The sequence below is a fragment of the Balaenoptera ricei genome, chromosome 9 (assembly GCF_028023285.1).
Source record: "Balaenoptera ricei isolate mBalRic1 chromosome 9, mBalRic1.hap2, whole genome shotgun sequence".
Classification (NCBI taxonomy): domain Eukaryota; kingdom Metazoa; phylum Chordata; class Mammalia; order Artiodactyla; family Balaenopteridae; genus Balaenoptera; species Balaenoptera ricei.
Window position 1 is genome coordinate 52011987 of NC_082647.1, and position 288358 is coordinate 52300344.

The 288358-nt window shown below is 39.5% G+C and overlaps 2 protein-coding genes and 1 pseudogene across 13 annotated transcripts; 1 reads left to right on the top strand and 2 right to left on the bottom strand.

Annotated features, from left to right (window-relative positions):
* The first annotated feature begins 4133 nt into the window (after positions 1-4133).
* Positions 4134-114360, top strand: GSDME (gasdermin E). Of its 6 annotated transcripts, XR_009505026.1 has the most exons (13): positions 4134-4178; positions 10530-10591; positions 21721-21950; positions 33795-33987; positions 59853-60045; positions 61651-61771; positions 67406-67570; positions 69550-69677; positions 70390-70585; positions 81773-81846; positions 85332-85584; positions 99120-99186; positions 114248-114360. XR_009505026.1 is itself a non-coding variant. In XM_059933771.1 (12 exons), exons 3-11 carry the CDS (start codon positions 21740-21742, stop codon positions 85560-85562), a joined length of 1512 nt encoding a protein of 503 aa, XP_059789754.1. In that variant the 5' UTR covers positions 4134-4178; positions 10530-10591; positions 21721-21739; the 3' UTR covers positions 85563-85584; positions 114248-114360. The 6 variants fall into 6 exon arrangements, 5 of the variants coding, with proteins under 5 accessions (XP_059789754.1, XP_059789757.1, XP_059789758.1 ...); XM_059933771.1 differs by lacking the exon at positions 99120-99186; XM_059933774.1 differs by lacking the exon at positions 99120-99186 and having other exon boundaries at positions 59853-60024.
* LOC132371492 (telomerase RNA component interacting RNase-like) lies at positions 44608-45142 on the bottom strand (annotated as a pseudogene).
* Positions 97700-225789, bottom strand: PALS2 (protein associated with LIN7 2, MAGUK p55 family member). 7 transcript variants are annotated; one of them, XM_059933765.1, is made up of 14 exons: positions 225773-225789; positions 205448-205564; positions 148039-148157; positions 133106-133258; positions 129259-129411; positions 127995-128222; positions 117779-117820; positions 116167-116298; positions 114199-114298; positions 113794-113862; positions 111349-111510; positions 105900-106102; positions 104819-104947; positions 97700-98945 (listed from the first exon to the last, which is right to left on the bottom strand). In XM_059933765.1, the coding sequence occupies exons 3-14, from the start codon at positions 148153-148155 to the stop codon at positions 98769-98771; spliced, it is 1665 nt and encodes a 554-aa protein (XP_059789748.1). In that variant the 5' UTR covers positions 148156-148157; positions 205448-205564; positions 225773-225789; the 3' UTR covers positions 97700-98768. The 7 variants fall into 7 exon arrangements, with proteins under 7 accessions (XP_059789748.1, XP_059789749.1, XP_059789751.1 ...); XM_059933766.1 differs by having other exon boundaries at positions 148039-148160; XM_059933768.1 differs by lacking the exons at positions 205448-205564; positions 225773-225789 and adding an exon at positions 202921-203159.
* Between the last annotated feature and the right edge of the window lie 62569 nt (positions 225790-288358).

Sequence of the window (288358 nt, forward strand, 5' to 3'; positions counted from 1 at the left end):
AAAGAATGAAAAAGACAAAACAAAAACCTTCTCTAAGTTCTAGTGATTGTATTTCTGAAAAATTACTGAACTATATGGAAACCCATCCCTAAAATCCCAACAGCCTTTGCAAAGACATAAAACCAAGTTAGTCGTGGAAACTACTAACATCTGATGAGAAATATGTCCATGAAATCAACAGCTATCATTTACTAGGCACCAAATATATGCCAGGCACTGTGCCAATTACTTAACCTAGAATTATCTCTAATTCATAACCACTCGACTGTTCATTTATTCATCTGTGCAGTCAGTAGATACTTGCGGAGTACCTACTCTGTGCTAGGCATTGTGAGAAGTGCTAGGGATGTAACAGTGAACAAAGACAGGCATGGCTCTCCCTCTTACAGAGCTTGCATCCCAGCAGGAAAAACAGACATTAAATAGTTACACAACCAACTAATTAATTGAGAAAACTATTGTGAAGGAAGATATGAGACTATATAAGAGAGACCTCACTAAACCTGTGGGTTGGGGAATGCTGCCAAGAGAAAGTGAAGTTTAAGCTGAGACCTGAAGATAGGCATGGGGCAGCCATCCTGAGCTGGGGACAGGGGGGTCCCTGCAGATCTAGGTCCTTTAGGAAGAAGCTCAGCTGTAGATGTGAAACAGAGGCCCAGACAGTCAGGTAACCTGCCCATGCTCACACAGTCAGTGGGTGGCAGACCAGGATGCCGGCCTAGTTATACCCTTTCTACTGCACCAAGGAGCCTGTTACAGTCTCCAAATAAAGAAAGGCATTATTAATGTGTCCACCATGAATTCAAGAGCTCACAGTAATTTGACTGTAAGCTCCCCTTTCCAGGGATTCTTTCCCTGGTCAGTCTATGGAAAATTCCAAACTTCGCCCTGCCCCCCAACCCCAGTCCCCTCCATGCGCCCCCCCCCCCACCCAGTACAGTTCCTTAGCCCCTTCTTTATTTTTTCCCCTTAGCACTTACCACTATCTAACATGCTTTATATTTTCATCTTTCAAGATTTCTTCCCTTCTCTTTGATTTTCTGCTGTTTAAATATGATATGCCTAGGTATAGTTTCTTTGGCATTTATCCGCCTTGGTGTCCTCTGAGCTTCCTGGATCTGTGGTTTTATATCTGACATTAATTTTGGAAAAATTTCAGTCATTATTGTTTCAAATATTTCTTCTGGCCCTTTCTCTCTTGCTTCTCCTTCTGGTATTCTCATTACATGCATGTTATCTTTTTTCATTGTCCCACAGTTCTTGAATATTTAGTTCTCTCTTTTTCAGTCTTTTTTCTCTTTGCTTTTCAGCTTTGGAAGTTCTATTGACATATCCTCAAGCTCAGAGATTCTTACCTCAGTCATGTCCAGTCTACTAATTAGTCCATCAAAGGCATTCTTCATTTTTATTACAACGTTTTTGATCTCTAGTACTTCTTTCTCATTCTTTCTTAGAATTTCCATCTCTCTGCTTACACTACTCTCAGGTTCTTTCAGGAGTGTTTTCTAATGCCAACCAGTTCTCCAATGCTCTGACACCAACTGGGTGCCCAGTAATTCAGTTCAACTCTGACACCAACTCCTGGATTTAGCACTGACCCCACAGGCTAAGGGCTCAGTCCCACAATATTGTCTCCACTTCAGACACCCGTCACAAGTATCAGGTTCCCAGGTTACCCACAGTTTTGTTTGACTTGGCTACAAATTTGGAGAGTCCTACAACTCCCTCCTCAGGTTTGATAATTTTCTAGAATAACTCACAGAAATCAGGAAAGCACTTTACTTACTATTACCAGTTTATTATAAAGAACACCACCCAGGAACAGCCAAATGGAAGAGATGCATAGGGCAAGGTATGAGGCGAGGGGCACCAAGCTTCCATGCCCTCTCTGGGTGCACCACTTGCCTAGCACCTCAATGTGTTTGGAAGCTCTCCAAACCCTGTTGTTTACTGGGATTTTACAGAGGTTCCATTATGTAAGCATGATTGTTTAAAACTATTGGTCATTGGTGATTGAACATAATCTCTAGTACCTTCCCCTTGCCAGAGGTCAGGGATGGGACTGAAATTTCCAGTCCTCTGATCACATGGTTTGGTCTTTCTGGTGCCCAGCCCCCATCCTGAAGCTATCTAGGCATCCCTCAGCCAAAAGTCATTTTGTTAACACACCAAAGACACCATCATCACCCAGGAGATTCCAAGAATTTTACAAGTTCTGTGCCAGGAGCCAGGGACAAGAACAAAATTTTTTTTTTATGTCACAATTATCCATGTTCTTGCATGTTGTCTACTTTTACCCATTAGAACCCTTAGCATATTAATTATAGTTGTTTTAAATTCCAGGTCTGATAATACCAACATCTCTGCCATATTTGAGTCTGGTTCTGATGCTTACTCTGTCTTTTCAAATTGTGTTTTTGGTTTTTAGTACACCTTGTAATTTTTTGTTGAAAGCTGTGCATGATCTATGTCTTGGGTAAAGAAACTGCAGTAAATAGGCCTTCAGTGATGTGGTAGTAAGGTGTCAGGGAAGGAAAGTGCTCTATAGACCTATGATTAGATCTCAGTCTTTAATTTAATTAAAAAAATTTTAAATGAAAGTAGAGTTGATTTACAATATTATGTTAGTTTCAGGTGTATAGCAAAGTGATTTGGATATATATATATATATGGGATATATGTATATATTCTTTTTCAGATTCTTTTCTAGTATAGGTGATTACAAGATATTAAATATAGTTCCCTGTGCTGTACAGTAGGTCCTTGTTGTTTATCTGGTTTGTATATAGTAATGTGTATCTGTTAATCCCAAACTCCTAATTTATTCCTCCTCTCCATTTCCCCTTTGGCAACCATAAATTTGTTTTCTATGTCTGTGAGTTGTGTCTGTTTTGTAAATAAGTTCATTTGTATCATTTTTAAAAATTCCACATATAAGTAATATTGTGATATTTGTCTTTGTCTAACTTACTTCAGTTAGTATGATAATCTCTAGTTCCATCCATGTTGCTATGAATGGCATTATTTCATTCCTTGTTATGGCCAAGTAATATTCCATTGTATATATACCACAGCTTCTTTACCCATTTATCTGTTGGTAGACACTTAGGCGGCTTCCATGTCTTGGCTATTGGAAATAGTGCTGCTACGAACATTGGGGTGTATGTATCTTTTCAAATTAGAGTTTTCTCCATGTATATGCCCAGGAGTTGGATTGCTGGATCATATGGTAACTCTATTTTTAGTTTTGTAAGGAACCTCCATACTGTTCTCCATAGTGGCTGCACCAATTTACATTCCCACCAACAGTGCAAGAGGGTTTGCTTTTCTCCACACCCTCTCCAGCATTTATTATTTGTAGACTTTTTGATGATGGCCTCTCTGACCGGTGTGAGGCGATACCTCATTGTAGTTTTGATTTGCATTTCTCTAATAATTAGCAACGTTGAGCACCTTTTCATGTGCCTGTTGGCCATCTGTATGTCCTCTTTGGAGAAATGTCTATTTAGGTCTTCTGCCCATTTTTTGATTGGATTGTTTGAGCTGCATGAACTGTTTGTATATTTTAGAAATGAAGCTCTTATCAGTCACATCGTTTGCAAATATTTGCTCCCTTTCCGTAGGTTGTCCTTTCATTGTATTTATGGTTTCCTTCACTGTGCAAAAGCGTATGTTTGATTAGGTCCCATTTGTTTATTTTTGCTTTTATTTCCTTTGCCTTGGGAGACTGTGATTGGATCTCAGACCCTGAGTGAGCCTCTGGACGTGGGATTGCACAAGTGTATCTCAGTTTCTTTCTCCTCCCTTGGGTAGGACAGGGCGGCTAGAGTGGGCTGAAGTTGGGTATTTCCCTTCCTCCAGGTCAGTGTCTTGATAAAATCTCAGTAGGTTTAGGCTTTGGTGAAATAGTTTCTCCTTGAAGACAGACCTTATTAAGAAGAAATGGATGCAGTGGTGAATTTCAAAATGAGTACTTTTTCCCTCCCCCTTCTGGATGCAAGAGGAGATTTTCCTCCGATATTAACTGTGAGAACCTTGTAGAGGTCCTAGAGGTAAAACTCACCAGTGCGGAAAGTTTTTAACTTTTAGACTCATCCCCTCTGAGCCTCCAGCAATTTGTCAATTACAGTTCCGGTTTTCCTACCTCAGCACTGGTTCCTGCAGAGGTTTCTGCTCTGGTAAGTTGTGATTCTTTGTACCTGCATGTCTGTCTCTCCAAGATAGCATTTTGCTCTACGGCCTCACCTCTCTAGCAAATCTAAGAAGAGTTGTTGATTTTTCACTTTGTTCAGCTTTTTACTTGTTAGGCTGCAGTAGTGATTTTCAAGCTCCTTAAGTGCCAGACTGCAAACAGCACGTATATTTTCTTTATTTCCCTATTAATTGTCATTTCAAGAAAAGAACCCAGTAACCAAGCAACAATCTACATATGTAGTTAAAGTGCAAGAAAATAGATATGGGGTCTACATCTTGTTACATGAAGTCAGGGAGTTAATTGTCCTTGAAGAGTAGCATTTCTGCATGTAGCCAAGACAGGAATATAGGTGAAAGGGGAAAGAAACTAGGTGAAAGGGGACATTATACCGAAACCTGAGATGAATTACCATATTTTAGAATATGTCACCACCCTTTTGCTAATATCCATATGATTTAAATAGCACCATGACAGTCCCAGTTTGACGACCTAGGGTTAAAGGAGGGACTAATGATGTAAGCCTTGATGTCTGCCCAAGAATGAGGAAGAAGGTGGTCTTCTCCCCTCCCCACGTTTTTTTTTTTTTTTTAATTATTTATTTATTTATTTTTGGCTGTGTTGGGTCTTCGTTTCTGTGCGAGGGCTTTCTCTAGTTGCGGCAAGTGGGGGCCACTCTTCATCGCGGTGCGCGGGCCTCTCACTATCGCGGCCTCTCTTGTTGCGGAGCACAGGCTCCAGACGCGCAGGCTCAGCAATTGTGGCTCACGGGCCCAGTTGCTCCGCGGCATGTGGGATCTTCCCAGACCAGGGCTCGAACCCGTGTCCCCTGCATTAGCAGGCAGACTCCCAACCACTGCGCCACCAGGGAAGCCCCCCACGTTTTTTTTGATTATAAAAATGTAGCCCTCTTTGTTCTCTGGCTGTGCTCCCTCTCCTGCCCGCTTGTATCTGCCGCAAGCATCCTATGCTAATAAACTCACTCTTTGCCTCACACTGAATTCTTTCTTCATCGAGATAAAAGAACCTGAGCTTCAGTAAGTCCTGACACCAGGTGAATGGTTTCAATTAAAAGACAGTTGGTTCAAGTCCCCTCCTAAGTCAGGGGTTGTGGGTTCAAGTCCCAACCTGAGGTGAAGCTGGGTTCGAGTCACATCTGAGAAGGAGTGCGGCCTCAGTAGGAACCCACTTCCTGATTCATAGATGGTGGACTTCTTTTTGCTGTGTCTTCACAAGAAGAAGGGGAAGGGAGATCTCTGGGACCTCTTTTAAAAGGGCACTAACTCCATTCATGAGGGCTCTGCCCTCGGGACCTAATCACCTCCCAACAGCCCCACCTCCAAATACCATCACACTCAGGGATTAGGTTTCAACGTATGAATGTTGGGGTGATACATTAAGGCTATAGCAATATGAATTTAATATATATTAAATATACATAATTATATTTAATATCATTAAATATGTTTTATATATGAGTATATAAAAAACAATTTAATATAAATGCTGTTTATGTTTGAACTGCTGATAAGTAACATTAGCTAAGCAAATTAATTTGGTGGATAAGATTGCTTTAGAGTAGCACTCCCAATCTTTGTTATATCATGGCACACATAGAAAATAAAAGTATTCATGTATAACTGATTCACTTTGCTATACAGCAGAAACTAATACAACATTGTAAATCAACTCTACTCCAATAAAATTTTTTAAAAAATAAGAAAATAAAAGTATTCATACAAGAACCAGCCAGTGAGTGACTCACATCTCCAGGGCTGAAGGCTTCAATTTCTAGGTCCTCTTGTCAACTGCATGCTGCACCATTTGGGAAACTCTTGCTTTAAGCGTAATGTTTAAAACACTAAAGAGACCAATCTGTATGCCTAGAACTATTTGAATGGCTGGCTCCAAGGACTATAGATTGCTGAGGACAAGAAGGGAAAAAAATGATGTGGAGAAAAGATATAATCGACAATTTCCCATCATCAGGAAAAGCCCTCCCCAATCTGCTCTCAGCCTGTCTTTCCCATCTCAGGTCCCCACTCCTGCCCCAGACCTTACAGAAGTCTCCACCTGGCTGAGGATATGCTGGTGCCTCTCCCACCTGTCCTAAATCTTAACAGTTCTTTGTCCATTAGGTCCAGGCTGTAGCCACGAAGGTATTTACATGCCCTCCCCCATGCTCCTGGGGTTTTTGGCCCATAGCACTGCATTTGAGCTTCTGACCTAGAATTTTAAAGTTTGAAGTCATCTCAGAGATTGAGTGCAACCTTTGATTTCCAGGTGAAACACATGGGCCCAGACAGGTCGAGGGCCCATGCTGACCACAACACCAGTTGGGGGCAGCCTTGGGACATAGGTGTCCTGGTTTCCTCCTCTTTCCACTACCCGGTTTCATCTCTCTTATGCTAATGGTGACTCTTGATAATTTATTGAGAGGTGAGAACTGACTCACTGGAGAGTCTATATGATCTAGCAACAGCCAGATGGTCCTTAATAAAACATTAATAAAGCAAAAGCAGATGGCATTTAATAAAGTATTATATAAACATGCCTGAGAGCCATCAAAAGCATTTTTTCTGGACTCCCTAATAGTGGAGAATTGTCAGACAAGACATAAAAGAGGAAATCAGCCTCTAAATTGTGATCTGAGAAAATGTTTTAGGTTCTTGTGCATATAATGGATAATAAAAGATTTTAAATGTAATTTTATCTCAGATTTCTTAGCCTTATAATGACTATGTTTTGTGGCAATTTTAGAAGAAATGACAAAAGCTTTAGTAGAAACAAAAGGAGGTCCCTACAAATTCGTCCTCCCTTGAAAATCCAGCCCAAGCAAACCTCCTCACTTCCTGAGAAAAAGAGATTTCTAGAAGGCATAAAAATAATATATTTTAATATCAGGGTAATAGAAATCATTACATTGGATTGCAGGGGTTGTTTTAGGAATCACTATTCCAGACAGCTTTCAAGAACAGAAGAAATAACTATCTATTTTGAGTGAGTGAATATTAATTAACATGAAGGTGAAACGCTGAAGTTTCAGGATTGTGTTTAAATGTTTGACTTCTCCCAAAATTCACCTGTCAGGCAGTAATCAAAAGTTAAGGCTTGGATTGAGACCTGAGACCTTAAATCCTAGTATCAATTGTGCCAGACTTGTAGGCTGCCTCTTGAGGATTGTTTTGTTTTGTTTTGTTTTGTTTTCCATCTGTAAAATAGGGATAATAATACTTTATAGAGTTGTACAAAGAGTCGATGAAATAATGTTTATTAAGGACCATGCTGGACACAAAGTAAGCATTCAAAAAAAAATGTAGCAATTATAGATATCAGAACCTGGTGCCAGCTCTTCTAACTAAACTAAAAGTAGCAAAGTTGCAAAATAGTGGTTTCCTTTTTGTAAACCTCCCATGTATCTTTCAACTGCCTGATCAAACACTGCTCTCCAGAAAGGATATCAACATTTATGCTTTAACATGATTGTCTGTCTCATCTACCTGTGACTTCCTTTAGGGATATCTACATTTCAAGCATATTTCTGATTCTAGAATGTGAGGCTTATTTCATAGCTGGGGGGAATGTTTGGCATTGCCCTATGTGGGCAGGGCTTTTTTTTGGTGAGGAGAGAGCAATGAGAAATGGAATCTAGAGAGATTTCAAAGATGTTTGTTGTTCTTTTCTGGATCCTTTGCCACAAGGTCCTTGATCAAAGGCTAGTCTTTCCAGGACACATTTCCCGACAATTTTCCCTCCCAAGTCAGAATTACTGGGCTCTTTTTAAACTTTTTCAGCAGGTCCCTCCTCTAGTAGTTGTGAGCTTTTTAAGGGCAGAGAATGCCTTTATTCAGGTACATAGTGGGCACTCAGTGATGTTTGTAAAATGGAATGGAATTCCAAGGAACCTGAAAATTATGACAGCTACCATTTCAAGTATCTACTGGGTGCCAGATGAATCACAGTCATCATGTGAGTTAGGTGTTATCATCTCCACTTTACAGATGAGAAAACTGAGGCTTGGAGGAGTAGTAAGTGCAAGTAAGAGGCAGACATGGGACCCAAACTTAGTGCTTGTGCCAGCTCCAAAATCATGAAACTGCCAAGTCTTAATCAGCCACCTAAGTGACTCTGGGATTTGCCTGTTTGGTTGGTTTTCAGTGTGTGTACTAGTCAGGGTTCTCCAGAGAACAAAACCAATAGGATATATCTATACGGATATACAGATATATCCATATAGACATATAAAATTTTCTGGGAAAAATTTTCTGTATATCTATATAGATATACAGAGATATAGCCTATTGATTCTGTTTGGTTCTATATATAGATATATAGATTTTATATTTATATGAGAAGATTTATTATAAGAATTGGCTCACATGATAATGGAGACTGAGGGTCCCAAGATCTGCCATCTATGATCTGGAAAACCGGGAAAGCCAGTGGTATAGTTCAGTCTGAGTCTGAAGGTTGGAGAACCAGGAGCACCAATGTCCGAGGACAGGAGAAGATGGATGTTCCAACTCAGGCAGAGAGAGCAAATTTCCCTTCCTCTACCTTCATGTTCTATTCAGGCCCTCAAGAGATTGGATGATGCCCACCCGCATTGGTGAGGGTGATCTTCTTTACTCAGTCTAAAGATTCAAATGCTAATCTATTTCCAGAAAACCCTCACACACACATGCAGAACAATGTTTTACCAGCTATCTGGGCATCCCTTAACCCAGTCAAGTTGACACATAAAATTAACCATCACAGTGTTGATGTTTTTATTGCTTTTAATATGTGAACATTAGCAGAGAAAGATGGATTTACTTTCAGAAAGCAAACCTACTTGAATTCTGAAGTCCTTGTGTATCCATTTCCTACTGGCTGTCTAGATTTCTCAGAGAAACCCAGCCTTGCATTGAGGTGACAGGTGCAGGTCATCTGGAAAAAAAAAAGAGAAGCTTGAAGATTTCAAAGTATGCTATTAGAAAAAAAAAATCCACTTCTACCATCAGTTTGAAAGAATGTAAAATCTTTCATGGTGTCAAAGGTGCCCAGGAGTGGCAGGGGCTGAATTTCTGAAGCCGTTTTCTCATCATTCAGACTGACAAATTTATTGCACTGGTGCTTCTAGCAATCAGTCAAGATTGAATCAGGTGCCAAGATAATTTTTTCTTGCCAAATTGTTTTTTCCATTGCAATTAGCCTTTTTAAGGACCTCACCAAATAGCAAATGTGTATTCAATTCCCACTCTCCCCCTCCAGTTAAAACTCAGCGGAGAAGTTGTATCAGTAATAATTGTTAAAGATAAAGTACCCCTCCCCCACTCTATCACCAGTTTCTCCATGTTTTCTTAGATATCCTTTAAACCCGGCACAGGATTTTAAAAGTTTTAATTTTTTCATAGTATGTATTAAATAATCCAAAAATAAATGATTTAAACTAAAAACAGTTCAGCTGTCTGGGTTGCCCTAATTGGGATTCTTTATAAAAGCTTTGAGCTTGTCCTATACCTATTTGTCCAATGCCTATTTGTCCTCTAAAAGCATTTTGAAGCTGAGCCCACTACTGCTCTCAGAAACCCGTTTCCTCTTTCTTCCTGGGCACCAGGACTACATCCTCCTGCCTCCCTTGTGATGAGCAGGACTGATTTCTAGGCAGAGGAAGGTACACAGGCAAAGTGCCAGGCCCATGAAACTCTCCCACGAGGGAGCCTCCAGGTTCTTTCCTTCTCGGCCTTCTGGAGATGCCCACGCCTGGCACACTTGGCGGCCTTGAATTGCAAATGGCAGAGCCTCTCCAGGCTGGTTCCTGAAGGAACAGAGACTACCCTCCTCCATCCCCTTTTCCCACACTCAGAAACTACCTTAGCTTGTTCACTGAGAAAAAATGAACTGCTGTGATGTTTGAGCCATTGTAATGTGGGGTTTTATTTGTTTTGGCAGTTCGCTTACCCTGACCCGTTGCCTTTCCTTGACCCGGCTACCTTTCCTCCTCCACCACGTTACATGCTCTAGCCAAGCCTTCCCGTGGCATCTGATCATGGAACTTCCCACACTTCCTCCTTAGTGTTTATCTGTCTGCCTTCCCAGATAGTCTCCCACGCTCCATGAGGGCATGGACCACGTTTCCCTCACTCATCAGTATATACCCAGTTTCTAATGTAGTGCTTGGCACATAGTAGGTCCTTAATAAATATTTGTTAAATTAACAAAATGTCAGACGCACGGACTTGGCCTTTCTCTATGCTGGGGATAGCAAACTTGGACGCTGAGTAATCTTTAAGAATAATGATAATGGGGTGAGAAAAACTTGTGCAGCAATAATGTTATTCCTGAATGTTTCTAGAAACCTGACCTCTGGTGGATGACTGCCGGTCTTCATTGCAAATCTCCTTTATGCTGACAATGGTATGTGTTTCTACATGAACAATGAACAGAAAATATAGGAGTTGGTTTTTTTTTTTTTAAACTAACTTTGTTTATTATTATTTGTTTGTTATTGTTATTTAATGGCATTCTCTTTCATAAAAACAAGTATAGTAGAATGAAGATGTCTGGAAACTCTTCGCTCTTTCTCCCATTGAGAGGTAGAGTGTAATTCCCCTGTCTTTGAATCTGGGCTTGCTTCAACAACAGAATGCTGTGGAAGTTACATTCTGGGTGTTCAGGGGCTAAGTCATAAGACATAGCTTCTGCTTTGTTTCTTGGAATACTTGCTTTTGGAGCCCTGAGCCTCCACGTAAGACTTCCCCTAGATCACCATGATAAAGAGGCCACATGTAAGGGGTGTGGTTGATAATCCCAGCTGAGCACTGCCTTCCAGCCCTCCCTGCCAAGGTGTTAGACATGTGGGTGCAGTCATCCATCCTGGACCTTCCAGACTAGGCTATTCACTAGCTAAATTCTGCTGAGTGATCCCAGTCAATGCCACGTGATACTGAAGAATCATTGAGCTGAGCCCTGACCCACAAAATCGTGAGATGTAATAAGATGATTGTTGTTTCAAGCCACTAAGTTTTAGGGTAGTTTGTAGTGCAGTAAATAATAACTGAACAACAAATTACTTTATTTCCTTATTTGTCCAATCATATTTGCCTTGAGACTTTAAATTTGGACAATTTTGGTTGATCATTTGCTGGCCAACAAGTAAATTTCAGTTCTTCTTCTGTGTGTATCTGTACCTTGCAATTGAATAAGAGATGGTTGGGACATTGAAAGAAATGGACTGTTAATTCTGGGCCATATTTAACCTTCCTTAAGCTTTTTATTTTAGAGTGGTAACTGGTAATATGCATTGGTAATGCAGTCTCCAGTTGCAAAAAAAAAAAACACTTTTGGGATTCAGGGAAGTAAATGAAATTGGTTTAAAAATATATATCAGTGTATGCCAAATTTTATTTTAAGTTATGTTAGTAGCGATGTTCCTCTGGGAAGCAGTCAATATGGTAAAAGACAAAATTATACACAGGTGAAAATTTTTAGGCTCAACTTAAAAGTGACATTAACCAAAAAGTAATTAGTAAAGGAAAGGAAATGAACTTTTATTTAGGGTCTACTATGTGCTGAGTGCTTTTCGTACATCTTCTCTTTTAATCTCACTATAGGCAATTTTTAAATGGGAAGTTAAAAATTTGCCCAAGGTCACTCAGCTGGTAAGTGGTAGGCTGGATTTGACCCACATCTAACGGATCCAAAACCTGTGTGTTGTTTCTCCACCATGGAGGCTATTTATCTAAAAGAGTGCAGGTCTCTTCAAAAGTGGCTCCCAAAGAACTTGGAAGTAGTTAACAGCAGAGCCATGCACAGCTGGTTTGTTAGCGTGTTCATTTATGAAATACACCCCAGTAATAAATTTTATCAATTTTTGCTGACCTTTACATGTTGCTTATTCAGTAAGGGTCTGGGAAAAGAGTAGGAAATACACAACACCCCATAGATGTGTTTCAGCGGGTTCTATAAGTTGAAACCTAGTTCATAGAGGGAATCTTATTAAAAGCAAACACTTCCATCACTATGACCACCCCAATTTATCTCCTGCAGAATTCTGTCATAGCTCCATTTTCCTAAAGGGATACATCTACATCTACCCCATCTCATGGGGTGAGAGCATTGGGGTTGGATGTTATCTTTTTATTCATTTTTTTTCCTAGTTGGGCTAAAATTCCCATCTTCCATTTGTCTGTCTGAAGTCTTCAAATACTTTAATAATAATAATAGTAATAATAATAAGCACAACTGTTCAAAAAATACAAGAGAAAAGTTGAGACTCTCAGTTTGGGCTGCGCCAGAATCCTCCTGACCCCACTCATCAGGGACAGGAAAAGTAGCCGTGGGGAAGGGGACGGAGGGAACTTTCCTAAACACATTTCATCGCTCTCTCCCAACACATACATGGTCAAACACTGCTTGGTGGGGTAACTCTTATTGTGCTTCTTATTTTCCGAAGAGTCTGTACCGTCTGGTAGTTTTAAAGCTCAGATGGTGTTGTTACCGAACCAAACTTGGATCCACTCACTCTCACGCAGTAAAGCCAAACTACTGACATTGGGTTGTGGTGAAGGAAAGTGCAGTGTTTATTTCAGGGCACAAAGCAAGGAGTTCAGGACAGCTAGTGCTCAAAACACCCGAGCTCCCCGATGGGTTTCACCAAAGCATTTTTAAAGGCCAGGTGAGGGAGGGGTGTTCCAGGGTATGTGATGGTGAGGTAACAGGGTGGTGTCACAGGGGTTAACGTTATCAATCCTTAGCTGCCAGTAGGTCTGGTCATGGTCATCAAGTAGTTAATTTCTTCCATTTGGTGGTGGTTTAAGCATCTGTAAAACAACTCAGGAAATGTGCGTCAGATACTATTCCTTCAGTACTGCTGAGAGGAGCTACAGCAGACGATGTGGGGTAGGGGGCGTCTATCCCAGGAAGGCCCCATAGGATCCTGCTCTGCTACAGTGTCAAATGATTTGGGTTTAAATCTTGGCTCTATCTCTTTTCAGCTGGGTGGGCTTCCCATCTTTTGCCTCATATTACTCATTTGTAACTTGGACCTCCAACCAGTTGCTGTTGAGAAGTAAATGAATCCATCAATGCATGTAAGGTACTTAGAACCATGCTTGGTGACAGTAATTAGAAAGTGCTACATAAATATTAGCTGCTGATCTTATACTATCTTCCTCAAGCATTTAATTGAAAGCCAGTGGACAGGACAAAAAAATAAAGTGAAGAATTTGAAGCCATTGAGTAACTGTTGCACCAAAAATCTCAGGTACTCTCAGTTACAAGTGGTTACCTATCTAGACAGAGGGCTGGGCTTATTGGTGGGAACTTCATGAACATGCTGCTTATAAGGATGTTCTTGAGGTTAATGACCAAGGTCAGGAGACAATAATCTCTGTAACAAGTCAGAGTCATCACTGTATAATTTTGAGGACAGAGAACCAATAGCAGAGATTAATGTCTCTTGACAGGGCCAAGACAGTGATTCTCTTTTTCTTCCACTGTCTAATCTCTTTGGCCAGGCAGGGGACCAAAAGGGGACCACCTTCTCTCTTGACCATTTCAAATCACTCATTCATCCAACAACCATTAATTAATTGTTGACCTACCCTGTGCCAAGTACTGCAAAGATGAGTGAGACCCCTACAGTCCAGTAGGAGAAACAAGAGGATGCATTAATTAACTCAACAATTATTTACTATCAACCATCCATCGGGTACTATGCTAGGTGCGGGGTATAGTGAACAAAACAGACAAAAGCTCCTCCCCTCGTGGAGCTGACATTCTAGGGAAGAGAAACATAATGCATGAAATAAGTATGATGTGTATAGTCTATCAGATGGTGATTAGTGCAAAGGAGATAAAGCAGGCGAGGAACTAGGGCGTGTTCCTGTAGGGTGGTGGACTGGCTGTACTTCTAATTTGAATAGTCAGGGTCAACTTTACTGACAAAAATATAAGGAGGTGGGGTAACTAACCTAAGGATATGCCCAGGGCATATGGGGGCCTCGTTCCAGGCCCTGCTGAAGAACTCATACTCCTGAGCGCAAATTCTCCGAGCTCCCTCCTCCGGCCGCCCCGCCCGGCTCCAGGGGGCGGGGACGAAGCAAAGGTCCCGCCGCCCGCCCTCCTCCCTGGCGATCCCCCGCCCCGGCCCGGCCCAACCCAACCCGCGGGGCTCCTACGACTCGGCAGGTGCCGGGCGCGGGGCGTGAGGCTGCAGGGAGGTAAGTGCGGGCGGCTCGGCTCGGCTCGGCTCCGGATCCGGCCCTGACCTTGGGGAGCCGAGCCCGCGCGGCTCTTTCTCTAGGGGACACCCTCCCGTCTGCCCCTTAGTCCTATGGGGGTCGAATGGGTGGGCTGCCCGCAGCTGGACCGCCGGCCCCATGGCGTCCCCTCCTCGTCCGCGTTCCCAGCTCCCGTCTCTGTCCCCCCGACCCCTTTCGCATCCCCTCTCCTCCCCCTTCCCACTGCCACTTCCTTCCCTGGCTGTTGCTAGGGCAGCGGGTACCTACTGTCCTCCCCCCCACCCTTTGCGCCCTCTCCCCACTTCTTCATTCTTTGTCTTCCGGTTTCTCCTCCGGGTGCGCTAGGCTCTCCGTGGCCGGGCGCTGGGGTGCTTATGTGCGTGGAAGGAAGGCGGGGGCCGGCGTGGAATTCACTCTCTGGGGCGGACCAAGTCCCCATCCCTGGGGTACGGGATACTGGGCCCCGAGCTTGTGGAGGAGGCCAAGCCCCTCGGGAGTTCTCGGCCTGGGTGGGATGACATCACCGCTGCTCACGGGGCCTCAACGTGCGGATCCCAGACCCCTTCCCATCTGCACCTGACCGGGAAAGACCAGAGGGCGGTCTTAGAAAGGCGCTGGTTGTAGAGTGTTCAAAAACACCTCTCATTGAGAGTCTACTCTGTTCAGAGGACCATTCAGAGGGACGGATGCCTTGGGATCGATGCCTTTAAGAGATAGACAGTCTAGTTGGAGTGGAATGAAATATTGCTGTTAGGTCAGAGAAACAGCTGAATAAATGTAGAGTAAATTAATCGTTTTCCAAAGCCACCGCCAATGAACTCTTCTCATAAAGGAAAACAGCCGGGAGAAGATGAGCCCAGGCAATTAGAGAGATCTGAGAAATGCGGCCCAAGCCCCCATCTGCTGCCCTTAGCTCGCCTGCTTTAGGAGGAAGCCTTATGGTTTTCAGAAGTGCTTTTCTTTTTGTTCTTTTTGAACCCTCAAGGGGACCAGAGGGTTCTTTATTCTTAATCAGTCTCCTGTTATCCACCCCACTTTCTAAAAGCCTTTGCTGCCTTGCCCTGACTCCTTTTTCAGTCTCATGCCTGTCTTGTGACCATCGTTTGTTTTTTATTTCAGATTTTTATTTTAGAAAGAAATGATGGAGTACCTTGTCTTTAATTTGCCTTCTTATTATAAAAATGAAGGTACTGGGCTGTAAGCACGGGAAGATACAGAAGGATGACACCTGTTTTAATTTAATAGACTCAATTTCACTTTGTTATTTAGAAAACTAAATTCAAAATGTGCTGAAGTTGTTAGGAGATAAGTACTAACAGCGGTGTCTAATTTTCCTAGATAATGAAGAAATAACGTGTTTTACAGCCATGGTTTTTGCTTCCACCATAACTGAAGTTTACCCTTTTGAGCACATTTTCTTGCTTTATAAAACAAATTATATGTAGTCCAAATTCAAACAAACAAACAAACAAAACCTGACTGGGGAGTCGGCAGAGCAGGGTGGTCCAGGGCTCAGGCTTGGGAGGCAGGTGGACCTCGGTTGGAATCTGGGCTCAGCACTATCTCTCTACTTGACATTCAGTGCCTTCTAGTCAAAGACCTCTGGCAACACAGGTGGAGTTGAAGGGGATGGGTCATTACTTGCTGAATGAGGGAGACTTCGCTCCATGGGGAATCCTGGGCATCTCCGTAACTGAGTGCAGAAAGGAGTTACAGAATTTGGGCTTGTAGGCGATTTAGGGGAGAGTTTAAGGAGATAGGACTTTGCTCTGGATTGGATGCTGTCAGAAAGTGGGGGAGATTCTCTGGAGTATCTTCATAAATCTTGTCTGAAAGGAGTGAGGCTAAAACTGTGGTTGGCTGAGAACTGCAGTCACTTGTGTTTAGGGTTGGTGGGGATGGTGGGAGTGTTTGGTCATTTTTGTGGTTTGGGCAGTGTTCATATTTTGTCTGAGGTCAGATAAGACTATGAGAGGTCTTGTTTTGGTCTTGATTTATCATGACCACAGAGTGCCCTTGCCAGTTGTCGACGTTCTGTGGTGTTGTTCATGTTCACCAGGAAAACGCCAGGCCGGTGCCAGCAACCCCAGGGCTAGCTGATGGTACCAGGCAGGCTCTTGGATGTCAGGGCTGCTGCTTTTTTTCTTGTGATCTTGGGCAAGTTACTTAACATCTTTGAACTTTAGTTTCCACATCTGTAAAATGTGGACAGTGCCTACTCAGGGGTTGTCGTGGAGATTAAATGAGCAAATGTGTAGAAAGGACTTAGCCCAGTACCTGGCACAAAGCAGGTACTCGATATACAGTTGCCGCCCCGCCCCCCACCCCCCCTGCCCTTTTAGTGGATTTCAATGTTCAGGTCTCTTTCCTAGAACTATTCATGCAGAGGCCCAGTGATCAACTAGAGCTGCTCCAGAGAAGAATCCTGAATTGGGTATTAGGAAGAAGCGGGTCCTTTGCAACTTAAAGATGTGATCATTCTATCACTCTGAATCAGTCTTGAGGGTGGACACGAGTGATTGTAGTATCTTCTTATGCTATCATTACCTTGGCAACTATTTTTACGAGTGTTTGTTTACGAGTGTTTGTTTTACTCTTTGTTCCCAGGAGCCAGTGGTCCCAGTTGGCCATGTACTTTTCTGACTTTGTGTTGTTGTCTTGCTTTCTTGGTCTCTTCCTCTTATGTCTTTTGTCCCGGAGTCTCATTCGAGCTTGTATATCCTTAGCACCTTCACTTTGGCTCTCTGAGTTCTAATCTGCTTCGAGCTGGGACACCACATAGGCAGACAAGTAGGAACTGTTTGCTAATGGAATTTTTCAGGCCCCAAATGAGAGAGCCCAGGATCTTCGGTACAGCTGTGAAGTGTAGTGGGGTTTTAGGCCATGAGCGTTTTGAGCTTGGTCTCTCATGAGGCCATTTTTGTCTACTTCCAGGTTGGAGCATTTTGGAAATTTGAATCTGAAGTCTAACTTCTAGTTGAGACATTATTGTGCTTTTCTGTGCCAGGCAACTTGGGTTCTAGGTCCTTTGGTGGGCCCTGGACATATTATTTAATCTTTCCTGGCTGGACAGTTACTTTAGAAGTTTGAGAATCAGACAACAGCTTATTGGCTCCCAATGCCACATGATAAACTGTATTGTATTAAATTTCTAGCATATATTGTACTTTGGCTCATCTCTCTATTCTGTTGAAAGATCCTAGGAATAAAGGAAAAAAACAATAGAAAATGGGCTAAGGACACAAACAGTTAAGAAAGAGACTTTAAACAAAAGGTGCTTGACTTCACTTGTATTAAAATAACATGACTTAAAACTATACTGAGGGACTTCCCTGGGTGGCACAGTGGTTAAGAATCTGCCTGCCAGTGCAGGGGACATGGGTGCAAGCCCTGGTCCGGGAAGATCCCACATGCTGTGAAGCAGCTAAGCCCGTGCTCCACAACTACTGAGCCTGTGCTCTAGAGCCCGCGAGCCACAACTACTGAGCCCACGCACCACAGCTACTGAGCCCGCCTGCCACAACTACTGAAGCCCGTGTGCCTAGAGCCCATGCTCCGCAACAAGAGAAGCCACCACAACGAGATGCCCGCGCACTGCAATGAAGAGTAGCCCCCGCTCGCCCCAACTAGAGAGAGCCCACGCACAGCAACGAAGACCCAGTGCAGCCAAAAATAAATAATTAATTAAAAAAGAAAAAAGATATTGGCAACTGATCTACACGACCCCACCAAAAAAACAAAAAAACAGAAAACTACACTGAGATACCAGTTCTCACCTATGAGACTGAAAAAAAAAATACAAAAGGTTGATACCATACTCTGTTGCTGAGACTGATACTTTCATACCTTATTGGTGAGACTGCAAGATGGTACAACCTGTAAATTATAGATACATTTACCCATTGGTCTAGCAATCCGTCTTCTAGAAATCTCCCTTCGGATACTCTTGCCCATGTAGGAAGAAGACATACATTCAGGAGTATTTAATGTGGCATTTTTATAATAATAAAAATTTAGAAATTACCCAAGTGATCAGCAGTACTGGACAGGTTATAAGCAGTGGTACATCCATGTGACTGGGAACTATGAAGCTGTATTATGCAGAAGGTTCTAACCATGGAAAGATCTCCAGGATATATTGCCACATGACAGAAAGTAAGATGCAGAAAAGTGTGTACACTCCTTTTTACTTATATTTGTATAAAGAAACATGAAGGTGATATACCTGAAGGGGAGAGGGGTGAAAAGGTAGATGGGACCTGGGTAGGAATGGAATTTCTCAGTGTATATCTTTTTCCATAGTTTAGATATTAGAGCCATGTAAAGGTACTGTGTATTCAAGCATAGTAATTTAAAAAAAAAAGCCTCTAACTTTACCTTCACAAGGAGAATATTCTGAGTTCCTTGATTGAATAAGCCTGATTCTTATAAAAACCTCCAAAGCAATAGCCACTTCCATGAACTCTTTTTAAAGCAGCCTACATGTCAAGAGGCCGTATTTGATGCTAGATTGAAAAAGAAAACTAAAAATTAATTTAGGAGTTCCCTTTCTTCATTCTCTAATCTCTCTGGGGAGGATTGGTGTCTTTACTAAGGCTTTGTTGCCCATAGCAGATGGGTTTGGGTTTTGTTATTTTATTATTTTTTTAATGGCAAGCCTGATTTGCCTTCTTCAGAAACCTGTTTAATCTGAAGGCAAGTTAGTGAACTCCCTTCCAGGTTGTCCCAGGAAAGAATAAAAACCATAAAAATGGAGATCCTGATAACCATGGTGAACTGAGGCAGGTTCTGCTGTGGCTCTTCTCTTGGACAAGCAGGGTAAAATCCCCCAGGTCGTTGGGGAGACCTTATTTTGTTAAAAGTTCTTTCCTTGTGTTTGACAAAATAAACCTTACACCTTATCCTAGATGCACTCTTCAGCAGTTACTGTCTTACTGTCCCCAGCAGTCTGCTTCCTTCTGGATCCCTCTCTTGGTAGCTGGCGTCTCCATCTCATCAGCCGACCCAGGCCTGAGCTAGCTGCGGGCCAAGCTGGGGAGTCTCCTCTCTTTCATCAGCACCCTCACATCCAACCAGACTTCTGGGGAAACCACCAAACCAGCATCTTTTCTACCCTTACACTACCGACATAGTTCAGCATCACTGTGTGTTGTCTAATTGTTCCCTTCCAGCTGGTTTCCTATTTTGCTTCCAGAAGATCTTTCTAAGTGACCGCTCTGATCACACTGCTCCCTATATAACCCCTCGAGTGGCTCCTGCTGCCCTGGTCCCCCAGAGGAGGCATAGGCCTTCAGGACCAGGACTGAGGCCTCTTCATCCTTATCCTTTGCGCTTCCCCTCTCTAGAACCTGGCAGTCCAGTGCGGGAACCAGTCCCAGAGCTTGCAAAGCAACTCTCGGTCTGTCAAAGAATTGGTGATGGGCATATCTACACAAAACCATGTCTCCTGGACATCATGACCTTGCTGGTCCCAAATCTTGCCTTGTATACCGATTGAATAAATATTTTGATAAATGAATAAATGAGTGCTCTGATACAAGAACAGGGTTAGCTGGCTATACAATAATATAAGAAAAGGTACTTTAGAGAAGAACTAGTGATAGTAAAACAATTTTTTTAATGCCCTTGAGAAGATTCATGGTAAAGAAAAGTGGGTTGAACTAGTTAACATCTAAGATTATCTCAGCTCTTAAATTCTATGATTTTGTTATCTATGTGACTGCCAGACACCAGGGTACAAATATAAATAAAACACAGTTCTTGTTCATTAGACATTTTAACCGTTGACTATGGATAGTTTTAAAAAACCTTTCAATTTGTGCTTTTTTTGAGTAATAATGATTGTGTGTGTGTGTGCACATATGTATATATTCATATGCATATATACAGCTATGAGCAGTTTATATATTGTGAATTGCGCATGTATCTACTACAGTATTTTTAAAACTTGATGTGGTTTGTAAAGGTTTTTTGTATATGTTAAATACTCTGGTTCTTTGTTTTATAAGTATTTTCTCAGTTTGCCATTTGTCTTCCTAAAGGCCTTTCTCATCCTACAATTGTACAAATATTTGTTGTATTTTTTTCTATACCTTTATGGTTTCATTTTTCCTTAAAAACACTCTAATCCATTGAGGGTTTGCTCTTGTGTATGGCATGAGTTAGGGATCTGACTTTATTTTTTTCCAGATGGTTAGCCAGTTGTTCTAACACCATTTATTGAATAGTATATACATCTTCCACTGAATATAGTACTTTTATATCTTCCAACATGTCTTTTTTTTTTTCCCTCCGGCTGAAGAGTGACTGGGCTTTCAAATCTGGGGTTAAAAGTAATAGCTAGTCACTTCCCATTTATGAACAAGGGGACATCACACAGTGTAGAGAAAAAACACATTTGACCCTTCAAAGAAGTGGTCATAAGTAAGATACAAATTGGGGTAGTCAGTATGCTCTTCAACAGATATTCCCAGGTCTCTGCCTTCCAAATACTTGGTAGGATTGTATTTCCTGACCATCGTGGTTGGCTGAGGCCATCTGCCTAGTTCTGACAAATTGGGAGTGGACGTGACGTGTGTCAGTTTTGGGCCAGAGCATTTAATTGCTGGTGTGAAGCTTTTCAGAACTCTCTTTCCTGTTGGCTGATGAAATGATATTCAGGATGGCGGCTGCCCCTTCAGCCTGGATCCCTGAATGACTACGAGGAGCAAAGCCTTCCTGTCCTCCCGTATTGGACGTGTAGTGTGAGCACTAAGTAAACCTTACTGGTTTTAAGCCACCGAGATTTGGAGGCATAACCTAGCCTATCCTGATTTATATACATATTCCCTTTCAGTATTTCAATTTGATTTTTTTTTTAATTAAAAATTTTATTTATTTATTTTTGGCTGTGTTGGGTCTTTGTTTCTGTGCGAGGGCTTTCTCTAGTTGCGGCGAGCGGGGGCCACTCTTCATCGTGGTGCACTGGCCTCTCACTATCGTGGCCTCTCCTGTTGCAGAGCACAGGCTCCAGACGCGCAGGCTCAGTAGTTGTGGCTCACGGGCCCAGTTGCTCCGCGGCATGTGGGATCTTCCCGGACCAGGGCTCGAACCCGTGTCCCCTGCATCAGCAGGCAGATTCCCAACCACTGCGCCACCAGGGAAACCCTCAATTTGATTTTTTAGACATCAACGGAACTCAAACTAGAGGCTTCTCTAAGGAGAAGGTATTCTTTTCATGTATACTGATTGATACTAGGGAGAAATAAGGTAATTTTAGAAAAAAGTCACGAAATAACAACTTCCTATATATATTTTTTTCAGGTAATCTGGAGCTCTCAAAATGTTTGCCAAAGCAACAAGGAATTTTCTTAGAGAAGTTGATGCTGGAGGTCACCTGATTGCTGTATCAAACTTGAATGACTCTGATAAATTACAACTTCTAAGTCTGGTGACCAAAAAAAAGAGATTGTGGTGCTGGCAGAGACCCAAGTACCAGTTTTTATCTGTCACCCTGGGAGATGTACTCACAGAAGACCAGTTTTTGAGTCCAGGTATGTTTCTTTGGTTATATTCTGCAATTAGTTCCAGAACAGGAGGTGATTCTTCTTTTAGACACACGTTGTCTTGAGTGATTCTAAGGCGATACCTTATAAGCAATTCTCCTGTTTCTTTGCCTACTGTTTTAAAAACATATCCTTTTGTAAAATGAGAAAATTCTGCAGGCCTGACATGAAAAGGTATAGCTTAATATTTAAGAAATAATATTGCAGTTTTGGTATAAAAGTACAGCATGCTCATTTGTAGGTGTTGTGGCCCCTCAGCATAAGTGGACTGGTTCTACCTCCCCAAATTTGGTTTGGTGTTGAGGTTGATGATGCCACATACCCATCAGGAGGGTGTGAAAAGTTTTATTACTCACAAAATGAAGCTTTTCTGGGGACAGCATGGCAGGTTCCCAAGGCTGATCCAAAAATAGCTAGAGAGAAGGAGGGGATAAGAGATGGGCTCAGTTTCTCTAGTGAATAGGAGGTGTGGTGAGGGTTCTGCATGTAGGCTGGGGCTTACAAGGTTTCAATTTCCTGCCGGTGCCAATGGAGGGAGCACCTGGGGTTTATTACCCTATTGCCCAGATGTGTAACAGAAAGGAAAGAAGGGGTGGTGGGCTTGAAACATTAAACATCAAAAATGAGGGGTTTGACTCATTATTACAGAGGAGTATTTATAAAATATAGAAAGGCAAGAAAACAAATCAACAAAAATTCCTCCATCAAGTGTTAATTCCCATTAACACTTGGATTGTATCTTTTCTTTCTCTGCATCTAATTTTTTAAAAACAAAATTGGAAACATACTACATATAATTTTTATATACTCCTCATTTATTTTTTATTTAACCTTATATGTTTTCCTTCATGGGTTTAAATATTTCTTAGTACTGTTTTCAACTGTGTATGCACCCTAATTTGCTTAACCAGTCCAATTTACTGCTTCATAAATAAGGCTGCAATGAATATTGTTATCTGAATTTTTGTTGTTATTTTTGTTTTTCCTTTAAGCAATTGCTTTAGCATAGATTCTTTTTTTAATTAAAATTTTGTTTCTTATTTTTTTTAACATCTTTATTGGAATATAATTGCTTTACAATGTTGTGTTAGTTTCTGCTGTATAACAAAGTGAATCAGCTATATGTATACATATATCCCCATATCCCCTCCCTCTTGCGTCTCCCTCCCACTCTCCCTATCCCACCCCCCCATCCCACCCCTATAGGTGGTCACAAAGCACCGAGCTGATCTCCCTGTGCTATGCGGCTGCTTCCCACTAGCTATCTATTTTATATTTGGTAGTGTATATATGTCCATGCCACTCTCTCACTTCATCCCAGCTTACCCTTCCCCCTCCCCGTGTCCTCAAGTCCATTCTCTAGGTCTGTGTCTTTATTCCTGTCCTGCCTCTAGGTTCATCAGAACCATTTTTTTTTTTTAGATTCCATATATATGTGTTAGCATACGGTATTTGTTTTTCTCTTTCTGACTTCACTCTGTATGACAGACTCTAGGTCTGTCCACCTCACTACAAATAACTCCATTTCATTTCTTTTTATGGCCGAATAATATTCCATTGTATACATGTGCTGCATCTTCTTTATCCATTCATCTGTCAGTGGACACTTAGGTTGCTTCCATGTCCTAGCTATTGTAAATAGTGCTGCAGTGAACATTGTGGTACATGTCTCTTTCTGAATTATGGTTTTCTCAGGGTATATGCCCAGTAGTGGGATTGCTGGGTCATATGGTAGTTCTGTTTTTAGTTTTTTAAGGAACCTCCATACTGTTCTCCAGAGTGGCTGTATCAATTTACATTCCCACCAACAGTGCAAGAGGGTTCCCTTTTCTCCACACCCTCTCCAGCATTTATTGTTTGTAGATTTTAATTTTTTTTACATTGGGAGTGTTTTATTTTTAGTATTTATTTATTTATGGCTGTGTTGGGTCTTCGTTGCTGTGCGTGGGCTTTTCTCTAGTTGCGGCGAGGGGGGGCGACTCTTCGTTGCGGTGCACGGGCTGCTCATTGCGGTGGCTTCTCTTTTTGCGGAGCACAGGCTCTAGGCACATGGGCTTCAGGAGTTGTGGCATGTGGGCTCAGCAGTTGTGTCTCTAGGGCTCTAGAGTGCAGGCTCAGTAGTTGTGGCGCATGGGCTTAGTTGCTCTGTGGCATGTGGGATCTTCCTGGACGAGGGCTCTAACCCGTGTTGCCTGCATTGGCAGGCGGATTTCTAACCACTTCGCCACCAGGGAAGTCCCGTGTTTGTAGATTTTTTGATGATGGCCATTCTGACTGGTGTGAGGTCATACCTCATTGTGGTTTTGATTTGCATTTCTCTAATAATTAGTGATGTTGAGCAGCTTTTCATGTGCTTCTTGGCCATCTGTATGTCTTCTTTGGAGAAATGTCTATTTAGGTCTTCTGCCCATTTTTGGATTGGGTTGTTTGTTTCTTTAAAATTGAGCTGCAAGAGGTGTTTATATATTTTGGAGATTAATCCTTTGTCCATTGATTCGTTTGTGAATATTTTCTCCCATTCTGAGGGTTGTCTCTTCGTCTTGTTTATGGTTTCCTTTGCTGTGCAAAAGCTTTAAAGTTTCATTAGGTCCCATTTGTTTATTTTTGTTTTTATTTCCATTACTCTAGGAGGTGGATCAAAAAAGATCTTGCTGTGATTTATGTCAAACAGTGTTCTTCCTATGTTTTGCTCTAAGAGTTTTATAGTGCCCCGTCTTACATTTAGGTCTCAAATCCATTTTGAGTTTATTTTTGTGTATGGTGTTAGAGAGTGTTCTAATTTCATTCTTTTACATGTAGCTGTCCAGTTTTCCCAGCACCACTTATTGAAGAGACTGTCTTTTCTCCATTGTATATCTTTGCCTCCTTTGTCATAGATTAGTTGACCATAGGTGCGTGGGTTTATCTTTGGGCTTTCTATCTTGTTCTATTGATCTGTGTTTCTGTTTTTGTGCCAGTACCATATTGTCTTGATTAGTGTAGCTTTGTAGTATAGTCTGAAGTCAGGGAGTCTGATTACTCCAGCTCTGTTTTTTTCCCTCAAGACTGCTTTGGCTATTCAGGGTCTTTTGTGTCTCCATACAGATTTTGAGATGATTTATTCTAGTTCTGTAAAAAATGCCATTGGTAATTTGAGAGGGATTGCATTGAATCTGTAGATTGCTTTGGGTAGTATAGTCATTTACACAATATTGATTCTTCCAATCCAAGAACGTGGTATATCTCTCCATCTGTTGGTATCATCTTTCATTTCTTTCATCAGTGTCTTATAGTTTTCTGCATACAGGTCTTTTGTTTCCCTAGGTAGGTTTATTCCTGGGTATTTTATTCTTTTTGTTGCAGTGGTAAATGGGAGTGTTTCCATAATTTCTTTTTCAGATTTTTCATCATTAGTGTATAGGAATGCAAGAGATTTCTGTGCATTTATTTTGTATCCTGCAACTTTACCAAATTCATTGATTAGGTCTAGTAGTTTTCTGGTGGCATCTTTAGGATCCTCTATGTATAGTATCATGTCATCTGCCAACAGTGACTGTTTTACTTCTTCTTTTCCAATTTGTATTCCTTTTATTTCTTTTTCTTCTCTGAGTGCTGTGGCTAGGTCTTCCAAATCTATGTGGAATAATAGTGGTGAGAGTGGACATCCTTGTCCTGTTCATGATCTTAGAGGAAATGCTTTCAGTTTTTCACCATTGAGAATGATGTTTGCTGTGGGTTTGTCATACATGGCCTTTATTATGTTGAGGTAGGTTCCCTGTATGCCCACTTTCTGGAGAGTTTTGATCATAAATGGGTGTTGAATTTTGTCATAACGTTTTTCTGCATCTATTGAGATGATCATATGGTTTTTATTCTTCAGTTTGTTAATATGGTGTATCACATTGATTGATTTGCATATATTGAAGAATCCTTGCATCCCTGGGATAAATCCCACTTGATCATGGTGTATGATCCTTTTAATGTGTTGCTGGATTCTCTTTGCTAGTATTTTGTTGAGGATTTTTGCATCTATATTCATCAGTGATATTGGTCTGTACTTTTCTTTTTTTGTAGTATCTTTGTCTGGTTTTGGTATCAGGGTGTTGTTGGCCTCATAGAATGAGTTTGGGAGTGTTCCTTTCTCTGCAATTTTTTGGAAGAGTTTGAGAAGGATAGGTGTTAGCTCTTCTCTAAATGTTTGATAGAATTCACCTGTGAAGCCATCTGGTCCTGGACTTTTGTTTGTTGGAATATTTTTAATCACAGTTTCCATTTTATTACTTGTGATTGGTCTGTTCATATTTTCTATTTCTTCCTGGTTCAGTCTTGGAAGGTTATATCTTTCTAAGAATTTGTCCATTTCTTCCAGGTTGTCCATTTTATTGGCATACAGGTGCTTGTAGTAGTCTCTTAGGATGCTTTGTATTTCTGTCGTGTCTGTTGTAACTTCTCCTTTTTCATTTCTAATTTTATGGATTTGAGTCCTCTCCCTCTTTTTCTTGATGGGTCTGGCTAATGGTTTATCAATTTTGTTTATCTTCTCAAAGAACCAGCTTTTAGTTTTATTGATCTTTGCTATTGTTTTCTTTGTTTGTATTTCATTTATATCTGCTCTGATCTTTATGATTTCTTTCCTTCTGCTAACTGTGGGTTTTGTTTGTTCTTCTTTCTCTAGTTCCTTTAGGTGTAAGGTTAGATTGTTTATTTGAGATTTTTCTTGTTTCTTGAAGTAGGCTTGTATAGCTATAAACTTCCCTCTTAGAACTGTTTTTGCTGCATCCCATAGGTTTTGGATCGTTGTGTTTTCATTGTCATTTGCCTCTAGGTATTTTTTGATTTCCTCTTTGATTTCTTCAGTGATCTCTTGGTTATTTAGTAATGTATTGTTTAGCCTCCATGTGTTTGTGTTTTTTACGTTTTTTTCCCTGTAATTGATTTCTAATCTCATAGCATTGTGGTCAGAACAGATGCTTGATATGATTTCAATTTTCTTAAATTTACTGAGGCTTGATGTGTGATCCAAGGTATGATCTATCCTGGAGAATGTTCCGTGCACACTTGAGAAGAAAGTATAATCTGTTTTTGGTTTGAATGTTCTATAAATATCAATTAAATCTATCTGGTCTATTTTGTCATTTAAAGCTTGTCTTTCCTTATTAATTTTCTGCTTGGATGATCTGTCCATTGGTGTAAGTGAGGTGTTTAAGTCCCCCACTATTATTGTGTTACTGTCGATTTCCTCTTTTATAGCTGTTAGCAGTTGCCTTGTGTATTGAGGTGCTCCTATGTTGAGTGCATATCTATTTATAATTGCTATGTCTTCTTCTTGGATTGATCCTTTGATCATTATGTAGTGTCCTTCCTTGTCTCTTGTAACATTCTTTATGTTAAAGTCTATCTTATCTGATATGAGTATTGCTACTCCAGCTTTCTTTTGATTTCCATTTGCATGGAATATCTTTTTCCATACCCTCACTTTCAGTCTGTATGTGTCCCTAGGTCTGAAGTGGGTCTCTTGTAGACAGCATGTATATGGGTGTTGTTTTTGTATCCATTCAGCAAGCCTGTGTCTTTTGGTCGGAGCATTTAATCCATTCACGTTAAAGGTAATTATCGATATGCATGTTCCTATTACCATTTTCTTAATTGTTTTGGGTTTGTTATTGTATGTCTTTTTCTTCTCTTGTGTTTCCTGCCTAGAGAAGTTCCTTTAGTGTTTGTTGTAAAGCTGGTTTGGTGGTGCTGAATTCTCTTAGCTTTTGCTTGTCTATAAAGGTTTTTAATTTCTCCACTGAATGTGAATGAGATCATTGCTGGGTAATCTTGGTTGTAGGTTTTTCCCTTTCATCAGTTGAAATATGTCCTGCCACTCCCTTCTGGCTTGCAGAGTTTCTGCTGAAAGATCAGATGTTAACCTTATGGGGATTCCCTTGTATGTTATTTGTTGCTTTTCCCATGCTGCTTTAAATATTTTTTCTTTGAATTTAATTTTTGATAGTTTGATTAATACATGTCTTGGCCTGTTTCTCCTTTGATTTATCCTGTATGGGGCTCTCTACACTTCCTGAACTTGACTATTTCCTTTCCCATGTTAGGGAAGTTTTCAAGTATAATCTCTCCAAATATTTTCTCAGTCCCTTTCTTTTTCTGTTCTTCTTCTGGGACCCCTGTAATTCGAATGTTGGTGCATTTCATGTTGTCCCAGAGGTCTCTGAGGCTGTCCTCCGTTCTTTTCATTCTTTTTTCTTTATTCTGCTCTGAGGCAGTTATTTCCACTATTTTATGTTCCAGGTCACTTATCCATTCTTCTGCCTCAGTTATTCTGCTATTGATTCCTTCTGGAGTATTTTTAATTTCATTTATTGTGTTGTTCATCACTGTTTGTTTGCTCTTTAGTTCTTCTCGGACCTTGTTAAACGTTTCTTTTATCTTCTACATTCTATTTCCAAGATTTTGGATCATATTTACTAACATTACTCTGAATTCTTTTTCAGGTGGACTGCGTAGTTCCTCTTCATTTGTTTTGTCTGGTGGGTTTTTACCTTTCTCCTTTATCTGCTGCATATTTCTCTGTTTTCTCATTTTGTTTAACTTACTGTGCTTGGGGTCTCCTTTTCATAGGCTGCAGGTTTGTAGTTCCTGTTGTTTTTGCTGTCTGCCCCCACAGGGTGAGGTTGGTTCAGTGGCTTGTGTAGGCTTCCTGGTGCAGGGCAATGGTGCCTGTGTTCTGGTGGGTGGGGCTGGATCTTGTCTTTCTGGTGGGCAGGGCTGCATCCAGTGGTGTGTTTTGGAGTGTCTGTGAATTTAGTATGACTTCAGGCAACCTCTCTGCTAATGGGTGGGGGGTTGTGTTCCTGTCTTGCTAGTTGTTTGGCATGGGGCATCCAGCACTGGACCTTGCTGGCTGTTGGGTGAGCTGGGTCTTAGTGTTGAGATGGAGATCTCTGGGAGAGCTCTTGCCGATTGATATTATGTGTGGCCAGGAGGTTTCTGGTGGTCCAGTGTCTTGGACTCGGCCCTCCCACCTTGGAGGCTCAGGCCCAACATCCGGCTGGAGCACCAAGACCCTGTTAGCCGCACAGCTCAGAAGAAAAGGAAGAAAGAAAAAAAACCAAAAAAACAAAAACAAAAAAACAGACAGAATCCTAGGACAAATGATAAAAGCAAACCTATACAGACAAAATCACACAAAGAAGCATATACATACACACTCACAAAAAGAGAACAAGGAGAAAAAATATATATAAAAAAAAAAGGAAGAGAGCAACCAAACCAATAAATAAATCCACCAATGATAATAAGCACTAAATAGTAAACTAAGATAAACATAAAACCAAAATCAAATCAGATGCAGAGAGCAAACCCCAAGTGTAGGGTTGCTCCCAAAGTCCACTGCCTCAGTTTTGGGAACATTCGTTTCTATTCAGGTATTCTTCAGATGCAGGGTTTATCAAGTTGATTGTGGGGATTTAATGTGCTGCTCTTGAGTCTGCATGGAGAAATTTCCCTTTTTCTGTTCTCACAGCTCCTGGGGTTCAGCGTTGGTTCTGGCCCCGCCTCTGCGTGTAGGTCACCCTCAGGAGTGTGTTACTCACCCTTACAGAAGGGGATTAAAGCAGCAGCTGATTAGGGCTCTCTTGCTCACTCAGGCTGGAGGAGGGGGTGGTTCGGTAGTCATAATTGGAATGCGAGGTGAGCCTGAGGCGGCAGAGGCCGGCATGACGTTGCAACAGCCTGAGGTGTGCCGTGTGTTCTTCTGGGGAAGTTGTCCCTGGATCATGGGACCCTGGCAGTGGCGGGCTGCACAGGCTCCTGGGGGGTGTGGATAGTGACCTGCGCTTGCACACAGAATTCTTGGTGGCAGCGGCAGCAGCGTTAGCAGTTTATGCCCGTCTCTGGGGTACGAGCTGATAGTCGTGGCTCACGCCTGTCTCTGGAGCTCTTTCAGGCTGTGCTCTGCCTTCTGTGGGCACACTGGGAAGGGATCCCCTCTCCTCACGTATCCCGAAACAAAGGTCTCGCCTCTCTGGCAGGTCCAGACTTTTTCCCGGACTCCCTCCCGGCTAGCTGTGGCGCACTAGCCCCCTTCAGGCTGTCTTTACGCAGCCAACCCCAGTCCTCTCCCTGGGGTCTGACCTCCAAAGCCCAAGCCTCAGCTCCCAGCCCCCACTTGCCCTGGTGGGTGAGCAGACAAGCCTCTCAGGCTGGTGGGTGCTGGTCGGCAGCAATCCTCTGTGCGGGAATCTCTCCGCTTTGCCCTCTGCACCCCTATTGCTGTGCTCTGCTCTGTGGCTCCGAAAGTTCCCCCTGCCCACCCCTCGTCCCTGCCAGTGAAGGGGCTTCCTAGTGTGTGGAAACCTTTCCTTCTTCACAGCTCCCTCCCAGAGGTGCAGGTCCCGTCCCTATTCTTTTGTCTCTGTTTTTCCTTTTTTTCTTTTACCCTACCCAGGTACGTGGGGATTTTCTTGCCTTTTGGGAAGTCTGAGGTCTTCTGCCAGCGCTCAGTAGGTGTTCTGTAGGAGTTGTTCTACATGTAGATGTATTTTTGATGTATTTGTGGGGAGGAAGGTGATCTCCATGTCTTTCTCCTCTGACATCTTGAAGGTCTCCCTTTTTTCTTATTGAGATATAGTTGATTCACAATATTATATTAGTTTCAGGTGTACAATATAGTGATGCAAAATTTTTATAGATTATACTCCATTTATAGTTATTAGGTAATATTGGCTATATTCCCTGTGCTGTGTAATATATTCTTATAGCTTATTTACTTTATACATAGCAGTTTGTACTTCTTAATCCTCTACCCCCATCTTACCCCTCCCCCACTTCCCTCTCCCCTTTGGTAACCACTAGTTTGTTCTCTATATCTGTGAGTCTGTTTCCTTTTTTATTATATTCACTAGTTTGTTTTATTTTTTAGATTGTACATGTTAGTGATAACATACAGTGTTTGTCTTTCTCTGATTTATTTCACTTGGCATAATACCCTCCAAGTCCATCCATGTTGTTGCAAATGGCAAAATTTCATTCTTTTCTATGGCTGTGTAGTATTCCATTGTGTGTGTGTGTGTGTGTGTGTGTGTGTATACCACATCTTCCTTATCCATTCTTCTGTTGATGGTCACCTAGGTTGCTTCCATATCTTGGCAATTGTAAATAATGCTGCTATGAACATTAGGTTGGCATAGATTCTTAAAGATAGAATTACTGGACCAGAGGTGGGGAACTTTTCCAAGACTTTTGGTACTTATTCCTACACTACTTTTTGGAACATGGTGATATATGAAAGCACCATCAGCTCTTAATTATTGGACTAGATGATGTTTGAATCTTCTTTCAGCCCTAAAGTTCTCTAATTTTGTGATTGCATCTCCCTTAAAGGGGAAAAGTGATAGAGGAGATAATTTGAGTTGACAAATAATCTCCGAACTTTCTTCCAGCTCAGCATTCTAGCCAATACTTTCTTCAGCCAGGCTCATTATCAGAGCTGTCAAGCAATGGGCAAGTGAATTGATATTAATTTTATGTCATGTTTTCCCCCTGGATGTCTGGTAGAACTCTTACTGAGTAGTGTAATAACTAAATATAAGGAAAGGCAAGAGAAAAAAAAATTCACAGAACAGTCCATGGACCCCTGAGTAATTGGAATTTCACCGCTCTGTGCTGTTGAGGTGCTTCTTTCGTGGTGTCCTGAGAGCTGTTGTTAGATGGGTCAGGCCAGTTGCAGCCCCTGCAGATTAGGAAGTCCCACATATGCTCATCATCTGAGGCCAGAGCTCACGCCTGGTTCTGTGTCCTGTTGCTGTTAGGGCTGTGATGAGAGGTGCCCTCTACTTTGTCTTCTGAGCAGATTCATGATGCCTCACCTTTGTTATTCTTGCCCCTGGCAACAACACTGGAGTGTTATGTTGCCCAGGGGTGTGGACATTGGAGGGTGGTGACTTGGTTGTCCTACCGATGGCCTGTTGGCTTCCTCACTTTTCCCTTCCACCTGCAGCAGTGGATAACTCGATGCAGACATGTGCACAAATGACGTCTGTTTCGGAGGTGTGTCTAGTGTGGCATTTTGCAGTACACAGACAGTCTTGATTGTCCTTACCTGCTGTGGGATCCAGTTTTGGGGTCAGAGTTTTCAGGAGTGGTAATAAGCCTGATTGGGACTGGAACTGGGATGTAAGGGTAGAATTTCTGTCTGTGTAGTACTTTATACAATCTAGGACTGTCCTGTTTATCAGGAAATGATGTTGCTTTGGCCTAAACCCAGTGGATCGATTGAGCACTTGCTATGTGCCAGGCTCTGTATTACATGCTTTGCATACATCAACTTCCAGTAGAACCCATCAGGTAGGTATTATTAATTATCTCCAAATTACATATGACAAAACTGAGGTTCAGGGTGATGGATGTTACCCAAGTTCTCCCAGCTAGGAATATTAGACTAGTGATAAAATCTTGAGCTCTTAACAGCTGCTATATGCTGCTTCCGAAAGCATTTCCCAGAGTGTTTGTGTTCTCAAGATGTGACTAGGAGAAGGCTTTGACTCGGGGGCATTTTCATAAGCTTCTTATTTTTCATGGAGATGATTCTCTACTTTGTAAATTTCACAGATAATGAATGGTGATTAATTCTCATTAACCCTGGTTGAGGTATAGGTTTTCTTGCCTGGGGTGAAAGAAATACAGGTGTTGGGGGCAGTGGCTGGATGGAAAGAAACGTTTCAGACTCCAGTTGGATTTGAATCCCTTATGAAGTACCGCCAGGAGCCCAGGAGAGCCTTGGGTCAGGAAAATGGAAAGGGCCAAGTATGAAGTTCCTAAGAGACTCTCAATGTAACCTTCCTGAATGATGGTGACTGACACCATTTTTAATGGTAGTATTTGGTTCATTTAAAAATGAGAACAGTAGAAATCTGGAGACATGAGGAGGCTAGCAGTTCAAGTCTGAGATCATCAGATATTTATCTTTAGTGTTCAGACAAAAAAGGGCAGATCCTGAAGGTAATCTGATAGCAATCGCCTGGTATGACCAGATGAGGAATGTGGCAGTTTCCAGGGGAGTTGATTGAAGCTGGGACACCAGCTGGGTGGTGGCATCTTTCTTAGTGTCTGGGAAGCCAGGAAGGAAGAATGGAGAGTCTGCAGCTTGTGTGTTCCAATGTGGTGTTTGAAGCAGGGAGGAAGGGCATGCCCACTGACTTTATCAGGAACACAGCGATAAGGAATTGCTTGATAAGGAGTTGAAAGACTGGGTAGAGGTCAGATATAAACAGGTAAATATGGGGAGAACTGTTTCAATGGAGATGGTAATGAAGGCCAGGGGAGTGTTCTCCAAGGCCACCAGTGAGAAGGGAGGATGCCCAAGGAAGAGGTTCAGGCGCCTGACCTGCCAGATACTGAATCAGGCGGGCCACTCCCTGGGTGGGCAGAGTGCTGGGCTGCTGTTTTCTCTGTGCTTTGGTGTTGTCCTCATCTAGTTCCTTCAGCCTGGAAAAGCACACGTTTAACATGTCCTATTTCTTTACCTGGATACTAGTTAAACAGATGTTTGCTTTAAAATTATTCAGGAAACTCTATAGATACTTTTTGTGCACTTGTCTATATGTGTGTATATTGGAATTGAAAGATGAAAAAACAAAATGTGCCCAGGAGAGTCCCTGGCCACCAGTGCATGCCATGCTCTTAGCACCCAGGTTCTTTTGCCCATACACACAGCGCGGCCGCCAGCTTTCCATCCTGAGTGCAGACCTCGTGTTTCCCACGGATTTCCGCAGGATTGGAAAGCTAGGTGACCAGAGGAACAGAGGTGGCCGTTTTGTCATTAGATTCCTCTGCATGTCTCATTCACTGTAGTGGTCGTGGAGTCGGACTTTGTGAAGTACGAGGGCAAGTTTGAAAACCATGTGAGTGGGACCCTGGAGACGGCACTGGGGAAGGTCAAGCTGAACGTTGGTGGCAAAGGCCTCGTGGAGAGTCAGTCCTCGTTTGGAAGCCTGAGGAAGCAGGAGCTGGACTTGCAGCGGCTCATTGGAGTTGCCCGGGAGAGGTAATGGGAATTCTGCTTGGCATTTTGGACTTTGACATGTCTCTCGTTTAAAGGTCGTTCTGTGGGACGTTGGCTAAAAGGGTGATGTTGGGATCTTGGCCAATCAGCAAACACTACCGAATGCCCATGTGCTGAGACTTGATGAGCAGTGCATCCTTTAGTCTGGACGTTGACTGTTCTTAGCCTGAGAGGGGAGACTTGGGAAGCATTTTAACAGGATGTTACTTCAGACAAATGTGTACTTTAAAGAAATCATACGATTTATAAAATACCAACAGTGAGAACGCTCTGTCCTACATTTCTGAATATTAATATCAGAAGTAGAAAAATCCCCCTTCTGCCCTGGCTCTTTATGATTTTCTGATTAGGAAAAGGAGAAAGCAGGTGTGGGGCTTCAGGGGAAGAGCTGGTTTTTAACTCTGAAGTCTTAAAGAAAACCCCACGTTTATTCATTGCTTAGATTTCAGTAAATACACTTTACCCCAGTGAAATGATAATACCTCATTATTTTTACCTTATGTTTATTCAACATTCCATAAGTAATTTTGCTGAGTGCCTACGACGTACCACATACTGTTCTACATGCTGGGGATGCTGCAGTGAACAGAATGCCAACATTTCTGCCCTATATTCTAGCGGGGAGAGACACAAAACATGCAACTAAGTGAAATATATAGTAGGTTGATGGTGCTCTCTGGAATGGAGAAAAACGTAGCAGAGAAGGGGGATAGAACATGCCAGGAATGGGGGCCAGAGAAAGCATCCTGGAGAAGATGGCATCAGAGCAAAGACCTGAAGCTGGGGATGGGAGCGAGCACAGGAGTGTCCTGGGCAAGAAGGCTGTAGGCAGAGGTGGTGTGATTGGGGCTGAGTAAATAGGGCAAGGGCAGGTGAGGTCAGAGGGGGTAAAGGAATGGTAGCAGGTCCCGTGGGACCTTGCAGGCCACTGGAAAGACTAACTCTTCCTCGGAGTGAGGTGGGAAGCCACTGGAAGACTTTGAGAAGGGAAGTGACAGGATCTGACTTATGTTTTAGAAGGATCCTTCTGGCCGCTGGGCTGAGGAGAGACTGGATGGGTGGGAGCTAGGAGTCCAATTGAGAGGTTATTGTAGTAATCCTGACAAGAGATGATATTTCCATTTGTACAGTAACATAGGTGCATTTTCATGTGTAATTTTATCACCCTTTTTCTTTTAAAATGGAAAATGTCAACCCAAATAAATTAAGAGAAAACTCACTTGTGTTAAGTATAGGTAGCTTATCTCCTCTTTTCCAGTGTTCTTAGGATTATATGAAATATAAAATAGGTTTGCTCACTGAATAAAATAATGTTTAAAAATTAATGAGTAAAAAATACTGTAAAACTCATGTATCAAGCATTTGGTGGGTGGATTTTGTACAGATATTGAGGATGCGTGGGCAACTGAAGTCTTCAAAACCCATTCAGCTCTCCACTAAGCTGATGCTTAACGGAGTTGAAAGACCATGGTTGTTATTTGACTATTGCCTCCTGGCACTTTCTAGAACTCCAGGACTCTACTGAGTTAGGACTCGGCAGGAATTCCCTTTCTCGGTCAGAGAACTTTAAGCTCTCTCTGGTGACACCAGGTGGAAGGGACTGCCACCTCTTTCTCTGATAGTCATGACCTTAATTATCTTTTCTCTACCGCTCTTCTTTGCTAGAGAGGCATTTTCCTTCTCTACGACAACACTGGAAAGGTATTTGTTGTTTGTCTGAAAATGAAATTTAACTGGGGGTCTTATATTTTTATTTGCTAAGTCTGGCAAATAAGGGCGAAGAGGGACGGGAGGGCTGGCTGTTGCCTCAGTCTTTAGACAGCCCTCTATAGCGTAATCCTCTTCTGCAGTCTTGTTATTTCTATTTGAAAAAACACAGTTTGGCAATGCTCTATAATCACGTTTCCCGTTATACGTTTCTCAAACACTCCTCGTGATTCAGATGTAGAAGATAGTGCCAATAGGAAGCATATGGGGAGAAGTCAGTGAGTAGAGATGGGAAAAAGTAGTCTCAGAGAAAGATGCTAAGGCCAGCAGTTATAAGGGGGGGACAGGGAGAGAGGGAGGGGAAGGAGATAGGCATCTGCTGAGTACCTACTGTGTGCCAGGCACTTTATAGACGTCATCGCATTTACTCTGCACAGCTGTCTCTTTTTAGGTTTGAGGATTTAAGGCTCAGGGAAGGAAGTGACTTGTTCTCAGTCCCGGAGCTCAATTTGGGTGCTGCAGCTGGGATTCATCCCAGGATTTTCTGGCTCCAAAACTCCTGTTCTTTCCTCTACATGATTCTTGAAGTGACTGTGAAGCAAAGGAATTGGCTGAGATAAAAGTAGTTAAAATTATAGCAGGAGATATAAAGGCAGAGGCATGAATCTGGGTCCCCAGTGAGGTTACCTAGGGGGTGTACAGTGTTCCAGGCGCTGTCCTGAACAAGCACATGTGCATAGCTGGTCTGCCCACCTGGAGGTGCCCACACTAGGGCATGAGATCACTTGGGGAGAGTTTAGACGTTCTGTTCTTTCTACAGGTGATTGGGAAAGGATGGCCTTGGTAGGGGAAGAGGGGTAGGGGCAACACCAGGAACATGGTAAAGAACAAATTTAAAGTCTAGAAATGGAAGAGGTGTCTTATCACAGAGTCACCGCTTCCTTGTTTTGTTGCTAAGAGGTAAAGTTGAGCAACAGGGGAGAGAAGAGGAGGAAGACTTGACCATAGGATGGAGATCATGTAAAACTAACATTCTTGTTACTTCACGCTGGAATGATAAATTCTAATCTACTTGTTCTGCCTGTTTTTGGACTCCCGCAACATCATCAGATTGATAAGGCTGGCTGTTTGACACATGTGTAGCCTTGGGAGTGGTGATTAGTAATGCTTAAGTACTGTCTTTCTCGAGGGCTTATCTGCCATCATTTTTATTTCAGGTCATTTAGATAAGTTGTCATCTGTATACAAGTTATTTTAGCCCTCGGCATTCAGAGTATTTGTTTTATTGTCAGTGAGATGTGTGCACATCTCAAAAACAAACTTCATCTGTCCTTGAAAAAACAGGTGCGTTCATATATAACAGTTATGTAGCATTGTCGAGCATGAAGGCAATCTATAGGACCACAGGACTTAACTTTACAGACGCCTGGCCGTGACCCCTTTGAATGAGAGCTCTATGTTTATCTTAAAACATTCTTGATGGAAAACAGGCTAAGGCCTTTCCATAATGACTCAGGTTCATGTTTTATACCTTAGATCCAGTATGATTCTGAGATAAACTCTTTAGTTTTTCCACCTTGTCTTCCATTGTCAGCTGCCATTTGTCAGTGCTTAAAGTATAACCGCCATACCCTCCCCATCTCTGCCACTGATAATTGCTTCTAATCTCCTAGTGTTTGAGGAAGTTTATTCCCGGTAAATAACTTCTGCAGACATGGTAGGTCGCTTCTGTCCCTGCCAGGTATAGGTGGAATAGTTGACCTAGAGGCTCTTTGAGGGTTTTCTCTGGGCTAAATGTAGAAGCGAGTGGACTCCGAGTGCACACATCAGTTCCTGCCCCTGGAGTTCAGGGCCTTGGTTCCAGCTGATTTCCAGAGATGGTGCCATTTTGTGCTTTCCTGACTGTTTAGGGGTTAAGGGGGGGTGTTATGGTACAGGCAGATCCCACTTTCATTCTTTGGTGCATTGTAAGGCAAATTGTGGTAAAGAAAAGATTGCATTTTTCTATGAATACATGATAATTACAAGTTTGGTTCTTCATTAAGAATTCTAACATAGGGGGCTTCCCTGGTGGCGCAGTGGTTGAGAATCTGCCTGCCAATGCAGGGGACACGGGTTCAAGCCCTGGTCTGGGAGGATCCCACATGCCGAGGAGCAACTAGGCCCGTGAGCCACAGTTACTGAGCCTGCGCGTCTGGAGCCTGTGCTCCGCAACAAGAGAGGCCGCGACAGTGAGAGGCCCGCGCACCGCGATGAAGAGTGGCCCCCACTCGCCGCAACTAGAGAAAGCCCTCGCACAGAAACGAAGACCCAACACAGCCAAAAATAAATAAATAAATAAATAAATAAAATTAAAAAAAAAAAAACTTGTTAAAAAAAAAAAAAGAATTCTAACATAAATTATATGAAACTAATATATCATGCAAGCAATGGTACGGCAATGATGAACCTTCATAATTATTTAAAATATTTTAAAATTACACCCGCAAAGTCTTACTATATCTAAATGTTTACAAATTGTACAAGTTTTACACACAAGAAAAAATTTTAAATGCTCCTATTTGTTATGGCCCACATTTGACCTCTAAAGTTACCACAATAGCTTTCTTGAGTGAAATTTCAATGTGCCATCAACTCTTTATTTAGGAGTATTTTGAGGGAAGGGATTTGGGGGCCTATCTCTTTCTTTTTTATTTTTTTAAAAATTTATTTATTTATTTATATTTTATTTTTGGCTGTGTTGGGTCTTCGTTTCTGTGCGAGGGCTTTCTCCAGTTGCAGCGAGCAGGGGCCACTCTTCATCGCGGTGCGCGGGCCTCTCACCGTCGCGGCCTCTCCTGTTGTGGAGCACAGGCTCCAGACGCGCAGGCTCAGTAGTTGTGGCTCACGGGCTTAGTCGCTCCGCGGCATGTGGGATCTTCCCAGACCAGGGCTCGAACCCGTGTCCCCTGCATTGGCAGGCAGATTCTTAACCACTGCGCCACCAGGGAAGCCCCTATCTCTTTCTTGAAAAAAAAAAACCATGCAGCAAAGTTATAACTGGTCTTTTCTACTTGATATCTTTCCCTGTGGCCAGCAGATTTTTTTAAAATTTATTTATTTTATTTATTTATTTTTGGCTGCGTTGGGTGTTTGTTGCTGCATGTGGGCTTTCTCTAGTTGCGGCGAGCGGGGGCTACTCTTTGTTGCGGTGCATGGGCTTCTCATTGCGGTGGCTTCTCTTGTTGCAGAGCACGGACTCTAGGTGCACGGGCTTCAGTAGTTGTGGCCAGTGGGCTCAGTAGTTGTGGCTCGCAGGCTCTAGAGTGCAGGCTCAGTAGTTGTGGCGCTCGGGCTTAGTTGCTCCGTGGCATGTGGAATCTTCCCAGTCCAGAGCTCACACCTGTGTCCCCTGCATTGGCAGGCGGATTCTTAACCACTGCGCCACCAGAGAAGTCCCCAGCAGATGGTTTGAAGTGATTCTGTTTACCTTTGCGCTCAATTCAGTGCTGGCACCATCTTTAAAAAAATTTTTATTTTGTATTGGAGTATAGTTGATTTACAATGTTGTGTTAGTTTCTGGTGTACAACAAAATGATTCACTTATATATATACATATATCTGTTCTTTTTCAAATTCTTTTCCCATTTAGATTATTACAGATATTGAGTGGAGTTCCCTTTGCTATACAGTGGTCCTTGTTGGTTATCTATTTTAAATATAGTGGCTTGTATATGTCAATCCCGAACTCCCAGTTTATCCCCGCCCCCTTCCTCTTTGGTAACCATAAGTTTGTTTTCTAAGTCTGTGAGTCTGTTTCTCTTTTGTAAATAAGTTCATTTGTATCATTATTTTTAGCTTCCGTATATAAGCAATATCATATACTTGTCTTTCTCTGTCTGACTTACTTTACTTAGTATGATAATCTCTAGTTGCATCCATGTTGCTGTAAATGGCATTATTTTGTTCTTTTTTATGGCTGAGTAATATTCTATTATGTGTGTGTGTGTGTGTGTGTGTGTGTGTATATATATATATATATATATATATATATATATATATATATATATACCACATCTTCTTTATCCATTCCTCTGTTGATGGACATTTAGGTTGCTTCCATGTCTTGGCTATCGCCAATAGTGCTGCAATGAACATTGGGGTGCATATATCTTTTCGAATTATGGCTTTCTCTGGATATATGCCCAGGAATGGATTGCTGGATCATATGGTAGTTCTATTTTTAGTTTTTAAGGAACCTCCATACTGTTCTCCACAGTGGTTTTACCAATTTACCTTCCTACCAATAGTGTAGGAGGGTTCTCTTTTCTCCACACCCGCCCCAGCATTTATTTTTGGTAGTCTTTTTGATGATGGCCATTCAGACTGTTGTGAGGTGGTACCTCTTTGTAGTTTTAATTTGAATTTCTCTAATAATTAGTAACATTGAGCATCTTTTCATTTGCCTCTTCGCCATCTGTGTGTCTTCTTTGGAGAAAGGTCTATTCAGGTCTTCTCCCCATTTTTTTATTGGGTTGTTTGTTTTTTTAATATTGAACTGCATGAACTGTTTGTATATTTTGGAGATTAATCCCTTGTCGGTCGCTTCATTTGCACATATTTTCTCCCATTCTGAGGGTTGTCTTTTCGTTTTGTTTATAGATTCCTTTGCTGTGCAAAAGCTTTTGAGTTTAATTAGGTCCCATTTGTTTATTTTTGTGTTTATTTCCATTACTGTAGGAGACGGATCCAAAAAGATACTGATGTGATTTATGTCAAAGAGTGTTCTGCCTATGTTTCCCTCTAAGAGTTTTAAAGCATTCAGCCTTACATTTAGGTCTTTAATCCATTTTGAGTTTATTTTTGTGTATGGTGTTAAGGAGTGTTCTAATTGCATTCTTTTACATCTAGTTTTCCAGTTTTCTCAGCATCACTTATTGCAGAGACTGTCTTTTTCTCCATTGTATGTTCTTGCCTCCTTTGTCATAGATTAGTTGACCATAGGTGCATGGGTTTATCTCTGGACTTTCTATCCTGTTCCATTGATCTATATTTCTGTTTTTGTGCCAGTACCATATTGTCTTGGTGACTGTAGCTTTGTAGTATAGTCTTCAGTCAGGGAGTCTGATTCCTCCAGCTCCACTTTTTTCCCTCAAGACTGCTTTGGCTATTCGGGGTCTTTTGTGTCTCCATACAAATTTTAAAACTTTTTGTTCTAGTTCTGTGAAAAATGCCATTGGTAATTTGATGGGGCTTGCATGGAATCTGTAGTTTGCCTTGGGTGGTATAGTCATTTTGACAGTATTGATTCTTCCAGTCCAGAAACATGGTATATCTTTTCGTCTGTGTCATCTTCGATTTCTTTCATCGGTGTCTTATAGTTTTCTGAGTACAGGTCTTTTGCCTCCTTAGGTAAATTTATTCCTAGGTATTTTATTCTTTTTGATGTGATGGTCAGTGAGATTGTTTCCTTAATTTCTTTTTCTGATCTTTCAGTGTTAGTGATAGAAATACAACAGATCTCTGTGCGTTAATTTTGTATCCTGCAACTTTACTGAATTCATTGATGAGCTCTAGTAGTTTTCTGGTAGCATCTTTAGGATTTTCTGTGTATAGCATCATGTCATCTGCAAACAGTGACAGTTTTACTTCTTCCTTTCCAGTTTGGATTCCTTTTATTTCTTTTTCTTCTCTGATTGCTGTGGCTAGGACTTCCAAAACTTTGTTGAATAGAAGTGGCGAGAGTGGACATCCTTGTCTTGTTCCTGATCTTAGAGAAGTGCTTTCAGCTTTTCACCATTGAGAATGATATTAGCTGTGGGTTTGTCATATATGGCCTTTATTATGTTGAGCTAGGTTCCCTCTATACCAACTTTCTGGAGGTTTTTTTTTTTTTAATCATAAATGGGTGTTGAATTTTGTCAAAAGCTTTTTCTGCATCCATTGAGATGATCATATGGTTTTTATTCTTTAATTTGTTAATATGGTGTATCACATTGATTCATTTGCATATACTGAAGAATCTTTGCATCCCTAGGATAAATCCCACTTGTTCATGGTGTATGATCCTTTTAATGTATTGTTGGATTTGGCTTGCTAGTATTTTGAGGATTTTTTTAGTCTGTGTTCATCAGTGATATTGGTCTGTAACTTTCTTTTTGTGTGGTAGCTTTTGTTTTGGTATCAGGGTGATGGTGGCCTTGTAGAATGAGCCTGGGCATGTTCCTTCCTCTACAAGTTTTTGGAAGAGTTTCAGAAAGATAGGTGTTAGCTCTTCTCTAAATGTTTGATAGAATTCACCTGTGAAGCCATCTGGTCCTGGACTTTTGTTTGTTGGAAGTTTTTAAATCACAGTTTCAGTTTCAGTACTTGTAATTTGTCTGTTCATATTTTGTATTTCTTCCTATTTCAGTCTTGGAAGGTTTTGCTTTCCTAAGAATTTTCCATTTCTTCTCGGTTGTCCATTTTATTGGCATATAGTTGCTTGTAGTAGTCTCTTATGATCCTTTGTATTTCTGTGGTGCCTGTTGTAACTTCTTTATCATTTCCTTTTTTTCTTTCTTTTTTTTTGTTTTGGCTGCTTTGGGTCTTCGTTGCTGCGCACTGGCTTTCTCTAGTTGTGGCACGCGGGGGCTACTCTTTGTTGTGGTTTGTGGGTTTCTCATTGTGGTGGCTTCTCGTTGCAGAGCATGGGCTCTAGGAACGCGGGCTTCAGTAGTTGCAGCACGTGGGCTCAGTAGTTGTGGCATGCGGGCCCTGGAGCATGCAGACTTCAGTTGTTGCGGTGTGTGGGCCCAGTAGTTGTGGCCCACGGGCTCTGGGGTGCATGGGCTTCAGTAGTTGTGGTGCATGGGCTCAGTAGTTGTGGCTCATGGGCTCTAGAGCACAGGCTTAGTAGTTGTGATGCATGGGCTTAGTTGCTCCGCGGCATGTGGGATCTTCCTGGATCAGGGATCGAACCCTTGTTCCCTGCATTGGCAGGTGGATTCTTAACTGTGGTGCCACCAGGGAAATCCCTCCTTTTTCATTTCTAGTTTTATTGATTTGAGCCCTCTCTTTTTCTTTTTCTTGCTGAGTCTGGCTAAAGGTTTATCAATTTTATTTATCTTCTCAAAGAACCGGCTTTTAGTTTCATTGATCTTTTGTATTGTTTTCTTTGTCTCTATTTCATTTATTTATGCTTTGATCTTTCTGATTTCTTTCTTTCTACTAACTTTGGGTTTTGTTTCTTCTTCTTTGTGTAGTTGCTTTAGGTGTAAGTTTAGGTTGTTCATTTGTGATTTTTCTTGTTTTCTGAGGTAAGATTGTATTGCTATAAACTTCCCTCTTAGAAGTACTTTTGCTGCATCCCATCGGTTTTGGATCGATGTGCTTTCGTTGTCATTTGTCTCTAGGTATTTTTTGATTTCCTCTTTGATTTCTTCAGTGATACATTGGTTGTTCAGTAACATTGTTTAGCCTCCATGTGTTTGTACTTTTTACAGTTTTTTTCCTGTTATTGATATCTAGTCTCATAGCGTTATGGTCAGAAAAGAGCTTGATGTGATTTCAGTTATCTTAAATTTACTGAAGCTTGATTTGTGGCCCAAGATGTGATCTATCCTGGAGAATGTTCCATGTGTACTTGAGAAGAAAGTGTATACTGCTGATTTGGGATGGAATGCTCTATAAATATCAATTAAGTCCATCTGGTGTAATGTGTCGTTTAAGGCCTGTTTCCTTATTGATCTTCTGTCTGTATGATCTGTCCATTGGTGTAAGTGGGATGTTAAAGTCCCTCACTTTTACACCTGTTGATTTCCCCTTTTATGGCTGTTAGCATTTGGCTTATGTATTGAGGTCCTCCTATGTTGGGTTCATATATATTTACAATTGTTATATCTTCTTCTTGGGTTGATCCCTTGATCATTATGTAGTGTCCTTCTTTGTGTCTTGTAATAGTCTTTATTTTAAAGTCTGTTTTGTCTGATATGAGAATTGCTGCTCCAGCTTTCTTTTGATTTCCATTTGCATGGAATATGTTTTTCCATCCCCTCACTTTCAGTCTGTATGTGTCCCTAGGTCTGAAGTGGGTCTCTTGTAGACAGCATATATATGGGTGTTGTTTTTGTATCCATTCAGCAAGCCTGTGTCTTTTGGTTGGAGCATTTAATCCATTCCCATTTAAGGTAATTATCGATATGCATGTTCCTATTACCATTTTCTTAATTGTTTTGGGTTTGTTATTGTAGGTCTTTTCCTTCTCTTGTGTTTCCTGCCTAGAGAAGTTCCTTTAGCATTTGTTGTAAAGCTGGTTTGGTGGTGCTGAATTCTCTTAGCTTTTGCTTGTCTGTAAAGCTTTTGATTTCTCCATCAAATCTAAATGAGAGCTTTGCTGGGTAGAGTCTTCTTGGTTGTAGTTTCTTCCCTTTCATCACTTTAAATATATCGTAACACTCCCTTCTTGCCTGCAGAGTTTGTGCTGAAAAATCAGCTGATAATCTTATGGGAATTCCCTTGTATGTTATTTGTTGCTTTTCCCTTGTTTCTTTTAATATTTTCTCTTTGTCTTTAATTTTTGTCAGTTTGATTACTATGTATCTCTGTCTTTTTTTTTTTTTTTACCAGCACTAAGTTCTTTTCTTCCCAGAAGTGATGGCTAATGGGAGGGGAGGGTGAGAAGAGGAAGACAGAAAGAGCCAGAGAGAGGGAGGAGATGGGAAGAGAGGGGACAGTAGACCACTGTTCTATGAAGTCTCAGGAGGCAAGTGCTCAAGGTAAAAAAGAGTCCTGGAAAATCATCCACAGCTGTGGGAACCATCTCGGTTTCTTTCTGTATATAAGTGCTTGGGGGAAAAAGGCTGCTGTGCTGCTGCTGCATTAAATAGTTATGTACATCGCAGAGAGTCCCAGGCCTTGGGCAGGCAGGGAGGGGGGTCATTTCATCAGGGGCCGAGTTTTATCATCATCTCTGCACTGGTGGGGCTTTGTAATTTTTCACCTCTGCCATGTACTTGGCCCATGCATCACCTTTACTTGTTAATACCTCATTCTCCGTCTTCTTCTTGGCTGCTATTCCTGTCTTCAGGGCTAGTTTGTTCCCGCCTCTGCACTTGCCAATGAAGCTGAGCGTGGGGCCTGGGCTGCCCTTCCTCTTCAGATCCCCAGGACCCGTGGTGGCGGTGGTGGCCGGCTGGTCGGGTCGCTGTGGGCCTGGGGGCGGCTCCTCCTGCCACTGCCGCTGCTCCTCCTCCATCTTTCACTTGAACAGCTCCAGGAAGCTGCTGCTGTTGGTGAACGAGTTCACACCGTCCGACACTGGGCTCAAACCTCTGCCTGACACTTCATCCTCCTCGCTCTCGGGCGACGTCCTGGGCCCCAACTCAGCCCATTGGCTCTCGCTGCCACCGCCGCCTGCGGGGCCTGGTGCCTCCCGGCCTGGAGGCTCCACCCGTCTCCCTCGGGCAGCCATTTTGTCACCAGGTGCCATGCAAAGGACTCTGGGGAGGCCACTCTGGCCCTGCGCTTGGAGCCTGACTTGCCTCGTCCTGGGCAATGCATCTGATTACTATGTGTCTTGGCATTTTCCTTCCTGGGTTTATATTGCCTGGGATCCTGCGCTTCCTGGACTTGGACTGTTTTCTTTCCCATGTTATGGAAGTTTTCAGCCATTATCTCTTCAAATATTTTCTTAGGCCCTTTCTTTCTCTCTTCTTCTGGGACCCCAATAATGTGAATGTTGGTGCATTTAATGTTGTCCCAGAGGTCTCTTAGATTGTCTTCATTTCTTTCCTTTTGTAAAAAAAAAAAAAAAAAATTATTTATTTATTTGGCTGTGCTGGGTCTTAGCTGCTGCATGCGGGATCTTCGTTGCTGTGTGCGAGATCTTTTTAGTTGCTGCAAGCGGGATCTAGTTCCCTTACCAGGGATCGAACCCAGGCCCTCTGCACTGGGAGTGTGGAGTCAACCACTGGACCACGAGGGAAGTCCCTGTCTTCATTTCTTTTCATTCTTTTTTCTTTATTCTGTTCTGCAGCAGTGATTTCCACCATTCTGTCTTCCAGTTTACTTATCCATTCTTCTGCCTCATTTATTCTGCTATTGATTCCTTCTAGTGTATTTTTCATTTCAGTTATTGTATTATTCATCTCTGTTTGTTTGTTCACTAGATCTTCTAGCTCTTTTTTAAACATTTCTTGTATCTTGTTGGTTGGTGCCTCCATTCTTTTTCCAAGATCTTGGATCATCTTTACTATCATTACTCTGAATTCTTTTTCGGGTAGATTGCAGCTGTTCCTCTGGGGTTTTATCTTTTTCCTTCACATGGGACATATTCCTCTGCCATCTCATTTTGTCTAACTTTCTGTGATTGAGGTTTCTGTTCCGCAGTCTGCAGGGTTGTAGTTCTTGCTTCTGCTGTCTGCCCCCTGGTGGATAAGGCTGGTCTGAGAGGCTTGTGCAGGCTTTCTGATGGGAGGGACTGGTTCCTGCCCACTGGTGGGTGGAACTGGGTCTTGTCTCTCAGGTGGGCAGGGCTGTTTCAAGGGGTATGTTTAGTGGGCACCTGTGGGCTCAGGAAGACTTTAGGCAGCCTGTCTGCTGATGGGTGGGGCTGTGTTCCTCTCCTGTTGGTTGGTTGGCCTGAGGCATCCCAGTAGGCTGTTGGGTGGGGCTAGGTCTTGGTGAGAAAATGGCCACCTCCAGGAGGGCTCACGCCAATGAGTGCTTCCCAGAACTACTGCCACCAGTGCCTTTGTGCCCGCAGTGAGCCATAACTGCCCCCCACCTCTGCAGGAGACCATCCAATACCAGCAGGTAGATCTAGCCTAGGCTCCTATGAGGTCCCTGCTTTTTCCCCTGGGTCCTGGTGCCCACAAGATCTTGTGTGCACCCTCCAAGAGTGGAGTGGCTGTTTTCCCCAGTCATGTGGAATTCCTGTGATTAAACCCCTCTGGCCTTCACAGCTAGATGCTCTGGGGGCTCCTCCTCCCAATGCCAGACCCCCAGGCTGGAGAGCCTGATGTGAGGCTCAGAACTTTCACTCCTTTGGGAGAACCTCTGCAATATAATTATTTTCCAGTTTGTGGATCGCCCACCCAGGGGGTGTGAGATTTGATTTTATCGCAATTATGCCCCTCTTACTGTCTTGTTGTGGCTTCTTCTTTGTCTTTTGATGTAGGATATCTTTTTTGGTAGGTTCCAGTGGTTTTATGTCAATGGTTGTTCAGCAGTTAGTTGTGATTTTGGTGTTTTCATGAGAGGAGGTGTGCTCACATCCTTCTCTGACACCATTATTTTTATTTTTATTTTTTTAATGTCTTTATTGGAGTATAATTGCTTTGCAGTGTTGTGTTAGTTTCTGCTGTATAACAAAGTGAATCAGCTATATGCATATGCATATCCCCATATCCCCTCCCACTTGTATCTCCCTCCACCCTCCTTATCCCACCACCCTAGGTGGTTGCAAAGCACTGAGTTGATCTCCCTGTGCTATGCGGCTGCTTCCCACTAGCTATCTATTTTACATTTGGTAGTGTATATATGTCAGTGCTACTCTCTCACTTCATCCCAGCTTACCCTTCCCCCTCCTTGTGTACTCAAGACCATTCTCTGTCTGTGTCTTTATTCCTGTCTTGACCCTAGGTTCATCAGAACCATTTTTAAAATAATTCCATATATATGTGTTAGCATACGGTATTTGTTTTTCTCTTTCTGACTTACTTCACTCTGTATGACAGACTCTAGGTCCATCCACCTCACTACAGATAACTCAGTGTCGTTTCTTTTTATGGCTGAGTAATATGCCATTGTATGTATGTGCCCCATCTTCTTTATCCTTTCATCTGTTGATGGACACTTATGTTGCTTCCATGTCCTGGCTATTGTAAATAGTGCTGCAATGAACATTGGTACATGACTCTTTTTGTTATTTATTTATTTATTTATCCATCTATCTATCTTTATTGGAGTATAATTGCTTTACAATGGTTTGTTAGTTTCTGCTTTATAACAAAGTGAATCAGTTATACATATATCCCCATATCTCTTCCCTCTTGCGTCTCCCTCCCTCCCACCCTCCCTATCCCACCCCTCTAGGTGGTCACAAAGCACTGAGCTGATCTCCCTGTGCTATGCGGCTGCTTCCCACTAGCTATCTATTTTACATTTGGTAGTGTATATATGTCCATGCCACTCTCTCACTTTGTCCCAGCTTACCCTTCCCCCTCCCCATGTCCTCAAGTCCATTCTCTAGTAGGTCTGCGTCTTTATTCCTGTCTTGCCCCTAGGTTCTTCACAACCATTTTTTTTTTTTTTTTAGATTCCATATGTATGTGTTAGCCTACGGTATTTGTTTTTCTCTTTCTGACTTACTTCACTCTGTATGACAGACTCTAAGTCCATCCACCTCACTGCAAATAACTCAATTTCATTTCTTTTTATGGCTGAGTAATATTCCATTGTATATATGTGCCACATCTTCTTTATCCATTCGTCTGTTGATGGACACTTAGGTTGCTTCCATGTCCTGGCTATTGTAAATAGAGCTGCAATGAACATTGTGGTACATGACTCTTTTTGAATTATGGTTTTCTCAGGGTATATGCCCAGGAGTGAGATTGCTGGGTCATATGGTAGTTCTATTTTTAGTTTTTTAAGGAACTTCCATACTGTTCTCCATAGTGGCTGTACCAATTTACATTCCCACCAACAGTGCAAGAGGGTTCCCTTTTCTCCACACCCTCTCCAGCATTTATTGTTTGTAGATTTTTTGATGATGGCCATTCTGACCAGTGACACCATTATTTTTAATAGATTTTGTGCCTAACAATTTAAAGACCTCTGGCCACATGTACTTGGAGAACAAGAGTTTCCTGAATCTTGGTCTTTTGCTTATTCTCTTATTTCTTTGTTTCTCCCCAGGGGCAGCCTTTAAGTAGTCAAAATAAACCAGGTGAAGGCATCTGGGGGTCTGGGGGTATCAGTGTCAATCAGCACCTTTTCCTGCTCTTCTCTTGGTGTTAGTGTTGGTGGTAATTTTAGGCTGACTAGTAAACTTCAGGCTTATATTTTTTTTAATGAAAAAAATTGGTTGTGGAAACATAGAAGTATATAACAAACACTAATAAACCACCTCCCCCAACTCCTGGCTTAAAAAAGATATATATTTTTTAAACCGAGACATAGGAACCATCTTTTTCTGCCTTCACCGCCTAGGATTTTGTTACTAAAATGGGATTCTTGTTCCCAAGGAGTTTATGTGAGAATTAAATGAGGGCATATAAACAAAGCATGGCACATGGCAGGTTCTCAAAAATTGTAGCTATTAGTGTGAACACTTCCATAATTATTGCTATTCTGACTAGCCCCCAATAGAGCCTGGTTACAGAAGCTGGGAAAGGTCAGAGCTGTGGGAAGGTAAGGGGTAACTTAGCATTTGGTGATGGGACGGGAGAGGCAGCTTCAGAATGAAGCCCTTGGGGTTTCTGATGCTGACGTCTTGGAGCCCTTGTTTCGCTCGTCTGTGGAGGGGAGGCAGGCAGCCGTGTGGTCTGCATCGTGAACCCCGCCATGGAAGGACTCACGACCTTCAGTGAGTCAGAGAGGCTCTGGTTCTTGCATGTGGCAGCAGGCTGGCTTCTCCCCAAATGAAAGTGGACCCAGACATGTGCTGTGCCTCAGGAAAGTCTGGAAAGCACGTAGGCTGTTCTCTCAGAATGTTTCGTTTGTCACAGGAGATGCTTGTTCAGTTCTTGAATCAAGATGTAAGAAGCTCTTGAGCAATATCAGTAACATATTAACGGGCCCTGCCTCTCGTCATATTCTTTTTGGGAAGAGCAACAGTGAAGCTCTCAAGGCCCCACCAAATCCACTCTTTTTAAAAGATGTCTTTCCTGAGACCCCCAGGCCACACCCATCTCTGTGATGTCTGAAAGTCAGTCAGTTTATTGCTGCTTTTTAAATTTTCCCCTAGATTATTCTGAGTCCTGGTTTGGGTTTTAGTTCTCAGGATTGGGAGCTTCTGAAAGGCTGTTTGACCTTCTATTGTTTTTATCTGAGCTGAACCCCTCTTGTGGGAGAGAGGGCCTTCTGAACATTCTTTCCAATATTCGATCCCAGGAGTAGTTTTTGTCTTTTTACAGAAATCATCCTGTCCTACGAGCTTTATTGTGAAAGGCTACTTCAGATCTTTTTGGAAGCAGGTAGGATTTAAGTCATAAGGAGAGACATTCACGTACTGTTTTCTTCTAAGGTTGTGATAGACATTATTTCATCAAATCCAAGATTTCATCCATCGTAAGAAGCACAACTATTTTATGTAGCACTAAGAAAGAACCCTGCCAACTAAACCATGTCATTTGAAAAACATCCTGATTTCAGAGATGTGAAAAAAATGTGTGTTTTAAAATTGACAAGCTGTGATGTATTGATACAAACTGTGTTGGCTGGAATGAGTCAGGAGTCAGAGTTCAGGCGAGCAGATATTTATTCCGCCAGGGCTTTCACATCATGTCTGACGCCCATCACTGAACTTCTCGTCTCTCTATACCCACTTTGCTGCCCGACTCCCTCCGAGGTGCCGGTTGCTGCAGCATTAAGTCCAGTTATCTCAGCCAGAGATCTGAGCATCAGACGGGGCTCATTCCCTCCTTTCCCTGCCATACCTAGTCTCCCGCTAGTTGATTCTGCCTCTTGAATATCTGTCCTGCCTGTTCCCAGTGCCCCAGCCTCACAACCATTGCCCTGGTGCAGGTTTCCACCGTCTCTCACCTGGATGTCCCGGGAGTCTCCCAGCTGGTCCCTCTGCACTCACTTGATTCTCTGCACGGCAGCCCATCGGGGTGTGTCCCTGCCTGGCACGTGCCCTTCTGTGCTCTTCACTGTCCTGGGCTGACATCCGCGCCCTCCTCCCCTCACACACTCCAGGCCAGTCGCCTGAACGTATTTCAATCCCGGGCGTGGACGCCCCAGGCTCTCTCTCACCTCCTAGCCCTGTCTGAAGGCTCCGTCACTCCCATCTGCACAGGTACACAGAGTCCACACGCAGACTCCGTCCCTCTGCTTCACCTGGCCAGCAACTCAGATGCGCTCTCATTTCCTTCAGCAGTCGTGTCACCCCCCGATTTCCCTACGGGGGCACCAACCCCGTTGTGGGGTAGCGCTCGTCATCACTGCCTGATTCCGTGTCTGCGTCCCTCCTGGGACATCCTCTTCTGCTCACCTTTGCACCCACACGGTGCCTGCAGTACAGTCAGCACCGTTGGGTTGGAAGAATACTTGCTTCATCTTCATTTTGCATCTGAGATGCAGAGGATTAATTAATTTGCCTGGACTCGAGATGGAAGCCCAGGTCCACAGAACACGTGATTTTTCCATCCAGCTGTGGATGCACAGAGCTTGAAAGGCAAAACCTGGCCCACAGGCTCCTGCGTGAGTTCAGCTGCCTGCATCAGGCTCATTCGGTTTTATCATCTCTCAGACCTGCTGCATCTGCAGGTGGCAGTGAATTAGTTACTCCATCTGAAAGGCTGAAAGTCTGTAGTGGCTTAGTCCTTTTTCTCCTTTCTCTCCCTGGTTGTGAGTGAGTGAGATAAGGTACTGAATAGACGGCAGTGTGCACAGAGGTGAGGGTGACCCCGTCACTTTGCTAATAATGTGTGCTTATAGCATTGTGCCCTGATTTTGGTGATTTTTTTTAAAATTTATTTTTATTTATTTATTTATTTATTTTTGGCTGTGTTGGGTCTTCGTTTCTGCGCGAGGGCTTTCTCTAGTTGCGGCAAGCGGGGGCCACTCTTCATCGCGGTGCGCGGGCCTCTCACTATCGCGGCCTCTCTTGTTGCGGAGCACAGGCTCCAGACGCGCAGGCTCAGTAGTTGTGGCTCACGGGCCTAGTCGCTCCGCGGCACGTGGGATCTTTCCCAGACCAGGGCTCGAACCCGTGTCCCCTGCATTGGCAGGCAGATTCTCAACCACTGCGCCACCAGGGAAGCCCCCCGATTTTGATTTTTTTCAGGCAGTTTACGGTCCTGAAGTCACAGCCCTGTGACACAGAGCAGGGTTTCCCTCACCATGTGGAAGTGGAGCCCCAGGGCAGAGCAGCTCAGGTTTCTAGAGACTTCCTGGCCCTGGCTCCGGCTCCAGGTGGATCACCTCTGGTGGGTGTGTGGGAAGTTCCTTTTATGGTTGAAATGGAGACTTTGTTGGCGGGAAGGAGCCAGCCGGTGGTGGCTGCTTGGGTTTCCAGGAGGATCTGCTGCTAGTCTCTGGGGAGCTTTCCCAGGAGGGTTGAGCAGAGAGGCTGCTTGTTCGTTCTCAAGCACACATGAAGCACCTTCCGTGTACAGGGCCCAGAGGAAGTCAAGGAGGGAGACGGAAGATGGAAAGACATAGGGCTTCGGGGTTGGATAGGCTCAGCTGCATTCTCCTTCTGGCCCTGGTCAGCCGTGTGCCTTTGGGTCACTGGCTCACGAGCTCTCTCTGCTTCTGTCCCTCTGTAAAATAAAGGTGACAGTAACTTCATGGACCAGTTAGAGTGTCTTCCGTTGCAAAGCAGATCTGTTATTACCTCACATGAGAAAACCTCCCCAGGTAGGGCGAGTCACCTTCAGCTGAGGCTCGTGGCGGCTGGTTAGTTCAGTGGCTCCGTGGAGCCCCTGGCTGGTAGTCTCCATGCATTTCCTGTCCCAGCTGCCCGGTTCTCCTTTTGGTGCCCAAATGACTGCATTGCAGACAAAGGCCAGAGGCACAACAGTAGTCTCTTCCTTGTGCCTCTTTTTAAGAGAGAGAAAGAGCTTCCCAGGAGCCCCCAGCAGACTTCTCCTCAAGGCTCAATGGCCAGAACTGCCGCGGATGGCCCACCCTGCCCAGTCCCTGATAAGAACAGCAGAGTTACCAGGAAGGGCCAAGACTCATCTGTGGGTCTGGGCTACCCCTTCCACGCCCTTGTACCAGGCTCCCAAAGCTGAACAAAACCGGGGGAGGCAGCTAGTGGTTCCTCACACTCAGGGGGTGTCAGAGCCCTCCAGGCCCCCGGTTCTCAGTGCGGTGCCTGCAGAAACAAAACGGACATGGTGGAAGTGGTCGCCCCTCCCCTGCCCGCTCTGGGAGCGTACAGACTCTAACGGGGCAAGGACCGTCCCCGGGGGGGTAAGCAGGCAGTGGAAGAAGCAGCAGAGGCACGCGCTTCAGGGTTTGAGGAGGAGGTTACCGAAATTAAACTCTAGTCACGGCCTTGGTGGGGGGTCTTGCCAGGTCTCGAGACTGGAGGAGGCTGGCTATCAAAAGAGAAGCAGACTTTGCTGCTTAATGAAGTGTCGGAAGAGCAAAGCCAAGTTTACAAGCAACGTGTGTGGACCTAATCTCCACAGCCTTTCTAATTTTTCCACTATACAGCTGGTCTGCGAACACCCACTTCTCCTTTAGCGTTAGCCAATAAATCAAAACCCTTTAGGAAAAGTACCGAAATTGCTAAAGCCTTAATCGTCAGTACATAGCTACATTTCTGTGGGTTAGTAATTCTTGCTTAATACTTTGGCAATATCAGGCCAGCCACCATCTTTGGGCTCTTTATAATGTCCCAGTCTCTGTTCCTGGAGAGATGGTGGAACAAACCCCCTGCAATCTTGCACGGTTTCTTCAGAGTGCCTTTGCACCCTAGCCTCTTGCCGTCAGTTTTTAGAGCAGTGTAGCGGAAAGATCACTGGTCTGAGAGTCAGAAGATGTGTGCCATGGGGTTCAGGCCAGTCTGTAACCTCTGAGGGCCGCAGTCTCCCTTTCTGAGCACAGACACTGGCTTACATCCGAGTGATAGGACCACGTCCCCTCCAGGCCTGTGCAAACGTTGCGAGTCAGTCATGGCTTTCTCGCTCCTCGCTTCCTCCTGGCCTGGACCCAGTCTTAGAATCCTTTCCCAGTAGCTAGGCAGCGATCACTGATGGATCCATCAGAGGTGGTACTCAAGGTGAAACTGGTTTTCTACCTCAGAACTAGTCGTCCCCTGGGGCCCTTGTAGTTTCAATTTCTCCACAGAAGACAGGCTAAGAGTTGATTGCCCCTACTCTGTCATGACACACATTACTTTTTAAAAAAATTTTATTTATTTATTTATTTATGGCTGTGTTGGGTCTTCGTTTCTGTGCGAGGGCTTTCTCTAGTTGCGGCAAGTGGGGGCCACTCTTCATCGCGGTGCGCGGGCCTCTCACTATCGCGGCCTCTCTTGTTGCGGAGCACAGGCTCCAGACACGCAGGCTCAGTAATTGTGGCTCACGGGACCAGTTGCTCCGCGGCATGTGGGATCTTCCCAGACCAGGGCTCGAACCCGTGTCCCCTGCATTGGCAGGCAAACTCCCAACCACTGCGCCACTAGGAAAGCCCAGCACATTACTTTTTGAAGAGCCTTATCAGAACTCCATTCGAAGCCCTATTCCTCTAGGATTGTTATGATCAAGGGCTATTACACAGGAGGGTCGTGGCAACAGTGATCACCTCGGTCTTGCTCACTGAGAATCTCCAGCATTTAGCCCAGAACATAATAGGACCCAGTTATCTGTGGAGTGAAATGAATGAGTTTGGGATGGGGGTCTGCTCGGAAAGCATGCCCTCCCCTTGTCTCTATGGGAGGGGTCCTGGGGGCTGCATTATGCGTTGGGAAAGAAAACTGCTTCCCTCCTTTTGGATACTGTTAGAGTTTTAAAAGTCTTCTCTGGGATTCTTCTCTCTGGTTTGCATTAGGCTTTCCAAGCCTTAGAAGTAAAGAGAATGGAAATTAAAGCTTCAGACTGGGAAGGAGGCAGCTTCATTACGGCCGGGCCTGGGTAGCTTTCAGGTACCTTAGGAGAGGAGCCTCTGTTCCCGCTGGCTTCCCTGGCCCACAGCCTGGTCCACAGCCTGGCCCACAGCCTGGTCCACAGCCTGGTCCACAGCCTGGCCCACAGCCTGGTCCACAGCCTGGCCCACAGCCTGGCCCACAGCCTGGTCCACAGCCTGGCCCACAGCCTGGTCCACAGCCTGGCCCACAGCCTGGCCCACAGCCTGGCCCACAGCCTGGCCCCTGGCAGCCGTGCCGGGCGTGGAACCACGCTTCCTACTGCATTCCGACCTGTTGCCTCCGGCAGCTCCTGCCTGCTCTCCTCCCCCAGGAACTCCTGGCCTGTATCCGGGTAGCTGTTTTCTTAGCTGCTTAGTCTGCTCCCCGGCTGAAGACTCCCCTGAAAACCGTGGCCATATCTTTGGCCAGCCTGGAGAGGGAACTTGATTTGGCCTCCCTGCCAATAGTGGAAGGAAAGAAACATTTTCGGACGGGTACAGTGTGGGTCACTACAGGTAAGCCTCGTAGCCAGCCCTTACTTTACAGATGTGCAGACTGAGGCTCGGAGACGAGAGGCAGTGAGTGACCCAGCGAGGAGGAGATGAAGCTGGGACCCACCTGCACGTTGACTGCAGGTGTCTGTGTTGCACAGAGCTGCGGGTACGTGGGAGGTGGGTGATCTCATGGGAGAACGGGGTTGGGGGGCAGCAGGTCCTCTGGGTGAGGGAGGAGCGCTCTTCTCCCCCATTCAGTGTGTACTCACCTGCCCTCGCCTCCAGATGTGTTCTTTTGGGTCCAGCCCTTTGACATTGACTGTACTACACTTCTGTCTCGGCCGCCTCCTGTTCTAGTATCAAATTGCCATCTGCAACCCTGGGCGGTCCTTAAAATATGTGGGAAGAGGCTGAAGAACATCTAGCTGCTTATTTTCTTGTGGGAAAGCTTCCACCCCATTTCTCCCGTCTATGGCATTGACCCTTGGCTGGACTGGGGAGCGAGTTTTATTCCAACCCTGCCCTTTATGGGATTTATGTGGTAAGTTATTCATTTATCCACCGACTGGGTGGGTAGCATAATTTTAATTAAAATTTTTAGAGTAATTGATATGTTCCTATGACGTAAATGTCTAAAGGTCACAACTGAGAAGGTGAAATACCTCTGACCCCTGATCTGCTGGCCATCTAGCTCCCCACCCAAGAGGCAACTACTGTTAATAGTTTCTTGTGTCTCTTTCTAAAGACCTTCTGTCCTTGTCATTCAGTGGTTCTTAATAGGACCCAGGAGAGATGGAGCAAATCAGGATGAGCTGGGGAAGAATTTTCTAAGGGCAGCCATCAGGAGATGGGGTCAGGGAGGAGAGGCAGGCACAGATATGCTGAAAAGGATTCCCAGAGAACTCGGATATGGTCCCTCCTGCTATCCCCAGCCACTGGTCTAGCCAGACAGGCAAGATACTGACATGTAGAAATGGACGTACTAGAGATAAAGGTCAAATTCCTGGTGCAGCCATTGGGTGCCCTCACCCAGAGGAGGGAGACAGCAGAGGTGGGTATGCCGTGGCTGGTGGGGCCTTGGAAGGACCAGCCTGGGCCTCTCAGCTGTGTGACTTTGGTTACTATCTTCCATCTCTCTGGGCCTCCTTGTTCTTCATCTGTGAAACCCCTAGTCTAGGGTTTTAAACTTTTTTGTTCCTTAAACCCCTTTAGTAATCTGAAGAAACCCACAGACCTCTCTAAATGCATACAATAAAATATACAGGATTATAAAGTAAACAAGTTACATTGAAATGCAGCTAGTTTCCCCACTTGGTGGGCCAAGGGGAGGTTCCATCACACAGGGATTCCCACTCCAGGAGGGCCAGGGCCAGGGTCCGGCTCCCGTGAACTGTTCTGGGTCCTGGCACTGGAGGACCAGTGGAGATGGGGCAGGATTCCCTCCGGAGGTTGCTTTGTGAAGACTCCATTGTGAACAACCCACTGTTCCTGATAACTAGCTTCCCCTCTGTCTACACCAGGCCTCCTCTCGCAATTGAAGGTGAGCTGGTTTGTCCAGCATTCGGTTTCCAAAAGGTGGCAGCGCTGTCCTGGGAAATAGAATCCCAGTGACCTTGGGGGCGGGAAGTGCCTGCCGTGGGTGCCACCCGCCTGCTGTCTGGGCCCAGGAGAGCAGCTCTCAGCCGGCCTGCAGGAGGGCTTGCCCGGCTGTACTCTCCTCCCCAGTCCTCCACATCTTAGCCTGGGAGGTGGGCCCTGTCTTTGGCCAGGCTTCTATGCCCTGCTCTGTGGTGGAGCTGCCCCGCAGGGCTATTCTGAGGGCAGGGAAGCCTCCTGGGCGATTGGCTGACCCCACCAGCATCTCAGGACCCTCCTCAACTCAGATGCAGAAGGAAGTTATGTTCCTGCAATTGACCTTTTTCCCCTTCTTCTTTCTGGTGTTTCAGGTCGGGGCTGTGGAGGGAGGTGGGCATTTTAAGCAATGGAGTCTTGGGTGGCCTAGGCTGAGGTTTTTCTTTCCAAACAATTTAACATTGGTTAAGGCAATATCAAGCATTTTAGTGGACCCGTTTAAGGCACGAAGCAGTGCAATGATTTCCAATCCACCAGAGTCGCTTCAGATGCCTCAAGGCGGCCTTCAGTCGTTCGTCCGCAGTTAGTTCTGGGCTTGTGGGCAGGATTTGCTGCTTCTGATGTGTGTTCACATGCGGATGAGCCAGTATCTGAGCTGTAATTGAGGGAGTCGATGTTCAAGAATTGGCTAGAATAGGAGATTGTGTACAACAGAAGGAGAAGGTCAGCAAGGCCTGGTTCAGATGCACGTTCTGGCTGACGGATACGCCGGCCCTCATCTTCAAGTCTGCGCCTCTAGGAGCCAAACACAGTCTCGCAGGAAGATTCACATCTTCGTGTCATTCTTTAAACCACGCTGCTGATCCTCCATTTCCTCCGTCTTCCGGATGTTTTCTCTGTTACGCACAGATGCACACCTACTCACACATTGACACATTCATTCAGGCAGATACACAAAGGGGAAAAAGCCCCACATGTTTTATTTATTCATGTATTCCAAAAATGGGTACTGAGCCCTTGCCATGCACAGACCCTGTTTCCATAGAGTTTATGGTCTAGAGGGAGGAGACGGGCAGTGAACAGAGAAACGAATGAGCTAGAAAAGTGTCGTGTGGAAGTACGCTCTCCAGAGAATATGAATGTCACATCCACATCCTAAGATGTGACAGCGTGACAGGGTGTCGCCCTGCGCAGGATGAACGTGGAACGCCAGCCTCCCCAGGAGGCGACTAGTGTCAGCGAGATGTGAGGGCCCTGGGGGACATTGTGCCAAGGCCTTGGGGCGGTCGTGCCCCTGGTGTGTTTAAGACACAGAGAGGAAGCTGGAAGGCGGGGTCAGCTGGGGGCAGGGGCCAGATCCCGAGGCTGGGGGAGGGATCGAGATGAGATGTATCCATTGGACATTTCTAAGGGCGTGAGTGATGCGAAAAACTACCTGTGACCCAGTTGCTTGCCCATCATTCCCGTCAAGTGCACACACTGGGGCTTCATTTGGGGGGCCTCAGTAGAGGGACACAGAAAGGTGGCCGGAGCCAGCTAGCGCTTGTTGGGCATTTGTCTGCTCGGCAAGCGCTGACTGCTCGCTGCATGGCAGCTCGTGTAAAGCCTACAGCAGCCCCACGAAGAGACCCATTACCATCGGTGTGTCCACGGAAGACGAGGGGCAGGGGTGGAGTAATTCCCTCACCGCCACCGAGCCGGAGGGGCAGAGCTGGGGTTGGAGCCCGGCCAGGCAGACCGCAAGCCCTGCTCTATGTGTCTTCCTGGAAATGGAGCCCTGGGCGGCTTTTGTTGTTGTTGTTGTCAGTTTATCTTTATGACTTATTTAATATGTGTGAAACATTGTTATAATTTGCATTTCTTTGACCACTACTGAGATCGAACAGTCTTTCCTGTCTTTTTTTTTTATTGTGATAAAATATAAAATTTGCCATTTTAACCATTTTTAGGTGCACAGTTCAGTGGCATTAAGTACATTCACACTGTCATGCAGCCATCACGACTATCCATTTCTAGAACTTTTTCATCGCCCTAAACAAAAACTCTGTGGCCATCAAGCAAGAACCCCACATTCTCTCTCCCTTAGCTCCTGGTAACCTCAAATCTACTTTCTGTGGCTCTAAATTTGCCTAGTCTAGATATTTCATATGAGTAAAATCATCCAATATTTGTCCTTTTGTGCCTGGCTTCTTTCACTCAACATAATGTCTTCAAGGTTCGTTTGTGTTGTAGCGCATGTCAGCTTTATTCCATTCTGTGGTTGAATAACGTCCCATCGTGTGTATGGACCACGTTGGCCTGTTCATCTGTTTCTGGATACGGGTTGTTTCCACCCCGGGCAGCTTTTTACATGGAGACAGGACCTTTCCAGCTACTTGCCTCTGTTCTGGGGACGCTTGCTGAAGCCTGGAGAACCTGCGTCTGCCTGCGGGGCGGGGTGACCACCACTGTTGGAGATGGTGATGGGCTTTCAAGGTAACTAACCTTGGATTGTTTAGAAAGCACAGGATGAACACTGTAATTGTTCTCGTGCTGACGCTAACTCTAATTTGGTTTTCTTCCTGTCCCCTCCATAGACTCACAGCATGGAACAAGACCTCCAGAGAGGGCACTTCATCGTTTGCTTCTAAGCAACAAGTCATCTTCCGTAGATGGAAATTTACCTTGTTCTTGAAGTTCCCCAGAGGAGCCACCTGGGAGCCCCAAGTCTCTGCTGGGTGACCTGGGCAGGCCACGCCTAACTGGCCTCAGTTTCCCCATCTGTAAAATGATGGAAAATCCCTTCTAAGAGATGACATGTCCTTCCTGGATAGACAGATTAAAAAGTACCTTCTAAATTCAAGTCCAAGTTTTTCCTTGCTGTTCGTGCTTCAAGCCTGTTCCCCTCTCCTCTGTGAAAAGCACGGGTCTGCATTCCCCCCAGAGTAATCCTCTATTTATCGCCCGCACCTGTGATGTCTGTGGTCCCGCGGCCTCTGGTTAAATGACAGTGTGGAGTCCCCGGTGTGAGCAGGTGGACCGCAGCTGCCATACCCGCTGGGGTTCTTTCTTGCTTCTGTTTGACAGGAGCCTCCCCCCGCCCCCCGGTGTCCAGCCTTTCTCCGGAGGCCTGGCAGCTCTCAGGTGGCCTTGGGAGACTCTGGTTTCTGCCTCTCTGGATGAACTGCCCCCTCTCATCACCAGAAAATAAACGATGCTGGTTGTCACCTGTTTGCTCCTCAGCCGCCAGCTGTGCGAGAGGCGAAAATTCATGCTGCATCAATCTCCCCTGAGGCACGAGGCCACTCACGGGCGTCTTTCTTTTTCAGAACAATAAATCTGAAGAATCCAGTGCTGCAGCAGGTGCTGGAGAGGAAGAATGAGGTCCTGTGTGTCCTGACACAGAAGATAGTGACGACGCAGAAGTGTGTGATATCCGAGCACGTCCAGATGGAGGAGAAGTGCGGTGGCATGGTGGGGATGCAGACCAAGAAGGTGCAGGTGTGCACCCAGCGAGTGGAGGTGCCGGTCAGAGGCCACGGCGGCCTCGGTCAGGGGCCTCTGTGGGTGGGGTCTTCATTCGTCAGGATTCTTTCTGTAGTGAGTTAACAGAAATCCAACCCAAATTGGTTTAAACAAGAAAGAATTTATTGGCTCATGTAACTGAAACATTTGGGGTGATCTAGCTTCAGTCACCTCTGGATCCAGGACTCAGGAGAAGGTTGTGAGCTGCCTTCCCTGGGGTAGATCCCCTCTCATATAAGCTTGTGGGGAGGCTTCTCCTGGCTTTCTTCCCACCTCATCCCCAGTGGAAAGAGTGCTTCAGGGCTAGCACTCACTGGACCACCCCGGTCCGTGCTCCTTCCTGAAGTAAACCCAAGGCCGGGGTGATAGGACACTGGGATGGGCCATGCAGGGTTGGATCAGGTGCTTTCCCAAAAGAAAATGGGTCAAATGAGCATTGGCTAGGTTGACGCACAGATGACCCCTAGAGCCCCTCAGAGCCAAGGGTCTCAAAATGATTCCTTTGGATTAGCTGCTTTAAATCCCTAATGGATTGAGTTAGGGAAGGTAAAGATCTGTACATATGTCTTTATATACATAAACAGATGCTTCTGGATTAAGTTACAGACAGTCTTACCAAGCTGATCCCTGAGCTTCAGTGGAACCGAACTGGAACAGGAGGCTGCAACCCCAGACTGTCTCCCCTCCAGCTTGCCATGGTGCCCGATATTCTTTTCTTAGAGATTTACTTCTTGGGGTAACTTTCAAATTATACTAGAGGACCCAGAAAAGTTGTATTTAGGAGGTGGAGATACAGGTCCGGGGCTGGACTCTCCCTGGGGAGGGCAGGCTTTACAGAGTGATGAGGCCTGATGGGAGATGGCTTCAGCTGGCCCTGCCGATATTTCTGTCCACCGTGACCCCCACCAAAGGCCTGGAGCCTGCCTGGGAATCAGGAGACCAGCTGACATCACACTGTGACCAGGGTCAAGTTGCTAAAGATGTCTCTGATCTCCAGCATTTGGGCAACGAATAGCTTCTCATCTTCCTCCCCAGGCCATGGTGGGCAAGGGTCATATTTGTGACAGGGTTTGAAGGAGAGAGCTTTGGTGCCTGACTCGGTATTTCCTGCCCACCCTTCTCTCATCCTTGTGCCTCTCCCCTGGTTTTATCTGACTGCACAGTGTGCCATCCATGAGGTCCAGGAGGACGTGCTCGGGGGGTCTTGCTCTCAGCTAGGTTCTCCTAGTCAGGCTCTCTAACCACTGAGGATTTTCTGAGGATTTCAAAGTTGTTTCCATAATCCTCCATGAGGGAAATGGGAAGTTATCTTGTTTATTGTCTTCTTTATTCAGCACCATAGACCTAACTTCATTGTATCCCAAACTCTGGGATCTCGCCTTTGTGCCACCAGGTTGGCCATTGACTTTGGAATACGTGTAGGACATCATGAGGCCGACAAGGATTAAATCCTGACCCCTGCCGGCTGGTCCCTTTTTCTGCTCCGTTCCATGGGCATTTTCCTGGCACTCTTTGTGCACAGGCACCAGGCTGGCCACGTGGGGGCAAGAGAAGCCTGGGGGAGCCTGAGCGCACAGGTGGAGCATGCGCCCTCGCCCACAGGTGTCAGCGACGGAGGATGGGAACATCATCAAGGACAGTAATGTGGTGCTGGAAATCCCGGCTCCCACCACCATCGCCTACGGCGTCGTCGAGCTGTACGTGAGAGCAGACGGCCGGTTCGGTGAGTGCGCCTCAGCTCCGAGCTCTCTGGAGGCGGTTGAGCCATCGCGGAGGGACACCCCATCCTCCCCTGAGGCACACACTTGTAGAGGCTCCCCCGCTGCTCTGGGGATTGAGAAGAAAGAGATATCGGAAGAGTTTGGGGATGTCTCATGACAAGTGAGACGGAGGGCCGCGGTGGGAGGGTGTTGGTGAGGAATGCCCAGATGTCGGTGTGGGGCGTGCTTCACCGGCAGGGCGCAGGGCGAAGAACGTGGGCTCTGCAGTCAGACGGACTGGGCATCGGCCCCAGTGCCACGGCGTCCTGTGAGGTCTCAGGCAGCTTGCCGAAGCCGGCTGGGCCTCAGCTTCCTGTGTCTGGGAGGGGAAGGACATTCCCTCAGAGGGCTGCCGTGAGGGGCAGGTTAGATGAGGTGTGTGAAGTCCCTGGCACAGCGGTGGCTTATTAAGTACTCACCTTAGCTATTAATAATACTGTCATCACTGTGATCATCTTACCTCCCGTTCCCCTGTAGGGAGCCCAAAAAGCTGCACTTGACCTTGCTGTCTGATCACCAGCGTGTTCAAAGCCGGGAGGTCACTGCATCACTTGAAGAAAATAGGGTTTTATAGTTGGTGTGGCTTGTCTTAGATACTCACGGCTCTTCCCTCACACTCTTCCCAGGAAAAGCTTGTGTCAAACCCAAGAAAACTGTCTGACTGCTTTTTGGGGACATGAATTAATATATGTAACATCATAAATAATTAACTTTTTTAGGTATGGTCACATTGTTGTGGTTATGTTTATGAAAAGCGTCATCTTAGTTTTTAGAGATTTACAGTGAACTCTTCACAGGTGAAATGGAAATATGTCTGTGGCTTGCTTCAAGCACGATGGCGGAGAGTGAGGTGTGTGGGGGGTGGGTAGAGGTGGGGGGGTTCATCACAGCTGGTCGATGCGTGTGCGGAGGCCCCCTGTACTACTCTCTCCATCCCCGTGCACTTTCAGTTCTCCACGATGAAAACATTGTGAAGGGGTGCCGTGACGGGCCATACATGTCTGGGGCTACCTCCTGCTCCTCCCCCAGTTGTCTTCTGTCAGCTGGCGGGGACCAGGCCAGGGATGCGGGTGTCTTCCGGGAGTCCCTTCTGCTCACTCGGCCACGCGAGGTACCACCGCTCAGCTACAACCGTGGGCGCTCGGAATGCTGACTGTCCTGTGGGACAGTGGACAAGCCTGCGGGTGCGCAAGGGACGTGAAGGGCAATCACCGACCCTCCCTCTTTCGTTTTGCATGTAGAGCAGCCTGTGTTTCAGGGAGGTGACAAAAACTGAAGGTGCCAGTTGTAGGAAGTTGGTCTAGGGGTGGGGCCAGGGACGCATGGGATACCGGGAATACCAAGAATCGTGACCAGCATCCTTTAGGTCCAAGGTTCCAAATTTGTGTCATCCTGGGCATGATTATTCTTTCTCTTTGAAAGACTATCCATCCACTGAACAAACTGCCTATTAGATGATTAAGTTGTCCCTCCAGCTTTTGTCATCAGCGTGTGATAAGCTGTGTGACCACGTGGGCTTGTGTGACTCCAGCCCAGGCTGCTGAGGCCTTGGTTCTCCTGTCCAGATGGATTGGTGGTGGAGGTGTTGCTTTTGTCAGCCTCTTTGGAAGCTTGGCCTGCACCGAGGATGCCCGCGAGTGCTCTGAGGACCCTTTGGTGGCTGGGGGCCAGGCTGGGGCTGCCATTCCAGGCTGTGGGGCCCCCGGGAGCCCCTCCCTGTTTCTCCGAGGAGGTGGAGGTGCCCTGCCCTGCATGCAGCTCTGTTGGGGCACCTGTTGCTCCCACAGGGGGCATCTCTTTTCTCAGATGGGGTTGGAAAGACAAAGCTTGCCTGGCGAGGCTCTCCTGTTTGCATTTCAATTTCAAGCCTTTTATCTTGGCTTGCTTCTGCTGTCTTGAAAAAATAAACTCCTCTTTGTGCTGCTGAGCAGAGGTGCCCTGGGGAGTTCTCAGGGTTGCTCTGGCTCACTTCCCACACCCTGGCCTAGGAAGCCCTCTCCTTTGCCCTCTCCTGCTGCAGCCTGCCCTGCCTGTGCAGCTTGGTGGTCAGGCCCTCGTTCGTGTGACACGCTGCCTGATTCTTAAGCCAGTTCTGCTGCTTTTTCCCATCTCTGTTTTCGGTTGCTCTTCCTGCAGAATGTTCTGATCCGGCTTCATAAACAGCCCTGCAGGGGCTGGAAGGGCCCTTAAGAGGCTGCTCGATCTCTCCTCCCACCTTCTGGGTGGGGGTACAGTTGACGAGGATCCTGTCTGTCTTCTGAAGCTTCGAGAGGAGGCCACTCCCTCCGTGTCCTTTGGGGGAGGCATCTGTGAGCCCGTCCTTGACGAGGGGTTCTCCCAGCCACGATCCCTCCCTTTGCCAACAAACCCCCCCCCCCCCCTTATGGCCAATCAGAAACATCATGTTATTGTCTTGAACTTTAGCCTTTGCTTTGTAGAATGAGGCATTTACCAGTGTCCTTTCAGCACGAACTTCTGATTGGGCACCTGTGGACGTGAACCTGTGCTTCCCACCCTCCCGGGTCTGTGCACTTCTCTGCAGGTCCAGCGGCCGACACCAGCACCCCCCCCCCCGACCTCGTTCCCATCACAGACTCTTAATTGGCTCCTCTGCTTTGAATGGTTCCCATCCTAGCAGTGTAGCTGATGTGATTATTTAACAATACACATTTGGTCACTTCACTCACCTGCTCAGACACCCTTCTGAGGCTCCCTTTGTCCCGAGATAAAGTCTGCCCTTCCAGGCACGTCGTGTCCAGCCTTGCTTCTCATCACCAGCGCCTCCCAGCGTAGTGATCCAGCCGGGGTTAACCCACCGTCTGGGAACCCTCCACTCTCGCTTATCGGGAGCTTCTGGAGTGTGCTCCCCGCCTCTTGGCCCAGCTAGTTCCTACCAGGCTTTAGGGGGTTACTTAGACGCTGCTTCGTCCAAGAATCCTTTTCTGCTGCTTTCTCCACACCTGCCACTCTGGATTCAGTGACCTGTCCACCTCTTCCACTCGTATCATACTTATTGTCAAGGCCTAGGTTGTGGTCCTTCTGAATCTCTGGCTCCTTGCAGTGCCTGATGCTGCAAAGAGTGAAGGAGTTGGCAGTGCCTTCAGGGGGGCTGTGCATCTGTGTAGAGGAAGAGTGGTGCTGGGGTCTTGGGCTCCCAAAATATGGTTGGGGGCCCCACAGGGCTCTTGGCAGGATGTGAGGCTGTGTTAATGGTCATGGTCCTTGTCCTTGGGGAGCCTTCGCTGGGGGCCAGTTCACGCTTATCCACCTCGGTGCCTGGTGCATAGGGTGGAGCGAGCCAGGGGCCTTCTGGATGACTAGGAGTGGGGGTGGGTCGTCGGGTGAGTAAATGAAAGCTTGTTTTCTTTGTCTTTAGACAGCCGTCCTGTCTTTATGGATGTCATTCGTGTCCACAGCAGGTGAAAATACGTGCTAATACCCATGCCTTTCACATGTCATGCAAGTACTAGGCTCAGCCACATTCTCATTCCATAGCCTGTACACAAATTATTAAATTGAAGCATAAAGTGAACCCTCCTTCTTTTTAAAAAATTTTTATTGAAGTATGGTTGATTTACAATGTTGTGTTAGTTTCTGGTGTACAGCAAAGTGATTCAGTTATACATATATCTACTCTTTTAGATTCTTCTCCCATACAGGTCATTACAGAGTACTGAGTAGAGTTCCCTGTGCTATATACAGTAGGTCCTTATTAGCTGTCTATTTTATATATAGTAGTGTGTATATGTCAATGCCTATCTCCCAATTTATCCCTCCCCCCTTCCCCCGTTAACCATAAGATTGTTTTCTACATCTGTAACTCTATTTCAGTTTTGTAAATAAGTTCATTTGTACCATCTTTCTAGATTCCACATATAAGCAATATCATACAATATTTGTTCTTCTCTGACTTACTTCACTCAGTATGACAATCTCTAGGTCCATCCATGTTGCTGCAAATGGTATTGTTTCATTATTTTTTATGGCTGAGTTATATTGCATTGTATATATGTACCACATCTTCTTTATCCATTCCTCTGTTGATGGGCATTTAGGTTGCTTCCACATCTTGGCTATTGTAAATAGTGCTGCAGTGAACATTGGAGTGCATGTATCCTTTTGATTTATGGTTTTCTCTGGGTGTATGCCCAGAAGTGGGATTGCTGGATCATATGGTAGTTCTATTTTTAGTTTTCTAAGGAACATCCATACTGTTCTCCATAGTGGCTGTACCAATTTACATTCCCACCAACTGTGCAAGAGGGTTCCCTTTTCTCCATACCCTCTCCAGCATTTATTGTTTGTAGATTTTTTGATGATGGCCATTCTGACCAGTGTGAGGTGATGCCTCATTGTAGTTTTGATTTGCATTTCTCTAATAATTAGCAATATTGAGCATCTTTTCATGTGTTATTTGGCCATCTGTCTGTCTTCTTTGGAGAAATGTCTATTTAATTCTTCTGCCTATTTTTTTGATCGGATTGTTTGTTTTGTTGTTGAGTTGTGTGAGCTGTTTGTGTATTTTGGAGATTAATCCCTTGTTGGTCGCTTCGTTTGCAAATATTTTCTCCCATCCTGGCGTTGTCTTTTCCTTTTGTTTATGGTTTCCTTTGCTGTGCAAAAGCTTTTGAGTTTAATTAGGTGCCATTTGTTTTTTTTTTTTTTTTTATTTTCATTACTGTAGGAGGTGGGTCAGGAGGAGAACCCTCATTCTTGAGTTCACACAGTTTTTACTTAGCAAGGACACACTGTTGCATTTTTACCTACAACTTAGTTACCTTAGTTGGGTCCTCAAATATGGAAGTATTTAAGGGGCATTTCTTTTTATAATTTTTAAAAACTTTTTATTATGGAAAATTACACACATGTTCAGAAGTACAGATAGTAATATAATGAAACCCATGTACCTACCATTCAGCTTCAATAACTAGGGCAATTCATGTTTCATCTATAACTTTCCCACCTCTCTCCACCCCTACTCAATTGTTTTGAAGCAAATTGTAGGCATTATATTATTTTGTCTATAAATATTGAAATATCTCTAAAAGATAAGGCTTTAAAAAAAAGACTAGTCTCTTCATACAGATTCATATAGAATACATTCTTTTGTGTATGGATTTTCCTCTCAACATGTTTGTAAGGTTTGTTCATATAATTGCAGAAAATAGTTTATTAATGAAGAATAACGGACTCTCCAAGAGCCATGTAACCACTTGTGCACCTAAATATATTGTCAATAATTCTGTATCAGTTCAGTCAAACCAGATTTATCAATCAAATTCCAATTTTCTCAGTTAAATATGGTGGGTTGTTTGTTGGAGTTGGTTTGTTCCAGTCAGGCTAAGGAAATACTTCTGATGTTTGAAAGGTTGCTTCCTGCCTGTTCAAAGAACCTTATGTTAAGAACAACCATTTCTCCTGTATTTGTAGGAAGTGCCTGAGTTTTGGTCAAATAGAATAATGTGTAGGAAGTGGGTGTATAAGGAAGAGGGTGGACATGTCCCCCCTGCCCTGCTTGATTTAGGTGAAGCCAGGTCTGGGATGTGCCAATAAGGCTGACCCTAACGCCCAGCTTGTCCTTTTCCCCCGCGTTACAGAATTCTGCCTTCTGCAAGGGAAGCACGGGGGCTTCGAGCAGGAGAGGAGAAGTGACTCTGCCTTGCTGGACCTCCTGCCCTTAAAAGAGTTTGCGTTCTGGGACATGCCAGATGCTGGGCAAGGGCTGCCTGCCTCGGATGGGCCACTGAGTGTTTTAAAACAAGGTATTGCCAGCAGGCTGGGGCATGGGGTGAGCTGCTGGGTAGTTGAGTGCTGTACCCCAGGAGGTGATGCGCCCTTCAGAAGCGGTGACTCCTTAGTGACTTCACGGAGAACATTTGAGAACAGACAGGACGGTGCCTGAATCAGTTCTGGTTCACTCATCAGGACTCAGCTTGGTCAGATCTTAGGGAACTTCAGGTCTTGGATGGCCTGTTTTAAGGAAGGGGTAGGAGGCTGAGGAGGGGAAGAGTTAGGGGCCTCACATTTTCTTTCATTTGAACCACAGGAGTCTTGCTGACTACCAAGAAGAGCTAGTCAGCAGCAAGGAGAGAGAACCCAAGTTTTGCATTTGTTTCATTTATTCCAGGCTTCATTGCGAAGACAGGCAACGCTTTGTTGGCGTCGCAAAATGCTCTCTTGGAGGCCCTTATCCACATGGCATGAAGCCATGTGATGCCAAGGCATCCAGCGAGGAGGAGGGGAGTACCTGTGACTTGCCTGCAGCAATTCCTTTCGCTCCCCACAGCATTTTGTGTTTTTTTAAAAAGTTTTTTGTAGGGGGTAGGGCAGGAATTAGTAGGAGTGCAGTATATAGTAGAAGAGGAGATGAAGAGGGTAGGGCAAGGAAAAAGAGAAACGAATAATTAAGAGCTTAGTAAAAAAGAGCTAGGAGCAGCTCAGAATATCTCTGGCTTGGAGAGTAAGAGGAGAGACTCATCAGTGGGGCTTCAACGAGTCCCAAACCAGAAGATAGATGCTTTTGTAGCAGAAGTATCAGTGTGGACAGAATTGGCAGTGAAGGCCCAATCTTAAGGCTTTCCCATCTAATGCAGGGCTGCAGGCCCCCCTCACGGTAATTGGGTGTGATTTCCAGCTGCCACTTAAGCGATGTCAATGTCACGGGTTAGAATCACATCAGCAGTGGTGCTACAGCCTTGAACTGCACTACAGGGAAGTGACGAGACAGGCTGAGCTTTCTTATCATTTCCTTACCCACCGGTCCACCCTGTAAGTTGGTCATTCTAGTCAGCCTGGCATGGATTGGGGAGGCTGGGTAGTTCAGGCAGGAGTAGGGTGGGCGCCCGCCTCTGTGCCCTTGGACCCTAGACCAGCCAGGACAGCCCTTCTCTCCAGGCTGGGGCTGGCGAGGAACTAATTGTGCTTATAGAGCAGTTTTTGAGTGTAACTGTTGTCTGGAATCTGACATCAGCGGAGGGTGCATTTATGTATTGGTCTGCATCCCTATATATGAAAGCTTTGGTTTATCAAATCTTGTTTTTAAATTCCCACTGGGCTTAAATTACTAGAAACTTTTGACTATCTTAAAATGAAAACGGAAGATTTTAAGGGGAGAGGCTCAAGCATCCTGAAGAGGACGTTAGTAATCCAGCTGGGATTCTAACCCATTCTCCAGGACGGGTGAAGAAGAATGGAGAAAGTGGAATATCTGTATTTGCCCAATGAAAATTGTGCCAGCCCCTTGAAAAGCATGCATTTAATATTAAAGGATACAAAATCTGTAGTGTATTAGAAAGATATGAAAAAGAATGTATTTTGGAATTTGCATGATGACTCTGAAGCTCTGTAAAAGTCCTGATGTTTAGTATTCAGCCTTGATAACTTAATCATTCTAAATGACTTTTCCAGAAAATAATTGATTAGACTTAATGTTTAGTGAGTCAGCAGGAAAATACAGTCTGAAACGAAACTCGGCTTCCCTCTTTTCTGTCTGTTTTTTTGTCTCTTTCTGTCTCCCCTCCCTCTCTTCCCTTCCCTCCTCCTTTCTTCCTTTAGTAGTTTGGTTAGTGAAAAACATGCAGGGTGGTATTTAACGCGTCCTTTATTTCTGAGTTCCAAGACTGACTGTGCAGCTGGAAGTGTTTATGAAAGAACAGAGGACAATTAGCTATAAAAAGCAAGAGTTACTGGTCTTCGTTCTGAGATAAGTCACGAGACTGGGTATGTTCTGCTGCTTTCACAGCCACTCTGTTCTTGGAGAGGAATTTCCATCCCTTTGTGGAGCTGCCAGAGCAGCAACAGAGAGCTCTGAACGACGTCCTCCAGGCGGTCCTGTTTGATGAAGAATTACTCTTGGTTCTGGAGCAAGTGGTAAGACCGGAGACATCTCAAGGTAGTGTCTCCGCATGGTTTTCTGGAGATATGGACGGGCTAGATCTCTTGGTATAAGGCTTTGAGCTGGGATAAAATGGTGTTTAAAATTTCCCCACCTCCTTTTAACCCTAAAGCTTCTTTTTTTTCTTACTCTCAGGTCCTTAGTTTTCTAACTGCAGAAAGGTAGTCGATGTGATGAATAGAAGGGTGTATTAGTTTCCTCGGGCTGCTGTAACAAATGACCACAAACTCCAATTTACTCTCTTACAATTCTGGAGGCCACAAGTCTAAAGTCAAGGTGTCATTAGGGCCATGCTTCCCCACAGGCTCTAGGAGAGAATCCTTTTTTGCCTCCTCCAGCTTCTGGTGGCTCCTGGCATTCCTTGGCTTGTGGCCACATTGCTCAAATCTCTACTCTGTCTTCACACAGCCATCTCCTTTCCTGTCTCTTAAAGGACACCCACCATTAGATTCAGGGCCCACCCCAATCTAGGATGATCTCGAGATCCCTACCTAAATTACATCTGCAAGGAAGCCAAATAAGGTCTCATTCTGAAGCTCCAGGTGGACTTATATTTGGGGGACCACTCTCCATCTCACTACAAGGGTTGTGTGTCATGGGGCAGAGGCCTGTGTTGTGCCCAGCTTGGCCTGTGGCTTCACTAGATCTGTCTCTTTTCTCTTCCCCGCCCCCCATCTCTCCCCACAGTGTGAGGACATAGTCAGCAGCCTGTCACCCTCATTGGCGGTGCTGGGGAAGCTGAAGCCTTCACAGCAGCGGGACCTCGTGGCCTTCCTGCGGCTAGTGGGATACAGTGTGCAGGGCGAGTGTCCAGGCCCGGAGGATGTGGTCCACAACCAGAAACTCCTTTCTACGGCCTACTTCTTGGTCAGTGCGCTAGCAGGTATGGAAAAAAAAAAGGGGAAGAAATGCTGTTGCCTTGAAATTACTTTGCTTACTTTGTGGACGATGTGGTACATAAGGTTCCCTCCCCTTCAAGCAGTGGAAGACTGAGGAAGCTGACAGGATTGCCGTGAAGTCACGGACTTGAGTATGAAGGAGGCCTGTCTGCTGCCAGCCTCGTCCACTCCCTTGGAGAGAGGACTTCCCTTTCCGCCCCCAGGGAGGGCTGTCTGTGGGCACACTCCCTCACCAACACAGGAAACCAGTTTCCCCAGACACAGCCAGTGATTCACACTTGCTGCCTGGCAGTGCTGAGTGGCAGTGGCTTTCATTTGGCTACTGCTCTCCCCCACAGTGTTTCGTTCCTTCTGAGCCTCTTGTTCCTCTTTGCAAACTTATGGCTCTACCCCAAGTGCAGCATTGTGGCCATTAGGGCAGGGAGGCTGCAGAGAGCATCCCAATGCACTAGGTTGCTGCGCCCAGCAGCTCCACAACTTCCACACGCATCCTGGCCATCCAATTATTATTGAGCAGTGGACCCCGCCCTGACACTTCTTTGCCAACTCCCATCCAGAACGCACCTTGCCAGAGGGTCTGTGGTACCAGAAGGTGGTCATCCTGTATGAGGAAGCTGGGCTTTCACTTCCTTCTCAGAAAGGCAAGACCTGGCAAGGCAGCCCACTCTTAGTCCCCACAACTTCCCTTCAAGGTGACGTCAGTCAGGGCGCTGAGCTCCTGATACATTCAGAGTTCCTCCCCAGCACCACATGGGAACAAAGGCCCAGGAATCTCCAGTTTTTAAATAATCAGAGCAAATGCCTCTCCCAGCTCCATATGCCAATGAATGTACGCTCTATGCCTTATTCCAAGTCATGGGTAAACATTTTGACTGGGATAGGACATAAGACAGAGCCCTGTGGAACTCCCCTGGAGACCTTTTCCCAGTGTTAATTGGTATATCAGAGAGTTTAATTACAGGCATTCTATCAGGAGCTAATCTACAGGCCAGAGTTCTCTAGCTTGCGAGAAGCCCTTTCTTCACATACCCTATTACTTATTGAAATATTTTAATATCAATAGGCTGGACCAGTGATGTCAAATATGTAACACATGGCCAACATTGTGAATGCACCACAGTCCCCTTTTTCCCGAGCCTGGACACAGCCTCAAATTCTCTGCAGCCTTGGACACAGGCAGCCGCTTGGGGTTGACACATAACATGAGACTTGCCTGCTGTGTCAGAGCTGGAAGCTCAGGGATAGTGAAATCTTTAAGTGCAGCTGAAAATATCTGCAGCCTATTTCTAAACCAACGGTGCTCTTCTGCATCTCTCTGAACTGAGATCTCATTTATGTGTCAGTCACTGTGGAGGTCGGATTGGTGTGAGCTCTTTCACTAATGCTCTTGTTTATTCTTGGCCCTTCTGAGTTGACCTTTTCCTCCTACAACAGTCTTCTCTTCTCAGAATCTGGGAAAGGTGCTAGAACAGAAAATGGCCCCTTTTTGAGGCCTGTTTCCAGCTTTCTAAATAATAACACTAGTTTTTTCTATAGCACTTACTTTTTTTAAAAAAAAATTGAGATATAATTGACATATATATATACATTATACATTAATTTCAGGTGTACAACAAAATGATTCGATATTTGTATATATGTCTCATTAACTATGTATGCATCACCATACATAGTTAAAAGTTTTCATCACAAGAAAAATAAACTTTATAAGATTTACTCTTAGCAACTCTCAAATATACAATACAGTATTATTAACTCTAGTCACCATCCTGCACACTACATACCCATGACTTACTTTATAGCTGGAAGTTTGTACTTTTTAACCGTCTTCACCCATTTTACCCACCCGTATACATTTTACACCCCCCCACACCCAAATCTGCTCTATGAGCCTTTTTTTATTAAGACTCCGCATATAAGTGAGATCATACGTTGTCTTTCTCTGTCTGACTTATCTCACTTAGCATAATGCCCTCAAGGTCCATCCATGGTGTCACAAATGGCAAGATTTCTCTTTTTACTGATTAATGATATTCCTCTGTGTGTGTACCACATCTTCTTTATCCGTTCATCCATTGGTGGACACTTAGGTTGCTTCCATATCTTAGCTTTTGTAAGTAATGCTGCAATGAACATGGGGGTGTATCTTTTCAAGTCAGTGTTTTCGTTTTCTTTGGATAAATACCTAAGAGTGGAATTGCTGGATTGTATAGTAGTAAGACTTTTAATTTTTTGAGTAGCCTTAAAAAATTCTCACCAACAGTGCACAAGGGTTCCCTTTTTTCACATCCTTGCCAACACTTGTTATTTCCTGTCTTTTTTTTTTATTTTAAATTTTATTTATTTATTTATTTATTTTTGGCTGTGTTGGGTCTTCGTTTCTGTGCGACGGCTTTCTCCAGCTGTGGCGAGCGGGGGCCACTCTTCATCGCGGTGCGCGGGCCTCTCACTGCCTCGGCCTCTCCCGTTGCGGAGCACAGGCTCCAGACGTGCAGGCTCAGTAGTTGTGGCTCACAGGCTTAGTTGCTCCGCGGCATATGGGATCTTCCCAGACCAGGGCTCGAACCCGTGTCCCCTGCATTGGCAGGCAGATTCTTAACCACTGTGCCACCAGGGAAGCCCTCCTGTCTTTTTGATAATAGCCATTCTAACAGATGTGAGGTCATACCTCAGTGTGGTTTTGATTTTAATTTCCTTGATGATGAGTGATGTTGAGTACCTTTTCATGTACCTATTGGCCATCTGTATGTCTTCTTTGGAAAATTGTCTATTCAGATGTTCTGCCCATTTTTTAAATTTTAAAAATTTATTTATTTTTGGCTGTGTTGGGTCTTCATCGCTGCGCACGGGCTTTCTCTAGCTGTGGCGAGCGGGCTTCTCATTGCAGTAGTTTTTCTTGTTGTGGAGCACAGGCTCTAGGGTGTGCGGGCTTCAGTAGTTGTGGCACACGGGCTCAGTAGTTGTGGCTCGCGGGCTCTAGAGCGCAGGCTCTGTAGTTGTGGCGCACCGGCTTAGCTGCTCCGTGGCATGTGGGATCTTCCTGGACCAGGGCTCGAACCCGTGTCCCCTGCACTGGCAGGCAGATTCTTTTAACCACTGTGCTGCCAGGGAAGCCCCTTCTGCCCATTTTTAAATTGGATTTCTTTTTGCTATTGAGTTGTTGTATGAGATTTTTATATGTTTTGGATATTAACCCCTTATCAGATATATGATTTGCAAATATTTCTTTCCCCATCAATAGGCTGCCTTTTCATTTTGTTGATGATTTCCTTTGCTGTGCAGAAGATTTTTAGTTTGATGTAGTCTCACTTGTTTATTTTTGCTTTTGTTGCCTTTGCCTTTGGTGTGAAATCCAAAAAATCATTGCCAAGGCTGATGTCAAGGAGCTTACTGCCTATGTTTTCTTCTAATTTTATGGTTTCAGATCTTATGTTTAAATCTTTGATTCATTTTGAGTTAGTTTTTCTGTATGGTGTAAGATAGTGGTCCAGTTTTCCCAGCACCATTTATCGAAGAGACTGTTCTTTCTCCATTGTATATTCTTGGCTCCTTTGTTGTAAATTAATTGACCATACATGCATGGGATTATTTCTGGGCTCTCTATTCTGTTCCACTGATCAATGTGTCTGTTTCTATGCCAATACAATACTATTTCGATTAATGTAGCTTTGTAATATAATTTGAAATCAGGGCGTGTGATATCTCCAGCTTTGTTCTTCTTTCTCAAGATTGCTTTGGCTCTTCAGCATCTTTTATAGTTTTAAACAAAGTTTATAATTGTTTGTTCTATTTCTGTGAAAAATGCCATTGGAATTCTGATAGGGGTTGCACTGAATCTGTAGCTTGGGTAGTATGAACATTGTAGCAGTATTCTCCCAATTCATGAACACGAAATATCTTTCCATTTATTTGTGTCTTCTTCAATTTCTTTCATCAGTGTCTTACAGTTTTCAGTGTACAGGTCTTTTACCTCCATGGTTAAATTTCTTCCAAGGTATTTTATTCTTTTTGATGCAGTTGTAAATGGGATTGTTTTCTTAATTTCCTTTTCTGATAGTTTGTTATTAGTGTATAGAAATGCAACAGATTTTTGTATATTGATTTTGATACTGCAACTTTACTGACTTTATTCGTGCTAACAGTTTTTTGTTTAGGGTTTTTTCTATATATAATATCATGTCATGTGCAAACAGGGACAGCTTTATGTCTTCCTCTCCGATTTGGATGCCTTTTGTTTCCTCTTCTTGCTTAACTGCTCTGGCCAGGGCTTCCAATACTATGTTGAATAAAAGTGGTGAGTGGGCTTCCTTGTCTTGTTTCTGACCTTAGAGGAAAAGCTTTCAATTTTTCACCACTGAGTATGATGTTAGCTGTGGACTTGTCATATCTGACCTTTATTATGTTGAGATATGTTCCCTCTTTACCCACTTTGTTGAGAGTTTTTATCATAAATGGATGATGAGTTTTGTCAAGTGCTTTTTCTGTGTCTATTGAGATGATCATATGATTTTTTTAAAAAAAATTTTATTTATTTATTTATTTATGGCTGTGTTGGGTCTTCGTTTCTGTGCGAGGGCTTTCTCTAGTTGCGGCAAGTGGGGGCCACTCTTCATCGCGGTGCACGGGCCTCTCACTGTCGCGGCCTCTCTTGTTGTGGAGCACAGGCTCCAGACGTGCAGGCTCAGCAATTGTGGCTCACGGGCCTAGTCGCTCCGTGGCATGTGGGATCTTCCCAGACCAGGGCTCGAACCCGTGTCCCCTGCATTGGCAGGCAGATTCTCAACCACTGTGCCACCAGGGAAGCCCAATCATATGATTTTTATCCTTCCTTTTGTTAATATGGTGTATCACATTGATTTGCAGATGTTGAACTGTCCTTGCATCTCTGGACTAAAATCCCATTTGATCATGATGTATGATCATTTTAATGTATCGTTGAATTTGGTTTGCTAATATTTTGTTGAGGATTTTTGCATCTACGTTCATCAGGGATGTTGGTCTGTAATTTTCTTTTCTTGTGGTGTCCTTGTCTGATTTTGGTATCAGGGTAATGCTGGCCTCATAAAATAAGTTTGGAAGTGTTCCTTCCTCTTATTTTTTGGAAGAATTTGAGAAGGATTGGTTTCAGTTCTTTAAATGTATGCAGAATTCACCAGTGAAGCCATCCTGGTCCTTGACTTGACTTTTGTTTGTTGGGAGATTTTTGATTACTGATTCAATCTACTTAGAAAATCCGAAAAGACTGATTACTACTATTTCTTCCTGATTCAGTCCTGGTGGATTGTATGCTTCTAGGAATTTATTAATTTCTTCTAGGTTGTCCAATGTTTTGGTATATAATTATTCATAGTACCCTCTTACAGTCTCTTGTATTTCTGGGGTATCAGTTGTAACATCTCCACTTTCATTTCTGATTAAAAAAAAATTTTTTTTTAACATCTTTATTGGAGTATAATTGCTTTACAATGTTGTGTTAGTTTCTGCTGTATAACAAAGTGAATCAGCTATACGTACACATATATCCCCATATCCCCTCCCTCTTGCATCTCCCTCCCACCCCCCCATCCCACCCCTCTAGGTGGTCACAAAGCACTGAGCTGATCTTCCCATGTGATGCAGCTGCTTCCCACTAGCTGTCTATTTTACATTCTTTTTTTTCTTGGCAAGTCTAGCTAAAGGTCTGTTAGTTTTCTTTATCTTTTCAAAGAACCAGCTATTAGTTTCATTGATTTTTTTCTTTTATCAGTCTGCATTTCATTTAATTTCCACTCTGATCTTTATGATTTCCTTCCTTCTACTAACTCTGGGTTTCATTTGTTCTGTTTTTTTGAGGTATAAATTTAGGTTGTTTGAGATTTTTCTTGTTTCCTGAGGTAGCCATTTATTGCTGTGAGCTTTCCTCTTAGAACTGGCTTTGCTACATCCCATACATCTTGATATGTTGCATTTCCATTTTCATTTGTCTAAAGGTATTTTTGATTTTTCTATTGATTTCTTCTTTGACATATTGTTCAGTAGCACATTGTTTAATCTCCACATATTTTGACTTTTCCAGTTTTCTCCTTGTAATTGATTTCTAGTTTTATACCATTGTGGTTGGGAAAAATGCTTGATATGATTTCAGTCTTCTTAAATTTATTAAGACTTGTTTTGTGGCCTATAAAATATGACCTATCCTGGAGAATGTTCCATGTGTGCTTGAGAAGAATGTATACTCTTTTCCTTTTGGATGGAATGTGCTCCATATATCTGTTAAACCCATCTGATCTAATGTGTCATTTAAGGCCCCTATTTCTTATTGGTTTTCTCTCTGGATGATCTATCCATTGATGAAAGTGGAGTATTAAAGTCCCCTACTGTTATTGTATTGCTGTCTATTTCTCTTTTTAGGTCTGTTATATTTTCTTTATATATTTAGGTGCTCCTATGTTGGGTGCATAAATATTTAAAAGTGTTATATCCTCTTGTTGGATTGACCCCTTTATCATTATGTAATGCCCTTCTTTGTCTCTTATTACAGTCTTAATTTTAAGTCTATTTACTGCTGATATAAAGAGAGCCTGTATAACCCCAGCTTTCTTTTGGTTTCTATTTGCATGGAATATGTTTCCATCCCTTCATTTTCAGTCTGTGTATGTTCTTACATCTGAAATGAGTCTCCTGTAGGCAGCATAATGGTCTTTTTTAAAAAAAAATTTATCCATTCAGCCACTCTATCTTCTGACTGGAGAACTTAGTCCAATTACATTTAAAGTTATTATTGATAGATATGTACTTATTGCCATTTTATTAATTACTTTGTGGCTCTTTGGTAGTTCTTTGTTCCTTTCTTCTCTTGCTCTCCTCCTTTGTGATTTGATGATTTTCTGTAGTGGAATGCTTAGATTGCTTTCTCTTTACTCTTTTGTGTATCTGCTAATAGGGTTTTAATTTGTGGTTACCATGAGGATTACATACCAACTTAAAATAGACGGTTATAAATACCTGTTGGTAACAACTTAAGTTTGAACGCATTCTAAGGCTCTACTTTTTTACTCTCCCCCTCCTGCCATTTTATGGTTTTGATGTCACAAATTATATCTTTTTATCTTGCATATCCCTTAACAAATTATTGTAGTTATAGTTATTTTTTTTACTACTTTTGTCTTTTAATCTCGTACTAGTTTTGTAAGTGATTAATCTACCCTTACAATATTATTCTGAATTTTACTATATATTTACCTTTACCAGTGAGATTTATATTTTCATATGTTTTCCTGTTACTAATTAGTACTCTTTCATTTCAGCTTAAACAAGTTCCTTTTACATGTCTTGTAAGGCTCGTCTAGTGGTGATGAATTCCTTCAGCTTTTGCTTGTCTGGAAAATTCTCTCCCCTTCAATTCTGAATGACAACTTTGTCAGGTAGTCTTGGTTGCAAGTTTTTTTCGTTTGGTACTTTCACTATATTATACCACTCCCTTCTAGGCTGCAAAGTTTCTGCTGAAAAATCTAATCTGCTGATAGCCGTGTGGGGGGTGGGGTTGTTCCCCTGTGTGTAACAAGTTGTTTTTCTCTTGCTGCTTTTAAGATTCTCTTCCTGTCTTTAACTTTTGACATTTTAATGTGTTGTGGTGTGGGTCTCTTTGGGTTCCTCTTATTTGGAACTCCAGTCTGGGTTTCCTGGGTCTGAGTGTCTGTTTCCTTCCCCAGGTTAGGGAAGTTTTCAGCCCCTTTCTCTCTTCTTCTTCTGGGATCCCTATAGTGCAAACGTTGGTCTGCTTGATGTTGTAGCATAGTTTCTTAAGCTGTGTTCACTTTTTTTTCACCTTTTTTTTTCCTTTTTGCTGCTCTGATTGGGTGAGTTCCATTGCCTTGTCTTTGAGTTCAATGGTCGTTTCTTCTGCTTCATCTAGCCTGTGGTTGAACCCCTCTAGTGTCTGTTTTGGTTCATTTGTTGTATTCTTCACCTCTCTGACTTCTATTTGGTACTTTCCTATATTTTCTCTTTCTTTGTTGAAGTTCTCACTGTGTTCATCCATTCTTCTACCAAGCTTATTAATAAGCATTTTTATGATCATATTTTGAACTCTTTAGCAGGCACATAAGTCACTTATATGCTTTTCATTCAGGAAATTTTCTGAGCTTTTATCTTGTTCCTCTGTTTGGAACACATTTCTCTGTTTCTTCATTTTCCTTGACACTGTGTGTTTGTTTCCATGCAGAAGGTAAAATAGTCTCCTCTCACGTGAGGGAGTGGTCTCATGTAAGAGAGGACCTTATTCAACCTCACCCTAGCTCTTTGTTGTCTCTCAAACCTTTGTGATTGTCCAAGCAGCCTATTTTTAGTGGCTCCCAATAGTTGAGGGTTTGTCGACACCTGTCAGTGCCCCAAAGAGGATCTCAGTCGGCATCTAGATTTAGGCTGATTAGGAGCCAGACCTTCAGGCAGCAGCTTTTAAAGTATACAAGTATATACAGACCACAAGTGTAAATCCTGCTAGCCGGTAGAGCCAGGTGACCTAGAAGTGTCACCTGGGTGGCAGTCACAGAAATCACAAGCCAGACGATTGTATAAGCTCCTTTCCAGGAGATAGCAGCAACCTGGAATGAGGCAGATGGAGAGCACAAAGGTAGCATCCATTGGCCTCTGTTCTGAGAGCAGACCCCTAGATGTATGGCAAACCCGAAACTTGCCCCTCAGGCCAAGCAAGTGGGCCTCTTTCACAGAAGGACTAGGGGTGTGTTTCAGTTTGCTGTCTGACAGTGCCCTGGGGGTGGTAGCTGGCCAAGAACTGTGTCATTGTTACAGTCCCGAGGGACCCAGGAATGCAAGCCCTGCTGGCCACGAGAGCCAGACGATCAAGGGGTGTTTCCTGGGTGGCAGCCACAAAAACAAGGGCACCAGAGGTGTGTCATAGCTCTCCTCTGGGAAATATTGGTGCTTTGAAGTGTGGCAGAGGGAGGGTGCAAAGATGGTGTCTGATGGCCTCGGTCCCCAGAGTACACCAGCAGGTCCCTAGGTGTGTGTTAAATTAGATGCCTACCCCCAGGCCGATGCTTTATGATAACAAATAAGCCTCTTTCATAGATAGTATGGGGGCTTTTCAAACAGCTGCTTCTGTGCTGGGTCCTGGGGGTGGGTAAGTCCACGTACAAGCCCTTTAAGAATGATTTCTCAGTTCACTATAGGCTCGTGGGTCTTGTGGATGTGAGCCCCACTGGTTTTCAAAGCCAGATTTTGGGGGGCTCGTCTGTCTGGGTGGTCTTAGAAGTCAGGGTGGGGTTCAAATCCTTCACCACAGGGAGAAGCTCGGGTTTTGAGTTCCCTCCTGATTGTGGGTCACTGCACCAGGGGTGTGGGGTTTACAGGGAGACTGTGGCTCAGCCTCTCCTACCTGCTGCCATGGGGTTTTTTTCCTTGTTCACCTGATGTATGGGAGTCGCTCAGGTAGTTTGGGGTTTCTTCAGAGGAAACTGTTCCATATGTCGCTGTAGATTGAGTTTGTCCGTGGAAGGAGGTGAGTTCCGGATCTTCCTACGGTGCCATCTTGAACCTCCCTCCTCCTGTTTGTTTAAAGCACTTCAGTCTCAGCATCTAGCCTATCTCCTGGAACACTTCCCCTACCATTTTGTGACCTTAAGCATGAACTTCCCAGGTTTCATTTGTAAAATAGTTAGAATATGAGAGATCAAAAGAAATCATTTCAATTCCAGAAACGCTGAAGAAGCCTCTACTGTGTTTTAGGCACTGCTAGATGCTGAGGTAGGAGAAAATCATCATCCCCACCCTCCAGGGAACTAGAGTCAAGCAGTGAAATTAGGTGGTAAGTGCTGTAAAGTAGAGCTGTGTCCCTAGCACCATGCTCAAGGTAGTGAATGACCATTGAGTAACATGGAAGTAAAGTATTTCCAAGAATAAGGGATGATGATGATGATTACGTGGGACTCGGGAGTCCCCTTAGAAGTGAGGAATGGAAACATGAACAGGTGAGATGACTTGTGACGGTAGCTCAGCCAGGACATCATGTCCCAGGGGACTTTGTCCCTGCCCTTCACAGCCCTGTGGATCTTTCCACAAGGCCCCATATATTTACCATCTTCATCTTCCTGATTTGGGAGCAGGGCCTCCTTGAGGGTCTGTTGAAAACTGTGGGGACTCTCTGGAGACAAAAGCACATTTAAATGCAATTTAGCGGGTTCTCTGGCAGGCTCAGGCCTCGGGGCTGCCCCATCCCCCTCGCGGCCTTGTACTCTTGGGAGAAGGCCGTGTTTCATTGTGCTCTGTTGGGCCACAGCCTCAGCAACACACTGCCATTTATAAATAAGGCTGCTAGTTAATGCAGGAGATGGAGGGGTTCATGAGTGTTCCCTGTGCCAGATGATGGAGCAGACGATTCTTTTCTCTTTTGCCTTTTCAGTGCAAAGGTTGTATCCCAAGGGATTGGGTCCTTCTAGCAACTGCATCTGTTCTACCTTGGGAGGTATTTAAAACTGGTTTTGACTAACACTGATCTGGATTTCCTTTTCCTGGGGCTTGGCAGGACCCTTCTGGGACAGCCCCCAGCCTTATACAGCTCTGTGCCAATGCTCTCTGCCACTGGTACCCTTGTGTTGAGCTAGCCGTGGGCCAGGGGGCCCTGCACAGTCCTGGGCTCAGCAGGTCTGCTGTGCCACCCCTTGACTAGACCACATTACATCTTTCTCCCCCAAATGATTAGTGACCTAGGTATAACCCTTTATAGTTTACATAGTTCTCTGACATAGGCAGAAAAAAAGAAAATCTATAGTACCCACATGAGGAAACGTGCTGTGAGAGGTATACCCAAGGTCGCTCCCAAATATTTAGTGGCGCTCAAACATAGCTCTTCTGTCACCAAACCCCAGGTTCTTTCTGCTTTTCCATGCTGATTCACTTTTCCCTGAGTCTGTACCGTTCTTTCTGATTGGCAAATTGCATGTAAGAAATATCCTCTGGTGAACACAGAGCTGGTTACCTGGTCCCTACATCTATTTTCTGAAAGGCCGTTGCTGCCGGTTTAGCCCCATTCATTCATTTATTCTACAATTACTGAGCTTATCCTCTGCCCGACTGGTAGAGGATATATAAATTAGGTACAGCTCAGGGGCTGGCTCTGTTTCCATGGGTGCTTTTTGACGGTGACTGATTTTTTTTTTTTTTTTCTCCTGCAGAAATGCCAGATAATGCAGCAGTTCTGCTGGGCACTTGTTGTAAGCTCCAGATTATTCCTACACTGTGCCACCTGGTAAGAACCTCCCAGAGAGGACCTGGGGATGGGCAGGAACAGGGAAATGATGAGGAGATGGACACCTAACAGCTGATAAAACTCGCTAGGCTTTCTCATCCACAACAGCCCTTCAAAATAGGTTAAAACAGGTATTATTAATCTCTCTCTTTTTTACACCCTGCCCCCATCACACACCCCATAGGAAGACTAAGGCTCAGAGGGAAAGGAGTTATTTGAAGAACTTGCTAGCAGGGCTAGGACTCAAACCTTATATTTCTACTCCAAATCTCATGATCTTTGCATTTTTTGGAGAGAATTTTGGCCAAGGCTTGGTGCAGTGTTGCAGGGAAGGGGCCTGACACCACATTATTTGCAATGGTAGTTCTGTGGCTGGACCAGTTTGATTCAGCTCTGCATCAAATTCAACAGGGAGGTATTCAAGAGGACTGCTTTGTCTCAGGAAGACATTTCATTTTCTCCTAGGAATATCATTAGCTTCATGCCCTCAGGAAATGCCATGGCAAGAGCAAGAGTTAGGTAATGATGAGCTTAGCCCTGAAAGTCAAGGTTAAGCTTTTCCTTTTTAAATTACAAATTGGGTCATCAATAGAAGGAACCATCAATAGGCTGGGGCAGCTCCTCAGTTGTAGCTTCTGCAGGTGTTGCTCAGCCTAGGGCAGACAAGCAGAGGATACCCGGCTAGGTTATCTTGAGGCCTGGTTACTAAGGGCTGAGGCCAGCACGCTATGTAGACCCAAAGGACCGAAGCTCAGAGCTCTGCTCCCAGATCTGGGAAGCAGGTATCGGGGTAGACTGCCTAGATAGGACCCTGCAGTTTGTTATGCATCTACTCTGGGAACTTTGAGCACTGTGGTTAGTGCCTTTGTTACTTCTTGGTGTAGCAAAGACATTTACATGGGACTCGGGAGTCACCTGAGAAGTGAGGAATGGAAACATGAACGGGTGAGGTGACGGTAGCTCAGCCAGGACATCGTGTCCCAGGGGACTTTGTCCCTGCCCTTCACAGCCCTGTGGATCTTTCCACAAGGCCCCAAATATTTACTATCTTCATCTTCCTGATTTGGGAGCAGGGCCAGAGACGGCAGAGGGCTTCATTCCAGAGACTGCAGTAAGGCTTCATTCCAAGGGGCAGTTTAGATGTCATTCACAACCGAAAGCAGATTCTACCTGTGCAGAGGAATGCTGTGTTCTTGTACTTTGACCACAAAAACTGAACTACTTGAAAATGAGCCAGCATGCCACGGTGGTGCGGCCAGCTGAGGGTAAAGGCTGATGGCGCAGTTTGGTTATGGAAACAATACGTATCATTATCTAATTGTCTGCAACGACAGTAACTCTGCTTTCTAGCTTAGCTCCCTTTTGCAGCAACTAAGTATTTAGCATTTCCCAAGTCAGCCCTCACCATGTATTTACAAAGTCATCAACTGCATTCAGGAAGTATATAAAAAAAAGAAAATACTGCCGAGACTGCATTAGCTAACTAACTAACTCCCTCTCCCAACCAGCTCACACTTAGTTGTCATCTTCCCTGCAGGTCTGCTCTAGGATTTGATCTTTGGGTTGCTTCCAAGTTCTGCTCTGTTGGTGTTCTGGGAGTAGCCATTAGGACGCACTTGGAGTCCCAGCACAGCTGGTATTCTACCTTGGTGCAAAACTACCCACCCATAGAGTCATCTGTTTGCCTTTGTGGGCTGCTCAACATAAAGAAGTAATGTTTCTTTATGTGAAGACAACTCAGGAAGGTCTTTAATCTCGCCTAGAGCTCATAACAACGTTTGTTAGGACCGCAAGGCTCCTGCTTCCTGAAGGAATTTGGGTATCTTATGTTTCCTATAGGTATTTATTTAGAGCAGGGTACAAAAGTCTCCTTGCATGCCTGTCTTGTCTTGTCTGGTGGCCAGAGTAACTTTGAGAGGCTTGCTGAAGGGCTTTTGAAAGAATAGCGTCAGATACACTAACAAACACATTTGCAAACTGGTGAAAGAGCTGGTAAGAAAGTGAGTTAGAATCATCTGGAGGGAATGTTAATTTCACACCCCACCCTCTTTGGGTGACTGTAATCTCTCTTATACCAAGAAGTGCCTCTGGGCACTTGGGGTTGGCAGATGTTCAGAGAAGAAGGCAGGATGTTGCTGGGTGCTTCTCCACCAGACCCAGGACACAGCCCTCTGTGCTGCACCAGTGGAGCTCATTCTTAAATCACCGGATGTGGTGCTCATGCTTAAAGAAGCAGGCCAGATCCACTCCCTAAAGCATCATCTACAGTTTACAGTCTAGGCCACGTGGTAACGGGAAACCTGTGGTTACACTGTGTGAGTTGCATTGGGTGAATCTACAAGGTGTAGACGTGTAAGGCTGATTTTGATAACAGACACACAAGTTCCTTTATATGCAAATGAGTGCTGCCCTTCAGCCCCTGGGGCAAGTTGCTTATTACTTTTAGTAAGAAAGATTATCAGTGCTCAGAACATGTTTGGAATTCTTTTGGATTCCCTTCAGATTCAGTTAAAATTCATGCATACCTTATAAGGCTTCATTTTTTATTTTAAATTTTATGCTCTACATTATTAATCTGATCTGGTTCTGAGTGCCTGTTTAAAATTCCAATCTACTGGCAAATTTGTAATTACTAAAGATTAAAAACAACTGTGTCAGAGGCACTGCTCAAGACCCTAAAAGCAAAGTTTCACATGTTCTGAGCAGTTGCAATTAGAGCAGTGTTTGATGTGACCTCTCTGAAGAACTAACGTTCAACTGAGGGTCAGTGTTCTAGGCAGGGTATAAGGTAAGCATGGCGGACCAGGTCCCTGCTCTCCTGGGCAGCTTAGGTTTTAATAAACAGAGTAAACAGGGAATGTCAGGAAGATAATTTCAGAAACAGCAAGCATATGAAGACAAATAATGTAATAGTGGCTGGGATAAGGGGGTAGCGAGTGGCTCGATGGAGAGAGGATTAGGAAAGGCCCTTCTGATGTGGCATTTCAACCAACAGCTCAGAGATGAGAAGGAAAGTTCTGTGGGGAGCTCTGGAGGAAGGATGTCGCAGGTGGAAGGAAGAGCAAGGGCAGAGGTTCTTAAGGCAAGAAGCATCACTAAGTAAACCATGGTACCTACCTTTGAGGAGTTCATGCAAACATGTAAGACATTCTAATAGGTGAATTAAAATAAAAAAACCAAACCTTACATACTGTGTGTATAAGAAAGTTATATTCTGACCTTTCTAATCTACTGGAGTTAGTGGATCCAGTAGAAGATAGAGTTCAGAGAGTAGGGATTTGGTCAGAGGACTCCAGGGGAAGTGGAGGTCCTGGCCTGGGCCAAATATATCGTGTTACAGCTTAAGGGTTTTCCCTGCTCTATTTGGGGAATGTAAACAACTTAATTTTCCCCCCATAATTAGCTAGACGTGCTAACATTATTATCCAATGATGTGGATTTCCTATAACCTTTTTTGGTGGATTTGTTTACATGTGTCATTTCAGCTCCATGCTCTGTCTGATGATGGTGTGTCTGATCTTGAAGACCCAGTCTTGGCTCCACTGAAAGATACAGAAAGGTTTGGGATCGTGCAGCGTCTGTTTGCCTCAGCTGACATTAACCTGGAGAGACTGCAACCTTCCGTGAAAGCTGCCACCCGGAAGGACCCTAACGTTTTCCCACTGGTTCTTTATATAAGCCTGAATGGACTCTGTGCTTTGGGCAGAGCACAGTAACAGTGTCCTATGTGGATTACAGGTACACCTTGTTTTATTGCACTTTGTAGATAGTGCACTTTCTTTTTTTTTTTTTTTTTGGACAAATTGAAGGTCTGTGACAACCCTGAGTCGAGCAAGTCTATCGGTGCCATTTTTCCAACAGCATTTGCTCACTGTGTCTCTGTGTCACATTTTGGTAATTCTCCCAGTATTTCAGACTTTTTCATTATTATTATATTTGTCATGGTGATCTGTGATCTTTGATGATACTACTGCAAAAAGATTACAACTCGGCTCAGATGATGGTTAGCATTTTTTAGCAATAAAGTATTTTTAAATTAAGGTATATACATTGTTTAGACATAATGCTATTGTACACGTAATAGACTATAAGATAGTATAAACATAAGTTTTATATGCACTGGAAAACCAACAAATTTGTGTGACTCGCTTTATTGCAGTGGTCTGCAACCAAGTCCACAGTATCTCTGAGGTCTGCCTGTACGTGTTGTTATCAGCCAAGCCTGGGTATTTTTCAGCATCATTAAGATACTGCCTTTGGGGCTTAGATCACCACGTTAAAGGTTGATCTAGGAGATGAATTTATTGAACAGTTTAATAAGTGGTGACTTTTTGCATATGAATCGCCTCAAATTTAGCCACCAGGTACTCTGTGTACAGTGTGTTTTTCACAGGAGGGCCTCTGGTGCTGGTAACCCGGTGTCCGAGTCAGACCCCAGCACATAAAGAGCTGGAGGAGGGTTGAGAATTGTAAGTCAGAGTACATTCAGACCTTTTCTCTGCAGAAAAATGGGTCCATCTAGTTCCCACTTCCTGTTAAACAAAAATAGATGAGGCTGATGCTTTGATCCAAAAATTTGTGAATGCTGTGGGGAGGAATTTCTCTTCATAGAAGGCTCCATTTTGAATGTGCTGTATGCTATGCATTGATTGATTGATTGAAAAATGAACTGTAAATGCCACTAGAGTACAGAGGTTATTGTTTAGCAGAAGACTCAGCAGGACACTGTTCCTTAGGGTCAAGCTCTATCCATTTTGACTTTGCCGTGCTTTGATGAATGTACTGATCCTATGTCTAGAGCAATGTGTGGATTTCCCATGCATTCTGGCTGTTTAATTTGTAAAATACTACATTTGTATCAAAGGAAACTTTGAATTGTGTGTATTTTTCTTCTTCTTCTTTATTCTGCTTTCATACCCTTCTATTAATAGCCAGGACTGTCTCTTGAGTGCTCCCGATGCCATTGCTAATACCCACTGGGGCTCTGAAGCCACTTCTGCTTTCCCTTAGCAAGAAGTTGCTGAGACCTACTGCTAGAATGTCTGTCTTACTTTAGGAGCAGGAGGGCAAGCAGTTGTTAGTTGTTAGAGAGAAACATGCTGTGTGTGTTACTCACTCAGTACCTGTTTTTTTACCTCAGCATCACCTACTTATTCCCTTTCTGCACTTGAGATTTTAATGAATGCTTAATAAGGAAGAAATGAAGAAAATAACCCTTTCATGACCTCTATTAAAATGAGACAAAATTATGCAAATACTTATGATTGATATATAAGAAAAAAAGGACACAGAGTGGTGGCAACAACATAGAAAATAAGCACCTTATTCACAAATTGGAAAGGAACATGCAAAAGTCAAGATAGTTGTGTTAAGATGGTGGTACTATACATGCCTCTTGTCTGGTTTTCTGAAATGAAGTAAGTGTAAAGAACATACTACAGACAGAATGTGTGATATGAATCTACTTGTGTGAAAAACAGATATACATGTATCACAATGCATGGGAACCCTCATTTAAGAGTTCACTAGAAACAGGAAAGGATTTAGAGGTTGGGGCAAGAGGCACTGGGGGTAGTGGTTCACCCTTCTATTCCTGTTAGAATTTTGTATGTCTTAAAAATAACAACAACAGAAAACCCAAAACATCAAAAACTAAAGATAGGCTTAAGACAGAAAGAAAAGATGCCATCATCCAAGCAAGTGCTGGAAGTTTGGGTTACATCAAACAGCAACTAAGGCAATCTGTCTGTTTCCACAACTGTCCTAAGACTGGCCAGTTATCCTGCTGGACTGTGTTTTAGACATTAGCTACTGAAAAAGATATAGCCAGAAGCAGCCGCATGGCACAGGGAGATCAGCTCAGTGCTTTGTGTCCACCTAGAGAGGTGGGATAGGGAGGGTAGGCGGGAGACGCAAGAGGGAGGGGATATGGGGATATATGTATACGTATAGCTGATTCACTTTGTTATAAAGCAGAAACTAACACAACATTGTAAAGCAATTAATTATACTCCAATAAAGATGTTTAAAAAAAAAAAAGATATAGCCTTATGCTGCTACAGCAGACCCCCATTGGGATCTGGTGGGTGAGGTAGTAAGTAGTGCTGGACTCCAGTGAGGGTGAGATTGGGCCTTCAAAAGGTTCTTCTAACTAACTAGTTTCCTCATCATTAAATATTATTAATTTTAAATGTATGTTTATTTACTGCTTGAGATCCAGAACCATACTTCTTTTAATAATTAGATTTGGAAACAAGTTCTAGTATCCCAGAATACACAGAAAACAGTAAATACAGTAGTATTTCCTAGAACAGAACAACCACCTTAACTCTGATATTTCCACAACCACTTCTGTCTCATAAACGGATACAGGAAGAAATGCTGACATGATTGATTAGCTGGTGTGGTGTGGCCCGATAATGGCCCCTAAAATGTGTTCATGACCTAATAAATCCCTAGAACCTGGCAAACGGAGACTTTACAGGTGTTTTTAGGTTGTGGGCCTTGAGATGGACAGATTATTCTGGATTATCTGGGTGGAGCCTTAAAAGAAAGAAGGCAGAAGGGTCAGTGAGAAAGGGATTTGGCCACAGAAAATGCAGGAAAGATGAGGCATGAGAAGAATTCAGTGCTGTCACTGGCTCTCAAGACAGAGGGGGCCAGTTCAAGGACAAGAGAGCAGTCGGTCAGACAGCCAGCAAGGAAGTGGGGACTTTGGTTCTACAACTGCATGGAACTGGAGTCCACCAACAACATGCAAGAGCCTGGACGCAGATTCTCCTCCAGACCTGCAGGTAAGAGCCAGGGCAGGGCCTGGGAGACAACTTCACTTTAGCCTGGTGAGACTTGTGTTGGACTTCAGACCTACAGAACTGAGATAATAAGTTTGTATTTTAAGCTGCTAAATTTGTGGTAATTTGTTACTGCAGTGATAGAAAACTGACAGGTAGTATAAGATAGAAGAATGAACCACACACAGTTGGACCCTTGAACAACATGAGTTTGAACTGCACAGGTCCACTTATATGGGGATTTTTTCCAATAGATACTACAGTACTATACAATCCACGGATGCCCAACCATGCATACCAAGGGATGACTTTACGTAAAACCTATTTTTTTTGGAATATAGGTGAAACACTCTTTGACATAAAGCATAACAGTATTTTCTTGGATCAGTCCCCCAAGGCCAAAGAAATAAAAGCAAACATAAGCAAATGGGACCGAGTTAAACTTAAAAGCTTTTGCACAGCAAATGAAACCATCGACAAAACAAAAAGGCAGCCTATGGAATGGGAGAAAATATTTGCAAATGAGGCTGCCAACAAGGGGTTAATATCCAAACTATACAAACAGCTCATACAACTCAATCATAGAAAAAAAATCCAATCAAAAAATGGACAGAAGACTTGAATAGATATTTTCCCAAAGAAGACATAGGGATGGCCAACAGGCACATGAAAAGATGCTCAACACTGCTAATTATTAGAAAAATGCAAATCAAACCCACAATGAAGTATCACCTCAAACTGGTCAGAATGGCTGTTATCAAAAAGCCTACAATAACAAATGTTGGAGAGGATGTGGAGAAAAGGGAACCTTTGTATACTGCTGGTGGGAATGTAAATCACTGCAGCCACTATGGAAAACCGTATGGAGGTTCCTCAAAAACTAAAAATAGAACTAACGTGATCCAGCAATCCCACTATCTGGAAAAAAATGAAACCATTAATTTGAAAAGTTACATGCACCCCAATGTTCATAGCATCATTACTTACAATAGCGAAGAACATGGAAGCAACCCGAGTCCCCATCAACAGATGACTGCATTAAGAAGATGTGGTGTACAGATGGAGAGATATACCAGGTTCTTGGATTGGAAGAATCAATATTGTGAAAATGACTATACTACCCAAAGCAATCTACAGATTCAATGCAATCCCTATCAAATTACCAGTGGCATTTTTTACAGAACTAGAACAAAAAAATCTTAAAATTTGTATGGAGACACAAAAGACCCCGAATAGCCAAAGCAGTCTTGAGGGAAAAAAACGGAGCTGGAGGAATCAGACTCCCTGACTTCAGACTATACTACGAAGCTACAGTAATCAAGACAATATGGTACTGGCACAAAAACAGAAACACAGATCAATGGAACAGGATAGAAAGCCCAGAAATAAACCCATGCTCCTATGGTCAACTAATCTATGACAAAGGAGGCAAGGATATACAATGGAGAAAAGACAGTCTCTTCAATAAGTGGTGCTGGGAAAACTGGACAGCCACATGTAAAAGAATAAAATTAGAACACTCCCTAACACCATACACAAAAATAAACTCAAAATGGATTACAGACCTAAATGTAAGACCAGACACTGTAAAACTCTTAGAGGAAAACATAGGAAGAACGCTCTTTGACATAAGTCACAGCAAGATCTTTTTTGATCCACCTCCTAGAGTAATGGAAATAAAACCAAAAATAAACAAATGGGACCTAATGAAACTTCAAAGCTTTTGCAAAGCAAAGGAAACCATAAACAAGATGGAAAGACAATCCTCAGAATGGGAGAAAATATTTGCAAACAAAGCAACGGACAAAGGATTAATCTCCAAAATATATAAACAGCTCATGCAGCTCAATATTAAAAAAACAAACAACCCAATCCAAAAATGGGCAGAAGACCTAAATAGACATTTCTCCAAAGAAGACATACAGATGGCCAAGAAGCACATGAAAAGCTGCTCAACATCACTAATTATTAGAGAAATGCAAATCAAAACTACAACGAGGTAGAATGAGGTGCCTCACACCAGGGAGAATGGCCATCATCCGAAAATCTACAGACAACAAATGCTGGAGAGGGTGTGGAGAAAAGGAACCCTCTTGCATTGTTGGTGGGAATGTAAATTGATACAGCCACTATGGAGAACAGTATGGAGGTTCCTCAAAAACTAAAAATAGAATTACCATATGACCCAGCAATCCCACTACTGGGCATATACCCAGAGAAAACCATAACTCAAAAAGACACAATGTTCATTGCAGCACTACTTACAATAGCCAGATCATGGAAGCAACCTAAATGCCCATCGACAGACGAATGGATAAAGAAGAAGTGGTACATATATACAATGGAATATTATTCAGCCATAAAAAGGAATGAAATTGGGTCACTTGTTGAGACGTGGATGGAGCTAGAGACTGTCAAACAGAGTGAAGTAAGTCAGAAAGAGAAAAACAAATATCGTATATTAACGCATATATGTGGAACCTAGAAAAATGGTACAGATGAACCGGTTTGCAGAGACACAGATGTAGAGAACAAACGTATGGACACCAAGGAGGGAAAGCAGCGGGGGGTGGTGGTGGTGGTGTGATGAATTGGGAGGTTGGGATTGACATGTATACGCTGATGTGTATAAAATAGATAACTAATAAGAACCTGCTGTATAAAAAAAATAAATAAAATTCACAAATTCAAAAAAAAAGATGTATATATATATATATAATGGAGTATTACTCAGCTATAAAAAAGAATGAAATACTGCCATTTGCAACAATGTGGATGGACCTAGAGAGTATTATGCCTAGTGAAATAAAGACAAATGCTATATGGTATCACTTACATGTGGAATCTAAAAAATAATACCAATGAATGTATATACAAAACAGAAACAGGCTCACAGACATAGGAAACAAACTTGTGGTTACTAAAAGGGAGACGGGAGGGGTGAGGGACAAATTAGGGATATGAGATTAACAGATAGAAACTACTATATGTAAAATAGATAAGCAGTGAGGATTTACTGTATGGCATAGTGAATTATACCCATTATCTTGTAATAACCTATAATGGAATATAATTTGTAAAAATACAGAATCACTATGCTGTACACTTGAAACTAACAATATTGTAAAGCAGCTATACTTCAATTAAAAGACTAATGCTTTCAGAAATACCAGAAATACACTAGACTAGCAATTTCTGAAGTATGAGGTATAGAAACCTGGAAACTAGCTTGGGAAAGAGTTGCCAAAGTACCTTTTCTGGAAGCAGGCTTCCTGCACTCACCCACATTCACGCCTCCATCCCTTGGCCAGTCTGGTGGGTCCACCTGCCTTTCTCACCGCAGGCTTCAGGGCTGAGGTGTGTGCCACAGCAGGCATTGTCTTTCCCACCAGGGTTTCTCTTTCTTGGCTAGCTGGGAAATGGTCCTAGTATTCCATGCCATCTAAGCTTAGAGGTCTTTTCTTGATCCTGTATTTTAACCTTCCCTGTCTCTGGAAATCTTTCCTTGAGGAAGTCGTCTTTGAAAGCCACGGAATCTTTGGGCTGGGATAGATGAAACAATAATTAGGATTTCCTTGTGAAAAAAGGGAGGCAGGTGAAAAATTGATCTGTTTTGGTGGGGAAATCTAAAATAACATTAGAGGCTTTTAACAAAGACTATTAGCATTTAAAAGAAATTGGTGAAGCTAATCTGATACTCTCTGTATTTTATTATCTCCAAGCCTTAGTTCTACCTATAAATGAAACACTACATTTTCCCAATATTAAATATTTATTTCTTTACATATACAAAAATATTTTACCAGGAGTATGCAATCTCACAGATTGGACATTTCAGTAACTTTCATTTTGGACAACATATGGAAATATGTGAAAAAAAATTATAGGGACAGTTTCTGAGAAATCAATACTTAACTGTACTGCAGGAAAATTTTATTTATACAAGGACAGCAATAATGTTTCTTTTATACAGGAACTAGTAATACAGTTACTTGGAAAGCAGTAGCAATTAATTTTACTTTTCAACTTTTTCACCAGAAACTTACTTTGGCAGCTTGTTCAGCTTTGATTTTTTGGTTGCTAACAAGCATTTTGCCCTCCATTAAAAAACAAACAAAAACAAAAAAGGTCTCTTCTACAATCATTTCAAAGACCAGAGGTTAAAAGGAGCATGCATATGTGTTCAAAATAAATATATACCAAGAGAGATGGAAAAAAAGTCCCTCAAAGTCTTCACATCAAATTCTCATCATGGGCTCTAACAGAGCTAACATAACGTGGAAATTATACCAGCTGCTGAACCCCAGTGCTCATTCTTCTATAGCAAAATCCAAGACACCACTTTCTTAAAAATCAATGTTACTGAAAAAACAGCAGTCAGCAGCTGTTTTTTAAAGTGGACACACAGCCAAAGGAAATATGTATCTTGTATTTCAGTTACAGATGGAGATCAGCTATTCCTCAAATCAGGTTTTACTGAAAAGACTAAGGCATCTCTCAGTTGGACCATGTTTACCAGAACAAGGTTTATGTCTCCAAAGTAAGGTTACTCATACCACTGCCTGCCTCTCCTATTTAAGAGTAAGATGAGAACCACACATTTTAACTGGTAATGACTTCTGGGTTAGTAATACATAGCAGAGGAGTTTCCCTCGTCCTCCAAGCTCCCAGGCCACCTGGACTGATGTGAGGAAGGTCAAATTTCAGGCATGGCTTGTCATATTTGTATGTTTCTACCCCTGGCATGCTGTTGCTGAAGTGCAGTAAAGACATCTATCTCCAACTTTTAAAATAAGACCTTTTGGCTTCTACTCTGTGGTAGTGACAATACCTGTTCAATGGGACTCAAGACAAGTTTGCAAGCATTGAGGAATTTAATCTGTCAAGTTGTAAGTGGCATTTACATTACCTGTAGATGTGTTCATTCAGTTTGTGCTGGAGATTAGAAAACAGTAAAAGCTGGTAGGGAAAAAAAAAATTGTCACTTCTGACCGACTTTGGCATGTGGAGGCAAGTCAGATTTATCATAGCACTACAGTATCAGCCAATGGCCCTGAAGCAATTAGAGAACACTCCTAAAATGCATTCATGTTGGATTCAAGGTCCCCTAACTGGACCTAACTGAATGTGTTTCCCCTCTTAAAGAAACAGATGCCTTTTAAACTTACACTAAACAATAGGGCTGCAGTGATAAACTTCAGGCATAAGGTAGGGCAGCTTTAAGGGGCAAACATCAGAGTGTCTTCGGATGCTTACTTAAATTGTGGATTGCCTACTTAAATTTTGTTTGACTTGTGAGTGGTCAAGGTCGCAAGGATTTGCTAAAGGTTTGGACTTAGAGTAGGATTCTGAACTCAAGACCTCCTGACCAGGACCACTAAGAGAGCAGAACACATCCTCTTCCAGGCTGGAACTATCAATGCATCCTCAGAGCTGTTTTAAAACTGAAGGTAGAATTTCTGAATGGTGTGCACCAATCACTGTGTTACCTCCAAAAGAGGTACATTTTAAAAGAACTAAAAGATAAGCAACCTCAGGGTGAGTGAATAAACAGATCAAGTAGCTCAATAAGGATTTTCCAATTTAGCATTTACCACATCAGAGTTATAAATTACTTCTTGTAATTTAAGGTGAAGACAAATATTAAGTTAGCCTTATTTAACAAGTGTAATGTTAAAACTAAAGGGAGATATAAATTTTATCAAAGGCCACATGGTCAGGAGTCAGAATTAGGATCTCAGCCAGCAGAAGTACACTAGCTCTATTTTTATCAAAAGAGAGACTATTTTAAAGAAAGCAGTACAGTGTATTGCAGAAGTAGTGCAAACCATGCTTTTAAATTCTTACCTTAGAAATGAGATATCATCATTCCTTCACTTTCTAGTGTTTTTAAGGACTCATTTTTGATTCTGTGCATTAAATCATTCCAGGAACACACAAAGTAACATGATAAATTATGGGAAATATTAAAAATGAATAAAACTTGAAGCTAACAAAAATGCAGTTAAAAAATAATCTTACCTTAAAAAAATTACATAATTGTCATCTTCTGCAGATACACAATGTATACGTAAAAACTCATGAATTATTAGTCGACTGTATTCTTAAAAGTTTGTGACTAATATTAACTTGTACTATATACAATAACCCTATTATTTAAAATTCTGAATTTCTCCCAAGAACTCCAAATCCATTACAGATGTTATTACATGAATTCTCACAACAAATCCAATGAAACAAGAGGAGGGCAGGTACCATAATCTCTAAGCCTGAACCATATCACAAACTCATTTGAAGGTTTAAATAAGTATTTCCCAAGAGGCTTCCATCTAGGACTCTGTCCTTCTTCCCTAAGGAAACTAAGTTATAATAATTTTCTGAGCTTAATTCCAAATATATTTTTCAGAAAGGGGATTAGTATCTGCCTCAAGGTAAAACAGAACCTATGAAAACAATGTGAAAAAAGTTTCATAATGTCTAAGAATTGGGAGTAATTAAAAATGTAAGAGCACTAGTTATAATTACATGGGTGAACAGATTTAATTTTACTATTCATGTATCTTGGGAGAATTTTACATATTATACACATAGCTATGTGTGTGTGTGTGTGTATATATATATATATAATATATATATATATAATATATATATATATAATATATATATATAATATATATATATAAAATATATATATATTATATATGGTGACTCAAACATTTAAAGAATGACCTGCTATCTATATACATAAAACTTCAGGATTGGTTTTTCCATTTTTAGTATAAAGATTCATTACTATAAAATTATTGGCTCCCTAGCCTGTGATTTCTGGAAAACGGGGTGTTGTTTCAGAAGCCGTGTAAGTACAATGTTAAGTAGATCATTATTTTGACCAATTTGCAAAACTTTTATGTTCAGTGTTTACAAATTTAAAATACTTGTACCTAACTCCATGGCTATCTATCATAAAAATCAACCCCAATTAACTGGATCATGACACTTACTGTTATCCATTAAAATAAATACAAATTTAAATGAATCTTTAAAGCAACAATCATCCTCTACTGTCACTGGGATATTACGGTCAAAGCAGTTAGTATCTGGCCAGTCTATAATGCTACACTAACATATTTTATTGCTAATTTGCATTATTTTCTAAATTTGTGTTAATATCCAATTTGCTCTTTTAAAGAAAACTTGTCCTTATAAGCTATTATATTAAATTTACTAGATTCTAGAATCTAGGGTTCAGGCTACTATTGCTGTACTGGGTTTATGATACGATTTCTACTTTAGAAAGCTATCTTCAGCAATGGTATGGTTAGACTTGGCAAAAGTAAACAAAGTTCTGATGTACTGGATAGTACTTTATTTGATACTATCCAAATATCAAACAGAAATTGAGACTGCATAATCGAGGCATGGCTGTAATAAAAGTAAAATTCTACTTGAGTGCATCACATATATTCTACTACTTAACAGTTAAATGATTTATCCAGGGACATCAACTCTATGGATATGGGGTATTTGTATATTTAAAAATAAAAAATATATATAATATTTAGCTGTATATAAATAGTCATGCCCTGAATGCTGAATGTGGATACTCACCTGTCCACAAGGAATCCTCAGGTGCATTAGTGTACTGGCACATTGTTTCCCAAAAGCATATGCACGTGCATGTATATTTTAACTATTACCAATTGTTCAACATCACTTTAAACTATTTTCTCTTTAGTAAAGCTAATTATCTTAGACCTTTCCTACAAGAGAAGCTCACATTTCGTTGATCACAACTATACTCTCATTGCCTCGGGAGAATCCCAGGGCCTCTGGGACTCCTTGCCCCAGCAGAGCTCTGCTGGTTCCTGCAGACCCAGATGGGACTTGAGTTTCAAGTTCAATGACTCTTTACTGAGATAAACGACCTTTTCTAAATTTATTCTCTTCATCTCTGGCGTCTAGACTGAAATGAAATCAACTGCACTGTTCCATTTTATATTAGGAGGAATCTCATGTTAACTAAGTAGTTAGTCATGAATACCATTTATAATAGAAATAATTCCTTTAAGTGTAGACTGTTTTCTAAATAATGTGCATTTTATACCATATGATAAGGCTTAAGATATATATGATGTAAAAATCATCTCTATTGTGTCAGATGGGTAAAATATTTTGTGTATAAACTTCTTGAGCTGCTACCATGATTCCAAAGAGGCTCCACGCAGCAGCATGAAGGCACACCGCAGAAGACAGCACATTTCCTGAGAATGTGGAAATAAAATTTCTCTTAAAGCTTACAGTGTGTTGAGACACTAAGTCATGGGACATCATCTCGACACTGTGCTTTGATTCATGTTGCTTTGAGAAGCCAAGAATTTGATGTAAATATATGTGGTTTAAAAGTTACCAAAGTTATTAAAAGGGTGTGATCCATTCTGCCACCAATTTCCTATCCTAGGACAAAGAACATGAATTTGTGTTCTGGATATGAAATGCTGGATTAAAAAAAACACCTATGGATTTCCAATCTTAACCATATAGCAACTTGGGTGTTCGGTCTCATTGTGAAGAACAGTGTGTGCATGCTGCTTAATGCCAGGTATTTCCTCTTCCCTCTGAGTCCTCCCGGCTGCATTACGTGTGACAGCTTTGGTGAGGGGAAAACAAATTCAGCAGCCAGGTGACTGGTGCCTAACACCAGACAAAGATGACCACCAGTATTTAAGCACCTCACCCTTTAAGTGTGAACACTGTTTATGTGAAAAGCTAGCAGCAATATAAAATATGGCTAACTTAGTTTAATGATGACCTGCATCTCTGAATATGTTTTAGGAAGAATTTATACCATCTAAGAATCCTAGAAGAATATACTAACTGCGATTAATTTTGGAAATTTGTATATGTTAATGCATCTAAAGATGGAGAACTGTTTTCCTAATCATTAAACAAAAAAGTACATTTCCTAACAGAAATGTAAAAAATATATATAATACATTATTTAATATATATTATATAATACATACAATGTACATATTATATAATGTATATATTGTATTGAGATAAAACAGCTGACAATTATTTCCAAATTTCATAAACTGTTCAATGGATTTGCTTCACAACATAACAAACCGAAAAAATACCCTAATGATCACATCACACTTCAAAAGCACACTGATTGTTCACAACACCCCCCAATTGCAAACTTGGAGGCATTTTTCAGCGTCACAGAAATTTTCAGAGGCGTGATACATTTGCTGACCATATCCTAATAAAAAAACTGTATAAAGCAATACGTTCATTTTTGTCAGTTAAACTTTTACATGTACAAATAAATCAACTTTCAGAGTCATTTTGCTGTAAGGTTTTGCAGGATAAGGCACTCTCTCAGCCGGCACGGCCTTGCTTGCTGTGTACATGTTAACGAAGCATCAGCCCGTCACTGCAATAAATGAGAGTGCAAAGTATTGCTCTTCATTTTTTCACAAGAGAGAGAATGAAGGGAAAAAACTAATATAGCTGCGTAAATTAAAGTGGATAGCCATACATCTCTGTAATAATGAAACTATGTAGCATTGAGCAGACTTCTGATGTCAGTATTGGATGGTAGTAGACTAGCTGTAGCACTGACATTAAAATTCTGCTTCTGTAAGAAATTATACATATTAGGAAAGAAGGCCAATAAACCATTATTTTCTAATAAGAGTAGCTGACCCTTCACTAAATACTGAACTAAATGACAGCTTTACAAAACTATTTCAAGTATTCATTATCACAGTGAAAATGTGAGACCAATGTTAGAGTGAATGATTTGAAAATTCCTTTGATGAAAAAGGCAAGGGTACTAAATCAAAACATATACAAAATGCTTCAACGCATTTCTTTATGTGATATGAATAGAAAGATTATCCATAAAAAGTTAGAAAAATTAAGATAAATTATATATTAGTACACCTTCCCAACCACATTTTCTATAAAAATCCAGAATAGTGTACTGGTACTTCAATCTACACAATAAAAATGCCTGGACTTGGCAGATATCTTCTATCTGTGCATGTATTTTCTCAGTAGAAGGTTTATTTGTTGCAGTCACTTTTTGAAAGTTTTATTTTAATTGTGGACCTTACTGAATCATCAGTAAACCCAGCTGATTGGGACCCACTGTGGCTCCATTCTCAGTTTCTCTATGGCAGTTTGTAGTTTCTCAAAGGCTTTGTCTAGATTGTCATTTACAATGATCAGATCAAAATAGTGGTTGTATGCTCTCTGAATCCGTGCACTTTCATCCACTGTTTTCTTCAAGTCAGAGTCCTGTCAAAGAGTTTTAAAAGGAAAAGTTTACATAATGTATATTTAATGGCTCAAAACCAACTCAAAGTGAAATACGTAGGTTGGATATTTGTTTGTTGTGATTCTGATACTAATCCTCAAAATCTAATCTATATAGATTGTTAAAAAAGACATTACCATCTGTTCCTATCCTAGTCTTTCCAGCTGGCACTCGTGTTTGAATTTATGAGTATTCTGTGTCTTCTGTTTCACTGATACTAAGGTAAGATTCCTGATTAAAAGACTGCTGACAATATCTTGGGGTGAAATCCAAAGTAATAAAAGAATTCTTGTAGGTGACTGGTCTCTAGCCCAATGGCATCACCCTTTTCAAAATATTTTTATCGTATGGATTCTGTAACTCATGGAACCCAATCTGCAGCGGCTGTTAAGCTCAAAGCCAAATTTGCTGCCTTTCTGTAAGAAAAAGAATCTCAGTAATGTATTTTGAAGGCTGCCTGTCCATGCTCCCCACACCCAACAACACACACACACTTTTATCTATTTTTTTAGCTAGTACTGTTTATATTTCATAAAATATTTCTAGTCATTTTGGAACAATGTGGGGGAATAAATAAGTAATAGGTTTTGCATGAGCAAGTAAAGCTTTTCATTAAATTGCAAGTGTTTTGAAATTTCATAATGCTTCTACATGTTCTTCAAATACTTACTGAGTTCCTATTAAAGCGTCTACTATGTTTCATAATTTGTGGATATAAAAATGAATAAGAGAGAATGGGCTCCTACCCTCCAGTGGAGGAGACAAATAAAGGGCAAATAAACAAAAAACTGCAAGCTGTAATAACCAGGAACAAAGAACTTTAAGAGATCTACTTTAGATAGAGTGCTTACAAAGACTCTACAAATGAATAAATATTTAAACTGAGTAAATGACTTTTAAACTGAGAACTATAGTGGGAGAAAGACCATTCCAGGCAGAGGAAATAGCAATGTAAAGTTCAGGAGGAAAATGGCCCTGATGTGTTTCAGATACTGAAAGACCAAGATGGATGGAGGCTTAGGGAGGGTGGGTAATAAGTTGAGATAGCCCAGGCTAGGTCATGGAGGACCTAGATGCAATGGAAAGACATCTCTGGATTATGATGGTGGCAGAGGAGATGGAAATGACACCAGACTAGAAATATATTTTGGTGATAAAATCATCAGGATTAACTGATGGGCTGGATATGAAAAGTGAGGAATATGAATGAATCAAAAATAGCTCGAGTTTCTAGCTTGAATAAATGGGTGGTTGCAGAAGATGCAGAGTTGAGGGGGTGGGAGTGTGAAAAACACGATATTGGTGAGGGGAAACAAAACATTCTACTTTGTTTGTACATGTTACGTTTAAGATGTCTGTGAGACATCCAAGTGCAGATGTAACATTAAGTAGGTAATGGTTATATAAGTTGGAGCTCTGAGGTCTGGGTTATCTATATATAAATTAGGAATCATCAGCATAACAATGATATGTAAGTTAATGGATTTGGTGAAAACACCTAAAGGAAAGTATATAGAGAGAAATGGGTTCCCAAGTAAGCCTGAGGGATACTAGTACTATAGTTAATATTTTCACTAAGATTTCGAAATCAATTTGAAACAACTAAAATATCTTTTATTATAGATGTATAAACAGGCCACAATTCAACCTGTAAACAAATCTTACCTAGTACAGTCATTAGAAACTTGTCTTGTTAAAAAAAAAAAAAAAGTTCTTTTTTGACAATAACAATCCTGTAACAATAATGGAGTATACCATATAGATGGAAAAATGAATTAAAAAATCTCTATGTATGGCTCTAGAATGATCTCCAGAATATATTAGTAAGTGAAAAACGCAGGCAGACTATTGTATGTAATAAGCTACCTTTTATGTAAGAAATGGGGGAGGGAGGATACACATACATACTTGCTTATATTAAAAAAAAAATTGTAAAAATGACTACCTATGTGGGTAGGAGGTAATAGAGTAGAGAGGATAGGGAAAAGCTAGATTTTTGTTTGTTTGTTTTTAAGATTTACTTTGGAACTATGAAAATGTATAGAATTATATTACAACAAAATCAAATTCAAATTAAAAAAAAGAGCAATACCTAAAAAGCAAAAGCAAAATGAAACAAATCTGTGTTTCAAGTTGATGCCTTAACCACAGAAAAGAATTATTTTAGCAACTTTAAAATAATTTAATACTCAAGGGATATATCATAAGAACAATTTTTTAAAAAAAGTTTAAGTCTGAAACTTAAAACTTTTCAATAATCATATTGTTAATATTGTTACTCAGAAATTATATATATAGTATGTACTTAGTTTATACATGTAAAGTCAGAAATTATGTTAATGTCATCAGCAACCAAGACTTTCAGCATAGGAGGAAAAATAGATAAACATAGTCCAAGAAGTTAAGTAAAAATGTAAAATGTGAGTTGGAACTATCAAACTGAATTAATGATGTATATTTTCCAAAAGGGGAAAATATATTTCATTCATCTGGCCACTGAGAAGACCTAGAAACAATGACAAACTAAGTTGAATGCACACCTTTAGCATCTATATTATCTCTAAATACCATTTCCCACTAAAAGGAACCAGGGCTTTTGGAAGGCTGGTTCCAGATCTGGGCCGAGAAATGTGTAAGGATAACCTGGAGCAGCTCGTCATACCAGGAAGCACATCAAAGTTTATGGGGTTGTGTTAAAAAGACTCAGAAAACAAGATGAATAGGCTCCTCTTAGCTGAAGACAGGACAATTTAAACATCAGAGAGTAATAGTTGACCTAAGTACACAGAGAGAGAGTATTCCAAGTGACTTTAAAACATAGCGATTTGATTTGACTGTATATACTTAGTGGGATAAACCCTAAGGATAAAGGAGAAAGAGACAGTTCACAGTAATCATACCTGGTAGTATTTGTACACTTATTTTCAGACTGTTGTGTGTGTACTGTGAGATAAATCAAATGAGCAATTATGTGCTATATTCTAACAGTCCCAGTGTTTTTGAGAACTGGGATACTCAGCCTAGGAGAATGGAGTTATATATATGAAAGAGGTTAAATAAAACCCTGTAATCCTGAATTTGATTGGGAAGTATCAATATATGTTCATGATATAGTTTCCTTCAAACATACAAACAGAAAAGCATATAACCAAACTAGTTCTGTCTGCCTAAAAGGTACATTTAGCTAGAAACAATGATCAATCTTGGGACAACGTGCACCCCTAGTATTACGGTCCTAAAATACCATTTACTCTAAAAGGAACCAGAGCTTCTTGGAGAAGTAACTGATTCCTGGCCTGGAATAGAAAATGTACAAGATGAGCCTAGAGCATTTGTCATGTAGCAAGGAAGCTATCTGAGACGATTAGGCTCATGAAATAGGTCTCAAGGGCCAACTTAAATAAGCCCCTGTTGGTCAAAGATGGGGCGATTTGAACATCAATAAGAATAATAATTGCAAAAGAGTAAAACACATCAAGTAAGTTTAAATCCATGTGCTCATGATGAAACTAAAAAAACCACAAACCTTATTTGGTCACCTGTCGCCTCTGGAGACTGTTATGGAACAAACCCATTATTCTGAAAACTGACCCTTAAAGGGGAAGTATCAAGCGTTATGTTCTGACTTTCCTATATATACTCTACTTCAGAGTCATCAACTAGTTGATAAGGAAAAGTTATTTAGAAGAATTCTAGTTTATAAATGCAGAACAAATCACAAACTTGGAATACCACCACTTCACAATTCCTAAAAAATTAACTGAGCCAGGCAAAGATCAATAAAAATTGCTAAAATCATTAGGTTAAGAGCTACTGAGAACTTTACAGATCAGGTCCCATTTTTTTCTATGACCCAGTTTTTTTAAACAACTAAGTTAGAAGGTTAAAAGAGAGGGGAGGGAGGCAGTGAAGACTTACAGATTAAAACAGTCTAAAGGGAGAGGTCTGCTTCCAGCTAATATGCAATAACAGATATCAGACTAACACTCCTGCCTGACAACCAAGACAGACCAAATGTATGGAACAACACTTTTTAAGACACTGTGTACATCAGGTAATGGAAGACAGGGGTTCCAGAGAGACAGGAAACAAATGAGGTGAGCCCTATGATTACCCCAGGTTACTGGCTTGAAAGAGTTTCCAGGCTGTAACACAGTGAGGTGGAGCCCAGGAGGACACTACTGGATTCTAAGTTGGGACAGAGCTGAGAGCCCAGGGAGAACAAGGTAGCAGGAGTTTGCAGGACAGAATACTGGCTAGAATAGCAGTATGGAGAGAGAACTCTGAAGATTTGCAAAGGTCCCCCTCCAGCATTCAGCTGAATACCAATCTGTGCACATTACCACTACCCAGGGTCGCCAAAGAACCACCAGAAAGGATGAGAGGTATTCTTTCTGAGCCAGGAATAGTACCGATGCCCACCAGGCAGAACAGAAAACCTCATGTCGCATGGGCCATCTGGGAGAGTGCTCAAATGGGTCTTGCCTCAGTACTGAAGAATAATTGCCCCTAGAATGAGAACTGCTCTGGTTCTACCTAACAAATTTTTTAAGCAAGATCTGAAAGGAACAAACTGTTTCCACGTAACTGCATCCCAGGACAAAGCTCACTATGTCTGGCATCCAATAAAAAATTACCAGGATTGCAAAGAAGCAAGAAAATAAGACCCATAATGAGGAGCAAAGTCATTCAGTCAAAACCAATCCAGAAGTGATGCAAATGTTAGAATTCGTAGACAGTGATATAAAAACATTGATAACTATATTTCAGATATTCATAAAGTTCAGTAGAGACATGGAGCAACCTGAAAAAGAACAAAGAGGATTAAAACCACCTGATCTCAAGGCTTATCACCTATAGTGTGGAAGAGGTAGAAGAACGAGGGAGGGACTCTGAAGGGGCACAAGGAAACTTACGAAGATGAGGGACATGCCTGTTATCTTGACTGCAATAGCTTCATGGGTGTATACATATGCCCAAGCTTATCAAGTTGTATACTTTCAACATGTACAGTTTATTGTATATCAATTATACCTCAAGCTGGGGGAAAAAAAGAGATTTAGAAGACATCAGGTAAATGCAACATGTTAATCTTGCTTGGATCCTGATTTGAACAAACTGTCAAAAAAAAAATGATAAATACTGAGGAAATTCAAATACAGACTGTATATTGATGATATTGAGAAGAAGTTGCTCTTCCTAATGTTTGATGTGCTAATGGTATTATGGTTATGTCCAAAAAGTCTATCTTTTAGAGATAAATACTAAAGTACTTATGGTTGATATGATATCAAAGATTTGCTTCAAAATAATTCATGGTAAGGGAGGAAGTGAAGCGAGGTCTAAATGAAACAAAAATGGCCATGTGTTATTGAAGCTAAGTGATGGGTACTTAGGAGTTCATTTCTTCCCTCTTTTGTACATATTTAAAATTTTCCATAACATGAGAAAAGAGAGGAAGAACAAGAGAAAAAGACATGTAACAACTAAAAGTCAGAACACCTAAGTCTACCAATAGTAAACCTTATGATGAACATACTTGTTTTTGGTCTTGGGGACCAGTTTCCACATTAGTAAAATGAGGGAGTTAGATTAATATGCACTTTTTAACATTGGTCCATTTCATTTACATAGGGGGAGTAAACTTTTGTTTTAAAATAGAGTGAACAATGGTTTCTAAGTAAAAGCAATACTGTTCCAAATCCTAACTACATCTAGGGAACAAATTTTTATTCTCCAATACCTTATACAGTGTGTTTATTTCATAAATATGGATAGAATTAAACATGCCCAAAAGAAAAAGGAAAAGTTTTAGGAGGAAAATAGTACTGTTAGCCTGAAAAGAACTGCTTACCGTCAGAAGCTTGGTAGTGATACCAGCATCCACTACAGCCTTGTGCATGGCACGTAACGTCTCTAGTTCAGGAGCAGCAATAAACACAACATAGGGCATGAACTCGGATGTCCTCAGCACTTTCAGAGCCTGTGTAGAAGAACAATTACAAACCAATTTATACAGGATTAGAATTTGAATTATGTTACCCTTTAGTTTATACTAAATAATCAAAGTCCATCTGCCCTCTTCCTCAAGATAAAGGACATAATTTAATACTTGCTATCTGCCCCCCCCTCCCTTCTATCCTTTTGATTCCATACAGTACTTTCCTAAAATGGTGATCCATTAAATTTTGTTCTGACCTCAATCTCACTACTTTTTGGTACCCTTGAACAAAGGAAAGTATTAAACTTAATGATCCCCTAATCATCAAGAATGATGTAAATGCTTTCCATGTTAATTGTAGAATTCTGTTAATATTGAAAAAGCAGAAATAATTTCAGTGTCCATTAACTGGAGAGTGGTTATATAAATAAATATATATCTGCACTATGAAATACCATGCAGCAATTACAAAGAACAAAAAAAGCTCTACAGTACCTAACATGAAAAGATCTTCAAGAAATACTGTTTAATGAAAAAAGGTTAAAGAATCTGTATAGAATTTTTCCATTTATATATAAGAGAAACAACCACAAAAATAGAAAACCCATCGGGTTGAGTGTAGAATGGTGAGAAGGGGTCAATAAGGGAGACATGGAATGAGAATGAAATGAATGGTGAGTGCGTGGGTGACTTTAATTTTTATTCCTTATGTTTCAGCCTTGTTCAAATTTTAAATTTAACATTTCCTAACACATGCATTTATATATTACTTAAGCAAGTAAATAAATACTAAACTTCTATCAAGCTTCTATAGCTATCCATGCCTCTGTTGGCTAATAGATCAGAGATTTATTTAACTAGTTGTTGATGCATAATAAGGTTCTCTATCGTCACAGGTAATAGAGGGAAAGAGCCACCCTCATAATCTGAAGAAGAAACAAAAACTCCACAGGAAATAAAACTTAAAAAATAGCTTTGGAATCATGCAGCTTACTTGTGGGTTGACGTCCAAAATGCAAGTTCGTCCAGTTTGGACAACTTCAAGAATAGAGTCAATCTTGGTTCCGTAGAGATTTCCTTCATATTCCCCATGTTCCAAATATTTTCCAGCTTTAATATCTGCTTCCATCTCAGATCGTGACACAAATTTATATGCCTGGCCATCTTTTTCATCTTCCCTTGGTTTCCGTGAAGTAACTAAATAAAATAGCGTTGAGAATTTGTACAGAGACAGTGCAGGGTATTAAAAAACAAACTAAAATGCACAGGGTAGCCTAAGTCTTTTCGATTTAGTGCAGGGGTTGGCAAACTATGGCCTATGACCAAATCTGGCCTGCTTCCTATTTTTGTAAATAAAGTTTTATGGACCACAGCCATGTTCATTCATTTTATCGCCTATGGTTTCATTCGTTTTACAATGGCAGAATAGTTGTGACCCAGACTAGATGGCCTGTAAAGCCTAAAGTATTTACTATATGTGGCCCTTGAATAAAAATGTTTGCTGACCCCTGATCAGGAATGTTTTAAGAGGTAGTCTCCAATATACAATTTATATCCAAAAAATGTGCTTTATAAAGTCAGATTGAAACTCAAAATATATTTACCTAGAAGCAGAGCCCCAAAGTTAAATTCTTAACTATGGTGAGAGCTAATAAGTGTGAGGTATATTGCAAGTGAACATCTTTTCCAGCTGACCAGCACTCCCCTTCTCCTTAAGGAATATCAATTACAGCCTTTCTTCACACTTCTTTGAACATTTCCTAATTGAGTGTCCAACAGATGAGCAAAATTCTATTCTTAGTTGGTATTATCAATTTTCTGAAGTGTAGTTTTACCCATAAATTATCTATCCTTTATCTTGCCCCAGCACCAAACTTTTCTTCTAGCTTCCTTCTAATTAACATTCCCAAATGCTAATTGTTTTGTTTTGCACCTCGGTGGATCTAGCCACCTGGATGTTGTTATGGTCTAGTAACTTGCTCTACTCTGACCTGAAGTATTCTGAGAGAATGAGAGAGAAGAGACCAAGTCAAAAACTTAAAACATCCTTTTGTCAGGTATTTTAGAGACATACAACTCCTTTGCAACTTGGCCGTGCTAGGAATGGACGATTATCACTTTTCAAACTGTTGCAGAGGTGCAGAGTTAGGTATTCTCTGCCAACTTGCTAGCACTCCCTAGGAATAAAAGTAATTTGTGTATGTGTGTGTGTTATTTTCAAGTTTAGCCTTAATCTGAGTTTGCCTAGATCAGATATAAAACAGTATTCTACTTCTATTAATCAAGTACTTATACATGCAGAATATGTGACAAAATCATTAGCCACATGCAATTAAAGTTACAAAGTAATCAGATGAAAAATTGACAGAATTTTGACTATTTGAAATAAGCACAACACATCAAGAAAACTTTTATAAGAAAAAAACTTTAAGTTCAAGCTCAATAATAAGGGTCTAATTCACAAATAAGATTATTATGTACAAGAGGATTCCCTTTTTCCCCTGCTGTTTTCTGGCTCATTCCAGACCACTGTGGAGAGATTTATAAAGTCACTTAAAGAGCTTCAAGATGCTATGATGGCTTTTCATATTCAAAAATGTGTGATCTCTAAGGTTTCTGGGATTATTCACCAAAGGTGGTATGATAAAACTCCTAAGGCAATTTTAAACTCCCCAAATACATACATACTAGGACTTGGCTTAATATCTGTGAAGATAATTTTAGAAGAGTACGACTTTTGGGGACGCACTACAGTGAAACCATACATGGGAACGTGCTGCTTGAAATAAATATGTACAGGCACACACACTGCCCCCCAACACTACCTCCAACATGTGGAGGGAATCTTAAATTCTTGGTGAAATGTTTTTAGTTTACAAGTGAATTTTAAGGAAAATACCATTCTCTAGTGAAGACTCAAAAAAGAAATCTACATTGGCACATAATTAAGCCCCTTTCCATTTCTAGAACAGAGAAATTAGAGCAGGGTGGATTGACTACAGCTGATTCCTTAGGCTTATATGCTAAGCAACTAAGTAATGTGATTGCTTAGAATTTAAGTTTTGTGATTGATAGGCAAAATTCTAATCTTTAGTAGCTCTTCAAATAGTCAGGAAATAATCAACAAAGTAACATTTTATTTGTTAACTATCCCAAGATGTATTAAAGGGAAAACATGATTCATAAGGTAGCTTGTCCACCTGGATTAATAATTTTTTATATTTTATTTTAGGACCATTTCACAATATAAAGAGAAGACTAAGTCAATTTAATCCAACACCAGCATTTACTTCCTTCCCTATGAGACTTCCCCAACCAGCCCACCAGACAATGTGTAGCACAAGACTGTGTATCAAAAATTAGGCAAACTTGTCACACTTCATCAGTATTTTTTGTGTGTGTGTTGATTCTGAGGCTTAAAACAAACAAACAAACTAAACACTATATAAACATGAATGATTTAAAGAAAAGTAAAACACACCTACATTATATGAAGACGTGATACTTGACAAGGTATGGATATACATAAATATTTCTATATAAAAATTCAGACTTGAATCTTTACTAAAAATAAGTCTTGAAAGGTAAAATAGTACATCTTCTGGAAATTAATTTGGCATGAAGAAATCAAGAAGTTGAAATAAATATATTTAATACTTCTATATTTATAAATCTCTCTATACATCCTTTGGTCTAATAATTTTACATCTGAGATTTATGTATACACATTTTATGATCTCTTTATTTATAACAAAAAAGCCACCCAAACCATATAAATGGGTGATAACAGTAAAGCATGGTGTACTTATATGCTGGAATATTAAGAAGCTAACACAATTAATTTTTTTACTGTTTTTTAATCATGATAAGATATACATAACATAAAATTTATCATTTTAACCATTATTAAGTGCACAATTCAGTGGCATTAAGTACAGTAACACTGTTGTGCAACCATCACCACTATTCATCTCCAGAACCTTTTTATCATCCTATAGAAAAAAAAAAAAATTACACTCACTACTTAATATTCTTAGAAATACAGAAGAGATAGCTCCCACAAACAGATGATGCTGTGGGAAAAAACAGGAAACAGAAAATAATCCTAAAATGAAAAATATGACTACTTATGATAAAACATTGATGAGATAGAAGATAAAGAACTCAAGGTAATCTTTTAAAGAGTAGAATAAAAAGATAAAGGGTTGGACAACATGATTTAAAAAAGTAAGAGACTGAGGAGATGAATCCAGGATGTTCAACATCCAGCTAATAGAAATTCTAGAAAAAAGTGAATAGAGAAAACAGGGAGAAATCATCCAAGAAATAGTAATTCCCCAGAATTGAATGACATGCATCTCTAGTCTGAAGAGCTCACTAATCATCAGCACAATAAATAAAAATAGATGCACACAAAGGCACATCATTATTCAGTTATAAAGTAATGAAAACCAACAAAATAAAAAGACTGAAGGAAAATCAGGTCATGTATGAAAGGACAAAAATTAGAATGACATTAGACTTCTTAACAAAACTGGGTTAAAGAGTAACATCTTTTGGGTTTTACAATCTAGACCTTCTATTCTCAGATAATCAATCAAATAGAAGACAAAAAAATATACAACTTCAAAGATGCAGAAATTACATTCCATACAGCATTTTTTGTCAAGTTACAAGGCATGTGCCGTAGCAAAACAAGGCAATAAACCAAGAAAGAAAAAGAATGGGACCCAGGAACAATAGCTTCAACCCAGGACAGCAACAAAGGGAAACATCCCTATGTGCACGTGGGGCAGCCAGAGTGGAGAGTGTGTAGCCCTCACTAAAGCAGGAAGACTGAGGGTTGTGGGACAGAGGCCTCCAAGAAAAAAGCATGACTTACTAAATAAGAGGTTCTTTGGTTTAATACAAAACTATACGCATGAACACATAAGACAAAGACGGGAAGAAAAAAACGAACTTTAGAAATTGCTGGGTTGGGGGAGAGGAAGAGGCTGTTCAAGAAAGTGAAACTGAATTAACTGAAACTAGAGCTATCTTTATGCTGGGAGGACACTCAGGAAGTCAGTAGGTAAGGCCTACACTGGACAGAACAAGAAATAGCAGAATGAAGACATTATTAAGAAATATGGAAGACTAACAAAATAAATAGCAGAAAGATTGAAAAGTGACTGTTTCTGGTCTAGGCCAGAGGTGGGGTAGAGGAAAATGGAGTTATTTTTCATAACATATTTTTGAGAACTACTTGATTAAAATATGCTACATGTATTAATTTGATAAAAATGAAAAATAAAATACTTTAAAATACTTAAAATACTTTGATCACAGTGAGATTTTTATTTTGTTAATGACTTAACTATGATTTGTCTGATTTAGTGATTTACAGTGCCTACAATGGAACTCAAAGTCTTACCCTGAAGGGATTACAGACAGCACATGAGGACAATGACAGGGTTATTGCCCCAATACACCCCTAAAAATGTCAGCAATAAGATTACTCACTGAGAACTAAATGTCAAAGCATACTGGATGAAAGCGGAGAAACTCTAAAACTCATCCAAAAGACATGGAGTGATGTTAGGCTAAGATTTGACATGGAAAGCTTAAAGGCATTAAAATACCTACAGAAATTCTGTGTTAATCAAAAGGGGGCTTGGTCAGCAATGGAAGCACAGAAAGGGGACTTATAAAGGCAAGACTGGCTTGTGTTCAGGGGAGAGCGCATGTAAGTTCCCACAAGTAAAGGCTCATGTATCTCCAAAATGAATGATATCACTGCCTTATTATAAGGACTAATATACATTTGTACTTAACTCCTTGCTCTAACTCCATTCTCATCAAGCATGCTTCTGACATTATTTAACTTTCCTTGTAAATGTGCAAATAGAGAAAGAACACAAAGATCATAAAATGAGTGTCTGGTTCATTTAATGGTTATTATTTCCCATCAGTATTATTGTATTTTGTATATAAATAAATGTGACCTTCGTTAATGCTGCCTGCTCTGGAAGAGGAATCTCTCTTGATGTGCTATCAAAAATCAGGTTTAGGACCTTACAGGACTGAAAGCTACAAGCCAGATCATGAGTGTCAGAGGATCCAGCAGGTTTCCCCTGCTGGATGAAAATACAACTTTTCAGATACACATCAAATGTACAAGAAAATGCACAGCTAATGCTGATTTTGCCACAACTCTTAATACTTGCATTTAACGAACACTTCTGGATTGAAGAGTTTGGAGAAGCGATTGCCACCAGGCAGCCAGCTGACATGGCCCACAATGCTATTTCAAGACAGCTGTAGAGTCGCCAAGTTTTTCAGTATCATTTGCTTGTTCATTTTCATTGGCGTAATTAGAAATTACTTGGGAATAAAATAATAATAATCTGCCCCACCCCCACTCCTTCTTTCCAATTAAATAGTAAAGGAAACAGAAAACTTACATGGCACTGTGGTTCCAAATCTAGTGGGATTCAACACTATGAACCTGTTTTTCAAGCTTCTTCGTCCCACACCTTGAGCTCCTATCAATACTAATGTCTTTCTCTGGAAGGGAGGCATTTTGGCTACCTCCTCATATATCTGGATTTCATGACGATCAAATTCTAAAAGTAAGGAAATGGGAAAACATCATATTCAGTTATCTTTTATTTTTATTATTATTTTTTAATTAATTTTGGGCTGTGTTTGGTCTTCGCTGCTGCACGCAGGCTTTCTCTAGTTGAGGTGAGCGGGGACTACTCTTTGTTGCGGTGCACGGGCTTCTCACTGTAGTGGCTTCTTTTGTTGCGGAGCACGGACTCTAGATGTGCGAGTTTCAGTAGTTGTGGCATGTGGGCTCAGTAGCTGTGGCTCGCGGGCTCTAGAGCACAGGCTCAGTAGTAGTAGTAGTAGAGCAAAGGCACACGGGCTTAGTTGCTCTGCAGCATGTGGGACCTTCCTGGACCAAGGCTCGAACCTGTGTCCCCTGCATTGGCAGGCAGATTCTTAACCACTGCGCCACCAGGGAAGTCCCTCAGTTATCTTTTATATGGATGAAAAACCTCTGCTATTCTGTTCAGTAATGGCTTACTTGTCTTGATAGTTAAGTATCACTTGAACTGTACTTAGTACAGAGTTTTAAAAATAAATTTGGTAAAGTACAATAAATTATTTTGTACCCTGATTTAAACACCTGCTTCTATTCATTTGCCTTAAAAAATTGTCTAACAAAACTAGAAAAATACCCTTACTTTATCCTTATCAGATAATCTATCCCTTAAAACCTGTTTCTTATCAATTCATCAGTAGAAATAATTACTTAATATAATCAAATTGCAAATTAGTTTATGTAATCTATTCCACTAAAAGGTGAGTATCAAATATGGAGGACAGCAGTACACTTAGAGTGGCTGCTTAAATAAGTTTCATAGAATGAGTATCCCCTTCCAATGATACAAATGAATAAATACTGTGTGGTGAACTCTGCAAATATTAGTTTGATTAATAAAATGCATATAGACAACATACTAACATTTAAATATTAAGAATCTAAATTTATGTATAAAATAAAATGTTGGATCTTAACTATTTTCAGTAGAAACACATTCCAAAATTATGATCAATGGGAAAATTAGAAATTTTCCATTTTGCAAGAAAGCTTTAAGAATATATATTTAATGAACAATAAAGCCCAAGAGGATTTGAAATATTATATTACCTATATTATGGCTATAACTCTCAATCTATAGTAATAACACTTCTTCCTTAGGTTATTATCTTAACAGCAACACTTTCTTTGCACAATTTCTCCACAATAGATTAAGGGAGAGTCTAATTTCTCCTTATTATAATATTATTATTATAATATATTATTATATTATTTCCTTTATAATGTGCTATTTAGTTTATTACCAATATAGAGGTAGCTCTGAAGTCAAGAAAGCACTTTAAAGTTATCAATTCTTTTGAGTAAGCCTCCAGAGCCTTCTGATTCTAAGAGCTGCATTTCACTCTTATCAGCAGCCTTTATAACTGAAAAGAATTAACTGTGGTAGGTGTCATATTTATCTTTCTTTAAGTCTGAAAGATTTAAGAAAGAATCCTACTAGATCAGGCTAAGATTTGTTTGGTCCAGTATTATTTTTCCAAAAGTATCATGGACAATGTTATGGCAGAATATGGTTGCCCTTAATCGTAACTCTTTTATTATCTTTATAAAGGCATTCTGTTCTGTAGAAATGACACAAGTTTCTATCAAAGTTCTTGAATAGTTTTAATTGTCACATTGTTCCTTCATTAATACAAGCATAAATCCTAACCAATTCATTTTATTATAAACTATGAGTATAAAATAAAGCACACTAGTGATAGTGCAAGTATATATATCAGGATTTAAATAATGCCTGTATATTATTGTACCAAGTGTTCACATGGCAGTCCCTTGCAGTTGGGTACTAATCTGAATTAATTCATTTAAAATTATACATTTAGAGTGTATGCCACTTTGAGTAATGATATAAAGCTATTTCATACTTCACTTGGATTTCTCAAAAAAGTATTTAAAACATACCTGCGGGGCTTCCCTGGTGGCGCAGTTGTTGAGAATCTGCCTGCCAACACAGGGGACACGGGGTCGAGCCCTGGTCTGGGAAGATCCCACATGCCACGGAGCAACTGGGCCCGTGAGCCACAACTACTGAGCCTGTGTGTCTGGAGCCTGTGCTCCGCAACAAGAGAGGCCACGACAGTGAGAGGCCTGCGCACTGCAATGAAGAGTGGCCCCCGCGCGCCACAACTAGAGAAAGCCCTCACACAGAAACAAAGACCCAACACAGCCAAAAAAAAAAAAAAAAAAGAACAGTTTAAAAACAAAAAAAATAAAAACAAAACAAACAAAAAAAACATACCTGCATTTCTGGTTGTGAGATACATCATCTTTTTCTTTTTTTTGCTACTTATGGTTCCACAAAAAGGTCCTGAAGGATGACAAGGCAAATATAACTTAAACAATATGTCAGACTATCTACATTGCCCTGTGGTGTTCTATAGGGGTGGGAGAATTATCTTCCCAGTGTTGCATCCTACAAAGCAGAAGCAGGCAGGGGTGAGTTGAGCCACTGAATTCTGATACAATACCAGCAGGTGGCAGAAAGGGAACAAAAAGTTTACTTTTGAGAGCAGTACACTAAAGCAGATGAGAGGGATTAATTCTAGATATATTTTAAATAAATTCATCAGCTAATTCAGATGAAAGAGGCAAAGAAAGGTGGCCACAAATGACTACTTGTTACTTATTGTATCGAGTTCATCACCTGAATTGTCCCAGTCTCTTCTAACAAATGCCTTTCTCTTCTCTTCCAGGAACTGGCTTGGAATGAGACCAGCGCTTCCTCCCTCTTTTACATGGCTAGCCTAGAATCAAATTAATGAATTGTATATCTCAGTGATCAAAACTTGAGACCACATTCTAATAAGTAGGACAAGCAATAGTCAGTTAAAAAATAAAATCACATTTGATCTTAAGAAACTGACCTTGATATTTAAATCCATGGCATTGTCAGGATATTGAAACACTTTAGTACTGAGGAATCAGTGGGTACCTAACCAGTGTGCTATTTGGTAGTGAATTTTTAGACCGAAATACAAAGGTGTACAGGCTCTTTAAATTACTAAAACTTTTTATTTATAATACTAAACTAGTGAGAGTGGAAAGGAATAAATGCTGTTATGTGTTGGCACCTAGTTAGGTGTTTGTTATCCAATAATTCTACTACGTTGGTATTTCCTGAGGCCAAATCAATGGGAAAAAAAAAAAAAAGAGAGACAGCACTGGGAGAACAGAGTGGAGAGTTTAGTTCATGCTACCAGGAATCTGAATATCCTGAGGGGAAGTAAGTTTAAAATAGGTAAAACCTCACCTACTGTCAACAAACTAACTTTTAAAATGAAACCCAAAGAAGTGCTATTTCAAAATAGTGGCTGGAGAACTGGCTATTAACGGCTTATCCCACAACATTAGTGACTTTATCCTTACAGCTAGCACAGAAAAATCCAGTATCATTTTTAGCAATTAAAATCCTGAAAAATACAATTCGAGTAATAGATGACAAACATGCAGGAAGAGATAGAGATAGATAATAGTGACGGGGTTAGAAGAGAAAACTAAGAGATGGCATTCACAGAGAAGGGAAAAAAGAGAAAACTGGGAAAGTTTAAAAAAGGACACTGTCACAGAAAGCAGATTTTTTTAGATGAGTTCTAAGAAATTCAGTGGAAACCTCTTGAAATCATGGATTCCATTTAATTTACTCATTTCTTAGTTCTCTCACCACACTGTGCCCTTATACATCATAATGTCTTAATTTAAATTTAAGGACATATTAGCAAGACTATTCTTATTCTTGTAATTCATTCCCCCTTAGAAGTCAGTATAACTTATTAGAGCTAATGTGAGTTACTAATATCTCCATTTAATTCAGAATTTAGTGCTAGGTACCAGGTCCTTTTCTTTCACACTTTGTTCCTTAATGAGACTCTCTTTTGCTTTTACAGTTTAAGAGATTTTAGACTTTGTTTCTCCAGTTCTGAATACTGTGGTTGCTAGTCAGTGTAAACAATTACAAAACCAGACTTATTACTTATGCTAGAGTTTTCTGAAAACTGTACTAGTGGAAAGGAAAAGGAAGACCATCACACATCTTCTGGAAAATGGATGGGGGAAAGACAGTGATAACACACATCCCTTTCCATACACACAGATTTCAATCCAAGACCAAACAACACGGATGATAAAGCAAGCCTTCATTTCTCAATTACTGAGAAGAGGTGGGCAAATGGATTTAAGACCTTAAGAAATTACGTTTTATTTGTCATGAATGTATACATAGAGGAGACAAGAGGAAGACTACTCTACCTATACAGTAAAAGACTCCTAGTTAAAAGGAACAAACACTAAAAAGGGATGACCCCCAAGTGAGTTGTTCCTACCCAATACTATATTTTACTGCAATCACATGTGGAAGAACTGACTGGTCTAGTCTCTAAACCAAAGGAAGAGCACCACAGGCTAGTTAATTCTGCATTTATTAACATCTACTCACAAATTCCCTCTCAATTTGGTCTTCTGTCCACAAAATTAGCAGCCATGAAGCAGGAGCTGTTCATGCAGGAAAAATCATTGGAACAAATGCTAATACCTTCTTCCTGAATATTCAGATATTGGCCAGATCTAAGATTAAAAATAAAAAGGCAGTTGAAGAAATTTTGAGAAGCATACTAACCTGCCACCAGTTTGGGTCTTCTCTGTTTACAATCTGAAGAATTTCTCCTTTTGAAAACTTCAATCCTGCTTCTTTGCAGGGTATCAGGTTATCATTGTATGGATTATAATCAAAATGACATTTCACAAATACCTAAAACACAGCACAATTAAAAATACTAGAGATGTATCATTTGTCACAGGATTTCTGAAATCTTTTTCAAAGCACTGTGATTTAATTGTAACTGACAATGTATTTAGTACTTCAACTAAGGAACTTGTTTTCCTTAAATAAGTATAAAATTATTAGAACATTAATAATTTGGTATCAGAGAAGAAAATAAGAAATAAACATTAGTACTACATTAAATTTTTGTTTCTATTTTTAACTTCTAATTGTAAATCAACGGAGTTTGACAATTGTTTTCTTCCATCATTCTTACACTTTCTCCCAATCTTTTCATGTGATTTTCCAACCAACACTGCGTAATTTTTATGCAAGTAAATACTACTTTCTAATTAACATCCTGAATTAATATATGCAGCTGATTTAAGGCATGTATTACAGATATAATAGGATTGACTTCTTAAAAGTTTCCTGAAGCAAAAATTAAATACTAAAAGTTCATATTAAAATCAGACCTGCAATATATTTATTAAACTTAAAAAACAACAAAATACAACCCACTTTCATCCCTGGTAATGACATATATTTTTAATCACACAGATTCACACTAGCCAAAATTAGTGTGGAAAATACTTTTCTGGAATCATCTTGCTTTGATGTAAACGATCAGCATTAAATTAATTGTAAGACAAATACTGAAAAAGCCTTGAAACTATTTTCCAATTTAAATTCATTTAACCACACAAATTTCCTTTAAATCTGTTTTATTAATAAAAGTATGTCAATTACCACTATTAGTTATGATCTCCAATATCCAAAATATTTAGTTTATTAATTTTAATTTGAATTCTAATTAAGTTAAGCATTTTCAGTATTTGATGGCAAGTTCAGAGCAATTACTTTAATACAGACTTTTTTCAGGCATATTTATAGAAATTCAAATTTTATCTGCTAAGAAACTGACTTAGTATTTATCAGCAGGTAAACTAGCAAGCAGGAAAGCACATAATTAGTCAAAATAACAATGTTATTTTTCTATTTATCATACTTCTATAAATATAACCAAACAAGATATTCAAATAACACAAGCAGATATATTACATTATTAGTGTACTAAAATGTAATGTGATGGATGCACATTAATTTAAAAATAACTTAATTTGGGAACATGACAAAATTTTAGTTACTTACAATTAGATGATTTTGATACAAAGCATCCAGAATATTTTCAATAACTTTTGAAAGGCTAAATATTAATGCTTAAAAAAAATCAGTAAGCCAATAATTTTTTTCCTGATATACAATTTTAGAAATATCTCAAAGGCAAGCATACAAACAATATTAAGATCGCTAAAATGTGACAATTGGCTAACTTGAAAATGGCATGCAGCTCAATGTTTTGGCAATGGAAAAAACCCAAAATGATTAAGTGTAATTAAGGTAAATGTAGCTGGCTGATAAGACAGAAAAACAGAGTAGCAGAGAATGTCCTGGAATGACATCGTACCTGACGGACGTGTGATGGACGCCTCTCCATACTGACGCAACGCTAAAAATACATTTTTGATGCATAAATAAAGCCAGACTTTAAACTGATAATAAATTAACAAAATACAAACAAACTACTGGCCCATTTTTACTTCACTCATTTGGTAAACCAACTACTTCCCTAATTAATTGTCCATAGGCTATAACACCTGAAAATGATAGAAGCAAAAGAGGTGTTTGAGATGAGGCAGAGAAGAAGGATGGATATGCAAAGTTGTAAAAATACTTGGATACTCCTTACTTTTCAAGAAAGCTGCACTGAAGTAATAGTAAGAGGATCCTGTCATCTAACCATGAATGTGTTTATTATTCTTATCTGTGGGACAGAATATATTTTGTAACAAAAGGCTCAGACTTTCTGAGTTAGTCCAAGTTTCAAATATTCATTTCCCTACTCTCATCAAATTGTTCTGGAAATGTCATTATTTGTCAAACAAACCACATCTCTCCAATGTAAAAGATTTCTGGAAGAAGCAATTTTATTTTTTCATTAACCAAATTAGTTTTGGAACATTACTCTCAAGCTCAAAAACTCAGATTAAACTAGTTTTACTCTGAACTTTGAAAATTTGTCTGAAAAATCAATGAACCCAACCTTTGATCTAAACATTTTGTAATGACCTTTAAATCACAGAGTTTTGACTAGATTTAGTATAATTGTATTTTATTAAGTACATTTTAAAGTGTTTCATTAATAGGCTATGGATGTTAACTGTTCATTGGTTATTAAGAAGTTACTAAATACAACCTGCTAATATATTTCAATCTCATATTCTTATCTCTAACAGAACTGAATAACCAACAATCTAAAGTAGAAGGAAGAGAAAAAAGAAAGTACTGGCTTTTAAACACAGGAGGAGATGTTAACCTCATTCAGAGTAGAAATACAAATTAAAACTATATTATAATAACATTTCCTTCCTGTCACATTAGCAGGAATCCAAATATTTGATAACATTCTGTAGATAGGAAAATGCCTACTGGCCCATAGTCCTAACAGGTTGGTGGAAGAACTGGTTTAATCCCTTGGGAGGACAATGCAGCAAAGCTATCAAAATTATAAATGCAAAAAAACCTCTGACCTAGTAATCCACCTCTGGGAATGTGTTCAACAGCAGTGTTACTCAGATATATGCAAAATGACTTACGTAGAAGACTATTAACTATTGAATATGTCCTAATCACAAAAGATTGGAAGCAATCTTAACTGTTTAACAACAGGGAGTGAGGACTAGACTGGTAGTAGATTAGAAGGGAGATTTCAGCTGAATACATATTCCTATTTCTTGACTTCTAGAACCATGGGAATGATTCACCTATTCAAAAATTAAATTCTTATGGTAATGAAAGTAGAGATAAAATGACTCCCACTTCTGACTAAGACAAGTAACAAGGACCCACCCTCTAACCTCAAACAACTAAAATACTGGACAAAACATATGAAATGTTTGTCAAGACATCAGACAACAAAGACAGTGATCCCTAAAAACTGGAAATAAACAAGATGAACTATACAATTGCCCCAATTAACTGCACAGAAAAAGTTTCCAGGTTGTAACCCAGGAAGGGGGACTCTAGGTAGAGCCTGGTGGTCTCCAAGTTGAGGAGATGAGCTGAGAGACAGGGAGATCAAGGGGGTTACAGTGCACAGAACAGAGTGACAGTGAGGAAAGAGTTACACAGAGAAAGGGCTCAAGAACTAGAGGACTCCCTCCAGCGTTCAGCTGAATACTCATCAGTGCACGTCATGAGTACGATCAGGTAAAGAATCAGCATTATGGGGAACAATATCAGGAGGTCATGCAGGGTCAGAAATAGTTCCTGTTATCACCAGTGTGAGTGGAAAAACCTCATAATTCATGAAGCATTCAGTATTCGGAAGGGTTCTGCCCTAGACTTAATCCTACTCTGGTTGCACCTAACAAAGCTTAAAAAAGCACAATCTGAAAGGATCTAACTGCTCCCACATAATGTAACTATCCTAGAACAAAACCTGAGAATATTTCTAAGAATACAAAAATATCCAGCACTCAGCAAGGTAAAATTCATATCTGGCAGCCAATCAAAAATAACCAGACATGCAAATAAGCAGGAAAATACAACCTAAAATATGGAGAAAAATGAACCAATTAAGAGTGACCCGGTACAGGCACTATGGAGAACAGTATGGAGGTTCCTTAAAAAACTAAAAATAGAACTACCATACGACCCAGCAATCCCACTACTGGGCAGATACCCTGAGAAAACCATAATTCAAAAAGAGTCATGTACCAAAATGTTCATTGCAGCTCTATTTACAATAGCCAGGACATGGAAGCAACCTAAGTGTCCATCATTGGATGAATGGATAAAGAAGATGTGGCACATATATACAATGGAATATTACTCAGCCATAAAAAGAAATGAAATGGAGGTATTTGTAGTGAGGTGGATGGAGTTAGAGTCTGTCATACAGAGTGAAGTAAGTCAGAAAGAGAAAAACAAATACAGTATGCTAACACATATATATGGAATCTAAGAAAAAAAAAAAAAAAGGTCATGAAGAACCTAGTGGCAAGATGGGAATAAAGACACAGACCTACTAGAGAATGGACTTGAGGATATGGGGAGGGGGAAGGGTAAGATGTGACTAAGTGAGAGAGTGGCATGGACATATATACACTACCAAACGTAAAATAGATAGCTAGTGGGAAGCAACCACATAGCACAGGGAGATCAGCTCTGTGCTCTGTGACCACCTAGAGGGGTGGGATAGGGAGGGTGGGAGGGAGGGAGATGCAAGAGGGAAGAGATATGGGAACATATGTATATGTATAACTGATTCACTTTGTTATAAAGCAGAAACTAACACACCATTGTAAAGCAATTATACTCCAATAAAGATGTTAAAAAAAAAAAAAAAAAGTGACCCGGAAATGACAAATGGGACTGATTTAGTAGGCAAGGACATTAAAATAGTTATTTTTAACTTTACATATTGTAGTCATATGTTCAGGAAGCTGGAGGAAGGATTCGGCATGTTAGGTAGAAACACGGCAGATATAAAAAGATTCCATTCAAATTTCTAGAGATGAAAACAAAAATATCTGAGATGAAGAGTACACTGGATATGATAAACAGATTAGACATTTTAGAAAAAATAAATAAATTTGAAGACAAAGCAATAGAAGCTGTCCGACATGAAAAAGTGGGAGAAAACAAGACTGAATAAATGAAAAGAGTATCAGTGAGCTATGGGACAACTCCAAGGAGCCTAACATGTATAACTGGTGTCACCAAAGGACAGGAGTAACAGAGGAACAGAAAAGATATTCCAAGTAATAACAATCAAAAAAATTCCAAATCTAATGAAAGAGTCTTTTTAACAACGGAAGCTGGAAAAACTGGATACCTACATGCAAAAACAAAAACCCCAAACCAACGCTTTGATCCATATCCTATACCCAATATAAAAACGCAGTGTAAATGGATCACAGAGCCAGATGCAGAGTATACAACTATAAAACTTTTAGAAGAAAATATAGGAAAAAATCTTTATAACCATGTGTTGTACAAAGATTTTTTCACACAGAACAAAAGCATGATCCATAAAAAAAAAAATGGACAAATTAGACTTCATCAAAATTAAGAACGTCTGCTCTTTGTATTACAGTGTTAAGAGAATGAAGACAAGCCCCTTCTCACTTGGAGAAAATCTCTGTAAATCATAATTTCGGTAAAGTACTTGTATCAAGACATAAAGAACTCCCAAAGCTAAATAATAAGGAAAAAAACAACTCAATAAAAAATGGATGAAAGATTTGAAGACATCACCAAAGTAGTCATAAGCATGGCAAATAAGCACATGAAAAGATGCTCAATATTAGCAGTCATTAGGGAAATGCAAATTAAAATCATGATGAGACACCATGACACACCTATTAGAATGGCTAAAATTATAAAGACTGACCATACCAAATGCTGGGGAAGATGTACAGTAATTGCAACTTTCCTATAGTGCTGGTGGGAATGTAATTAGTACAACCACTTTTGAAAACAGTATGGCCATTTCTTTACAAGTTCAACATATACCTACCAAATGACCCAGTACTTCAACTCTTAGGTATTTACCTGAGGGACTTACATGTAAATGTCCATAGCATCTTTATTTATAATAGCCCCAAACTGGAAACAACAAAAATGTTCATTAGCCAGTTAATGGATAATCAAACTGTGGTACAGCCATGCAATGGAATACTACTTGTTAATAAAAAGGAATCAACTACTGATACACATAAAAACATGGATAAATCCCCAAATAATTAAGCTGAGTGAAAGAAGTCAGATTAAAAAAAAAGCAAAATCAAAGGATTCATGTTGTATGAATCCATTTATATAAAAATATAGAAAATGTAAACTAATTTATAGTGACAGAAAGAAGAGCAGTACTTGCCTGGCATGAAGGTTGGGCTGGGGGTAAGGAGCAGGAGGGAAGGATTACAGTGGACCCAAGAAAACTTCTGGGGGTGATAGATACGTTCACTGTCTCAACTGTGTTGAGGGTTTCATGGGTACATAATAGATATGTCCACATTTATTAACTGTATGCTTTAAGTATATGCTATTTATAAAAATTTTACCTCAAAGATACCTTTAAAAAGTAAAGCTAAAAATAGGCAAAGTACTGACAAAGTAAAATATTGCACAGGAGTATGCCATGCCTATGCAAAGGATAATAATTAGCAGAAGAAGAAAAATCATCAAATGGATGAAAGGCTGGAGAAACATCTCCAATCATGACCTTTGTCGTAAATCAGAAGGAGGCTGGTAATTCGTTTGGGAATGTGCTGGCTGAACATGGTACAAGTGCTGCGTACACACTCTCAGTCTCAAGCCATAGTCTCAGGTCCACCTGAGTTTACACATCAGAGTAAGTGACAAGGTAGTGAATGCAGTGATCAGAGTTGCTAAGAAGTTCTCTACAATAATAACAGATAATTAAGGGAGAATGTTATTTTTCTAAAGATTTTCAAAGTGTATGAACTCAGCCTATTCAAATGCACACTCACAAACAACATATTTTGAGATCAGCAAGGAAACTAGATTATATATTTGGTTTAAAAAGCTTTCAGGGGCAGTTCACACTTCTGTATGGTAAATAACCATACGTGGGCCACAAGTTTAAGCTTCTGTTAGTTAAAAAAAAAAAATTTTTTTTAATTTATTAACCTGGCTGCTCTGAAATCATACTACTAATAATTCTTAATTTACATTACACTTGAGTCATTAGTTCATGCAAGGCCTGCTTTTATTTTTTTATTTTGTTAGTTTTAACAATATAATAAAAGCCATGAGCTTGCCACTCAAAGCACAGGCTAGAAACCTACATGGTCCTCCTGCCCACATTCCATTCCATCCCACCACCCTCGCTTCCCCAACAATGAAGGTAACCCTCATCCTGCATCTTGTGTCCACAAACTCCTTGCTTTCCTTTTGGTATAGTTTTATTAAACCTATATGTAATCTGTAAAAGTATATATATCTAGTTATTTAAAACTTAAAAAAGATAGTATCATGCTCTGTGCATGTACTCTTTTGGGGAACTGACATGCTTGTTAACATGTTTCTAGCTGTACATATTGCTCTAAGAAATTACGTGTCTTAGTATACGTAAACATTCAACCCTAATAATGCTAAACCTTTTTCCTCCCAATGTGGTTATACCAATTTGCACTGCCACCAGCAATGTAGAAGAAATACTCTATATTCACAGTTACATTTTTTGCCAACTGAATGTTATAAAATGGTATCTCACATTGTGATTTTTAATATCTCTTCATATGTTTACTGACCACGTATCCCCTTTTACTTGATTTGTGTATGTAGAGTTTCATATATTATCCCTGTGAATAACCAGTTTCATTCATTGAATAGTCTTTCTCACTGAAAGACATATCATCTCCGTCAGATATCTAAGAAATATATGTGTGTAGGTCTCTTTCTGAACTCTCTCTTCCACTGTTCATTCTGTCTAGTCCTAAGCCAATAATATCACGTATCTTAATTCCTACACATTAATAATAAGCCCCTCTTCCTGCTTTTCTGCCTCAAAAGTGTCTTGGCTATGCATCTTATCAAATACCATGAAAAACCTTATTGAAATTTTCACTGGAATTTAACTGAATCTACAAGTCAATTTAAGGAAAACTGATATCTTCATAATATTGTCTTCCTGTCCATGAACATGATATATCTGTTTACTTAGATCTTACTAATTTTTTGTGCATAGAGGTCTCGAATATTTTTGTCAGATTTATTCCTAGACATAAATGTGACATTCTCTGACTCTACTGTAAATGTCCTAGTTAATTTCTAGATGTTTACTTACGGCATATAGAAATGCAACTGACTTTTGTATATTAATCTTATTTTCAAGTATCTTGCTAAATGATTTCTAATAATTTATAGTTGGGGGGGTTTCAAATAAAAAATCTTACTATTTGAAAATAATATTTTATTTTCTCCTTTACAAGTCTTTTGCTTCCATAATTAATTTATTTTTGTCTTCATGCGCTTATGGAACTTTCCATAAAATATTGAACATAAGTGCCGCTAATGAACATCCTTCTCTAGTTCTGAATTTTTTTTAACGAAGCAATGACTTTATTAATCCTTGTTTTAAAACTTTATGTTCTGGTTTCTTTGGCTTAATTAACTGCAAAATAAATAACTGTATAAACAATAATTTAAAAAGCAGCAGTGTCCAAGAGCCTCAGAATTTAAAATATTACAGGTTTCGATATTTCACTATATCCTAAACAAAATTTTTTAGGAGTCAAAATTCTTGAAGTTTCATTTTTCTTTTTTTAAAGAAGTGGTCAATTCCCTTTGCTTCACTGTTGGAAGCCTCATCAAAATTCTGAACAAGATCACCCTCCTCCCCAGTAGCAAGTGGAGCTTTTCCATCCAGCTTATGCCAGGATCTTGAAAACTTGCTGACACCAAGCTGGTCTAAGATTGGGGTGACCTTTCTGTCAAGGGCTTTGTCTCAGCATGGCTGGTAACGGTGAAAGTGTTTGCTGCCAGAGACCTCTGAGTGTTAGGACTGTTAAGGTGGATCATCACTCCCTGGTTTGCAAATATATTTACCTCTTTAAAAGTCAGAGATACTGTTTATTCCTAGTTTCTTTAAGGAGAACTGAAGATTTTTTATCATCTGTTATAACAGATATTTGTAATATCATCTGTTAATCTATATATCATCTAAGGGTGGTTCCTTTTTACTCTCACAATTATGCCTGAAGTTTGGCAAGTTTCTCTTGGTTTATGGTGGGTTTTTCTCATCTTAGGGTGGAAACTGGGCTTCACAGGGGCCTGGGGTTGGCACTCAAGTAGTCTCAGGCAGACCAGCTTAGACTCCAGTTCCTGATTTTAAAGAGGAATGCTTCTAACAGTCAACTATTGAGAATAATGTTTTAGGTTTTTTAATAAAAAAAAATAAGGTTAAGGAGGTTCTTTCCTGTTCCTAATTTACTAATCTTTTAAAAAAAAATCATAAGTATTGAATTTTATCAAATTCTCTACTGATATTTTTCTCCTTTAATCTGTTAATGTGTTTGGTTACATATATGGATTTTCTAACATGAAACCATCCTAGCATACATGGGATAAATCCAACTTGGACATGTTATAGTATCTTTTTTATATATTGTTAAATTTCATTTGCTAATATATTACTGAGAATTCTTACATGTATATCCTTGAGTGAAATAAAACTGTAATTTCTTTTCATAACATTTTTTGCACCTGGGTCATAATGGCCTCAAAGAGAGAATTCCCATCAGTTTGGCCTTAAATAAAGAAATGGAATTTTAAACAGCCTTTGGAAACCCAACATACATGTAAGTTGGAGAACTTCAGAATTAGCTGCAACTTCTAACCCATCCTGGTCTTCAAATTAAAAATATAGATTCTTAGGTCTCATGAAAGATTTTGGATTTTTAGTAAGCACCTCAAATGTTACTGATAAAGATGATCCACTGACCATGCTTTGAAAAACAGCACCCTGGTAATGCAGACCTCCTGGCTTCCATCTGCTCTCACGGCAATAAGAGAAAGAGTTAAGACAGGCCCAACAGGACTACATGGTGGAGCTTCCAGTGAGTGAAAGAGGGGCAGAGCTGGAAAGGCTGAAAGCTCTTGATTCCCATTAGTCTCTCTTAGTAAGAGGACCACAGTGTGCCCAGGACAGTCGTATTCCAGCATAATTGGTAATCATTCCCCCTCTCACTTTAAAAATGTCCCAGTTGGGCTGTGTTTTCTCTCTCCTGTTGGAAGGCTTCAGGTTAGAGTCTTCTTTTTTATGGTAAGATAGGTCTGAGACTGCCTCAGGCTTGGATGGAAGGCCTCTCCTTCCCCATTTCAATGCCCTCTCCCAGTTCTGAAGGCTACATAAAAAGCAGCGTTTGAGAAGGCACAGGACGGACAAAAATGTATGCCTAAGATAGGGCTAAATACCCTTGCATTTCACATCATTCAGACCATTCACCAGGTGCAGAATCTACAAAGGAATTTGGGCCAAAGCCCTAGCTACTAATATCACAAAAATTACTTCTTCCCATAAAAGTCCATCATAGCCATGGTGAGCTGGTAGGAATTCTGAAGTGTGAACCACAGGGGAAAAAAAAAATGTTTCTAACTATCACAACTAACATATAATTTAAAAATAAATACATAAATCTTAAGTTCTACTTTTCCAATCTACTCAGGTGTCAACGGAGGAAAAAAGGTAGTCTGAGAGGTACTAGTTATTTAAAATGTCTAATTTCTAACACCAGTTCTTTCATGATTCTTTTCCTTGAAGACAAGGTCTCTACCCTTCATTTGAACCAAAGTTCACTATAAGCCTCTGTATTTTCAGAAATCCAATTTACATACTAAAATTCATGACTGACTATGCTTATCCTCCAAAGAATATAAAGCAGGTATTCAACACACATTATTTCAAAGAATTGTATAGAAATATAAACTAGTATTTTAAATTATATTATCAATATTAAAATAAAATATACTGGCAGTATCTTATGTAAAAGACCTATAATTTTACTCACACATGAAACAATAAATTTATGGAATAAACCTGAATAATTAAAGGCATCTAAAACATTGATAGATATTTCCTATGTCCTCAGTACCTAGATTCAAAAACCCTCTCCTCAGTTCCAACATGCTTATTACCATAATTGTCAACTGCTCCTTTACCATCACTTTATTACTTTTTCCTTCTTTACCATTTCTTTACAATCACACCACCACCACCTCATCGCCACCATCACAACAATAGCAGCAGCTACTTGCTGAGCACTCAGGATGTGCCAGGTGCTGCTGTGAGAGCTTAATGTGAATTAACTCATTTGATCCTTACAACAATCTTTTAAGAAAAGAAATATCCCAACTATATAGACGAGAAAACAAAGCACAGAGAGCATAATCTAGTAAGCGGTGGCACAGGTATCTGAACCAAAGCAGTCGTCACAGCCTTCCATTAGAGTTGCCTTTCACAAATCACCCCACACCTTCAAAAATCTGCTTCCTGACTACACGATCTCATCTCTCTCCTTTTTGAAATTCACTCAACATAGTGAGGTTAGATGATCACTGTCATTAAAACATTCCTCTGCTTAATAATCTATTTTACCTAAAAATTAGTTACAAAATGTAGATCAAATGCGTACAAATCAGGTGTTCAAGATTCTTTTCATTTTGGACCCATCCTCTCTCTCTGGCCTCATTCTCTATTTAGCCCATCCCAGGAACACTAAGCTAGAGGTGATCAGGAGTACATGCTTATTTTCTCACACAGCCTGGAACATAACAGGTGTCAAAAATGTTTGCTAGATTAATGACTAAAAGGCTTTATGGTTTTTCTCATACCTAGCTGTATGTTACTGAAATGCTAGGGTTCATGGTGTTCACAAAGAGATTTCTTTCCTAATTCCTTTTGAATAGTAAGATGATATTGTTTAAAAATCCAAAAATTCACCCATGACGAAATAAGGCACTTTAGAACAATTAAACCAGATAGTTTTTTCTCTTCTCTTCTCTTTAGCAAAAAAGTAGCAACTGGTGGCTCTACCCTACAGTGTGATTAAAGAAATAAAAGCATTCTTAATATTAGCAAGAATTTTATTACTAACCTGTTGAGGAATAATGGTATCTCTATAGCTTGGTAAAATTTTCAGGGTGACACTTCCACTAATATTTTTCAGTAATTCTTGTAATTCCTTTGGATTGTTTCCAACCTCATGGCCATTGACTTCTTTAATGATATCTCCCACATGAAGCAGACCCTGTCGATCTATCATCCCTCCATGAAGAATTCGGGCAATTACCAGATCATTATTTTCAACCCTAAATGTTACACCCTAAAGGAAATAAGGAATGGAATTATTGATTTTAGGTTGTTAGGAAGAAATCTTAAATAGTCATGAACATGTATGTATAAGAAAATAATTCCAAAAGTAGGTAAGTGAATCATTCCTACTTTTCCCATGTTCTCTCCTGACTCAATACTCCAATCTCATTAAACCACGTGCAACTGTGACAACATATACCAGGGGTCCATGGCCTGTTAGGAACCGGGCCGCTCAGCAGGAGGTGAGTGGCGGGTGAGGGAGCAAAGTTTCATCTGCCGCTCTCCATCGCTCACATTAGCGCCTGAACCATCCCCCCCAACCCCATGGAAACACTGTCTTCCACAAAACCAGTCCCTGGTGCCAAAAAGGGTGGGGACCGCTGACATATACCATCCCTTAAAAAAGGACTTCCATGGTAAGGGTAACTTTGAAAATGAAACATATCTTAGGTTGCATTCCACAGGATAAAAGGAAGCTTGAAGGAGCAAGAAAACGTATTTGTGCATTCTGATGGCCTTCTTCCCGGCTTTTCTCATTTTTCCACTTCACTGTTCTTATAGTCAGAGCCCAGAAATAATCATGTCAGCAGGAACTTGTCAACTTCATTACTTATAGCATCCTATCAATGTTTTCAATTTTTGTTAATTAATTTTTATTGGAGTATAGTATAGTCACTTGAATTTTTCATAACAACCTTCTTCTGTGTTTTGATACTACAATTAGCAAGCAACCTGAGTTTACTTCTTCAAAGGGTATAGGAAAAAAATAGTTATCTTTTGAAATTTTTGCTACTCATCGGCAAACTTCTTCTCGCCTCTACTTCAGTTTAACTTTTAATTTTGGTTTAATTTTGCATGCTAAATCAAGTTGAGAGACAACAGCTGTGTATTTTATACACAGGTCAAAAAAGACTGATAAAACAAACATGAATAAAGTTTTCATAATGATACTAATTATGGAAGAGAGAAAAAATGAGATAGAGTAGTGACTCAGCCACAAGTATGTCAGATTTCAGATTTAAGAGGGCACTGACTTATCAACTCACCAGTGGTTCCCCAGCTCTTTTGTGAATACCAAGAATACGAATGGCATCTACTGGTAATAACTGATTATTGATAGAAGAATTATTCATTTCTGGGCTTGATGGAGGTGACTCATAACACTTCGATGCCACAATATCATGGGCCTCCAAGAGTGACTAGAAGGATTCAAAACAGCCTGTGGTTATTAATTACAGATGGAATACAGATGGAATAAGTTATTAAAAATAACTTAGTTCATTATCCCAGTAGAGTACTAAAAATTTCACGAAAGGCACAATTATTAAATTCCCAAATATGAGTTAAATCAAGTATATACAGAATCTTTTTATGACATATAAGCATGTATCATTTTACTTATTATCAAACAATATTGTATTCCTTGTTTTAAAAGATCTGAAGAGACTGATAGAGTTTTGTAACTTTTTTTTAAAGCCTTATGTTTAACGGAAACTGAACCTAGATGTCCAAGTGTGATGCAATAGAGGCACTGAATTTCATTGCCACCACTGTCATCACCATCACTCAATATTTATCAATTCCTATTTATTAGTTATCATACAAATTCAAATGGCAAGGACCGTAAGTTTTATCCTAAGCCTGTTGTTAGCAACACCACATATTTTTCACATGTACAAAATGTCTGTTAAAAAGATATCCAGTGAATAAAAATTAGCATCTTATATCAGTGATAGGAAATTTCATATTACTAATAAAGGTATAAAATTTATATTTTTTGGGGGAAAAAAGAGCCAGTAATGGTCCTGAATATAATACACTTTTACCTTCTACATTTACTGTATATGTGCTATCTTCATGGATGACTTTGATCTAGCTTTCTAGGAATTTCTTATAACTTGGGGGGTTATATTTATTTTTCATTTATACTGTAATTGTGTATACTTAACTTACACCTAAATTAAAAAAATTTTTTTGAATGGTGGGAGTGCAAATTCAAACAAAAAAAAAGATCAAAATAAAAGGGGGAAAATGTCAACAGGTTCAGAACAGAAGCAATCAGTATACGGGTTTAATTGGTAATTTTTGGTCATTTCATGAAAATAGTATAAGAGACTGAAGAAAAATATTCACAAATCCATATATAAGTATTATTCCTATAAATGCTGGAAGTTACTCAAATCACTAACCTGGGCTGCTTAGCTTTTACCGTATATACTCTTCTTAGGCAATATTATCTACTCCTGTGACTTGAACCACTGCTTATACACTGAGAACTCCCTTGGTTCAGAACTCTCCTGAGCTTCAGATTCATATACTAAAAATCTGCCCACAACTGGCCAAAGTCATGATAATTTGACAAATCAAAACAAAACAAAACTAAGGATTGTAGAGGATTGAAACATACTGAATTAATGAAAACTCCATAAGTCCACAATGCTATTTAAAAAACAGGACTGAAAAAACCTCCTTTGTTACCATTTGAGATTGCTATTTTAAACAATTCTTTACTTTGAAAGTTGGTAAAGCAAAGAATCTAGCATTTCCCTAACTTTTCAGTAGGAAATGCATTACAGGTTAACTAAACAGCTCAGTTGATGAGGAAAAGCTCTACTTTATATAAGAACACCAGCCAATAAATGTAGAATGAGAGAATTTGAAAACCTCATTTTGCAACCTCTAATGAAAATATTGATTCAGGCAAGGATTATTAATTTATGTTCGTCAGTAGGTAAATGGTTGAAAGGAAACAGCATTTGTATAATGCTAGAATAATAACGTACTAGATTACTTCCTAGTGGAAAGGCTTTCAAGGGTAGGATCAGGCTGTCATTGCCCTTAATCAAGGACTAATCTCAGCATCAGGAGTGATGGACCAACCAGGTATTATACGTTGTCTGATGCAGATTAATTTATGTTGTATCACTAAGATGCATTCTAGTTCCAAATAATTAATTTGAATCATCTTTTAGGTAAAACTTCTGTTTATAAGAAATAGAAGGGATAACTAAACAACACAGCAGGAAAGCAACCAGATAAATCCAGGGAGTGGATTCTGCAGGACAATGGCCTGGTCTCTTCCATGGGTCAACATCATAATCAAGGGAGAAAGGGATGGTCCACCCAGATGCCACACATGGACCTAGGTTGAAAACTCATATGCACAAAGCAGCTATAAAAAATATTTTGGGGGAAATGGAGATATGTGAATATAGAATGTGTATTACATGAGACAGAGGTCCACTGAAATGAAAAAGTGGAAATCAACAACTGAAAAAAAGGGTAAGTTACAAAAAACGTGTGCAAAATGATCGCAATCAGTAAAGGAAAAAAATATGTATGTACATTTATGCCTAGAAAAAGTATGGAGGAATATGCACTATGGTAGTACAGTAGTGGATTGGGGAGTAAAAATGCAATGTCTTAATTTTTACTTGTTGCCATTTCATAATTTTACGTATTTATTAAACTTTATATAAATTTATGCATTAAATTTTATATACTTATATAAAAAATACAGCATGCTTGAAAAGCTCTACCAGATGCTTCTAAGGTACTGCAAACTTAATATGGCCAGTTACCTTAACATTAACATGTCCAAAACAGTTCTCCTAGAGTGGATGCCATCAACTGTCTGTCAGAAATCCTGTCCTTATCAACTTCCCACATTTCTCTTCTGCAGCTGTTACATGTAACCACTCACTAAGCCCTATTGATTTTGCTGCTTAGAACTTGAAAATCCTCACATTTCCCACTATCTGTACTGCCGTCACAACTTCTTGCCTTGGTACAAAACCATCTGGCTCCACAATCTGACCTCTCCCTGTTTAATAACCACCACCACCCACCCACCCCCGCAATCCCGAGCCAAAGTTTCCCAATGTCCTCAGGATAAAGTCCAAATAACGTAGTATGCCTTATAAGGCCTCAACTAACTGGCCTCTTCACAAAGGTGTCTTTGACATGTGTTTGTATTTTTTGTACCTAAGATACAGATTTACGTAGGAACCATCTCACTATAAACGTATGTAATTTTTGCAGTAACATTGTTAGAGAGTCACAGAAAGTCTCTGAGAAAAAGCAAAGGGGTGTTACCATTTGATTTTTAATGCTAAGATTTGCAATGGCAAGCAGGTGACACTTTATCCCAGGACCATTTATTGAACAGTCCATTCTTTCTCCACTAAAATGTAGTATCTCGGTCATAAATCAAGTTGCCATTTGTCTGTGGATGTATTTCTGGGGTTTCTATTTTTCTAATACTGCCCCAATACCACACTGTCTTAATTACAGGTTTATAAGAAGTCTCTCGACCTCCTTTTCTTCTGAAACTGATTCTTCTTTGGTAAACTGATTAACTCTTCACCTACATAGACAAATGCTTAAATTGCATTTATTTTTATTTTTTTACCTTTGGAAAGTATGCTATGTCATAGTTTCTATCATCATACAGTTCTCTTTTGTTCCAAGGTCATCAACTGCACCCCAGTCTTAGAAGCAATACTGAAAATGTATACGGCTGGTCACAAGGAGGGCTGGGAAACAGTGGTAGTGAGGAAGAAAAATGCACTATCACAGGGAGAAAAACGTCCCCAGCATGTGGTGTGATGGTGAAACAGGGCTGTTGTTGTTGTTGTTGTTGTTTTTTAATTACACAAAGAAAAATCCATTCTGATGTATTTCTGTGACAGACCCTATACATCTGTATAGTATGTGTGTCTGTTTATGTAGTCCCAGCAGAACGGGATATTAAAATATCTAAGTTGGAATTTGCAAAATATGGCCCTAAATAATCTTTAAAAAAACATCATCTTAAACTGAAACTTAACTACTAAAGGAGAATATTTTGGGAATACAGGGGACTTGGAAAGAAGAGCAACAGGGAAAGTTTACCTGGAAGTGAGGCTCTTTGAGTATACCAACCAGTTCTGCCACATTTTCATCCACATTTATTAGAGGAGTGATATCTTCAAGAATTTCGTTGACTAATTCCAAGTTATTATCACTGACAGCTTCTAGTTTTGAATCTTCTAGCCTCTCGTGAGCCTGAAAAGACAACAGTATATTAAAATAATAACACACACTGTTTTGCTCCAGACCATGGTTTTCTTCTTGATTTGTTTCCTTTTTATAAAGAAAGTTTTAAAAGATATTACTTGAAGGTTTGATTCATTGCAACCAAATCTTTCAATGAGAGGTAATATATAGATTTCAGAGTAAATGTTATCATGCAATAAATCTTGGCCTCTATTCCTACCCTAAAAGTAATGGAAAACTCATTTTTATAACTAAACCATGAAAAAACTGAATAGGCCAATTTAAAAAATGTATTATATTTCCTACCTGACAGAATTTCCTAATGACTTTGTAGTCTAGACTCAAACTCTAAATGATACCATTTATGCTTTATTAAATGATTAAGCATAATAAAAATAAAAAATAGGAACGTAATCGTTATATGGATTGTCATTAAAAAATAATGAAAATCATTTTGAGAACCCCAAATGATAATCCTAAAGCTATCATTTTCCAGTTTTGAAAATTCAGCAGAAAAAGGCAATTCAGGAAAGGCAACTCTTGAACTGAGCCTTGAAGGACCATATGATCTCATTAGCGGAATGATCCCCTTATGTCTCCATACCTTAAGCTGATCTGTTTTTTTTAATCTCACAACCTTTTCCACAGAAAATAAACCATGAATCATACTGTCACAGGAAATACGTAGTCCTAATTATCCTTTAATAGTGGGAGTAAAGCAGAGTTTTAAATTCAAACTTAGAATGAACACTAAGCAGTCTCTATCTTTTAAGTGTTGTTTTTCTGATAAATGGTTGCTGTCTGATTTTGAAGACAGGTAGAGCATAACTATAAAGATTTAGTTTATAAATGAAAACATGCAAGATGACAAATCTCACACTTAACATTTTAAGATTCAGTTCTGTAAGTGACGAAAAATCCAAATTTCAAGCGGAAATAGTATCAAACTTTAACTTATCCCTATAATACTTTAGATGTTATTTCTACCATACGGAGTGGATCCTTCAGAGTTCTAACACATCTTCTAATTTTTTTTATTTTTAAATTATATTTTATTTAAACAAAAATATCATTTCACATGTATCAATGTAAAATTGTTAATGAGCTATCTAACAATCTTGGTTTTTGTATGTCATCTTCTAAATGATACATTTTCTAATTTTAAAAATGCATTTTTACATTTAAATATATTTTTCCAGGCAATTCACAAGGTTGAAATAAGTTTAAGTAGAAGAGAGGGGATATACATTAGCAACATTTTAAAGAAACACCTCTGAAGAAGAAATTTTAAGTCATATGAAATAAACTGATACAGAAGAAATTATAACTGTTATGAAACAAAGAAAAATGTCAAAAGACCAAATGTAATTTAAACAGAGGAATGACTTTCTACTAAATCTAGATAAGAAAAAAATTAAGAAGACTAGAGAATGCCACAAAGAGTGGGAATAGGTAAATCTATAATTTTCTTAAAGTATAATACAAGCCTAATAAAGACAGGATGATGAAGACATTCAACATATAGCATGGAATGATTATCACCACCATTGGGAAAAAAAGTAATGTACACAATTACTTAACTCTTACAAATCAAGCTAGAATTGCTAATTGCTTTAATACAAATATTCGTTAATAAATCTAATGTAGCATCGTTAACCTTGCAAATACTTTTAATACTCTTATGGTAGCATAAGAAATCTTAAAAAAAAAGGAAGAAAAGAACTTTAACATTTATTGAGGGCTTTTGTTTTGTGCCCGGAACTATATTCTCAGCGCAGTATGAGATTGTGTGTGTGTACTCAGAAAATGTAGGTATGTTATTATCATCTTCACCTTATAGACACAGACACTGATGATGCAAAATGAGATACAGTGATTGCTTGAGTTCACACTACTGGTAAGTGGCTAAGTCAGGTAGTCCAACATCAAGGCTGGAGCTCTTACATACTAAAGCTTATTCGACTTTATCAATATACAGCCAGCTACTCTATCATCATCTTGCGGTTAATTATTTAATCAAAAACATTATGTATTACTCTCACTCATTTAAATGTGTGACATATGCTCTCATTGACTGCTAGTTGAGTTGTTGCTTCTTAGCATGGCTCTTCCTGTCTAGATGTACTAAGTTATACTCTTATGGTTCAAGAATACCACCCACCCTTTCAACCTCCACCTGTTTGCTCAAAGAGCTATAAAGATCATCTGTTTCTCCAAGGAACAGATAATGACTGGCTTAAAATTTTCAGGAACTAAGCCAATATAGTTTCTACAATATCCTATGTTACTTTAGATACTGGTAGACTTTGATTAAATTCAAGTCTTTGGGAAAAGTAAAGAAACAGAAACGATCATTGACTTGAAAGCTCTAATACACTTCCCCTCCTTTCTATGTTCACCTACCTTATTGCTCCCAAATTTGGAGAGGACAGGAGGGAATGTGGAAAGACTGATGGCAAGAGAGAAAGAGGAAGTCAAGTGGAGGGCAGAATTATGCTATAAAAACAAATATACCTGAAGGTTTTTGCACATCAAAAACCTGGTACAGACTGGTTTTATGGTAGGAAAAAAAATCTCACTATACAATACATAAGTTCTCAGAGGAAGAAAAGTTTTTAAGTGAAACTGCAGCTATAATTATATTAATATGGAAAATTAATTTCTGAGATATAGCTGGGTTCAATCAAGATCAATTTTAGTTTTTCCAAGAAAGCAAATACAGGTCCATATTTGTTAATATGTAACTTTTTAAGTTCTAGGATAATGTGAAAGAAGTTGAGACCTTTATTCACTTTAAAGTCAGAATTTATTTAGTAGCTTTCAAGAGGCAAGTACCAACTTGAATTTAACTAACCAAACAAGCAAACAAAAAAGACAAAGGAAATACTGAAAATGGACCAGAGAAACAGATATGAATCACATGCTATTTGAATAAATGGGTCTTGCTTCCTTTAAGAAAAAGCATTATTAGAAAGCTAGCACAACTCAATAAAAATATATGTCACCTGCCACAAGTGCTTGGAAGAACATGCCATGACTGGCTTTGTAGACTTGGAGTTGATACAAATATAGCCTAAGCCCTCTTGTATGTCCAGTTCTGAGAATCCTATTCACCACTGCACTTTAGAAAAATGAACTGCAGAGAAGAAAAGTTGTTTCAAAACTTCTGGGTATTTTACCCAAGCACAGTCCATCTATGCTTGCAAACAAACAAACAAAAAATTTTAACAAAAGTTATGCACTATACATGACAAATACCTGGTAATGATAATGGTATTGTGATTATGTGTAGTAACCTTATCCTTCTCCCTTAAAAACAAAAATATCATAAATTTTGTTTCTGTCTTCTTAGAACATGGCTAAGTATATTGTAGTTGCTCATTAAGTATTTCTTGAAAAAGCTAAGTAAATAGGAGATAAGATTGACTATGGTCAAGAGACATCCTCTTCTTTTATTCTAGAGACTTTTGAACAAAAAAGATAAAGACAAGTTCACAAATAACCAAAAAATAAGAATTTGAGCAGAAAGTGGAAATGAGACAGAGAGAATGGAGAATTCATTTTTTATTTTGCTTCTGCATACATGATATCAAAAAGGATGAGATCTGTTCTGTTGGAAAAAATGGATGAAATAAGTGTAACTAAATTAGAACTGAATTCTCCAATGAGTAAAGAACTTGTCATCTAGTTAAAAAAAGTTCAAATTCTTAGATTAGATAAACTATATCTCAACGCACTCAGGGAGCTGAGCCACTCTTAGAGATACCTGTAGAATTAGGAGACCCACACAGATGTCAAAGAACTAAAAATGGGAATCTTATACTTTTTAAAAGGAGGAAGGGCTTTTTACAAAGTTTGGCTTTAATAGTATTCAGAGAAAATATAAAAGAATCTTTTTATAATCATTGAGTGGCAAAGACATAACTATGATGCCAAATCCGGAAGCTATAATTTAAACAAACAAAAACAGGCCTAATAAAATAAACTGCATTGAACATTTAAAATCGAACATTTAAAATTTCTTCTTGTCAAAAATCAGCAAAGTTAAAATACAAATGACAAACTAGGGTCAGAATACTTACGAATCATATTACAGACCAAAGGTTAATTTCTCTCTCTCTCTCTCTCTATATATATACACATACAGAGAGAGAGAGATTTCTATAAAACAGTAAGAAAAAGATCAGCAACACATTAAGAAAAATGGGCAAAGAATATGAAAAATTCACAAAAATGGAAATTCAAATACTTCTTAAACATATGAAAAGATATACAACCTCCTTCATGATAAGAGAAGTGCAAACTAAAACTACACTGAAATACTTTTTTTAAAAATGAGATTGGCAAGTATAAAATTCTGGTAACATACCATGTTGGTGAGAATATGGCAGAAAGACAGGCATTCTCACACATTCTTTTCTGGTGGGAACACACTAGTGAGAAGTTTGACTATATCTACCAAAATTACAATGATTCTTTTAAGATTTATCTTAGAGATATACATACATATGCAAAATAACATGTAGCAAGACTGCATATTACAGCATGACTTGTAAGTGAAAAAGTCACCTAAATATCTATCAGAAGTTTGACTAAAAAATTTTGTTATATTCATGCAGTGGAATATTATGCCACTTTTACAGAGAATGAAGGTTCTCTGTAGGTACTGATATGGAATCATATGCAAAAAAAAGTCAAAATTTAGAACAGAAAGTATAAACCCACAGCTACTATTATATTTAGTAGTGAATAATATTATATTTAACACATGCTTTTCCCCTAAGATTGTGAACAAGATAAGGATGTCTGCTCTCTTCATTCTATTGCACATTTGTACTGAATCTTCTAGCCAGGACAATTAGTCAAGAAAAAAAACAAATAAGAATATAAAAAAGAATGTATATGTACAACTGAGTCTCTTTGCTGTACAGCAGAAATTAACCAAATTGTAAATCAACTATATTTCAATTAAAATAAATAAAAAAGAACCAATGAAGAAAGTTTCAAAGAAAAAAAAAAGGAAAAAGAAATAAATAAAAGGCATTCAGATAGGAAAGAAGTGTAGAAAGAAGAAAACTTACCAACCTAGAATTATACCTATACAGTCAAATTATCCTTCAAAAGTGAAAGAGAAATAAAGACTTTTTGTCAGACAAACAAAAATTGAGGGAATTTGTTGCTAGTAGACCTGCCTTGAAAACAATGTTAGAAGAGGTTCTTCAGAGAGAGGACTATAGGTCTAAAACTGAGATCTCCATAAAGAAAAGAGCATTAGAGAAAAAATAAATGAAAGTAATAAAATCTTTTTAAAAATTCTTAATTAATCTAGTAGATTAACTCTTCAAAAATAACAGCAACAGTGTATTTGATGATTACAGCTTATGGATAAATGAAATGACTGACAGCCATGCTATAACAGAGAGATTGGAAATACTCTGTTATGAGGTAGTTACTTCATGTAACTACTGTATTATTATACTACAGTGAAGTAATATAGTGTTATTTGAAAGTGGACTTAGATTAGCTGTAAATGTGCACTGCAAAATCAAGGGGAAACTACTAAAATCTTTAAAAAAAATAAATATAACTGATATGAGTTAAAAGAGGAGAAAAAAATGAAGTCATATAAAATACTCAATTAAAAAGGAGATGGCAGAAAATGAATAGAAGACCAAACAATAAGAAAATAAGACTCAAGTACATGTTGTCTACAAAAAACCCACTTTAAATATAAAGACACGGGTAGATTAAAAGTAAAGATAATGAGGAAGAAATACCATGCTAACAATAATCAAAAGAAAGCTGGAGTAGCTATATTAATTTCAGACAGAGCAGTCTTCAGAGCAAGGAAAATTATCAGGAACAAAGAGAAACATTACATAATAAAGAAGACATAACAATCTATAACGTAAATGCTCCTAACAACAGAGCATCTAAATATATGAAGCAAAATTTGATAGAACTTCAAAGAGAGACAGTTTAATCCACTATTGTAGTTGGAGGCCTCAACACTCCTCTATCAGCAACTGACAGATCCAGCAGGCAGAAAAATCAGTAAGGACAGAGTTAAACTGAACAGCACCATCAATCAACTTCATCCAACAACAGTAGAGTGCACATTCTTCTTAAGCTCACATGGAACATTCACCAAGATTAACCACAGTATGGGCCATAAAACATACCTTAGCAAGTTTATAAGAATAAAGATTATAAAAAGTATAATAAAAATCCCAGCTACATTTGTTGGAGACAAATCAACACACTTCTAAATAAGACATGAGTCAAAGAAGAAATCTCAAGAGAAATTTGAAAAAATCTGAACTAAATGAAAATGAAAATACAACTTATGAAATTTTGTGGAATGCAGTGACTGCAGTATTTAAAGGGAAATTTATAGCACTGAATGCATATTTAGAAAAGAAGAAAGATCTAAAATCAATAATCTAAACTTTCAGCTTGGGAAACTCAAGACAGAAGATCAAATTAAATCCAAATTAAGTAAAATAATAAAATTTAGAGCAGAAATTAATGAAACTGAAAACATGAAATCAAAGAACCAAAAGCAGGTTCTTCGAAAAGATCAATAAAATTGATAAACTTCTTACCAGCTTAACTAAGAAAAAAGGGATAAGACATGAATTTACTAATATCAGAAATGAAAGAGGCCATCACTACTGATGTCTTGGATAATAAAGGAATGGTATGAACAATTCCATGCACATAAATTTGATAACCTAGATGAAATGGACCAATTCCTTGAAAAACACAATCCACCAAAACTCATAAAAGGACATACAGATAATCTGAGTAGCCCTATATCTGTTAAAGACATTACATCAATAATTAATAACCTTCCAAAACAGAAAGCACCAGGTCCAGATGGGTTCACTGGTAAATTCTACCAAACATTTAAAGAAGAAATTATACCATTTCTTTATAGTCTCTTCTAGAAGGCAAAGGAAACACTTCCTAACTCAATCTCTAAAGGCCAGCATTACTCTAATACCAAAACCAGAAAAAAGACATTACATGTTATTATACATGCATCAAAACCCATCAAATGTACAACACAAAGAGTGAACCCTAATGTAAACTATGGACTTTAGCTAAGAAGGCTTTAGATTTATAGAAAAACTCAGCAGAAAATACAGAGAATTCCCATATATCTGCTCCCCTACCCCTGGTTTCCCTTATTCATATCTTGTATTAATGTGATAAATGTTATAATTAATGAGCTAATATTGATACACCCTTATTAACTAAAGCCTATAGTTTACATTTCCATGCATTTTGACTTTTAAGTTGTACAGTTCCAATGGTTTTGACAGATGCATAATGTCACCCATACACCTTAAAAGTATCATACAGAATAGTTTCACTGCCCTAAAAATGTCCTGTGATCCACCTAGTCATCCCTCCCTTATACTCCCCAAACTGTCAACTACTGACTTTTTTGGTACTGTCTCTATAGCTTTTGCTTTTTCCGGAACGTCATATAGTTGGAATCATACAGTGTGTAGCCTTTTCAGACAGGCTTCTTTCACTTAGCAATAAGCATTTAAGGTTACTCCATCTCTTTTCATGGCTTTATCACTTATTTCTTTTTATTGCTGAATGATATTCCATTTTATGGATGTACCACACTTTGTTTATCCATGCACCTATTGAAGGACATCTTGGTTGCATACAAGTTTTGGCAATTATGAATAAAGCTACTATAAACATTAATGTGTTTGTTTCTGTGTGGACACAAATGATCAATTCACTTGGGTAGATGTCAAGGAGCACAATCACTGGATTGTAGGGTAACACTATATTTAGCTTTGTAAGAAATTGCCAGACTGTCTTCCAAAGTAGTTGTACCATTTTGCACTGCTACCACCAATAAATGAGCAGCTGCCCTTTTAGGATATATGTTCTACAAATATTTTCTTCCAGTCTGTAGCTCACCTTTTCATTTTCTTAATGGTGTCTTTTGCAGAGGAAATCTAATTAATCATAATTTTCATTATGCCTTATGCTCTTTATGTCTTATCTAAGAAGTCTTTCTCTAATCCAAAGTCACAAGGAGTTTTTCCCTTATGTGTCTTTTTAGAATTTTTTTAGTCTTAGCTCTTACATTTAGATCTATGATCTATTTTTAGCTAATTTTTGCATATAGAGTGGGGAAAAAGATAATGTTCATTTTTTTGCATATGAATATTCAATGTTTCAGGAACATATATTGAAAAGACTATCATTTCTTCATTGAATTATCATAGCGCTATTAACAAAAACCAGTTGACCATGTAAGTGGTCGTCTCTCTCTGGACTCTATTCTGTGCCATTGATCTGTATGCTGATACTGCATTGTCTTCATTACTGTAGGACAACAGTAATCCTTGAAATCAGGTTGTGGAAGAGATCAAATTTTGTTCTTTTTCAAAATTGTTTGTCTGGTCTAGGTCCTTCATCATCTTGTCAGTCTGAAATTTTGGCCGGGATTATACTGAATCTTTAGCTCGGTTTCCAGAGAATTAACATTTTAAGATTATTGAGCCTTCCAATTCCTTCATTTATGTAAGTATGTATGTATGTATGCCTTTAATTTCAGCAATGTTTTGTAGTTTTCAGTGTACAGGTCTTGCACATATTTTTAAAAATTTATTTCTTTTTCATTAAATTACAATTTCCAATTGTTCATTGCTAGTATATAAAAATACAATTGATTTACATAGATTAATCTTTTATCTTGTGTCCTTGCTAAACTCACTAATTAGTTCTAGAGGGTTTTTTTTTTTCTTCCTTCTGATAGATTCTTAGGATTTTTGGCATAGATGATAATGTCATCCTTGAATAAAGACAGTTAATTTTTTCCTCTTCAATCCGTATGCCTTTTATTTTTTTTTCCTCGCATTTTGCTCTAGCAAAGACTCCCAGTACAAAGTCTAAAGGAAGTGATAACAGTTGAACAGAAGTGATCTTAGAAAGCATTCTATCTTCCACCATGAATTACCATGTTAACTGTAGGGTTTTTATAGATGCCCTTCATTAGGTTGAGGCAATTTTCTTCTATTCTTAGTTTGCTGAGTTTTTATCAGGAATGGATATTCAATTTTGTAAAATGCTTTTCCCACAACTATGAACATCAAACGATTTTGCTTATCATGTCATTAAAATGGTGACAAACATTTATTGGTTTTCAAATGTTAAGAAGCTTGTATTTTTAAGACAAAACTCACTTGGTAATGAGGTATTATCCTTTTTGTATGTTGCTAGATTTGATTTGCTAATATTTTCTTAAGAACTTGAAGTCTATGTCCATGAGGGATACTATTCTGTAGTTCTCTTTAACTGAACTGTTTTTAGCTGGTTTTGTTATCAGGGTAACACCAAGACTAGTAAAACAAAATTGGAAATGTTCCCTTCTCTTTCTTTTTTCTAGAAGAAATCATGTAAAATTGGTATCATTTCTTCCTTAAATGTCTGAATTTTCTTTTGAAGCCGTCTAGGCTGGAGCTTCAAGTTTTGTGTTTTTTAAAAAAAATTTATTTATTTATTTATTTTTGGCTGTGTTGGGTCTTCGTTTCTGTGCGAGGGCTTTCTCTAGTTGCGGCGAGCAGGGGCCACTCTTCACTGCGGAGTGCAGGCCTCTCACTGTCGTGGCCTCTCTTGTTGCGGAGCACAAGCTCCAGACGCGCAGGCTCAGTAGTTGTGGCTCACGGGCCTAGTTCCTCCACGGCATGTGGGATCTTCCCAGACCAGGGCTCGAACCCATGTCGCCTGCATTTGCAGGCAGATTCTCAACCGCTGCGCCACAAGGGAAGCCCGTGGAGCTTCAAGTTTTAAACTGCAAATATTCAATTATAAAAAACAGATATAGTGCTAGTCAGGTTATCTACTCTTATCTAGGTTTTAGTCATTTGCATCTGTCAGGAAATTAGCTACATCTAGTTATATTTATTGCCATAAAGTTGCTCACATTATTTCTTATTATTCTTGCAATGTCTGTTGGATTTGTAGCAACGTCCTCTCTTTCACTTCTGATACTGATAATTTGTGTCTAGCTAGAGGTTTACCAATTGTATTAACATACTAAGAGTTATATTGATTTTTTTCTATTTGTCTTTTTATATTCACTCATCTTTATTATTTACTACTTTCTGCTTATTTTGAGTTTAATTTGTTCTTCTATTTGCTTAAGGTGTACACATGAACATTGATTTAAATATTGTCCTTTTCTAATATAGGCATTTCCCTCTAAGCGCTGCTTTGTTGCACCCCACAAGTTCTGACATGTATTTTCATTTCATTCAATTCAAAATATTTTTTATGTTTCTTTGTGATTTCTCCTTTGACCCATGGCTATTTTGAAGTATGCTGTTTAATTTCCACATATTTGGGGATTTGCGGAATAACTCTGTTATTAATTTTTAGTTTGATTTTGCTGTAATCTGTACTAGTTTCCTAGGTCTGTTATAACAAACTGAGTGTGAACTCTGCCCAATGTCCCACATGTTATGAGGACTTTCCACTCAGGCTGGTGGGAATGCCAACTAAACTATTCCCCATCCCTTGTGAGCCCTGGAAATTGTTTGGCCTACTGTGCTTTCCAGTGGGTCTTTCCTTGGACTCTAGACCTGTGCTTCACATATGCACAATCAGCACTCAGCCAGAGATTTGAGGGCACCCCTAAGCAAATCTCCTTAGCTTCCTCCTCCCTGATACTCTGCTACACAAATTCCAGTCACCTCCACCTCCCCAAATGCCAAGCTCTATTAAGACTGCTGTGCTGTTTGTGCTTCCTCTTTCTGCACTGCAGCATGGAAACTACCCTCAGTTTCATAATGCTCACCTCATTTCTTTCCTTTCTCTCAGGTATCACAATCCTGTGCTGCCTGTTGTCCCATGTCTGAAGATGGTCACCCCCCTCCACCTTTGTGCTAACTTTGCTAGTTTCCAGAGTGAGGGTAATTCAAGTCTATTTTCTCTCCCTTATAGCTTGGGTGGAATTTATTCATTCTTATAATTTTACTTTTGGTGGCTACCCTAGAGATCTCAACATGCATCCCTGACTTTTTTTTTTTTTTTTAATTTATTTTATTTTTGGCTGTGTTGGGTCTTCGTTGCTGCATGTGAGCTTTCTCTCGTTGCGGCGAGCGGGGGCTACTCTTCGTTGCAGTGCACAGGCTTCCCATTGTGGCGGCTTCTCTTGTTGCAAAGCACGGACTCTAGGTGCGTGGGCTTCAGTAGTTGTGGCACACAGGCTCAGTAGTTGTGGCGCACGGGCTTAGTTGCTCTGTGGCATGTGGGATCTTCCCGGACCAGGGCTCAAACCCATGTCCCCTGCATTGGCAGGTGGATTCTTAACCACTGCACCACCAGGGAAGCCCCGCATCCCTGACTGTTTATACAACCTTAAGACATTACTTTTACCACTTCCTGAATAATGAGAGCATCTTACAATTGTCTGAATCACTAAGTCCTTCCTTTTTGGCTATCATTTGCACATATTTCACTTATATACATGCTATAAATGCCACAAGACATTACTATTATTTCATCTTAAAAATCAGTATGATTTTATATTTACTCACTAATGTTCCCTTTATTTTGTCATTCTTTCTGCCTGAAGAACTTCCTTTTGCATTTATTGTTGAGTAAATGGAGACAATTTTTCTCAGATGTTGTTTGTCTAAAAAGAAAATCCTTATTTTGCTTTCATTTCTGAAGGTTGCTTTTGCTGAAAAGGGAATTTGAGGTTGGCAGTGTTTTTCTTTGAAAAGTTTAAGGATCTCAATCCACTCTGTTATGACTTCCATAACAGAGTTCCTGTTTTATTGCTAGCCATTAGTCTTACTGTTTCTCCTTAATGTGTCTTTCTTCTCCAGTTGCTTTACAAATTTTCATTTTATCTTTGATTTTCAGGAGTTTGTGATATTCTGAGGAATGTTTTGCTTTGTATTTTCCCTGCCAGGGGGTTCACTTGCCTTCCTGAATCTGTCAGTTGATGTTGTTGTTCATTAGGTTTGAAAATTCTCGGCCATTGTGTCTTGAACTATTTCTTCTGTCCCATTCCCCCTCTCCCTCTTTCTGGGATATTAATTGCATGTGTATTTGATCTTTTTGAGTATGCCTCACATATTGTCTTTTCCAGACATACTTTTCTATGAATTTCGGTTTAGATGTTTTCTGTTGACCTGTCTTCAAATTCACTAATCTTCTTTTCTACTGTGTTTAGTCTCCTATTGGCTTGGCCAAAAAGTTCATTAGGTTAACAAATATGTTGTTCAATAAAATTCCTGGTGAAGATGAAAAATGTGCCTTTTATTTTTACTTAAAACCGAGTGAACTTTTTGGCCAACCCAATATTAAACCCATCAAATGAGCTCTTAACCAGATATTGTATTTTTGAGTCCTTGAATAACCATTTGATTGTTTTTGATTCTTATTTTCTAGTAATATTTTAAATGTCTTCATTTTTTCCCACTTTTTTCTTCTATTAAAAATATGTTATTTAGGGACTTCCCTGGTGATCCAGTGGCTAAGACTCCAAGCTCCCAATGCAGGGGGCCGGGGTTTGATCCCTGGTCAGGGAACTAGATTCCACAAGCCGCAACTAAGAGTTCGCATGCCACAACTAAAGATCCCACACGCAGCAACTAAGACCCAGTGCAGCCAAATAAATAAATAAATAAAAAATTTTTTCAAGCCCCAAAAAACAAGGTATCACTTAAAAAAAATGTTATTTAAAAATCTTTGTTTATAAACTTTAATAAAAGGGTCATCTACGGGACTGCTTCTGTTGTCTTTCTCATGATTATTAGTCACATGCCCCTGCCTTTCCACAGGTCTAGCAATGTATTGCTCGCTGTTTCCTCAGCAATTTATCCATTTTTCTCCCTACTTGTGCTGGGAGTGTTGGCCTGCTGTGACTTATTATCTCTTTCCTGGAAGAAAGTCCTCCCTTCCTCCTGGGATTTCCGTGCCTTCAATGTAAGGAATACCCAACTACTATTGCTTTTATTTTTTGAGAAGCTGCTTGAATGTTGGATACTACTGGGTGACTCTCTTCCTAATTTCAATTTTATCATCAAAAGATTACAGTAGCACTTCAGCTGCTCAAAAGTCATCCAGCCATTTCACTTGTTAAGAACAGTGAACGAGATAATCTTCTGAAAGGCCAATATCAGTGACACAAAAGCCAATAATTTTTTACGCACAGAAATTCTTAAGAATACACACACATAGAGACACACAAACACAGCTTGTGCTGTGGTAGAAAGAGCACAGAATTTGAAGAAACAAGATCTGGTCTAAATATTTTTGTCATTTACTAGCTAAGTGACCCTAGGCAAATAATTTTTCTATTTTCAAAACTTAGTTTTCAATTCATAAAGTTGTTGCAAAGATGGAACAGTATATTTTAAAAACCCTTATAAACAATAAACACATTGTAAGATGACTTACATAATATTATCTAGTTTTGAAATCTACATCTAAAAGCTGTAAATTAAATAAACATGGAGATGGGGTGCAATAGATACACTGGCAATAAAAACTGACAACCAACAGTAAGTATGATATCAAGGGAGAAGTAAACACTACTTTTAAAGTAGCAATAAGAGCTCAGGGCGAGCAATTTAATTAACAGGCTTAAACAGCCCTTACTTATTTCAACAGACCCTGAAACTATTACTTTATCTCAACACAGTATAGTGACTGACATTTGTTACAAGAAGCTTGTATCTGAAGGAAAATCATATCCCATATATTATTATTAAAGGAATATCTAATAAATTTTTGAAAGACTACAGTCAAAAATGACTAAAATAAAAATTCTAGTTGGGTGATCTGCAAGTGGATAAGTTTCTACTTAGAAACCAAAGCTTTTATGTCACATGATCTTAGAATGATTACACTGATGAATAAAACGAAGAATCTGCATCATTAACTCACTCCTACTAATAGAACACTTTGTAAAAAGTATGATTTTTCAGAACTCTTAGAAGAAGACAAGTAAGAGACTATGGCTAAAAAATGATCACAGGAGAGGGTGAAATCAACATTTTAGGAATGACAAGATGGTTACATGAAGAAAAGGTCAGAGACATAAACGATAAGGTCCTACTGTATAGCAAAGGGAACTATATTCAGTATCTTGTAAGAGAAATAAAAGGGAAGAAAAGAAAAAGAGAGGGTATATGGCACAGGTTCTTGAAAGCAAGGATCATCTGAAGAATGCAAGAGCACGGTTGTGAAATAGTTAATACGCTAAGCTTTAGTGACATTTACAAAAATTATTACAGGGAAATAGTATAATTGAAATGAAACTGGGCCAAAAATGGTTGTAAAAATATATTTATGGATGAGTTAAAAAGATTACTAGAGAGTTGCTTATGGAAACAGACTCAAAATGTCAGGGTTACCAAGAAAAAACAAGATTTCAAAAAGTACTAGATATAGGAAGTCAAGAACAGAAATGAAAAAACAGGTACATGGTCCAATGTAAAAGAAGAAAGTCAGTACCTCGTTGTTGAAAACGGAGACAGGACCAGAATCTTTTCCACAGACCTCCGTTATAACACAACTGTTCAGTTATTATTTCCCTAAAACTTTAAAGTCAGCACAGAAAAGGCAAAAGTGGTCTAATTTCTGTGTACAGTAAGATCTCATTAGCTGTTAACTGTTATTATTTGCTAACAAAGGCTAAGGTATATTAACCAGGGTCTAAAATGGTAATCTGAAAAGACCTCTGTAAAAACAATAAAAAAAAATAATTTAGTTATCTTATGAATAAACCAATATACCTTAGCGAGTGATTTTACAATAGGATTCTCCATTATCCCCTTGAGGAAAATTAGGTCTATTTCTTCTGCTCCTGTAGATGAGGGCAGCTCCGTAAGGTTATCCAACACTTGCTGCATTGCTGCTGAGATAAAAGCAATAGTAAAAAAAAGCAAACCTTAAATTCCAAGCTATTATGAAATACAACTATAAAATAATTCAAGTAAAAAGACATTATCAATTAACACTCTTTTGAAAAGTCACATTTAAAGAACTGAATTGTTGAATAGTAGAAATTTCAAATGGACTTCCCATGAATTAGCAGCAGGATAGGTTTTTACATGCAATTTGGGGTTTACCAGACTATATAATGCATATTTAGAACCTTATACTTGTTTTTTATTTTTCAAATTTAAAAACATTACTTAAGAAGAAATATAAAATTGTAATAGAGCAATAAAAAAAAAAGATTAATCAAGAAACTTCCAACAAGCCCAGAACCAGATGACTTCACCAGTGAATTCAAGAACTAAAACCATTACTTCACAAAGTCTTCCAAAAAAAAGTACAAGAGGAAGGAACGCTTCCCAACTATTACTGTGAGATCCTGATACTAAATCCAGACAAAGACATCACAAGAAGACTACAGCCAATATCCTTTACAAGTACAGAGGCAAAAATCTTTAATAAAACACTAGCAAACTGAATCCAGCAACGAATGAAAACGATTGTACACAATGACCAAGTACAATTTATCCCAGGAGTGCAAGGGTGGTTAATCAACATATGATAATCAATCAATGTAATACACTGTATTAATAAAACAAAACCACATGGTATCTCAATAGGCACAGAGAAAGCATTTGACAAAATCCAATACCCTTTCATGATAAAAAAAAATATTCAACTAGGAATAGAAGGAAATTTCCATTTCCTCAAGGGCATCTATGAAAAACCCATAGCTAACATCATACTTAATGGTGAAAGACTGGATGCTTTCCCATAGATCAGGAACCAGGCAAGGCTGTCTACTCTTGCCATTTCTACTCAACACTGTACTGGAGGGTCTAGCCATGGCAGTTAGGCAACAAAATAAGAGGCATCCAGATGAAAAATAATAAGTAAAACTATCTCTTTTTGCAGATGACATGATCTCATATATAGAAAACCCTAAGGAATATATACAAAAAATTTATTAGAACTAAATAAATGAGTTCAGTAGGGTTGCAAGATAGAAGATCAAAATACAAAAATCAATTGTATTTCTATACACTAGCAATGAACAATCCGAAAATGAAATTAAGAAACCCATTCCTTTTACAATAGCATTAAAACAATAAAAATCATTAGAAATAAATGTAACAAAAGAACTGTAAGATTTTAACAGTGAAACTATAAAACATCATTGAAAGAATTAAAGAAGACTTAAATAAAAAGATACCCATATTCATGGATTCTATAGAAGACTTACTATTGTTAAGATGGCAGTATTTCTCAAATTGATCTACAGGTTTAATGCAATCCCTATTAAAATCTCAGCTCCCCTCGCCCTTTCTGGTAGAAACTGTTATATAAGCTGATACAAAAATTCATGTGGGAAATGCAATGAACCCAGCATAGCCAAACAATCTTCAAAAAGAACAAAGCTGGAGGACTCACACTTACTTCAAAACTGACTAAAAAGCTACAGTAATCAAGACTGTGTGGTACTAGCATAAAGACATTAACTGAGAGTCCATAAATAAATCCACTTTACGGTCATTAGATTTTTAACTAGAGTGGCAAGACAATTCAAAGAAGGAAAGAACAGTCTTTTCAAAAAATGAATTTGGGACAACTGGATATGCATATGAAGAAGGTACAGCTAGACCCCTACTTCATTCAATATCACAGCCTTAATTTTATTCAGATTAGTTTTACTAATTTTATTTTCCCTTGATGCTTCTTTAGAATAAGTCTACTAATAGTGCAGTTTGTTTTTAATATTTTTATTTTTTATTAAAATAAAACATTGTCAAAAGTCAGATTGTATTACTAAGTGGCTTATAATGAAATACAGCAGTTCTCTGTTCCATGCTGTCAGCCTCCTTCCCAACTTATCCTATTCTACAGAAGCAACTACTTTGAATTTGTTGTTTCTTTTAATCACAGCTGTATTTCTGGGTAATGTGCTAATATTGCTACTTTTTGATTTACCCATTTTATACATTATTTACTTTTGTTAGAATAGTACTAGTGTGATGCTTTTACTTCCCCCTATCTCCACACTGGCAATTTTTATTTATTTTTATTTATTTATTTGTTTTGGTTACCCCATGCAGCATATGGGATCTCAGCTCCCTGACCAGGGATTGAACCTGTACCCCCTGCACTGGAAGTGCAGAGTCTTAACCAATGGACCGCCAGGGAAGCCCCCAGACTGGCAGTTTTTAAAATAAAATCAACAGTTAGTGCTTTTCATATAGGACTCCTACAAGTTTTTTCCCAAATGTTCCAACAAACTTCTCCCATTTTTATCAGTTTTTCCAAATGCTCAAATATCAGAACTATTCCCTGACTTCTAACCCTGAACTCTCTCCCAAGTATTTTTCTCTCGCACTTTAATTGGAACAGGTTCATCTTTAGGTCTCCTTCTCAGTATGTATAAATGAGTGACAATTTTGGAAGTAAAGAGGTAAACAGGAGAAAAATGTGCATTTACAACAGGCAGAAGGAAAACTGATATTGAGGTAAAATGAAGAAAGAAGACACTAGGAAATAAAGAATATAAACCAAGTTTACTTCATAATTTTGCTTTAAGTCCAAAGTGTACTCTGCGCAGGGAACAACAGAATCAACAATCTGTAGGAGTATTCTTACCCTGTGGCTGGCTATAAACGTAGTTAACTCTACTTTTCATGAGTACTTTTTTCTTTCCTTTGACATTCTATGTATGTCTTTATTTTTATTTTTATTGTGGAAAATTCCAAACATACACAAAAGGAGACAATAACACACCCAACAATTATCAGCTCTAACAATTAGCAACTCATGGCCAATTTTGTTTCATACCCCCATATACTTTCTAACCTACATAACTCTGAGGCAAATCCCAGGTGTCCTATTTCAGTGTTTATGTCTACAAGATCAGGACTCTTTTTAAACAATATAACAATACTGTTAGCACACCTAACAAAATAACAGTAATTCCTTAAGATCATCAAATATATAGCTGGTGTTTAAATTTCCAGTTGTACTGAAGATTTTTTTAAAAATGTATCTTCTATATTGGTTCTTGCAGCATTTGAATTTTTATATTTGTGCTTAATTACATGGGAAGAAAAGTGGCAGAGATTGTGAAATATACCCTTGGTTATTTTGAAGACCTTTGTAAGTTGTTACTGATTCTTTAGTATATGAAATTTAATTAAAAACTAGTAAGTCTGTCAATATCCCATGTCCTGAAAAGGGAATCTAAATTATAAAGTTGCCAAACATTCCTAAACTAATTGGTATATTTAATGGAGTTTTAATAAAAATACAGTAGACCCCCTATGTAACCATGTTTTCAGGCCAAGTCTGGCTTGGTCTTCCCTCCACTAAGGAAATGGCCTGGCTGGGGAGCTCCAGGGAACTTGGGCTGAGGAGGCAGGGCAGTGGGGTAAACTGATGCAGCTCTACACAGGTTAGGGAGGCCAGTCTGGAGTGAATGTTGTGCTGGTGAAGGTCGACGGGAATCTGGTATTTTTACTGCCATTTATTTTTGTGAAGAAGTAAATCATGAGCTTCACAATGAAATCTTGAAGGGGACCTCATGTCCCTGAGGGGTACATGCCCCCAAAGTCTTCAAATAGGAGACTGATATTCTACTGTCCAGACTTTGGGATATCAAGTACAAACCTTGACTCCTTGTGGAGGATGGTCCAAGACTGCTACAGCTGGAAACCCAAGGAAGTCAGAATTGCTACAACTATCTGCATAGGATGAAACTTATGGACACCATCTGTGCCTCTGAAAACCCACTTCGAGCTGAAGGCTGGCATCCCTATTCCTTAATGGGCAAGATTTTAGGCTCCTATCTGCTAGATCTCCCGAAACACTAGTAATCCTTTCAAGGGTATATGCAAGCCCTTCACTGATACCCTGCTGGATGGCTGAGACAGCCTGCCATGGGACATGGGTCTGTGGCCAGAGAGAGTACCTGTGCTAACAGGAGGCCCTGACTGAGCTGGCCCTGTGGTCAAAGCTCAAAGTGGGAGCTCTCAGCAACACCTCCGTCAGCAGCCAAAGACCTAACCCAGTCTCCTGAAGTCTCCCAACGGCCATCAGGTGACACACCTCCTCTACAGTCAGAAGAGTAAACATGCCAAACACTTCCTCAAACCAAAGAGCTCTAAGGACAACTACAGTGGATCCTTGAACAGCATGGATATGAACTACTCAGGTCCACGTATGTGTGGACTACTGTCAGTAAACATGTACTACAGTACTAATCATCTGCTGTTGGTTGAATCTGCCAACATGGAACTGCGGAGACAGCATAAGGGGATTTTCCACTGTGTGGAGGGTGGGTGCTGTTGTTCAAGGGTCAACTGTATAACACATTGGGGAGTACTCTGCGATGGAACTGAAGGACTCTCATGGGAGACTGAGAAAGACAGACTGCAGTGGGCTTGCCAGGCAGCCCAAGGGTCATCTGGTTCTGCAGGCCCAGAGTGGGCCAGCTGAAGCCCCTTTGAGTCCAGAGCTCTTAGAGCTTGTACCTAGAGGATCATTCCCTAGCCCTTTCTTACGGGCAGTTTAGGAACATGTGCTAAGACTTGATTTTCCCCTGGTAGCACTCTTTTCTGGAGTTGAATTCAGATGTTACTCTTAATGTTTACTGTCAAAAAGTCCTCACTTAGTTCACTTGCCCCATTCCAGGCTATTTAATTCCCAAGTTGAGAGTTGGGGTGAGGGGACTTGCTATTTTCCATATCTTCCCTTTTTGAATGGAAACTATTTGGGTTTAGGGAGTTGCAGAGTTGACAGGTGGGAAAAGCAGACAGGAACTGGTGAGGAGGTTAGGTGAGGGGGTGGGTGACTGTGGAACAACCCACCCTGGTGCTCCAGTTACACCAGAATGTCAAACATTAGCATAACTTCCCAGACCTGCAAGGATCTGCCCTAACACCTTTACTCTATACTCCGTCATGAATAAAATTAATAACATTCGAACACCTGGCATAATCCCAATCTCTCTCATTTATTGGGATGTTATGGGACAGGGTGAAGAAATAATTGCCCCTCACAAGCCAATTCACTGGCTTATAAATTAGTTATCTAATAACATTAACTATCGAAAAAAATACAACAGTTCTTTTTAACTAAATCATCCTAAAAGCATATAAAAAAATAAACAATATGAGAAAATAACAACAAAGAGCAGTGAGAGAGAATTAACCTCATAAAATATTAAAACATTAACTAAATCTGGGACTTCCCTGGGCACAGTGCTTAAGAATCCTCCTGCCAATGCAGGGGACACGGGTTTGAGCCTGGGTCCAGGAAGATCCCACATGCCACGGAGCAACAAAGCCCATGTACCACAACTACTAAGCCTGCATTCTAGAGTCTGCGAGCCACAACTACTGAGCCTGCAAACCACAACAACTGAAGCCCGTGTGCCTAGAGCCCATGCTCTGCAACAAAGGAAGCCACCACAACGAGAAGCCCGCGCACTGTAGTGAAGAGTAGCCCCACTCACTGCAACTAGAGAAAGCCCGCGCACAGCAGCGAAAACCCAATGTAGCCAAAAAAAAATAAATAAATAAAATAAATTAATTTAAAAAAACATTAACTAAATCTATAATAACAACTCAGACACGGATTACCACAAGGCAACTCTTGCATGTGAAAGCTTAATATATGAAACAGGAAGCTCTCTGTAGTGGGAACCTTGCAAAGTTGAGCTGGAGCCAGAGAAGCAGGGAAGTGTCCCAATTTACTCAGAGATTCCAGGAAGAAAGGAAAGTCCCAAAACTCAGAAGGTAAGTTTCCTACAAGTTCCACTCCTCCTCCTTAATTACGGAAGGATGGACTCTTTAATCAGAAGCCAGATTCAATGATACACAAATGGGATTCCTATTTAAACTGGAGAAAATTTAATATATTTAATCTAGACCCTTCAATTACAAATATGATCACTACACATCAAGGATCACTACACATGAACACTAAAAGCGTGACTGCAACTCACCAAATTCAACAAATAAATATTAACTGCCAAAGAAACAGACTTACTATCTACCAGGGGATTAAAACAAAAGAAAAGAAAGAGCAGAAGAAAGAAAAAGATTAAATTATAGGGTGGGTTAGGGGGTGGGAATATCAGGGATCAAACTGAAGAATTTTCCCACTAGAAAAGGGCAAAGTATGAGAAACCTGCTACGGATCATGAAAGAACAAAATTTACAAGGTAATGGGAAATTCAAAAAAAGAACTAAAACGGAAAGCAGAAATTAATCCAAGAAGAAGAAGAAAAAAAAAAACCCATAGATTTGATCAATCCATTCTGGCTGTTTCAAAGGTCCAATAAAAAGAGACTGATACTTGCCTAGTCTGATTAAGAAAAGAGAAGACACAAATAACCTTAGGAATGCAATAAGAAAATAACTGCAGATATGAAGAAGATTCAAAAGAAAACACGGTGAACAACGTTATTGTAAAATCCAGTCAAGTAGAGATTTTCTAGGAAAATGTCAATTATTAAAATTTAGGAAAAAGAGGTAAAAATTAAAACAGATCATAACAGAAGAAATTAAAAAGGTTTTCAAAAATCTACTATTTTAAAAAGACATTAGACCTCATGTATGACAAACCCACAGCAAACATTATTCTCAATAGTGAAAAACTGAAAGCATTTCCTCTAAGATCAGGAACAAGACAAGGATGTCCACTCTCACCACTATTATACAACACAGTTTTGGAAGTCCTAGCCACAGCAATCAGAAGAAAAAGAAATCAAAAGAATACAAATTGGAAAAGAAGAAGTAAAACTGTCACTGTTTGCACATGACATGATACTATACATAGAAAATCCTAAAGATGCCACCAGAAAACTACTAGAGCTAATCAATGAATTTAGTAAAGTCACAGGATACAAAATTAATACACAGAAATCTCTTGTATTCCTATATACTAACAATGAAAGATCAGAAAGAGACGTTAAGGAAACAATCCCATTTACCACTGCAACAAAAAGAATAAAATGGCTAGGAATAAACCTAACTAAGGAGGAAAAAGACCTGCACGCAGAAACCTGTAAGATTCTAATGGAAGAAATCAAAGATGAGACAAACAAATGGAGAAATATACTGTATTCTTGGATTAAAAGAATCAATATTATGAAAATGACTATACTCCCCAGAGCAATCTACAGATTCAATGCAATCCCTATCAAATTAGTAATGGCATTTTTTACAGAACTAGAACAAAAAAATCTTAAAATTTGTATGGAGACACGAAAGACCCTGAATAGCCAAAGTAATCTTGAGGGAAAAAAACGGAGCTAGAGGAATCAGACTCCCTGACTTCAGACTATACTACAAAGCTACAGTAATCAAGACAATATGATACTGGCACAAAAACAGAAATATAAATCAATGGAACAGGATAGAAAGCCCAGAGATAAACCCACACACCTATGGTAAACTAATTTATGACAAAGGAGGCAAGGATATACAATGGAGAAAAGACAGTCTCTTCAATAAGTGGTGCTGGGAAAACTGGACAGCAACATGTAAAAGAATGAAATTAGAACACTTCCTAACACCATACACAAAAATAAACTCAAAGTGGATTAAAGACCTAAATGTGAGACCGGACACTATAAAACTCTTAGCGGAAAACATAGCCAGAACACTCTATGACATAAATCACAGCAAGATCTTTTTTGACCCACCTCCTAGAGTAAAAAAAAAAAAAAGGGGGACCTAATTAAACTTAAAAGCTTTTGCACAGCAAAGGAAACCATAAACAAGATGAAAAGACAACCCTCAGAATGGGACAAAATATTTGCAAACGAAGCAACTGACAAAGGATTGATCTCCAAAATATACAAACAGCTCATGCAGCTCAATATATTAAAAAAACCAAAAAACAACCCAATCAAAAAATGGATGGGGACTTCCCTGGTGGCAGAGTGGTTCAGAATCTGCCTGCCAATGCAGGGGACATGGGTTCGATCCCTGGTCCAGGAAGATCCCACATGCCGCAGAGCAACTAAGCCTGTGCGCCACAACTACTGAGCCTGCACTCTAGAGCCCGCAAGCCACAACTACTGAGCCTGCAAGCCACAACTACTGAAGCCTGTGGGCCTAGAGCCCATGCTCTGCAACAAGAGAAGCCACCACAATGAGAAGCCCGGGCACTGCAATGAAGAGTAGCCCCACTCACTGCAACTAGAGAAAGCCCACGCACAGCAATGAAGACCCAATGCAGGCAAAAATAAATACAAATTAAAAAAGAAAAAAAAAAAATCCCAACAGGATTTTGGGGTACTGTTATTCTAAAATTTACTTGAAAGAGAAAATATGTAAAACCAACCAATATGTCTGGAAGAAAAGCATAACTGTAAAGGAGGTGCCTGTGCTGTCAAGCATAAAAACACTATAAATTAAACTGGTGCAGTACTGGCACAGCAACAGAGAAATCCTGAATAACTAAACAGGAGTTAATATATGTGAAAGGTGACATTTCAAATTAGTGGGGGGTAGGGTTCAGTTAAATATGGTAGATTGACTACTTCAGTTTATAGTCTTTCCCTTTAGAATCTCTATTAAAACAGCAGCAAAGTATTAATAAAGATTAAAAAAAGAAAACCCACAAGAATAAAGAGAATGGCTAAAGAGGAAGAAAAATGGACCAAAAAATAGCAAAAATATTTGAAAGTATGTAAGCGGTAGGAATAGAAACTAACTTGGAGCAAAGAAGCAGTAGATTCTACCTCCTAAATATTTCTGGACTCAAATAACATGAGTCCTAGTCATCATCATTTCTTGCCCAGACTATACAAGAGCCTCCTACATATATACAGATTTCTTATGGGTGATATATATCTCACCTACAAGGAATTAATTAAAATGTAAATTTTATGGCCAGTGAACCTTTAAAATACACTACTAGGTTAAACAATGTGCACCACCCTTTGTAGCTTTAGCCACACCAATCCTTCCCCTGTCCTGATACAAAGTCCTCCCCTCAACTTACCACCACCTTGGTGTACCTAATTCATACGCATCCTTCAGGAGCAGAATTTCTATGTCCTTGGCAGCCCCAATTAGGATAAATTCTCTTAATATATACTTTTGTAGTAGTCTATACTTTATAACTCTGATCAACCTGTAATTAAATATTTTGGTATTTATTTAATGTATGATTTTCTTTCTAAACTCTTAGGTCTGATGAGTGCAGAAATCTTATCTGTCTTGTTCAAACTTATATTCCCAGCAACTAGCCCACAGTCTGGTACATCACAAGTCCTCAATAATAGAGTTTCAGTCACAAAAATGTAACATACTTCTGTTACTAAAATGAAGAATAGTTTTCAAATTATATATTGTTGTTTATAAATAAAATGTCTGTATAATACTTGGAATCAGTGAAATGTGGTATGGTTTACAAAGCAGTAATCTTAAAGCTATTAACTTTTCACAAATTGTATAACAAGCAACAAAGATAGAAGTGGTATCTTTCAATGCTTAGTCTACTAAAATGGCAAACTTTTACAGAACTTCTTACATATAAATACATTTCTAACTTTCTAAAATATAGATCAGTAAAAAGACAAATTTAATAAAATGAATGGTATTTACCCACATATATTCTGTTCCAAAAGCTTTCTAGAGTTGTTTACAAAAGAATTTCTTCCCAGTTTTAGAACTATAAGTACTTAAATGAACTGTTTTTAATAAATTAGGACTAGAGTCTATTTCAGTATTAAAAATCCTTTTGTAATCACATTTGTGGTATATTCACTCCCATTTAATTCAACGAACTGAAATCCCCAATGAAAATATGACAGGTAAATTAAGTTTTCATAAGACGTTAAAAATTATTTCTGCTCTTATACTTTGTAGATAGAATAACAGTTACTTTGACAGAACCATACTGCATAATTTGCAGATTCAGAAAATGAAAAACAAAACCTTATTCTGTGTGCATTTGGAAATATTTAAGCAAAAATTTAAAGGAATTATCTAAGTCATTTGGACTACTTCTAATGTATTTTCAATACAGCAGGAAAAAAATTTTTAAATACATTTCCAGGCAATGGTACAGAAAACTGGATTGAAATTGAAATTTGGATTGACTTGCCAGCAAGACAGCAGAGTAGAAGGCTCACCCTTTCTTACAAAAACACCAAAATCACAACTAATTGCTGAACAACCATCGACAAAAACAAAAACAAAAGAAAACAAAACCGTTGGAACCTACCAAAAAAGATACCCTACATCCAAAGACAAAGCAACAACAAGCCACCCACCGGGTGGGCAACACATGAACTGGTAAATAATTATACCAGAGACGTTCTCCCACAGGAGTGAAAGTCTTGAGCCCCATGTCAGTCTTCACAGCCTGGGGGACTGGCAACAAGAGAGAAGAAGCCTCATCCACTAGATGAAGGCAGACAGCAGAAGCAAGAAGAACTACGATCTGGCAGTCTGCAGAACGGAAACTGCAAGCACAAAAAGTCAGACAAAATGAGATGGCAGGGGAATATGTCCCAGATGAAGGAATAAGCTAAAACCCCAGAAGAACAATTAAGTGAAGTAGAGATAGGTAATCCACCAGAAAAAAGAATTGAGAGTAATGATAGTGAAGATGATCCAAGATCTTGGGAAAAGAATGAAGGCACAGATTGAGAAGATACAAGAAATGTTTAACAAGACCTAGAAGAACTAAAAAACAAACAGAGATGAACAATACAATAACTGAAATGAAAAATAAACTAGAAGGAGTCAATAGCAGAGTGACTGAGGCAGAAGAACAGATAAGTGAGCTGGAAGACAGAATGGTGGAAATCACTGCCACAGAACAGAATAAAGAAAAAAGAATGAAAAGAAAGGAAGACAGTATAAGAGACCTTTGAGAAAACACTGACCGTACCAACATTCACATTATAGGGGTCCCAGAATGAGAAGAGAGAGAGAAAGGACCTAAGAAAATATTTGAAAAAATAATAGCTGAAAACTTCCGTAACATGGGAAAGAAAAAAGTCATCCAAGTCCAAGAAGTGCAGGGTCCTAGGCAATATAAACCCAACAACGAACACGCCAACACACATAGTAATCACACTGACAAAAAAGTAAAAACAAAGAGAAAATATTAAAAGCAATAAGGGAAAGGCAACAAATAACATACAAGGGAACTCCCATAAGGTTATCAGTTGATTTCTCAGCAGAAACTCTGCAGACCAAAAGAATGAGGCACAATATATTAAAGTGATGCAAGGGAAGAACCTATAATGAAGACTACTCTACACAGCAAGGCTCTCATTCAGTTTTGATGGAGAAATCAAAAGCTTTACAGACAAGTAAAAGCTAAGAGAATTCAGCACCACCAAACCAGCTTTGCAACAAATGCTAAAGGAACTTATCTAATCAGAAAATAAAAGGCCACTACTAGAAACAATAAAATTAAATGGAAAAGCTCACCAGTAAAGGCAACATCAAGTAAAGGTAGGAAAACATCTGAACACAAATATGTTATCAAAACCAGTAATTGTGAGAAGAGGAGAGCACAAATGCAGGCTACTGGAAATGCATTTGAAATTAAAAGACCAGCAACTTAAAAGAATCTTTTTTATATATAGAATGCTATATCAATACATCATGGTAACCGCAAACCAAAAATCTACAATGGATACACACACACACAAAAGGAATCCAAACACAACACTAAAGTCAGTCAACAAATCACAAGAGAACAAAAGAGAAAGGGAAGAAAAAAGACCTACAAAAACAAATCCAAAACAATTAAGAAAATGGAAATAGGAACATACACATCAATAATTACCTTAAATGTAAATGAATTAAATGCTCCAACCAAAAGACACAGACTGATGGAATGGATACAAAAACAAGACCCGTGTACAGGCTGTCTACAAGAGACCCACTTTGGATCTAGGGACACATACAGAATGAAAGTGAGGGGTTGGAAAAAGGTTATCCATACAAATGGAAATCAAAAGAAAGTTGGAGTAGCAATACTCATATCAGACAAAATAGACTTTAAAATAAAGACTGTTACAAGAGACAAAGAAGGATGCTACATAATGATCAACAGATCAATCCAAGAAGAAGATGTAACAATTGTAAATATGTATGCACCCAACACAGGAGCACCTCAATATATAAGGCAAATGCTAACAGCCATAAAGGGAGAAATAGACAGTAACACAGTAACACTGGTGGACTTTAACACCTCACTTTCATCAATGTACAGATCATCCAGACAGAAGATCAATAAGGAAACACAGGCCTTAAATGACACATTAGACCAGATGGACTTAATTGATATTTATAGAGCATTCCATCCAAAATCAGCAGTATACACCTTCTTCTCAAGTGCACATGGAACATTCTCCAGGATTGATCATATGCTGGGCCACAAAGCAAGCCTCAGTAAATTTAAGAAAATTGAAGTCAGATCAAGCACCTTTTCCAACAAAATACTGTAAGATTAGAAATCAACTACAAGAAAAAAACTGTAAAAAATACAAACACGTGGAGGCTAAACAATATGCTACTAAACAACTAATGGATCACTGAAGAAATCAAAGAGAAAAACAAAAAAAATACCTGGACACAAATGAAAACGAAAGCACAACGATCCAAAAACCTATGTGATGCGGCAAAACCAGTTCTGAGAGGGAAGTTAATAGCAATACAACGTTACCTCAGGAAACAAGAAAAATCACACATAAACAACCTAACCTTATATCTAAAGCAACTAGAGAAAAAAGAACAAACAAAACCAAAGGTAGTAGAAGGAAAGAAATCATAAAGATCATAGCAGAAATAAGCGAAATAGAGACAAAAACAATACAAAAGATCAATGAAACTAAAAGCTGGTTCTTTGAAAAGATAAACAAAATTGATAAACCTTTAGCCAGACTCATCAAAAAAAAAAAAAAAAAGGGAGAGGGTTCAAACTGATAAAATTAGAAATGAAAAAAGAGAAGTTACGACACCACAGAAATACAAAGGATCATAAGAGACTACTACAAGCAACTATATGCCAATAAAATGGACAACCTGGAAGAAATGGACAAATTCTTAGAAGGGTGCAATCTCCCAATACTGAACCAGGAAGAAACAGAAAATATGAACAGACCAATCACAAGTACTGAAATTCAAACTGTGATTAAAAAACTCCCAACAAACAAAAGTCCAGGACCAGACGGCTTCATAGGCAAATTCTATCAAATATTTAGAGAAGCAGAATTACCACCTATCCTTCCAAAACTATTCCAAAATATTGCAGAGGAAGGAATACTCCTAAACTCATTCTATGAGGCCACCATCACCCTAATACCAAAACCAGACAAAGATACCACAAAAAAAAAAGAAAATTACAGGCCAATATCACTGATGAACATAGATACAAAAATCCTCAACAAAATACTAGCAAACAGAATCCAACAATATATTAAAAGGATCATACACCATGATCAAGTGGGATTTATCCTAGGGATGCAAGGATTTTTCAGTATCCACAAATCAATCAGTGTGATACACCACATTAACAAATTAAATAAAAACCATCTGATCATCTCAGTAGATCCAGAAAAAGCTTTTGACAAAATTCAACACCCATTTATGATAAAAACTCTCTAGAAAGTGGGCATAGAGGGAACTTACCTAAACATAATAAAGGCCATATAAAACAAACCTACAGCTAACATCATACTCAATGGTGAAAAGCTGAAAGCATTTCCTCTAAGGTCAGGAATAAGACAAGGATGTCCACTCTCACCACTTTTATTCAACATTGTTTTGGAAGACCTAGCCAGAGCAATCAGAGAAGGAAAATAAAAGGAATCCAAATTGGAAAAGAAGAAGTAAAACCATCACTGTTTGCAGATGACATGATACTATATGTAGAAAATCCTAAAGACGGTACCAGAAAACTACTAGAGCTCATCAATGAATTCAGTAAAGTGGCAGGATACAAAATTAATACATAGAAATCTCTTACATTTCTATGCACTAACATCAAAAGATCAGAAAGAGAAATTAAAGAAACACTCCCATTTACCATCGCATCAAAGAGAATAAAATACCTAGGAATAAACTGACCTAAGGAGGTAGAAGACCTACACTCCGAAAACTATAAGGCACTGATGTAATCAAAGATGACACAAACAGATGGAAAGAGATACTATGTTTTTGGATTGGAAGAATCAATATTGTTCAAATAACCGTATTACCCAAGGCAATCTACAGATTCAATGCAACACTTATCAAATTACCAATGGCATTTTTCAGAGAACTAGAACAAAAAATTTTTTAATTTGTATGGAGACACAAAAGTCCCCACACAGCCAAAGCAATCTTGAGTAAGAAAAACGGAGTTGAAGGAATTAGGCTCCGTAATGTCAGACTATACCACAAAGCTACAGTAATCAAGACAGTATGGTACTGGCACAAAAACAGAAATATAGATCAATGGAATTGGATAGAAAGCCCAGAAATAAACCCATGCACCTATGGTCAGTTAATCTACGACAAAGGAGGAAAGACTATACAACAGAGGAGAGTCTCTTCAATAAATGGTGCTGGAAAAACTGGACAGCTACATGTAAAAAAAATGAAATTAGAACATTCGTTAACACCATACACAAAAATAAACTCAAAATGGATTAAAGACCTAAATGTAAGACTGGATACTATAACACTCTTAGAGAAAAACATAGGCAAAACACTCTTCGACGTAAATCACAGCAATATCTTTTGTGAGCTGTCTCTTAAAGTAATGGAAATAAAAACAAAAATAAACAAATGGGACCTAATTAAGCTCAAAAGCTTTTACACAGCAAAGGAAACTATAAACAAGACAAAGAGACCACCCTCAGAATGGGAGAAAATATTTGCCAACAATACTACCGACAAGGGATAAGTCTTCAAAATTTACAAACAGCTCATGCAGCTCTATATCAAAAAAACAAACAACCCAATCAAAAGACAGGCAGAAGACCTAAATAGACATTTCTCCAAAGATGACATACAGATGGCCAACAGGCACATGAAAAGATGCTCAACAGCACTAATTATTAGAGAAATGCAAATCAAAACTACAATGAGGTTATCACCTCACATCAGTCACACTGGCCATCATCAAAAAGTCTACAAGCAATAAATGCTGGAGAGGGTGTGGAGAAAAGGGTATCCTCTTGCACTGTTGGTGGTAATGCGAATTGGTGCAGCTGCTATGGAGAATAGTATGAAGATTCCTTAAAAAACTAAAAATAGAACTACCATATGATCCAGCAATCCCACTCCTGGGCATATATCCAGAGAAAAACATGTTTTGAAAGGATACATGCACCCCAATGTTTATTGCAGCACTGTTTACAGTAGCCAAGACATGGAAGCAATCTAACTGTACAATGACAGATGAATGGATAAAGAAGATGTGGTACACATATATAATGGAATATTACTCAGCCACTAAAAAGAATGAAATAATGCCATTTGCAGCAACGTGGATGGACCTGGAGATTATTTTACTAAGTGAAGTAAGTCAGACAGAGAAAGACAAATATCATATGATATCGCTTATATGCGGAATCTTAAAAAAAAAATGATACAAGTGAATTTATTTACAAAACAAACAGACTCAATAGACTTAGAGAACAAATTTATGGTTACCAGGGCAGAAGGGTGAGATTGGGAGTTTAGGATGGACATGTACACACTATTATATTTAAAATAACCAACAAGGACCTACTGAATAGCACAGGGAACTCTGCTCAATATTCTGTAATAACCTAAATGGGAAAAGAATTTGACAAAGAATAGATATATGTATATGTATAACTGCATCACTTTGCTGTACGCCTGAAACTAACACAACACTGTTAATCAACTATGCTTCAATATAAAATAAAAATTAAAAAAAAATTTGGATCAAGTTAGGTTTATGATTAAATTTTTTTTTTTTTTTTTAAAGCACTTTTCTTTTTTTTTTATAGCTACTTTATTTATTTATTTTATTTTATTTTTGGTTGTGTTGGGTCTTCGGTTCATGCGAGGGCTTTCTCTAGTTGAGGCAAGTGGGGGCCACTCTTCATCGCGGTGCAGGGACCGCTCTTCATCGCGGTGCGCGGGCCTTTCACTATCGCGGCCCCTCCCGTCGCGGGGCACAGGCTCCAGACACGCAGGCTCAGTAGTTGTGGCTCACGGGCCCAGCTGCTCCGTGGCATGTGGGATCTTCCCAGACCAGGGCTCGAACCCGTGTCCCCTGCATTAGCAGGCAGATTCTCAACCACTGCGCCACCAGGGAAGCCCATATGATTAAATTTTGACATATGACTCGCGTGACTGATTTGACAGCAAGAGTTCATCTAAATCGTTAGGTCAATAAAAACACTTGTTTTCTATAAAAGGACAATATGAAGTCAATACCTTAGTTCTCAAAATAGTATCTCGAAATTCTAGTTTAGTTATATTGAATCAAAGAAGAAAGTTAAACTTTAAATGTGCTCAGCTAACTTACTCAACATTAGCCAAGTGCTTATAGGCCAGGCATGATGATTGATGTTGAAGAAAAGAGACACACTATCTTTCCTCCAAAAATGACATCTAGCAGAGTAGACCAAAATGTGTAAACAAATGAATGAAGCACAATGATAAGAACACTATGAAGGAATCAGAGAATTAAGTGATATAGCATAGTGGTTAAAAGCCTGGACAACACCACTTAACTAGTCCTGAAAACCTGAGTATATGACTTAACCTCTCCAATTCAGTTTCTTTCATCTGTTAAATGGGGAACGGCAATAGTTACCTATTCTTACAGGGTTGTTGCAACTAAATAATACATGGCAACTCCTGCAACAATACCTTCTAGTGCATTATTAACACTGAGTGAATACTGGAAAGGAGTAAAAGGTTAACTCTTTCTTTGATGGGAGTGGTGGGACAATAAAATGGGAGACACCCAGTGGAAGGCATCCCAGTGCAAAGAACCAAACAGTTCACCCTACTGAAAATCTTGAATTTATGATCAATGTTTAAAACCTTGAAACGAAACATGGAGCTGTATTTCCCAAAGCATTCCTAGAGAAAATCTAAGCCTGGAGCCAACAAAAGAAAAGGGCAGGCACAGTGAGTGGATGGGCAGCCACTCACAGCAGTTAAGGAACCCCATACACAAGGGCACACTTTTTGGCCTAAGTACCACAGACTTCTTCCCAGAGACAGTGGGCGCATGTCTTGCATGGGAAGGGTTCCTTACATGGATGTGGCGCCTAAACAAAGAGCAGAGAGGCTGAGGTGCATCTGGTTCTTCACAACAGACACTAGATGAGTAGGGGTGGGGGAAGGGAGACTATCCCACAGTGAATGCTCTAAAGCAGTGTTTCTCAAACAGGAGACTATTGGCATAAGCCTTTTTGCATAGGATTGTTCTCCACCAAATGCCTGCAGTGTTCCTCAGGTATTCTGATAACCAAAAAATTCCCCTCACCACACTGTCTAACACTTCTGGGGTGGCCCCACCTTCTCCCCTTCTGTTCTTCCAACTTACAGCCTTGTACCAATATGTTCCAACGCCAGGGTAAATTCCTCCTTCTTAATTTAGCTATTTGAGGGTTCCCAACTTGCTCACTAGTTCTCTGCCTAGATATCTGAAGGAGAAGCCCGCCATTCCAGACAGAGGGCTGGGGGGTGGGGGGACAGCCTATACAACTACAGAGGAAGTCCTCAACAGAGGTATATTCTGGATTAATCAACCTAATCCTCCATTTATAAATATAAACCAACCATTACTGATTGCCAGACATATGAAGAAAACATCAGTGACAAGGGACAAAGTTGAACAAACTAAACTACAGGGGAAACAGATGGTGCTGAGAATAGAACTTAAATTTTTTATTTTTATTAGCATTCTCAAAGATATGTGAGAGGCTACTGCATTCATAAAGGAACAGGCTGCTAAGAGGGAGATAATGGAGCAATCAGAGAAGAAGAAAAAGTTACTGGCAGTTAAAAACAATATTGTCAAAGTAAAAAAAATCAAACAGCAGACTAAATGATAGAATGATAAGGCTGAAACTGCTAATCTGGAAAATCAAGTCAAGGTAAACTCCCAAATGCAGAACAAAAAGGAGAAGATGAAAAATATGAGAACACTTAAAATACATAATCAAATCCAACGGTGCATATCAGGAGTTTCATAGGACAAGATCAGAGACAAGGATGGGAATGAAATAGTTGAAGAAATAATAGTAGAAAATGTCTCTGAACTTAAATGACAAACAAAACTTCAGAATGAATGCAAAAGACCCAGATCTGGACACCTAAGTGAAATTTCAAAATGTTGAGGATTAAAAAGGGGGAGGTGAAGATTTCCAGAAAGAAAAGAGTTTGTAAAAGTAACAATAATCAGACTTCCATGCCACTTATTACTGGTAATATTTAATACCAGAAGATAATGGAGTAACAATGTCAAAGTTTTGATGAAAAATGAGTTAAAAAACTTTACATATGCTATTTTTAAAAACTCAATATATATTTACACATGTATATATATACAAATATGTATATGTGTATGTATATACACACATGCGTGGTGAAAGGCAGTTTAACTATATTGAAATATTTTAAAATAAACATAAAAACTGATTTTCTCCAAAGAGATTTTCTTTCTAGCCGTCCCAGCAAAATTTATCCCTGTATTTGAATATATCCTTTTTTATTTACATGAATGATTGTTTTATTAATAAAATATCTTAGTAATCTTTCCATATTGGAGCTCATTCTTTTCAATATATCTAGCACTTCACTATATGGATGCATCAACATTTATTTAGTCTGTCCTCTACTGAAAGATATACAGGTTGCTTCCATTTTTTGCAGTTATAATCAGTGTTACAATCAACACCTATATCTATACACACATACATAGTTACGTACACATCATTAGTAAGTAAATACTAAGAGTAGAACTGCTAGATCAAAGGATACGTGATTTTTCAATTGTCAGATAGTGTCAAACTGTCCTTTATAAACAGGTTGTATCAATTACATCTCCATTAAGAGGTCCTCATTTCATTATTTGTTACAATAATAATGAATTGCCTCATAAAGACATATCAATATAAATGCTGAGAACATGTGCCGCAAAAAGTGATTAAAATAGAGCTAAATTCTGAATTTTAATCTTTTTCTCCAATATAGCATTAAAGAAAAATTTAACTACACACTTATTTCCTTATCTGTAAAAAAGAAATGAGATTGATGTAACTCATGAGGTTATACAATAAATTTAAATGACTGATCTACTAAAAACATATAAATGCTAAATATTCTGCTTTACCTAACATTCTGCAATTCAATCTCTTCAACCATCTCTCATCATGACTACTGTTAATTATTTAAAGTGTCAGTGAAAAATGTATCTCAAAAACAGCAATTTATTACAATTTTCCCACCTTAAAAACAATTGTTTTTTTTAATGAACATAGTTGGGTTTTCCCCCTAATTTAATCATGTTAACTGACCCACTCTGTACTGTCATCCTCTGATGACAAGTTTAATTCAGAAAGGAAAGTGAACTACCATTTTAAATGAACTTAACAATCTTCCTACTATGAACTAAGTAAACGCCTTGCAAAAGCAGCTAGTGTAACTTCCTGGCACTCTTACTTAGAAACAATTTTCTATTATGTGCAATGCTTTCAGAGAGAAGTCCGCTCAAAGAGAAAAAAAAAGCACCAGGTTCTTGGAGAATAGTTTCACTGGATTGACACCCACCCCTGGTATGTTTAAAATATTGTTTCACTTTCTTTTGGCCTCTATGGTCTCTGATGAGACATCCACATTCATTCAAATAGTTACTCTATTACTGGTTTTCTGTTTTTTGCTTTCTGTATTTTTTTCTTTGTCTTGTTTTCAGCAATTCCATTATGTTGTTTCTGGGCATGATTTCACTGGGCTTATGCCACTTAAGGTTCAATGAACCTCTTGAGTCTACAAGACAAATTTATGTCTTGCACTAAATTTGGGAAGTTTTCAGCCACTACTTCTTCAAACACTTGTTTCTGTACCATATTATTTCTTTCTTCCTTCTGGGTGTCTGATGAAACCTAACGTTAGACCTGGTACCATCCCATAGGTCCCTCGAGCTCTTCTCATTATTTTTTTTTTCAACTATTTTTTTCTTTTGTTTTTCAGTTTGGATAAATTTCTACTGATCTACTTTGAAGTTCACGGACTGTCATCTCCATCCTGCTATTGTGCTTGTCCAGGGAGTTTTTTGGTATCATATTTTTCAGTTCCAAATTTCCCATTTGGTTTTTCTTTTTCCTATTTCTTTACTGAGACATTCTATATTTCCATTCATTTCAAGAGAGCTCACCCTTAATTGTTGTAGCATATTTATAAAACCTGCTTTAAATCTTCCTCAGATGATTCCCACATCTGTGTCATCTCAGTATTGGTGTCTCATGATTATCTCTGCCCATCTGGGTTAAGGTTTCCCAGGTTCTCCATATGCCAAGGAATTTTGGACTGTATGTTGTACATTTTTAATAACATAAGACTCTGCCAGACTTCCCTGGTGGTGGAGTGGTTAAGAATCCGCCTGCCGATGCAGGGGACATGGGTTCAAGCCCTGGTCCAGGAAGATCCCACATACCACGGAGCAACTAAGCCCGTGCGCCACAACTACTGAGCCTGCGCTCTAGAGCCCGTGGGGCACAATTACTGAAGCCCGGCGCCTAGAGCTCGTGCTCCGCGACAAGAGAAGCCACCACAATGAGAAGCCCACGCACCACAATGAAGAGTAGGCCCCGCTCACAACAACCAGAGAAAGCCCGTGCAGAGCAACGAAGACCCAACGCAGCCAAATAAATAAATAAATAAATAAACAAACAAAGACTGTCTTGCTGAAATCTTAGGGAGAGTGTTGATATTTTTGTTTCAGCAAGCAATTGACTCAGTTAAATTCTGACCCTCTAAGGTACCAATGCCATTTTAGTTTAGTTGTCCATGCTTATCTGCACCTTTATTTGTGAACTTAAGTTTTCATTTCTCTTAGGTAAATACCTAGGAATGGGATTGCTAGATCACATGGTAAGTGTATATTTAACTTTATAAGAAACCAGTAAACTTCAAAATTTCCACAGTGTTATTTGGATCAGTCCCATATATGTACCACCCACTAGCCAGTCTGGGGCTTAGTTGGTGGTCTATTGGTATTTCAGTACTAAACATCTATATGTGTTCTTTAGGGTCAGATCCACATACACACCTCTCAAGGATGAGCCTAGGAGTGCATAACAACTTTAAGAAGTCTCTTTCCAAAGCTCCTCTGCAATCTGCCTGGCACTTTGGGTTCTCTGGGATGTTCTTTACTGATCCTCCAGAAATCTGGGGCATAATTTAACCCATTCTGCAGTGTACTTTCTATAAATGGGCTCATGACCTGGTTCAGGCAGCCAGAGCACAGAGGAAAAAAAAAAAAACCCCACAAAAAAACGACAGGAACTACAACTCCTCCAATTGAGGAGGAAGGTTTCTTGTTTTGGAGTTTTAGTTATGCTCCTCTTAGCTGCTGTAGCTGCTTCAGCACTGCTGCCAAAGGACTTCCTGGGGGCTGGGCGGCAGAGAGGGGGAGGGGAGGGGAGGGGAGGGGAGGGGGAAGGGAGGGGGAGGGGGAGGGGGAGGGGAGGGACTGATTGATCTCTGCACTCCTGTTGAGCATCTTGCTCTTTAAACCAGAACCAGCAAGTTTTTGTAGTTCTAGCTGTCCATTCTGATGCTCTAGGTTTGGGGTTAGGTCCAGGGATAACAAAGCAAAACAAAACAAAAGAACAGTAAACTCACCGTTGATTCAATGGTACTTAAATTTCTGGTTGTCTTCTCTAACCCGCCTGATACTATTGACTTTTCAGAGTCTGCAAATAGCTACTCCTGTATGCTGTCCAGTTTTTATGGCCGCATTCAGTGGAAGAGACGGGGTATTGTGTGCTTACTCCATCTTACTGGAACCCTTTTTATTATTTTCCACCAAATCTGGGAGGGAGGTTTGGTGCCACTATTTCTTCAAATATTTTTTCTGTCCCTTCTCTCCTTCCTTCCTGTCTGGAACTCTCATTATATCTATGTTGAAATGTCTGACATTGTCCCACAGGTCTCTGAGGTTCTGTCCACTTTTCACAATATGTTTTTTCTCTCTCTCTTCTTTAGAGTGAATACTTTTTATTGATCTTCAAGTTTTCTCTGACATCTCAAATCTGTTATTGAGCCTATCCAATAACAGATTTATTGGATAAATAAATCCTATCCTATTCATTTCAATTATTGTACTTTTGAAATCTTAAATTTCTATTTCATTCTTCCTTTCTAATTTGTTTCTCTCTTGGGACTCTCTATTAAGTGTTGCTAATATACTGTCCTTTAATTCTTTGAACATATTAAAAACAGCCAATTCAAAGTCTCTGTTAAATCCTACATCAAGCCCACTCACAGTCAGTTTCCACTGACTCTCGTGATGATATGTCACGTTTTCCTAGGTTTTATTTTCTTTTTTTTTTTCACATCCAGCAGTTTGTTTGAAAATTGAACCTTTAATATATTATGGTAATTCAATTTATTTTATTTTTCAGAGATGCTGGGTCTTTTTTAGTAATTCATCTGGACTTGAACTGAAGAATCAGTTTCCCTACATGGTATGCAGTTGGGACGTCTCTGTTCAGTTTTTTTAATTCTTACTTTTATATTTTAGCCTGGCTTCCTAGTGGGTGTGCCTATGTCTGTATAGCTTAATGGTCAGCCAATGACCTGGGCAATGGTTGTGCTCAAACATCTCAAGCCTGTAAGACGTCCAGCTTCTGCCAGTTGATTTGTGTATAGACTGGGGAATGCATTCAACACTGCAGCCAGTTCTCTAGTCTCCTCTGGGTTGAACTTTTTGGGTCTCCCCTCTCTTGGGTCTCCCCTTCACATACGTAGCTTCCAGTCAACCAGAGCTGTATGGTGAACTTACCTCAGCCCTTCTATGGTTCTCTCATTTCTGGGATTTCTCTATTAAATTTCTTCTGGTCCACTGCTCACCCTAAACCAGGCCCACAGCGTTGAGCTAGCAAGGCAGCAGGTTTTCTCCCTCTCTTTCCATCCGAACCCACCACTCTGTACTTGCAAAGCCACAGGTTTTTGTGCCCCCTCTCACTCCTCCCTTCCCTGAATCAAGTTACTCCCCCACGGCCACCTCTTTGGCAGCAAAGCTGCTGGGTTTCTCAGCTAGTCCCAAGCTGGTAAAGCTTCAGTTTTCATCAGCTGAGGAGGGTGGGGACAGCAGGGCACGCCTGAGGAGGTATCTGGGAAGGGCCCGGGCCAGAAGGCCACAGACTCGCACTGTTCTCACCCCAAGCCCTAACGGTTGTGCAAGATCAATTTTTTTTAACTACGTTTGGTCAATTTCCAATACCCCTAAATGGATGTTTTTGACAATTCTGTCCGGTTTTCTATTTACTTTCTGCAGAGGGAACTGCCAGCCTCTTCATGCCACCATTACCAGAATTCAAGTAATGTTTTTAATTAAAAAGAAAAATCCAAGTTTTAACTCTACTAAACCTTCATCATCACAACTTATTATCAAGTGAAAGATCGTCATGATAATTGGTAATACTGCTTCTAATGAGGCAGCTTTTTAGGACGCTCACCGTGATGTTACTGGAAAACATGGGAAAAAACAGAAATAGCCTCAATGTTCCTCATCAGGGGAATGCCTAAATCCCCATCCTATGAATAATCTGCAACCGTTAAAAGAACGTGATTTTTATATGCACTAACATGTAAAACCCTCCAAAACACGTTTTTCTGTGGAAAACAGCAAGTGTCATAAAGATAGTATTGTGTCATATAGAGAGAAATGAAGCACACAAAACTTTATCTTTTCCACAGGTACAAATATGCAAATATACAGGAATCGGTCTGGAAAGATATAAAGCAAAGTATAACAGGTATTACCCCTGGGGAAGGAGCAGAGATTGAAAGAAGGGTTAGTTAAAAGGGCTCTTGGCTCTACCTGGTAATATCTTAAAATTGTTACAAAATTAATATATTTATGCATACCTGTGTAACAAAACAATGACTGAACAAATGAGCTGCTCAAACTATGAACTGTATATCTGGAGAGTCAATATCATGAAGGTTCCTAGAGGTTTCTGTACAGACTTATAAGGATTAAAGAAAACCACCTTACCTAATAAAATTAAGTAGCCTTATATACAAGATTTCATTAGGCAAAAATGCTTAGCCTCATTTCTCAAGTCATGGATTTGTCTCTCCAAAGATAATCTCCTTATATAGAACACTTCATCCCTTAAATACCTCATGCCTTATGTATTAGTTTGTACTTTTTATCATGGATTTCTTTCCTAGGAAGCCATTTCAGTCCATGTCACATTAAATAATACCTTTTCATAATTTTAACAGGAGCACTTTAAGTGATGAGACTATTTTAATGCCTATAGTTAAGCATTACAATGAATGAAACTCACTAACAATTGCTCTTAATTTTTTACATGTTCATTCCACAAATCAGATATTTTCTTCCCATTTTTACCTTAATCACGACCTTTATAAATTTCAAAACAAAGCCTCCAAGCCACTGGGGGAATAAATGAAAACAACTTACCTTCCACTGTTAGCCATGCACACACACAATGAAAACTGTAGTTTCTGCATGTAGCTCCAGGGTATTTGGTATGAGATGACTAAGAATTTCTATATCGATTCTTGATAAATATTTATCAGGCTAAAGGACTCTTCTTCTCTCTTATAATACTGTATTACTCTCACAACTGTAAAATGACAAAATAGACCATCTTTTCTATTTGTACTAAGTGACTGAGGAAGAATTTCTTACTACTGCTGCTTTAAGGAGCCCCTTTTGTAAAAGCTCTTTTAGGCTTTTCTGCTCATGTAACACACCCACACACGCTAATTTAATCAAAGCCATCAAGTGGTGTCAGTATAAAAGTCTTAAATCCCTTACTCTTTACAACTCCTCCATCATTGAATCAAGCCTGCATACCACTGTTATTACATTTTCCTACATTTTCTATCCCATTTCAGTCTCAAAAAATTGCCATAAGCTGGAGGGTATAAGTATTATCTCCATCTTAAAGATGAGAAAAATGAGGCCCCAAAAGTTTAAGAGACTGACCAGCGATAAGTCAATAGGTTAAAAAAATATGTACATCATATTTACATATAATAAATGTAAATGATTGGCCCCGAACCATGCTCATCTTTCCCAGCTGTAATCACAGATTATTTCCCATATATGATCCCTCTACAAAACAATCTCAATATTTTCCCTAAACAGAAAGAAGGAAAATGTCCAAGCGACTGAAAGGATAACAAATCAGAACATTTTGCAAGGGACTGGCCAAAAGCACAGGGATATGATGACATGAGTTCTGTCACTGAGGGCTTGCATTTCAACAAGTGGCAGATATGAAGAAAACTCATGAAACAATACAGTTTGGTCACTGGAGAGAACGCTGGGCATGAGAAAACGCAGTTCCTAGTCCCAGTCTTGCCACTATGCAGTATGACTTTATTATGATTTTAGCCCTGAAAGAGTAGACACAAATTTCTACTGGTCAACACCAGCCATCTCTCATCATTTCTACTGCCATGCCAAGTGTTTGGACACAGTAATGGAATCAGAAATACCCTTGTGAAACTTGGAAGCAGTTGCAAAGTTCAGGAAGATGGAAGAAAATGTGTTGCCAGTACTAACATGCTCAGGAGCAGCAGATGACTAAAATAAATGCCTGCAAGAACAACAGATGACTGAAATAAAACTCCAGGTTAATAGTCAGAAATGGCCATTAGAAACTCTTTGAAGTCAGGGATGCTGGATGCTACAGATCAACAGTGGGTTAAGATACTTCTCTCACCACTCTGTTTTATTCTCTCCTTCTCCCTGAACTGTGAAAGATAAAACAGTCATGGAATCAAATGTATGTATTGAAATCTGAAGAAAAAAAAATTAAATATAAAACATTTCCTTTTCTTGCAAATTACCAACCTTCTTTTTTCTCTCATATTCTTTGCTTAAAGTAATCTTTTAGGGTTAAAACCAATTATCAAGAATTCAAGAAATGCTGAAGGAAGAGTGATAACAAGTACAGATTTTAATTATGTCACTCTACATTATGTAATTCCAAAAAAAGATTATTATAATGTCTAACAAACGAAGTCAAGATCCAAAGGGAATACATACATTCATAATTAATTTTCCTATTTTCCTAATTATTTTTAAATACAAACATCTGGTTAAACAAGCAGAAAGAATGGTTTCCCAGCATTCATTAAGTATTTCATATTTGTTCCCTGTTTCTCTTTGTTAAATGATAACCTCTCTAAGAACAAGAGCTTTCTCTTCCATTATAGCTCCCAGTAGAGAGCCTTGTATATAATAGGTACTCAACAAATGTTTAATAAGTGTTTAACTAACGCTCTGAATTATTTTTCCTTTGTATTACCTAGTTTTCAGCTCTGATTAGGGATAAAATTTTGTATAATCAGCAACTGACACATACCAAAGTAAAATACAAAGTCACTTGGGGATTAGTTTGAGTTTGAAATAGCACCAGTATGCCAAAGGAACCAACTCTTGTTAATTTCTTGTGCTAACAATGAAGAGGACTAAAGAAAAATTCAAATTGAAGCAAAGCATGGATGGCTGTAGTGGCTCTTAGAGCAAACAACCTTCTTTCGGAAGGGAAAGCTGATGGGTGTTCTTCATCACAGATCCTTTTACCCAAGGTATAATTAAGAATTAAAAATAAACGTGGTTAGAAAGCAGAAACCCTTCTCTCTGACTGGCTCCAACATTTTGGCATATTTGGATTTGACAAAATTGTCAAGCTTGAAAGAATATTAAACACAAAAACAAAAGTAAAATGAACAAATATTTTTATTCAAGAGGACAAATATCAGTATTTCCAGGTTAAAATAAACTGAATTCATCTATTTTTGCTCTCACCTAAAATCTAAAATGTAACAAAGATGTGTGTGTGTAATTTTATTTTATTTTTAAAGGCGTAAGTTTACAAAGATGTGGAGAATTAGAGATAAATTGACTTTGGAAGCTGTAGAACACAGGGATAAAGGATTAACTGATTTAGCAGACCCAAGAGGTCAAACTCTAAACAAGCTACAGGAAAAGCAGAAAATCATTTCATTTACAAAACAAAGTCTTCCAGGGGCTTCCCTGGTGGCGTTGGCGTAGTGGTTGAGAGTCTGCCTGCCAATGCAGGGGACACGCGTTCGAGCCCTGGGTCTGGGAAGATCCCACATGCCGCGGAGCAACTAGGCCCGTGAGCCACAACTACTGAGCCTGCGCGTCTGGAGCCTGTGCCCCGCAACAAGAGAGGCCGCGATAGTGAGAGGCCCGCGCACCGCGATGAAGAGTGGCCCCCGCTTGCCGCAACTAGAGAAAGCCCACGCACGAAACGAAGACCCAACACAGTCAAAAATAAATAAATAAATAATCCTTAAAAAAAAACAACAACAAAAAAACCCAAAATCTTCCAAAGACTGAGGAATTAGCAGCCCAAGGTACATGAAGTGAGGGGAACTACAATGAGGAGACTCAGATAATATTAGGTCAGTATTCATTAGCTGATCCCTTAGTAAACCGCAGTTACTTTTCTCCATTCCTGTATTTTTATTTTCTTGAAGTTAATATTTATTTGCTTAGTTTTTCATATATACTACTTATCAGTAATTCAACCCCACCCTCCTTGCAGGGTACTTGCTGCCCCTCACCCTCACCCATGCAGGACTGAAAACTAGGGGTTGATCTGGAGAGAGTAAGGTAAGAAGTGTCGCTGGACAAAGGACAATGAAATCATATGGAAAACAGGATTACTGAATGATGAGACAAACCTTCCACCTGCTTCTCCCTCTTGACTATCAAAAGCCTTTACCCTTCACATCTTTACCTTCCAGGCAGATGTGAAGAATCTTCTCTAGAGAATATGACCAGCCTAAGTGGAAAGACATAGACATCAAGATCAGGCATTACCCCCAAACAATCCAGTCACAGAATGGCTACAGTGAAGCTCATACATGCACACAGAGTTCCATGGTTTTAGTTCTCTGCTGTTAAGAATGAGCTACTGCACTTTGTGTCTTCGTGTTGCATTTTGGTAACTGCAATATTTCAAACTTTTTCATTATCTGTTACAAATATAAAACTTCAATGGATGAGGAGTTGCTCCTTAAGGATGAGCAAAGAAAGTGGTTTCTTAAGATGGAATCTGCTCCCGGTGAAGATTCTGTGAAGGCTGTTGAAATGACAACAAAGGATTTAAAATATTATATAATCTTAGTTGATAAAGCAGCGACAGGGATTGAGAGGACTGACTCCAATTGTGAAAGCACTTCTACTGTGGGTAAACTGCTGTCAAATGCACTGCATGCTACAGAGAAATGGTTCATGAAGGGCGGAGTCCATCAATGGGGCAAACTTCATGGCTGTCTTATTTTAAGAAACTGCCATGGCCACTGTGATCAGTCAGCAGCCATCAACATTGAGGCAAGACTCTCCACCAGCAAGAAAATTACACCTCGCTGACGGCTCAGATGATGGTTAGCATGTTTTAGCAATAAAGTATTTCTTTATTAAGATATGTAGGCATAATGCCATTGCACACTTACTAGACTACAGTATAGTGTAAACGTAACTTTTATATGCACTGGGAAACCAAAAAATCCATGTGACTCACCTTGTGATATTTGCTTTATTGTGATGATCTGGAACTGAACCCGCAATATATCCAAGGTCTGTGATGGATTTATATACTGAGAGCATAACTATATTGTGCTGGTCAGTCTGTCATCAAGGCAATCTGAAATGTTGTCCTAAAAAATTTTTTTTAATTTATTTTTTATTTATATTATTTATTTTCAGCTGTGTTGGGTCTTCGTTGCTGCGCACGGGCTTTCTCTAGTTGCAGGGAGCGGGGGCTACTCTTCGTTGTGATGCGCAGTCTTCTCATTGCTGTGGCTTCTCTTGTTGCAGAGCACAGGCTCTAGGCGTGTGGGCTTCAGTAGTTGTGGCATGCAGGCTCAGTAGTTATGGCTCACGGGCTCTAGAGCGCGGGCTCAGTGGTTGTGGCGCATGGGCTTAGCTGCTCCGCGGCATGTGGGATCCTCCCGGACCAGGGCTCGAACCCGTGTCACCTGCATTGGCAGGCGGATTCTTAACCACTGTGCCACCAGGGAAGTCCTAAAAATATTTTTAAAATGATCCTTTTATAGAGAAATATAAGGAGACTGAACCTATCAGACATTAAAATATATTTTAAGGCTGTGTTAATCAAAACAGGGTAGTACTCATTCAGGTAGAAATGGGAAGATCAGTGGAACTAAACAGAGGATGGCTAATCAAAATAACAGTGAGATACTAATGTTAACCAAAGAGAAATGCAGAGGTCAAAAACTCTGTTTGGTAACAGAGTTGGGGGTACACACTGGGGCAGCTTCTACATAAATTAAAAAGTATGTATCTTCAAGGATTTTCAATGCTACATCGTTTATAAAAGCAAAAGACTAGAAATATGGGCTTCCTTGGTGGTGCAGTGGTTGAAAATCCGCCTGCCAATGCAGGGGACATGGGTTCGAGCCCTGGTCTGGGAAGATCCCACATGCCGCGGAGCAACTGGGCCTGTGAGCCACAACTACTGAGCCTGCGCGTCTGGAGCCTGTGCTCCGCAACAAGAGAGGCCACGACAGTAAGAGGCCCGCGCACCATGATGAAGAGTGGCCCCCGCTTGCCGCAACTAGAGAAAGCCCTCGCACAGAAACGAAGACCCAAAAAAACCGCCAAAAAAAAAAAAGACTAGAAATAATCTGGCTAAATAAGTCATAATATATATACTCATAGTATGTATGCTCAGTTATAATATATATACTTGTGGAAAGAATGGGCTGTATTCGTGTTTACAGAAATGAAACATCTACAGTTAAAAAAAAAAAAGTGAGTATACCAGGCTCCCATTTGTTTAAGAAAAGAAGGTGGGGAAGGAGTAATACACACACTTACATATTTATATATGCTTTTGTGCGTTTATAAAATATTTATGTAAGAACATATAAGAAAACACTAATAGTGGTTGACGTGGGAAACAGATGTGAAGTAGAAAATTTGACTTCTCATTATATATCTCTTTCTACTCTTACTTGTTTTTAACTGGGTACTTTTTTTTTTTTTGGTTAAAAGTTTTTTAAGGAAAGGAAAAAAACAAACCTGATTCTTTATGTTCCTAAGGGTACATAAATGTTAAATGCATTAAAAGTCATGCTTATTAAAAAAAAAAAGAATGAGCTACTGATATTAACCTTGGGATCTCAGATGCTGAGTGACAGAGACCAGAATAAACAAACAGGTAAAATCTACTTGTAATAATAAAACTGTTCAAGGCTAAAGGAAACAATCATTAAAATCCTCAGAGAAATATGAAAACATTGTATTCATCAAACTAGAACAAGACTGCTGTAGGAGAGGAACAGCAGGGGAAACAAAAGAGCTTCTAAAATAAAAATGCAAAAGTAGAAATAAAAAATGCAATATAAATCATGGAAGATAAATTTGGGGAAATACCAAAAAAAGTAGAAAAGTACAGAGGTAGAAAGATAGAAGAGAAAAAAGTCAGAGGACTAATAGAGAGCATCTAAATAAGAGGAATTATTTAGAAAGAAGAATATACAAAACAGAAGGGAGAAAAACATTAATGAAACACTTAATATTTTCCAGAACTGAAAGCGGTAAGTTGCTAGACTAAATGCGGCATACAGCACCCAGTGAAATAGATGAAAACAGAGGTATACTAAGACATGTCATTGTGAAATTTCAGAACACTAGAGACAAAGGAAAAAAACCACAATCACATATCAAGAATTAGGAATCAAAGTCCTTTTGAACTTTTCAATGATGACACCTAAAAATAAAAGACGATGAAATGATGCATCTAAAAACATTTCCACCCTAAAATTCTTTACCCTGCCAAACTATCAATCAAGTGTGAGGACAGTTAAAATTAATTTTCAGACTTGCTTATAAGGTTTCATAAAACTAATCTACCACAAACACTTTTTCTTAGAAAGATAAAAAAAAAAAAAAAAAAAAAAAAAAAGACATGCTGCCCTCTGAGCATGTAACAAAGGGGCAAAATAGAAAAGGGGAAGATATGAGATAAAGGAACTAGAAGACGCAATCCATGAGAAAGGCAAAAGTGACTGTCAGGAAGATGGTGACAAGTGTGTATCAGGTATGGAGAATAATGAGTCTATCCTGGACAGTGAGAAGGTCCCAGGAGCAACCTCTTCAAGAAAATCAAGTTGATAAACTTGGATAAACATACTGAAAGGTGAATTAAAAAACTAGCAGAGATTTTGGGGGTTGAATTATTGATAAGCAGTATATATGGAAAACTCAGCAAACAATTATTAACTCCAAGAAAATAAAAACACAGGAATGGAAAAGGTAACTACAACTTACTATGGGTCAATTAATAAATACTGATTTAATAAAAATATTAATATAATTATGTTGGGAGAAGTGAGGGATCAGAAGTGTGTGTATATATATACAGAGAGAGAGAAGGTAGGGGTAGAGTGGAAAAAAGAGCTAAATCCTCATCTTCCATAACGGTTAATACTGAACAATCAAGAAATCAGCCACATAAGTATACCATAAATGATATGGAGCTCAGTGCCAAAAGAATCAGCTAAAAAGTTCAAAGCAGTAGCCTCTAGGCATCAAGAAATAGAGATAAAGAGCAAGACAGTCTGATCTGTACATGCATTAACAATTTTAATATGAAAACCTACCCAAAAATATGCCTCTTGTGCATAAACAGTAACCAATTTGAACAAAGAAAGATCAGAATTACAACTGTTCTTGCAGAGTTAAAAACAAACAGGACTTTTTCTTTGAAGGCGAAAAAGCCTGGAAACACCAAGTCACCTTTGGATGATATGCTTCATTAAATTCTTCTTTGTATGTATTATGATATGAAATGTATTTCAGTAAAACATTCCATTAAAATATAACATTTAAAATCAATATTTAAAAACCTATAAAGAATATTTTTAATTTTCAAAAGATATGTATTTTCTCTGCATTCATAAGTGTACAGATATAACTTTAACAAAAGGAAACTTTTTAATCAATCTTATTTAATTCATCATAAAACTGCTTCTTCTGTTTACTGCCATGTTTATCTAGTTTTAACCCAAATCATTTTCCTTAATTCACATACCACTAATTCCACTCCAACTAGGAACTGGGGCTCAAAAATCACTGATTTGTAATCAAATACAATTCAGATTATAGTACTGTTATACTAAAATGACACAGATCTCTCTATGTAAAAATATTTTATAAGCTACTAGAATTAGCTATCAATTTCAAATATTCTTATCTCACTCAACACTCTCAGGCTGTTGTTCACTTCTACTTATATCAGCCTTTAAAGCACTGAGCAAAACATTACATAAAAGTAAGTACAAGGCACTGCATTAAAAATAAGCACAATAATATATTATTGACAGTGAAAAAGAAGAAGGAAACATTCTCTTCTCCAAGGTATAATGCCACTCAACTAGGTCTCCTGGGCAGGAATGCTCAGGTAAGAAGACAGGCGAACACAGTCTCCCCACATAGGAAGTCCACGTATGGAATGTCAAACATAATCTACACTATTAGAAAACTTCATTCTATACGTCCAGATGGAAACCCTGCATAGAATAGCCTTACTAATTATTTTAAAAGTTTTAGAAATTTAGAAAGCCCAAAGAAGTTCTACCTCAGTGAGAGCAGCTATATCCTATCCAAAATGAAGAGATTATTTTAGGCTTTAACCTCACATTTCTTATTTGGAAGACTTTCTGGTTGTAAGAAACTTGAGGAACACGCAATATGTTCAAAGTGGTGAAAGAACACTCTAAATAGATAAAATGACAACTGAATCCTGGTACTATTTTAGTCTTTTTCTCATTGCAATTTTCCTTATGGCAAGCATAAACACTAGACACAACTGGATATCCTTGCCAGCCCTTCAGTTCTAGCAGCTAAGGAGCTGGATACCATGTTTTGAGAACACTGGTAACAAAATGAACTAGAAATGTGGTAATTTGTGTCTCTCATAAATGTTTAAAAGGTTACATAAAAATATTGTTTCAAATATTGCAGAAAGTTTTTACAAGTCCTTTTCTGTAATGACAGCTTTCTGCTTTAACAGAATTTTCTTCATATGCTTTGGTTTGATAAAATTGCATTAATGGTGTAGTTACATTAAGACTTAGTGAAAAGATTCACCCACTAGCCTGGCTACAGCTTGCCTGCACTCATTTCAATAAATGTAGCCCTAGACAAAATTATCTGGGAATCAAGTTTGTCTTCATCTCCCCTCACTTCTGATTTCCACAGCTCTTTCCTTCCTTTCAGTGCCCTCCTTCCTATTCTTATCCCCAGCTTTTTCAATATGCTCAAACTTCCTTATTTCCCCCCAAATCAGCAAAGTCCCAAATACTGCTTCACACTTCTATTACTTGCCCCTTGGTTCTCTCACATTCTCTATTTCAAACATTTACTACCCTAGTCAGCAGACGATTTTGTCAGAAGGGAAACAAAAAGAGGCTATCATTTATGATTTACTGAAATTCCCCTCCACTTGTAGAATCAACTGTTTCAGCTCCGTTCCTTACCTCTTTTTCCTCAAATCTCACAAGAAAATATGCCCCTAGTCCTCTACAAAGCTGCTGTCTGTGTGATGAATCAAGTCCCTCCCACCCACTGTAGGACCATGACCCATGGGTTATCCCTCTCCTGTAACTTCAGTATTTTTTCTTCATTTGTAACTCCCACATTTTTAAGTTTTAATATCTTCCTCATCTTTCAGTAATGATATTTTAAATCTCCATTTTGAACCCCATTTCACTTTTTTAAGAACAAATTATTTAATTTATTTATTTTTGGCTGCATTGGGTCTTTGTTGCTGCGCGCAGGCTTTTCTCTAGTTGCGGCGAGCGGGGGCTACTCTTCATTGCGGTGTGCGGGCTTCTCATTGTGGTGGCTTCTCTTGTTGCGGAGCACGGGCTCTAGGTGCGTGGGCTTCAGTAGTTGTGGCTCACGGGCTCTAGAGCTCAGGCTCAGTAGTTGTGGCGCACGGGCTTAGTTGCTTGGTGGCATGTGGGATCTTCCCGGACCAGGGCTAGAACCCCGTGTCCCCTGCACTGCCAGGGGGATTCTTAACCACTTGCGTCACCCGGGAAGCCCCCCATTTCACTTTTAAGTCACACCCTCCTCTCTCTCCTTTTCCCCATCACAGCTACTAAGCTTCTTTAAAGAGTAGTTCACCCTGGGCATCTTTTCTTCAGTTCTCCACCTTCTCATTCAGCCTCCGCTATCTGGCTTCCCTAGCCACCACTCTCCTCCAACTTCCTAACTATGTTTAGGAATAAGCTAACTGAAAAATCAAGCACATATTCTGTCCACATTCTGCCTGAGGGCAGGCTGTCACTCCTGTTGGTGTTCCTCAGATCTTCATTCTTTTCTTGAATGATATTTACTTCTAGGGCTTCAACCAGTTTCTATCTGAATATGATTTTCAAATCTTAGTTACAGCAGTCACTTTTCCCCAACTGCCTTCTTAATGTATTGTACTTTCCCCGGGAACCCCAAAGATGGTGCCTTTAATTTACCATTTTCAAAACTAGTCACTCACCCTAACTAGAGATTCTAGCTCTTGTTATTATGACATCACCATCCACCCATTCTCCAAAGCTTAAAATCTCAGAATCATCTGATTTTTAAAAATTCTCCCTAACCTAGACATCAAATTCTCCTCCAAATCCTTCTCATTCTACTACACCAAAGTCTCAAAAATTCATCCTCATCACAATTTCCTGCCTCTGAGCTTTGGTTTAGAGTTTTTATCTTCTCTTGTCTAGACTATTTTAAAAGGCTCTTAACTGGTCTACTGATCTCTAATCTTTCCCCACCCTGGTCCTGGCTCCGTGCTGTGTCCAGAAGCATCCTTGTTAAAGTACAGAGCTCATCCTGAGAAAAGCTAGATCTACAGAGTTTTTTTTCTTTTAAACAGCTCAAATAGTGCTGTTCCTAATTTGCTCTCACAATGCAGTAGCCCTGCTTTTAATACATTTTTACTGACCTAACCACTAATTAATAAAGCAGTTTAAAGCTCCATTGGTTTTTTAATAAGAAAATACGTAGTATTATAACTGAACCAACAGAATTGTCTGAAAGTGTTTTTATACAATAAGCACTAATAAATGTGAAATATGACTATAGCGTCACTGCCAGATTGTATTAAATATACAAATTTGAATCTTTTTTTTAGTATCCCCCAAACTAGATTATTTTAGAGTAAATTTCATTGGTAGTTTTTTCAAGATAACACTTATTTTTCACATGCACTTATAAAAATATGTAGAATTCAAAACAGATCCAATGGTAAAGTGGTTTTTAAATTCAGCCATGGGGCTTCCCTGGTGGCGCAGTGGTTGAGAGTCTGCCTGCTAATGCAGGGGACACGGGTTCGAGCCCTGGTCTGGGAAGATCCCACATGCCGCGGAGCGACTGGGCCCGTGAGCCACGGTTGCTGAGCCTGTGCGTCTGGAGCCTGTGCTCCGCAACAAGAGAGGCCGCGATGGTGAGAGGCCTGCGCACCGCGATGAAGAGTGGTCCCCGCTTGCCACAACTAGAGGAAGCCCGTGCACAGAAACGAAGACCCAACACAGCCATAAATAAATTAAATAAATAAATAAATAAATAAAATTTAAAAAAAAATATGTTAAATTCAGCCATGATGGTGGTAATAGAAGAAAAGTACATAATCTTAAGTAACTGACTCAAAATCCAACTCTCGTACCCCTGGCGGCTATCATTTTACTCTAAGCCACCACCATCTCTTGCTCATTTACTTCAGTAGTCATTCAGTTGCTCCCCTGCTTTCATTCTAGTTCTCAACAATATTCTCCAGATTGGCTAGAACCATCATTTAAAACATAAACAGATTTTGTTACTCTTGTGCTAAAACCGTCCAAAGAAAGGCTTCCCACTGCACTTAGAAAAACATCCGAACTCCTGACCATGACCTACACAGCCTTCATGATTTGGCACCCTGTGCGTCCCTCTGAGTTCATCTGCTACAACTCTCTCTCCGTGGTCCGCTCATCTCTAGTCACACTGGCCTTCCTTCTGTTCTTCAAACATGCCCAGTTTATTTCCCATTTCTCATCTCCCATCTTTACCATCTTCTGTTCTCTCTGCTTGAAATGATCTTCCCAGATACCCACATGCATATCCTTATTCTCTTTATTTTTGTTTCAGTATAAATGTCACCGCCCCAGAAAGTGAACCCTAACACCCAGTCTAAACAAGCTCCTGTCCCTCACACACATCCTCAGTCATTCTCCCTCCTATCAGTTCTATTTTCATCCTAGGGCTCATCTGAAAGTATCTTTGCTTGTTGCCTGTCTCCCTTGCTAGAAATTCACTCATTGTTCTGTCTCCTCCAGCACTGGACAGTGCCTTGACACATGGATGGCATTCAGCTATTCATCAACCAATTAACAAATATATGCTAATGTCTCTCAAAGCTCTATCTCCTGAGCTTCAGATGATATTTTCTTGTCTAATCACTGTAAAGATATCCCACAGACACAATGAACTCAACATGCCCAAAACTCATCAAATTACTTCTTAAATCTGGTCACCTTCCAGTATTCCCTATCTCAATTAATGGTACCCAGGTAAACCTGTTCAATTTCCTTTATTCCTGCTACCTAATCTGCCATCAAGACCTTTCAATCTGTTATCTTGCATATCTTACAAACACATCCCTTTTTCGTTATCTCCACTGTCACTTCCTTAGCTCATACTCTCATCCTCTCTCATCTTAACTTCTAACACCTTCTACTTATTTTTGTTACTTTATCTATCCCCAGTACCACCATCAGAGTGAGCTTTCCAAAATACAAATATGACCATGTTTCCGCCTGGTTAAAATCATTCACTGGCTCCCCATCACCTATAAAATTCCAATTACTTAACATGGCATAAGGGTCATATGAGGCATAAGGATCTTATATTCCCCCCTTTAACTGTTCAAACATCCTCTCTTGCTCCCCCTTAAAGGGGCCCTTTTAATTCCAGCCACACCAAGCCATTTGCTATCCATAAACCTATTGCTTCATACTGCTGTGATTTTATCTTAATGGTCTCAAATGAAGCCTTTCCTGACCCATCCTAGAAGATTTAGAACATACAGCACTTACTGAATAGTACAGTTGATCCTCATTATTCACGGATTCTGTATTTATGAATTCACCCACTTGTTAAAATTTACCTTTAGCCTCAAAGTCAATACTCATAGTGCTTTTGTTGTCATATGCAGACACAGAGCAGCAAAAACAACATGCCCAGTGTGTGCATCCCCAGCTTAGGTCCAATTAGGCAACACTCTGCCTTGTTGTTTCAGCTCTCACACCAAAAACAAGTATCCTTTTCATGGTTTATTTAGTGTCATGTTTTTCACATTCTTGTGCTTTTTTCATGGTGATTTCACTGTCTGAAATGTCCCCCAAGCATAGTGCTTAAGTGCTGTCCAGTGTTCCTAAGCACAAAGAAGTAGGGTGATGTACCTTACAGAGAAAATACAAGTGTCTGATGAGCTTCCTTCAGGCATGAAATTATAGTGCTGTTGGCCATTCAATGTTAATGAATCAACTATATATATATCTCAAGGTGTCTTTAAACAGAAACACACGTAAAGCAAGGTTATGTATTGACCAGTTAATGAAAATGTGATCAGAGGCTTGTAGGAACCTAACCCTCTTTTAGCCTAGAAACAATGGCTCAGTATTCCCTAATTCAGTGTTCACAGAGAACTGACAGAACAAAACTACCACAAAAAATGAATAATGAGAAGTGATTGTATTTGCATTTACATGTCTATCTCTACCACAAAATTAGTGGGTTCTCTGAGGGCAGAAATGGCATCTTATTTATCTTTGAACTCTAATTCTTATTATTATGCCAAACAAACTGCAGTTAACATTGATTGCATGTAACTAAGAAAACTGTAGTTTCTCATTGTTGTACTGTAATTTTGCCCTATATATTTAGACTTCATGGTAAGATCCCCACTCTGCTCCCCACACCAGGGAGGCCTTGCTCAACTGCACAGTTAATGGCCTGAACTTCATCCTCCATCCCTGTCCCTTCACCTCTTTTATAGCCAAACATCACGCTCTTCAAGTTCAAACTTAAAAAAAAAAAAAAAAAAAAAAAAATCACAGTTAAATGAAAAGGCATTTACAGAGATTTATTTTTCTTCAGGTCAGTTAGCATCGATGGGCTTAGATCTAAAAACTATGTGACAAACTTCCAGACACAATGGAAGGCTGAGCACACATGCCTACACCGTCTCCCTCCTGAGGTCCCACTGAAATGACAGAATCCGTGCTTTTTAAAAAGAATAGAACACCAACAGTACTAGAGGTGAGATGGGAGAGAAAATGAAAGATTAGAAACCAGAAATTTTAGGAAATACTAGAAGTCAGAAAGCTGGTGAAGAGGCTTGCATGTCTAGCAAAAAGATGGACTTGAAAATCTGAAAGTAATTCTCTCACAAAATGCCTAGAAATGCTAACCAAAGCACCAAAATCATCCTCTCAAGTGCAAGGGTAAGTCCTCAAGAAACTCCTCATGGGCCAATGTGAAGAGGATAAAAACAGACTGGTAAGCATGTGCTTGAGTCATAGCTGCATGGAGTGTTTGCAGACTTCAGTACCTAGTTCAGAGGCAGCAGTTTAGGCCTTGGTCTGTTCAAAAAGAAGAACTGCCAATTAGACCCCTCCATATAGATCAGGGATGTTACAGGACTAAGCCCCACCTGGTAAAAGAGTGGCCTGGCAAAGTTGTCCCTGTTGGTCAAGGAAGACAATGAGGAAATGAGCCCTTTTTCAGCTTGAACTCTGTATGAGGGGGCAAATACCACCTGAGAATTTGTAACCACAGCCTACTCTCAAGGATTCAGGGTTCCAATATACCTACCTAGTTCAGAAAACCCCAAGCTGAGAAATTACACAGGTGCCAAAGAAAACCCTTAGCAAATCTTCCCTGGAGAAATGTGTCCCCTAACCCGGCTGCACAGAATCCCTTGAATAAAACCCTGCCAAGCATGAGCTCACAATTCAAAAATCACAAAAAACACTCGAGAGAGAGAAAAAAAAAAAAAAGATAGGTAATTGAAAACACAAGAGTAATACTATCATAAAGGAATGCAGGTAAGATTGAATAAATGTTGTAATCTAAGCCATCAGAGGTAAGCGCAGTTCTTCCCAAGTGGACTTCTTTCTGGGCCTCCCTTGAGAAGTGCATGTGTGCTCAAATATTCTTCTTTTATAGTAGAGTCAATAGTTACTGGGTAAAGTTGAAAAAATAGACACATGTTTTCTAAGACACACAGCGTAATTTTAAAATTTACAAAACTCTCACGCAGGGTAAGTACCGCTCCCCTCCCCAGGAGCATTTGGAAATGTGTGAGGGCATCTTTGATGCTCCAATGGCTGTGGTAGAGAACAGGGGCACTAAACTTTAAGTGGTGTTCAGCACAATCCCACAAGACAAAGCACAGTACTGCCAAAAATGTCAAAGACCAATTGTTGAGAAACACTTTACTGATATGACTAAATCTGAAGCTATTATCAACGAATATCTCTACGAAGTAAAACTGGGAACAGAAAATTTGCAACTTTCATTGTACATTCATCCTTCTGTACTATTTTAACTGTTTATCATTAATATTTTTTAAAAGTTAAAAATAAATTTATATAAACAAGTAATGGGAGGGACAACTGTCCTGCTCATCAGTCAACATAAATCTCTCCTTTTAGATAAACTGGGTTGTTCAGCACACCAAGGATAAAAGCAGTGCATCAGACTACCCTACAATTCCTAGACTCAGAAGAGCAGTCTCTTCCAGCATTTAAATATTTCTTAGCTAAAGTATCTCCTGAATTAAAACAGACTTACTGATGCTGGTTGTGTGCTCAGGCAGTGAGGATCCGAAACCTCTTTTGTGAGGCAGCAGCTGCAACTGCAGTGCTCTCCACGGCTGACAGAAGCCCAAGGAAGGAGTCAAGACTCAAAACAATAACTACGCACATTTGAAGTGGTGGGGTAGGATGGTTCTGTTGTGCAGTTCCAGAATATGTCGCTTAACAAACCAATGAAAGCCTCTTTTTAACAAGCGATCTATCAGTGAGGCAGATCAGTTTTAGATTGATGGAAGGTCAATTAATGAAACATTTGCATAGATGAAAATGGAAGATTAAGATATAAGTGATGTGTACTAGAAGTAGAGAGAAAATATTTACTACAAAAAAAAACCCTACACTTACTCCAGAACTTCGCTTCTCAAAGATGACAAATTTTCAACACACACACACACACACACACAATATGGATCCATCACATCCTGACTACTACATAATTTCTTTATACTTTTGCTTTCCCTCCCTATTCCTTTCCTGTACACAGAGTAGCTAGTACAGCTGACCCTTGAACAATGGGGGTTGGAATTGTGTGGGTCCACTTACACGTGGATATTTTTCAATAGTAAGTACTACAGTACTACACAATCCGTGGTTGGTTGAACCCACATGTGCCAAGGAACCACAGATACAGAGGGCCAATGATACATATCCACAGACTACCAGCCCCTCCACCCCACCACCCACCATGTTATTCAAGGGTCAACTGTATACACAGGCATACTGCACTTATATTTTACTAAATGCTCAATATGTTTAGATGAACATCAAATTGAGGTATGTTAAGGAAAAAATAAACCGGTTCCTAATGTTTTTCACTTATCATTATGAAACCATTCTAATACCTTTTAAAATACCTTTTCATATGCAACTGTTTTATGTAGGGTAATCTTTATCTATAAGCAGGGATAAAATTATTCTAAAAGAAATAACTCCTAGATGGTTTTTCTTGGAGTTAAACATTTCATTTAAATAAACTTGTATAATAGAAAGATTACAACAGTTTCAAATATTGTCAGAAAAAAAATTACCTTGTACGAAAATATTAGAATGGATACAAACATCATCAGAAAAAAAAAAACCTGGACTCAAGAACTAGCTCAATCCAGACCTGGGACTTGAAGCACATGAAAAAGCCTTCTTACAAAAGAAAGTACTTAAGAAATCGCATCAAGAGGCCCTCAGAATTTGAAAATAGGGTGATCCCTCAAGAATTAAATTAGTAAAACGAAACACAAGATACACAGTCCTAGCAGAAAAATGCCACCCTAAGAGAAGACAGGTCGAAGTATTTGGAAATATTTGTCTAATCAAAGTATCCAAGATATAGCCACAGGATAAGAACACAATAAAGAAAACAGTGACAATCAAGTGTATTGTAAGCTGTGGGAAGAAAGTGCATTAACAGAAGGCAATACCTGGTCAAATCTAGAAAAAAGGAAATAATAAATTGACCAGGTCTCTAAAATTCCCCAGGAAGAATTTGCCTACTCCATATTCCAGAGTTTCTCAATCTTGGCACTACTGGCATTTTGGTCCCTTGTTATGGGGAACCGTCCTATGAATTGTTTAGTAGCATCCTTGGCCTCTAAGCACTAGATGCTAATGAGTACCTTTATCCAAATTGTGACAATCAAAAATCTTCAGATATTACCAAATACCCCGTGGGAAGCAAAACTGCCCCCCTTAAAGAATCAGTGGTATATTTTAGAATATACATTGATTACACTGAAATACAATATACACAATTACACAATATACACTGAAATACAATGCAAACCAAGCTAATAAAGTTTGATGTTTCTAGCATCAAAATCACCTCGCTTTTCTTGATCACCCAGTAAATGTCTCATAATAATTTGGCTTTCTAGAGAAAGTATGACCATGGTTCCAAGAGGTATTTACGATATGGTTTTTTGATGAATTAAAAAAAAAAAAAAAAAGTCAGAGAGGAAGGCCCATGACCATTCTTTATATATGCCTTCTGATAATAAAAATCAAATCACAGACTTCTCATATTTCCCCACAACTTCTAACACTGTTTTAATTGTTTTTCAGGCATTTGAATGCTTTTAAAATTTAATATTCTTATCATCTTCATCAGTACTATCAGCGTCTTGCTTTTCTAAGTTTCCCCTTTTCCTAATTTTTAGTTTCTCTGTCCCTCCCCTCCAGGACAACACGGACACAGCGCCTCCATCATCATTACGGTAAATACCCTTCCTTTGAAAGTTAACAGTATATCATGCTGGTCCAAATGAAATTTGACTTACTAAGTAATACCCAGGTAAGTGGTCTCAAAAGAACTTTTCTATCCTTTAATAATAATAAAAAGGGTCAAATATAGTTGAGAACAGCCTGCTTAAATCTAAGGAATGTAACAACTTACTTAAAAATAAGAACCTAAATGAACCTTTAAAACAAGAACAGGGCTTATCTTCGGAAAAGATCCCCAAACCCTGAAAATCCAGGGACTGTCCTTTGCCTAGGAATCCCTTGAAAACTACCTTGAAAAATACCTCTATATTCCATTTGATCAGCCACAGTGGATTCACAATTTCCCTATATTCATCTTATACTCCCCATTCTCTCTGCCACCTGTCTTCCAAGCTCTCGCTGCTTCGCCTTTAAATTACCACTGCAAGTCTTCTACTACTATTCTCTTCTTTGTTGTAATCCACTCAGCATAAGACTATCACACAGATCACGTTAAAATATCATTTTAATGACAATACTGCATTAGAAAAATAGGGCTTTCTGCCATCTGGAAATGCTTAAATTTCTCTTTTAAAAATCTAGCCTTCCATCAATTCAACTGAATTCCTCTATTCTCTAATACAAACTCTGTCCTGACTACATTGATCTTTTTACTTCCTATCCCTACAACCACATTATCTCATTCCCACCCAAATGCCTTCATTCATGTTACCTCACCCAACAATATTCTTTTTTTCTTGGCTATTCAATACCTAATCAATTGATGGCCCCCTTCTTGCTTTTTTACAATCAAAGTTTTAGAGCTAAAAGCATCTTAGGACTTACCTCAAAAATTAATCCAATCAGATGAGCAGCAAGTCCCTCCCTACAGATAAGAATTTTTCTTAAACCATCTCAGAACCTACAGTCTGCTGCACATGATAAACCACTACTTATATGCTAATTTCTGAGGTTTCCTAATTTGCTCAATAATAAATATCAAGCATTGCCTAAGATCATGGGACAATGCTTGGCTGAGGGGACACAAAGACCATTTCTTCCCTCAAATAGCGATATAAAATAACCTTTGTATTATGTGAAATTCCAGTATATACATATATACACAGATTTACTTTTGGTAAAGATTTCTATTTGAGTGTAACAAATTCTAAGCTGTTGTTTCTGGAGATATTTTGGAAGAGAGGGAGCTGCAGGTTTGGAAGGGAAATAAGGAGATGGCAGAGTAGGAGTAGAAGATATTTGCTGGGCACTCCTAAAAGAGATAGAAACAGAGACAAAACAAATTTCCAGCCTTCGATCTAGAATCACAGTCTGTTGGGAAGGAGAGAACAGAGATGAGAATGGAAGGACAATCAGAGCCAAGTCAGTGTCCCACTATGTCACGTTCTGACATGAACTGGCATGAAGTTACCACGGAGGAAAGGAACTATAAATACCCACTTGGCTATAGCGAGCTGAGTGAGTTAAAATAAAGGTTACTAAAAGCTTATTCTTTTACCTCAAATGTCCAAGTTATGCTATCTCTAAAACAACAGTTAGAAACAGAAGTTGAAGTTAGTAACCTTTAAGTGAAAATAAGACAGGCTCTGAATAAGACGTCCTAAAAATGCTTCTTAGGATTTATGAAGCATTTCCTGTCCCCCCCTACCCCAAGACTGGAAATCCTGAAACATTTCTTTCAAGGAAGTAGTGGTAAATGCAAACTAGTTGTATAGTACCCGGTATTTCCAAACTGAATTGCATAAAATGTCATCGATAATTTGTTTGATATATTTAATGTTTTAACTGGGAGGACATTAAAAGTTTATAAGGTTTTTAAGGGTTCATTCACAATCTCAGACTCCTTAATCCTATTTCCCCCACAACAGTTTAAATTCCTTCAGGGAAAACTTCTCTACCTTGGGTTTTTCAAGAACCCAGTGCTAAGGATGGCAAGTGCATACTGTGATGGCTTTGCCCATGTGCCTCCCAGGGTGTTCCAACCTTCTTAAAAACGTGGTTTAATTTTTTTCATTTATCCCCCATTCCAAAATACTAGTTTAAAAAAGAAAATTAAAAACATCTGAATCAACTTATATAAAATTACGCATGACCATCATCTACTTTCTAAAATAAGCAACTTCAATGAATTAGATTTCTTTAACTCAGCTACCCAAGTTTCTTATACCAAAGTCCCAGCTAGGATATGTAATAGATGAATAAAAAGGCAAATAGTTTTATGTAAAATGAAACTTCCCGTAAAACATTTTATTATATGTATATAAAAATACATATTCAAGGTAAAATAAAAAGACAAATCCACTTAAAGACAGCAACATTCATTCCAAATACTAAAGAATTCCTATTATATGATAAATGGACCATTATGAACATATTATAAGTATGGTCATTTTCTTCATTCCAAACAAAGTGCTACATTTTCAAACACTACTTACTTCTTTAGATTTTAGGGGGAAAGCAGGAGGAAAACTCAGGATTGTGTGAAGTTTACAAAAATTTTAGATTACGTTGGAAGGAATTTTTGAGGTTACATAGTCATCTTTCCACCCAATACTTAACTTGCCTTTGTAAACACACTGAAATGTCATATAGAAATAAGACTTATTAACTTTAGTCAACAGCACATAACTTACTGGACTACTTTAAAAGCAAAGTTCTTTTAAAAAATATTTACTAACAGACATAGCTCTTACACTGGAAAGAAAAAAGTGAAAGTATGAATCAAGCAAAGGCACTGAAGACATATTTGTTCAACAAATATTATCCACTGTACACATAACACTGTACCAAACAGTAAGAGAAGAAAAGGATACTGATATTTACTGTACCAGACTCTGTGCTAGACACTTTACATATATTATCCAATTAAAATCTTACACCAACCCTACAAAGTAGATGTTATAATCCCTATTTTAGAGATAAGGTATATTGAGTTTAGTAGTAACACCAGAATCTCTGCCAGCAAGCGTATTGTTTATACCACACAGAGCTCTGTGTCCTGAACAAAGTAAAAGAGCTGGAAGTTGGAAAAACTGGAATTACAACCCATATCGCTAACTCTCTTGCCTTGCTGAGTAAGAAAATAATAAAGTACCCAGTTTCAAGAAACTGTATCATTTCACTATATAAGGAACAGTGAAAATGTTTTGCTAGTAAGCAAAACTCCAAATAATATTTGTTACAGTTAATGAAAAGTAACTCAAGCATTAAGATGGTAACAGCAATAAAGTTATTTACGGTAATATCATATAATTTATAAACTCTGTCATTATAGTATTAAAACAAAATTTTCTAAAACTTCCAAAAATCTGGAAGTAACTGTGACATTAGCTCTCACCGTATCACCAGATGAGAAGCTATTTAAATGAGCTACAACTGGAAGAAGTACTTGCAATATCTTAGCCATTCTTTTCTGTACAAAATTGGATTTCTTTATACACATACACGTGTGCGCGCACACACACATCCTATATATATATATATATATATGTTGTATTTGATACAAGACCATGAGAGCTATATTATTCTTCATATGAAAACCAAGTTGAATGCTTTGGAAAGACCCAAAGAAAGCAAGTGACAAAACAAGAAAACAAAAAATCCAAATTGCTGTATAATTAAGTGTAAGCAAGACAGCTATAAACAATCCAGGAGTCACAAAACACTACAAGGATCCTACACTCAGATTCCTTCACAAACTTTTAAGTTTTTGCTCCTAAGTTAGGATCGGTGATAATACACAAGTTTATATAAGAATGTTGACCCAGAGCTCCAGTCAAAAGATACATACTCAAAGAAAAGATTGGTGCATGCATGTATATTTATATTTTGAAAGTGAAAATATGTTATTTAAGGTATATTGAGTCATTTTTTATGACTCTTCACTTAAATCAACTTTCAATCAACCAAAAACTACCACCAGACATAATCAAATCATATCAGAGGGCTTTACTCATCGTATGTACTAATATAAGATTTTTTTTTCAGGAATGATATACAAGAAACTATTGGCAATAGTTACCTTTAGGACAAGGTTTTTCGACCTCAGCACTATGATATTTGGGTCGGATAATTCTTTGTGAGGGACGGCCTGTCCTGTACATTGTCTGCAACATCCCTGGCCTCTACCTGAGAGATGCCAACAGCAACTGCCTCCCTGTTATGATAGTCAAATGTCCCTGAGGGGACAGCAAAATTGTCTCTAGCTTAGAAACACTGATATAGAAAGAGAGGAATGAGGGTGGGGCAAAAAGACTTTTACCAGCCCTCCTTTTCTGGACCATCTGAATTATCACAGTGGTAGACTGAAAAATGGTCCCCCAAAAGATATCCATGTCTTAGTCCTTGGAACCTGTGAATGTTACATTATTTGCAAAAGGTATCTTTGTGGCTGTGATTAAGTTAAGGATCCTGTGACGGGGAGATTATCCTGGAACAATAGCGGGGGGCCTCATATGTGTCCTTATGAGAGAGAGGCAAGGAGAGAGTTCTCCTTCTCTCCCACACAGGAAAATGTGATGAGAAGAACAGAGCTGAGGGAGATTTGAAATTCTGCCCTTGAAGACTGGAGTGATGCACCCACAAGCCAAGGAATTCTGGCACCACCAGCAACTGCAGAAGAAGCAAGGGACATAGTCTTTTCTTGAGCTTTTGGAGGGAGCACCCTGTTTCCGCCCAATGATGCTGATTTCAGACGTCTGGCCTCCAAAACTGTGAGAGAATAAACTTCTTTTGTTTTGAGCCACCAAGTTTGTGGCAATTTGTTACAGCAGCCACAGGAAACCAACTCAATCAGAAAAGGGTTTTGATTTTTAAAAATCTGTTGATGAGCAAATGAGATAACGTGTGGAGAACACTTAGCAAAGCTCCTGAAACATAGTATAAGCATTCAAATATACTGCTGATGCCATTATCGATGCTAAGCCAACTATGTCTAACCTCCAAGCTCTTGGTAGAAAGAGGAAAAAATAAGGATGTTCAAACAGTAAAACAGGGGAATACATACACAAGACTCAGGAGTGAAAACACATGAATCAGCCCCTCATATGATGTGTACCTACCAGCTATGTCAGTGTTACGTTATAATTTGTCCTATACTGAAAAGATAAATGGTGGATGAGGCCAGCCAAAAACAGCTTCTTGGGGGAGGCAAGCTTAAACATTTATTAGCAGAGAAGAAACAAGGGGGCAAAGAAGGGGAAAGCATGAAAGTGAGCAAAGCAATGGAAATCAATTAGATGCTTGTAGACTATCAATCTGGCTAAAGTAGAGACTAAGGTGAGACAGACCTTCTGAGGTTAGTTATCTAAATGGTAAAGGACCATAAAAGCTATGCTGACTGATTTGGTCATTAAAAAGAATATTTTATAGGATGTATTATTTTACAAATATTGGCTCTTGGGGATTTAAAAAATATGAACATGCTCTGGCCGCCCTTCAGAGCTACTAAATTAGAATCCTTTGGTGTGGGATAACTCTAAAGGATTCCGATACCCACTCAGGTAGAGAGCCCTGGTATCAGAGCCAATTCATGGCAAAAGACCTACAGAATTAAAGTCTCATGAAGGATATAATGTATCCTCAAAGTATGCATTCAACTAAATCAACAGCATTTTCCTAGGTTAAAACTTCTCCCAAGATGTAGCCCCTCTGGGTTCCACCACAGACTTTCTATAAATCCCTCACTCTTTCCTTTTCCTTTCCTAAGCATGTGGCCCTGATCTGCTCAGTCATCTTCCTCACGCTTTCTCACGAATTTTTCTAGCAAAGGTCCATGAATTTCAGCTGCCCTCCCCCATCTTTCCACAACATTTTTCTAACCCAACTAAGATCTAACAATATTTCATAGAACAAAGGAACCATGTAAAAGTTCCATTAATATATAATAAACTTATAAAAGTGTTCTATGACCATTTATTGTAATAAAATCCGAAGTACATATATTAAGTGAAATTATAAATCATTTTTTACAAAATATTTCCAAAAGCATTAAATTATGAAGTGGCTATAAAAAGCCAATAAGCTAAGCCGTGTTCACTTCAATCTTTACTTAACTGTTACTAAGTAGCTAACAAAGTACAAGGCTCTGAAAAGATACAAAGTATATGGAAATCTCAGTGATTTAGACACAAACTTCACCAGTACTAGGGTAGAAGAAAAGGTGACCTGGGAAGGAGAACTGAATATGATCCTTTAAAAAAAATCTCCTTTGTGTGTGTGTTGGGGGGCGGGGTGTGTGTGTGTGTGGAATCTTGCTGGCTTTACCTTTGCCTGGGTTTATTTCACGATTAAAGCCAAAAATAAAGCAACACAAGTTAGTGTTCAAGTAAATAAGTTAGTTCTTTCCCCTCCCATAAAAAGCTACACCAATTTATACATATTCCCAGGTAGTTCTATTTACCTTAGCAATCTTCAGAAATTTCAATCACATCAAATTCTATTGATATATACTTCCACCAGCAATGCGTGAGAACATCTGTTAGTCTCTACCCTCTTCAAAAGTACTATCAGATAACCAACAAGGACCTACTGAATAGCACAGGGAACTCTGCTCAATACTCTGTAATAACCTAAATGGGAAAAGAATTTGAAAAGGGATACATGTATATGTATAACTGAATCTGTGTACACCTGAAACTAACACAACATTGTTAATCAACTATACTCCAATATAAAATAAAAAATTTTAAATGTACTATCAAACTTTTTTGATCTGCCAATCTAATAGCTGAAAATAGTGTCTCATAGTTTTAATTTTTGATATTTATATTGTGAGGTTGAATATCTTGATATATATGTTTAAGAACGATCTGAATTTCCTTTTCTGTGAATTATCTGTCCATGATCTTTGCCCACTTTATGGTTGGTCTTTTTCTTATCAATTTGCAGGTACTCTTCATATATTAAGGAAGTTAGCTTGTTGTCTATAATACAAGTTGCAAATATTTTCCTTAGTTCATGCCACTCTGTTTCTTTCCTTCATGTATATATTATCCTCAACCAGATGGTAAATTCCTTCCATAAAAGGACATTGCTTTTATATAAACCCAGGACAGTGCTTTTCAAATCTTCCAACTACATATAGCAGCAAAATTTAAAAGAGGGGAAACCAGCCTTTTGGGGGGGGTGGTAAGGGTGAAAATGAATTATCACTGGGGCACCTACTTGGGTTGACTGCCCAATCCTATTTCACATGATTACAGCAAGTACAAGCAAGTTCTAGTAACATGGTATTATAGTTTGTTGAACAGGGGAGGGATGGGTGCTAGATGAATCTGTTTCCTGTTGTCTGGGCCAGTGCAGGGAAAATTAAGGAGCTGCTGATGGCCCTCTACTAAGAGGGCTAGAGAGTGGTCCTCTACAGCATTAGAAGATGTGAAGCAAATGCACAGTGAAGAGTAAAGAGAAGAGATGAAGTGTATCCTGCTGGCACTGGAGTTCCAGAGCCCGAACCCTTGGATTCCTTTAGACACTCCTGCATCTTTACAGTATATCTCACTTTTTGTTCATACCAGTTAGAATGGATTTCTGTTACTTACAGCCAAAAGTGGCCTACTTACTACAACTATCATCTACTCAAATCATTTCATAAAGGAACATTTTAACACCAAAGCCTCAGGAGGGATAGAACCTCAAATTTTAAAAAAAGGAATATTTATATTTAATGACAGCTGTGTGCCAGGAACAAGTCTAAGTTCTTGGAATATACTGTTAAACAAAAGAGATAAAAATCTCTGTTCTAATGGACCTTGCATTCTAGTGAGAGTATACAGATAATAAAATAAAAATACAATTTCAGATATGATAAACAGTTTGCAGAAAAAAATTTAAGTAATGGGATACAGGGAAATGAGGATGGTGCCATTCTGACAGGGTGGTTAGATAATAATGCTCATCTGAGAAGGTAATTGAACTGAAACCTGAAATGATGAGGAGCCAGTTGTGTCATGTTTTCGGATGAGAATTCCAGGCAGAGGGAACAGACCTAAGTCAGGAACAAGCCATGACATTTCTGAGGGAAAAAAAGAAGGGCAGTGTAGACGGAATATAGTGAACAAGGGGGAATGATAAAGAAGTGGTAATGGAGTAATTGATCTAAGAGGGAAAGGTGTAAGTTGGTAAAGTAAGTAGGAATCAGATCATGTATAGGAACTAGTAGGCAGAGGAAAGGATTTGAAAATAACTTGAGCTTTATGAAAAACTCACTACATTGTCTTTAATTCTCATTTTGCTTTGCATCAGTGATTACAAACCTTTAGAAACTACTCCCCAAGTATTAAACACAATGTTGAGGTTAGCTAGGAATGAGCATTTCCTAAGCAGAAAATATCTCTTCTGGAGGATTATGAAATGTTTTAAGAAAAAAATGCAAAGCCATCTTAAAAAAGAAGAAACTAGGAAAGATGGTAGAAACTACTTCAAATTCTGTACTACTTATTATACTGTGAATGAATCTATATGCTATGATCAAGATTGCACAAAGGTCTTAAAGAAGAACTTAAAAACTCAAGTCTTTTCTAAGCTACTATAAAAATAACATCCTTTGCTGAGTTCACTATTATTGAATTGGACGTTAACAAAGTTAAATATTGTCAGAAGAGAAAACTGGAAACTAGACTTCTCTGACTTTATTGTATCTCTTGAGAATAGCTACAGCTTAATGGTCAACAAAGTTGTGGGTTTCAATCTTATCTCTATTACTATGATAAAGGAAGAACTTCCCCTACATGATAAAAATTAGGTACAAAGTATGCTTCAGTATCTTTTCCTCTGAAAGCTTTTTAAATTAGGAGAACAATCAGCTTTAAGAGGTTTGGATACAGTACAGCTCACATAAGACGGTGTTCTCTCCAGATCTTTCTGGACAACTAATATCTATATAAGCAAAGCAAGTAATTAAACCTGCACTGCTTCTAAGATTAATATCAGTAAAGTCAGATCTTTGAAAGCTCTAATGTATTCATGAATCTCATCTTTCACTGTGTTAGATATTTAGGTAGCCCATGTAACCAAAAAGTAGACTGTTAATAACACAATCTATAAAGAGAGGTACTTTTTGAGTGTGGTGTGAGTTAAAGAAATAAAAGTCATTTAGACACCTCGATCAAGACTTGATTCTGAGGGCATCCTCCTCAACATATTTCCAGCAGTTTGGCAAAGTGCTCAGGGATGATTAGTAGTGGTGTATGGGAGGGAGGGATACCGTCAACCTAAATTGTAAAGTCTCCCCCCAGTGGCCACATACAAATAACAGGAAGAGTTGGGAAATGATCGCAGCTCCTGTGAGACTGACCAAAAGTAATCTATGCAGAATCTGGTAACTACAATGAAGAAATCAAATCTTTAATTCAATACTAGCACCATATCAGTGAAGAGACCTCGTATGCTTTTCTGCTCTTATGATATTCATAAATGTGAACACTATTTTTGGAAGGAAAGAATCTATAGGTTCTTTTTTCTCAGTACAATTTTTTAGGAACAATTTAATGATATCCTCAGCCCAGTATTTGTTTTATCTAAATGGACAGGTGTTCATTCCTCCGGAAATAAATAAGAGCACATCCCTTGCAAGTTAACTACATCTACCTGAAGTGATGTTCTGATACAAATTTAGTCACTTACTAAATGAACCACCTTGTTAAAGAAAATTATAACCAGTGCTAAAAACCTAATGTCTAATTTGCAAGACACTCTTTTTAAAAAACCACCTAGAACTAGGTAATTTATAATACAGCAAGTGACATAAAAAGTACAGCACTTGGGGCTTCCCTGGTGGCGCAGTGGTTGAGAATCTGCCTGCCAATGCAGGGGACACGGGTTCGAGCCCTGGTCTGGGAAGATCCCACATGCCACGGAGCAACTAGGCCCGTGAGCCACAACTACTGAGACTGCACGTCTGGAGCCTATGCTCCGCAACAAGAGAGGCCGCGACAGTGAGAGGCCCGGTGCACCGCGATGAAGAGTGGCCCCCGCTTGCCAAAACTAGAGAAAGCCCATGCACAGAAACGAAGACCCAACACAGCCAAAAATAAATAAATAAATAAAATTAAAAAAAAAAAAGTACAAATGGCTCCTCTTGCCTCTTTTAACATTTATTTTCTCGGTGTTTTTATAATTAGGTAGTCTTTGACCGGCACTAACCCTGTATTATTCGTAACTTGCAATAATTTTCTGATGTTACTTTTAACAAAGCTTGGATGTCAAAAAAGTGAGGGGCATTTAATTAAAATCTCAGTTGTCTTCTGCTAACCATCTATTATTAAATGGTAAAGTATATAAAGGGATGGTAAATACTCAAACAACTTCAATTTTAAAAGCAGAATATAGATAACATACACGGAGTCTCACAATTATGATTTTCTTGGTTATCCCAAGCTAAAAAGAGGGGGTGGGGGGAGGAGGAAGAGAAGCAGGCTGTGTAGTCTTCTGGAACAATTTCAGCCTTAAATGAGACTCAGGAAAAATGCAAACTGCTCCCATGAATGTTTAAGAAAAAAATGATTCGTTTAAAAAAAAAAATCCAACAGTTGGCCTACAGAACAACAAAAAATGACGCTGTCTTATATAGAGCTACCAGACTTGCTTAAGCCCCTAATTTTTCCAGTGTTCATTTGATTTAGAATGTAAAAAAAGAAAAAATTCATTTTGAAATTCCAAGTGGAAAAGCAACTGAGTGGCATCAATTAGAAAAGGGCACACACACACACATCCCGGAATGGTTTTTTTTTTTTTTTTTTTTGCATAAAGATATTTAGTGTACAATCTCTATAGGACAAAAACAGAGCTATTAAAAATGTTGCCACTTGTATATTATGTAACCCTAGTCTAAACTAAAAGAAGCATAGACCTTAAAGAGTAATACATTGTGCAAACGTCTATTTAAACATGAATTTAAATACATGATAGATTTCAGATACAGATGACCTCAAAATGACACAACCCACAAAAGTTCTTTGTTTACTGTAATCAGGCCTCAGAAGACATGACTATAATCAGGCCTGATACAAGAATACCGTGAGGTCTGTTGTTTAACCTGCGTACCGCAACTATCTCCGCATTGGTTAACAGCGTGTTACCTCTCCTAAATATTCGGCATACGGAAGTTTCCCAACGACCATCTGAAAGATTTCACGGGAAGAAATGGCTGCTAAACCATACTCTCATTGAAGAGCGATTTAACGCACCTCCACTGTTCCGAGCCATATAACAAGAAGACCAAGTCAGGAAGCACAAAGTAAAATTCCAACCATCCCCAAAGGCATGGAAAAAGAGTAAAACGTGGCTAGCTTGACCTTAACCGGCTGTTTATAAGTAATGCGGAGAATTTTCTGAGCTTCCCCATCAGCCTTCAATTACCTTCCTCGCCTGCCCCCACCCCCTTTTACGTGCCCCAACTGATGGAAGTTGAATGGATGTAATCTCCAGCCGTAATCCCAGGAGCTGGGGAGATTGAGACTAAACTCCCAAGAAAGTGTTAAAAAGTCCTTCTGCCAAAACACCCACCAACCAATCCACATCCTGTCATCACGCCGACCGTAAGATCCCTCCATCGACTCGCTCCTGGCCCTCCACCCCGCCAAAAAAGCCAAAAAAACACCCCAAAAAACCACAAACAAAAAAAGCCAGCACCTTTCTGGTTCCAGACCAACGTATTCAGAATCGGAAAGCACTGCCTCAGCCGCAAACGCCTCCGGAGCAGCGTGTGCTCGGCCCAAAACCACTCTGGCCAAACAACTGGAGTCTCGTGCCTCGGAAGTGGCAGCAGTACTCGCCGAAAGCCTCCTCCCCCAAGAACTCGGAGCTCGAGAGGCAGCCAGAAGCCGGCGGAGTCGCCCCCACTGGGGACCGACCCCGAAGGTGTCAGTCACGGCAACCGCCGTCCCCGGCGCGGCTCTCCATTCATGCTTTAACGCCCCTCTCGCCGCAGAGGGTGCAGGCGCCCTCTCGGAGGGGGCCCCGCGCCCCCAGCCCCAGCCGCAGCCCTGCCCCAGTCCGGGCCGCGCCGGGGAGCGCGGGCGGAGAGCGGGGCGCGGCGGCCGGCAGCATGGGCCAGACACGTTGCCGCGCCCGGCCCGCCAGCCCGCACGCCCGCAGCCCAGGAACCGGGGGCCCCGCAGAGCGCGCCCCTCCCGCGCGAGGCGAGACGAGACGAGCCGAGCAGCCCCCGCCGCCCCCGCCGCCCGCCCGAGCCCAGGTGCCGAGGGGGCGGGGCGGGCCGGGGTCCCCGCGTGGCGCGAAGCCTCAAGCAACAGGGCGCCCCCCGGCCGGCTCGGCGTGCGGCGAGACCGTTACCCGAGAGAGTGGGGGCCCCGGCAACTCACCGGCTCGCACCTCGGCTTCCTCCGCGCCGCCGTCGCTCCCCTCCTCCCGCCGCCGCTGTTCTTCCTCAGCCGCAGGCGCCGCCGAGCAGCCCCATCTACAAACTCGGGACTCGTAGTTGGGAACTGGAAATGCGGCTCTCACTCTCCTCCGCCTCCCTCTCTCTCCGCCCCCTCCGTCGCTCTCCACTCCGCCCGGCTCAGGTCGCCGGCGCCGCCGCCACCACCGCGCGCGCGGCCAGCCTCCCCTCAGCCGCCCTTCTCCTCCGCCTCCGCCACCGCCTCCTCCTCCTCCCCCTCCTGCTCCCGCTCCCGCCGCCGCCGCCGGGGCGCGCTCCCTCCCGGCCTCGCGCGTGCGCCGGACGCCGGGGAGTGCGCGCTCGGGAGCGAGGAGGCGCCGCCGCCTTGGGGAAGCCGAGCCCCGCCCCTCCGGCCGCGGCGCGGCGACCAGGTGGAGCCCCCTCCGAGCGCCCGCAGACGGCGGCGTCCCGGCCAGATGCGCCGCCCGCGCCCCGCCGCCTCTCCAGGGTCTCCCCGGTCCTGGCCCCGAGCCGCGCCCGCGAGAGGGTCACCAGACCCAATCCGCGCCGGGTCTTCCAGACCGAAATTGCCGCTGTCATTCAGCATTTACTGATGAGCAAGATACTCCCCTGGGCGTTTTCGGAAGAGGCTCCTCCCGGCCCTTACCAAGAGTTTACGTTCTAAGAACCCACCAGTCGTGGGGCACAAAGGATAAATAGACCTCGAAGAAAAGCCTCTGAAAATCTCCCCCCTCCCCCTTCACACTCACACCCCTGTTTCTGACGTGTGTATTTGGCAGGTTCCATAGCTCTGACGGTGTCCTTCACGAATTTTCTCCCGAAGGCCCAACCCGGCTGATTCACACGCTAGGAAATGGACGGACACTAGCTCTTTTCATAGCACCGGGTCTCCCGTGGAACTCCCAGGACACCAGTTGTTCAGATCCTCCCAAACATCTGGCCTTCCCAGATTTCGGAAGTGGGGACTGCCATCCTTTCCACCTCGACTCTGCCGAGAGCTTGGTGAACTGGGATGAGTGACCAGGTGTGCAGATGATGCGTTTTGACAGGAGCGCAGATTTAATTTTTCAGTTGAAAGAAACTGAGCAATGCAGTGCAGCAGAGGCTCTGGCTAGAGAAACACAGCAAGACAATCAGAGAACTTCGGATTCCCTTAACATCTACCTAATCCCAAGAGATCTGTGAACCCTCCGACCTGTGATGGGGGCTTTTGGCAAAGCTGTTCTTCCGAAAACTGAAGAAACTGTGGACGTGTTCTTTACATTTTACAAAATGTATACTGCAGTCTTTTCAAACCGTGAATGTAGAAAGTGCAAGTAAAACTTGACATGGGAGGAACGTCACGTCAGGTGGCTTCTTCTACGCAGCCTTTCCTGGCTTCTCTTGGGCACAGTTGCACTGTTCTGCACAAACCAGGCATTTGATAAATGTTTGCAACATGGCCCTTTGGATTCAGAGATGGAGTTTCAAGCTGTACTGTGTCCGGCCCCTCGCCGAACCCCCCCCCCCGGGGCCCCCCTGCCCCCCGGCCACCCAATCTCTGTGAGTGTGGTTAGCACAGAAGGGAGGGAGAGAATGCTTTGGGTGAGGTGTTTAAGAAGGCCCAGCCCCCAAAACAATGATTTTTCTCTTAGCCTCAACCAAGCATCAAAGATTAATTTACTTTTCCGTTAGGATCATTAATTTTGCAAACCAACATGCAGGGGGAGTTTGTAGCCTATTAATTTAGAACCTTCTTTCCTGGAACAGCAAACCTGAGGAAGGGAAATTGGAAGCATTTAAGGACACCTGAATGTACTAAGGGATACAAAGTAACTGTGGACACGTGTTGAGCCCGCCCCACACCTTGTAGTCAGGCCAGCTAGATGAAATGAAGTAGCAAGTGCCCCATGCCCAAGAGTGAGGCGAGGCGGATGCAGAAGGGAAGAATGAGGTTTCTCCTCTCAGAGAATCAGCAAAACTTTCAGGTCTTCCTTTTCCTCCTCCTTGCTTCCCAGACCCATTAGCTTCCCACGGGAGACCCGATGGCTCATCCCTGCTGCACCCTACCCAGACCTGCCAACTTCGATTCTCTTCTTCCTTCTGACGCTCAACCTCAGGATACCCCCCTCCTACCCAGGGAGTGCCCTGAGCTCCTCTGAGGGAGAGGGGATGAGTGTCATTTCTGGTGTGTTCCTGATCCCTTACAGTACGCTTTTATTTTCTCAAGGGTGTTCTGGAAGCAAGGTACTAACCTTCTACTCCACCCCCAGTCCCTGAAAATAGGATGAAGTTTACTGAGGAAGCTTTGGGGAGCGAGAGATAGGGGAGTCTCTGCCCCTCAAATCACAACATGTAGTCCTCCCTGACTTACAGCTGGGACCAGTCCTAGCCAACTCCCTTATCCCTGCATGTACCAGGGACCCAGCATTTGGGAGCAGGAATATAGGAACAATTATCTTTCATTTACAGTTCCAAGTCTGTTCTTTAATTAATGACAGCTATTACATGGAGACTTACCATGCTTGTAAGACTCAGCCTCATCCTCAGAGCCAGAAAAAAATGGTTTTGCTCCACACCTGCCTTCAATTGCTTGTCTTCAGGATGCTCTTGACAGTGAAGTTTCTCTTTCAGTGCCTATATTTTATCAAATATGATATATTATAAAACACTACCTTTTATAAATAATAGTGCCACTTTATGACATTCTGCCCTTCCTCTAAACTTTAAAGGTGGGACATGCCAGAATAAATTTAAAGTGATTTAATATGAACTTTGGAATTCTCATCATTGCTTGCCAGCCCACCTTTCTGAGAGGTCCTCATTTCTGAGACACTACCCATCCATTTCCCACACCTGTTACAAATTCTTTGTTCCAAGAAGGTGGAATGTTATGATTGAAAACGATGGGGAATCTTTCTTTTAGTGTCCTTAATGGTTTGGCTTTTCATTTTCTTCAAGGTTACTCTAAAAGGATCATAATTTTGCCACAGACCAATATCTCTCCTAACTGTAACTCAATTTAAAGTCTGAATTTTGATTCTTAATTCCAGAGCATCTATCATTGGCTTTATTTCTGCCTTCAAATATAAACAAAATCTTCTATACTTTCAATATGATTTTTCTCTCTCTCTCTCTCTCTTCTGAGTTGCTTTGGCACTTCAGAAATTGAGAATTTTGCTAATAATAAAAGCCCCAGATCTTAGCAGGTCCTACCTGTTTGTTTTTCAACTAATCCATCCTAATAAGATCGGCAATGCTCCTGGAATATAGCTTTGTGAAAAATTGCAACTGACATGTACCACAAAGTCCAACCAAGCTTTCCTCCAGAATACTTTATTTAGCTTCACCCCTTTTATCTCTGTTCACAAAGCTAGGTCAGATACCAATTTCCAGCCTCCTTGCTAACCTTTCTAATTCTAGTCTCTCTCTTGCTTGCTTGCAGTTTTCCCTACACTTAGAGCAGTACTTCTCACTTTGGGCTGTTTATTGGAATCATCCAGAGAACTTAAACAAACAAACAAAACAAAGAAAATAAAAAACATTAAAAAACCACTGATGGCCGGGTCCCAACTCTAGCTTTTACCGTTCTGCCCCATAGCCTAGGCACCAGGATTTTTCAAAGCTCTTCAGGTAATTCTAATATGCAGCCAGATTTAAAAACTACTGAAATGAGTTATCTTCCAAACAACATTTTATACCAAGTCTTTTCAGAATATTGGGGTGGCTCCAAATTACCTCAGGTAGTCAAATTAAAGTACCTAATCCTGTGCTGTAAGACTCTTTGCCAATTGACTAGAATAGACCCCTTTCAAAACAACTTAAATTTATCTCCTTCCTAAAGCTTCCCCAGATTAGTCTCACCTGGCTGCCTAAAGATCACTGTTCCCAATTCTCTGAGCATTCCAACTGGCACTGATTTACAAGCCCTTGGACCACAGTTGATTGTGCGTATTATTGTTTTAATCTAGCTTTCATAGATATCTGTCAGAGGCTTACTTGTAATCTAAATCTCTCTGAAGTCCCACTAGGTTAACAGACAATCTCAAAATAAACAGAAATGTTATTCTTAGCAGCACTTTCTCCTACCCACCAGGAAGAACATTCCCTGACACAAGGGCAGTTCATTTTTTTTCAGTCACCACAATTAAAGCCAACAGTTGTAAGAATTTGCATGTTTGGGTTTTTTTTTCTTGTTGTTGTTTCTTACAAAAATTAAAAACAGCCTGTATATCTCGGTTGATCTCCCTGACTGTCCTTTCCACCATTCATTTACTTTAGGCATTGGAGTTTGGCTTCCACACCCTCCTCTCTCAACTGAAACTACACTTTACTGCTGCCACAACTGACATTTTCATTCATGTGTTTATTCATTCATTCACTCATTTATCAGTGGTAAATGCTGGTAATAAAATAATTAACAATACCAAATTACCCTTACCTAATGGTGGAGAATAATAAACAATTAAATTATCACATGATAAATGCTATGTCAGGAGTCTTAACCAGACACAATGGAATCCTGGCGGGGTGCGTCTTTGCTTAGTGTTCAAGCAATCCAACTTCTCTGCAGTGTCTGAGGAGGTTAGCCTCTCCACCTTTTAAACCTCTCCTTTCCTTCTATTTCCCTGACACTTTACGACCCAGGACCGCCTTCTACTTCTCTGGTTATTCCTTCTCTGCCCTCTTGTGTCATCTTCTCCCACTTCCTAAATGAAAATGTTCCGCTTAAGAATGGAAGAGATTTTTGAGGGAGAAAGTATAGACAGAGAAGAGACCACTGTTTCTCTCAAGAATCTCATGGACCCTTAGGGTTCTATCTTCAGTGCTTCCACATCTGTATCTACAGTTCTACTCTCCCCTGAGGCATGTTTTCAACTTCCTGTTGAATATCTCCATCTGGATAACCCATTCACAGCTCAAATTAAAAAAAATAATAAAATAAAATGTATTGTTTCTACCCCCCTGCTCTATCCCTCCTGCAGGTTTCCCTTGTGCCTCTTTTACCCTCTCCCTAACGGATACAGCCTGCACCCAGGTCTCTTGAAATTTGCCTTTTCAATGTCATTCATAGGAGGGGGTTCTCTTGTTCATTTCCTCTGGCCCTATAGAAAGTCTCCTTGTCCAGTCCCATGTGCATCTGAATGCCAGATGTCAGTCATATCATCCCTGCCTCCTCACTGCCCATGGGACTCTATTCACAAGGTCATTCACAACAATCTTCAAGACTCCCCCGCCCCCATGTGGGGATATTACACATCAGTCATATCTTGCACCTTTACATTTCCACCCCTCTGTTTTGGCAGGAATGCCTTTCCCATCTCTGCTGGCCCAAATCCAAGCTTTTATGCCCATCTCACATCCTCCTTTTCCACTACGATTTATCTGCTCCACCTTAAACAGAGGCAACTGTTTTCATTTGAATTCCTGTAACATTTTATCTCTTACAGCCCTTTATCTATTCTGCTTCACAATAGCATCATTTGTCTTTGAATATTTATCTTAACACTCTTTTCACCACAACTGCCAGCCCCATCTCCTACTTACTTGCAGATAAGAATCCAGGGTGCTGTGTACAGGAATGCTTGGCAAAATACTACTCATAGTAGGGGCTCATTTATTGAAACAGATAAAGTTGTTAGTTGGTGGACTTCTAAAATTAAAGATAATTAAGTGGAAAAAAATGTTGCTAATTAGAAGTGAACTCTTGCTCTTGTATACAAGCTACAGCTGAGAAGCTCTTCCAAGGGCAATCAGATTTCAGGCAGGGACCCTAATTGAGCTACTGGAGTTTAACAGACAGCAGCCAGCTGCTATATCTAATTAACCCTTTGGGAGTCTCATTTCAAACTGGCTTCCAGATTCCAGCTCTCCTATTTATATACGAGCTAAAAAAAATAATAGCAGTTCTACTCAGGCATCAAAAGTAGATTTTAAAATATATGAAAACAGAAAAAAATTTAAAGATTGTGAATATATATGGTGTCAATATGGTATCCTAGGCTCACTGGATAGGCAGCGAGGCATGAAGTCCTGGAAGGCAGAGGTCTTTATGAGGAGTCTTATGGCATTATAGTAAAAAAGAGTGTCTGAATAGCCATTAAGCACAGAAGCAAAGGGTAAAACTCTCTGAGTCTGATGCTCTTCCAGAATACTGGAGGGCAGACTTGAGGGCAAAACCAAGTGAAGAGAGTGCATAGTAGGCCCCTGAGACACTTTTGTTACACAAATGAATGAAACATGATCAGGATACTGGGAACAAAGATGAAGTAGGGTGGGGATGTGTGTGTGTGTGTGTGTGTGTGTGTGTGTGTGTGTGTGTGTGTGTGTGTGTGTGTGTGTGTGTGTGTGTGTGTGTGTCGTGGATAGTCAGGGCAAGCTGTTTTGTCTGTTAAAAAATAAAAATTCAGGAACTTGATGGCCCAGTCTAAAGTGATGCCATCTTCATGGTAGGGAGTAAAGGACACTCCATTCCTCTTTAAAATATCAGCTGTTTATAAATATGAAAGACCAGGTCTTTTAAAAATCCTGCTTTGATAATAATAGTGAATAATAACAATTATCTATTGTGCTCATGCCTATGTGGCAGACAGTGTTTTATGTCCTTTATATCCTCTTTGAGTCATTATTTTCATCGCCACTTTACAAATGAGGAAACAAGTGAAGAGCGGTTAAATTAACCTGCCCAAGGCTCCATAACTATGAAGTGTTCAAGTCAGTTCAAGTGCAAAGCTCCTGCTCATTCCCACACTTCATACACAGGGTGCTTTGTAACTCTCAGGTCAATTCAACCGGAATGAATTATAGTGCAAGTCACCACAATTAAGGGTTCTCCATAACATGTTATTTAACTCAGACTCATCACCATGATTTTCAAACTTACTGCATATTTTAACAATGTAGGATTTGTGGAAAAGCTATGTTTGTAGTTTTTGTTACAGTAGAACTATATTATAGAAAAGTGCACATTTTTTCTGAACTTGTCTTTCAAGAAATAAAAAAGTGATAAAATAGTAAATAAAAAACACATTTTAAAAGAGTAAGAAAAGAGTTTCTTTTACTCATTTAGTAGTACACAGTCATTATTTAGCTGTCAACACATTGCAGTGACAGTTTTGTAGCACGGGGATTTACTAAGTGAAAAAGGAATGGAGAGCATCAGTTCAGCTTCACTGTGTGTAAATCCACTTCCCTACCAGGAAAGAATAACATTAAGAGTAAAGGAAATACTTTTAAAAGACAAATTATATAAATTATCTACAGCAGGGCATTGCAAAAATTATTACTCTAGTTTTTTTCCTCATTGTCAGTTAACTTCAATTTCCTTAGAAAACATGATGGCTGTAGAGATGCACTCCCCAAATCTGCTTTTAAGGAAAGACTTGTTGCCCCAGCTGCAGGAGAGCTGTCAGAAGAACTCCAGCTGTCAGTCCTTTGGGGATCATGTCAGCTGCAGAAAACCCACATGCCCAAAGATGTGCCCCAAGCCCTTCACAGGTTGGTCTACATTAAATGACAGATGGAGCAGGGGCATGTAAAGGCCCAGCCACTTCAGCCTATGTAGCAAGTCTGAGAGGCCATTTTAGCTCCAGAGTCCCCCATGGGGACAGCTGAGGCTGTTATTCAGGCCTGTGTCCCATATTGATTTCTCCCCCTGCCAAATCTTACTTGCCTTCCTTTCACAGGTGTTCATCCAAGTATACCTACTGTACTGAACACACTGAACTCTCTCAGAGTCCACCTTTCAGAGAACCCACCAGGTGACACAGGAAAGGCTTTGATTCATACATCATATGTTTCTTTACCTTAGGGAGAAAACATAATCAAGTCATATGCTAATGCAATTGTTTCAACGGAGGTTCATGGCTGACTCTGAATCTATTCAATTATTTGTATGTGTATTTTGTCTGTCTGTATTTACATTGTATGAATGTCTTCTATCTACATGGATAACCACTTTGCATGTTGCTGTGAGGGAATACAACTAGATGAAAGAGACTTGGTTGACTTAGAAGAGCTTACAATTGATGATGGATGCCTATTATTTTTATCTAACCAGTATTCCTTCCCCTCTCTTCCTTTGGGAAAATGTTTCCCTCACCACTCATTGCACTGGATTCTGGTGGGGCTGCTAATCATGGTACGCGTCCCACACTCTCAAATCATAGGAGTGGCCATGTGACCCAAGCCTGGCCGATCAGAGGACTTCATCCTCTCAGTGATTGGTCCAAGAAGTAGGCATATTACCTAAATCAAGAAAATTTTGGATTTTTAAAAAAATATATTACAGCAAAGAGAAAGATAATTTTTTTTCTTTCCTCAAATCAACACTTGGAGAAACTCAGAAAAGGAAGATTTAGTCATGCCTGAGGTCAGCCTTACTTCTGGGTGTTTCTGGTTACATAAATTCATGAGACACTTTTTGAGTTGGGTTTCTATCAAGAGTTCTGACATACATAATCTGTTTGTGGGAGAAGTTATGCATCTATTAAATGTTAAGCCACAATACAATCAATATATGCTTATATGGTACAGTTAGGTAAATAATTATGAAGATACTGACTAATTGTGTGTACTTAACACTTATCAGATTAACTCATTTCAATTTTTTTAAAACTAAGAAGTGATGATTATAATTTATCTCATTCTAAGTCCATATATAATTCTCACAAGTTGAATACTTAAAATATATTGAAGTGTATCATTGCAACCTACACCAATTGCCCAATCAAATATTTCCATTTACATATTTCAGAATTAAGTCATTATGCTATTTATATAATGCAGATAATATGGTACAAAAGAAGAGATGAGAATCAGAAAGCTCTAGGTTATATTTCTGAATTCACTACTTATGAGCTGGGTAACCTTGGGTAAGTTATTCAGTAGATGAGAACTTTCCTTTCCTCTTCTGCAAAATGGGTGTAATAGGCCTAACTTGCAGGATGTTTTAAGGATTATGAATTAAACCTATGAAATGCCTGATACAGTTGCTTGCTCAGAGAAGAGAGTATTATGTATTAGAGAGTATTATGACTACTATTATTTTCACAATAGTTGTAGAAGAGCACATGGCCATTTGCTAATCATCTTTAGTTCATAATTAAGAGCTAAGAATGCTCTTAATTAGATTATCTTTCCTCTCAAAGAAGATAAATTTTTCATTGTATCTACTATTGTCAAACATTTATCTGGAAGTTCTAGCCAGTGCAATGAGAAAAAAAAAAAAGAAAAGAGATCTGGTATTAATACAGGAAGAGAGACACAAAGTTATCATTATTTACAGATGATGAAATTGTCTCTTTAAATGACCAAAGATAATCAACTAAAAGAGCTAACAGAACTAAAAGGAAAGACTTGAAAGATAGTCAAATCTGATCAAAACTTATAAAATGCAATTGGTTTTCCACAGACATAATAACAAGATAGAAAATTAAACTGAAAAAGGCATATCCTATTCATGATAGCAACAAAAATGTGTCATACCAGAAACTGAGATATAAGACCATGGTAATTTAAACATACAGCACTGGAGAAAGAATAGATAGATGAATGGAACCAAGAGTCAAGAAATAGATCCACGTATATATAGAAATTTGGGAATGCAAAAGTTATTACTTATAATTGATAAAGTTTGAAAAAAATGGTGTGAAGATAATTGGCAAAACATTTAAAAAATACCTTCCAAAAAATAAATTCCAGATGAACTGAAGATTTAAATCTAAAAGATTAAACCATATAAGGAATGAAAATAAAATACACCATTATAGCAAGACAGAAACTGTACCAAAAGACTAAAAACTGTGACTGCATGACATTATTTGGAGAAAAGGATGCCATAAAATAAGTTGAAAATCAAATGATAAATTTAGAAATAAAATTGAAAGCCATGACAAAGTCTTGAGTCCTCATATATAAAGACTATATAAAAATCAGTATAAATATAAATAACCAGATCTAGTTTAAATTAATAAAAAACAAATGAAAGCTTGATTGAATCCATATTCTTTAGGATTTACCTTGTACACTTGATAATTTATGAAAATTAATGAAAGTGTCAATAAAATAGGATCCAGTTGCTTAAATTATTCCTTAAATTTAATACTTTAAAAGTATCAGAGAACTTTTTTTAATAGAGGATTATTTGAGTGAACTTGATTCTCAAGTATAGAGATTGTACTTGTTTAATTAAAGCATTTTACATGGTACCTAGCAGGGTGCCTCACACAAATGGGTGTTTAATGATGATGATGATGTAGTCTATAATAATGTTCACACAATATGTGAAATATTTTGTAATCATGTGGACTTCTTCATGACAGCAAACATGACTGATTAGATCAATATCATTTGCATATCATTATGGGCTTGATGTGTTTTTGTTCTCTTCTTACACCTTAATGATAGTATGCTAAAAGAATATTAGCAAGAATATTAGCAGAATTATGACAATGTTTTTCATATTATATCCTTTATGGGATTCTATGAATAGAAAAAGCAGCGAGGTCTTATGAGATGCTACTATACAAATTATGAGTACATATTGCTTTGAAAATACTGTGCTATGATTTTTTTTTAACCCAACTAGAGTATAGGCTACTTGTTGGCAAAAGACTTGATTTCTACTCCTTTCCTGGTAGTTATTTGCACCAAGTAGGTGCTTACTAACTTAACCAATTCAACTAATATTTATTTCAAGTAGCTAATATTTCTGTCAGATAATATGCTGGGAACTTGAGTATGAAGGTGACTAAGAAGGCGTGGTTCTTGTCCTCATGGAGCTCATAGTCTAGACAGGGAGACAATTAAACAAGCAAATATATTAGATTCAACACAGGTGCTCCTTAGGAAAAGTCCAGCTGCTATGGGAGCACATAATAGGAGTTCTGAGCACACCTACTGTTATCTCAGCATAAGAGAATTATTTTCAGTCCCTAGCAAACTATTTAAATTATTTATTGTATAGTAACTATGTTCTAAGTACTATGCTAGTCGCTTTCATTTCATTTTCAAAATATATGTGTATTTTGAGAAATATATAATTATCTTTAGTTTATGGGCAAGGAAGCTGTAAGTCAGATTGATATAGTATAGTGGTTGAGACATGACCTTAGGTGATATAGTGTAGTGGTTGAGACATGGCCTTAGAGTGAATCCTGGCTCTGCCATCAATGCACCGAGTAGATAAGTTCCTTGATATCCTTAGGGATCAGGTGCTTCCATCTATAAAAATGGAGATAATGGTGAGCATCAATTGAGTTAATATATATATAAATAACAGCACAGGGCCAGGCACATGGCAAAGGCTAACTAAATGGTAGCAAAAAATAAAAAAGGTCACAGAGCTATTTATTAATTCACCAAAATACTTATTCTTTATTTAATACCTAGTATGTATTGGCAGAAGTACTGTGTTGATTACATACCATAAGAACAGTCCTTTTGGCCCACAAACTTTTCAGCGGTATGGAAATATTTGAGATCTGAAAAAGTTCACTACTGGTTCCAAAAAAATGAAAAGAAAAAACATGACAAAATGTAAAATAAGTTATTAAATATCTGCAAAATGTTATTGTTAATTTAGTATTTCATTATATTTAAAAGTAATTTCTAGGTCAGATTTCCCACGTTGGGAGAATTATGATTATGCTTAATGATTGCCTAGAAATCATTGCCCTTTGAGAATTAACCACTCATTTGTAGCTAAATAATTTTAAAAGCAAAATTATAAAATCCTTGCAAAATATCAGAGCAAAAGAGTTATATTAATTGTGTGATGTGAGTTCATTTTAATATATGCAATATAAAGTGTGAGGAGGTCTAGAAGAGTTGAAGTTAATGGTTCTATTTGTTAGGTGTTGGCTCTATAAAGATACCCAGTATGTGATCTCAATTCTCAATGACCTCAGAGTCTGGAAGAGAAATGGACATACAAATAATTAACATACTACCATGTTATAAAGGGTGTAATCACATTTTATATGAAGTATAGTAGTGATTTTAAAAAAGGAGGTAAGATCAATTATGTAAATAATTCAGAGAAAATTTCTTAAGATGCTTAAGGTGGGGCTTAAGGAATAAATAGCAAGGAGCTGTCAGGTGAACAGTGTTGGGGAAAGAGAAGGATACATGCCATGGGGACCAGACTTGGGAAGTCAGGAAGGCATGAAGCTGCTGGGTGTGTTCCGAGGAGTGTGCACACTTCAGGAAGCATCTAGAAGGGGACACAAAGGAGATGAGCCCTGTAAAGGCAGACGGAGGACAGTGCCTGGAGCATCTCTGCTGTGGCTTTGTCCTGCCAGCAATGTTAAGAACCTAATTGCTTTAAAAAAAAAAAAATCAGATTTCTGGTTCAGAAAGGCTTCTCTGGTGATAGTGTGGATGTTCTTTTGGAGAACAGGGGACCCATGAGCAAACACTGATCAAAATCAAAGAACTAAAGATTGAGTAGGCTATGGACTGAGTCGTGTTCCCTGCCTCCAAATTTGTATGTTGAAGTCCTAACCCTCCAGTACCTCAGAATGTGACTATATTTGGAGATGGGGTCTTTCAATAAGTAATTAAATTAAAATGAGATCATTAGGGTGAGCCCTAATCCAAAAAAAAAATAAATAAATAAAAAAATAAAGATTGAGTAGGGAAGGAAACCCATATTTGTTGAAGACCTAGTGGGTGGAGCAGCCTGTTAAGCCTCTCACATACGCTATCTTATTAACCCACAAGGCATGCCTGCGAGATGGAGCCGATTCCCATTTTAAAGAGGAGGAAGCCTCAGAAATGTCAAGTTATTGTTCCAGTGTCAGGCCATTAATAAGCAGTGGATGTGAGTCAAGAACAAGTCTCTCTGGTACCAAATCATTTGTGTATTCATTTCTGTACCACGCAGCCTTTCCAGGGGACAGATCCTAAGGGTTTGAATTAAGGCAATAACAACAGGGATTAGAAGAATGGACAGGTTTGAGAGATGTTGAGATGACATGGTCTTCTAGATTTTGTGTCTGGATGTGGGGAATGAGGAACGGGTCTGGGATGACTCCCAGCTGTGGGAAAAACATGGAAGGATGTAGAAGAGCTTATCTGGGGGTAGAACAAGGGATTTCAGAAAAACATAGTGGAAATGACGGGGAAAGTGAGCAGCCCTGGCAAAGCAGTCTTTGGAGAGGAAGCACAGAGAAGGGAGGATTGAAGATTAAGCCCTTGGGAGCTTGCATTTATACAAGGATGATGAGGATGAGAGGCATGGTGGTATTAGCTGGCTTTGAGGTCTGACTTGCATAATATTTTTGTTTTAAAACAAATATAAATCTCAGAAATGGAAATTTGGTTTGCTACTTAAAAAGGAAAAAAACCCACTTTGTAGCTCAGAGAAGAGTTTGACATCCCATTCACCACAGAGATTTTTACAAAGTAGTTACCGAAGCAGAAAAGAATGGACCCTCTCCCAGTGCTCAGTCAGAACCAGATGTGGGCCAGTGACCTCAGGAGAATCTCAGGTGCTCAGGGAGCCATGGAGACCTTCTGGAAACTCAGTGTCTGGACACAGTCTTTCTCATTTGGCCAGGTCTTGAGTGGGGACTGCTGAGTGGGGACAGGTACGCTAGAGAAAATTTGCTCAGACTCTTAAATTTATCTTATTGTGTCATATTAGTGAAAGTTATTAGATTAGAAAAAGGATGAAGTAAATCAATTCAAATTGGTTGTTATATTAAGGAATTCTAGTGTTCTCACCTATTGTTACAGACTAGAGCAGCCATGAGCCTCATCTTGGAACTTGTTAGAAATGCAAATTCTTGGGCCCTACCCAAGACCACTGGATTAGAGTCTAGTTCCTTTCTGGGAAGAAAAGGGTACAGTAACATGCATGTCTCAAAGCACTACCTACCCCTCTTCTCTCTCTATGACCCTTCTTTCCCCCCAGTTTTTTTTCCTGAAAATTGAAGGATCATATTTCTTGCCTCAAATCTGAGAGATATTCAGAATGTGTCCAACACATTTTGTGATGTTATCCTTTGGAATTAGAAAGAATTAAAAAGGTAGTAGGTGTTGAGGTGGGAGAGGCCTTTCTAAGCTACAAACCAGAAGTTATAAAATGAAATTATCGACCACATAAAATTTTAAAACTCTTCAACGTCAAAACTCAGTAAATAAATTAAAATGCAAGTTATAAACTGAAAAATAGCTGTACCATATGTGGCAGACAAAAAGTCATTATATACTTTATTTAAAAGGAAAAACCCTTACAAATAAGAGAGGAAAAAAGATAGCCAACCCCAATAAAAAAATGGCCAGGGCTTCCCTGGTGGGGCAGTGGTTGAGAGTCTGCCTGCCAATGCAGGGGACACGGGTTTGAGCCCTGGTCTGGGAAGATCCCACATGCCGCGGAGCAACTAGGCCCGTGAGTCACAACTGCTGAGCCTGCGCGTCTGGAGCCTGTGCCCCGCAACAAGAGAGGCCGCGATAGTGAGAGGCCCACACACCGCGATGAAGAGTGGCCCCCGCTCGCCGCAACTGGAGAAAGCCCTCGCACAGAAATGAAGACCCAACACAGCCATAAATAAATAAATAAATAAATAAATTTATAAAAAAAAAAATGGCCAAAGCATAGACATGAGAAGGCAATTCACAAAAGATGAACTGCAGAAGCCAATGAGTTTTTTATCTCATGAGAAATTTTAAAAATATATATATTAAAACAAGAAGCCAATTTTCACCTACAAATTGGTTTAAAAATTTTAATAATAAATACATAATGTTGAGGTATGAGAAAACAGACATTATCATAAACTGCTTTTGAACATATAGGCTGGTATAACTCTTTCTGATAATGCATTAAAAGTCATGAAAACATGCATGATCTTTGACCCAAAAAGAAGATCATGTTGATCTGAAAAGAATTCATCCAATGGAAATAATCATAGATATACACAAAAATTTGTCTGTAAAAATATTCATCTTTGTATATTTATAAGAAAGAAAAATTGAAAACAACCTAAAATCTAACAATAAGTTGGAGGCTTATTAGACAATAAATTTTGTGTCCCTAGTTACTGGGCAGCTTTTAACAACTATGGTGTAGATGAAAGTGTAATAAAATAAAATCATGTTTATAACATACTGTTAAATAAAAAATCACCTAATAAAAGAATGTGAGTAGTATCCCAGCCTTATAAAAATATACTTGTATATTTCTATATCTCTATCTCTATCATCTATATCTACAAGAATGAAGAAGTAGAATGTCTTTGAAGGCAAGGACTTTGTCTAATTCACAGTGTAGCCCCAAAGTTTACAATAGTTGCTGGACACATAGCAGATACTCAAAACTATTTGTTTGTTAAAATGTTAACAATCTTATTTCCTTCATATTGGTGAGTTTAAGGCGCTTAAAGATTTGTTCTTTATGTGGCTCTATATCTTCAAAACTTTCTACGATAAATTTGTGTTCCTTTTTAAGTCAGAGAAAGAAAATACATTCTAATTTTGAAAAAAATGTTACTGTATAAAATTAGCTACCTATAGACAGAACCTAAGAGCTAATTGTCAATATGGGGCTCATGAAATTTAAACCACCCAATTCAGTCAAGGTGAGCTGGGCAGTGCAGTAGGAAATGTGGCAAATATGTGATTATAATTCAGGAAATTTAGGCCCATTCAGCTGCTTTGTGCTGCCCTTGGACTCTGATTTTAAAACTTTTCCACCAAGTACCCTAAAAGAGAGATCTCAAGATTTTTACTTTAAGGATGAAATTACAATTCATTCAAATTTTGTATTGTGCTTCATAATATACCCAGTTTGTTTCATATAAAATATTTGAAATTGTTTACCATCAAGGAAGATTGATTCTCTGGAAAATTCTCCATGTTATTCTAGGGCTTGTGTACCCGGCTGGTGCTCCTTGCAGGGACTTCAGGAGTGTTGTTTAGGCAAGTGTGGGAACAGTGTTAGCAAGCAAGATTAGCAGTCTGGTAAGGTGGAGTCAAAGAGACAATTTGTTAGCAGGTGTTCAGAAGAAGGGTAGGTTGACTAATTGACATCAACGTGCCATCTGCTTGGCAGGTGTATCTCCTCAGTGAAAAATCTCAGGGTGAGGATTAAATGAGATATAAAGTATTGAGTACAATGTCTGACATGCAGTAAGCTCTCAATAAATGCTAGCTGTTATTAATTATTATTACCAGAGAGAGTTTTCACACCCAGATATGACTACCACTTACATGATCAATCTAATTACTGTTACTCTGATTCAATGTGCACCAAGCCACATTCTCATGTAACTACCCAGGCAGATTTTTCCCACCAGGAGGGGATAATCAAAATAACTTCATGTAGCCATATTTCTCTTTGCATATTAATACATGAGTCAGTCCTAAGATACTGGACATCTCTTCATGGGCAGCACAATCAAATTCCTTTGCCCATGGAATGGTGAAATAGACCTTGGAACGTGGTGATTTTATCAAGGTAAGGCTGCCCCTTGAGGCATATCTGGACCATGGGTCCTTCCTAATCAACAGTTGTAGCTTATTTCCCTAACTACCATTAACAGGAGTATAATTTTCAAGTAGGTCCCAAATTCCCTGAAGCAGGAGATTTCATGGCCCATAGTAAAAAATACATTTTATAATGTGATCCAGTACATACACTGAAAGTTTCATGAAACAATACCTACTCTTATTACATTAATTACCTAAAACCAGAATTATAGGCCAACAGCCACTGTCCTGGGATCCATAGATGAAAACTAATTGTGCTTTCCTGCTTGGTCTATATTTTCCTCCCTCTCTGTTCATTCCATTGACCAGTCTGAACTTCCTTGGTCTATGTCTTACTCATATTCTCCTCCTCCACCTATGACCTCTGTCCAGCCTTGAGCTCTCAACATCAACATGAGCTCACCTACTTCTTATAATTACAGCAACTGTTAGTCTTGTTTGGATTTTTCAGGACAATTTTAATATTTTATTCTATGATCCCTGGCTTTGGTTTAGAATATATGTTCATTGGTCTAAGTCCTCTTGTTTTCCCTGGCCCCCTAAATTCTGACCTCAGCTTCATCCAGAGGACGTATAGTGACCGAGGAACCTTTTCTCCATATTAAATGTCCTCATTCACTCACTTATTGTACCAGGCACTGTTCTGTAGGTCACCAACTTCAATTTGCCCACACTTTGTCAGTTCAGCCCGCCTCCATCTTCCAAAGAGAACTGTCTCTATCTATTCTAAGAGGGAGTAAGCCCTTTGCTTAGTTCTTGGTGTGTGTTTGAGCTATTTTATGAATGACTAATCAATGCTTTCCTGGCAGTCACAGACTATCCCCCTGATATGGTTCTCTTTTCATCCTGATGATTACTTCCTTGTAGACACAGAGAAGTAATTTCTGGAGTCAGAGAACTATGGACTCAAATCCTTGTGCTGCCACATAGGAGCTGTGAACATCATTACCTTATTTGTAACCTCATGAGAGTTTTGCAAAGATTAAATAAAATAAATAAAAATTATTATTATTATTATTATTGTACTATTTAAATGCTTAGTGAGGCATCTAGCACATAATAGGTGGTGAATAAATGTCAATCCATTCCACTCACTTTTTTTCTAGTTAGTAATGCATGAGGAAAAGATAGAGTGTGGTAGCATGGTAATGTTAGTTGGTTTTAAATGCTTACACTGTGCTAAATACATCATGTACCTTATCTGATCTAATCTTAGAACAACCCAACAGGGTTCCTTATCATTTTACAGATGAGGAAAGTTGAAGTCCAAAAAGATTAAAGAGATAGCTGAGGTCACAAAATTAGTAAGGTGCAGAGCTATATGTGAACCCCCAAACTAGAAAGATGTTCAAACTTCTGACCCCATTATGGCATAAGATCCACTGGGGGTCAGAATTCTTTACAGATTAAAATCAGATTGCTTATTGCATACACAATTATATTTCTTGCCTCTCCCCAAGATGAGGATTCTAGGCTTCTTCCAATTATCCTCCCACCTCCATTAGCTTAGCACCATTTGGGAAAATCTTGGGCATGAAGTAGTTGGAAGGAGGTGCTAAAGTGCATAATAAAAAACAGTTATGAACCACTTGACCATTTTGTTTGTTTGTTTTTTACTCACCATTTTGCACAGTTCTGCAGCTGTCAGTATTAAATGTTCTGAACTGACTCAGCCAAGGCCAAGCGAATGGGGGCTCTGTCTGGGCATTTAGTTTACTGCTTAGCTCACAGAGCCACCTGCCTTGATGTTACAGCTTCTCAAACACATTTTTGTCAGTTCCAAAGGCCATTAGGTTAGTATGTGCCTAACCGCAGTACATCTCTTTGTTTTGGATAGTAACCAGTGCTTTTCCAGCTGTTCATTTTTCTATCGTCCTTCTTTGTTTCCCTACAGCTTGAGCTTTTGAGCTTTTAGCATTCATCACTTTTTTTCAAGCTGTTAGACCGAATCTAGAATAATCATTCTAGCATTTCAGAGGACTTGGCTTTGTCCATTTTCAGACTTATGTTAAATCCTGAAAGAATAGCTTGCTATAGAGTACTCTTTAAAAATATATCTATATCTATTTACATCTATCATCTATCTATATCTATCTATCTCAGAATTTATTTAACATCTGAGAAAACATAGTTTTAATTACCTCCTTTTAATACATGCATCTATACATTTTTCTTATTTCATTGAATTTATTTTTTGAATATGTAAAATATGTTCATGATTCCAAAGGCAAAACTATACAAGATAGATTCAGAAAGGTCTTGCTTTCCAGCCATCTCCTCCACCCTGCTTCCTCCCTCCCTTTAGATTTAATAATTTTATGCTTTTAAACCATTTAAAAAGTGTACTATACATATAGTGAAATATTCACATCATGATCATACAGCTTGATGATTTTTCATAAACTGAATATACCCATGCACCCACTTTGTAGAATATTTCTAGCACCCCAGAAATTGCCCTTATGCCCTTTCCACTCCTATGCCACTCTTCCCTCCAGAGATGACCACTCTCCTGACTTCAGATACTAGGTTAGATTTGCCATATGTAGAACTATATATAAATAAGATAATGCAACAATATATTTATTTATGAGATCCATCCATGTTGCTGTGTGCAGTAGAAGTATTCACTTTTTCATTGCTGCTAACGTATTCTATTATATTAAAAGACACATACAAGAACGTTCAAGAAGCATTATTTGTTAAAGCTAAAAACTAGAAACCCTTTTCTCCATCAACAGCAAAATGGATAAATAAATTATGGTATACTATACATGCATCTTAGTGCACATATGTATTTCTGGTGGGTACATTCCCAAGAGTAGAATTCCTGGGTCACGTGGTACGTGTGTGTTCAGGCTTTCGTATATATTGCCAAAGAGTTTCTAAAAGTGGATGTTCCAACTTACACTTCATCCAGCAGTGTATGAGTTCTATTTGTTCTTCATCTTTGCCAACACTGATAATTTCTGTCTTAGTAATATTATCTGTTCTTGTAGGTATCCCACTGTACTTTTGTTTTTCCCTGATGACTAATCATTTGTACTAGTGTTTGGTTTATTCTTCTATTAATTTTTGCAAAAAAGGGGGAAATATACATACACACATCCCTTTATCTCACAAAGGGTAGCACTCTGTTTTTGTTTTGCACATTACTTTTTTCACTTATATTATATATCCTGGAGATCCCCATGTAATATACTATATCAAGACAGTCCTCATTTCTTTTTACTTCTGCATAGTATTCAATTGTGTGAATGTTCCTTAGTTTCTTTAATCAGTCCCTCATTGATGGACAGTTAGGTTGTTTCCAAACATTTCCTGTTATAAATATACTGAAATTAATAGGCTTGTGTTGTGCATATGTCTTTTCATATTTTTGCTGCTGTACCTTTGAGATAGGACTTAGAACTTGCTGTGTCAAAGGTAAATGCATATGTAGTTTTGTTAGATATTGCCAAATTTCCTTCCATCAGGATTATGACATTTTATACTCCCACAAGTGGTATGTTGTGGTAAGTATTCTGATATTCTACATTTTTATTTCTTTAGGATATATTTCTGTAAGTGGGATCACTGGGTGGAAAGATATGGATATTCGACATATATGGTCAAATCTTTCCAGGGTATTTGTGGTATACACTTTCTACAGCAGTTGATGAGACTGCTGTCCTAGCACACCCCAGGGAGTATTATGAATTTTAATTCGATAGAGCTTATCACATTGCTTCACGCTTAATTTGCCCAGGTACTCAACATATAGCTCTTCATTTGATTAATGTTTCATATTTTCCTCTCTTCTTTTAAAAAATGCCTACTTGCTCTTTTCCAATTTAAAAGAAAAACTGTAAAATTAAAGAAAGAGATTGTATCTGTTAAGTGCAAAAATGTCAAGTTCTTTAATTTTCCCCTTTACACTTAGGATTTATGAGATGACCTGAGCAATTAGCTAGGTACAGCTGTGTCACCAAGAGGTGGCTCAGAGATGTGGGCAGCTGGTTTCGTTTTCTTCAGCTCTCCCGTTAAAGCTTCTCCAAATAAACATGCAATCTGAAGGCAGTGTGCTCACTATGAAAACTGGAAAGGCAAATCCCCTCATCTTTCTTACAACAGATTATTACCCATAAACCCTTTTTATATAGAACTTCTAGAGCTGTCACTAACTTTGTGTATCTCAGCAGTTCTCAGGTTATAGACCCCAAACCAGTAGCATCAGAATCACCTGAGAATTTGTTAGAAATTCAGATTCTCAGGCCCCACCTTGAACCTACGATATGAGTATCTCTGCAAAAGTCTGGCAATCTGGGACTGTGTGTGTGTGTGTGTTTTAACTGGGATAAAATATGCATAATATTAAATTTACCATCTTAACCATTTTTAAGTGTACCATTCACTAGTCTTAAATACATTCACGTTGTTGTGCAACCATCACCACCATCCATTTCCAGAACTCTTTTCATCTTGCAAAACAGAAGCTCTATACTCATTAAACAACAACTTTCCATTTCACCTCCCCTTAGCCCCTGGCAACCACCATCCTACTTTCTGTCTCTGTGAATTGGACTACTCCAGGTACCTCAAATAAGTGAATCATACAGTATTTGTCTTTTTGTGACTGGCTTATTTAACTTAGCATAATTTCCTCAAGGTTTATCCATGTTGTAGTATGTGTCAGAATTTCCTTCCTTTTTAAGGCTGAATAATATTCCATTGTATGGGTGTACCACGTTTTGTTTATCCATTCATCCATCAGTGGGCACTGGGTGGCTTCCACTTAACAATCTGTGTTTTAACAAGCCCTCTAGGTGATTCTCATGAGTTTGGGAACTGCTGGTTAACAGGGAATAAAAGTGTAGTGATTAATGTCATCTTGACAGACATAGAATTCTTTTTTAGAATTTTTTAAGCTATCTTTGATATAGCAAGTTAACCTAAATGAACCATATGACTCAGGGCGAAGAAGTATAAAACCTCTTTGCTTGTGGTAATCTCACAAGGATGCAGTATGAAATGCTACAATGCCAAATGAAAAGTATTTAGTAATGTTTGAAATAAAAACTGTGTTATTATAAGCAAGAATATGTATGACGATAAAGTGTTAAATTAGGCTATCTGATCTTTGAAAGGTGGAAACTGGACAGGGATGAATATTTATCAAATTAAAAAGGGAAGATGGATAAAAGAAAAAAGTAATGACATCAAAGGGCACATGCCGTAAATAACAATAGTAAACAGAAACATTCTATTTTATGCTTACCATGGAATTTAGTGAGCTGTTCATGGAATTAACATTATCGCAATTTTGAATGAGCTGGATTCTTTTGCAGTTACCAGGGAACATCTGTGGTTATATAAACCACCATAACAAGGGTAGTCAAATCTCATGAAACAGAGCATTAACCCACAGCCTGAGGTAGTAAGTCAGTCGAGGACCCATGGTTGTGTGCAGCCTTGCATAATGGGCTAAATAAGCTTTGGGATGGGGAGATTCAACTTTCTTACAAGAATCCCAGCTAGAAGATCCTGCTGGGGGCAGAGTGTAGTACTAGACAGGCTAATGATATGATTTGACATAGGAATATTAATTCTTACTCAAAAAATGAAAATATGTATTTGATTCTAGTATATTTTTTTTGAAGGAGAAAATGATCCAAATGATCATATACCTGATACCTGGCACAGAGTAGGTATTCAGATAAAGATTATCTGAATGAATGAACAAATGAGTGAATAAACAATGAATGAATGAATTTCATGGACTTTATTGAGTACCTATAATGTGCAGGCTAAAGGAAGGCCCTAATGATCTATAAAAGTAAATAAGTTAGCAGACTCCCTGGTGAGCGAACAAATAAATGAATATCCTCTTATTTGTTTGGCATCTCTTGTTCTCACTACTAAACTAACTGTATGACCTTGGGCAAATTATTTAAAGTCCCCGGGTCTCAGTTTATTCATCTGTAAAACTGGGTATCTGTGGGTGCCATGGGATGCCAAGATAGATGATCTTTAACGCTTCTTACAGTTTTCAAATTCTGTTTCTTATGCTTTATTGGGAGGGAGGGGTGCTCTCATGTATTCATTCAGCAATGTGCGTTGAGTGAGTGTAAGGCACTGTGCTATAATTTCCCCATAATTTATTAAAATCACTCTCCTTTCTCATGACTATAAAACAGCTCTGCTAAATGTCAGGGAGAAAAATCTTCATAAATGGATCCCTATAAAACTCACACCAAAATAGCAAGCACTCTTTGGATGCTGGCACAGCCCCATGAGTTAGGTGCTCTCCTACCTTCCCAGAGTTTGCGAATTCTAAGAAGCGATAATCGGAACACCTGTGGTGAGTACTACCTCCTCCTGACGCCTTCGCAAATCATTCTTTGACAACAGCTGTGTGAGGATCTTCAGGCCTTTCCACAGATCAGCAATACTGTGCAAAAAGTTAAAAAAAAATCATTTCAGAGGCATTTGGTTATTTAAAGATTTGGATCTGTATAAACACATCCGTCCCAAGTGATAGAGAAATGGGACTTGCAGATGTTGCTTGATTTTTCTTTTTACCTAGGGATTTCATAGTATCTGTTTTTCAATTTCCAACTCAGTATTAAATGCTTGTATAACTTAAGTGTTTCATCTAATTAAGCTTGAAAAGTATTTAAACTTTAGATCAGCCCAGATAACTTGAAAATAGAAACAAGTGGGGCAATTCTGCCAGTTCAGGCTTGATCTAGAATGCGTTTCATTTCTAATGACTTAGGTGTTGGTAAAGATAGCTCTAGTGGTTTCTGGGCAAACCAACTCTAAATGCTCGAATCTTTCAGGGCTATATTTATATAAGCAAGGCTATCACATTCTATCTCTTCTTCCCATCATTTTAAAATGACTCCATTTCTTGGGACTGAAATAGGTGAGGAAAAACTCTTCGCTTAAAATTACAAACTGGTGTCAAGTCAGTAGCATGATATACCTAAACAACATTTTTTTGTAGCAGAAGAGCACCTTGACATCCACAATAAATATATTCCTGAAAAGTTGTGTTTGCCTACTTCGTTTGAACATATTGCTACTTTCCCTGTTTATGTGTTATTGCTCTGCCACTTGAAATGTAATTGAATCCGGCAATTTTTATTCGGCACGAATGTATAAAATAGATTACATATTGTTTGCTATACCTAATGATGTCTACAAACTAGACTTAGGAGAGAAAAATGAAGTGTGGTGTACATGCGTGTCTACATTGGTGATTTTCCTCAGAGAAAGGGCAACATTTGACAATTGCAGACAGATTGACTTCATGAAGTATGATAATTCCTTCTTAATGAATATGTGTTCCAAAAGACATCTTTTCTTATGGGGATAGTAAATTTATACTCTCTATCATATGAGTAATTATTTAAGACATTTAGGAATGTGTTCTAGATGTGTATTTCTAAGTACTTAAGATGTGTAGGACTGTTTTATATGTGTATTGCCTCCTGTAGAACCCAAGTAGGCAAACTGGTTCTGCCTTTCTTCCCTTTCTGAGAGGGAGGCTCTTTACAGACCCACCCCCAGGAGGCGAGAACATGCCCAAATCCTCTCTTTGCCATCCCTGCTGCCTCCATGCTAGCTTTCATGAATATCTTTGACACTATTTGTGCCTTAGCTGCCTAACGGTCTTCCTGCCTCAGGATTTGTCCAGGTCCTGTCCGTGCTCCAATCAGAGACTAGTTGTTCCAGAAATGCAAATTGCCACCATGTCACAGCCCTGCGTGAAATCCAGAGCAGTTCCCATCACCTCAGGATGTAGTTAAAATTTCTTAGCATGTCGTCACCTGGCCCTGCCTGCATCCAGACTCATTTCCGACGGCTTGGATACACCTTTTGTATCACAGTTCTCAAGGTCACTCGTGTCATTCTTTATGCTGGAGCACACTTTTCTAGCTCCTTCCCTTGACAGATGCAAATAAGTTCTTTACTTCTGACTGGAAACTTCAGTGATCTCCATGCTGAGTTAGGTGCCTTCTCTCCCTGCTACCCCAGTGCCCTATGCATGATGTTATCATAATACCACACCTATTCATTCATCTATTCTTCTGTCTCTTCCATTAAACAAGGAGCCTGTCATTCCTGTAACCTTAACCAATAAATCTCTCCCCTTATCTATTATGTCTTTAGCAATGACAACAGTGCCTTAGTCTTTTCAGTAAAACCTGATTTGAGAAACAGCTGATCTCCATCTGTAACTGAAATACAAGATAAATATTTCCTTTGGCTATGTGTCCACTTTAAAAAACAGCTGCTGACTGCTGTTTTTTCAGTAACATTGATTTTTAAGAAAGTGGTGCCTTGGATTTTGCTATAGAAGAATGAGCACTGGGGTTCAGCAGCTGGTATAATTTCCACGTTATGTTAGCTCTGTTAGAGCCCATGATGAGAATTTGATGTGAAGACAACAGTGCCTGATGTGTAGTAGTTTCTCAAGAAAGGCAGGTTGCAAGAATGAATTCATTCACTCATTTATCCATACTTTTGTCAACTTTATTTAAAAAAAAAAAAAAGCTCTATTACCAGAGGGCTTGTTATGCTAATAGCACTATATCTTGGGCATCTGTTTCAAAATAATTCTGTGCTTAGGATTTCACATTAGCGTTAATATCCTATAACATTACCTGGGCCACAATACTTAATGTAGCACGACAACTTATGCCAAAATATAATGATGAGAATGGATTCTGGAACCCCAAGCAAATATTTCAGAAAGATCTACTGTATAATTAGTTGTTTATAAAAAGTTTCCCAAGGTCTGTCTTTTCATAGATTCTCCCACAGAACAGGAGCTGTTGGAATAAAACTTACATCTATACTGTGCTATTTAATGCTTGAGTCACATGCCTATACAGGCATTGTTAAAAATATAGTTTTCTCTCCCAAACAAGTTTTACTTGTAATGTGTTCACATGAGCACTTTCTTCATTATCAGCTGGCAAGCAAAATGAAAAAGCCATTGGACCTAGGACTGCAAGCACCAGCTTTGACTTTTGAGGGTGTGTGGTTAGAAAATAGATTTTCTAGTGTGTGAATTAACTGTGCCCAAGGCTTATCTTTCTATTTTTTAAGATTTCCCTTTGGCTACACAGAGCTTAGTGCTACAATAGCTCTTATACTAGAATAGTAGTTACCAAGCAGAGCAATTTTACCCCTCAGGGTACATTTGGCAATGTCTGGAGACATTTTTGGTTGCCATAAATGGGGGAGAGTGGTGAGATAATAGCGTTAGTTTGTAGAGGCCAGAGGAGGTGCTGCACCTCCCATAATACACAGGACAGCTCCCCACACGCAGAATTCTCCAGCCTGAAATGTCAATAGTGCCAAGAAGGAAAAGCCCTATACTAGGATGAAACAAGAAAGGTGCAATTAGAAGCTGAAAAGTGAGAATTTGCGATGCTTGTGATTGACTTTTCTTTCGTGATTTCCTGCTCCTTGCAAGGGATGATCGCTACAGGTAGTTCACAACATAGGCTGTTTGCTACTCCAAGGCTAGCTGGAGAGTCTCTCTCACTCCAGTGTGCTAAGACTGTCTTGTGTAAGATAATACAGTCACAGGAGTGACGACCGTCACCTTTGTTGTATTTTATTGATTAGAAGCAAGTCACAAGTCCCACCTGCACTCAGGTGGAGGGTATTATACAAAGGTGTGGACATTTGGAGGTAGGAATCATGAAGACCACCCTGAGATACATCCACACAACATACTGTTATCTTGATGGCAGGTGTGGAGTTTTGTGCTGTGTCAACCTAGTTAAGCTGCACAAGGCTGGAAAGCAGAAGTGATGGAGTGGCCATTACTTTCTGCTGGATGTCATGGTCAGATCAATGATGGATTGATGTGAAACTGCCTGGCCAGTTCCAGCTGGTCTGGCTCCTCTTTCCAACTGCTGACGAACAGCTGCACCAGGACCATCACCAGAGGCCGATTAAAACCTGCAGAGGCAATAGCTGCACAAAGGCAGTAGCTTCCGGTCAGCTCCGCTTCTTGGCCAGGAGTCTGGGGTCTTAGACTAAATCCACCACGAGACCTTCATTTCCCCAGCTCTTCACAATTGTATTAGGTCAACTCTATGAAGTCTCTTCTTCCATAATACTCAGGGAACTGTGCTCCCCTCACCAAGCCCTGACTGATACAGATAACATTCCACATTAGAATCAGAGGATGTAGCACTGTGCTAGGTGCTGTGGTCAGTAAAATCTAATATAACATTATACTCCCACTATAATATAATATAATATAACCTCTCCATTTTGTTTACTGCTATACCCCCAGCGTCGAGAATAGTGCCTTGATATAGTAGATAATCATAAATATTATCTTCATGAAATATGTATATACAAATAAATAAAGGATGTGTGTGTGTGTGTGTGTGTTTATATATATATATATCCTTTATTATTGCTTATTTTAGCATTTAAATACATTTGGTATCTAACTTGGCCCTGACTATTTTCTTATTCAGAACATCTTTTGGGAAAGGCAGGGTGGACTACTGCTTAAGTAAAATAATATAACATAACATAATATAATATATTATAATTTAAATTTACCAATTTGCCTAGGAGATTCTATCTATCTACCCACTTATCTACCTACCTACCTACCTATCTATCTAGTCTCCTAGGCAAATTGGTTTCTTAGTCAAAGATTATCTTTAGGACCCTCAGCCTATATATTTTGCTTGTTTCCACGAACCTCCCCCATCACACAGATGTCCATTCTGCCCCCTTTTTGCTATTTGTTTTCACTACCTTCCATGTCAGATGCTCAAAGTGTCTACAGTTAATGGTTAAAAATTATTATTATACTTTATTATAGTTTTTGTGTACCTTAAAAATTATTTTTATTATACTTTACAGTTTTAAAGGATTTCACATAAATGCACTTCCAGTTAACAATAAATTTAAAGTCAAACATGTTTCCTGTTTGTATTCAATGTTATCTCGGTCCTTTGAAAACAATTTTCTGGAATTGGTAAACAAGTGAGGGACATTAGGAACTAAGGAGACTATCTCTCTCTGCTAGATATCACAGTCTACTATCAATACTTAGGCAGTAGTCCACCCTGCCTTCCCCACAGGGTGTTCTGAATTGGAAAATAGTCAGGGGCCAAGCTGGACACCAAAGATATTTAAACACTAAAGTGAGCAATAAGGAAAGAGATATAACATTGGTGCTCAAAATAAATATGTAGTTTGTAGAAAATGTAGATAAAATTAGGAAAGAAGGCCAAAGTATACTTACAGATTTTGACCATATGTATCATATGTAATGGGAAAGCGTTAGCATATAACCTTGAGAGAGAAAAACCCTCTGTGCACAATGCTTTCTTTGGAAGACTGTGTCTATTCTGGGGGAGAAATGACCATTTGCCATTAATTTTTTTGTCATTTAAATTTAATAAAGTAATCATCAGGAACATTTTTAGAAGGGACTTTAGTGATCTCTTGGTCCAATCCTCTTATTTTGTAGAGGATTTATTTGGGGTCCAGGGAAATACTTGTCCAGGTCATGCTAATGAATAGGGTAGAATCTAGAAGTTGAAAAAGACTTGCTGTCTCTAATCATTCTTGTTGAGTCATCATTCTTGAGGTGGCCCATTCTATCTTTGAACAATTAATTCATGGCCTCTTTTAATTTTTGTAACCTAGTCACTAGAATTCTAGGATCTTATCTAATAATAAGAAAAATTGGTCTTTTCCAGTGGTTCTGTTCCTCTCATTGAGTAATGTATTCAGTTTCAGTGAGTTTTACTTTTATTTTTTATGAGGGTATAGATTTTTGGACTGATAAAAGACTAGTATGTAGAATATATAAAGAACTCTTACATCTCCACAATAAAAAGATTACCTAGTTAAAAAATAGGCAATGGATCTGAATAGATATATCCAAAAAGAGATGCAAATGGCAAAAAAACAAATTAAAAGATGCTCAACATTATTAGCCATCAGAAAAGAAACCAATCGGGCTTCCCTGGCGGCGCAGTGGTTGAGAGTCTGCCTGCCAATGCAGGGGACACGGGTTCGAGCCCTGGTCTGGGAAGATCCCACATGCCGCGGAGCAGCTAGACCCGTGCGCCACAATTACTGAGCCTGCGCGTCTGGAGCCTGTGCTCCGCAACGAGAGGCCGCGATAGTGAGAGGCCCGCGCACCGCGATGAAGAGTGGCCCCCACTCGCCGCAACTAGAGAAAGCCCTCGCACAGAAACGAAGACCCAGCACTGCCAAAATAAATAAATTAATTAATTAAAAAAAAAACAAAAACAAAACCTTTTAAAAAAAAGAAAAAAGAAAAGAAACCAATCAAAACCACAGTGAGATACCACTTCATGCTTAGTAGAATGATGTCAAAAAGACAACCAGTAGGAAGTAGTGGTGAAGATGTGGAAAAATTAGAATCTTCATAGACAACTGGTTGGAATGTAAAATAGTGTAGCAATTTTGGAAAAGTCTGGCAGTTGCTCAAAAGGTTAAGCATAGAATTACCATATTACCCAGCAATTCTACTCCTAGGCATATATCTAAGACATGTTAAAAACATAGGCCCACACAAAAACATGTGCATGTATGTCCAGAGCCACACTCTTCATAATAGCCAAAAAGTGAAACAACCCAAATGTCTATAAATTGATGAATGGATAAATATAATGTGGCATATCCATGCAATGGAATACTATTCAGCTGTAAAAGGAATGAAGTACTAATACATGCTACCACATGGATGGATCATGAAACACTGTGCTAAATGAAAGAAGCCAGTCACAAAGCGCACAGTATTGTATGATTCCATTTATATGAAATGTCCAGAATGGGCAAATCTATAGAGACAGAAAGTCAACTCATGGTTGCTTAGGGCTGGGGGATGGAAAATTAATGGGAAGTGACTGCTAATCTATACAGGGTTGCTTTGTAGGGTGATGAAAATATTCTAAAATTGATTGAGATAGTGGTTGCACAACTCTACGAAGATATTAAAAACCTTTGAATTATATACTTTAAATAGATCTATTGTATGGTTTGTGAATTCTATCTTGATAAACTGTTACTATATAAGGTATACATACAGATATATATGCTTTATATATACATTACTCACACAAGCTATATATACTTTTAAAATTAAGAAACAGATATACAGTATAGTAAAAACTATTCCCCAAGCATTTGCCATGTGCTTCCTTGAGAGTCATATGGATACAAAGACCAAATGTCCCAACCCTTCCTGTTCTAGGAGTAAACAGACTAGCAGGTAGATCTATGGCTTTCTGTAAGAGCTGTGGGTGAAGCCATACCCACAGAGAGACGTGTGGCTGCTCTGTCCCCAGCAGACTTAGCTGTCTTTGGTTCAAGGTGAGTCAGACTCAACATTCACTTTGAAGAGTGTTACTTCCCTCCTCTCCTTCATCCCCCAAATATTGAAATATTTAAAGTGACTAAGCTCATCATAAAGTTAAATTAAAAACTAAAAAGCAATGCTGAAGTCTGTGGGTTCTCAGCAGGTAGACAATGGCTAAATTTTTTTAAAAGGAGGATTTTATTCTTTTATTTTGGCTTGTTTTTTTCACAGCTTCAAGGACTTTAGCCCCTTTCAGTCAATTGTGACTTTAAGCATTGAGTCATGGGCAGATGAAAAATCTTATTTAGTGTTTGTCCATCACTTAGATCTAGATTAAAACACAGACGTATCACATCCAAACCCTGATTGTTTCTAGTATTTCACCTGCAGTAGTATTGTCTCATTCATTGTTACACAACTATGTGCTGAGCACTTCGCTTGAGCTAAAGACACCCTAATACCAAGGTTAGGCACAATCCCCAGTTTCAGAGAACAACCGATTCAGTGAGGAAGACAGACATTGTAGAAATTGTACACTACCAAATGTAAAATAGCTAGTGGGAAGCAGCCACTTAGCACAGGGAGATCAACTCGGTCCTTTGTGACCACCTAGAGGGGTGGGATAGGGAAGGTGGGAGGGAGGGAGATGCAAGAGGGAAGAGATATGGGAACATATGTATACGTATAACTGATTCACTTTGTTATAAAGCAGAAACTAACACACCATTGTAAAGCAATTATACTCCAATAAAGATGTTTAAAAAAAATAAATAAATAAAAAATAAAATTAAAAAAAAGAAATTGTGAAGGGAAACTTCTAGATTCGTTGGGAACTGCTAATCTGTGGAAACAAAAGCGTTTTATGGGAGCCGGTGAAGGCTGAATAGTCAGCCAGAAGGTGTGAAGGTGGCTGGAGCTGGTGGCAGAGGTGGTGTTGGCTGCACAAAAGAGTATTGCAGGCTGGGGGAGAGCATGTGAGAAGGTTTTAGCAGAGCGTTGTCTAGCAGCAAGAGGTTTCTCTGGCTGGGTGCACAGGCTGAGGAGAAAAGGTGTAAGATGAGACCAGTGAATTGGATGGGGATGGGACACAGAGGCTTTCAAGGCTGCAGTGAGAAGTTGAGAATATTGTTGGGTCAGTGGGAAACCACTGAAAAGCTTTAAGCAGTGGAGAGCTGTGATCAGATTTTTAAAGAGATCCCCTGGGCTGCTGTGTGAAACACTTTTCAAATCTGCATATCATGACAGAAAGTTAAAAAAAAATTCAATTACACCTCTTCACTCCAAAATTTTCTTAATTTCCAAAACTCAGAGGAAGCTTACAATTTCTTTGTAAGAAATGACAAGTCAAATGTCACATTCGGCTGATCCTATTTCATCCCTGGGTTATTTAGGGACAAAGCAGAGAAAGTTTGCTTTCAGCAATATTTTTCCCCATTCCAGACATTTGAATTTTGAAATCGAATAAAAGCATGAACAAAGACACTTTTTAATTTCTAGGACAAATGCCACAAAAGCAAAAGGATGGAGTATCAAAGAAATTATTTGAGGCCCAGTGAGCAGGGTGGGAAGTGGGTGGCAAAGTTTGTGGGTGTTGGTATGTTGAAATTCCAAGCACTTCTCTACTGGCTTTGAAATGAGTTGAGCAGGACCGAATACCTAAGTCCTAGTAGATATATGACAACCCCAGAAAATCATCACCTCTCAGCAAATGCCATTTGCTGAGAGTAGTATTAGAGGAGAAGATTAACTTCACTTCGTGGATTTGAGACATTTCTCCTTAATTCCAGTCTTTTAATTAATTCAACAATACTTACTGAAAGTCTATTTTGTGTAAGGAGCGGTACTAAATACTAAGGGTATATGCAGTGATGAGGAGTGACCGTCATCTGTGGACAGTCCATTTCTTCCATGAAGGTCACTTTTTATTACAGAAGAGTCCCACAGTTTACTTAGAAGACTTAATAGAACAGATCTAATCTTATCTCCCCAAACAAAACAATATCCTTCAAAATTATGTATTAATTTAGTTCGTAACTCCAGTAAGCTATGTTCTCAGAAATAAAAGTTGGGACATATGGTATGAAAGATATATTCGGGGGTCAATTGGACAAAATATATGAAATCACAACTGTCCAGCGAAATCTCAGGGCCCATTGTCATTTATCTGTATCACTGCATTATTAGCATTACAAAAGGACTCCATTGTGATTTGTAAAAGCCAGAGGTTACTGAGACATTTCACTTTGATCCACACAACACACAACACGTACCCATCAATCATCCCAACACTTCCTGCATTCAGGAAACCAAGCGGCACATACCATATGCGCAAACTGACTGATTTTCACTTTCTATTATGATTTATATATCATTATTCACATTTCACTGTAGTCTCTTTGGGGGAGGGTTGGTTAACATTCGTGTTTGCTGTCAATCAAATTTTGCTCCTTTCATCACCCTTTCCTAATGTCTGGACTACAGTAGAGAACAAGACAAGAATAGAAGTTTCGACATTTAAAAGAAAGGATCACAGGATATATAACCTTTAACCAAAGCTGTGATTATATGCTTCTTTTAAAAATAAGATCTATAATTAGAAATGATAAATGCCAATAAAATCCAGTCATTTGTATCTTTATCTTATATATAAATAAATATATATATATATAAATAAATAAAAGTTGAGAGATTAGATGAAATGGAAAATGATTCTTGAGATTTAACACAAAATAATTTCTTTAAAGTAATGACTAAGTCTGAACATTTACTCAAGATATTCACTTAATTCAAAGCATCCATTTTGATTAAACCTTACTTCAATAATATTAGACCTCAATATCTTCCTGACTTTCAGGTTTTTTTTTCTCTTTTTTCCTTAGATGGGCATTTATTTTAAAAGAAATTCCAGATTTATAAACAGATTAGGGTGCTGAGGCTAATTCCTTTTTTCTAGGAGGTTAGACTTTCATATTTAGAAAGGTCATTCCTTTTTTTTTTAACAGCAAACATTTTACAGGTATTTATTAGGTACCAGGCATGGCTTTAGATTCTGAAATACAAATCTAGATTCTGAAATAAAAGTCATGGTTTTCCTCTTTTGAGAAGCTTCCCTTTTAGTGAGGGAAACGGGCATGTTAAAAAAAAAAAAAAGACGCTAAGATGTGGAAAGTGCTAACAGATAATGAAAGCAGGGTAGGAGCTCTGAAGACAGCATCTGGAAGAGGTGACATGGAGCTGGACCCTTACTGGAAAAAAAGGAGTTTGTGAGAGGATGGAGGAGATGGGAGGCACTTCAGGTAGAAGAAACAGCATGTGTAAGTGTTCATGAAAAGACCTGGTGTCTTGGAGAATACTGGCCTGAACTCAGGGTTCATGGGGTGAGTACAAATGAGTCACCATATAAAAAGTGCAAGATGATGAGTAAAAAGTCACAGCACCCTTCTGAATTCTTCCAGACATTTGCTATGCATATTCAAATTATCTAGCTATCTATCTACCTATCTATCAATGTATCATGTCATCTATCAATCTATCTACTCATCCACCTATCCATCTTTCTCAAGTGGTATCACACTATATATAACTATTCTGTAACCTACCTTTCCTCAATACATCTTGAATACAATACAAATCAGCAGATAGAGATCTCCTTCATTATTTTTAGCACCACGTCCCTGATATAGATGTATCTAAATCTACTTAACCATTTCTCTGTCGATGACTATTTAGGATGTTTGCAGTTATTTGCTGTTGCAAACAATGCTGCCTTGAACATCCCTATGCATCTATTTGTACAGTTTTAAGGGAATATATCTGCAGGATAAATTGATGGTCATAGAGCGTGGCAAAGATTTGGCTGCTATTGCCAAATGGCTCTCAAAGAAAAGGCACTCCCTTCTAACTTATGTGAGAGTGCTTATTTCCCCTACTCCTCACCGATACCCACCCCACCCTTTCCTTGTTGATCATGGTAGGACTTATTAATTTTTATGAAATTTCTTACACAAGTAATTATGGTCTTTGAGAAACAACTTAGAAAATGGAAAGAAGAAACTAGAACAAAAATATCACCCTAAATTCCACTGCACAGAGTTGTCTATCATTAGCATTTGATCTGTAACCTTTATACTTTTCACTGTGTAAGGATCAACTTGTGTCCTGGTTGGCCATAGCCGAGACATAGATGCAGGCTGGATCAAGGAGAGTCCCCTCCACTCCTAATTTCTGGTATCTATTTAGCTCTACTGATCCAAGGGGGCTGGGGAAACTGCTAGGGAAAGTATTCAGAGAGTTTTTGCAAGTGACATTCAGATATATCCCATATGGTAGACCCTGGATGTCTAAAACAAGCCAAATCAAAATGAGGAAAAGTTTCCCTGAGAGAGAGCCACCTGATGGAAGAAAGAGTCTGGCATAAATATCCAGACTCCACAGTAGGTTCTAAGCATTTGAAGACAGCCACTTGGGCTGGGAACATAACGATAGCTGTTACTTGAAACTTTTCTGACCCAAGCGCTCTGTGGTGGGAGTGCTTCCCAGGACAAAATGGCTATGTGAACAAACAAACAAAGCAGTCTTACTAAATTCTGTGACATCTTCGGACCACCCTGCTGTGAGGATAACCCTCCCTCTCCCACCAAAGCATCACATGGAGGGGAGAAATTTTCTCTCTCATTTCACAATAGACTGTCCAGCAATAGAGCTATTATAAGGTCGAATGCATCAGAGGTTAGTGTGATCAACAGGGATGGGTGCCCCAAAGCAGGTGGTGACATTACAGATCTTTGGCACAGTTACCATTACCCTCAACATGGCAGAGGCCAGTAATGGTGGTACACTCTGCTGATAACTTGACCCATTTATGAGCCATCAAGCCCTACTTAATGGACTCAAAAATAGTAGGGTGTTAGAAGGAGAGGACGCTTTGCTTCTCAGAATCTAAAACTGCATGAATGTATGGGTATTTGGTGCGAGTGAAAACCCTGTAATAGTTTCTCATTGCCATAGAATAAAGTCCCAATTCCTTGATGGTTTTCAAGGATTTTTATGATCAGGAGCCTATATTTTCAAGCGTTTGCTTGCAGTTCTCTGAGTGAGTCTCTTGGCCTTTGTGTAAACAGATTTCTTCCTGGAGCATAAGTTACTACATGCTACCTGCCTAATTCCTCTCATCCGTTGTGACTCAGTTCATATATTTTCTGCTACGGAAAGACTTTTCTGACCACCAAAGGCTAGGTTAATTGTTTTTCTTCTATAGTTTTGTGGCACCTTGTTCATATTCCCATTATGTAACACTTACATTTTACTCCACAATACAAGCATTATTGCCTATCTCCATCACAATGTCAGAGGATTCTTGAAGGCAGGGTCCATACCTTATTTGTTGCTGTATGTCCACTGCCTACTACAGTGCCCAACACATAGTACACACTCAATATATTTGTTGAATAGATAAATTAACGAATTGGCAACTCTATTAAACAAGATCATGAGATTAATTGTGGACCTCTTAAATTTCAATATCTGTAGCTATCTGAGAAGAGCTGCATCCAGTTGTGAATATTGGAAGAGGCTGAGGGGAACTGATTGAAGATACAAATTTGGAGTCATTAAATTTCCCTATTTTTCTTTTTCCACTTTACTATTTGTCATTTTTTTCTTAAAATTTAGTAACATTAATTTTCCTAACTTTAAAGATAGAAAAACTTAGAAATGCAGAAAAGTATATACAGAACAAATTAATAATAATATCATTCTTCCTCTCCCCAGCAGAAGTTAATCACTGTTAACATGTGTATAATATTTCCTTTTGATTTTACTCTCTCTCTGTATTTAACACAATTGGATCATGTGCTTATATAGGTCTTTTTTTCATTCAGCTTTATATCATAAACAATTTTCTTTGCTTCTAAATATTCTTTAAATATCTGACTTTTAATACCCTTAAAATATTCTACTGCATGGATGCATGGTGATTATTTTAATCACCCCAATAATTGAGTATTTAGGTTGTATCACTCTTTCACCATAAAGTATGATATTTATCTCTAGGTTTTTCTATAGACGCCCTTTATCAGGTTGAAGAAGTTCTCTTTTACTCCTAATTTGCTGAGAGCTTTTTTTTTTAAATCAGAAGTGGGTATTGGATTTTGTCCATATGTTTGTTCCATATCTTTTGAGATGATCAAAGTGTTTTATTTCAATTTTTTTTTATGGTGAATTGCATTAAAAAATTAAAAAATGTTAAACCAACCTTGCATACCTGGGCTAAATCCCATTTGGTCATGATATATTATCCTTCCTAAAAAAACTTATTGGATTCAATTTGATAAACTTTTGCATCTGTGTTCATGAGGGATATTAGTCTATAGTTTTCTTTTCTTGTAATGTGTTTGGTTTTAGTATTAATGTAATGTTTTCTGGAAGAGTCTGTGTAGAATTGGTGTTATTTCTTCCTTAAATGTTTGGTAGATTTAACCAGAGAAGTCATCTGAGCCTAGAGTTTTCTTTGTGTGAATGTTTTCAAACTATAATTGTAATTTCTTTAATAGATATAGAGGAATTCAGGTTATCTATTTCTTCCTGGTAAGCTTTAATAGCTTGTGTCTATCAAGGAATTTGTCTATTTAATCTAAGTTGTTGAATTTACTAGCATAAAATTGTTCATAATATTCTCCTATTATTCTTTTGGTATTTTTAGAATCTGTAGTAAATACCACCTTCCTCATTCTGGATATTAGTCATTTGCAACTTTTTTTTCTCTGGTCAGTCTGGCTAGAGGTTAATCAATTTTATTCATCTCAAAGAACTAGTTTTAGGTTTTATGGATTTTTCTCTATTGTTTTTCCAATTTCTATTTAATTAATCACTGCTCTAATCTTTACTATTTCCTTTCTTCCACCTACTTTGGATTTAATTTGCTTTTTTTCTTATTGCTTAAGGTTGAAGCTGAGGTCACTGATTAGAGACATTTTTTTCTTTTTTAATATAGCTTAAAATTTTCCCCTAAACACTACTACAAATGCTATATATTCCCTCCTATGCACTGCTTTAGTGAAATCCTAAAAATTCTGGTATGTTGTATTTTCATTTTCATCTCATGAAAAATACTTTCAAAGTTTCCATTTTATTTCTTCTTTGAGCCACGGGTCGTTTAGAAGTGTGTTATTTAGTTTCCATATATTTGGAGATTTTCTGAGGATGTATTTTTGTTTTCTACTTTAGTTCCACTGTGATCAGAGTATGACTTAAAACTTTTTGAACACTTTTGAATTTATTGAGATTTGTTTTATGACCTAGAAAATGATCTAATTTGGTAAATATTACACATGTACTTGAGAAGAATGTGTATTTGCTCTCTATATTGTTCTTCATTATAAAACATTAATGGAATATTCTAGAAATGTCAATTAGGTCAAGTTGGTAATGGTGTTGTTCAAATTTTCCATATTCTTACTGATTTTAACTTATCACAGTCTACCTTCCAGTGATATTATATACTACTTCACATATAGCATAAGAAACAATATTATAGTTCCACTGCTCCCCTTCCAACTTGTGTGCTATTATTGCCATATATTTTACTTGTATAAATGGTATAAGCCCATACTCCATTATTATCATTCTTGTCTAAACAGTCTATATCTTTTAAAAAGATTTAAGTAATAACAAAAAAACCTTTTACATTTACCCACCTAGTTCCCATTTGAGATCTCCTCATTCTGTTGCATTTCAATCTAGTATCATTTTCTTTCTGCCCGAGGACTTTCTTAACATTTCTTGTAGTGTAGGTCTCCTGCTAATTAATTCTTTTAGCCTTTCTATTGTTTCATATCTTAAACAATCTTTAAATTGCCTTAGTTTTTTTTCTTAAATTTAACTTAATTTTTTTATACAGCAGGTTTGTATTAAGTTATCTATTTTATACATATTAGTGTACATATGTTAATCCCAATCTCCCAATTCATCCCACCACCACCACCCCCTGCCCCCGCTTTCCCCCCGTGGTGTCCATATGTTTGTTCTCTACATCTGTGTCTCTATTTCTGCCTTGCAAACCGGTTCATCTGTACCATTTTTCTAGATTTCACATATGTGCGTTAATATACGATATTTGTTTTTCTCTTTCTGACTTACTTCACTCCGTATGACAGTCTCTAGGTCCATCCACGTCTCTACAAATGATCTAATTTCATTCCCTTTTATGGCTGAGTAATATTCCATTGTATATATGTACCACAACTTCTTTATCCATTCGTATGTTGATGGGCATTTAGGTGGCTTCCATGACCTGGCTATTGTAAATAGTGCTGCAATGAACATTGGGATGCATGTGTCTTTTTGAATTATGGTTTTCTCTGGGTATATGCCCAGTAGTGGGATTGCTGGGTCATATGGTAATTCTATTTTTAGTTTTTTAAGGAACCTCCATACTGTTCTCCATAGTGGCTGTATCAATTTACATTCCCTCCAACAGTGCAAGAGGGTTCCCTTTTCTTCACACCCTCTCCAGCATTTGTTGTTTCTGCACTTTCTGATGATGCCCATTCTAACTAGTGTGAGGTGATACCTCATTGTGGCTTTGATTTGCATTTCTCTAATAATTAGTGATGTTGAGCAGTTATTCATGTGCCTCTTGGCCATCTGTATGTCTGTCTTCTTTGGAGAGATGTCTATTTAGGTCTTCTGCCCATTTTTTGACTGAGTTGTTTGTTTTTTTAATATTGAGCTGCATGAGCTGTTTATATAATTTGGAGATTACTCCTTTGTCCATTGATTCATTCGCAAATATTTTCTCTCATTCTGAGGGTGGTCTATTTGTCTTGTTTATAGTTTCCTTTGCTGTGCAAAAGCTTTTAAGTTTCATTAGGTCCCATCTGTTTATTTGTGTTTTTATTTCTATTACTCTAGGAGGTGGGTCAAAAAGCTCTTGCTGTGATTTATGTCAAAGAGCAATGTTTTGTTCTAAGAGTTTTATAGTGTCTGGTCTTACATTTAGGTCTTTAATCCATTTTGAGTTTATTTTTGTGTATGGTGTTAGGAAGTGTTCTAATTTCATTCTTTTACATGTAGGTGTCCAGTTTTCCCAGCACCACTTATTGAAGAGGCTGTCTTTTCTCCATTGTACACTCTTGATTCCTTTATCAAAGATAAGGTGACCATATGTCTGTGGGTTTATCTCTGGGCTTTCTATCCTGTTCCATTGATCTATATTTCTGTTTTTATGCCAGTACCATATTGTCTTGATTACTGTAGCTTTGTAGTATAGTCTGAAGTCAGGGAGTCTGATTCCTCCAGCTCCGTTTCTTTCCCTCAAGATTGCTTTCACTATTCGAGGTCTTTTGTGTCTCCATACAAATTTTAAGATTTTTATGTTCTAGTTCTGTAAAAAATGCCATTGCTAATTTGATAGGGATTGCATTCAATCTGTAGATTGCTTTGGGTAGTGTAGTCATTTTCACAATATTGATTCATCCAATCCAAGAACATGGTATATCTCTCCATTTCTTTGTGTCATCTTTGATTTCTTTCATCAGTATCTTCTTGTTTTCTGAGTATAGGTCTTTTACCTCCTTAGATAGGTTTATTCCTAGGTATTTTATTGTTTTTGTTGCAATGGTGAATGGGATTGTTTCCTTAATTTCACTTTCTGATCTTTCATTGTTAGTGTATAGGAATGCAAGTGATTTGTGTGCACTAATTTTGTATCCTGCAACTTTACCAGATTCATCGATTAGCTCTAGTAGTTTTCTGGTGGCATCTTTAGGATTCTCTATGTATACTATCATGTCATCTGCAAATAACGACAGTTTTACTTCTTATTTTACAATTTGTATTCCTTTTATTTCTTTTTCTTCTCTGATTGCCATGGCTAGGACTTCCAGAACTACTGCTATGTTGAATAATAGCAGTGAGAGTGGACATCCTTGTGTTGTTCCTCATCTTAGAGGAAATGCTTTCAGTTTTTCACCATTGACAATGATATTTGCTGTGGGTTTGTTGTATATGGCCTTTATTATGTTCAGGTAGGTTCCCTCTATGCCCACTTTCTGGAGAGTTTTGATCATAAATCGGTGTTGAATTTTGTCAAAAGCTTTTTCTGCATCTATTGAGATGATCATATCGTTTTTATTTTTCAGTCTGTTAATATGGTGTATCACTTTGATTGATTTGCGTATATTGAAGAATCCTTGCATCCCTGGGATAAATCCCACTTGGTCATGGTGTATGATCGTTTTAACGAGTTGTTGGATTCTGTTTGCTAGTATTTTGTTGAGGATTTTTGCATCTATATTCATCAATGATATTGGTCTGTAATTTTCTTTTTTTGTAGTATCTTTGTCTGGTTTTGGTATCAGGGTGATGGTGGCCTCATAGAATGAGTTTGGGAGTGTTCCTTCCTCTGCAATTTTTTGGAAGAGTTTGAGAAGGATGGGTGTTAGCTCTTCTCTAAATGTTTGATAGAATTCACCTGTGAAGACATCTGGTCCTGGTCCTGGACTTTTGTTTGTTGGAAGATTTTTAATCATAGTTTCAATTTCATTGCTTGTGATTGGTCTGTTCATATTTTCTATTTCTTCCTGGTTCAGGCTTGGAAGGTTATACCTTTCTAAGAATTTGTCCATTTCTTCCAGGTTGTCCATTTTATTGGCATACAGTTGCTTGTAGTAGTCTCTTGGGATGCTCTGTATTTCTGCGGTGTCTATTGTAACTTCTCCTTTTTCATTTCTAATTTTATGGATTTGAGTCCTCTCCCTCTTTTTCTTCATGAGTCTGGCTAATGGTTTATCAATTTTGTTTATCTTCTCAAAGAACCAGCTTTTAGTTTTATTGATCTTTGCTATTGTTTTCTTTGTGTCTATTTCATTTATTGCTGCTCTGATATTTATGATTTCTTTCCTTCTGCTAACTTTGAGTTTTGTTTGTTCTTCTTTCTCTAGTTCCTTTAAGTGTAAGGTTAGATTGTTTATTTGAGATTTTTCTTGTTTCCTGAGGTAGGCTTGCATAGCTATAAACTTCCCTCTTAGAACTGCTTTTGCTGCATCCCATAGGTGTTGGATCGTCGTGTTTTCATTGTCATTTGTCTCTAGGTAGTTTTTGATTTCCTCTTTGATTTCTTCAGTGATCTCTTGGTTATTTAATAACGTATTGTTTAGTCTCCATGTGTTTGTGTTTTTTACGTTTTTTTCCCTGTAATTCATTTCTAATCTCATAGCGTTGTGGTCAGAAAAGATGCTTGATATGATTTCAATTTTCTTAAATTTACTGAGGCTTGATGTGTGACCCAAGATGTGATCTATCCTGGAGAATGTTCTGTGCGCACTTGAGAAGAAAGTGTAATCTGTTGTTTTTGGGTGGAATGTCCTATAAATATCAATTAAATCTATCTTGTCTATTTTGTCATTTAAAGCTTCTGTTTCCGTATTTATTTTCATTTTGGATGATCTGGCCATTGGTGTAAGTGAGGTGTTAAAGTCCCCCACTATTATTGTGTTACTGTCGATTTCCTCTTTTATAGCTGTTAGCAGTTGCCTTATGTATTGAGGTGCTCCTATGTTGGGTGCATATACATTTATAATTGTTATATCTTCTTCTTGGATTGATCCCCTGATCATTATGTAGTGTCCTTCCTTGTCTCTTGTAACATTCTTTATTTTAACATCTATTTTATCTGATATGAGTATTGCTACTCCAGCTTTCTTTTGATTTCCATTTGCATGGAATATCTTTTTCCATCCCCTCACTTTCAGTCTGTATGTGTCCCTAGGTCTGAAGTGGGTCTCTTGTAGACAGCATATAGATTGGTCTTGTTTTTGTATCCATTCAGCAAGCCTGTTTCTTTTGGTTGGAGCATTTAATCCATTCACGTTTAAGGTAATTATCGATATGTATGTTCCTATGACCATTTTCTTAATTGTTTTGGGTTTGTTTTTGTAGGTCCTTTTCTTCTCTTGTGTTTCCCACTTAGAGAAGTTCCTTCAGCATTTGTTGTAGAGCTGGTTTGGTGGTGCTGAATTCTCTGAGCTTTTGCTTGTCTGCAAAGCTTTTGATTTCTCCATCGAATCTGAATGAGATCTTTGCCGGGTAGAGTAATCTTGGTTGTAGGTTCTTCCCTTTCATCACTTTAAGTATATCATGCCACTCACTTCTGGCTTGCAGAGTTTCTGCTGAGAAATCAGCTGTTAACCTTATGGGAGTTCCCTTGTATGTTATTTGTCATTTTTCCCTTCCTGCTTTCAATAATTTTTCTTTGTCTTTAATTTTTGCCAGTTTGATTACTATGTGTCTTGGCGTGTTTCTCCTTGGGTTTATCCTGTATGGAACTCTCTGCGCTTCCTGGACTTGGGTGGCTATTTCCTTTACCATGTTAGGGAAGTTTTCGAATATAATCTCTTCAAATATTTGCTCTGGTCCTTTCTCTCTCTCTTCTCCTTCTGGGACCCCTATAATGCGAATGTTGTTGCGTTGAATGTTGTCCCAGAGGTCTCTTAGGCTGTCTTCATTACTTTTCATTCTTCTATCTTTATTCTGTTCTGCAGCAGTGAATTCCACCATTCTGTCTTCCAAGTCACTTATCCGTTCTTCTGCCTCAGTTACTCTGCTATTGATTCCTTCTAGTGTAGTTTTCATTTCAGTTATTGTATTGTTCATCTCTGTTTGTTTGTTCTTTAATTCTTCTAGGTCTTTATTAAACGTTTCTTGCATCTTCTTGATCTTTGCCTCCATTCTTTTTCCGAGGTCCTGGATCATCTTCACTATCATTATTCTGAATTCTTTTTCTGGAAGGTTGCCTATCTCCACTTCATTTAGTTGTTTTTCTGGGGTTTTTTCTTGTTCCTTCATCTGGTACATAGCCCTCTGCCTTTTCATTTTGTCTATCTTTCCATGAATGTGGTTTTTGTTCCACAGGCTGCAGGATTGTAGCTCTTCTTGCTTCTGCTGTCTGCCCTCTGATGCATGAGGCTATCTACCAGGCTTATGCAAGTTTCCTGATGGGAGGGACTGGTGGTGGGTAGAGCTGACTGTTGCTCTGGTGGGCAGAGCTCAGTAAAACTTAAATCTGCTTGACTGTTGATGGGTGGGGCTGCGTTCCCTCTCTGTTGGTTGTTTGGCCTGAGGCAACCCAACACTGGATCCTACCTGGGCTCTTTGGTGGGGCTAATGGCGGACTCTGGGAGGGCTCATGCCAAGGAGTACTTCCCAGAACTTCCGCTGCCAGTGTCCTTGTCCCCACAGTGAGCCACAGCCACCCCCTGCCTCCACAGGAGACCCTCCAACACTAGCAGGTAGGTCTGGTTCGGTCTCCTATGGGGTCACTGCTCCTTCCTCCTGGGTCCCGATGTGCACACTACTTTGCATGTGCCTTCCAAGAGTGGAGTCTCTGTTTCCCCCAGTCCTGTCGAAGTCCTGCAAGCAAATCCCACTAGCCTTCAAAATCTGATTCTCTGGGAATTCCTCCTCCTGTTGCCAGACCCCCAGGTTGGAAACCCTGATGTGGGGCTCAGAACCTTCACTCCAGTGGGTGGACTTCTGTAGTATAAGTGTGCTCCAGTTTGTGAATCACCCACTCAGTGGTTATGGGATTTGATTTTATTGTGATTGCACCCTCCTACCATCTCATTGTGGCTTCTCCTTTGTCTTTGGATGTGGGGTGTCTTTTTAGTGAGTTCCAGTGTCTTCCTGTCGATGATTGTTCAGCAGTTAGTTGTGATTCCAGTGCTCTTGTAAGAGGGAGTGTGCGCACATCCTTCTACTCTGCCATCTTGAACCAATCTTGCCTTTGTCTTTGAAAGATACTTTTTCCTAGGTATAGAATTCTAGGTTAATAGTGTTTTTCTTTCAGTATTTTGAAGATGTTGTTCTACTGTCTTCTCACTTTTTCCCAGTGATGTGTCTACTGTCATACTAATGTTTCTTCTTCTGCATGTAAGATATTTTTTTCCTCTGACTGACTTTAAGATTATTTTCTTCATCACTGGTTTGGAACAAATTTATTGTGATATAGCTTGTTGTAGTTTTCTTTATATTTTTAGTGCTTGGGGTTAATTGGTATTCTTAGATCTGTGGGTGTTTCTGAGGGTTTCCATCAAATTTCAAAAAACTTTGGCTATTGTTCCAGCAATTTTTTTTTTGCCTTACCCCCCTCCTTAGGGAACCCCAATTTCATGTATATTTGGCTGCCTCAAGTTGTCCCATGGTTCTCTGATGCTCTGTTTATTTTTCTGATTCTCTGTTCTCTCATTATATCTGGGAAAGTTTCTATTGCTGTGTCTTCAAATTCACTAGTATTTTTCTTCTGCAATGTTTAACTTGCTGTTCATCTCATCCAGTGTATTTTTATTCCCACACATTGTAGTTTTCATCTCTCAAGTTTGATATAGATCTTTCTTATGTCTTCTATGTCACTATTTTACTTTTACTTATATGGAATTGTATGGAATATAGTTATAATTGATTATTTTATTGTCTTTAGTTGCAAATTCTACCATCTATCTTAGATTAATCACCTGCGTGATTAATTTATCCCATTATGTTATATATATATTTTGCATGTCTGTTTAATTTTTTGATTGAATTCCAGACATTATGAATCTTACCTTGCTGACTAGTAAATATTTTTGTATTCACATAATGGTCTTGGGGTTTGTTCTGGGAAATAGTTTGATCCTTTTGGGTCTTGCTCCTAAGATTTGTTAGGTGGGACCAGACCAGTGTTCATTCAAGGACTGAATCCCTAACAGTGAGGCAGAACCCTCCTGAATACTTCACCATGTCCTGTGAATCATGAGGTTTTTCCAGTCTGGCTGGTGGGACAGGTCCTGTGTGAGCCCCAGGCACTGTCTACTTCAGTCCTTCCAGGGGGTTCTTTCTCTGGCCTCTGGTGGTTTCTTCACATGCACGTGCTGATCGGTCCTCAGCTAAAGACTTCATGGAGACCCTATTTCTACAGATTTCTGGGGTTCTCTCTCTGTGCAGCTTTCCCCATCTCATGACTCTATCCTGCAAATTCTAAATGCCTTAGTCTTCCCGAACTCTCTGCTCCATCTTTCAACTCAGGGAGTCCATGGTCTGGAAACTCTGTCAAGGCAGAAGGTGGGGCAATCATGTGACTCACCTCATTTTTCTCCATCTCTCAGGAATCACTCTCCTCACTGACTGATGTGTACTGTCTTGCAAATTTCCTATAGTTTGTCCATTTTTCAGTTGCTTCAGGTGTGAGGATAAATCTGGTCATTGTTACTCCATCTTGTTTGGAAGCAGAAATCAAGCCTGCAGTGCAGCTTACATTTTTACCTTTTTCAGTTCCTAGTCAGGTGAAAACATTTTCCCCCCCATTTTTGCTAGTAACTTTAGTTTCTCCTCTTATGAATTGTCTATTATTGTTACTCTTTTTTTTTTTATTGGAAGTTTAATATTTTTTCTCATGAATTTGTTAGAGCACTTTCTGTATTTTTTCTTGGCCCATGTTGTTCAGTCCAGGCAATGAGAATGATTTGCCATTAGAAACTTGTTTTGCTGTGAAAGTCTCACATGAAGGCCTATATAACTCAGTGTTTGGCTCTTACCATTCTTGGCCTTCACACACTTGAAAAGTAAAATATACTGTCATCGGTAAGAGCATCTCACTATAGCAATAGTAATTCTCGAGAAAATACCATCCCCATCCACCTGCCCCTACTCAGAAGGGGTACCAGTTTCTCTGCAGGGGCTCAGGGAAACTGGTAGCTTGAAAAAGTCCCTCAGGTGATTTTGATAAGCCTGATTAAGGTGGTTGCCTCCTCTCCATTGAGACACACTGATATAAACACTAATTATTCGAGTTGTGATTCCGTATTAGAGATCCTGGAAGGTACCAATGGAGGAGCCCAAGCTATTTTTTCAGTATTTTAAAGAACCTAATGAATTTTCAGTATTTTAAAATGTCTAAAGGCATTTATAGATGAAAAGGCTGGCAGATAAGCCTGAAAGTCAGTTCTTTACTTTTACTGGAGTTCTGTCAACTGACTATGGTAACACTGCCTCCCTCCTGCTAATCAGAGACACAGGAGAATAGGTATACATGTATTATATTACTGATAAGTAGAAAATAGAAAATGAATTAATTTTATTTAACAAGGGAAGTTTGCTTGATATTGTTTAATAGATATTATCTTTCCAAATGTGCAATCCCTGAAGGAAAACAATAAATAAATGTGTTCTTGTTGGTGAGAAAGCTGAAAACTACTGTAAGGACCACATCCTTGGATTTCTTAAGCACAGGATTGCATTGGGAGTTCACATTCTCTAAGAAAACAACTCTTGAGAAGCAAACAGAATTAGACAGGGAGAGAATCAAGGACAGCCCTTTTCTTATATATGCTGGGGAACAATTGTTTTCTGTTATTACTTGGACTGTCTTTCTCTTACTTTCAAAGTCATGTCACACACAACCTGGATTTCATTCCTTTCTCAGACACTGAGCTCCAAATCTTCTTTCTGGAAAAAATATCCACAGCATTGTGCTGCTGTGCTTTTCAGAAGCATCTCACAAGTGGACTGAATCTTACATTTCTACAATATCTAAGTTGCATAAGGTGGTCAGACTCTTGATTCTGGGAAACACATGTTTTGTGTTAAATTTTTGTGTGTGTGGTAAAAAGACACATAATGTAAATTTACATTTATGTAAATTTTAAAGTAAACAACTCAGTGGCATTAAGTACATTTACAATGTTGTGCAACCATCACCATTATCTAGTTCCGGAACTTTTTCATCACCTCAAATGGAAACCTTGTGTGTTACATTTTTGAAGTTAAAAGATGCACAACTGGTTACAGTAGAGAAGTTTTCAAAGAATCTCTGTAATCCTTCCCCTCTAAGAGAAAGGAAATAATTTTTTTGCAATTTTCAACTGCAATGTTCAGAAGCAGTGCACCCCAAATCATAGCTTGTCTTTACCAGAAACTGAAATCAATCAGATGAAGTAATTCTAGTGGAAATAACTGGTTAAAATTTATATTAGAATACTAATATAAACGCTAAGTTGAATACAGCTCAGTAATATTTCACACACACTCATGTTCTGTTTTCCTTTCTATAGAGAGAAAGTCATTTTGAATACTTGTATAGTCTCTTCAAAAGCAAACAGCTGAGTAATGCTATTTGAAGCCCTGACTGTACAAGCAATTGACTCATGTTTTCTCTCTCTCAGGGAACGGAGGTACACACTAGACCAATCTGGAAACGTGAGCGGCGGCCTCCACTCATCCAACCTCATTCATTTGACACGTATATTTGTTGGGTGTTCTACTAGGGACCAGGCACAACTCAATGCACATGCAATGCAATGGAGGACCAGACACACGAGGGCCTGCCCTTTCGCCCAACTCTTTCCCCTTGTTTTCAGTTAATTTCCAAGTCCAGTCACTCGGAGCGCTTAAGACTCAAATCCATCCTTTCTTTCTACCTCCTTAGTTCACACACCCCTCCTAACTGTCTCTTGCCATCATTCATTTATTCAGTATACAATGATTGAGTGATACACTAAGCCAGAATGATGCTAGGGGATTGGGGTACCATGACTAATAAGAGAGGTGGGAAGGAGAAGTTCAATCTGGTGGGAAAGACTGGCGTTGAATAAACATGTTCAGTAAAGTGTAATGAGAGGAGAGGTACAGGGTGTAGTGGGGCTGTCCAGTGTGTAGTGGCGGGGGGGGGGGTGTTTAATTTAGTCAAGGAGGTAAAGCAACACATCCTTGAGAAAGTGAAGGTTAGGCTGAAATCTGAATGAAAGGCATAAGTTAGCCAGAAATGGATGAGTCCTACCTAGGCAGAGAAAACAACCCCTTTGGAGTTCTAGAACAAGTGAAAACAAGAGCTTGATCCCTCAGAAGAAGTGGAAGAAAACCCACTGTTACTGGAATTGAAATACCCAAGGAAATATTGGGTATTGGGTATTGAAAGTAGTTGGGAAAAATGGACCTGATTGAGCAAGAACTTGTGAACCCTAGTAAGGATTCTGGCTTTTTTGTAAGAGCAATGGGATACCAAACGATTGCTTCAGCAGGGAGTGACCTCAGGTCCATGCTCTGAACTGTGGCCAAAGTGATCTTTCCAAAACACTAACTTTCCTAGTGGTGCCCTGCTTGTAACTGTTCAGTGATTCCTCATTGCTTCTGGATAAACTATAGGGTCCTTGAAATTTTAGGCTTTTCCTGGGCTGGTACCAGCTTACCTCACTAGATATCTTTTTACTTTCCACAATTTACCTTAAGCTTCAACCTTATTGAATTGGCTTGTGTGGTTCCCCACGGCACTGTATTTTATGTTCACTGAACGTCTCCTATGTACTCTCGTGCCAGGTTCTCTCTTTCCTGGAGCACCTTTGCACCCATCTCTGTGCTGAGGACTTGGCTTATTCATAACCTCCCTCTTCTGATTCTTCAAGACTGGGCAGGGGCCCTGTTTGTGTTCCCACAGTGCCCTGTCCTTACTCTACCGTAGCACCTTGTCTATTTTTTCATCTGTATTTTCCAGTACAGTGTTAGCTCCTTAAGGTCAAGGATTTGTCCACACCTGAGTCACCAGCACAGAGCACAAGACTTGAACGTAATGTGAAATCAATATGTAATGAACAAGTGAATAAATGAATGAATAACAGCACTTTCAAAGGCATGGTCTGTTAACTAAACATGGAGTCTCAGAAGACTTGAGTAAGGTTGCTTTGCAAATTTTCAAGGACCCCAAAACTCAGGACCTAAGCGAAGACATATTTAGTTTAAAACAGATCAATTCACAGGCAATTAAGCCGCAAATATGATCTGTAACTCCAACACTGTTATGCAGAGTGCTGATATCCACTGTGATTTGGAATATTCAGCATAAAAATTCTGACATCAAATGAGCAACATTTTAATGCTTGGAAAAGTTAAAAGTTTTAAATAAACATTGCCTTTATTATAAAGCAAGGAAAGATGATTTAAAATTGTGTAGTGGTTGGACATGTTCTACTGTTGACAGATTCCAGGAATCTTTCTGTTAATGTGGAATTAAAACAAGAAAGTAGAGTAATATTTAAATATTAATATTAAAAGTAAAGCTTTTTTTGTCATCTAGAAGCAACTAGGTAGGGGAGTTGGGGCAGAGAGATTATAATTAGCCTAGCCATAGTTTTTGGAACACCCACAATGCCTTAAAGTTTCTTAATGATTTGCAACCATTTTGGTGGTTATATTTCATTTCAAATGACATCTGCATCCTTTTGTGCAAAATGCTGGGATATTGAATTAGTGTCATTGAGACAGACTTTGGGTAATGTTCTGTCAATGCCCTGGCAGCTCCGCCTCCTAATTCTATGAGTTTCCATGGCAAGGGATAGGCCTGGTGCCAGGATGTAGCAGAGGGCAAAAAATGCACAATCAGGTCAAAAGCCTTGGGGTCACATTTGACTTCTTTTTTCACAACCCATATTTGATCTTTCAGGAATTCTGTAGAATCTAACTTCAAAGTATATCCAGAAGAATCTGACCACTTCTCACTACCTTTATCACGACCATCTGGGTCCAAATCATCATCATCTCTCACTTGCATTACTGAGATCGTCTCCCAACTCCCACCTGCTTCCATCCTTGCTACCCATCCCCTCGTAGTCCATTCTCAACATAGCACTCAGGACAATCCTTTTAAGACACAAGTTACACCATATTTCTCTTCTGCCCCAAACCTCCACTCACTCTCCATCTCACTCAAATTAAAAGCTAAAGACCTTAAAATGGTGTGGTAGTCAGCCTCCCAGATGACTGTCATTGATCCTCATATCCTGATTTTCATGCCCTTATAATGCCCCTCCCCCATGTAGAAAACCGTGTGTGACGTGCATAAAAGGCATTGCAATTTTGCCCCATTCTCTTTGATTGCTTTCTCTGAGGGAAGCCAGCCACTGTGCAGAACCCTCCTTAAGCATCTCCATGGAGAGACCACATGGAGAGGAACCCAGCATCCCAGGTAACAGCCAGCACCAACTTGCTGACTGTGTGCTGAGCCACCTTAGAAGTGGATCCTCCAGGCCCAGCCCGTGAGGAACTCCAAGCCAGAACTGCCCAGCTGAGTCACCCCCAAATTCCTCACACACAGAAACTATGGGATGGAATAACAAGTCATTGTCATTTTAGGCCAGCAGTTTGGGGTGACTTATTATGCAGCAAAAGATAGCTAGTACAGTGTTCCCTGTGTGACCTCCTGTAACCCTTCCAGCCTCACCTCTAGCTTCTCTTTCTCTCACTCACTCACTGGGCTTCACCACCATGCTCCCCTCTTAGGATATTTCTTTGCACTTACTTCTCTCTTCCTGGACTTTCCCCCTCTCATGTCCCCATAGCTTGCTCCCTCATTTCCTGCAGGTCTCTGCTTAAATGGCCCACCACCCTTCATATTTTCTTCTCCCCTTTCCTCCACTTCATTTTTTTCATAGTACTTATCACCATCTGACATACTATATTTTTATTTGTTTATTTATGTATTTTCTGTCTTTTAGAAGGTAAACTCCACGAGGTCAAGAGCTGTTTGTATTTCATTCAGTATTCAATCTCCAGTACCCACAGTGCCTGTTACTTAGAGGCACTTGATAAATATTTGCTGGAAATATTGAATGCAGGCAAGAATAAAGGAATAGATGGGGGAAATGTTATCACTTCAGAAGGGCTGTAGAAAATTCTTATGGGCAACAAGGATTTTTATTGCTCTATCCCAATCCTGCCTCTATGGTGTAGATATACTGGGGCCACATGCCAGTTTCTTTCAGTTGTATATATAAGTCAAGAAATACTGGTTTATTACCGTAAGTGTAAAAAATTATTATAAAAATTGTTATGGTCAAAATGCTGCTTTTCAAAAAAAGCCAAAAACGTTCTGTGGCTAAATAACCCTTGGAAACACTATTTATATCCTCTTCTGGAGGATTCACAGTGTGCCCTGGCCTATAAAAGGTACCTCGAAGTCCGGCAACAAAGAAACTTATTTACTTTAACTCAGTATTTCCCAAATTTACTTGCCTAAAGAATGCTTTCTTCTTAATAAAGAACTGGAGTTCTAATTTATAATACAGCCAATACTCATTGAGTGATTCCCGTATGTTTGGTCCAGTACCTATCACATCCACTCAATAACCCTATAAGGTAACTATTACCCTGATGACCTCCATTTTACAGATGAGGAAACTGAGGCACAGAGATAATTGTTCAAGGTTACATAGTCAATTAAGTGGCAGGGACAGTATTCATACCCAGATGTCTGTGAATAAGAAGGTTGAGCTCCTTAACTAATGATACAACTTTGAAAGTTTAACCTTTCTATAAGCACTAACAGCAATCATTAACCATGCCCTTCACTTTCAGAAAACCAATCTCAGCATGCTTTTCTCTCTGTAACGAGGAATTTGTGCCACTCCCCTATTAAGCCTGTTCTCAAATGCTTTGATTACTGAGAAGAACTTAACTTACTGTATTTCTAAATTTATCTGTGGCTTAACAGGAGAAAGTCTCTAGCTACAGAAATTTGATAGAAATTTCTACAATACCAGAGTAGGGAAGAATATTCTCTGGGCTTTTCTTCCAATAGGGCGGTAGTTCTCCAAGTAAGGTCTCCAGCAGAGTTGCAGCTTCAGTATCACCTGGGAATGTGAAAGAAATGCAAATTCTTGACTCCACCCTAGGCCTAAGGAATCAGAAACTGAGTGGGCGGGGCCCAGCAAACAGTTGTTTAACAAGCCCTCCAGGTGATTCGGATGCAGCCTCAGTTTTGAGGTGGTTCTTTTGTGCACCTGTGTGTAATTCAGCCTTGTTAATATGAGTGTCCCAAACAGGAAAGGTCAGCATTTTCTCATCATGTGTGTTTGTGCCTGAATATACTAACTGGTGAATTTAATTGGATTCCTATTAAATCTTTAAAATGTATTTAGTCATACATTCATTCTACTTTCCTTAAAGTGATTTTCTCAGGTGGAAAAATAAAAAAGAATGCTTTGAAATTTCCTTGGCTTTTAAACAGAATCTATTTAAGGTAACAGATAAAGGGCCTTCTTTGGAATCCAAAAGGAGTGCATTTAATTCATGGTTCAACTTTATTATAGCTAATAAAGTAGTTCTGTTTCCCCAGTCTGGCAAGGTGATAATTGCCTTTTAATATCTGTTTTCCTGTGTTGTAAAACACTCAAAAGAATATGTATAATAAAATATACCGTGGTATGCTGGAGCGGACCCGACTGGCTAGCTAGAGCTGCTATGCACTTCTCTTTCTAACTCTGCCTTCTGGTGTCACTTTGGTAGCTTGAAATCATCAATAGTGAAGAGTATTTACACCATGGACATTGGCAGATGTTACAAAGCAGGGCTACTTTGCTTTTTTTTTTTTTTTTAAATTCAGAGAGCTAACTGTTAAAACATTTACCAGCATACCACTGAAACTGTGTGAAAGAATGCTTGTTGAAGCATTCTTTGTGATAAAGGAAGATAGGAGAGATAGATGATTAACTATAAGGAACTGCTAATTTCAAAAGAATACTATGCAGCCATTGAAAAAAAGAATCAGGTATATTATCGAAGGACATTATCGTCAAGTGAGAAAATATTGCAGGATAATATATATAGTACAATGCTATCTTTTGTTAAAGTAATCGAACATATATATATGTGTGTGTGTATATACATATATATTATGATATCTATTAAGATGTTACTCTTACTAAATGAGAATTAGGAAAGTGGAACAGCAGGGGCCTCAACATTTATTTTACATACTTCTGTAATGTTAGAATTTTTCTTAAAATGTATGCAATATATGCATATATAACCTTTGTGATGGATAATTTTTATTCTGTGGGGTTTTTAAAAACCACTATTTTTGATGGAGTGATTATTGTTTGTAAATGCTCATCTTTCTTTTTCCCACTAGATGGTGAATTGCTAAAGGACAGGACTCAGTTTACTACTTCTTCCTGCTTCCCACAGCATCTGGGTACACAGAAGGAATCAAATAAATGCAAGTTGCTAATTGGGAAAATCAATAAATCTTTAACATTTGCAATAAAGTTGTTTGGTTAGCCCTGCACAGCTCATTTACAGAATAAGCAGTCTTTCCACTGCAGAGCCAGATTATATTGATATCTTGGGATGTGAGATTCAGAAAGACAGATCCAACTGGAGAAGAGATCGGTAGGACCTCATCAGAGAAGCCCCTGACAACAGCTGCAAGTCTTGGGCTTGCTATGGGGGACAAGAGGGAACTACAGTGTGTTCTTGAATAGGACATAAAGCAGCACTAGGGGACCTTGTTAGGTAATGAAATGGTAAGGAGTAGGGAGACTGGAGGCAGGGAGGTGGGTGGGGAGAAACAGCTTTCTTAGCAATACAATAATTAAAGAGAAAAAGGTACATTTTTGATAAGTTTTAAAGGGAAAAATAGGGCTGTGGTGACTGAATAAATAGGGAGGAGAGAAGAAAAGCAAAAATTAAAGATGATTCTGAGATTTTTGGCCTGGGCATCCACACATCGTCAAGAAATGCAGTAGTTGGAAGGAGAAGCAGTTCTGGAAAATGAAACAGTAAATTACACTTGGATGCACTGAGTTGTACATGAGTTGGGGGCAGATAGGTAGGCCTTACTGGAGGTAGCTGAAATTAAAGGTCGGAGATGCACTTTTAGGAACCAACAAAGATGTGAGATTGGAAACTAACAACAGATGCATTTTCCCATGGAGGGAGTGACAAGGGAGTGGATCAGGTGGTCAGAGAGGAGAGGGTGAGGAGGAAACGGGCCTGACAAGAGAGGAGGCCAAGGAGTAGTAAGAGAGATGGAAGAAAAACACTGTCACAAAAATCAATTTGAGGGAGGGTGGGAGGGAGGGAGACGCAAGAGGGAAGAGATATGGGGACATATGTATATGTATAACTGATTCACTTTGTTATAAAGCAGAAACTAACACACCATTGTAAAGCAATTATACTCTAATAAAGATGTTTTAAAAAAAAATCAAAAAAAAAAAAAAAAAAGAAAATCAATCTGAGGCCAAATTTCCAGGAGTGGGTGGATTGTAGTGTCAAATGCTGCAGACAGTTAAGGAAGATGAAGTACTGAAAAGACTCGATGGTTTGGGAAGAAGGAGGTCATTTTTAACTTCCTTGAGAGTTCTTTTTGTGTGGGGGGATGTTAATAGTAGGGTAGGGTGGAAGATTTAAAATAAATCAAATACTGAGGGATAAATACAGGAATGGGTAGAGAGAGTTCTGCAGCAAAAATCAGAGAAGAGAACTGATGAGAACTCGAAGGGTCCAGGAGGGTCAATCAGTACCTTGTTAGCTTTTTAGAATATTTCAAGGTGTAATGGAAAGGGCCAGTGAACAGGAATTAAAGATGGTAGATAAAGAGGGGCTCATTGCAGGAAGTGGGAAGGGGATTCAAAGAATGAGTAAGACAGCATTACAGGGAAGATGGATCTCGACTTCTGAGACTGTAGATAAGATTAGGAGGAAAGATGTGATGGGTTGAGTTGAAGACATGGATACATAAAGGGACTTAGGTCAGATGAGCTCAAATTTCTCTGTGAGGTAGAGGTTCCCCCACACTGCATGGGCAGGAAACATGGCAATTAGGGTCATGAGGAATGAAGGATGGTCTTGAATAACAGCTATGAATGGTGTGATAGGGACTCCATCAAAGATGAACCAGAAGGACTGTCAAGCACCAGCAAGGGTCACACCCAAATTGGGTAAAAAAATTCAGTCACAGATGAGAGCAGTGTGATCTTCCATGGTGTGGTAGAGAAAGTGCAGGCTTGGGAGGAGACCAATTAGGGTTTGTTATCCCTTCCTAGCAGCATGTCTCTGGTCAAGTTATATAATCTTCCTGGGACACAGTTCTCTCATTTGTGAAATAAAGATTTTAATACCATTTCCTTAAGGTTATTATAAGACTTAAATTAGAAAGCATCTCACCCAGTTTGAAGTAAGGTAACAGATAATATTAATTTTTTCCTCTGTGAACCAAGTAATAGCACCAAGGGAAGCAGGCAGTGGGTAAAATCCTGAACTGATGACTTGTGCATAGGACAGGAGACATGGTCAGGGGTCAGGGAGAAAGGGATGCCCCGTCGTGGTTAGTTACGGAGTCTAGCACTCAGAGGATGCTAATGAATGGGTGAGGGACAGACCCAGGGAGTTTTAGGTGTGGGATGAGCTATGGGAGGGTGCAGGTAGTGCAGACACGTGGACTAGAGAAACAAGGCCTCAGAGTGGTACTGCCCAGGGAGCTGACCAAGATTTAGGGCCTAGTCTTCAATCTTGAAGGCCCAGAAGTTGATTTTGTCAGGATGCTCAGAGGCCACCAGGCCTTGAGGAAGAGTTCAATGGCTGCTATAACAGTTAAGGTAACTTTGGTAGTAAATCACTAAAAATACAATTAAAAATGCCTTGAACAGGCAATTTGTTAGCTCATATATCAGAAAATACAGCAATTGGGCTCTGCAGTAGACATGATTGTCGCTTGCCTAACGTTCATTCCATCTCTCCTCATTGCGTAGCAGCAGTGTAAGTTGAGGCACTAACAAGACCCTGAGGGTTGGTCTTGATTAATTTAAACCAATCAGATAATCCTCCCTCTTCCTGACCCCTTGATGATGATTGGTTCAGCTATGGGCAAACCTATGCCAATCTGGACTAATGTGATGTGAAGGAAGAATCATCTTCACTTTTGAGAGCAGAATCATGGAAATCCAATTGCTTCCACTGGATGAGAAGGAGGAAGTGGGTAGCTCTGATTGTTATCAATGTTAGCCAATACTTATGAGGGTATCATATTTGGGATGAGGCACTGTGGAGAGTGGAGCAGAGAAAAGAAAAGAACCTGGTTCCTTGATGACATCACTGACCTGCTGGGCCAGAAGTCTGTTCTGCCACTGGAATTCTACTTTGTAAATCATACATTTCCATATTGTTTAAGGCAGTTGGGTTTTCTGTTACTTGCAGCTGAAATCATCCTGTTACGTGTGGGCTTCAGACTGGGTTTGATCCAGGCTCTGGCTTATGTCCCTTTTAATTGTCTTGGCTCTTCTCTCTTCTGTATGTCTGCTTTGTTCCCTGATGGTAGCTGTACTAGTTAGGGTTCTTGACAGAAAAAGAATCAATGGGAGATATTCCTATCTATCTATCTATCTATCTACCTACCTACCTACCTGTCAAGAGAATTTATTTTATGGCTTTGTAGGGATTGGCAAGTCCAAAATCTGCAGGATAGGCTGACAGGCTGGAGACCCAGGGAAGAACTGATGTTGCAGTCTTATGTCCAAAGGCAGTCTGGAGGCAGAATTCCTTCTTTTTGGGGGATACCTCAGTCTTTTTTCTTAAGGCCTTGAACTGATTGGATGAGCCTACCCACCTTTGGAGGATAATCTACTTCACTCAAAGTCTACTGATTTAAATGCTAAACACATCTAAAAAATACCTTCACAGCAACATCTAGACTGGTGTTTGACCAAACAACTGGGCACCATAGCCTTACCACATTGACACATAAACTTAACCATCACATTAGCAAACTGGCTCCCAGCCGTGTCCAGGAGCTACATGCTTCCTTCTTTATCATCAGGAAGGAGATCATCTCTGTCCCAGTTTTATAAGAAAGACTCTTGCATTTCACTTAGACTGGTTTAGGTCATGTACCAACATTTGAACTAATCACTGTGGCCCCAGTTAAGTGTGATGATTGACTTAAGATAGTCAGGGCCCACTTCAGCTGGAGGTGGGGTCAGTTACCCTGGAAGCATTTACACTACATGATGGAGAGATAGGTAACTAAGTGGAAAAAAGCTTTACTGATTGAAGGGGGAAGGGGAGATGGATGCTGGATAAACCATCCCAAGTATCCACTATACTGACCAAACACAAAGGAGATAGATACATCAATCATAATGCCAACTTAATCATTTATGGCAAAAGTAGAAATGTAAACCAGACTAGAAAGTTTGTGTCAGCTCATTAGTACATTTTATGCTCATAGAAAAGATTCACAGAAAGCCAAATTGTGATCAGATCAGAAAGTTGTTTGGTGAGCATGGAATCCAATTTAATCCATTTCACTTCAAACAAATATTTATTGAATGTCTGCTAGGCAGGATGAAGTTAACAGCCAGTGTCATCGAGTTATTATAGACTAATATGCTCATTTATACCATTGAGCTGCATGTCCAAGTCTGGATGCTGGTGCTGAAGACACACTGCTAAATGCTCACTCTTTTTGCACCTACTGTTTTAGCCCCCAGGCTGACATGCCCCTGTAGTAATGTGGTCTTTCTTCAGACTGGGTGTAATACAATTGAAAAGATTTCAACTTTTGTGTATTGCAATCACCTTCCTTGATTAGGATTTAGAGGACTCCTCAGTCATCCCTCACACTTTTCAAAACTTCAACATCAAGTTGTAGGGGCACTTTGTCGCCCCAAAGAAATTCCTCCCTGTGATTGTCATAACTATTAACCTATTAACCTCTCAGCCCATCTCTATGCACAGTATCCAGAGTCATTCTTCTTCTTCTTCTTCTTTTTTTTAAATAGAATTTGTTTAGAGTAGTTTTAGGTTCACAGCAAGATTGAGTAGAAGGTACAGAGATTTCCCATATACCCTCTGACTCCACACATGTGTACTTACCCCATTACCAAAACCCCCCATGAGAATGGTACCTCAGTTACAACTGATGAACCTACATTGACATGACATATCATTATCACTTAAAGTCCATAGTTTACATTAGGGTTCACTTTTGGTGTTGTACATTCTATGGGGTTGGACAAATGTATAGTGACATGTATTCACCGTAATAGTAGCATACAGAGTGGTTTCTCTGCCCTAGAAAGCCTCAGTTCTCCACCTATTTATCCATCCCCCTACCCCCAACGCATGTCAATTACTAATCTTTTTACTGTCTCCATAGTTTTGCCTTTTTCAGAGTGTCATAATTCTATCATACCATATGTAGCATTTTCATATTGGCTTCTTTCACTTAGTAATATGCATTTAAGTTTCCTTCACTTCTTTTCATGGCTTGATAGCTCATTTCTTTTCAGCACTAAATAATATTCCATTGTCCAGATATATTACAGTTTATTTATCCATTCACCTTTGGAAGGACCTTTGGTTGCTTTCAGGTTTTGGCAATTATGAACAAAGCACTATAAATATCTATGCGGATGTTTATGTATGGACCTAAGTTTATAGCTCCTTTGGGAAAATACCAAGAAGGGCTACTGCTAGATCATATGGTAAGCGTATGTTTAGTTTTGTAAGAAACTGCCAAGCGCCTTCTAAAGTGGCTGTACCATTTTGTATTCCCACCAGCAAGGAATGAAAGTTCCTGTTGCTCCACATCCCTGCCAGCGTTTGGTGTCGTTAGTATTTTAGATCTTGGCCATATAGTAGATGCATAGTGGTATCTCATTATTATTGTAATTTGCATTGCCCTGATGACATATAATGTGGAACCAGAGTGGTTTTTTAAAAACAAAATAGATCCTGTCATTCTTTTGCTTAAAGCCTTTCAATGACTTCCTATTATCCTTGACATAAAATTCAAACATTTGTACATGGCTTTGAGGTCCTTCTTTTTCTTTTACTTGCCCCCCTGCAGCCTGAGCACCCACCTCATTCTTGTGTTGCTTTCTCATCTCTCGGCCTTTGTACATGCTATTTCCCCTGCCTGGATCATTCTCTTCTTCACTGGTTTAACTCCTACTCATCCGTCAGGTGTGTGTTTAATTGTCACTTCCTCCAGGAAGCCTCTTTCACCACCCTATCCTCTCTGGTTATTTGCTCCTGCTGTGCCTTCCCTGGACCCCAAACATCTTCCACCCCAGCATGCAGCACTTGTTCTATGGTGTGAGTTCCCCTCTAGACTATAAGCTTCTTGAAGGGAGGGCATGTCTATATTTCTCACATTTACTCTCAGATATCCAATCAACAGTGATGGAAGTGAGTGAATGAAGAGATGAGTGACTCATCAGTACTGATATATTTATTAAGTGCCTATTTTGGACAAGGCATTGTTCTAGGCCACTGGGGATATGGAAGCATTGTATTAGCTCCAATGGGTAACCTAGTTAGTGAAGTGGGATGTCAAAAACATATAATTCACAACAGAAGAGAGCCTATTGTAAACACTGCGTGTATCATGTAGATCAGGATTTCTCGACCTGAGCACTACTGACATTTTGGACTGCAGAATTCTTTGCTGTGGGGGCCTGTCTTGTGCATTGTTAGGATATTCGGCAGCTTCCCTGGCCTCCGCCAACTAGATGACAGTAGCACCTCCCCACCCCTGGCTGTGACAACCAGAAATGTCACCAGACACTGCCAAACATCCCCAGGGTAGCAACATCACCCCTGGTTGAGAACCACTAATGTAGACAATGATGGATTATGGTCTGGAGACTTCAGAGTTGGGCAGAAGCTTGTGACTCACAAAATCCAAGGAAGGGCTCTGCTGGTTGGTTCATGTGGAGAAAAAGGTGTAAAGGAAGCAAATAAATCTGAAGCCTGAAAGGATGGAGAATGAAATAGATGGATAATGTGGAAGGAGTGAGTTGAGGAGGAAAGAAATAAACCAATGTTCAAATCCATTGTGGCTGCTCGGTGGTGGTACCATTTTGAGCAAGTTACTTAATTAACTAAACCTCTATTTTACCATCTGTCAAAGTGGGACAGTAATCATATCTACCTCATAGGGGTATAGTGAGGATTAGGTGAGGTAGTGTATTAGAGTGCTTCTTACAGTTCCGGGATCAGAGCAAGTGCAATAAATGTTAGCTACTGTTATTAGGCTTTGAAAAAATGACAGGAGTGAGAGAGAATTAAAAATGAACACTTCAAAGTTCTAATTAAAAATTGGGATGCTTAGGTTAAAAAACGCAATTAACTCAGTCTAAATAAATCTAAGTAAGTTTAACAAAGCTTAGTCAATTATCGGAGGGAAAATACATTGGCATAAAAACCACATAGCTATAAAAACGGATGTGTGAGAAAAGGGTTTCCAAAGTGAATGGTGCATTGACTACTTGACTTCTCCTTTCCCAGTTTTGAGCTAGAATGTGTAGGTTCCAGAAATTCCAGGAAATAGGCTGTTTAGACTTGTTTTGGTTTTTGAGGTAGTTCAAGGCTTAGTGAATTTCTTAGGATCACTGACGCCAGTTAGAAAAAGACTGTGTAATGGTGCTACTGGGGATGCCAGACTCCTGAGTTCTGAGGGCGTGTGCTGGTGTCTCAGCATCGCTGTGCCTTCCCCAGCCCTTAGCACACACGCCTCCTCCCATGAGTTAGCGCTGCAAATGCTGTGGAATTGAATTCAACTGCCTTAATGAACTCCAAACAAGACTTCAGGTGACTTGGAATGAAACCACACCAGTTCCCCCAACCTCTGTGGCTCATTGCCAATAAGAGAGAACACATTTCACGTCTGCTCTGAAAAAAAAAAAAAAAAAAAAAGGCTGCTGGCTTAGACACAAGTCTTGTTTTGTGCTTCAGTAACAAGTTAAAAATCCACCTCCCAATAGTCCCATGATTCATTTGCTCCACGGTATCTGTTAAATGAATTTTGCAGTTGTGATCTGCATTGTTGCCAGTTATTTCAAGGTAGAACAAAGAATGCCATGATATGATGAACCACAGAAGAAAACCTAGATACAGGATGGCTAAAAACAAAACCCAAACTCTCGAGTGATGGACTGTATTTTTAGGATTTGTTTTAAAGAACTGCTGAAATCCTCTCCTCTATAAGGAAGCCAAAAATACCAAGCTGAGATTTTTATCACAGCATTTTCTGAATCAATTCAAGCTCTGTCGATGAGTCAGTAAGCTTCTATTATGGGCTTCATAAAAATTCAATGCAGTCATGTAAACAATGAAGTTTTTTTAATGAAAAGTAAAAAAAATATATTTTGATGGACAGCTAATTGCCTTGTAGAGGTTGGATAATTTCCTGTTCCAGGATTTCCTAAGGGTCTTTTACCTTTAAGACTGTTATTTTCAAGCAGAATAAATCCATCATATTTTTTAAATTCATAGCTGGAGAGAGAGAGAGGCTTTCAGAGGTTTCTAATTATGGCACTTGGAATATAGTCATGATAGAACTATTGTATAATTTTTTTCTCAGGGTTCACCACGTTGGCTTTAGGCTTTGACTTCCCTGTAGCCAAAATGAACTTTAGAGTCAGAAGTCAACAGCCACTAATCCTTTTGTTTTTTTTGGAGTGAAAAGCCCTTGAATCATTTCTTAAGTAGTCTGTCTCCTACTAGGAACGTTGAATCCTTCCACTAACGGTGATCAGTCCTGCTCATTTCCGCTCCATTGGCTTCCCAGCAATGACAGACAAGATAGTTCGGCTTTCTGGTGTGCTGATGACAAACAGTCAGAGACAAGTGACAGTGAGCACCAGCCTCACGATGCTTTAACACTGAGATTTTGAAATTATTAAGCTGATTTATCGAGGAGGGAAACAAAATCTGTAGAGGTTGCTTTGGACAAAGATAAAAAGGTTTTTAACTTCCACTGTGCTCTCCTGGAGAAAGCCACTCATTTGGGTGGGAGGCTGCTAGGAAAGAGAACTGAAAGCTAGACGTGCAAAGGATTTAATAAAAATGATATCATTCAACACATAGAACATTCTTACTGAGCACAAGGTGTAGAGAACTCCATTTTTGATGAGCATCCCTCCAGGGGATAATCAGATCCTGACACGTGGGAGATACTCAGTAAATATTTGTTGAATGAATGAATAAATGAATGAATAGCTGAACTGGACTGTGGCATTCGTCCAGCTCAGCTATTCTTAACTGTAAAGTCAGAACACACCGATGTGCTATGACAAGTTATAAAATATGTAGCAAATAAGTGGTTAATAATTGTAAAATGAGAGGGTTCTGAGTGCTGGGAAAACTGGACAGCTACACGTAAAAGAATGAAATTAGAACACTTCCTAACACCATACACAAAAATAAACTCAAAATGGATTAAAGACCTAAATGTAAGGCCAGACCCTATAAAACTCTTAGAGGAAAACATAGGCAGAACACTATGAAATCAATCACAGCAAGATCCTTTTTGACCCACCTCCTAGAGAAATGGAAATAAAAACAAAAATAAACAAATGGGACCTAATGAAATTTAAAAGCTTTTGTACAGCAAAGGAAACCATAAACAAGATGAATAGAACACCCTCAGAAGGGGAGAAAATATTTGCAAATGAAGCAACTGACAAAGGATTAATCTCCAAAATATACAAGCAGCTCATGCAGCTCAATATCAAGAAAACAAACCCAATCCAAAAATGGGCAGAAGACCTAACTAGACATTTCTCCAAAGAAGATATACAGATTGCCAACAAACACATGGAAAGATGCTCAACATCACTAATCATTAGAGAAATGCAAATCAAAACTACAATGAGGTATCACCTCACACCAGTCAGAATGGCCATCATCAAATATCTACAAACAATAAATGCTGGAGAGGGTGTGGAGAAAAGGGAACCCTCTTGCACTGTTGGTGGGAATGTAAATTGATGCAGCCACTATGGAGAACAGTATGGAGGTTCCTAAAGAAACTAAAAATAGAACTACCATATGACCCAGCAATCCCACTACTGGGCATATACCCTGAGAAAACTGTAATTCAAAAATGAGTCATGTACCACAATGTTCATTGCAGCACTATTTACAATAGCCAGAACATGGAAGCAACCTAAGTGTCCATCAACAGATGAATGGATGAAGAAGATGTGGCACATTTATACAATGGAATATTACTCAGCCATAAAAAGAAACGAAATTGAGTTATTTGTAGTAAAGTGGATGGATCTAGAGACTGTCATACAGAGTGAAGTAAGTCAGAAAGAGAAACAAATACTGTATGCTAACATATATATATGGAATCTTAAAAAAAATGGTTCTGATGAACCTATGGGCAGGACAGGAATAAAGACACAGACGTAGAGAATGGACTTGAGGACACGGGGAGGGGGAAGGGTGAGCTGGGACGAAGTGAGAGAGTAACATTAACATATATATGCTACCAAATATAAAATCGGTAGCTAGTGGGAAGCAGCTGCATAGCACAGGGAGATCAGCTCTGTGCTTCGTGACCACCTAGAGGGGTGGGATAGGGAGGGTGGGAGGGAGGGAGATGCAAGAGGGAAGAGATATGGGGATACATGTATATGTATAACTGATTCACTTTGTTATAAAGCAGAAACTAACACACCATTGTAAAGCAATTATACTCCAATAAAGATATTAAAAAAAAAAACCTAAAGTGATGAAAATACAAAAAAAAAAAAAAAGAGGGAGGGGATATGGGGATTACGTATCATATAGCTGATTCACTTTGTTATACAGCAGAAACTAACACAACATTGTAAAGCAACTATACTCCAATAAAGATGTTAAAAGAAAAAAAAAAAAGGAATGTCAAGGCCCAGGTGGCCTGGGGGGATCATTTAAAAATGTACAGAAATAGTGAATCCCTATTCTGTGTACCAGGAATTAAAACAGTATTGTAGGCAATTATACTTCAAAATCAACCAAACAAACACGCTCATAGAAAAAGAGATCAGAGTTGTGGTTGTCAGAAGTGGGGGTGGGAGGTGGGAGAGGGGGAATTGGATGAAGGTAGTCGAAAGGTATAAACTTCCAGTTATAAAATAAATAAGTACTAGGGACGTAATGTACAACATGATACATATAATTAACACTGCTGTATGTCATATATGAAAGTTGTTAAGTGAGTAATCCTAAGAGTTTTTAATCACAAGGGAAAAATTTGTTTTCTTTTTCTTTTATTTTGTATCTGTACAAGATGATGGATGTTCATTAAATTTATTGTGGTAATTTCATGACGTATATGAGTCAAATCATTATGCTGTCCACCTTGAACTTATATAGTGCTGTATGTCAATTGTACCTCAATAAAACTGGAAAAAAAATAAATGGAGCTAATTTAAGGTTATGTTTATAATGACGTTGCTCCATTCTTTTCCATTCTAACATGATTTCTTTTGACAGTTACTGATATGCTGTTATAGTCGTTCTTACAAACGACTGTGGAATTGTGATCATAGCTACTTCTGTTTATTTTTTAATTTTACCCATGAATAAATTTTCAGCAAGCAAGAAAGCAAGGGTAGATGAAGGGCATATGTAAAGTACATCTATATCTGCAGTGCAGGAGAGCAAAAATGATTCTGTGAACATATCTGTTAATGACAAAAGACTTATGATCCCTGAATCAAAGGTAGAGCAGTGATGCAAGTAGAATTTGCAAAAACATGATTCACATTAATAACATTAAATTGTATGTTTTATTTTCTATATTTAACAATAGAATACAATACCTTTATATTTATTCTTTAGTGGTATTCACTGACTTTATTAATATTACCTTGGGAGGAAAAGTCTAGAGAAAAATTCAGGTCTTTAAAAAATGTTCAATTAAATAGTTATATTAAGTGTATTTATTATTAAAAGTCTTTAAATGACTGATTTCATTGCTCATATGTAAGTACCTTAATAGATGCCATGATAAAAATAAAAGTGTGTGGAACTATTTAATTTATTTCACTGTAAAATTGGGGGGGAGGGTGCCCAAAAATGAGGACACCTTAAAATGTTGTGTTTTGTATGTATCATATTATACCTGCCAGAGTGGAAAAAATAAGATTAGGGGCTTCTGAGAGGCAGTAAAATCTAGTAGTTAAGAGCACAGGTTTTGGTGCAAGCCTGCATGGGTTATTTATTTATTTACTGAAGTATAATTGACATAATATTATATTAGTTTTAGGTGTACTACATAGTGATTTGATATTTTTATACATTACAAAAGGATCACCATGATGAGTCTAGTTACTGTCTATCACCTAACAGTAATATTTATTATATTTCCTATGCTGTACATTATATTCCCATGGCTTATTCATTTTATAACTGGAAGTTTGTACCTCTTAATCTCCCTCATCTATTTCTCTCATCTCCTACCCCCCTCCCCTCTGACAACCACCAGTTTGTTCTCTGTACCTATGAGTCTGTTTTTGTTTTGCTATGTTTTTCATTTTTTAAATTCCACATATAAGTGAAATCATATGTTGTCTTTCTCTGACTTATTTCACCTAGCATAACACCCTCTATGTCCATCCACATTGTCACAAATGGCAAGATTTCATTTATTTTTATGGCCGAGTAATATTCCATTGTGTGGGTGCATGTGTTTATATCTATCTATGTATATCTTTAAATTTTGTCATTTTAATTATAATTTGTCTTAGTGTGGATCTCTCTGGGTTCATCTTTTTGGGACTCTCTATGCTTCCTGGACCTAGATGTCTGTTTCCCTTCCCATGTTAGGGAAGGTTTCAGTTATTATTTCTTCAAATAAGTTCTCTGCCCCTTTCTCTCTCTCTTTTCCTTCTGGGACCTCTATAATGCAAATGTTAGTATGCTTGATGTTGTCTTGAAGATCTCTTAAACAATTCTAATTTTTTTAAAAATCTTTTTTTTTTTTGAAAAAAAAAATAAAAGTAGTAATTTCTACTACTCTGTCTTCCAGCTTGCTGGTCTGTTCCTTTGTATCATCTAATCTACTATTGATTCTTCCTAGTGTGTTTTTAAATTTCAGTTATTTCAGTTATTGTATTCTTCAGCTCTGTTTGGTTCTTCTTTATTTTTTTAAAACTCTGTTGTATTTCTCGCTGTGTTCACCCATTCTTCTCCTGAGTTCATCAAGCATCTTTATGATCATTACCTTTAACTCTTAATTGGGTAGATTGTTTATCTCCAATTTGCTTAGTTCTTCTTCTGGGGTTTTGTATTGTTCCTTCATCTGGAACATATTTTTATGTCTCCTCATTTTGCCCAATTCTCTGTGTTCATTTCTAAGTATTAGGAAGGTTGGTTATGTTTCCTAATCTCAGAGAAATGGCTTACATAGCAGATATCCTGTGGGGCCCAGTAGCACATTCTGGTCATCAGAGCTGTATAATCCAGGGCTGCCCCCATGTGGGCTGCATGGATCCTTCTGTTGTGGGTGGGTCAATTACTGTGGGCATGCTGGTAGGCAGGGCTGGCCCCTGGCCCAATTGGCTGCCAAGCCCTGTCTAGTGTGGTGGCTCCTGGCCCACTGGTGAGTGAAGCTGGGTCCTTGCTGGTCATGCGGCTTGGGGAATCCTGGGGCTGGTGCTAGCCCACTGGTGGCCAGGGCTGAGCCCTAAGGTGAATGGCTGTGGGGCCAGAGGGGGGCTAGGGCTGGTGCAAGCCTGATGGTAGGCTGGGTGGGTTCTTGGCATAACTGGCTGCACAGCCCAGGGGGTTCTGCCGCTGGTACCAGCCTGCTGGTGGGCAGGTAAGCCCCTGGCACTAATATGCTAGAAGGAGGACTCCCAAATAGCATTTATCAGCACCAGTGTCCTTGTGGTAGAATGAGCTCCGCAATATGGCTGCTGCCAGTGTCTGTGTCCCCAGGGCTGTCTCAGTTACCTCCTGCCTCTCCAGAAGGCTCCTGGATATCAGCAAGCGGGTCTGACCAGGCTCCTTTCAAATTACTGCCTATGTTCTGGGACCCAGAGCATGTGAGATTTTGCAAAACCCTTTAAGACCGAGTCTCTGTTTCCTATAGCCCTCCAGCTCTCCCGTATGCAAGCCCTGCTGACCTTCAAAGGCAGACATTCTGGGGGCTCATGTTCCCAGTGCAAGACCCTGGACTGAGGAGCCCGATGCGAGGCTCAGACGCCTTGCTCCTTGGGAAGAACCTCTGCAGCTGTGATTATCCTCCTGTCTGTGGGTCACCTCCCTGGGGGTGTGGGTCTTGACTATACCACATCTCTGCTCCTCCTACCTGTCTCACTGTGGTTCCTTCTTTATATCTTTAGTCGTGGAAAAATCCTTTCTGCTAGTCTTCAGGTCATTCTTATAGATAGTTTCTCTGTAAATAGTATAATTTTGATGTGCCCGTGGGAGAAGGTTAGCTCAGGGTCTTCCTACTCTGTCATCTTGGCCACACCTGGAGACTGCATGGGTTTAAATTCTGGTGTTGTCACTTGCTAGGTGTGTGACCTTGGGAAAGTTACACACCTCTCTGTTCCTTAGTTTCTGTATCTGTAAAGCGGGATTAAGAATATACCAATACATTCAAAGCACTTAGAGCACACGTGGCATGTAGCAGGCATTCAGTAAATACAAACTATTACAACCTAATTCAAATCTCTATCATTTGACATTCATTTGGTCATCTTTATTTTAGACTTAAAAAAATTCCAAGGCCTTTATTAAAAGCACATGGAAACAAAAATCATTTTACAACTCAAAGTATTTCTGACTTAGACTCTGCTATGTGGGACCTCTATGTCTCTTCAGCTCCATGGATGTGTGTTTTTGGTAGCAAGCACAACTTGTACACCTTTTCACTCCATGAATCTTTTTTTTTTTTTTTTTTTTTGGTGTAGGACTGAATTAAGTATCGCAATTCTTCAGTGAAAAGAAAATGGAATAGCATGCTTTCTCCCTTAACTCCTTTTCTCTCACAATGGTTCTGAATGCCTCACTTTCATCCCTGTGGGAGCATCAAATTGGCAAATGAAGAAAAAAGAGTTATGTCTGTGGCTCCTTATTATCTAGCCAAATTGGTTTTAATTTTCTGTTGGCAAGAGTAGTGGTCCCAAAAGATGGCACACCTTGCTATGTGTGAGCTGAACCCAGCATGGGGGGAATGTTTTCATCGTGGAGTTTTAAGCACTCAGGATATCGTTCGAAGAGAACAGACAATTCAGCATTTGTCTTGGCAAGGATGGAATAGCAATGTGAGGGACCTATTCTGCTTCTGACAGACCCCAAGATGAACTTGAGATCAGCGGATCTCACACAATTACAGTGAGTGCCGTCCACAGGTGCTAATCCTGCCTAAGATCGCTTCCTGCCAAGTGCAGTTGCCTTCACAGGCAGACATTCCTCCAGCTTTCCGCGGAGCCGGGGTTTAGAAGGAGAAAGAGGCACAGTGGTGTGGAAAGCCCTACAACATCATAAGATTTGGCTCAGCTTGAGCCTGTCTCACAGCAATTTGCAAACGAAAACATCTTACCCAGAAGGGGATTTTTGCGCTGCCTAGATTTTTAGTTCCCTGATTGCTTGGTGTAACTACCCCAAAATCAATATGCCCTGAGCTGAGTTGTGTAAACATAAAACCACGAAGAATGCTGCCAACATTTTCCTTTCTGGAGGTGATGTCAAAGTCCAGCTCTACCTAGAGCCCCTGCTCAGCCCCACATCTGTATTCTGTGTTCATTTTGCCCGATACCAGCTGAGTCGTGCTCTGCCAACTAGATTGTACTCACAGGCACATACAAATCTACCTTCAGTGGATACAAAATATAACTGCTTCTTACTTTGAGAGCCCTTCCTCAAGTTTGCTGATCTGTAAGCAGGAACAGGACAGGTTTGGCCATAGCCACAAAAACATGTGAATGGAGACGTTCATTTTTAAGTGCATCTGATCGTTCTTCTTTGACAAAGCTGTCACCAGAGTGTCCATTTTGAAGTCATTCTTTGAAAGCACGGCAGCCTCAGCAGCCCCAACTTTGCTCTATTCTGCCTCTTGAGACTCGGCAGAAAAGCGATTTGGAGCTCATCATGCAGTTTCCCTTTGTCCCACAGCCCCCAGCGGGCTGTTGAATAGAAATTCTTCATTTAGCCAGGCTAATTTACAAACATTACGTTTTTTCTCTGCCTGAGGTCTTATTCTCACCAGACCTTTTAGAAACCTACATTGTTTGCATCCAAGCTTTCACGTACCTCTATATTAAGGATGTCTTAATTCTTTCCTCATTAATATTAAATATTCTTAATCTATTTCCAAAATGGAGTACTATCTAAGACCGTTCAGATGTGATTATTTAGATCTTGAACTCTGAGACACACACACCGGCAGGACCTTGACCCCAAATGGTCCCTGCTCAGAGGGGCTCTCAGCTAGGAAGTCAGGCTCCTCTGACCCGTGCTGCCTTCCTGGTAGCAGTGCAAAAATGTCAGCCTACACTTCAAAATGCTGCTCTCATCATTATACCACAATACCTACTTTATCTGTCAATGTACTTTGGTACATAAAGGAAGAAGGTATTTCCAGCTCAGTCTAGTCCAAAGTCATTGAAATATTTTCACTCTAAGAAGATGATGTACTTTGGGGGCTTGGCATCATGGTTGGTACCTATACTTCAATACTTAACACAGAAGACAAGTGCTTATGGCTTGATCTTCTGGTGCAACTCCTAGACATTTCCCATGTCCTGGGTCTTCAGTAGGTTTCATAAAGTATTGTAGTTCAGACAATTACAGCACAGTTGCCAACAAATAAAAATTGGTTCAATTCTATATGCACACTTCTATTATGTTCATGTGGAGGTTATGTCTCTTTTGCTTTGCTACGAAATGGAATGACTCCTGTACAATATTACAGTTAGAAGCTTAAGAAGCTAATAACCTGTTTCCATACCAGTGTGTTTTAGAATGATGAGCCAGGCAAAGGATAAAATTGGACCAACTGCAGACCAGTTTCTAAATAATAAGCAATATCTTATGATTCATCCTTTATAAGGAAACCAGCCCAAAGAAAACATATTCAGAGTCTAGATAAAAGATAGGTCTTGAGTTTTGTGTATTTTAAGATGTTCGAATGTATAGGGAGAAGGTGGTTTTACTGAAAGGCAATTTCAATCCTGGTTGGGCTGGAGAGAGAGCTGTAGGGTTAAGGCATCAAACACCCAATCATTTGGCACAAAAAAAAGTTGCAAAAATTAAGCCATTTGTGAGCTTCACTCAGAGTGTTTAAGAGACTTAGGGAAAAAAATCAACCAAGGGGTTTGTTGTTTCTTCTTTCCTTTTTTCTCCCTTTGTAACAAAGACAAGACAAAGACACATACAAGCAGACAGCGAGAAAGTCACTTGTGTTTGTTCTCTTGCCTCGGGTGCTGTCTAAACAAACATTTTGGAATTAGCCTACTGATGCCAAGGTGGGCTACAGCGGGATTCAGATGTCTGAAGTTATATAAGCCGCCTGCTAGAAAGCTTATGTGTAATAGATGCTTTCCTTTTAACAATGCCATTGCTTGTCCCTTTCCCAACCCTTAGCTGCATCCCCCTGAGAATTTTCAAGCAATTTTAAGACTCATAAGAGATGAAGGACTATGTAAGAGAATAAAGTCCTCAACAGAGAGGGAGGCAACATAGTTCAGTGAGCCTCCAAATTCAGAACCTTAGATCAGAATTCTGCCTCTGACCATGACTTGCTGTGAAAACTAAGGAAAGGAACTCAATTTCTTTCTGTTCCCTCTCTCATCTGAGAGCAAGGGCTAAATTGGATCAGAAGTTCCATCAAATACTGTGTGCCCGCTAATGAATGGTGCTTTGATATTTGATGTTACTTCCACAGTATGAACCACGAGCCTGGATTTAATGGTGTGCAAGGGGATGAGACTGAGGGCATGTGCCCACTGACAGCTTAGGAAAAGGCAGTTTGTATGGAAAGCAAATCCAGAGTGTGCCCCCAGAATAGCACTGCCAGAAAATATACATACAGGACACCCTGTTAAATTATAATTTCACATACTGACAAATATTTTCTTACCATAAGTATGTCCCAAATATTGCATGGAACATACTGAACCTAAAAACAATTCTTTGTTGTTTATGCGAAATTCAAATTTAACTGGGTGTACTGTGTTTTTACTTGCTAAATTTGGCAAGCCTAATCTAAAATGGGTTTGATCCAAAGGGTAGTAGGAGGAAGGGGTTAGAGACCAGGGGGTCTTTAATCAGAGGATTATTCTGAGTTGGGAAGTCTGAAGCCAGGGTTAGGGATGAGTTCCTAGGACAATTAGGACAATTCAGGCCTTGGTGTATATGTTGTGCTTTCAAAAGGATGTCAGATTCTACCTTTCAGTCTCCCCACACCCCTCTCCCTTTTCTCTCCTCTTGTAGCCCTCCCAGAAAACAGAATAAAGTGAATTCTTTCCTGGAGGAATTGTCAACTCATTCATCACTCCACAAATTCTGAGTGTCTATCATGGGTTAAACACAGTTGGTTTCTGAGGAGTAGGAATGGGCTATGGCCTCTGCCTTCAGGGGACGCCCAGTCACGGGGGCGGGGCGGGGGCGGGGGGGGGGGGACCAAGGTCAAGCCTCTTCTTGCTGCTGGAGCTCTAAATCACAGCCCCAACCTACACTTTTTTTTTCCTACCTGCAACTTGATACCTGCCGGTTACAAATCGGACTCCACAGGTGCAAGAGAAATAAAGATAAACAAAATGTAGTTCTTAAATGCAAGAATCTAATGGTGAAATGAGACCCTTATGCCAACAACTATAATAACAGGTGAATATGATCAGAACAGTAAAAGGAATGGAGTGGGGGTAGGGATTTAGAGGAGCCATCATGTGAGTTTAGGGGCATAGGAAAGTTTCCTGTAGGAATCTGAGATGGACTTAAGGAATGCTGAGATATTCCCCTAGAACTCTGGACTTAGAATCATGTAATCACAGAATCGTAGAATTAGAAGTGTCCTCAGAAGTCCACGTATCCAAAAATTCTTTGTATAGCCTCCTTTGCTGAGGGTCATTTGACTTTTGCTTGAGCTCTTTCCCTGTATTTCTAAGAAGTCCATTTCATTGTTGGGAAACTCATTATTAAAAACAACATTTCAAAAAAGCTGAGTTGCGACCTGCTACCTCTAAGCTATTCTCATTGATTCTATATCTGCTGTTTACCCTCCTTACCACTTTAATCAAATACCTGAATGAAGAGATAAAATATAAGCTTACTAACTTTTCCCATGATAGAAGTATAGAAGTGATAGCAAACACTACAAACGAAAGAGAGAAAATTCAAAGCTAGTAAGGTGAGATGTAATAGCAATATATGTAAAATCCTGCATTTAGATTCAAAACATCAATTACAGAATAGGTGAGAACTGGCTTGGTAGGAGTTCCTGTGAAAAAGACCTGAGAGTTTAAATTAATTCTTAACCTAATATGAGCCAACAATTTGATGTGAATGTTAAAAAAGCTAATCTTCTTGGCTTGCACAGCTAGAACAGTGTCAAGATCATGGAAAGTAATAGTGCCAATATATTTATATTGCCTTGAGCAGATTATATTTATATGGTGTATTCAATTTTCCATGCTACATTTTAAGAGGTTTATGTATATAAACACTATCATCATCACACCTGTCAAGAAGGGCCCACATGTCATAAACATCAATACAGAAAAACTTTTTTTCCCCCTTTATGTCTCCCAAGAAAAATTTTTCAAAGTTTGGAATTGATTGATTAAATGGGAACTCTGGGAAGGGACACATGTGTGAAACTAGACCCTACCTCAGCCTCACTTGAGGATGGAGGATGTTGGACTAAGAGCCTGATGGCGTAGTGGGTATGAGAGCGGGTATTGATTAGGAGAAAATCATGGCCTCTGTCTGGAAACCACAGAAAGATCTGGGCTGCTCTGTATAATGTTGGCTTCTTCAAATCCCCCAAAGCGGGTGTCTAGGCGACCAGGCTTCCCAGCTGACTGCGTTCCTTTGAGGAGTGATTTGGGAAGCACTTAGAACTACCTCGGTTGGAAAAGCACGGCTGTGTATTAAGGAAGTAGTCTGCGGGACTCCCTGCAATGGCGGTGACTGGGGTGATCAGGTCCCTACCCTAGTACCTGCCCTGGGCTCCTGGGCTCAGGACCAGCTTGCACCCTGTCGCTGCCCCCAGCAGATCTGTGCCTCCATGTAGGAGAGAGCACGACTCTTTCAGCCTTCGGATTTCAAGGGCAAATCTCCAGGATGGCTGTGGAGAACTGTGTGGAAACCTGGGCTGGGCATGAGCAAAGCTTGTCTTATAACTTTTAAATATTTAGACATATGGTGAATGGCCTTCATTTATATTTGTTTACTCAGCCTGTGTCAGGTTACAGACGAGACATTATGATTCCTCTAGTTTAGAGGCAGTAAACTCTCTTTATAGGGTTATACTAATTTCCTCAGACATTCCTCACCACCCACCCTTTTTGTTAAACAAATGAGCCAGTCTATGTAAAATACCTAGAACAGAGGCTCACACACAGTAACTGCTCAATAAATGTTCAATTTTTTCCCCTTTACATTCTCTTTTCCCATCTTCCAAGCACAGTTGGAAATGTCAGCATTTTCTACAAGCTTCTCCTTGATCTGAGCTTTGAGATCCTATTCATGAAGCATCTTTTGCATTTGGCCTTGATTCTAAGCCCTTCTTCCATTTTGTGCATGTCTTTTAAAAATGAGGACTTCCAGGACTTCCCCCAACACTCTTTGATATTCACAATGTTTTCTATAGATGTTTCTTCCTTTCTTTCTCTTTTAGATTTGTGCATGTGTGCGTGCGTGCGTGCGTGTGTGTGTGTGAGAGAGAGAGAGGGAGAGAGAGAGAGGGAGAGAGAGAGAAATTAAGGCAGAATTTTCTTTCCTCCACTCTTTGTGAGACCTATTATTCCCTTTTAGAGTATCTAGTCCTGAGTTTCATCATAAAACTTTCATACCTATCTTTAGCCATTTGAAAACAACTTAAAAGATCAGAGACTATATTTGAGTATGCTTCAGTTCTCCTTTGTACTGAGGTTCCTTGATTTTAGGTTGCAGGAATAGACTCTGAAGCAAGTAAAAAGGATTTATTGAAAGGAGGCTGGGATGGGGGCTCACAGACTTAATAGAAGAAGGGTAGCCCCAGATGTTGGGAAGAGCAGTACTCAGGCCAGCTCCAAAAGTTTGAGAAGTGCTTGGGTTATTGGGTGACTTGGCTTCAACTGTCTGCCTGTGTGTCTTTGCTCCACACACCATGTCCCTGGAGTAAGGCTGACTGGCTAGTACGATCAAGAGGTGGTTGACAGCCCCAACAGAAGTTCATAGGCTTGGACAGGGCAGACCCCTAAAGGAACGAAAGCCTGGGAGAGAAATCCACACACACCCTTTTCTTAGCAATGTTTGAGATTATTGTTGCGGTCTCCTTTGTTTCCGTATTGTCAGTCTGTTTAGATTGAAGGCTAGAAAAATACATTTCTTTCATGGACGGTTGTTAACTGGTCTAAACTCTGCCTGCTTGAATCTTTAAGATTTACTTAAGGAGAGGAATAGGAAGAATGGGGGGAAGAACTGGTTTATGTGGGGTGGGAAGGGAAAGATGGTGAATTTGAGTTTGGATTTGTTTGAAGTACCAGTGGAGCAGGCAGCTGGCATTGTCCAACACCCAATTGGAAATATGAGTCTTGAATTCACAATAAAAATTAGGACAAAGAATGTAGATTTGGAAGATATTATTCATTCAATATTTTAATTAGATATACCAGAAGCAATTATTAAATACCTACTATTTACCTGACTGTGTCGAGGGCTAGAATTAAAAAGTTGAATAATTTAAGGGGGCAATTCTTAAGAAGCTTATAGTCTTTAGGAGACAGTGGATTACTATGAGCCAATAATTGTGATCTTATGTCCATTAGGGCAATGTTTGAGGTTTACTGAGGGTAGCAGGGGAATACAAAGAAAGGGCACTTAAAGTGGTTCCAGATCCTTTGCCTGGCTGTCACTTGCATAGGATATGTTCCTCCTCCTTATTCTGCTTTGATCATTATAATTTGTCCTTGTCCTGGACCCATCCTGTGCCCCTGCCTTGTGAGAGCTACCTCCATGCAGCTCCTTCACTGGCCTGAACCATTCTGCAGCCTCTTATAGTCTGGCATTGACAATAAAATAGCATAGAGGTAGAGATTTTGACTACATATAAACAACTGATGATACTAAAAAATATTCCATTAAAATATATTAAAGATACGCAGCTATTGGGACTTCCCTATGCAGCTAGTGGTGCAGTGGTTAAGAATCCGCCTGCCAATGCAGGGCACACGGGTTCAATCCCTGGTCCAGGAAGATCCCACATGCCACGGAGCAACTAAGCCCGTGCACCACAACTACTGAGCCTGCGCTCTAGAGCCCGCGAGCCACAACTACTGAGCCCATGTGCCACAACTACTGAAGCCCACGCGCCTAAAGCCCGAGCTCCGCAACAAGAGAAACTACTGCAATGAGAAGCCCGTGCACCGCAATGAAGAGTAGCCCCGGCTCGATGCAACTAGAGAAAGCCCGCGCGCAGCAAGGAAGACCCAATGCAACCAAATAAATTAATTAAAAAAAAAAAAAAAGATATGCAGCTATAGCCCCCTCAAAACTTTTTAGTCATTATCTATTATTTTTAATATTTCTGTTCATTTCTGAATATTCCTCAGTCAACCCCTTCTTTTTCAGCCAAATTAACTGCTGTAGCAGCAAAGGTATACTTCAAAACAAAACAAAACAATCTTCTAGTCATCCAACTAAAATTACTATTTTAGTTGCACTATTTAACTTCATTAGGGACCTAGAAGAGATGACCTAGAATAGAAATAATTCGGAATCCATTTTCAATTTTCTCAGCTACCAAATCTCTTCGAATACACATTTGCTCATTAGTTTTAAACACTTGTTCTGAACATAGAGTACACCGTGATGTTTTCACAAGCAGTGCTGACACCTTTTTTAGTCCTAATGCTTAACCTGTATTATTTTTTCCTTTTAATTACATTGTATAAAAATTTTCTACATGTCAGTCTTAAAAGATGTTAATGGGTATTGTATAATAGTCTCCTTTTTCCAATTATATAAAGTACCCTTGTCTTGGCCTTAGCATTTTAGTATCTTTTAACAGAATGCTTGATGTTTTAAAAAAGTATTTATGTATAAAAGCTTATTTATCAACTTTTGGGAGAAATTTCAGTGTTGAAGCTCATGTGTCAAGTTAAGATGTTAAAATTAAGCCAGCAACTTTAAAGGCAATTTTTAACTCCCTATCTTTCCTATCTTACCTAGTCCACCATTTCCAGGGAGACTTGACATTTAACAGGTGACAGCAAGAGGTTGGGAGAAGAATCAGGTACAGAGCTGGCTCAGGAGCCACCAGTCCGTATCAAACTACAAAGGTCCCCAGGAGAACAAGCTCTGTTGACCCGCCCTCCAGGCACTGCAGGGTCAGCACCGGTGAGGCAATGTGGTTCCCAGCACATGTCGCTCATTACTCTGGTTTCCAAACACACCATTACAAGTGTCTATAGACACTAAGGTGTTATGGGGCCACAGGCTTCCTGTACCTCTCTTCCCCCCATAACTCAACTGCTTTTCCATGGGTTTGCAATGTTTGTCCCCTCTGTAAACACCCAAACTCCATCTAAGTTTCTTTCTTTCTTCTGTGAACCTAAGACTGTCTTATATAATTTCCTTTTTAGCAGGACTGCTCTCTCAGAACCTTTATGGTACAGATTCATTCTTTTCTTTTTAAATTGAAGTACAGGTGTGTACAATATTATATAATTATATAATATAGTGATTCACCATTTTTAGGGTTATACTCCATTTATAGTTATAAAATATTGGCTATATCCCTGTGTTGTACAATATACCCTTGGGGCGGGCTTATTTATTTTATACATAGTAGTTTGTACCTCTTAATCCCCTACCCCTATATTGCCCCTCCCCCCACTGGTAACCACTAGTTTGTTCTCTATAGCTGTGAGTCTGTTTCTTTATTGTTATATTTACTAGTGTGTTGTACTTTTTATATTCCACATATAAGTGGTATCATACAGTATTTGTCTTTCCCTGTCTGACATTTCACTTAGCATAATGCCCTCTAAATCCATCCATGTTGTTGTAAATGGCAAAATTTCATTCTTTTTTATGGCCAAGTAGTATTCCATTGTTTATATGTACCACCTCTTCTTTATCTATTCTTCTGTTGATGGACAATTAGGTTGCTTCCATATCTTGGCAATTTTAAATAATGCTGCTATGAACATTGGGGTGTGGATTCATTCTTTTTAAAAAAAATATTTTATTTTTGGGCTTCCCTGGTGGCGCAGTGGTTGAGAGTCTGCCTACCAATGCAGGGGACACGGGTTCGAGCCCTGGTCTGGGAAGATCCCACATGCCGCGGAGCAACTAGGCCCGTGAGCCACAATTACTGAGCCTGCGCTTCTGGAGCCTGTGCTCCGCAACAAGAGAGGCCGCGATAATGAGAGGCCAGTGCACCGCGATGAAGAGTGGCCCCCACTTGCCGCAGCTAGAGAAGGCCCTCGCACAGAAACGAAGACCCAACACAGCCATAAATAAATAAATAAATAAATAAATAAAACCCAAAAGTTAAAAAAAAAAAAAAAAATTTATTTTTAGCTGTGATAAAATACACATAAAATTTACCATCTTGTTTTTAAGTGTACAGTTCAGTAGTGTTAAGTACATTCACGTTGTTATGCAATCAATCTCTAGAACTCTTTTATCTTTTCTAATTAATTAATTAATTAATTAATTTTTGGTTGTGTTGGGTCTTTGTTGCTGTGCATGGGTTTCCTCTAGTTGTGGCAAGCGGGGGCTACTCTTCGTTGCGGTGCGTGGGCTTCTCATTGCGGTGGCTTCTCTTGTTGCGGAGCACGGGCTTTAGGCACGCGGGCTTCAGTAGTTCTGGCACATGGGCTCAGTAGTGGTGGCTCACGGGCTCTAGAGCGCAGGCTCAGTAGTTGTGAAAATGAAAATATTCTAATTCTAATATGAAATTCTAATATTCTAAAATGAAAATATTCTAATTCTATTATTCTTTCTTTCTTTATAAATAAAACAGTTGCATACAAAGTAATGTTCTCTCATTAATTATTTAGTTTTCCTGAGGTATAGTTCTTATAGAAAAGTAAGGATAAATGCTTAATTAGTTTCCTTTATTTACCAGTTTTCCAAGCAATGAGTTGGCTCCCAAGCATCCTCCAAAAGTAGCCAATAAGATTTTTCTTCTTTTAGTATAATTTTGAACTCACTGATTTAAAAACATACTTGATGTGCTTGAGCTCATTGCACTTATTTTCCTTATTGAAGTCGGTTCCTGACACCTTTTGCTATGACTCTGATGGTCATTGACAGATTTTAAGTTATCTGTTATGGCAAGATATTCTGGGCTCATTTTGTACTTTTCAATTCTAGGCCGGAAATGAGCCTTACCTCCCAAGAACCTTTTTTTTTTTTTTTTTTTAAACATCTTTATTGGAGTATAATTGCTTTACAACGGTGTGTTAGTTTCTGCTTTATAACAAAGTGAATCAGTTATACATATACATATGTTCCCATATCCCCTCCCTCTTGCATCTCCCTCCCTCCCACCCCTCCAGGTGGTCACAAAGCACCGAGCTGATCTCCCTGTGCTATGCGGCTGCTTCCCACTAGCTATCTATTTTACATTACCTCCCAAGAACCTTGATTCCTTTATTGGGAAATGGTATTTAGAGACCACAATCTGAGTAATAGGGATGCTCAATGCCACTGGATTGGTTATTTTCAGTGGACAGAGCTAGCAAATATGATTTTTATTTTAAAGATAAAATATGTCATGAGCTCATATTAATACTTGTAATTCTGTTTCAGGACTACAATGCTTTTACGTAATCTCATAAATCTAATATCTGTATCTTCTTTTACTTAAGGCTAAAAATAATTGATTCTCAATTACACCAGTATAACTTCTAATTTTGTTTTACTCTGTAATATACATACAACTCTCTCAGAATAGGGATACCAAGACTATCACCGATAATAAAAATACTGAAAACAGTTTAAGATTTTTTTATGCAGTTACTTTTGTTACTAGGGTATATTCCACTAGGGATGTGTACAATAAGTTACTATGTTTAAAACCACTCAGAAAATTTTTTCTCTATGTGGTTATGCCACCAATTAGATACACAGTTAAATTCACTCTTTTATTTTACTTTTATTTATGGATGTTAAAAATTGTTTTATACTTATGCAGAATAGTTACATGGTCCAAAGCTCAAATCAAAGCAAGATATATATTTAAAAGTTTAGCTTTTAGCCCCATTATTTCTACCTGAGTGCCTTATAGGTATTCCTTTTAATCCATTATTTATTTTAAATCTAGGACTTATTTATTTTACTGATTGAATATGTTCTATTTTTACCAAGAAGACATAATATTTTAAAAATCCCAAATCTAAAATATTTGATATTTATATCTTTGAGATTATGAAGTTCTAGGAGATGATTCTAACAGTAGATGTGTAACAAATGAGAGAGGCTCAATACGGCTGTGAAAGACTGAGAAAGGGAGAGAGTAGTATGAGGTTGGTAGGATCATAGGGGAGGAACTTGGCTTTTATACAGGGTGAGATGGGAGCCACTGGAGGTTTTGAACAAAGGAGTGTCATGATCTGTCTTAGATTTTAACAGAAACACTGGGCTGGTATGTTGAGAATAGACTGGAGGGGGAAGGGTGAGTGCAGGGAGACCAGTTAGGAAGTTAGTGATCTAATGAGAGAGACGGTGACTTGCACTAGGTGGTAGCAAGTGAGAGTGGTGAGATGTGGTTGGATTCTGGATATATTTTGAATATAAATCCTCTTGGGAGCAAATTTATCTCAAGGTAATAAGGACCCAGGTTTATTTGTAGGTGGGGAGTTGGAAGAACAGGGAAAACAAAATGAGCGATTTCACTAAAAGCTCTATGACACTGCAGCCCAAGCAGCCGTGATCTGGGACCCCTGTAACCATATGCCAGTGCAGGGGTCCATGTGACATGGTCTCTGGAACCTGTCTGCCTGGGGAAGGCCCGTCTGGAGGGAGATGTGAGTTAGGGAGGCAGCCAGAACAGAGTTAGAGGAAAGACACATGTGAGTGTTAGACTACCCAAAGACTCCGAATGCTACCCGGTGTAGGGGGACACACTCAGTAGCCTGTCAAGGTAGGCATGAGAGTCAGTGAAATCTGGAATATTACCATTAATGGGACTCCATTTAAGTCCACAGGCTTGTGAAAGTTGAGGAACTATGGTTATAGATGGATTTTACCTGGACTTAAGGAAGAACGTTGGTTATGCCCTTAACAACCATAAAAAGAATTTAGGCCTATCAGTGCTGAATCAGATTGCCATTGAGTGGATGCATAACTGGTTAAAAAATCTCTTAGTGAATAGATAAGGCAGCCTTCTGGAGCATGTCACATATGGGTGGCAAAGGTGCCATGAGGAGAGGATTTCAGACCCAGGAAAGCAACAGGCAACAAAGAGTGAGCGTTGCCACTTGCAATCACAGATGGTCTGCCCACACCCTCTCCACAGTTGGCATGTGATTGCTGCTTTGTTCACATGAAGGTTGGCACGAAGACAGTGGTACCTGCTCCCTTTCCATTTTCCCACAACCTAGAATGCCAGTACACAGACGTTTTTCAAAGTGTTCTGGCCTTTAAAGTAGAGATTAATAGCGATGGTTAACCCAAGTGGACATATAACAGATTTTTAGCAACTAGTGCCTGAATTATTCAATTAACTTAAACATACATTGAATGTTTATTAGATGCTGGACACTACGCTAGGCTCTGAGGATGAAGAAATGAATAAAACATGGCCTCTGTTTTTTTGGAGTTAATAGTTTAGTTGACAGGAAGTTGGCACAGAAAATAATCATTTCTGTACAATGTCCTCAGGTAAATCATGCATAAGTCACTGTCAGGGGTATAGAAGGGGGACCCCAACCCAGCTCAGGGTTAAGAGGAGGCTTCCTGAAGCAGGCAGGAGATGCCCAGACTGTGCTGGAGGCTGATGGGGGTAGAGAGTGGGTCAGCGGAGGGCCAGTGGTACAGAAAGTGGTCTCCCAGAGCGGAGCGGGACAAGCGCAAGAATGCTGTGTAAGCAGTCCCCATAACACGAGGCAGGAAGTGGCTAAGGCCCAGGCAGGGCACCTCAGCAGAGGTCCTCCCTAGAAAGCCTTAAATGCCATCCTAATGAGCTTGAACTTTACTCTGGGGCTGCCAATAAGCCACTTAAGAGCTTTCAAGGCAGGGGTATTAGGAATGAAGAGGACATAATGGATATGAGAAACATCTGTTTGGTATAATTTTGTAACCGGAAACAAAACATTTTCCTTACGTAAAATTCAAACATTGCTGAATATATAATATGGAAAAGTGAAATTTCATTCCCCCAACCCCCCAAATCATTAATGGTTTGATTACAATTCCTCTGATTTGCTTTATTATGTAAATGACTTATTATTCATATTGTAGGGGGGGTGAAAATCAGATAATACCATCATTTTGTAACTAGTATTTTTCATTTTTCAATGTATTTTGGACACTTTTGCCTTCTCCCATAGATCTACCTTATTTTTTTTTAAAGCTGTATATATTCTACTGTATAAAACATTTTTTATTTAACTATTTACCTATTGATACATATTTGGATTCTTCCCAACTTTCTATTTTTTTTTCTAAGTCAAAGTAATGCATATATCTATTTTAAAAAAGCAAATGACACTACTGGGTTATGATAAGAACAGGAGTTTCCCATCCCATTTCTCCCTATTCCTGTTCCTCCTTTTCTTAGGCAACTCCTGTCAACTTTCCTGGTTGTTTTCTTTAAGTGCTGTTTCTTGATTTTTCAATTTTAGATGTTATTTATTCATATTCTAAAATGGAAGTTAAGAAACAGGCTCACTTAGAGTCTCTCCTCTCCCCAAATATACACAGAACACTTTTCTTTATCCTATATTTCCAGTAAAGTTATACCCATGTATTCAATTAAATAAATATTCAGCATTGACAATATTGTGATTACGGAATTATCATTCAGAGTTGAGCCATGTAGGTTTGAGTGATTACAGTTCTCTCTATATATAGTTTTGGGATGAATTAGCGACAGACTCACAGAAAAAAGTATATGCTATATATTTTTGATAGGACTATGCCCCTATCAAAAATTACACAGATTTATGCTTATGACGCTGTCGCTAATTCATCCCCAAACCTTTGCCAAACTGAAATAACATCTCCCAGTGTGTTCCAACACATCACATGTGCCAGCAGTTTGACTCCTTTCTTGGAGGCATCCCTCCAGGAATCCTCCATCATCCTACTCCCCCTTCGGTGGCTCCTTTCCTGGGCTGTTGAGCAGCGACTGCCCTGGAACTTGTCCTCATCATTCTGGGAATCCCCTTCTCCTCCCTCCTGTCTTGGGGCCCCTGTATCCTGGTTAGCATATCTTCCTCTCCTTGTTTTACTCCCTTGTCTTGGTGTGGAGCATCCTCTAGTAGCTTCCTGAGAAATATTTTAAGGCATTTCATGAAATTTTTGGGAGGCAGAATTCAGAGACTTGGTAGTCGACTGGATGTAGAGTGATGAGAGGAATGAATAAGAAATGACCCCCCAAGCATTTGTATGAAGTGTGTAAATGGCTGAGTGAACAAGAATTGAAGTGGGTTTGAGGGCGGAGTGAAGATATTGGCTACACTGAGTTAGCTGAGACGTCCGGGTGCAGCAGCTAGCAGATATCTATGTGAATTTCAGGAAAGATGTCAGGCAGAGAGATCTTGAATTTGTAGTTGTCCATCCGGATGTGGTTGGTAAACTATGAGAGGAAATGAGATAGGTTGGAAAAAGGATGGAGAATGGAGGCAAGAGTGAGCCAAGGATAAAGACCCGTTAGACACGAATGTTTGAAGAGTTGTCAGGGAGAGAACCCATGAGGAAGGCTGAGAAGAAACCACCAGACAGGTGGGAGAACCAGGAAGAATTAGAGCCAGTGGAATAGAGACAGGTCATAAGAATGTACAATGTACATCAGAGAATTTTAGGAAGGAGGGTGTCTACTAAAATAATGGTAAACTGGCAAAAAAGATAAAAATGTTTATTGCAACATTATGAATAACAGTAAAAACTGAAAACAAACTTTAACATTCATCCTCTAGGGAATGTGTCATACAAATAGTAGTACACAGAGTCATTGGAGGACTATGCCCCTATCCAAAATTACACAAATTTACGCTTGCTGCCAATTATACTTTTTGTTCAGGAAAAGCAATGCAAGTTACTGACAGATGAGTATTATATGTTCTAATTTATGTAAATCTCTATACACATAGCCATCTGCTTGTACATATAGACATAGACTAGAGAGATGTTTGGGAGAACGTTCACCAAAATGTTAATGGTGATTATCTCTGGAAGAGGAGATGTGGGTTAAATTTTACTTTCTTCTTTGCATTTTAAGTATTGCTTAAATTTGTCACAATAATTATGTAATTAAAAAAAAAAGCTGCATGTGTGTGGGGACAGGAAATAGACAGGGAATCTCTGTACCTCCTGCTCAGTTTCGCTGTGAACTTAAAACTGCATTAAAAAATAAAGTCGAATAAAATTTTTAAAAATAAAGCTGGTTTTAAATGATAAAATGTTAATGACATTAAATACTGCAGAGAGACTGAGTAGTTAAGTACTGTGAAGTGGGAACAGAAGGTAGGTTAGAACAAGCTGTGGAGTGAATGGGGCTTGAAGATAATGAGATTCCAAAGATCCTTCTAGAAGCTTGAATGAGATGAGAGAGAGACAGAGTGATAGGCAGAGTTAACAATAGTTTCCTTCAGTTCCCCCCTTCCCCTCCTTTAATTCACTCTGAACACTGTTGCCGGGTAAATTCCCCAAGTACCATATTATCTTGTCATTCCTATTCCATACTTCAGTAGCTCCCACCCAATGAAGCTGAAATGGCCCAGTTGCCTTTCAGAGGCCTCCAGAACCTGAATTCAATCACCATGCCTTATATTAACTTGCTTTTTCACTAGAACCAATTAAAAAAAAAATCCTAAATGTATACTTATTGCAAATGTATTATAGACCAGGCACTCCTAAAATCATTGAGTATTCGAATAAGGACGAGTTCCTTATGGTCCCTGCTATCATTGTAGTTGTAAACCAGAGAGGATGTCAGACTTACACACAGTTAACTGCAGTACAGAGTAATAGGGGCTAAAAGTGATTAATGAGCCAAGTGTGTAGCCCTCAGGGCAAGAGGCCATTAATGCCCTTATCTGCATCTGCTGTTGCTTCTGAGATCCCTCTCACCACCCCTTTACTATTTTTAAACACCTAAATCCTCCTAGGCTTTCACATCATAGATCAAGTCCAATCTTGACATCTTTCTTCTTGACTTGCAGGGCACTTACTTCTTTATTATTCCTTTACCTTTTTGATCAGACAATACCTCCTATTCTTAGTCAACTACTTGTGTGGATGAACAACCTCTTCACAGTGACCATGAGCTCTGAAAGCTGTCACAGGATCTAGCACAGGGTTAAACACGTAGCAAGTGTGCAAAGAAAGTGCCTGCTGAAACTTATCAAGAAACTTCCAGCTCAAGCTATGTAATATTTAAAAATAAAAGAAAACTGACTTTGAAAGCAGTATGTTTGAAAGCATCCTAATTGAATCTGTAGGTATCGCCAATTCCCAGGGTTGGAGGAGTAGGGGGTGACAGGATGGGGGTGGATACTAAGACTTCAGAAGGATGGAATTTAAAATGATGAGAAAAATTAGAGAAAAAATTGGATGATAGAACCCAATGAAGATAGCATACAAAATAAATATACCCTAACTCAATTATTATGCAAGACAGAATATAAAAGCTCAATTATTATTCAAGACTATAAAAGCACAAGTATGCTCTAAGTATGAGGTGGCATTATGAGTCTGTGGTTAAAGAGACAATTGCAATCATGAATATGTAAACAGAAATATGGCCTTGCCAAGGCTGGGAAGTTATCTTTATACTGTGTGATACAAATGATGCCCTTACAAGGATATCACATCTAGCTTTTATCTTCATATTTTAAAAGGGATGTGCAAACACCACGGAGCCCAGTTTCCTAAATTTTATTCCCCTGAACATTAGGTCAGCAGGATGTTAATGCGTGCTCCATTTATAACATGGTCTAATGAGACTGGGAAATGTTGTTATGAAAGACCCTGAAACCTTTTGATTAAAATTATGTGAAGGTCCGGTCCTATGAATAGAGTTGAAAGGAGAAGGGATTTTTTTTCGGGAGTAAAATAAAACTGAGGGGAGAAGAAGTGGCTATAAGTAGTAGGAGGGTTATTATAAGCTGGGTACATCAAAGCTGCTTTATCTCCATAAAGTCAGAAATTGACATATTGCAGCAAGAGAGAGATGACTTAGAAATGGACTGCCTGGTGAGGGTGTGAGAGAAAATATTAAATTATTATTGTGAGAGAGCATACCATCTTCAACTTCAGACACATGATAGGAAAGACAGAAAGCCATTAAGGATAATTTATGTGTCTTGCTGCCTGGAGCTGCCAGGCAGGTAAGCCTCTGAATTTCTTTCTCACTCTAGAATTTCATGAATCTAGAACTATAGACCCTAGGATGAGGGGTATGACTGTAAAAAGATCTGGTTCCATCTCCACTTCTGCCACCAACCCACTGAACCATCTATAAAATGATGACCATGATTTCTCATACTATCCTACAGGATTTTCCCCAGGATTAACTACACAATGCTTGTCAGGTGCTTTCAGCTGCATGAAGAAAGACACAAAATATTTATGGCAATAAGTGAAATTGCTGGTATTTGACA

Bases quoted from the DNA above. Each gene is read 5' to 3' on its own strand.
- GSDME (XM_059933771.1), top strand. From the start codon at position 21,740: ATGTTTGCCAAAGCAACAAGGAATTTTCTTAGAGAAGTTGATGCTGGA. The intron at 61,772-67,405 runs GTGAGTGCGCCT...CCCGCGTTACAG, and splicing joins GAGAGCAGACGGCCGGTTCG to AATTCTGCCTTCTGCAAGGG. The intron at 69,678-70,389 runs GTAAGACCGGAG...CTCTCCCCACAG, and splicing joins TCTTGGTTCTGGAGCAAGTG to TGTGAGGACATAGTCAGCAG.
- PALS2 (XM_059933765.1), bottom strand. From the start codon at position 148,155: ATGCAGCAAGTGTTGGATAACCTTACGGAGCTGCCCTCATCTACAGGA. The intron at 116,299-117,778 runs GTACGATGTCAT...GCTGTGTTTTAG, and splicing joins GTCCATCACACGTCCGTCAG to GTATTTGTGAAATGTCATTT. The intron at 104,948-105,899 runs GTAAGCTGCATG...TCTTCTACACAG, and splicing joins TTTTGGACGTCAACCCACAA to GCTCTGAAAGTGCTGAGGAC.